This window comes from Budorcas taxicolor, chromosome 4 (assembly GCF_023091745.1).
Source record: "Budorcas taxicolor isolate Tak-1 chromosome 4, Takin1.1, whole genome shotgun sequence".
Taxonomy (NCBI): Eukaryota; Metazoa; Chordata; class Mammalia; order Artiodactyla; family Bovidae; genus Budorcas; species Budorcas taxicolor.
Window position 1 is genome coordinate 101014667 of NC_068913.1, and position 288358 is coordinate 101303024.

Genomic DNA, 288358 nt, shown 5'->3' on the forward strand with positions numbered 1-288358 from the left:
CCCCAGAGCCTACAGGCCATGACTATTAAGCCCGTGTACTACAACTACCGAAGCCTGTGTGCCTAGAGCCTGTGCTCAGCAACAGGAGATGCCCCTGCAGTGAGAAACCTATGCTTTGCAACAGGGCATGGGGCTCTCCACACCTAGAGAAATCCTGAGCAGCAATGAAAACCTTATGCAGCCAAAAATAAAATAAATGTTTTCTTGTATACTTTCATTTTTTGAAAAATTAACAAATTATGGAAACTTTCCAGTGACTTTGAATGTAATTAACAACCTTTCCTGAGCACTTGTGGGATGATCATAGATAATGCAGTAAAAAAAAAAAATGCATATAAAATGTTGTTTTTAAAAAATATTTATTTATTTGTTTGGCTGCCCCAGATCTTAGTTGCAGCATGTGGGATCTAGTTCCCTGACCAGGGATCAAACCTGGGCTCCCTCCACTAGGCTTCCAGGCACTGGACCACCAGGGAAGGCCCCTAAAATTTTTTTTTTTTTTAATACATTACACATGGCATGTGGGATCTTAGTTCCCTAACCAGTGATCAAACTCATGCCCCCTACATTGGAGGCACAGAATCTTAACCACTGGCCCAACAGGGTATTCCCAAATGCATATAAAATGAAACAAAAAAAATGAATAGCTGATAAGGGATTCATGTCCACAATATATAAAGAACTTTACAAATCCAACAACAAAAATTCAATTAAAGAATGGACAAAGGACTAGAATAAACATTTTTCCAAAGAAGATATACAAATGGCCAATAAGCATGTGAAAAGATGTTCAACATCATTCATCACTATGGAAATGAATAAAAACTAAAGGAGATACCACTTCATATCCATTAGAATGGCTATTATTAAACAAATAACAAATATTGTCAAGAATGTAGAGAAACTGGAAAGCTTGTGCACTGTTTAGTGGGAATGTAAAATGGTGAAGCTGCTATGGAAATGTTATGGAGATTCCTTGAAAATTAAACACAGGACTTCCCTGGTGCTCCAGTGATTAGGAATCTGCCTGCCAATGCAGGGGACATGGGTTTCAATCCCTGGTCCAGGAAGAGTCCACATTCTGCGGAGCAACTAAGCCCGTGTGCCACAACCACTGAGCCTGCACTCTACAGTCCACGTGCCACACCTACTGAAACCCATATGCCTAGAGCCCATGCTCTGCAGCAAGAGAAGCCAACACAACGAGAAGCCCCCGCTCACTGCAGCCAGGGAAAACCCATGTGCAGTAAAGAAGACGTGGCACAGCCAAAAATAATAATAATAAACAAATACATTTAAAAAATTAAACAGAATTACCATATGATCCAACAGTTCCACTCTGGGTATCATTCCAGAATAACTGAATGTAGGGGCTGGAAATATTTCTACACCTATGTTAACAGCAGCATTATTCACAATAGCAGAAAGGTGGAAGCAACCTGTTCAATAGATGAATGGATAAACAAAATGTGGTCTATATATACACAATACAATGGGCTATTATTTAACCTTTAAAAAGAAGGAAATTCTGATACCTGTTACAATGTAGATGAGCCTTGACATTATGCTAAGTAAAAATAAACCAGTCACAGAAGGACAAGTATTATATGATTCCTATTACATGAGATACCCCGAGTAGTCAATTCATAGAACCAGAAAGCAGAATGGTGGTCTCCAAGGGACTGGGAAGAGGGGGAAATAGGGAGTTGTTTAACGGATACAAAGTTTAGTGGGGAAAGATGAAGAAATTCTGGAGATATGGATGGTGGTGATGCTTTGAGAACAGCATGAATGCTCTTAACATCATAGATCCATACACCCAAAAATGGTCATAATTTTAGGTTATGTTTATCTTGTGTGTGTGTGTGCTCAGTTGCTCAGTCAGTCATGTCTGACACTTTGTGGCCTCTTGGACTGTAGCCCGCCAGCCTCCTCTGCTCATGGAGTTCCAGGCAAGGATGCTAGAATGCGTTGCCATTTCCTACTGCAGGGGATTTTCCTGACTGGGGGGTCAATCCCATGTCTCTTCTATCTCCTCCACTGGTAGGTGGATTCTTTACCACTGTGCTACCGTGTTTATCTTACCACAATTTAAAAAACTGAGTCCTCAGACTTGGTCTAGGTACTATGCAGATGTAATTTTAGAAACCAAGAAGCAACAATATTTCAATGCTAGATAGTACCTTTTTAAGAAAAACCACGTTTTAAAAATGAGTACCTTCTTTGGCATTGTCACACTTATGACTGAAGATTAAAATCTTAAAATCACAATATACTCAACTAAGTTTTAGCGACCACACTAATTTTCTGTCTAATTTCAAATATCTCTGGTAGCTCTGACAGTAAAGAATTTGTGTGCAACGCGGGAGACCCAGGTTCAATCCCTTCGTCGGGAGGATTCTCTGGAGTAGGGAATGGCAACCCACTCCATTATTCTTGCCTGGAGAATCCCATGGACAGAGGAGCCTGAAGGGGTCATCCATAGGGTTGAAAAGAGTCAGACATGAGTGAGGGACTAACACTTTTCACTTTCACTGCTTCTATGCTCATTAAATGGGCAGCTTAAAATGTATAGGGTTGTGCAACATGGCTGAGTTAACACTACCATGGGAGCCTCATTAAAAGAGCTCACTGATGCTATACTATTATTAATACAGTCATCCCTGGGTATTCACAGGGGATTGGATCCAGGACTCCCCACCAATACCAAATTCTGAGGATGCTCAAGTCCCTTATATAAAATGGCATAGAATTTGCATATAACTATATTACATGTCCTTCCCCTCCCACCATACTTTAAATCATCTCTAAATTGCTTGTAATACTTAATACATTGTAAATACTATGTATATAATTGCCAGTACAAGGCAAACAAAAGTTTTGTGTTTTGGAACTTTCTGTAATTTTTCCTTCAAATTTCTTCTGCCTCTGGTTGGTTAAATCCTCAGTTGTGGAACCCACAGATACAGAGGGCTGACTATATTAGTATAGCTTCATCAGACACTCTTATTCAATGGCTTCTTTTTTCTTTGTGTAATCCCCATATTTTACCTTCACTGTTTTCCTTCTGATCATTCTATGACCACAGCAGAATATCTTCTAAGTATTTTATGTCAAGTTCATATATTAGTTTACGATTCTTCACAGCAATTCAAGGAAAGTATTACTTCTATTTTAATGGATGAGGAAACTCAGAGAGATTGAAAAACTTGCTTACAATCACACAGGGAGTCGCTGGCAAGGTAGAAATTTAGATTCAGGGCTGCTGCTGCTGCTAAATCGCTTCAGTCGTGTCCGACTCTGTGCGACCCCATACACGGCAGCCCACCAGGCTCCCCTGCCCCTGGGATTCTCCAGGCAAGAACACTGGAGTGGGTTGCTATTTCCTTCTCCAATGCATGAAAGTAAAAAGTGAAAGTGAAGTCATTCAGTCGTGTCCAACTCTTAGCGACCCCATGGACTGCAGCCCACCAGGTTCCTCTGTCCATGGGATCTTCCAGGCAACCTGTCTCAAAAGCTCTCAACTCCACCAGCATGCTACACCTTACATTGTTGATTGGTTCCTTTCTGAAATCTAACTCTTTCATGAAGTAGCAAGATAGAAAATGCACATGGCTGAAGAAGGACCCTAAGCCAAATGGAAGCACGGAAATGATACATATAATGGCTTCGTGGTAATCTGATATCTAAAAAATCTTTCTCTAATTTATTTATTTTTGCACTTGTTTGCACTTGGCAACGTTTCCTATTGTCCTTTGTTTTGGAGGTTACGTCATGTTTGAAACACTACGGTAGTTTACTTCAGTTAATGCTTTCTTGTTCCTGGTACATAATTTCACTTTGAGTATTCTCGTAGGATGAATGTCCTGCTCTTTCATCACACTCAGACAGAATTCTGCTTTCCTCAGTGACTCCCCATTCTCCATCACACACTGGCGTCCCAGACTGCAGCCAAGTATCCACGCTAATTCCCAGAGTACAGTCCAGACTCTTTTTTGAGCAGATAAATTGACGTTGCCGTCAGTACATTTACGCTCCTTTACCCCTGCTCGTTTTCATTTTCATGCCATGCACTGCTGTGGCGTATGCCTCCTGTCAGGACCAACGTTCCCGCCTTATCTAGATAGGAAAACCTCTGAAAGAAAGGGTTGTTGCTGTCCAGTCGCTCAGTCATGTCTGACTCTTTGCGACCCCGTGAACTGCAGCACACCAGGCTTCCCTGTTCTTCACTATCTCCCTGAGTTTGTTCAGATTCATGTCCATCGCAAGTGGATTCGGCCAGCTAGTTCCTTAGCTGGTGCCCTGGCGTGTTTCATGTAGGGGAGTATGGAGAACGCTATCCCCTTCAGGTCTGTATTGGTAATCCGTGCATCAGGAAAAGAGGGACCAGCCTTCTTTTCCTGGAGTTTTCAGGCACTTACAAGAGAGATGGTGGTATATGGAGCCATTTTTCAAGGAGCCCATCGTATAGTCAGGCAATGAGTGGAAGACAGCAGCCCGACCTCTCCTCACCTTTATTCATTCAACAAATGTTTGTTGGCTCCTGGGTGCCTCTCCTTTTCTGTGTGCAGCGTTCTGTCCAGAAGGACTGACAAACCTGTGGGACATTATAGTACATTACTGGAGAGCACAGGAGGGCATATCATCCGGGCTGAGGTAGGAGTTCCATGGGGGGAAGTGACACCTGAGAAGAGTAACTAGGTGAAGGGGCTACAGGTATTCTAGAAGAAGATCATGCCAACAAGGATTCAGAGGCAAAAAGTTGTGACTCTAATTGTTGTTGTTTAGTCATTAAGTCATGTCTGACTCTTTGCAAACCCATGGACTGCAGCCCACCAGGCCTTCCTGTCACTCATTATCTCCCTGAGTCTGTCCAAGTTCATGTCCATTGAGTTGGTAATGCCATCCAACCATTTCATCCTCTGTCGTTCCCTTCTCTTGCCCTCAATCTTTCCCAGCATCAGGGTCCTTTCCAATAAGTCGGCCCTTTGCATCAGGTGGTCAAAGTGTTGCAGTTTCAGCTTCAGCATCAGTCCTTCCAATGAGTATTTGGGATTGACTTCCTTTAGAATTGGCTGATTTGATCTTCTTGCTATCCAAGGGACTCACAAGAGTCTTCTCCAGTACCACAGTTCAAAAGCATCAAAATGCCAGAGGGAATACTGCATGAAGAAGGGACTGCTGTGTATGCTGGAGGAGCTAAGAATGTGTATCTAAGTAACCACAGTCATCACTAAAGACCCTTAGGGGAGGAGGTGTGAGAGTAAAGTAAAGAGGCCTGAAGGGGCCAGATTGTCAACTGTTTTGTGTTCTACTGTAAGAAGAAGCAAAAGCTGCCATCAAGATTGCTGGGAGAAATATCAGTAACCTCAGATATGCAGATGACACCACCCTTATGGCAGAAAGTGAAGAAGAGCTAAAGACCCTCTTGATGAGAGTGAAAGAGGAGAGTGAAAAAGTTGGCTTAAAGCTCAACATTCAGAAAACTAAGATCATGGTATCCGGTCCCATCAATTCATGGCAAATAGATGGGGTAACAGTGGAAACAGTGGCAGACTTTTTATGGGGGGCTCCAAAATCACTGCAGATGGTGACTGCAGTCATGAAATTAAAACACACTTACTCCTTGGAAGAAAAGTTATGACCAACCTAGACAGCATATTAAAAAGCAGAGACATTACTTTGTCAACAAAGGTCCATCTAGTCGAGTCTATGGTTTTTCTAGTAGTCATGCATGGATGTGAGAGTTGGACTATAAAGAAAGCTGAGCACCGAAGAATTGATGCTTTTGAACTGTGGTGTTGGAGAAGACTCTTGAGAGTCCCCTGGACTGCAAGGAGGTCCAACAAGTCCATCCTAAAGGAAATCAGTCCTGAATATTCATTGGAAGGACTAATGTTGAAGCTGAAACTCCAATACTTTGGCCACCTGATGCGAAGAGCTGACTCATTTGAAAAGACCATGATGCTGGCAAAGATTGAAGGTGGGAGGAGAAGGGGACGATAAAGGATGAGATGGCTGGATGGCAGCACTGACTTGATGGACATAAGTTTGAGTAAACTCTGGACGTTGGTGATGGACAGGGAGGCCTGGCATGCTGCAGTCCATGGGGTCGCAAATTGTGGGACATGACTGAGCGACTGAACTGAACTACTGTAAGAAGGGTGGACTTGCCCTCAGGGCACTGACAAGAACTCTGAGGGTTTTAGGGAGAGGATGAAGTGGTCCCTCTGGTTATGGTGCAGAAGATAAAGTGGGCATGAGACTGGCAGCAGGAAGACCAGTTAGGAGGCAATGGGAATAATTCTGCCTTTGAAGGGAAGCTTTTACACAGAGTCATTTGCTGCATGGTGGTTGTGACTCTCTCAGGGAAGATCTTGGGAAGATTTGTTTCCTCCTCTGCCAGTGTTCCACGGCTAATAGTTCTGCCACTGCAAACTTTCCACAGCTGGCTACTGACTGGGGTCAAACATGATGGTGAATCTATCATATCTGGAATCCTCACTGGCTGGATATGGAAAATCTCAGAACTTGAAACTCACCTCAATGTCTAAGGCCTGTCCAGAGGAATTGTTACAGATCTGTAAATATGAAAACTTGGGCTTTGTCACTGTTTCACTGATCTGTTCCCTCTCCCAGCCCCATACGCTCTCGCAACCATGTAAAATTCTAACATCTGTCATTCAAGTGCCATTTTCTTCATGTAATTTTTCCTGGACTCCAAATAAGAGTTAACTGTCCAGAAAAGCTCAATACATCCTCATGTTCACTGCGATCTTATTTACAAAAACCTTTTATTTTTATTTTTTTAATTTTTATTTATATTTTAATTTTTATTTTTACTTTATTTTGCTTTACAATACTGTATTGGTTCTGCCATGCATTGACATGAATCAGCCGTGGGTGTACATGAGTTCCCAATCCTGAACCCTCCTCCCACCTCCCACCCCATATCATCTCTCTGGATCATTCCCGTGCACCAGCCCAAAGCATCCTGTATCCTGTATCGAACATAGACTGGCGATTCGTTTCTTACATAATAGTATACATATTTCAATGCCATTCTCCCAAATCACCCCACCCTCTCCCTCTCCCACAGAGTCCAAAAGTCCGTTCTATACATCTGTGTCTCTTTTGCTGTCTTGCATACAGGGTTATCATTACCATCTTTCTAAATTCCATATATATGTGTTAGTATACTGTATTGGTGTTTTTCTTTCTGGCTTACTTCACTCTGTATAATAGGCTCCAGTTTCATCCACCTCATTAGAACTGATTCAAATGTATTCTTTTTAATGGCTGAGTAATACTCCATTGTGTATATGTACCACAGCTTTCATATCCATTCATCTGCTGATGGACATCTAGGTTGTTTCCATGTCCTGGCTATTATAAACAGTGCTGTGGTGAACATTGGGGTACACGTGTCTCTTTCAATTCTGGTTTCCTCAGTGTGTATGCCCAGCAGTGGGATTGCTGGGTCATAGGGCAGTTCTATTTGCAATTTTTTAAGGAATCTCCACACTGTTCTCCATAGTGGCTGTACTAGTTTGCATTCCCACCAACAGTGTAAGAGGGTTCCCTTTTCTCCACACCCTCTCCAGCATTTATTGCTTGTAGACTTTTGGATCACTGCCATTTTGACTGGTGTGAAATGGTACCTCATTGTGGTTTTGATTTGCATTTCTCTGATAATGAGTGATGTTGAGCATCTTTTCATGTGTTTGTTAGCCATCCGTATGTCTTCTTTGGAGAAATGTCTATTTAGCTCTTTGGCTCATTTTTTGATTGGGTCATTTATTTTTCTGGAATTGAGCTGCACAAGTTGCTTGTATATTTTTGAGATTAGTTGTTTGTCAGTTGCTTCATTTGCTATTATTTTCTCCCATTCAGAAGGCTGTCTTTTCATCTTGCTTATAGTTTCCTTTGTTGTGCAGAAGCTTTTAATTTTAATTAGGTCCCATTTGTTTATTTTTGCTTTTATTTCCAGTATTCTGGGAGGTGGATCATAGAGGATCCTGCTGTGATTTATGTCTGAGAGTGTTTTGCCTATGTTCTCCTCTAGGAGTTTTATAGTTTCTGGTCTTACATTTAGATCTTTAATCCATTTTGAGTTTATTTTTGTGTATGGTGTTAGAAAGTGATGTAGTTTCATTGTTTTACAAGTGGTTGACCAGTTTTCCCAGCACCACTTGTTATAGAGATTGTCTTTACTACATTGTATATTCTTGCCTCCTTTGTCAAAGATAAGGTGTCCATAGGTGTGTGGATTTATCTCTGGGCTTTCTATTTTGTTCCATTGATTTATATTTCTGTCTTTGTGCCAGTACCATACTGTCTTGATGACTGTGGCTTTGTAGTAGAGCCTGAAGTCAGGCAAGTTGATTCCTCCAGTTCCATTCTTCTTTCTCAAGATTGCTTTGGCTATTCGAGGTTTTTTGTATTTCCATACAAATTGGGAAATTATTTGTTCTAGTTCTGTGAAAAATACCACTGGTAGCTTGATAGGGATTGCATTGAATCTGTAGATTGCTTTGGGTAGTATACTCATTTTCATTATATTGATTCTTCTGATCCATGAACATGGTATATTTCTCCATCATATTAGTGTCCTCTTTGATTTCTTTCATCAGTGTTTTATAATTTTCTATATATAGGTCTTTAGTTTCTTTAAGTAGATATATTCCTAAGTATTTTATTCTTTTTGTTGCAATGGTGAATGGAATTCTTCCCTTAGTTTCTTTTTCTACTTTCTCATTATTAGTGTATAGGAATGCAAGGGATTTCTGTGTGTTGCTTTTATATCCTGCAACTTTACTATATTCATTGATTAGCTCTAGTAATTTTCTGGTGGAGTCTTTAGGGTTTTCTATGTAGAGGATCATGTCATCTGCAAACAGTGAGAGTTCTACTTCTTCTTTTCCAATTTGGGTTCCTTTTATAAAGATATAGGCTTCCCTGGTGGCTCAGAGGTTAAAGCATCTGCCTGGAATGAGGGAGACCTGGGTTCGATCCCTGGGTTGGGAAGATCCCCTGGAGAAGGAAATGGCAACCCACTCCAGTACTCTTGCCTGGAGAATCCCATGGAGGGAGAAGCCTGGTAGGCTATAGTCCATGGGGTCTCGAAGAGTCGGACACGACTGAGCGGCTTCACTTTATAAAGATATAGAAGCAACCGAAATGTCCATTGATGGATAAATGGAAAAAGAAAATGCTTTATATTATATATATATATAATGGGATATAATTTAGCTGTTAAAAAGAAGGAAATCTTGGGACTTCCCTAGTGATCCAGTAGTTAGGACTTAGTGCTTTCACTGCCTTGAAAGCTCAGATTCAGTCCCTGGTGGGGGAACTAAGATCCTACAAACTGTGTGGCATGGTCAAAAATAACCCTCCCCTGAAACAACACAAAAAACCCCAAACCATATGAAACCAAGTTCATACATAACAAAGAAAAGATTGGTGGTTGCCAGAGGCAGAAGTTGGAGGATGAGTAGAAGTGAAGACAATCAAAAGGTACACATTTTCCAGTCATAAAATAAGCCATGGGGATTGAATTATAGCCTGGCTTCCCTGGTGGCTCAGAGGTTAAAGCATCTGCCTGCAATGCAGGAGACCTGGGTTTGATTCCTGGGTTGGGAAGATCCCCTGGAGAAGGAAATGGCAACCCACTCCAGTATTCTTGCCTGGAGAATCCCATGGACAGAGGAGCCTGGTGGGCAACAGTCCACGGGGTCACAAAGAGTTGGACATGACTGAGTGACTTTACTTTCACTTTCACTTTCTTAACCATAGTTAATAATACTGTATTTCATATTTGAAAGTTGTTAAAGAGAATGAATCATAAAAGCTCTCATCGCAGGGAAAAAAATCTGTAACATGGTGACCATATTAACAAGATTTATTATGAATGATCATTTTGCAGTACATACACGTGTTGTAGCATTATGGTGTACACCTGAAACTAATATGGTGTATGTATAAAAAAGAATTAACCTTTCTTATTTTAAGATTTCAAAGAATTTTGTGTGTACAGTTAAAACTCAATAAATTGGAACAAGGAAGGAAATTACAAATAACAGATCAGTTAGACTAGGACACAGTCCTACCCCTCACCCTAGATAAATCACAAATTGTTCAATGGCTGGGTGCTTTCATGTTTGTGGTGTATTCCAACAACTTGGTTAAGTTCCTCCTAAGCAGATGAGATGGCTGGATGGCTTCACCGACTCAATGGACATGAGTTTGAGTAAACTCTGGGAAGTTGGTGATGGACAGGGAGGCCTGGCGTGCTACAGTCTATGAGGTCACAAAAGAGTCAGACACGACTGAGCGACTGAACTGAACTGAAGTAGTTGACTATACCTCCACTTACACTTATTTTGCCTTAGCAAAAGTTTATTTAAAAAACACTCACATAGCACTTAAGGTCAGGCACAATCTAAGCACTTTACAAATAAGCCTCTCTTTTTTTAATATTTATTTTTATTTATTTGGCTGCATAGAGTCTTAGTTGTGGCACATGGGAACTAGTTCCCTGACCAGGGATCAAACCCAGCCCCCCTGTATCTTGAGCACAGAGTTTTAGCCACTGGACCACCAGGGAATTCCCACAAATAAGCCTCTTAAGGACTCTGCAATGTAGAAGCTCATCTTATCACCCCCATCTAGAGATGAGAAAACTAAGCCACTAAGGAGGGTTTCACAGCTAATATGTAAGAATTTGAACCCAGAAAGCCTAGCTCTGGGTTCTATACCCTCAGCCACAATTGCGTGTATGTGTCCTCTCTCCCTGCCAGTAGATCTTGGAAGCACCAGGTTCTGCAGATTGTTTTTTCCTGAGTTGTGACTGTAAGCTAGGGATGTGGCAGCAGAAGGGAATGCAAATATAAAAAGACATACTTGTGCTCTCTGGGAGGAAATCAGTTGTTTATTGAACATAACAAACCACAAAACTGTGGCTTAAAACAGCAGCCTTTTACTTGCTCCTGATTCCAAAATGTGGGCTGGACTCACTTACCCGTTTGCAGTCAAGTGATGGTTCAACTAGGAGTAGAAGATACGAGATGACCTTACTCAAGTCTAGACTCTTGGCTGGTTTAGCTGGAATAGCTGGAGGCTAGTTAGACTTCTCTCCTCCTGGTCTTTCATTCTCAAGGAGGGATTTCCTTTCATGATGTCTCAGAGCAGCAAAAAAAAAAGAAAGCAAAAGTGGAAGCAGCAAGGCCTCTCAGATGCTAAACTTGGAACTCACTCAATGTTACTTACACTGTACTTTTTTGGTCCAAGCGAGTCATCAGTGTGGCAGATGATCACATAATGCCTTGAATTCAGGGTTGTGGGTGGTGATAACTTGGTGGGTGGTCCACAGAGGGACGGAAAAGGAAAGATAGACATTCTAGGCAGAGAACATACTAGTTGCACAAGTACATGGTACAAGAAAGCATGTTGTACGTGGGGGATAACAAATACTTGAGAGTGATTAGAGTAAAAAGGGCACTTGAGGAAGAAAAAGGTAGGGAGGTTGAAGGAGAGGATGGAACCAGATCAGGACATGGCATGAGTGCCTTGTTAAGAAGTTCCCAATATTACCCTTAGGGACTAGGGCATTAAGAAGTTTTGTTTGTTTCTGAGAAATTTTGTTTAGGGCAAGCACATGATTAGGGCTTCCCTTGTGGCTCAGGTGGTAAAGAATCTGCCCGCAGTGTGGGAGACCCGGGTTTGATCCCTGGGTTGGGAAGATCCCCTGGAAAAGGGAAAGGCTACCCACTCCAGTATTCTGGAGAATTCCATGGACTGTATAGTCCATTGAATCACAAAGAGTCGAACACGACTGAGTGACTTTCACTTCAAGCACCTGATGTGAGTATTTGAATATCACTTTGTGAGACCATGGGAATGGGTGAGATGGAAATCAGGAAGACCAGTCAGAAGGCTATTGTGAAATAGCAGATATAAGACGATGAGGTCTCATGCAACAATGGCACAGGGAGCAGAGAAGAGGAAAAGGGCTTCAGAAACATTTACAAGGCAAGATGAATAGGATATGGCATTTGAAGGAAGAATATGGAATGATTCTCAAGTTTGTGACTTTGGTAACTGAGTAGATACAAGTGATTGAGTTTTATGAAAGAAAGTGCTCATTTAAGCTTTGGATCAATTAATTTTGAGATGCCTGTATGGCAATCAATAAAAGTGTGGGGTAGACTAGTTGGATATACAAATTTGAATTCTAGGAGAGAGGGCCGGGTTAAAGATATAAAATTCATCAGCAAGCAGGTGGCTGTAAGAAGCCATAGATTTCCCAGAAGTATGCAGAATGGTAGGATAGAGGCTGGTGGGGGGCGGGGTACTTCCCTGATGGTCCAGAGTCTAAGACTCTGTGCACCCAGTGCAATGGGCCGAAGTTTGATCCCTGGTCAGGGAATTAGATTCCCACATGCTGCAACTAACAGTTGGCATGCTTTAACTAAAAAAAACCCTGCATTCTGCAACTAAGATCTGGCACAGCCAAATAAGTAAGTAAATAAACATTAAAAAAAAAAAAAAAGAATCCAGGCTGGGAATGACCAAAAGAGAAGAACTACATTTAATAATGAGAAGAGAAAGAGAAGGCCATAAAGGAGATTTTAAAAGAACTATTAAAAAAAGAACTATAAAGACAGGAGGAAAACCAGGAGGAGTGGTACCCCACGAGTCAAGGGAGAAAAGAATTTCTATGGTATTTGGAAAAGTGTTTGTGAGATTTGACAATTAAGCACCGGTGACCATACTGAGAACAGTTTTAGGAGAGTTAAAATGCCAATACCCCAATTGCTATGGATTGAGGAAACCTATGAGAGCCTGCTTGTACATGAGATGATGGGCGAGGGGGAGTTGCAGGAAGTTAAAGAGTTAGAGTTCCTTCATCGACAGTGAGTGATCTACCAAGAGGGAAATGTGTGGGCTTAAAGAGTGCGAGGGGAAGGCTCATAATAGTTGTGCTGAGAAAGAAAATCTTTGAATGCTACTTCCTGCCAAGTTTCTGCTCAAAATTCTTCTCACTTTCGTGATAAACTTCAGGAAAAATCCCTTCACCTTTTCATTTGCTCTTCCCCTTCTCGCCTTAAAATCACTTTTATTGCAATCTGGCATTTGTCTCTATTTGACAATGACTTTCAAAAAATTTACCACTGAATTTTGTGTTCCACCTAATGTACACTGTGTCATTCCATATTATTCATTCTAAAGAATGAATGTTTGCTATTCTCAACAACATACTCTCTGATTTTGTCTAAATTATTTGTTTTTTTTTTCCAACAGTGAAATGGGAATATAAATTCTAATTTCTCCCAAACTCAGTGAAATGTTGGAGGGGTCGAGAAAGTGAGGTTGTAAGGTACATAAAACATCTCTGAGATAAGTAGCTATAATTATGTTTCCCTAGTAGGATTATTTCAGGGATTAAGTGAGATAATGTAACAACAACAACATTCTTAATAAATATTTCTAATAAATATCTGGCATATTTTAAGCAAATTCTTTTTTAAATTTATTTTTTATTGAAATGTAGTTGAGTTACAATGTTGTATTAATTACTAGTAAGGTGTCATCACTCAGTCGTGTCAGACTCATGTGACCCCATGTAGCCTACCAGGCTCCTCCGTCCATGGGATTTTCCAGGCAAGACTACTGGAGTGGGGTGCCATTGCCTTCTTCAGGGGATCTTCCCGACCCAGGGATTGAACCCAGGTCTCCTGCATTGCAAGCAGATGCAAAGTGACTCAGTTATGCACATATATACCTACCTTCTTTTTCATATTCTTTTTTAGTATGTTTTATCACAGGATATTGAATATATTTCCCTGTGCTATACAGTAGTGCCTTGTTGTTTGATAAATTCTTAATAAATATCTGGATGCTGCTACGGCTAAGTCGCTTCAGTCGTGTTCGACTCTGTGCAACCCCATAGACGGCAGCCCACCAGGCTCCCCCGTCCCTGGGATTCTCCAGGCGAGAACACTGGAGTGAGTTGCTATTTCCTTCTTCAATGCATGAAAGTGAAAAGTGAAAGTGAAGTCGCTCTGTCGTGTCCGACTCTTTGCGACCCCATGGACTGCAGCCTTCCAGGCTCCTCCGCCCGTGGGATTTTTCCAGGCAAGAGTACTGGAGTAGGTGCCATTGCCTTCTCCGCATGTGATAGCAAATGGTAAAGACTGTATTTTAGTTTGAAAATTAGTAAACTAAAATTCAGCAAGTGAAAAAGAAGGTCCGGCTATTTGGAGGTGCGTCAGTCACGACTGAGCGACTTCACTTTCACTTTTCACTTTCATGCATTGGAGAAGGAAATGGCAACCCACTCCAGTGTCCTTGCCTGGAACATTCCAGGGATGGGGGAGCCTGGCGGGCTGCCGTCTATGGGGTCGCACAGAGTCGGACAAGACTGAAGCGACTTAGCAGCAGCAGCAGGCAGGAAGATATTTGGTGTTTATGAAATGATATGTTTGGAAATTGCTTCAATATAATCTCCCATGTTAGGGGTGAGGTACAGGAATTGACCAGTTATTGAAACTGAGCATTCATTATTCTAATTTTGTACACATCTGAAATTTTCATAAGAAAAAATTATGATTAACTGCATGCAACTATATTCACACAATATGCTTGTTATATAGATGAAATGTAATGAAAATTTAGTTTGTAACCGGTCAAGTTGCTCTTTGAGGTTTGTCACCGTACACCCCACTCAACTCCCCAAAGTAAGGGAGTGATGCAAGGAAGATTTAAAGTAGAATTTTTGAATTTACAGCTTTCATAATATCATAAGTGGGTGTCATTTCAATAACTAATCTTTTTCTGTTCAGTTAACTTTTTTTGGAAACAGTCTCCTTTTATTTATTTTTCCTTTTGGATGAGTTTCGTGGCACGCAGGATCTTCTTTCCCCGACTAGGGATCGAACTGAGCTCCCTACGGTGGAAGCACGGAGTCTTAATCACGGGACTCAGGGAAGTCCCTAGCTAACCTACTGGAATCATTAGAAACTGAACTACAAATCCCAAAATGCACTGCACGATGGACGTCAACTCGAGGACCCTGCGTCTCCGAACTAGTTGCCCTCGCCTTTACTTGAATGGGAATAATCCCAGCGAAAATTGACGTCTGTGACTCAGAGCAGATTTTCGAGTATCCGTACGCCTGGGTCGGTCGAGAGTGCAGTTCGAGAGGGACAGCGTGGTACCTTCCCGATCAGGCGTCGCCCCGGGCAGCCTCACTCTCTTATGGGGCTTTCGTGCGGCAGGAGGGCTCCGTTATTGCGCCTCCAAGATGGCGACGCTGTTGGCGGTAAATTCGGGTAGGTGCGGCCGGGGCAGAATGCAAGCTGTGGGTAGGGTGCTGACCCGTCCTTTAGGGAGAGACCCAGGTAGTGAGTTTTCTCGGAGTCCAGGACCCCCTCCTTGTGCATAAGTGCCCGCTTGTCCTTAGCTCCGGGGCTGGAGTCCCGCCCCTCCCCAGTTTGAATGGCGCGTGTCGGCACTGCGGCTCTAGCCCTAGAATCGGGTCTTAAGGCTCGAGACAGGGAGGCTTGGTCCACTGGAACAGGACGGGCAGTTCTCATAACCAGGGCCTAGTCCAGTGCCTTCCACTCCCTACCCCAGTATGTGTCTGCGGTCCGAATTCCTGCAGGACTTGCAAGTCTCTTTCAGTGGGGCCAGGAGACCAGAGATATTTTTCAGCCACGAGCGCAAGCTTAAAATGAGAACTCCCACCTCAAAATAGTCTCTGGGGCCCCTCTAGGTTGGGTGGGTGGATGGGTAGTTCTACAGAAAGCGAGGTCCCTTGGTTATGAAGCCTGCAATCCGGAAGGTGGTCCAGAGGGCCGTGACTCCCGGCTTGGCTTATGTGGCCCGTGCCTGGATGTTCCTGAACCCTTGGAGCACTAGACCGTCGGGGACGGGCAGAATCTAGAAGAGAGAGAAGAAAGTTTGAAGGCCTTGGTTTGGGTTCTCTTGTCAATTCTCAGTCGGGCGCGTACCCCCCGCCACCCCTCCCCCCGTGTCTCCACCTGGGCGTTTGAAAGAGTGGGTGCATTCTGCTTGTCACAATTCCTGGGATGCACTGCTGGCGCCTAGCGGGCGGGCCAGGGATGCCAGAAGTGCTGTGGCGCCCGGAACGTGCCTGGTAAATGAAGAATTTCCTGCTTAGAATGCCTTGATTAAGCCGTGCTGAGCTTCATGGGTAGTTAAGAGCACATCTGTGTGGTAAATGCTTGTAGGGCGTTTCACTCAAGAGGACTCTCTTTCTGGGCGCCTTTTCTTTCCGTCTCTGTACCGTCTTTTCTTGTTGCTTATACATTCCTTTCATGGGCTTCCCTGGTGGCTCCGCTGGTAAAGAATCCGCCTGCAAGCAGTGTGGGTTCGATCCCTGGGTTGGGAAGATCCTCTGGAGAAGGGAACAGCTACCCACTCCAGTATTCTGGCCTGGAAAATTCCATGGACTGTATATAGTCCGTGGGGTTGCAAAGAGTCGGACACTGCTGAGCCACTTTCACTTTTCACTTATTCTTTTCACATGACTGATATTTTTGAAAACTTGTCTAAATCTGACTTTTGTAAATCAAACCCTTCCAGAACCACTATGATAAATTATTTTGTAATAATGAATTCTGTTTATTGAGCACCTCCTTTTCCCAGGCACTAGACCTAGAGTTGTGCTTTCATTTAGTCCCTCTTATACAGCTCCGGGGTTGGTATTAAATACATCATTTTACAGATTTGGAAATAAGAGTCTTAGAGTGCTTAACTACTTGAAGGTTATACAGCTAATGATTTAAAGCCAGTCTTCCCCCCACCCCCAACTTGAAGCCAGTCTTTGATACTTAAATTTCTACGTGAACCTACTTGTGAAAATGTTAGTCACTCAGTCATGTCTGACTCTGCAACCCCTGTGGACTGCAGCCCACCAGGCTCCTCTGTCCATGGAATTCTCCAGGCAAGAATACTGGAGTGGGTTGCCATTCCCTTCTCCAAGGAATCTTTCTGACCCAGGGATTGAATCTAGGTCTCCTGCATTACAGCAGATGTTTTCCACGGTCTGAGCCACCAGGGAAGCCCTACTTAAGCAAAACCTAATTCATTACATAGTATTTTCATGTATCTGAATGTTAGCAGTGAAGTTACTTTCCTAATATTGCTGTCCTGTCCTCCCACCCAGATATAAACTTAAAACAAGTCTTGCATGTTATACGTGTGGTTATATACTTTTCTTTGGAGAAGGCAATGGCAACCCACTCCAGTACTCTTGCCTGGAAAATCCCATGGACGGAGGAGCCTGGTAGGCTGCAGTCCATGGGGTCGCTAAGAGTCGGACACGACTGAGCGACTTCACTTTCACTTTTCACTTTCATGCATTGGAGAAGGAAATGGCAACCCACTCCAGTACTCTTGCCTGGAGAATCCCAGGGACAGGGGAGCCTGGTGGGCTGCCATCTGTGGGGTCGCACAGAGTCGAACACGACTGAAGTGACTTGACTGAAGTGACTTAGCAGCATACTTTTCTTTAGTATATATTCATTGTAAGTTACTATTCTTAAACATAAATCATTGAAGGAAAATGCTGTTGCCAACAGCTGCAAAGAGTATACATTGTATAATAATGTCTTGTGGCAGAAGTGTTTAATTGGCCTCGTAGAAAGGAAACATTTTTAAGAGCTGAGTCAGGAGAGGCTACACTGGGTCTTAGTTGTGGCATGCGAGATCTTTAGTTGTGACATGCGTGATCTGGTTCCTGACCAGACATCAAACCCGGCCCCCTGCATTGGGAGTGTGGAGTATTAGCCACTGAACCACCAGGGAAGTCCCAGGAGAATATTAAAAAGAAAAAAAAGATGTCCAGGAAAGTAACCCAAATGCCCATTGACAAGTTAATGGGTAAATACTGTGGTCTGTACATCTATAATGGAATGTTATTCAGCTTTGAAAAGGAAATCCTGTCCTATGCTACAACATGAATAAACCTTGAAGACTTTCTGCTAAATGAAGTAAGCCAGTAACAAAGACAAATACTGTATAATTCTACTTATGTGATGGATTGAAAGTAGTCACACTCATGTGAGGGATTGAAAGTAGTCACACTCACAGAAGCAAAAAATGTTGGTTGCCAGAGGCTGAGGGGAGGGGGAAATGGGGGCTTGTTTAACAGGTACAAAATTTCAGTTTTGCAAGATCAAATAGTTCCGGAGATCTGTTATACAACAGTACGATTGCCCTTAATGCTACTGAGCTGCATACTTAAAAACATTTAAGATGGAAAATTCTATGCTATGTGCTTTTTAATCATGGTTCAAGAAAAAACTTAAACATCTTAGAATTGTAGAAAGGGAAAAAAGTAGATTGTAGAGTTCAAAGACCTATGCTTGAGTTTCAGCTGCGTGGTTTACTAGTATTGTGACCCATGTCAGCCTGGCTGAGTAGACCTATAGGCTTGTGAGTAAGCAGCCATTAACACTGACAATCCTTGGAGGGCTGTCTGGTCACCCCTGTCCTGTTCATAGCATTGTCTATTTCAGACCTTTTCCACGCTCATCAAATCTTTAACCTCCAACTGATCCCTTAGTCCCCTAGTCACACAGAAAGAAGCCAAAAGGCATGAACTCCTTTTTCACCCTTAAACCTACAAAGGTAGATACAGCTACACCCTTGAGTCAGTTTCCCTGTTTTCCTGCCTAAGGTAGAGCCTACCCTTTACAGCCTTATCCCTGTTACTCCCTCCTCTTGTCGATTTGCCTCTGTGTCTTGTTCCTTTTCTTTCCACTGAGTGCCCTCTTTCTTGATTTCATGCCGCACCCGTTACTGTCCTCTTGCTCCTCTTCACAGTCAGATCTTTCAAACATGCAGCAGTGTTCACTGACTGTTTCCATACCTTCTCCTCCTCCACCCACTCTAGTCTCTTGTTGCTGTTTAGTCACTAAGTTGCATGAGACTCTTTGTGACCCCATGGACTGAAGCCCGCCAGGCTCCTCTGTCCATAGGATTTCCCAGGCAAGAATACTGCAGTGGGTTGCCATTTCCTTCTCCAGGGGATCGTCCCAATGCAGGGATTGAACCTGCATCTTGTGCCTTGGCAGGCAGATTCTTTCCTGCTGAGCCACCAGGGAAGCCTCTCTAGTCTGTTCCCATCCTCCTGAACGGCCGTCAACTTTTACATGCTTTTCAGTTTCAGTAAGTCCAGCAGACATGTGAGATCTTTTTCTCACTGATCTTCACGGGTAAGACCAAAATCCTTAGCAGGAGCTCGTCAGCCCTGCATGGTGTGCCAGTTGCCCCCCTTGCGAACCCTCTTGGTACTCTGGCTCTCTTGGCGTTTTCTGCAGTTTGAGAATGCAGCATTTCCCCTTGCCTTGGGAACCCATGTGTTGTCCTTTTTTCCTGGAGTGTTATGTCTACCACCTTCCACTCCCCCTTTTATCCTTCGCATTTCAGCCTAATAACCATCTCTTGCTCAGTGCATCCTTGCCTTCCCTGATCTCCCCGGCAAGGTCACATTCCTCTATTGTGGGGTCTTTGCCCTGGGTGCTTCACTGTCATAGCCCTTACTCCATATTGGAGATTGCCCTGAAGTGTGACTGTGTGGGAAATGTGCTTCCCCACTACACTGCGAGCTTATGCATACCTAGTCCATGATGAATGAGTGAATAGGTGGGATTTTTGATCTGTTATTGGATGCCTTCCCATAAAAGGAGGGAAGTAGAATTTTCTCTAGAATTCACTGAACTTATTTAAGCTGTATATACTGCGAAGAATCGTTCATCAGAGGTTCTATTAAGTATTATTTTTACAGACAGTCTATTTTTGTTAGCTTTTTGTCAGATTTTAAAAATACTTGTGGTAAGGTGACTTTCACATTTGCCTACAAGTCAGTTTTCTTTTTTTAAAAATTATTTATTTCTTTTAATTTGGCTGCTTTGGGTCTTAGTTGCCAAATGTGAGACTCAGTTCCCTGGCCAAGGATTGAACCTGGGCCCCCTGCATTGGGAGCACTGAGCCGTACCCACTGAACCGCAAGGAAGTTCCTACAAGTCAGTTTCGATAACTTTCCTTCATACCCTGTGCCAGTCAGGAGCCAGTTCTGACTGTACCAACAGCTCTCACCTTTCTGTTTTCCTGCCCTCGTCCTGCTTAAGGTTCCATCACCTCATGAGTAACTTACCTACCGATCATCCTTGGGTCCTGATGCTTCGTATTCTAGTTAGTCTGTCCATCACACCATTGTCCAGGTTTATTTTGTCTTCCGGGGCTTCCCATGTGGCTCAGTGGTAAAGAATCTGCCTGCCAGTGCAGGAGATGCAGGTTCAATCCCTGAGTTGGCAAGATCCCTTGGAGAAGGAAATGGCAACCACTCCAGTATTCTTGCCTGGAGAATCCCATGGATAGAGGGATCTAGTCCACCAGGTCTCAAAGAATCAGACACGAGTGAGTGACTGAGGATACATGCATTTTGTCATCTACTACTTGAAACTTGCCCATTTACTAATGGGAAAAGTTCCATCTTGGCCAGGAAGACAAGGCTCAAACCTGCTCTGTCCTCAGCAGCTGGAAAGAGCCAAGGAAATAATCTCTAGGGAAGTCAGGTAGCCACCATCCAGCTGGCCCCTCATAGGCAGTCACCAGGATCTAGGGTCGGGTCCTCATCTTAGCAGGCCTGGAGCTGTGATATTTGTTAGTTGTATCCAGAGTCAAGTAGATGCCAGTAATTTATTTTCTCTACTGACCCTCAGACAGATATGTAAACCAGTATGTCAATTAATTGATCTTTAGTGGGAAGTACATCTGCCTGGGTCCTCATTTCCTGAGCACATTTTATTCTGGAAAGTTTATATGACATGCTGTATTTTCCATCAGAAGATTGGCAAGTTTAGAGTCAAGATGGGAAAAGCAAAGCTGGGGGTTGGGTGATTGTTCTCTATGTAAGGTCGAGACAAGTGATCCCCTTTCGCTCATATCCCCATAGCAAAGACCTGACACACAACTTCCTCCCTGCCCATCACATCAAGTTAGATGCTTCCTTTTGTATCTTCTCATAGGACTCTACTTCTTCATCATACCTTTCATTAGACTGTTAGTTGTGTTTTGAATTCTCATTTAATAGCCTGTCTTTCTCATCAATGTATAAGTTCCAGGGATCCTGTCTGTTCTGCTTCCTGTATAGTCCCTGGCACATGGAAGGTCCTCAGTACAATGAATGAATGCTCTAGCTTGACTGGTTTAGTCTGTCCTCTTCTTGCACATCGGGCTTCCCTTGTGGCTTAGCTGGTAAAGAATCCACCTGCAATGCAGAAGACCTGGGTTCAATCCCTGGGTTGGGAAGATCCCCTGGAGAAGGGAATGCTACTCACTCCAGTATTCTGGCCTGGAGAATTCCATGGACTGCATAGTCCATAGGGTCACAGAGTTGGACATGACTTTGCGACTTTTACTTTCTTGCACATCCCTTTAAAAAAATTTGCACAGTACTTTGCTGCCTTCTGACAACACTGTTCATAAGATTGTAATGCATTTAGTTAGGTTACAGTTATCTTGCATGTCTTTCTGACTGTCCTGGTGACTTTAGTGGGATTTGTGTTTTCTTAGATATCAGTTAAACATGTTTGCAGCCCACTGTTCACGATTTGAGCTATAGTTAGTGCATCAGTTGAGTGAGTGATTGGTTTTGGTTAGTTTCCATTTCAGAGTCTTTATTAACATATAGGGGTACTATGTCTGATTGTTTGCAAAGAGAAACTTTGGGCTTCTGTGTCATTTTTTTCAAACCGTACTTAGTAGCACATAGCAAGAGTTCTGTAAGTATTACTTCTTATTCTTAGTATCTTTACAAAGAAAAATGTGATCCTTTATTAAATGAGTTTACAGAAGAATTCTGTATTTCTATGCTGTTTTTTTAACAGCTAGTGTCCCAGCCAAAGTAAAATACTTTTTTTCAGCTTCTAAGTTTTACAGACTCTGGTTCCTCCTCCTCCCATTCCTGCTTTTCCTCTGGATGATAGAGAGGGAAGGAAAGGCAGTTACATTTATTGAGTGATTGTGATATGCCAGACACAGTGTTGTGTGTTTTACTTAGTTTATCCTTAGTCGATTCAACCGTAAGAAGCAGGTGATGTCCCTATTTTGTATATAAGGAAACTGAAATTCAGAGGGGTTAGTTTCTCACTGCATGTCACATAACTAATAAAGTGACAAAACCAGGTTCCACTAATGCTTCAGTTTAAAGTCAGGATTTACTTTATATTAAGGTGGGTAAAATGATGTTTGTGTTATTGCTTGTGAGTTCTAATACTCTTTTATATTAATGTTTGGGTTGTATATGTAATTCCTTATATTTAAAAGTTTCTGTGAGTGTGACTAAAATGCGTAGACAATAACTTTGCCTTCTTTTCCAAATGTATGTTCTACTTGATGCTGATTTTATTTATTTTTCCTTTAAGCCGCTAGTCTGTGGGGCCCTTACAAAGACATTTGGCAGACTGTGGGGAACGCTCTTTGGAGAAGACAACCTGAAGCGGTCCACCTCCTTGACATGATTTTGAAGAAGCACAAACCTGACTTCATCTCATTGTTCAAAAACCCTGTAGGAGATTTTCTTTTTTTGCTTCTTGAATTTGCTTTTTCCTTTCAAGATTGAAGGCGCAAGTAAATTCTTAATGCATTTAAATGCAATATGTTACTTGTTCTAGTCTGTTGATTCAGGTTTTTTCTAAAGATGGAAATTTCCTAGGAGCAATTATTCTTTCTGTTCTCCATGGAAGTTAATATAGCTTTTAATTCTAACTAGCAGGTATCCTGATAGTATTTGAATACGATTTTGGAAGGTCTACGTATTCCGGAAATAGAAGCCTTTTTGGAATTTCTAACTTGCAGTTAATCCATCTAAGCTTAGTAAGGTTGATTATTTTATTTATTTCCAGGTACACTTCAACATTTTAATTCTTTATAACGTTGCGTAAGTTGTGTTAACTGAATAAGTAAATTCTTGCATATCGTTAATCACTGCATCTTGACATACTTTTCAATGAGGAGTAGATTACTTCAGCGGTGGGGGGTTCATATTTGGAAACTCCTTTCCCTGCTGTTTGACAGTTTTCTTTATACACTAGCAAGGCCATCTAAGAGCTATTTATGGGTTTGTCTTACCAGAAAGAGCCCTGGCCTGGGAGCCAGTTGAACTGAGTTCCAGTCTTGGCTCTCCCACTGAAGAGTTGTGTGACCATAGGCAAGCCACCTGACTTCTCTGGGCATGAGTTTTTCCCTTCTGCAAATAGAGAAGGTGGATTAAATGACTATATGGCCTTTTTCAGTGTAGAAATACCTAAGATTTTATGGCCCACCAAGTAATTCTATACTATGTTATGTGTTAAATATTTGCAGGTAAATCTTTTTACAAATAAGACTACATTTTAAAATAACATACTAACAAACTATCATTAATCCTCCTATTTAATTCAGCAATTCATTTCCATTTGCTGTCTTCCACTTGAAGATTCATTGTTTTTATACTTCTTAAAGATATGATTGGAAAGTTCCTTAGACACTTGAAAAGTTGGATGCTGTTTTGTGTGATTTCTCAGCCTTTCCGAGTTGAGCAGAAATAGTTATTGAGAAGGTAATCAGAGTGTAAAAAGTTGAAAGGGATGTAAAATGTTACCTCATAAAGTTCTAACTGTAGATCATATGATAAGAAATACTGTTTGTCTTCTTACCAGACTGCTTTGTGAATGAACTTCTCTAGGTAACAGTTTTACACCTTGTTTCGATGTGCCATTTTCATGAAATGATCCTATTTATTTATTTTTACTCTTGTAGCCAAAAAACGTTCAACAACATGAGAAGGTTCAGAAAGCCAGCACAGAGGGAGTTGCCATTCAGGGTCAACAGGGAACCCGACTTCTTCCTGAACAGCTCATTAAAGAGGCGTTTATCCTCAGTGACCTTTTTGATATTGGAGAACTGGCAGCTGTTGAACTTCTTTTGGCTGGTGGGTTGACGGTTAACCTATGGTAAGGCAGTACATACATATAAAATTATTCACTTGTGATTTCAAATATTACACCATTTAGATTCCACAGTAGTTTCTAAAGATGCAGTTTATTTCATATTCACAATATTGCCTTTTGTTTATCTTTGACTAATGGGAAGGCTTTAGTTTAGTGGTCAAAGTTGTTGGAAATTTAACTGTTTTAAGATAGACTTTTTCTCTGTCATTGACTCGCAAAGAATAGCTGACTGCATCTCAGACATTTTTATAGCACAGAGCATTTCTTGTCGTACAATGAGTAAGAAGGTAAGGTCACTGCTTTTTTGGCGTTTGCTTTTGAGGGGGTGATTCGGACAATTAATAGGTAAAGAATATTCATGACTGAGTGAAGTTGCTCAGTCGGGTCTGACTCTTTGCAACCCCATGGACTATAGCTTGCCAGGCTCCTCCATCCATGGAATTCTCCAGGCATAATACTGGAGTGGGTTGTCATTTCCTTCCCCAGGGGATCTTCCCGACCCAGGGATTGAACCCAGGTCTACCTCACTGAAGGCAGACTCTTTACCATCTGAACCACAAGGGAAGTTCCTAGGTAAAGATAAAATAATTTCAATAATACTGAGTTCTAGGAAGGCAGTAAAACAAGGCAGCGGGATAGAGATGGGGGCTGGTAGAGGGAACTGTGTAAGGAGTATACTAAGGGAAGGCCTCTCTGAGACTGGAGCATTCGATCTGGAACCTATATGATGACGAGATACCAGAGTTGTTGAGGAAGGGTGTTCCAGGGATTGCAGAGCATGAGGTGAGAGCAAAGGCCTGCCGAAGGACAAAAAGACCACAGTGGCCAGAACATCATGAATTAGGGCGAGAGCGAAAGAGGGCAAGGACATCAAAGGAGTCAGATCATAGTCTTGCAGGCTGTGAAAATTGTTTGGATTTTATTCCAATTGCAGTGGGAAGTTGTTGGCAGGGGCTTTAAGCATAAGAGTTATAGAATCTGGAAAAACTGAAATTATTTGTCCTGCTGCTATATAGAGAAAAGATTGAAATTTCCGTAAAATAAGTAGTTCATTTCAGTCATAGCTGGGGAGCCATGTGAAGAAGCCAGGTGGACATTTTAATTGAAAGACAGTCTAATATGTCTGAAGATAACCATGCAGCTGCCAGAATAATATCTGGCTTTTGACCTAAGGTTGCATTAAAAGAAGTAAGATATTGAGAATGACTAAGGTCATTTTCCCATTCTGTGATGGAGATGTTAACTGGGCATGCTCCAGTTGTGAGTTTAATTCAAAACTTCATTTACCAAATATTTTTCCTGTGCATATTATGGGTCAGGCACTGTGTTAAGATTCCAGAGATATAAAGATGAATAAAACCTCAACTAGCTTATAAGTTATTATAAGTGAAGTTATTCAGTTCAGTTCAGTCTCTGATAATCTAATAACTGAGAAAGACATAGAAACCAGTAATTGTGACCCATTAAGTGCATTCATGCAAAGTTTGGGGATGGCCCAGCGGGGAGATGTTTAAATTGACCTCAGGTTGTTGTAGAGAAGTCCACCGAGATCACGAGGCTTGCAGAGGTCGTTGAAAGTAATTAGGCATCTGTCAGGTGGAGTAGGTGCTCACTCGGAAGACAAAGGACATCCAGGCAGAAGAAGTCGCCTGTAAGAACTGTGAGGCAGTGAGATGAATTTGGGGAAGAGAAGGGAGGAGAGTGTAGGAGTGACTGGGCCAAGGGCAGAAGAAAACCATAGGAAATGAAGCTGTGGGCAAGGTTGTTCAGAAAAGACAAAGCAGAATTTACGCAGAGGGGAGTAGTGCGAAAGAGCGAGTAAAAGTTGAAACATAAGAAAAGGTTACTTAGTTTACTAGGGGAAGAGTCTTAAAAATATTTGAAAGATTTTATCTGAAAGAATAAAACAATGGATAGGTGTTTGAAGTAGAGCCCCTTAAACCCTAAGGTAGGGGCCCTCCAGTTCAGTTCAGCTCAGTCATGTCTGACTCTTTGCGACCCCATGAATCGCAGCACGCCAGGCCTCCCTGTCCATCACCAACTCCCGGAGTTCACTCAGACTCAAGTCCATCGAGTCGGGGCTGCCATCCAGCTATCTCATCCTCTGTCGTCCCCTTCTCCTCCTGCCCCCAATCCCTCCCAGCATCAGAGTCTTTTCCAGTGAGTCAACTCTTCGCATGAGGTGGCCAAAGTATTGGAGTTTCAGCTTCAGCATCATTCCCTCCAAAGAAATCCCAGGGCTGATCTCCTTCAGAATGGACTGGTTGGATCTCCTTGCGGTCCAAGGGACTCTCAAGAGTCTTCTCCAACACCACAGTTCCAAAGCATCAATTCTTCAGCGCTCAGCCTTCTTCACAGTCCAACTCTCACATCCATACATGACCCTGAGATTTCGTAATTTCTTTGAACTGAGCATTGGTATCATGATTTTTGTTGCAGCCTAAACACATACATGTTTACTTCCTAAATTATTTCTCAACTTCCTTTTCCAGGAGAGCACCAACAGCCACATTTTCCTGGCCTCACCAGAGGATTAGTAGCTGTTCTTTTATACTGGGATGGAAAGCGGTGCATTGCAAATTCCCTGAAAGCCTTGGTACAGTCCCGACGAGGAAAGACATGGACCCTTGAACTCAGGTCTGTTTGCATTCTAGGATTTCAGGGCTTAATTAGAAATTGCTTGAAGAATTATAATTTTAGAAACAAAACTTTCTCTTTGGTATGTATAATTGAAGTAAAGTGTATAACATAAGTTGAGTAATAAACCCTTCCTTGTGCTAGGAATAACACAACAGTTTAAACCTGCTTTATTTCATTTACAAATGAAATATTACTCAGTTATGTATGGTTAAACGTTTACTGAAATACAGTGATCTGAAAAGAATGAAAAGAGCTAGGTTATAACTCATCCTGGTTGTTTCCAGTTATCCAACATTATTGTCAAAAGAGTATTTGCTATATCCATGTGATGAGGAAGTTTAAACACTATCATTCATTGTAACTTGATTTTTTATCACAGTCCGGAGCTGGTTTCTATGACCACACGGTTTACTGATGAGCTGATGGAGCAGGGATTGACTTACAAAGTTCTTACTCTGGTGTCACAGATTGATGTTAACAATGAGTTTGAGAAACTGCAGCGTGAGAGAGGTTTGGGTAGTGAAAAACATCGGAAAGAGGTAAGTGTTCAGTGAGTCAGTTCATAGTTGTCTGTGTCAAATCTTCAAGGCAGAAAAGTCGTATCAACCAGAACATTCTTCTAATACATGCGTAGGAAAATTAATAACATATTGAAGTGTGGTCAGTTCATGAAATTGACTTGCACTTGTTTCAGCCTCTTTCTAGTCACTATGTGCCATGCTGGCACTTTTTCTAGAATGAGGCCTTTAAGAAATTGGTTATCCTGTAGAGGAAACTGGAGTTAGGATTTCTTCAGAATTGCAGAGTTGAGATTTTAGGGTCACTTACGGACTCAGATACATTTATTTAGTTCACCTTTATAATAGATGGTTGACACTTTGGAATAAGATCTGGCTTCATAGTAATTCATTTATAATGATAATCATTCACCTTCACCTTTATTTCTAGGTTTCTGATCTTATCAAGGAGTGCAGGCAGTCTCTGGCAGAAAGCCTTTTCGCCTGGGCTTGCCAGTCACCTTTAGGCAAAGATGACACTCTCCTCCTTATTGGACATTTGGAAAGAGTGACGGTTGAGGCCAATGGCTCGTTGGATGCAGTGAACCTGGGTCTTCTTATGGCGCTTTTGTACTGCTTCGATAGCAGCTTTATAGAAGAAAGCACAGAGGAACGTGATGGTAGTGAACTTTGTATCCATTAATACATTTATTTTAAAAAATCAGATTTAATTGTGGAGATGACATTTAAGAAAGGTGACAGTCTAACAACTAAAATGTAAATTGTATAGTTTATTCCTTTGTGTGTAATTCATCCATATTTGAATATTTAGATATAAGATCACATTGTGAAAGTAATTTCAACCCCGTTTGATGTTTCTTTTATCGTTTGGGATTTTGAAATGGAAGAGTGGCTAAAGGATTTCCACTGTGTGTGTGTGAATTAAGCATGCATAACGTGCTTGTTATTTATTCACGTTTTAAACCTTTCGTTCTACGGGAGGATGACTATAATTTTTAGTAACATATCATTTTTGATGTTGTTTTCTGTGAAGTAGGTAGAATTTCTCTTGTTAACCTTGTAAACAGGCTTCTCTGGTGGCTCAGCAGTAAAGAATCCATTTGGCAATGCAGGATATAAACGTTTGATCCCTGGGTTGAGAAGATCCCCTGGAGAAGGAAATGGCAACCCACTCTAGTATTCTTGCCTGGGAAATCCCATGGAGAGAGGAGCTTGGCAGGCTGCAGTCCATGGGGTCACAAAAGAGTCAGACATGACTTAGTGACTAAACAACTTAAACAACCTTATAAACAGTTATTGCTTAGAGCTGAGGATCTTAAGAATGATTCTGACAAAGGAAGATTATTGCTATTTAATGTCATGCGTACATGGTAAGTCGCTTCAGTCACGTCTCTTTTGACTGCCAGGCTCCTCCATCCATGGGACTCTAGGCAAGAATACTGGAGTGGGTTGCCATGCCCTCCAGGGGATCTTCCCAACCCAGGGATTGAACCTGCTTCTCTTACGTCTTCTGCCTTGGCAGGCAGGTTCTTTACTACTAGCGCCATCTGGGAAGCCCATTTAATGTCACAAATATTTGTAATTATTCCAACAGTTATCCCCTGTCCGCTCTTTATTGTATCATCCCAGTTTTGCTTTCGTTAGATATGTGAAGAGCACAGACAGTTCCCATTCGTCTTTGGAGGTCATCCCTAGCCGTTAGGCAAGGCTTATGTAACACAGCTACCCCGTACCTCCAGTCAATTGTCGGCTGATACGTCATGTCACATCACAAGCAGCATCTGTGCTTCATTGTTAAGTCGCTCAGTCGCGTCCGACTTTTGCGACCCCATGGACTGCAGCACGCCAGGCTTCCCTGTCCTTCACCATCTCCTGGAGCTTGCTCAGACTCATGTCCATTGACCCGTGCTACTCATGGGAACGCTGCCAGTTAATGCGTTGGTCAGATTTCCTGTATTGAATGAAATGAAGCACAGAATTAAGTCTAGATGTTGGCTGTGTTAATGGAAGTTTGTAAGCTGGAACTTTGAAATGCTAAATAGAATGAATGCCTGGGAAGTTTCATAGGCTTGATATTCATTTAGGGTACTTATTTTGATTATCTCACCTTAATTACTTGTTGAAATCTTTTGTTAACGGGAGTAGTGAATTACTAATTCATGTATAATAGTAGACATAAACTTTAAAAATACAGAAAATTAAAGAAAGTGTTCTTCCTGGTTTAAGGTTGGAACCACTGAACTAGTTATTCACAGAATGACATCAAAACAAAATATAAGAAAACAATGAAGTAAACTAAAATTCGTAGGTGATCAGTGATGTTTCCCACTATTTTAGATTTGGGACCTTGTGCTTTTTTGAAGTCCCATAGTATAATTGAAAATACCTTAATTATTTGGTTGTTTCATTTATGTTATAATCAGACTAGATGCATGTTTGCAATTGGCATGCTTTGTTTTGATTAGGGTTTTGTTTTTAATATTTTAAATTCAGGCTATTATTTACCTCGTAAAAGTATCGTTCTTTAATCTTTAACCTTGGTTTATATTTTAGGAATTTGTGCACAGAAAAAAATGAGTGGCTGTTTAACTTTTTTCAAATTTGTTAGTAGAACACTTAAACAAACAAAAAAAAAACACTGAAAGTAATGAAACTAAAATTTAGGATTATTGTCATTTCTTTCATTTTTAGTTTGTGTACAGTTTTTGCAATAGTGTACTTATTTCAAAGATTAATGTTTAATTAGTCTTTTTTTATAGGGATTCTCTGACTTTCTTATTCTTAGATATCATTCCTGTACATCAAAAGTGGAAATTTTCTCTACTTTTTGGTATAGTGTCTATTTTTGTTTTCAGATATGATTCATCAACTTCCACTGTTGACAGAGAGACAATACATTGCAACGATTCACTCTCGCCTTCAAGACTCACAGCCTTGGAAGCTGCCAGGACTGCAAGCCACAGTGAGACTTGCCTGGGCCCTGGCCTTGAGGGGGATATCCCAGCTGCCTGATGTGACAGGTAAACCGCTTGTAGGTCATTTTCTTATGAGAAACGACGTATCTGCATTTACTGTTTCAGAAAAGGTGTGACATTTGACATGTCTAAACATGAGCCTAGGGAGATACTTCGAGTTGTGGTGAATGAATCTTTTCCTTTTTTTCTTGTCTCTCAAAAGAAACTATTCAAAATTTTTTTTCCCTTTCTTGTAGCTAGTGATAATTCTCTTTTAGCTTATTTTTTCCTTAAGAGTTTGAAATTTGAAAATGACAGTGTAACATACATATATGTATTTTAACTTTTTCTTCTTGGGTTTGTTCACAAATTTTTCTCACGTTGTGTCAGATTAAAAACTAACATGATTTTAAAATGCAGTGTATTAGGAGGTATTTGGTTCAGTCAGTAATGGGTGTGGAATTCTGACTTCTAACAGTTTTCTACTGTAGCATATCCTCTTCTGCTGTGTATGTTCATCATACATGTGGTTTATCATCATACTAGTGGTTTACTGTAACAGGATGAGAAATAAGCTTTTGTTGTCATTTGAAGCCCCTGAAATTGTCACTTCTGTAGGTTTTTCTGGTAAATTTGGAAAGGTTTTATTAAAATTTACAGTCCATGGGCTTCCCAGGTGGCACAGTGGTAAAGAATCTGCTTGTCAGTGCAGGAGACACAGGAGACATGGGTTCGATCCATGGGTTGGGAAGATCCCCTGGAGGAGGCAATGGCAACCCACTCCTGTACTCTTGCCTGGAGAATCCCAGGGACAGAGGAGGCGGGTGGGAGGGCTACAGACCCTGAGTCGCAAAAGTGGCAAACGAGTGAGTGACTGAGCATGCACGTCAGTTTTCTAGTTGTAGAGTGTCAGCAGATTGTGGTATCTTAGCAATTGTGTGACTCCAGGACGTTTTGCTCACTAGTCTCATGTTGTTCCCCAGGTGGGCTGTGGAAAGCTTTTTCTGCGTTACAGATTTTTCTTTGGCTGAGTGTTTTTTATATTAAAGCTGATAAAAGGCTAATTAGATGTTTACATTCATGTACAAATTCTGTTTTTTAACTTTGCCTCTTCATTTATGAGTCTTATTTCAGTACTTTTGGGGCATAAAATGACCCTATATACCTTTAAGTAGCTTTGTGATAGTTAATTAAATTCATATACTGTAAATTACTGTACCATTGCCCTAATCTTGAGAGGCACATAGAATATGCTGTACTTCATTACTGAATAGTAGATAAGAATAGTCTAGGAATGTGGACCTGGTTTCAAGCCCTAGATCTTTGGCTACTTAATCGCTTTGGTTTTGCATGCTCATATCCTTTCATAATCTTCGAAATTAGGGACATTCTAATGTGGCCACCTCATGCGAAGAGTTGACTCATTGGAAAAGACTCTGATGCTGGGAGGGATTGGGGGCAGGAGAAGAAGGGGACGACAGAGGATGAGATGGCTGGATGGCATCACCAACTCGATGGACGTGAGTCTGAGTGAACTCCGGGAGTTGGTGATGGACAGGGAGGCCTGGCGTGCTGCGATTCATGGGGTTGCAAAGAGTTGGACACGACTGAGCAACTGAACTGACTGAATGAACATTTTTTTTTTTTGAATGAACATTTTAAATACAAGTTTTTTTCTGTTAATTTATATTTTAAAAATTACTAGAAAAAATGAATAACTTATCTTATATTGCAGAAATGGTGATTTCTTGAAATAATCCAGACAAGTTTTACCAAGATCTGAATTTTGAAGAATTGGTTTCTACTTTTTATTATAGACATCTGTAAATTTTATCAAATGTGTTTATTACATCATTTTATAAGTATATTTTGAGTTTTATTAAACTATAAAATTTTTGTATGCTGTTTTGAAACATTAAAACTCATTTTACATTATGATATTAGTGTACTTTATTACCTAAGTAGTCTTTAAAAAGTAGTTCTTAATTCTAGTATTTCTGAATTCAAGTGAAGACTTGGAACTAATTATTATTGTTATTATATATTTAATTAACCATTTCAGTAATTATTAGTAGTAGTAATAAATAATTAGGAAACTGTTTTGTTCTCAAGGAGTTTGTATAATATGGGTAGATATACAGGCTTTATTTCAAAATGCCAAACAGTCCATAAACAAAAAAAGAAGAAAACAACCAATATCATTTCCTGTGGTTGAGAATATCCTGGTTTATATCTATTCCAAGGCATTGAAAATGTACCTTAAGTAACAGATTATATGTGGTCTCTATGACAGTGAAACAGAATAAGCTATTTAACAGTTATTTTCCAAAGCCAGATTATCACAAAATTACCAGCAGTTTTAAAGTTTGAAAGAAGTGAACAGCAATGTAGTTTCCGATGAAAGGTGCAGCATCACCCCTGATACACTTTTACTGAAAAAATGAAATGTAATTAATTAAGCTGCTTAAGATCAAACTTATCAGTTTGTAACCAGAGGAAAAGGGATATAGTAACTATACCACTGGGATGCAATGCTAAACCACATGGTGGAAAATGCTACAGTATAAGACTTAGCTTTTTTCATCAGAATAAAGGGCAAGAGAAAAATGAAAAAGACGTAAGAGGAGCCTACAGATACATCAGTTAATTGCAGTGTGTAGACCTTATTTGGATACAGATTTTAACAAACAAATTGCCCTAAAGAGAAGAAGCAGAAAGACAAAACTAAAATCTTTTATAACATTTATGGGACAGTTGTGAATTTGACCGACTGGAGTTTTGGTATTGAATTATGTGGCAAAATACTAATGGCATTACATATGTGGTTAATTTTTTTTCCTTTTTTTTTTTAAGTGCCATTTTGAGTTGTATACTTAGAAGTGCAGTGTTAAATTGTCTGGTATTTGCTTCAGTCTTAATTAAGTGCAGAGGAAGAATGCATGGAGATCTAAATGAGTAAAGTTAATCGTAAAGGGGTAATATTGTAGCTAGGTGTTGGGGATGTGGAGGTTCGTTATACTTGTTTTCTCTTTTTTCACTTATCTGTTTAAAGTTTTCCAAGTACAAAGCTTAAAAATATTACAAATAGACCACTTTGTCTTTAGGTTAAGATTTATTTAGGTTTTCAGTGTTTGCTACTTGTTTACCAGATTAATAGAGTTGCTTAAGTGGCCATGTTTTTGATTTTCACTTGTGGACTGAAGACTTCTGCTGAATAATCCAGTTCATTTCATTGAGATTAAAGCCTTGGCATCATTTAAACTTGTTAACATTTTGATAATAGCTTTCTGACTACATTTGTGTTACATCATACATCTGTTAAGTGTTTATTTTTTTAATCACTCTTAATGTTACTGTGAAGAGCAGATGGTTTTTCTAATGCACATTTTTGGTAGTTCTTTGGGGTTTATTAATCAATTAAAGTTACACACTGTCTTGTTTCGTGTGTAACTCAAAATATACACAAACGACAGGTTGAGAAGAGATCTGAATTTTGAATTATCAAGAGAATATTATGAGGTATTATAATCTAGTAACTTTTCCTCCATGTGCTATTTTTCTGAATACATTTCTAGCTCTGGCTGAATTCACAGAAGCAGATGAAGCAATGGCAGAACTCGCAATTGCTGACAATGTTTTCCTGTTCCTCACTGAATCTGTAGTGGTGTCAGAAAACTTTTATCAGGAAGAATTTTACATTCGTAGAATCCACAATCTCATTACAGATTTCTTGGCACTTATGCCAATGAAGGTAAGTGTAATAATGTAGGGTGAGTAAGAGTGGTAGAAGATAATATAAGACTCATTAACTGAGGACAAACTAAAAGAAAGTAGTATTTGACATTGAGAGTGGTTTATAATGAGAAAGTAGTAAGCAAGTGAAAATGCTTCTGTGGGGAGAAAATTATTAACTCTGTGCTATCCTGAGGAATCAGTCTTAAGGTTGCCTTATTTAATGCTTTTTATACATGATTTGAAACATGCATAGTGGAGAATCTCCAGTTTTATAGATAATTGTTTAAACAATTATAGTGTGTAATTGGACCTCCACATAGATACAGATGATGGGTTTAAGAAACTAATGCAAAGGTTAGTTTTTCTTTTTCTTTAATTTTTTTTTTTTTTTAAATAATAGGGCCCAGGGGCCCTGCCCACCTCTAGTGTGAGGTTACATTTAAATAAAGTGCTGGAGCTATAGCTTTGTTCCAGAAAGGGATTCTTAGAGCCATTTCAGACAGTTCCTTCATAGTATATTTCTTTGTGCCATTTTGTGCCAAGGAAGTTGTGGCAGTAAGTAAAAGAGAGAGTCCAGTTCCAGGTCAGTCGCTAGGTCATGTCCGACTCTTTGCGACCCCATGAATCGCAGCATGCCAGGCCTCCCTGTCCATCACCAACCCCCGGAGTTTACTCAAACTCATGGCCATAGAGTCGGTGATGCCATCCAGCCATCTCCTGTGTAGTCCCCTTCTCCTTCTGCCCCCAATCCCTCCCCAGCATCAGGGTCTTTTCCAGTGAGTCAACTCTTTGCATGAGGTGGCCAAAGTATTGGAGTTTCAGCTTTAGCATCAGTCTTTCCAATGAACACCCAGGGCTGATCTCCTTTAGGATGTACTGGTTGGATCTCCTTGCAGTCCAAGGGACTCTCAACAGTCTTCTCCAACACCACAGTTCAAAAGCATCACTTCTTCGGCGTTCAGCTTTCTTCACAGTCCGACTCTCACATCCATACATGATCACTGGAAAAACCATAGCCTTGACTAGACGGACCTTTGTTGGCAAAGTAATGTCTCTGCTTTTCAGTATGCTATCTAGGTTGGTCATAACTTTCCTTCGAAGGAGTAAGCGTCTTTTAATTTCATGGCTGCAGTCACCATCTGCAGTGATTTCGGAGCCCAAAAAAATAAAATCTCACTGTTTCCCCATCTATTTCCCATGAAGTGATGGGACTGGATGCCATGATCTTAGTTTTCTGAATGTTCAGCTTTAAGCCAACTTTTTCACTCTCCTCTTTCACTTCCATCAAGAAGCTCTATAGTTCCTCTTTTCTTTCTGCCATAAGGGTGGTGTCATCTGCATATCTGAGGTTAGTAAAGTCCTATAAAACTGCTCTGTATGTGTGTGTGTGTGTGCATGCATGCATGAGAAAACACCTGAAGTGTCTACACTGGTAATACTGATGTGGAGTTCTGATACGATACATCTTAAAAAACACAAGTGGAAAAAATACCTGGAATGGTAGCAAACAAAGAGTTAAGTGCTTGTTGGTGCTGCTAAGTCGCTTCAGTCGTGTCCAACTCTGTGCAACCCCATAGACGGCAGCCCACCAGGCTCCCCCATCCCTGGGATTCTCCAGGCAAGAGTACTGGAGTGGGGTGCCAGTGCCTTCTCCAGTTCAGTGCTTACTCATGCTATAATGAATCAAGTGTTCATTGAGTTTCTCCTGTGTTCCACGTAACTATGCTAGGAATTGTGAAGAAGACAAATAAGTAGGAGACTCATTCCCTGCCAGCGAAGAATGTATATATTGTCTAGTTGGAGAAATAAGATACACACAGAAAAATATATATAGTAATAGGAAGTAAACGAAGGTGAAGACAGTAAATTGCTGTGCCTTTTTTAGGCTAAGGATAGCTCACTTAGACTAGAATAGTCCAGGAGAATTTAACAGATAACTTCAGACCTCATCAGCCTTGAAGGACATGATAGACTAACATGCTAGAAATTTTAAGTAGAAAGAAATTTTTTCATTTTATATTTGTGGAAATGAAGCTTTAGAAAAGGTTAAGGCTTTAACTTTTTTCCTAATTATTAGTCTAGACTAATATTGACTGTAGTATTGGTATTGGTAGTTACTAAGTAGTACTAGGAATGCTAAATATCCTGTAATGTTCAGAATCATTGGACCCAGTGAAGAAGTGCCGTGCCCAAAATGTCAGTAATTGAGAAACACTGTAGTTAAATTATCTATAGTGGAAATTGCATTGAGTTTTAAGATCTTAGAAATCATAGATAATAATATTGTGATAAAATTCCTGGTATATTCATTTCCACGACTAAAGTGGAGTTGATATTTAAACAATATTTTTCTTTTATGTAATAACTTAGTTGCCTGATTTTCTGTTTCATTATTGTTAACCCATGTAATAAATTTACTGTGAACTGCCTGTAATAAATTTCATAGGTGAAGCAGTTGAGGAATCGGGCAGATGAAGATGCTCGAATGATTCACATGAGTATGCAGATGGGGAACGATCCCCCCATTTCGCTTAGAAGGGATCTGGAACACTTAATGCTCTTGGTAAGTTTTATTTTGGATCATCATCTCCCTCTCTCCGTTACTTTTCCCCTAACTTTGGAAAATTTCAGATCTTTTTTCCCTACCTTTGGAAAGTTTCAGGCCTAATATCTTAAACATGCAGGTGAATTCAATAAAATGCAACTTTTTATTTAAAAGTAGTTTTTGAGTTACAGACATTTTCACACAGTTTTTGTTTACACTTTGCAGATCGGTGAGCTATATAAAAAGAATCCTTTCAATTTGGAACTTGCGCTAGAATACTGGTGTCCATCAGAGCCTCTTCAGACTTCCACTATCCTGGGTTCTTATCTTGGGGTGGCTCATCAGCGACCCCCTCAACGCCAGGTGAGCTCTTGGTTTTCCTACTTTTTACCTTGGAAATCATAAAAACATGAAGAATGGTATTTTCCTCATGTTATTGCTGTTCATGCAAAATGAACACTTGTAACCTTTAGGCGTTTATACTTATTTAAGGAAATGGAAACTCTTATATTGATCTGATCATTTCAAAGTTTCTACAGTCAGCCTTTTATTAGATACTAGCTATGTATTGAATCATTAGATGTAGAAAAGTGTCTAGTTTCATTGTGAGTCACTAAATAAGTGTGTGACTAAATAAGTGACTAATTAAAATTAGTATTTATTAGCTTATTCTGTCCTCTGTAGACATAACAATGAATCTCCATCTTTCTTAGCAAGTTGGGTAAGATAGAGGTACAGACACTAAAGGAAAAAGGCTTAGGAGTTACAATTAATGCCAAAATGCCTAGGAGTCAGTAGATAATGTAGGAAAAAGTTCATTTTCTAGCCTATATTAACTTTTAAAATATGTTATGCATTAGCAAATAAGAGGGATCACCATATCTGTCTTCATCTTTTTGCAGTTTTCTATTTTAAATGGTTTCATGCCATGTACTATATTTTCATTTTTGCTAAGAGTCAAAGGTCAGGACGCCCCTTTTTAAACTGTATTTCTTATATTTATTGTTTTACTTTTTTCCTCACTTGAAAAATATATTTCAGGGAAGGATTTATTAAAACTTTTTAGAGATTAATTTCCATTATGAAGCTTTTCAGACATATGGGAGAATAATTACAGTGAACACCCAGTATCTTAATTTAATCGCTGTTAACATCTTGCTGTGTTTACTTCTGCTCTTGTTATTTCTACTGCTTTTTCTTTTTTTTGCTGGGTTATTTTAAAGTAAATTATAGGCAGCATGACTTTTTCACCTCTCATTGGCTAAGTTAATATCTCTTGAAAATAAGGATATTTTTCTATATGATCATAAGATCATTGTTAAACGCAACATATTTAACAAAACTTTCCAGAGATCTGTAACATTTTGGGTTCGGGTTCCAACTAATTAGTCTAAGTAATATATTTAGTTGTTGATAATAGATTTAAGGCTTAAGCAGGAGAAAAGAGAAACCTAAGAAGTGGACTTAGAGAACAGGAATATAGAAACATATATCGGCAAGATAAAACGGTATGTTTAGGTTACTATCAAAAATTCTTCCAGGTTCCTAGATCTTCGTACTCAGTTTTACTGGGGTTAGGAACTCTGGGTTCTAAGTATATCTTTGAATTTGCTGGTTAATTTTAGATGAGTAAATTCTTCAATTGTTTTACATATTTAGAATATGAGTAGTCACTCGTGTTTATGGCACCTAGATGTACGTTGGGTTCACAAAGATATTCTGTATTGCATTAAGCTACTAATGATAAACTTGGAAATGCAGTTTTTCATAAATAGAATTCCAGATTATTTTGTCTTGGGGGAAGTTAAATGAGAGTACTTAGTTTTGGTTCATATGTAGTCTTTATTGGCTAGTCCATGTTGGCTTAAAGTTAAGCTATGCTTTATGTAAACTGTTGGCTTTTCCGTATTTCAGGTTGTCTTGTCAAAGTTTGTTAGGCAAATGGGCGACCTGTTGCCTCCAACTATTTATATTCCTTACTTGAAGATGCTGCAGGGATTGGCCAATGGGCCCCAGTGTGCCCACTACTGTTTCAGCCTCCTCAAAGTCAATGGGAGCAGTCATGGTAAGAAAAATCTAGATGCTTTCTAAGTTTGTCATGACATTCAGTATCCTTCTACCTATTAAAGCATATTGGTTATTTGTGCTGGGTTCTACTGGGCGTATACATTATATTTATAACAGAGAAGCACACTGCTGGCTTTATGTATGATGATGCTTTGATCATGGTCTCAAAGAGGGGAGAGTGTTACCATTTCCTTTATAAACACAGTACAGTTTAAGAAATGAGGGTTAATACGCATTTTCAAGAACACATCTGGTGCTCAAAGCAAGGTATATACCCTTCCCACGTAACTTTGATTTCTTTAGTTTATCTTCAGAAGTCCTTGTTTTCTAAATTTCTGTTCTTAGTTTTTCTCTCAGTTTTTCCCCAGTTTCCTCATTTAATTTTCAGATTTGAGTCTGGTTATACCAAAAAAAGTGTGCATCCCTCATAGCTCAGTCGGTAAAGAATCTGCCTGCAGTGCAGGAGATCTGGGTTCACTTCTTGGGTTGGGGAGATCTCCTGGAGAAGGAAATGGCAATCCAGTCCAGTATTCTTGCCTGGAGAATCCCAGGGACCGAGGAGCCTGGTGGTCTCTAGCCCATGGGGTTGCAAGAGTAGGACATGATTTAGTGACTAAACCACCGACCACACCAAAGATAGTGCAAAAGGGAAGAGAAAAATATTTATTAGACATCTGTCAGGTAGATTACTTTCATTTTTACATTTGAGGAAACAGGTTTAGCAAAGTGAAGGAATTTAAGGTCACAAGGCATAGGCAAGCCATAATTGAGATCTGCCTGACTCCAAGACTGAGGTTTTGACCATTTTGTTAAGGCTTCTTTGTCTTGTTTGCTAGGCCTTTACTCTCAGTGCTTAGTATGTAATAGAGTACTGTAATCTGCAAATCAAGATTGTAGTTATCTCTCTCTTTGGGAATTTAATTTAAGCTCAACATTTGGGAACTGCTCATGGGAAAAGCAGCCCTGAATAGTTAGATGACAACATGGAGAAACGTCCTGGGTTAGAAGTAGGTAACTGACATCCAGGGCTTCCTAGGTGACTCAGCAGTAAAGAATCTGCCTCCCAGTGCAAGAGGTGCAGAAAATGTGGGTTCGATCCCTGGATTAGGAAGATCCCCTAGAGGAGAAAATGGCAATCCACTGTAGTATTCTTGCCTGGGACATCCCATGGACAGAGGACCCTGGTGGGCTGCAGTCCATGCGGTTGCCGAGTGTTGGCCATGGCTGAGCACACGCAGGGCAGGGCACCTGACGTCCAGAGTAATTTACCTTTGTACTTGGCATGGGCACCACCCATGTCTTAGTCCCAGGGAAAAATTAATCCAGAGTTCTAGTTTACAGAGGGTTTCTAACCGATTTTCAACACACAACATATCTAGGATAAAGGCAAACAAAATGTGTTGTTTTATGTTTATTTTCTCCCTCCATTTCCAAGCAAGTACTTAGACAGTTTTGAAAGGAAATTCTGTGCTGTTTCTTTACAGTTGAAAATATTCAGGGAGCAGGTGGCAGTCCTGTTTCCTGGGAACATTTCTTTCACTCCCTGATGCTTTACCACGAGCACCTCCGGAAAGATCTTCCGAGTGCAGATAGTGTCCAGTACCGTCACCTCCCTTCGCGTGGTATCACCCAGAAGGAGCAAGATGGGTTGATTGCTTTTCTGCAGCTGACATCTACCATCATTACTTGGGTAGGTAACCCACCCGCAGCATGTGAGTACAGGGTAATTTATTTGTATTCTAACACAGTGGCGTTTTAAGGAGCCCCCAAGTTTTCTTATAAAACTTAAAGCTTATAAGCGATAAATTTAGCATTTATAGTTGGCATTCTGTTCTTCTAAGTTCTTTGTTTCTTCATCTTTAAAGGCTGTGGTATTCCCTGCTTACTGCCAGAAGCGTGTAGGAAAATAATAGCCAAATTGTGTTGTTTGTAGTTTTTGATGTTGAATTGTACGAACTATTTATATATTTTGGGTGTTAACCCCTTACTGGTCATTTCGTTTACAAATATTTTCTCCCATTCTGTATATAGGTTGTCTTCATTTTGTTAGTGGTTTACTTTGCTCTGCTAAAGCTTTTAAGTTTAATTAGGTCCCATTTGTTCTGGTTGTTTCTGTTATTCGCTAGTGCAAAGCTAAGTTCCTTTGTCTGACATTCTCTCAGAAGAACAGGAATAGTGTCTTCTAACTTTATTGGTTTTTCCAGTAATGCTAAACATTATTCAAAGTCAAAACATAAAGTTTGTGATTATTTACTGTTGAATTAAATTGGAGTGATACTTGGTACTCTGTGTGTGTGTGTGTGTGTGTGTGTGTGTGTATTTCTATTTTTCTTCTCAGAAAAGGACAAGCTATTTTTCTCATTTATATATGACATTGTTCCAGAAAGGATTTAAAATGCCTAGGTAAGATTTATGTGACCCTGGAAGACTGTTTATCTCTGTTTGTATATATTGTTTTCTAGTCTTAGAACTGTAATTCAGTAAAGGCTATTTTTTTCCTCCATTTTTCTATATTAATTGAACTTGTGATCTGATTTGATCTACTGGTAGAGTTCAAGCATTTGCTCTGTTTTAGTATGTGTTAATTGAGCCTGTGAATACTCAGTGTAAATGTTAGCAATTTAGATGATTTTACTGGTCGTTTTTCTTAGCTTTTAAACATGCGAAGCCTGTCTTGTTCTTTCTGTATTCAATTCACAGAGTGAAAATGCTCGTTTGGCACTCTGTGAGCATCCTCAGTGGACGCCCGTGGTGGTGATTCTGGGACTCCTGCAGTGCAGCATCCCTCCTGTACTAAAGGCCGAACTACTGAAGACACTTGCAGCGTTCGGAAAATCTCCTGAAATTGCTGCTTCTCTCTGGCAGTCGTTAGAATACACTCAGGTAGTACTGTGTGCTCTCTTGTTTACATTACTACAGTTTGGAAGTGAGTTTTGATACTATTGAACAAGCAAGTGCATCTATTTGAAACTTAAAGTATACCGTGAACTTCCTGAATAGAAAGTTATGATTTTGGTACTAAGCATAACTTCAGAAACTAACAGACTTGGATTTTTCTCTTGGATCAGTTGACAACTTCACCAGGTTACTAGAGATTGCATTTTTCTTAAGACTTTGTTATTCAGTGTGTGTAAGATTAATAAATGGACAGAATTCCTCAAGTCTGTCTTTGGGTACTAGCCTGCGATAAGCCTTCAGAAGTCATCTGTACTCATTAAATGTGGAGGATGCCTAGTTTTCTTTTTAACTGCTTCCTTCTGTGACCCTTCCTGTCTTATAAAAGTCAAGTAAAATGTCTTATCAATTCTTATTTCTTTAGATATAAGCCCTGTTGGAATTTTTATGTCAAGATGGACTTATTCTATAAATGATGGAGTAACAAAGGAAAATAAGAATGTGTTCCATAGAGATATTTCTAGGAAAATGGTTAGGTGGAACATGCATTTGTCTTCAAAATAATATGAGATAAGGGAGACTGTGATTCTGACACATTGGTAGAAGCTACTGTTTTGAAGCAGTATTCTAGTTGATTTCTAACATATGTGTCTTGAAGATGTTAATGATACTTTATAAAAATGAAAATGAAGAAAGTTGATATGTGCTGGGAAGCTGGGCCACTTTTCTTTTAGTATTGATACTTCATTTTTTTCATTCAGAAGCATGTGAGTACTTATTATTGTCCTAAGTGCTTCAGTTCAGTTCAGTCGTTCAGTTCAGTCATTCATTTGTGTCCGACTCTTTGTGACCTCATGGACTATAGCATGCCAGGCCTCCCTGTCCGTCACCAACTCCCAGAGTTTACTCAAACTCATGTCAATGAGGAATGCTCCTAACATCACATTCTTCTTCTTCTTTGAAGATACTGCAGACCGTTCGGGTTCCAAGCCAGAGGCAAGCTATTGGTATTGAGGTAAAAGTTTCCTTTTAGTTTAAATTCTGTAGTCATGCATTCACATGATTAAAAGACTAAGAAAAATATATTCTTACCGTATTATGTTTCTGTAGTTTTCAAATTTGATGTGTTTTCATTTGAGGGTTTTCTGTGTTGAAATGCAGATGAAACTTTATGAAAGAGATCAAAACAATTTTGGTTTCAGAGCTGGAAAAGTATGTTAGTGGCAGCCATCAAGACTGAAAGTTTGGTTTGAACTGAATTTAATTTGGCTACTTGGGTCAGCTGTGAAGTACGAATTTACTTGTTTAAGTTTCCTTTTTTCTCTCTAAGCCCCCTTCCTCTTTTTTTAAAAGAAACATTTAAGATATCTGTTTTTAACTTTTGTATCTTTACCTCTAAATAAAAAAATTGTAATGTCTTTGTGGGTCTTTGAGTGTGATGTTATACCAGTAATAATGAGTTAAAGTCTGAAAAGTGGTTTGCACTTTAAAGCTAGTGGTTTTATGTTACTGAATTTCCTTCATTTTTCTTTGGAAGGTGGAACTAAATGAAATAGAATCCCGGTGTGAAGAATACCCTTTGACTCGTGCCTTTTGCCAGTTAATTAGTATCCTGGTGGAGAGCTCCTTTCCTTCTAATTTGGGTGCTGGGCTGCGGCCCCCCGGTTTTGACCCTTATTTGCAGTTCCTGCGAGATTCCGTGTTTCTCCGATTCCGTACAAGGGCTTACCGGAGAGCAGCTGAAAAGGTTATGTTCAGAGAAAAACTTTTGTTTCTTTATTTATTTTATTGCTTCTTTTTCTTTTATTAGAGGTATGAGATGCTATAAATTCATTTTAGCTTTTGAAAGTAAAATTTATAGTCTTAAACTGACATATCCATGGTCTGCTTGTTTTAAATGTATTAAAAAATACATTCAAGCATTAAAACCAAAGTAGTGATCAGTAATTTAATTGATTTATAACAGAGAAGCACACTGCTGGCTTTATGTACAATGATGCTTTGATCATGGTCTCAAAGATGGGAGAGTGTTACTATTTGCTTTATAAAATACAGTACAGTTTAAGAAATGAGGGTTAATATGCATTTTCAAGAACACATCTGGTGCTCAAAGCAGGATGTGTACCTTTGCCACGTAAGTTTGATTTCTTTTGTTTATCCTCAGAACTCCTTGTTTTCTAAATTTCTGTTCTTAGTTTTTCTGTCAACTTTTCCCCAGTTTCCTCATTTAATTTTCAGATTTGAGTCTGGTTATACCAAAAAAAATGTGTGCATCCCTCATAGCTCAGCCAGTAAAGAATCTGCCTGCAGTGCAGGAGACCCAGGCTTGGTTCTTGGGTTGGGAAGATCTCCTGGAGAAGGAAATGGCAACCCAGTCCAGTATTCTTGACTGGAGAATTCCATGGACAGAGGAGCCTGGTGGGCTACAGTCCATGGGGTCATAAGAGTAGGACATGACTTTACTGAACCACCAACTGTCACCACCAATTTAACTGATATGAAGTCATAGTCATTAAATCCTTAATTGAACAAATTTTGACCAAAATTGAACCAAAAATGATATACCTTTGGCAGTTGGAAACACACTATCCTTTATTGGGATGTTTAGGTTAGAGATTGAAATAAGTTTTAACTTACACACCAATTAGTATTGGTTAGTAAGTAGCACTTCTAGGTTGTGGAATCTTGGCTTAGTGGGAAGGCATTTTGTGGTTCATGAGATATACAAGCCTTGGAGAGAGGCCGAGGGAACACTGACGTTCACGCTCATATTTGCTCTGGTTGTAGTACACTCACAACTGGGCTTTTGTATATGTCATCTTATGTAATTATAATATTACTGCGAGGCAGGTACTATTAATATTCCCATTTTACAGATGGAGGCTTAGCAAAGTTCAGGAACTTGCCTAAGGTCCAGGACCAGGATTTGAACCTAGGACTCTGATTCCAGATCCAAGCTCATAACCACTAAGCTATGTAAGAGACCCTTTCAGGTTCTGACGTAATTCACTTTAGTCTATAATACTGTTTATTGGTTCACAGAATACCCTCGCAGACAGAATACCTTATAGGGACATTTCTAGTTTATTTTTATAGTTTGCCGTTTTTGAACCTGTTGGGTTTATTTGTTGTATTAATGATTATAAAATAATTTAGTTCATGCTACTTTGGGAAATTAGGAAAATACAGAAAAATACGTGAAGAAATTACATCACCCATAATCTTGTTACCGAAGGAAGGGGTAACTGCTTTTATTCTTTTTCCTTTGCATATCTACTTAAATTGAGGTAATTAGTGACATTAGCTTATATCCCTTTTTGGCCACTAAACATAGTATTATGAGGATTTTTTTCATGCTATTAAAGATACTTTGAGAAGAGTCTTTTTAATAACTGTATAATCATCACTTGTGTCTCACACAGCTTATTTTTCATTGCCATATTATTGGACATAGTTTGTTTCTAATATTTAGTCCCAGATAGCTGAAGTTTATTTTTTGTCAGTTGGTCTATAAGTTTTGCTTCTCATGTGGTTAAAAATCAATACCAACAGAGGTATATGTTTTACTAAAGGCCTAGTATTACCTTTTTGGATGAAAGCATTAATAGCAGTCATGCCTTATTAATAAAAGTCATTTCAGATGGATAATGGATGCTAACAGTTGCAGTCTCTTCAACAAAATGTTCTGATACTTTTTGGCATTTCTTTTAAATATCTTACTTGCTTTTTCTTAAAAAGGTCAGTATGACCTAAGGGTTTAGAGCTTTAGTCAGCTACTCTTTTTCTGTGCTTATTATTTTTCCCCCATGCATTTTTATATTTCTAGCACTGCTGCTCTTCCAGCTACCAATGATTTCCTAGCATATTACCCTAAGAAAATTTCCCTCAGTTTTGTGAATTTATTTCACTAGAAAGTCTTTTTTAGGTTTAATTTATATTGTTGTATTTCAGAACACTAGCTTATCACAAAAACAGTTCTTCGGTTTAAGATAAATAAATATAAGCAGTGTTTGAGGCAGCATATATATTTAGTAATCCTAAAGTCCATTAATAGAGAAAAATGAGTAATTAAACAAAATAATTTAAAATTAAGATTGTCGTAGTCCTAGTTTTAAAGATCAGCTTTGATAAAATTATATTCAGTGGAAATAATGACTAAAGTAATAATTTTAAAAACCATCTACAGTCACTAGACTCAGCCTTATTAAAATTTTATGTAGTAGATATTTTTAAACAGTTTAATTTTACTGTTTGTACAGTTACGTCTGTACAGTGTATTTTCCCTTTGGCATAAATATTTTTCCTTGGTGTTACATAGCTTTTAAAAGCATTTTAAACAAAGAGGTGAAGATGAGGTCATTTGGAGGAAGCCTACCAGTGATTTTTAACTTTGGCTAGAGCTGTGAACACTGCTCTGGGAGTTAGAAGTATGGGGCTGGGCCTCCAGCACGTTGGCTGCCAAGCTTTATGGTCTCGGGAAATCAGTCAGTGCTCTGAGCTTCACTTGCTTCACCTGCAAAATAAGAGTTGATGAGATGTTTTCTCAGATCTTGCCCAGCTGAGATCCTTAGAGAAACTGAATGTTTGATGCTTTTGGAGAAGTGTTCAAATGTGATGGTTTTCATTATAAGTTGAACTAGATTTATGAACTAAATTTATTTATAAATTTTAATATATAAATGGAATCCTGTATGGATAGATATTGGGTGCTTTAGATTTGTTGACAAAGCTCAAATATCTGCTGTAGAAATGTTTCTTTTTTAGAAATGTTTCTTTTACTAATTCTTTTATACCTGTTTTTACCTTGAAAAACTAGCCAGTCCACTGTCCTTTAGCAAAACAAAGCAGAATGAATTGGGCTTTCTGTATTGCTTCGAGTAAACAAAGTAGAAAAGGGGCTTCACACATTTTCTGGAAGAAAGTGAGAGAGATGAAAAACTTACCCAGTCTGTCACCTTGAACTGTTATTGTTACTGAAATATTTGTGTCTTTCTGTAGTGGGAAGTTGCTGAGGTTGTTTTGGAGGTGTTTTATAAATTGCTCAGAGATTATGAACCTCAACTTGAAGATTTTGTGGATCAGTTTGTGGAACTACAAGGTAATTTAATTCTGTCACTTTCAAACAAAGTGTCAGCTGTTTATACACCTGTTTATAATTTATAAATTACTATACATAAGATGTAAATTACTTCTGGTTATAAACTAAATTATAATTTTATATGTTTTGTTACATTGTTTTAGTCATTTTGATTGTTCTAAGCAAGAGAAAATAAAGTAAAATTTCACTGAATGTAAGAGTAAGGACATTGCCTACAGATTAATGAGTTACATATCAGTGTACCATGTGAACCAACTACTATGTGCAGATCAGCCCTTTTGGAAATAACCATTGTATATAGTTTGTGTTACTGTCTCTAAATTGAAGCTTGCTTCATTTGTTTAGATACTGTTTAATTTACAAATCTCATGTATCATAAAAAAGGGTGTGACAAAAACACTAATTCACCATCTCTTGGACTATGTTCTGTTCTATTTAGGAGAAGAAATAATAGCCTATAAGCCGCCAGGATTTAGTCTGATGTATCACCTTCTGAATGAGTCACCGATGTTGGAGCTTGCCCTTAGTTTACTGGAGGAAGGTGTTAAACAGCTTGATACCTATGCTCCTTTCCCTGGTATGTGCCTGAATGTCTTTATAGCTTGAAAACAGTTTTGCTGTTTTTGTCGTGTGTAAATTGAAGCTTTGAAGTAGATGACCTCTGAACTTCTTTTCACCATAAGATTTTCTCTGTATCCACAGTGTTGTTTTAGTGAGTCATACCATGAAAGTAAATTAAAAGTGAGAGCAGACTCTCATTATAACTGTCTTATTGCAGGGTCTTTGATAGGTAATCATAGTTCTCTCCTACAACTGTAACATCTCTAAATTTACAGTACTTTTTGTTTTGTTTTCTCCATTGTATTTGTAAAAGCACTTACTATAGGTGTGGTATATGATCAGTAAATTTCATTTACTATTACTATGTTATTATTTATTTATTTATTAAGTGCTTACTATGCACTTGGCAATTTTAAAAGCTCATTACATGTATTAATATATTTAACCTGTATGAAAGGCCTATGTGGTAGATTATATTATTTCCATTTAATGAATAAGGAAATTGATGCATGAAGGGGTTTCACATCTTTCTCCAGGGTCAAGGCTATGATTTGAGCTTAGGTGATTTGACTCCAGAGCCCATGAGTTGTAAGTTGAGAGGTGGCACTATATGTAGCCCTTGTTTATATTTTTTGCCTCTTTATTGTCCACATTTTCCACGTTGGTTATGTATTATTCTAAATCAGCTTCTCAGCCTCAGCACCACCGGCATTTTTGGCAGAATAATTCTTTGACGTGGAGGCTGTCCTGTGTGTTGTAGACCTCTACCCACTAGATGCCTATACTACATCCCTTGCTGTGACAATCATAAGTCTCCAGATATTGCCAGATGTCCTCTGGGGCCAGACTCACTCCCATCTGAGAACTCTGCTCTAAATAAGGAGAGAATGCAGGAAAAATTACTGAGAAACCATTGCATTAAACTAATCTGAGTCACAAAAGTTACAGTGACTTGTCTGAATGAGCAGTTCTATGATGTTAACTGCTAAAGGTTTGAAAACTTGAGGACTTTTTGAATCTGGAACTTACCCTTTTTCTTGTTTTCCTGAGAATTGATTCTGAGTTTCTAAGATTCATGTAGAACTCCCTAACTTTGATTTTGCTCTGTAGGGAAGAAGCACCTCGAGAAAGCAGTGCAGCATTGCCTTGCACTTCTCAATCTTACTCTGCAGAAGGAAAACCTCTTCATGGATCTGCTAAGAGAGAGTCAGCTGGCTCTGATCGTCTCTCCTTTAGAACAGCTATTGCAAGGAATCAATCCCAGAACCAAGAAGGCAGATAACGTGGTGAACATCGCCAGGTGAGTTCCGTGTGTAGGTAGAGAAATGGTGATGTGAATCAGATGGCATTCTAACTTTGATGTCCAAATCTGATCAGATCCGTAAGGCATCATGTAAGCATTTTTTTGGTCTCATTTTATTATTGTCTTCTTTTGTGTCTCTGATTTTAATGACTCTGAACCTTGTACTTTCTTTTTTCTTCTGATTTATTTTGTGCCCTAAATATTTCCAAATATAAAATGACATCTTAATATTGTCTCCTGTAGGGAAGTTGGATGTTTGGGGAATATAGGGAGCTGGGGAGCAAACTTTTCCTTGTGTGTGTTTGAGCCTCTGGTCGTTTGCTGGCAATGCAGTGTTCTGTAAATGGTGGGCACATCATCCCAGTCTCTGCCTTCAGCTTTACATCATGGCATTCTCCCTGTGTGTGTGGCTGTGTCTACTTGTCCCTTTTTTATAAGGCTATCAGTCATTGAATTAGGGCTGTCCTCAATGGTCTCATCTTTACTTGGTTAATTATATCTTCAAAGACTCTGTTTCCAAATAAGATCATTTTGGGTTTGGCTATCAACATGTGAATTTTGGGGAAACACGATTCAATCCATAACAAGGTTGCTCAGTCATTTCAGTCGTGTCTGACCCTTTGTGACTCTGAACTGTAGCCTGTGAGGCTCCTCTGTCCATGGGATTCTCCAGGCAAGAATATTGGAGTGGGCTGCCATGCCCTCCTCCAGGGGTTCTTCCCAACCCAGGGATTGAACCCAGGTCTTCTGTGTCTCCTGCATTGCAGGCAGATTCTTTACCACTGAGCCACCGGTGAAGCCCCCATAACAGGTTACATCTAGTTATTGATAGAAGGGGAAACCTTTGTCTAACTTACCAAAAGTGCAGTATGGGTAGGAGAGCCCTGGTTGTGAATGTTCTGTATTGAGTATGTATATAGTGAGAAGCAAAAATTTCATCACATTGTTCCTCAAATGTTTTCTTGTTTTAAAGATACCTGTATCATGGCAATACTAATCCAGAATTGGCTTTTGAAAGTGCCAAGATCCTCTGCTGTATCTCTTGCAATTCCAATATTCAGATAAAATTGGTTGGAGATTTCACACATGACCAGGTAACTGATTTTGTTATTGCTTTTCTTACTATTTTTTTTGGTACATCCAGAATACATCTTATTCTTGTATGTGGGAAGATTCTGAGAGTAAGTATATTTGTATATGATGGATGAAAGCCTACCAATGTACTGGGCTGTGATTTGTGTTTGGCGATGATACCATTCCCAGGGATACTCTTAATATGTATACTGTAGTGTGCAGTTATACTCTTTATTATAGTGTGTAACTGTATGGCCTAATGAGACCGTTTAATGAGCTTCCAGAAGCACGTTAAAGGGCTGATGGGTTTGTAAGTGCACCTTCTGTTTGTTTTTTGCATCCTTTGTTTCACTCCTCAGTGGCCTCTGTGCTGAGTGAGCCTCTGCGATTTTGATTTCACTGCTGTGAGTTGTCTGCTTCTGTGGTTTTGTTGTTGTTCTTTGCTGTTGTTGTTTAGTTGCTAACTCATGTCCAAGTCTTTGTGACCCTGTGGACTGTAGCATGCCTGACTCCTCTGTTCATAGGATTTCCCAGGCAAGAATATTGGAGTGAGTTGCCATTTCTTTCTCCAGGGGATCTCCCACTACACAGGGGTGGAACCTGTGTCTCCTGCATTGGCAGTCAGATTCATTACCACTGAGCTACCAGGGAAGCCTCTGTGGCTTTTTGGTGACCCACAATTGTGTCACTTCATGTGATACACTGCAGAGTGTTTTGCTGCTGCTGCTGCTGCTAAGTTGCTTCACCGACTCTGTGCGACCCCATAGCAGCAGCAGCAGCAGTAGCAGAGTGTTGTAGATGTTTTCTTCTTTCAGTCTAGTTCTCTTTCTATTCACTGAATAGCTATAATTGGAGAATCTGTTATTTTTCTTTCTCTTTATAGACATTCCTCCCCTTGTGTATTTCATGCTGAAATCACTGCACTAGCTAGTTGAAGAATATTATTGGGTTTTGGTATTTTGTAACAGGGATTCTTCTGGCATTTTGGGTGGACATATCTTCATTTTAGTGTAACTGTCTCTCAAATTGCTGGACTTTTAGCATCCCTGGTCCCCTGCCACTGTCTTTGAGTAGCAGTCCCTGGCCTGAAGACTCAAAATGCTCTCATATAATTCTAAGGGCCTTTTAGAGTGGCAGTACCACCCAGGTACTGAGAACCACTATTTATAGTAAATTTTAGATGTCTAGTCTGGTTTTTGGATGAAGTTCATGAAGCCGTATAATTAATTAGAAGATTTTGGATGCAGATTTTCAGTTCATTGGTGTTTGAGTTTGAATTATTACCAGTTTTAGTATCCTGCTAGAGTTCTTAAGGGCTTCCCAGGTGGCTCAGTGGTAAGGAATATGCCTGCCAAGCAGAAGACATGGGTTCAATCCCTGGGGAGAATCCCATGGACAGAGAAGCCTGGAGGGCTATAGTCTATGAGACTGCAAAGAGTTGGACATGACTTAGCGTACACACACACACACAGACATAGAGTTCTTAAAGGAGACAGAGTAGTATCTAATCTCTCAGCCCAGAAATATAAAACTGGTGTAAGTAATACATTTCCAAAGAGAAAAAATGAGAATTTATTTTATATTTTAGTTAAGATCAATAGCATAGAGTATATAATGAAGAGGTTATGAAATAGCAATTTAATGTTATTATTTTTAAAAACTAGTTTCATTCTTTGGGAAAGAAAATTAATGAAGCAAGTTTTAAAGGCAGTAAACTTTAAGTTTTTGTGTCTTAAATCATTTGTCTTTACTTATTTTTGGCTTTGCTGGGTTTTCTCTGCTTTGTGTGGGCTTTCTCTAGTTGCGGAGAGTAGAGGCTACTGTTCATTGTGATGCACAGGCTTCTCATTGCGGTGGCTTCTCTTGGTGTGGAGCACTGGCTCTGGGTGCACAGGCTTCAGTAGTCGCAGCATGTGGGCTCAGGAGTTGTGGTGTGCAGGCTCCAGTAGTTGCCACTCATGGGCCTTAGAGCGGGTTCAGTAGCTTTGGCACACAGGCTCAGTTGCTCCATGGCTTGTGGGATCTTCCCGGGCCAGGAATCGAACCTGTGTGCCCGGCATTGGCAGACAGATTCTTACCCACTGCTCTACCAGTGAAGTCCTCTTTAGTTACTTCTATAGCAAGCTAAATGGCACTCAGTTAAGGAACTGAGTTTTATATTAATTAAAAATTAGCTAAAACCTAATACTTTCCTTGGAGCAGATTTGCCTTTTGTCTTTATAGCCAAGCATTTATAATTATATATCATATTTATCATAGTTTCTCTAATACTTAGGACCTTTTAATAAACTGTCGTTTTAAAATCTTTATATGATTTCAGAGTGTAAGTCAGAAGCTGATGGCTGGTTTTGTAGAGTGTTTGGATAGTGAAGATACAGAAGAATTTGTACGTCTAGAAGAGGGTATGTCTTAGATTAACGTGTATTTTTAATTTTATGTAAATAAAAAAACTGTTGAATGTCTAGTGGTGACATAAGGGAATTTTGAGAATTTGCTAGCATAACAGTAAATAAGATTTTTGGGAAACCTCTTAAATCTGAACTTAATGTAATAGCTAATCTAGTAAACTAAAGCTAAGGAAGACATCTGAGGTTTGAGATACAAGTTTTATATTTTTCAGTTTGACCCATGGTAACTTTTTATTGCTTTGTTATTTCCACATTTAGGCTCAGAACTTGAAAAGAAATTAGCTGGAATCCGTCATGAAACAAGAATCCACATCTTGAATCTTCTCATTACCTCTCTGGAACGCAATCCACCCAATCTCGCTCTCTACCTGCTGGGCTTTGAATTAAAGAAGCCTGTCAGTACCACAAACCTGCAAGACCCAGGTGTCGCCACAAGACACACAGCCATTTTTTTTTCATATTTGTCGCTAAATGGTTATGTATTGAATTCTAAGCTCATGGGATAATTCACTGAAAGAAATAATGTATGAAAAATTATGTGACAGGTTGATTTTTGGGGGATTTAGATGAAGTCTGGACAAATTAAGCCTTGGAAAATTAGTATGTAACAAATTTTCTGTATCAGTGTTTGAAATGATATTTACAGTAGAGTGTATGTGTACAAAACTTTAAGTTTTATAAATGTATTCTAAGGTTTTTAATGCCAAAATTTGAAAAGAGAAGCTAAATTTTCTTTTGGTTTCATGCAGGAGTGTTAGGTTGTCCTCGGACTTGCCTTCACGCCATCTTGAACATCTTGGAGAAGGGAACTGAAGGGAGAACCGGCCCACTGGCAGTGAAGGAATCCCCTCAACTCGCTGAGCTGTGTTACCAGGTATGCAGAGGGCTGGACTTTGTAGCGCCCGTGAGCAGAAGCTTATGCTCGAATCCTTCGCAGATATGCGAGTACCACAGCAGGACTGAGTTGAAATGAGTTCATCTAGTGGTTTGACCAGTCTTTCATTTATGGGTAAAATCCAAAAAGCGCAAACTCAAGATCTTATAGATCTACAAGATCCTGTATGTTGATCTCTTGAAAAATAAGGGATGGATTTAGACGCACTGATACAGAAATTTTCCAAGGATGCTGTGTTTCAGGTTGTTTCTGTTTGGTGGAGAGAGTAGTGGATTAGGGTCAGAAGACCTCTGGTTCCTATCTCTGCCCCTTAACTAGCTAAGTCACCTTGGGTCTGCCAGGAAACTTCTCTCAGTTTTTAAATTTGTGAAATGGGCTCTTGTGAGACTTTAATGAGAATGCAAGAATGTAAGTGAAAGTACTTTTTAAGAACCATGAGCATTATACATACAGCTATATGTAAGGTGGTAGATAGTCAAATTAATGTAAGTTTAACTTTAGTGAGAACTGTTGTTTCACTTGTGTTTTATTCTTTTATTTCTTGTTTTCTTTATATCAAAAGTATTTTAGGAACTAGACTTGATAAGATACAACTAATTTCTCAATTTAAGTGACACCCTGATTCTCATTTTCATGGTAAGAAATGTATCATTAACTTCTAGTAACCTGGAGATTTTAGTTATTCTTCTATTTTTCTTTTTGTTATTCTTTACTGTCTTCTTCTATCCTCTGTCTCTCCAAACTTCACTTCTCAGTACTACAGCTTGGTCTTCCTGTGACTCCCTTAATGAGGGAACAAACTTGATGTATATTTTAGCATAGTGTTACTGATTCTGATGTACTTAGGTAGAAGAAATTGATAAGGTTAATCATCTGGGTTAAAGGAGTTAGGCAGGTATAAGAAGTGAATAAAACCAGATTTAAGACAAATAGGTGGGGAGAGGATCCAGGGAGAGGAGAATCAAGCAGGCTGGAGACCGTCTACCCTGCTACTCAGCCCCTGCTCATTTCTACCCTGTTGGATTGCAGACCCTGGTTTGTCAGATCCTCTGCTTTCCTAAACACTATACCAGCCAAACAAATCATGTCTAAACCAACAGATTTGTCAGTTTAATACATATGTTCTGTGACTCAAAATGTGCACCAGCATCAGCAGCGTCACCTCCTGGGAGCTTGTTAATGCAGAATTTCAGGCCCCACTCCAGCCCTTCTGGGTCAGAATCTGCCTTTTTAACAAGAAGCACTTCTCTGTTGTTAATGAAAGAGGCATCCTTTACCTCTAGGTTTATACTTCACTGTGTTTCAGAAAAAAATTGAACCTCTAAGAAGAGCTTGTTTAAAAATAAATCTAATGATGTGAAAGGGAAACACTCTGGGCCTTACTGACGTCTTCATCATCCAGCACCACAGGGCCGTCTGAGGGAAGAGCTGACCCCGAGCCTTGTGTCTTTGCTGTCTTCTCTTGAACAGTAGAGAGTTTTCCTACTTGGTCTTGGAAACTAGGAAGGGTGTCAGGCAAACCCCTGTAGAGTAGCTTGTCATGCTTTTGGAATTCACTTTTTTTGTCCTTCTCCCTTGAGCAGTATTACCTCCCCCATATCTTGGAGCATCTGTTCTTCTATCTTCTTAATTTACCATCTAATATGAATAACTTGATTTTGTTTTGAGAAGTTCAGTATTTATAGTGTCAAGAACAATATAATATCAAAGCTGTTTGAAAGACAAGCATATGTCTACAAGTATTTAAGCTTTACCTTGTGTTCCCTTCCTGTCTTTTCCTTGTATATATTAAATATATATTTACAATTTTGCGTCCTTCCCTCCCCCCAAGGGAGGGGAGAAACTTTCTATGTGCTACAATATAAATTACACTTAGGTTGTTGCCAGTTTTTCACTCTGCTTTACTCAGTGTCTTTAGTTATGCTTTGTTGTTTTGTATTTTTCTTAAGACTGTGTTTCTAGATCTATATTGAATTTACATTCAGTTATTACTAATTTTATAAAGTCGCAGAGAACGCTGAATTGGTGAATACTGAACCATTGCTCTTTGGGAATACATAGGATTAAATTTGCACAGGGGATTCTTCAGTTCAGTTCAGTTCACTTGCTCAGTCGTGTCCGACTCTTTGCAATCCCATGAATTGCAGCATGCCAGGCCTCCCTTTTCCATCACCAACTCCCAACTCACATCCATCAAGTTGGTGATGCCATCCAGCCATCTCATCCTCGGTCATCCCCTTCTCCTCCTGCCCCCCAATCCCTCCCAGCATCAGAGTCTTTTCCAGTGAGTCAACTCTTCGCATGAGGTGGCCAAAGTACTGGAGTTTCAGCTTTAGCATCATTCCTTCCAAAGAAATCCCAGGGCTGATCTCCTTTAGAATGGACTGGTTGGATCTCCTTGCAGTCCAAGGGACTCTCAAGAGTCTTCTCCAACACCACAGTTCAAAAGCATCAATTCTTCGGCACTCAGCTTTCTTCACAGTCCAACTCTCACATCCATACATGACCACAGGAAAAACCATAGCCTTGACTATAGGGACCTTAGTCGGCAAAGTAATGTCTCTGCTTTTGAATATGCTATCTAGGTTGGTCATAACTTTCCTTCCAAGGAGTAAGCATCTTTTAATTTCATGGCTGCAGTCACCATCTGCAGTGATTGTGGAGCCCAAAAAAAGTCTGACACTGTTTCCACTGTTTCCCCATCTATTTCCCATGAAGTGATGGCACCAGATGCCATGATCTTCATTTTCTGAATGTTGAGCTTTAAGCCAACTTTTTCACTCTCCTCTTTCACTTTCATCAAGAGGCTTTTTAGTTCTTCTTCACTTTCTGCCATAAAGGTGGTGTCATCTGCAGATCTGAGGTTATTGATATTTCTCCCAGTAATCTTGATTCCAGCTTGTGCTTCTTCCAGCCCAGCGTTTCTCATGATGTACTCTGCATATAAGTTAAGTAAGCAGGGTGACAATATACAGCCTTGACGCATTCCTTTTCCTATTTGAAACCAGTCTGTTGTTCCATGTCCAGTTCTAACTGTTGCCTCCTGACCTGCATACAGATTTCTCAAGAGGCAGGTCAGGTGGTCTGGTATTCCCATCTCTCTCAGAGTTTTCCACAGTTTATTGTGATCCACACAGTCAAAGGCTTTGGCATAGTCTTAGATCCCAATAATTATATCAACTAATTAACATATAACCTTGGTTTTTAGAAGTTACTTCTGAGTAATTTGCTGCTAATAATAGTTAAAATACTAAAACTTATTTTTAAACATGTATATATGTTAATATATTTAGGGTGATTTTAAAGATTAGTCCTATAAGAATGTTGTTAGCATTCTCCAGTTGCATTTTTGTATAGTTTGAGTTAGGATGCTAAGAACTGCTTGTTACTCTGCATTTTTGTTTTATATATACATATGTTTATCCTTTTTGCTTTAGTTGTTTATGGTTCTTAGTTTCCACTTAATAGATTTAAGTTCAACCTTTTTATTTAAATCTGTAATATAAAAAGCTAATTTGAGGATTTTCTTATGTTACTGTAATTCTGTAGGTGATTTACCAGTTATGTGCATGCTCTGATACGTCTGGTCCTACTATGAGGTACTTGAGAACCAGCCAGGACTTCTTATTTTCTCAATTGCAGCATTTGCCATTTTCTAACAAAGGTAGGACATTTTTCTCCCTTACTATTAAAACAAATATATAAAGTCTGTGTTGAGTGATTTTAATTTTATAATATTTTGGGGTAGCATTTGACAAGTCCAAGTCTATGCTTAAACCAGTAATGATAAAGAAGTTAATCCAAGCCTATGCCCCGACCAGTAATGCTGAAGAAGCTGAAGTTGAACAGTTCTAAGAAGACCTACAAGATCTTCTAGAACTAACACCCAAAAAAGATGTCCTTTTCATTATAGGGGACTGGAATGCAAAAGTAGGAAGTCAAGAAACACCTGGAGTAACAGGCACATTTGGAGTACAGAATGAAGCACGGCAAAGGCTAATAGAATTTTGCCAAGAGAACACGCTGGTCAACACCCTCTTCCAACAACACAAGAGTAGACTCTACAGATGGACATCACCAGATGGTCAACACTGAAATCAGATTGATTATATTCTATGCAGCCAAAGGTGGAGAAGCTCTATACACTCAGCAAAAACAAGGCTGGGAGCTAGCTGTTGCTCAGATCATGAACTCCTTATTGCCAAATTCAGACTCAAATTGAAGAAAGTAGGGAAAACTGCTGGACCATTCAGGTATGACCTAAATCAAATCCCTTATGATTATACAGTGGAAGTGAGAAATAGATTTAAGGGACTAGATATGATAAACAGAGTGCCTGAAGAACTATGTACTGAGGTTCATGACATTGTACAGGAGGAGGGGATCAAGACCATCCCCAAGAAAAAGAAATGCAAAAAGGCAAAATGGTTGTCTGAGGAGGCCTCACAAATAGCTGATAAAAGAAGATAAGCTAAAGGCAAAGGAGAAAAGGAAAGATACCCATTTGCATAAGAATAGCCTTCCACAGTGATCAGTGCAAAGAAATAGAGGAAAACAATAGAAGGGGAAAGACTAGAGATCTCTTCAAGAAAATTAGAGATACCAAGGGAACATTTCATGCAAAGATGGGCTCAATAAAGGACATCTGGTATGGACCTGACAGACGCAGAAGATATTAAGAAGAGGTAACAAGAATACACAGAAGAATTATACAAAAAAGATCTTTACGACCCAGATAATCACGATGGTGTGATCACTCATCTAGAGCCAGACATCCTGGAATGTGAAGTCAAGTGGGCCTTAGAAAGCATCACTACGAACAAAGCTAGTGGAGGTGATGGAATTCCCTTTGAACTATTTCAAATCCTGAAAGATGATGCTGTGAAAGTGCTGCACTCAATATGCCAGCAAATTTGGAAAACTCAGCAGTGGCCACAGGACTGGAAAAGGTCAGTTTTCATTCCAATCCCAAAGAAAGGCAATACCAAAGAATGCTCAAACTGCTACACAATTATACTCATCTCACTCACATGCTAGCAAAGTAATGCTCAAAATTCTCCAAGCCAGGCTTCACCAATGTGTGAACCGTGAACTCCCAGATGTTCAAGCTGGTTTTAGAAAAGGCAGAAGAACCAGAGATTAAATTTCGATTGGATCATGGAAAAAGCAAGAGAGTCCTAGAAAAACATCTACTTCTGCTTTATTGACTATGCCAAAGCCTTTGACAGTGTGGAGTACAAAAAACTGTGGAAAATTCTGAAAGAGATGGGAATACCAGACTTTCTGACCTGCCTCTTGAGAAACCTATATGCAGGTCAGGAAGCAACAGTTAGAATTGGACATGGAACAACACACTGGTTCCAGATCAGGAAAGGAGTACATCAAGGCTGTATACTGTCACCCTACTTATTTAACTTATATGCAGAGTACATCATGTGGAATGCTGGGCTGGATGAAGCACAAGCTGGAATCAAGATTGCTGGGAGGAATATTGGTAACCTCAGATATGCAGATGATGCCACCTTTATGGCAGAAAGCAAAGAAGAACTAAGGAGCCTCTTGATGAAAGTATCAAGAGGAGAGTGAAAAAGTTGGCTTAAGACTCAACATTCAGAAAACTAAGATCATGGCATCCGGTCCCGTCACTTCATGGCAAATAGATGGGGAAGGAGTGGAAACAGTGACAGACTTTTTTGGGGGGGCTCCACAATCACTGCAGATGGTGACTGCAGCCATGAAATTAAAAGACTTTTACTCCTTGGAAGAAAAGTTATGACCAACCTAGACAGCATATTAAAAAGCAGAGACATTACTTTGCCGGCAAAGGTCTGTCTAGTCAAAGCTATGGTTTTTCCAGTAGTCATGTATGGATGTGAGAGTTGGACTATAAAGGAAGCTGAGTGCCAAAGAATTGATGCTTTTGAACTGTGGTGTTGGAGAAGACTCTTGATAGTCCCTTGAACTGTAAGGAGATTCAGCCAGTCCATACGAAAGGAAATCAATCCTGAACATTCATTGGAAGGACTGATGCTGAAGCTGAAGCTCCAATACTTTGGTTACCTGATGCAAAGAACTGACTCATTGGGAAAGACCCTGATGCTGGGAAAGATTGAAAGTGGGAGGAGTAGGGGACAATAGAGGATGAGATGGTTGAATGGTATCACCAACTCAGTGGACATGAGTTTGGGTAAATTCCTGGAGTTGGTGAGGGACAGGGAGGCCTGGCATGCTGCCAGGCCATGGGGTCGCAAAGAGTTGGACTCGACTGAGCAACTGAACTGATCTGAACTGGGATAGCAGTTTTAGCATTTGTGGAATTCTGTCCTCATTTTATTACTTTGTTTCTGTGTTCCTTTGTTTTGTTTTTGTAATTTGTGCTTGAGAAACTTGATGTTTTAACTGTCAGCATAAAATTATTTTCAAATAGCCTGTTAAGGATGGAATTTTTACTATCAGAATTTTAAAATTGTGTTTAAGGGATAAGAAAATATTTACGTAAGATTTCAGAAAGTTTTTTTTTTTGAGTGAAATTGTTTTGTAAAAATCTGTGTTTTACTTTGTTTCTTGTGTATGATCAGGTCTTGAAATGAAAAATAGGAAGCTAATTATGATAGAAACTATACCTTTAGTTTATTGACCTGGTCACACAGTTATCCAGGCTTCCTTTGTTTTATAGGGTTCTATTTTATGTAATTTTCTTTTTGATCAATTTATAACAGTTTTCTTAGTTTATATTATATCTAGCCAGTGATCATTTTATTGAGGTTTTTTAAAAGTTTATTTTGTATCATCTTTATGTTTTAGGAAGTCTAGGCTCACAGATTTCATAATAAGTTGCCATTACTGGTAATTGTCAACTCTGCTTTGTAAGAATTTTTTAGAAAGCTTCTATTTGTTTATTTTTGACTGTGCTGAGTCTTCATTGCTGGGAGGGCTTTTTTCTCTCTAGTTGCGGTGAGTGGGGCCTTCTCACTAGGTGGCTTCTCTTGTGGAACAAGGGCTTTAGGGTGCCAGGACTTCAGTAGTTGCAGCTCCAGGGCTCTAGAGCACAGGCTCAGTAGCCGTGGCGCACAAGCATTGTTGCTCCTCAGCATGTGGGACCTTCCCAGATCAGGGGTGGAACCCGCGTCTCCTGCATTGGCAGCAGGATTCTTTACCACCGAGTCACTAGGGAAGCCCCTGCTTTACTTCTTAGGGTATGGTGTGAGAGATTGGGAATTACCTAATGGCAGAAGAGTTTGATTTCATTTTCATAATCAGTATATGTTATTTTTAACCCCAAGATATTGTTTATAACAAGATTTTTAAGAAACCCTTTTTTATTCCTAATAGGAAAAAAGAGTTTCTATCTTGCCTATCTTGCTGTCTACTTTTTAAATATTGATGTAGCTTTGCTTGTAATTATTATTATTAGCAATAGTAGCAGTGGTTGTATCTTTATAAAACTCATAATTTAAGACTTCAAAGCTAGGCATATTACAATAATATTGGATTCAAAAACTTTTATTGTATAAGTGATTCCCAGTCCTAACTATATGTTAGACCAAAACGGCATTGATAATCTCAAGATAGCAGAAAATTATGCATTTTAAAGTTATGCAAATTATGTATTTATTTTAGTTTTTAAAATGTATTTTTTTTCTGAAATAAAAATCAGATTTTATGATAGTCTTTTTTTGTCAAGATAAATAGTTGAAAAGTACTTGGATTATCTTTTTAAGTATTAAATTCTCTATTAATGTCAAACTATGATAGATCCAGAATTCTCTAGATCTGTGTGAAGTTATTCTAGCAACAGAAACTTGATTCTCTTTTGTTCTTCAGTTGCTTTTGCTTACCTTTCATAGACATACACTGGCTTATTTTTTCTCTTGGCATCTGGTTTTTTCTTTTTTAATCTTACAGAGTGGCATATTATTATGGTGCATAGTTTCATAAATTATTGACTATGTTGCATGGGAAAATACTGACGAGTTACAGACTATGTCTGTTCTGATTTTGTGTCGTATACTGGGAAACTAAACATATATATTTAAATTCCAGAATATGAAATATCTATGCTGAACCAGATGTCATGGCTGATGAAGACTGCCTCAATAGAACTAAGGGTAACTTCTTTGAATCGCCAGCGCTCACACACCCAGAGGCTCCTCCACCTCCTGCTGGATGACATGCCAGTGAAACCCTACTCAGGTGAACATCTGCATGTTGGCATTTGTGTTGCCGTGCTGCTGACTGGGCTGTGTGAATGCAAGTGCAAATCTGAATCTTATGGTTAGTCTGTGATTGTAGGCCAAGCATGTTCTTTCTGCCTTTAGAATTTTTTCCCTTCAGAACACGAAATTAAAAGTCACCCATCATTGCCATTTTATTATTGTTAAAAGCATTCACATTTTGCTCTATCCATATACACAAATACACAGTGGAGTTTGTCACACTGAGCCAGCATGACCCAAGATATTCTAATATGTGTTTTACATGCAAATTAAGCACAGACTTTTCTAATCATCTCACAGGCGTGATTGGATCCTGCCTCTTTTAGAGTTCTGATTATGCTTTTTACAATTGTGAAGTGGATCTGATAGAAACAGAAAGAATTAGATGAATGTTGTTGATAAGTTCTCATCATCTTTGCATTTTAATTATCCATTTGCAAGGGGCTCTTTGACCTAGAAACAATGACATAGAAATATAATAACCTGATATTTGTTATTTCCAAATAAATTTTGTGAATGTGTTCTTTTTCTGATCTTTTATTACTGATGCTCCAACAGATGGGGAAGGAGGCATGGAAGATGAAAATAGGTCTGTCTCTGGGTTCCTGCACTTTGACACTTCTACAAAAGGTAAAGCTCTTTGAATCTGTAATAAATTTGTACATAAGTGTTAGTCACTCAGTTGTGCCTGACTCTTTGTGACCCCGTGGACTGCAGCCCACCAGGCTCCTCTGTCCATGAGATTTTCCAGGCAAGGATACTGGAGTGGGTTGCCATTTCCTTCTCCAGGGGATCTTCCCAACCCAGGGATCGAACCCAGGTCTCCTGCACTGCAGGCAAATTCTTTACCGACTGAGCTACAAGGGAAGCTAGATATGTATATATTAAATTGCTTAAAATTTTAGGAGGTAATTAATGCCTGTATCTGCAAATTCTGAACTGATGTTGAAAAGCTATGTGAAAATTATTTGTCAACAAAAAAATCTTTTTATAGCAAGATGATAGCATGGGAAAAACATTTTTGCAAATGAATGTGTTAGAAATAAAATCCAATTTAGATTTCAATACAGTCTTCAATTTCCAGACTGAGGCCCTTTCTGAACATAGATATAGTACTGTCTTTGAGAGTGAGCTGAGTACTGTGGTTTGCTTTTCTCTTCAATGTCCCAGCTAAAGTAAAACGACTTTTCATTTTTTCTAGTACGTCGCAAAATTCTCAATATTCTCGACTCCATTGACTTCAGTCAGGAGATCCCTGAGCCTTTGCAGTTGGATTTCTTTGATCGGGCCCAGATTGAACAAGTTATTGCTAACTGTGAACACAAGAATTTACGGGGACAAACAGTCTGCAATGTCAAGGTGAGCATTGCTTTAGAGTGTGTGAAGTATCAAGTGGTTCACAGTCTTTGAGTCATTAGGAAAAAATAACTTTTTTTTTCTAATAGAGGTGTTGGTTTATTAGACTGTGGTTTACACTTTTCAAGCAGCAGTGAAAGAAAACTGAATAGCCCGCACTAATTTTATCTGTTAGGTTTCCCATCTCCTTCGTGTTAGTAGTCATGCCACCCAGCTGTCACTCAGGGTGATTTTAATTATTTAACTCTCTACCAGGTAGGTGGTAATGACCTGACTAGTAGGAAGAAGATATCCTGTGCATTTGGACCAACTTTCCTGCCACAGAGGCTCTTTGGTACTACTCTCTGAAACTTTCCCCTCTAGGGCAGTTTAAAGTAACTGCTAGGTTATTGTTGTACCAGTGTCGGGAATGATCTTATTTTTCTCCCTTCTCTCAATTATGTAGCTTCTTCACAGAGTTCTTGTGGCCGAAGTGAACGCCCTTCAGGGTATGGCAGCCATAGGACAAAGACCTCTCCTGATGGATGTAAGCCCTGCTGATACCTTTTAACTCCTTAAGCTACTTAAATCGCCAGTTAGATGACAAAACAGTGAACTGACTTCTAATTCATTATTAGGAAACAACTTAAAAATTGAAAGTCACTCGTCATTGCCATTTTATTATTGTTAAAAGCATTCACGTTTTGCTCTATTCATATACACAAATACACAGTGGAGTTTGTCACACTGAGCCAGCATGACCCAAAATATTCTAATATGTGTTTTACATGCAAATTAAGCACAAACTTTTCTAATCATCTCACAGGCATGATTGGATCCTGCCTCTTTTAGAGTTCTGATTATGCTTTTTACAGTTGAGAAGTAGATCTGATAGAAATGGAGTCTTTCACTTTTGACTTTGTAATGTTAAAAGCTGAACTGAAGTTAATGTCTGGATGCCAGAATAAAAATCATATCCTTTCTGCTAAGCTAGTTGAGGATTTACAACCTTTTCATATTGTGTAATAGATTTTACTTGTTCCCAGTCAGTGAGGGAAGAGTCATCACAAATGGGGAGATATGGGTCAGAGATTGAGTGGGAAGGACCACATATGTGGAAACACAGCTGGCTAGGCCAAAGCCAGAGGCAAACAAATAGAAGACACATCGAGAAAATGTGCTGTCAAACTTGGGTTTTAGGGAGCTCTAGTGTAACAGAGTCAGAGAAGGCAATGGCAACCCACTCCAGTACTCTTGCCTGGAAAATCCCATGGATGGAGGAGCCTGTGGGCTACATTTCATGGGGTTGCTACAAGTCAGACACAACTGAGCGACTTCATTTTCACTTTTCACTTTCATGCATTGGAGAAGGAAATGGCAACCCACTCCAGTGTTCTTGCCTGGAGAATCCCAGGGACAGGGGAGCCTGGTAGGCTGCCATCTATTGGGTCGCACAGAGTCGGACACGACTGAAGCAATTTAGCAGCAGCAGCAGCAGTGTTACAGAATAAGTATAATAGACAGTTGAAAGAAGAAAGAAGATGGGGTGAAAAACTCATTTCCACCCACATCACCTCTGCCACCCATCTTAAACATACATGCACACACACAGAGCTTTATTATTTTTTTATGAAAAATAATAATATTCTGGCCACCAGTGTAACATAAAAAGTTAATCTGCTGTTTAGCAAGCATGTGGAAGCTTTCCAGAGGATACTGTAAATGTTTTCAGATTAACTGACAGGGTTAAAAATAGCGGTCTATTGGTAAGACTTTATTTGTCTAAGTGTTAACCTTGCACTTCAATTTCTGTGGCTGTAGGAAATCAGCACCATACTCCAGTACGTGGTAGGAAGAAACAAATTGTTGCAGTGTCTTCATGCAAAACGGCATGCTCTGGAGTCATGGCGGCAGCTGGTAGAAATTATCCTGACAGCCTGTCCCCAGGACCTCATCCAAGCAGAGGATCGCCAACTGATTATTCGTGATCTTTTACAAGATGTGCATGATAAGGTGACATGTTTCCTAAAGTACTGTATGCTGCTGAACAAGTTTTGATCCCATTTAAATATATAGTTTGCCCCACCTGTTTTTCCATTTTAGATGTGGAGTCAATAGAGTTGAGCAACGCCAGTGTTAAAAATTTCCTTGAGGAAAGTTTTATTATAACTGTACAATAATGGCTCTCAACCAGAGTGTGTGTCAGAATTCCCTAGGGAGCTTTTTAAAAAATCTACATTACAGATCCCTACCCTAGACCTATTAAATGGGAGGTTCTAGTGGGGAGGCCATTATGTTAATTTCCATTAAAAACCTCTAGGGAATTCTGCTAGGGCTCCCTTCTGGTTAAGAACATTTTACTCAGCATCCTATTTAAATTTCTTTCTATGTATTAGCTTTTATCTTTGAATAGGACAATTCCGTTTTTAAAATCTTGTGGTAGTTGAAAAGCTGTGTGTGTGAGACATGTTAATGACTGTAGCTGAAAGCAGGGCCCTCACTGTGGTTTGTCTTTCTGCTTTAAGATCCTGGATGATGAAGCAGCGCAGGAATTAATGCCCGTGGTAGCAGGTGCTGTGTTCACCCTGACCGCTCACCTAAGCCAAGCCGTTCGCACAGAGCAGAAGCAACCCTTAGTCTTGGGACCTGGAGAGGTCCATTGTGCTTTCACTCTTGATAGCTCTTTCACCTCGCCTCCGGCCACAGAGAACCCAGTGGTGGGGTTTGCTTCTATTGGAGATTCTTCACTTCACATCATATTGAAGAAACTGTTAGACTTCATTTTGAAGACAGGTTTTTTTTTGTTGTTGTTTAAATTTTCTACAAATTACAACTTCTGTATTTGTTTTAACTTTAATTTGAAAAAAGATTTTTACTCTGCTGTATCTTCCTAGGTGGTGGATTCCAGCGAGTAAGGACACACCTGTATGGCTCCCTGCTTTATTACTTGCAGATTGCCCAGAGGCCGGATGAGCCAGATACCTTAGAAGTGGGTAAGTGCTAATCTTTTCTGTGTTTAGAGATTGGTTACTTCAAATGTTTTTTTTTTTTAATCACCTTTTCACCTTTTGGCTAAGCAAAGCTATAATAAATGAGTCTTTACGGAATCATTAAAGTACTTACTATAAAGTCAAAGGAAAATGTTTAGTTTTGTAAAATTGTGGCAATAGGAGCTTCCCTGGTGGTCCAGTGGCTAAGACTCTGCACTGCCAGTATAGGGGGCCCAGGTTTGATCCCTGGTCAGGGAACTAGAGCCCACATGCTGCAGCTAAAGAGCCTGTGCGCCACAGCCAAGACCTGGGGCAGCCAAGTTAAAAAAGAAGGGAAAAAAGTGACAGTAGTACAAAAGTAATGTAAGCACAAACCTTCAAATACGACTTTAGCTTACATATTTTTGTAACTCCTGCTCACTTCTGGTCCCATTAACAGTACATGTCTTTTAAAATAGCTGTCATTCCGCAGTATAGAAGTCAAGTCAGTTCAATCGCTCAGTCGTGTCTGAATCTTTGTGACCCCATGGACTGCAGCACACCAGGCCTCGCTGTCCATTACCAACTCCTGGAGTTCACCCAAACTCATCTCCATTGAGTCAGTGATGCCATCCACCCATCTCATCCTCTGTCGTCCCCTTCTCCTCCCACCTTCAATCTTTCCCAGCATCAGGGGCTTTTCCAGTGAGTCAGTTCTTCGCATCAGGTGGCCAGAGTATTGGACTTTCAGCTTCAGCATCAGTCCTTCCAATGAATATTCAGGACTGATTTCCTTTAGGATGGACTGGTTGGATCTCCTTGCAGTCCAAGGGATTCTCAAGAGTCTTCTCCAACACCACAGTTCAAAAGCATCAATTCTTCAGTGCTGAGCTTTCTTTATAGTCCAACTCTCACATCCATACATGACCACAGGAAAAACCATATGCTGTCTAGATTGGTCATAGCTTTTTCTTCCAAGGAGCAAGTGTCTTTTAATTTCATGGCTACAGCCACCTTCTGCAGTGATTTCGGAGCCCCAAAAAATAAAGTCTCACTGTTTCCACTGTTTCCCTATCTATTTGCCATGAAGTGGTGGGACCAGATGCCATGATCTTAGTTTTCTGAATGTTGAGTTTTAAGGCAACTTTTTCACTCTCCTCTTTCACTTTCATCAAGAGGCTCTTTAGTTTAGTATTGAAGTAACATTTATTTAATCATTTGCCTCATTCATAAGTAGTTAAATTGTTTCTAATTTTTTACTATTACAAAAATGCTGCATCGAATATTCTTTTATATGACTATATATTTCTCAAGAAGGATACTTGATAGTGGAATTTCCATGTGAAAGAGGATGCACATTTTTATTTCAACAGATTCTACCAAATGGCTTTCTACCAGTTTAAACTCTCATCAATAGCATACATAAGTCTTGTACTTAAGGTGAAGGTTTTCTTGAGTAAATGTCACAGAGTAGAATTTCTTGGTCAGAAGGTCTATGTATTTGAAATAATGATAGAGGCTTTGTAAACTATAGTTAGTGGGTGTGTGTGTGTGTGTGTGTGTGTTTATTTTTTTCTTTTTTGACCATGCTGCTCACTTGTGGCATCTTAGTCCCCTGACCAGGGATTGAACCTGGGCCTTTGACGGTGAGAACATGGATTCCTAACCACTAGACCACCACAGAATTCCCATATAATTAGCATTTTAAAGTAAGAGTAATTATATATATTCTTTGATTGCCATGTTTGGAAAATGTTTTTAACTGTTCAAAAGATTTTATACTCTGCCAGACTTAACACTGATATTTAAGAACTTGTCATAGGCACCTTCTTATAACCTTCATAAATATTTATTTTGTATACAGATTCTTAAAAACACTTTTATTCTTATACACTCTGTGTATAAGACTCAGATTATCTCATATTATTCTTTACTGGCTATATTTTTTGTATAATATCCTTAAAAGGTAGTAATAGCCAAATCGTGCATTTATGGGAATGTCCTACTGGCATAAATAATGCACAAAAATAGTTTTAGGTCATTAAAAATAATACTTAAGAGAAAGTTTTTGAACAAATAGGAGCTTTTTAAGAGTGATAATTGGCCAGCATACCTCCCCCATTTTCCTCTTGACTTACAAAAATTTTAACATTGGATTTAGTTGAATTGGCAAAAATCATCACTGAACCACTAGGTGGAGCTTTATAACATGCTTTATAAGAAGTTATTACCAAGATGTGGTAAAAGCAGTGTGACCATAAAAGAAAATTCTCCTTTGTTTTTAATTTTCAAATGATCTATTTTTGGAGCAGTTTTATTCCGTAATTAGTTTTTTTCTTAGTCATAATGACTGCTTATTTTGACTTGCTTTAGGTAGCAAAGTATTTTCTAGATACTGTTACTTTTAATTTTCAAATTAGAAATACTAAATTTGAAAACTCTTAGCACACATTGTTGTGCAAGACACTGTACATACCTTCTGTTGTTTTAAAACCAAAAGTGAATTTTAATGTTTACATACTTAGTTTTTCATACCACTTTTACTTTATTTTTACATAACCATATATATTGAATACTGGGCAGACATTTTCCCTGTTTGGTAAAATAGGAATCTGACTTAGAGAGGTTAAGTGACTTAGTTGTATGTGACATCTGAGAATTAGAATTCAGTTTTCTCAATTTGTAACAGAATTCTCCTGACCTTGGGACATCACATCTTCATCTTTTTATCTTTTTTTAATCTGTAGTTTTTCCTTACTCTAATTTGGTAGAAAATGTCACCAATATATTTGTAACTTATATCATGCATGACTAATTTCGAATAAGTAAAGAACATCTACAAATCAATAACCCAATAGAAAAATGAGCAGAAGATATGAGCAGACTGTTTAAGGAAAAGGAAATTCAAAGGTCTCTTAAACTTAGTTAATTTTTTGAAAATCCTTATGGATGGATCCTATCGCCTTGAGCTGCCAATGCTGTACGTCTGGGAAGGAACCAAAGTATATGTTTTTTGACAAAATTATTTGGAGAATGTTATGTGTTCCCCTAATTAAGAACAGTGTAGTTGAAATCTGACATTGCTTTTGTGTATGTAATTCCTGGGGGTTAGCTGACAACTATTATTGTCATAAATATCTCTCTGCATTCTTTTCACTTTTTATTTTCTCTCTTTTCTGCCAGTGACCACTAGAAACAAAAAGTGGATAATCTGACCAGAGCTTAAATGTTTAATATGAACCACAATTATTATATTCTTGATTTTTTAATTGAACTGTTTCTTATATTCTAGTATTTTAAAAATATTTCACATTTAAAAATAGATTAATAATGACAAAGATATATATTTTCAGCATATTTTTAATCAGATTAATGTTGTCACTAGAAGTTGATAAAGCCAACCTATAAAGTTATGTTGTCAGCTCAGGGTGGAGGTGCATCCTCTTTAGTTTCATTTCTGAGATTAGCCCTGTTTGACTGTTTTGTTCTAATTTCCATAAAATGGATTTTATTGCTTTAAACCAGATTCGTTTTTAACTTTCTATTTTCTAGGAGCTTATCATTCAACTTTAATTTATAATTGATTGATGAGCTGTATGGAAGATGTCAGTTTGAATTCTTTACTTTAAAATTGTTTTCGCAATTTTAAGTAGTTTTATTATATTATTCTCATATGTTCTATTTTCTTCTAAATTGGCTTTTCTTTTTCTTTAGTTTTGACAAGTTGATAGTATTCAGTAAATAAGAATGAAAAGTTATAATAAGAATGATGAATTTTCTGCTCTGCTCATAATTCTTTTGGGCTATTGTGACTTTTGATCTGATTTTTCTTGTTGTTCTTTGTTTATGAAATTGTAGTATCTAGTCGTCTTTTTAAAGGAGACTAGAAAAGATGATCTATTGCTGTTACTAAATTTTTGAGAATCGTATCATGAGATTTTCAGTTTTTATGGTCTAGGTGTTAATATGATCTAGAATCATAGTACAAGTACACCTATGATTTTAGTCATGAAGTAGTGGGACTGAAAGGATTTCATAGAGCATCTTGCCTGTTGTTGACTCTGTTCTTTTGCATCCAACTCCAATAAGTGACTTTAAAATACCTACTACAGCTGTTGTGTAGTAGGTGCAAACTTTTTGCTTAATGTGAATTTAGATGTACATTTCTCACCAGTCCTTTTGTTTTACAACCGGAGTCAGATCTTCGGACCTTAGAACCTGACTAAAAATAATCAGGTATTTTAAAAATAGCATTTAGCTTTTCTTTTTTATTTAAAAATAAGTGTTGATTGAAGGAAATTTAGGACGTGCTAATAAATGAAAAGAAGAGGAAAGTCACACACTCCACCCTTCTAAGATAACTATCAGGACATTTTGGTTATAGCCAACCGTCTTTTTATATTGGTTTGTATCTTCCTTGTTCTTTCTACTTAGTATATTATGAGCTTTCCCTCTCTCGGTTAATAACATTTTAATGCCTCTATAGATTTTGCCACTTACAGTTATGTAGCAAATGCCCTACCCATTTTTAGACCCTTAGCTTATTTCTAGTTTTCACAATACAAACAAAAATTAGTAATCATTTGGTGGTTTATTATTTTAAGTTGTTCCAGAAAGCATGAATTGGGTTCTTGCTTTCATAAAATCTTATATCCTAGTAGAAATGGCAGTATACGTGCTTATGAAACAGTAAGCCTTAAATTGGATGATATAAAGTGGATGCCTGCAAACTTTTTCTGTAAAGGACCAGATAGTAACTATTTTAGGCTTTGCAAGCCATATGCTCTCTGCTGCAAATCCTTAACTCTGCCATTATAGTACAAAAGCAACCAGAGACATATACTATGTTACATTGAAATTTTATTTACAAAAACAGGTGGGAGATCACATTTCGCCCACTGGCCTTAGTTTGCCAACCCCAATTATAAATTACAAGCTTTACAGGATTTAAGAGGAGAAAGGAAATCAAGGATTTTGCTGGACTTTTCTAGTCGGGTTGCATTTACATAAGAATAAATGGGGGGCTTTTCAGTAAGGCCCAAACTAGGAAGGAGTAAAGAATCAGGCCATAAGCAGGGGAGAGGGTTGATAGCAGATTAAGCCAATCTGAGATGATAGGACCATATAATTAATGACCTTGAAAATGAAACTATAGTGTTAGAGCTAGTAGAATTAAGCAATAGACATTTAACATTTTTGAGTAATTTGATAAGAAGTTCGTAGTTTCGGAAAATATGTGTGGCAGTGATTTATATGGTATGTTGGAAGAAGGGACAGATTGAGTAGAAGAAATCATTTTGGTGATTTCTAATGAATTAATTTATCCTCTTAAAAGATGAGGATTTTAAAGAAAGGCCTTTTTAAAAAAAACTATGTTCCATTATGATTTATCACAGGATATTGAATATAATTCTCTGAGTTATACAGTAGGACTTTGTTGTTATCAGATTTTTTTTATTTCTAGGTAGTGCTGTCAATAAGTAATATTGGAACTCTGAGATCTGTTCACAGTTTGAAATCAAATATTTCTTGGATACTTAACTGGTCTTCTTCAATCCCTTGTTTTTCAGATTTCACTGTGAGGCCCCAAGGTTCTTGCAGGGGTTCCTCAGGGGTTTTAGGGAAGAATCTCTAGAGTGATATGCCAGCATCTCTTTACCCTCATTTCAATCAGAATGTTTGAACTAAAGAATTCATGGCTAAAAAGCATTACATCTGTAAAGCGATGGCTTTCAGACTTGCCCAAATTCTTGACTCACATAATTTTGTGGCAGTTCTGTGTGTAGAACAGGAGAAGCTGTATCTCCTCAGACTAGGTTCCTGAGAACCCACTCACCATGGAACAACCCCCTGAGGGCATCTGATGGCCTCTCTGGAACAGAGTTTCTAAACTTTCCTTTAAGCCGTTGATCAGTCAATGATTAATATTTGAGCTTCTACTCATGTGCTAAGTAGACAGGACACAATCCCATTGTTAATAAGCTTACATTCGATGTGGTCGATGTGGGGAGACAGGGAACAAGCATGGAAATCCATCTCCCCCTCAAATAACATTATTTTAGTAAATCTAGCAAATAAGTACTGTGGAGAAAATAAAATAGTACTGTGATATGTTGTGTGGGGGATGGGGGAGGAGGAAGTATTGGGTGTATCTGGGGAAGTGATATTGAATAGAGGCTGGAATGGTGAAGAGAGGAGGTAGCCAAGCTACGATCTGGGGAAGAATATGGAGAACAGTTAGTGCAGAGATCCTGAGACTGAAGTAAGTGCTGAGTTTGAGGGACAGAATGGCTAGTGTGGTGGTGGTGTAGAAGTGGAGAATGGAAGGAGGTGAAATAGAAAACTAGATGGGATCAGATGGCCTAAGGAAGTGACATGATTGAGAAGATTTATAATCTCATACCCTCCTTTGACACTATTGGAAATGAAATATGACTAAAATAAAACTAAAGTAGTGATGAAAATATTTTAGGGAAAAAGTATCATTGAAACTCTGAAGATTTGCGTGCTGCAGACTTTAGAGTGAAATAGAGACCACATTGTGGCATTATTTATTTTTCATGATTATGTCTGCTTTGTTTTATTCTCCATTCTGAGCACCCTGTCTTAAGGATTTTTCCTCAGTTTGAAAACTGATGCCATCATCCTAGTTGGGGAAAATCATAAGATTAGTTTCAGCTATATTGCTTTATGTAGTATATTTATGAAACTTTTTTCTAAAAGATTTTCAGAAATCTATGTAAAGTTTATAATCCTATCTTTAATTATCATTGTACTTTGAATTAAATTTGAGTTGTCTTCATAATGAATATACCTTTTCCTTTTTAGTAAGTATTTCCATTAAAAAGTATAAAAGAATAAAATATCTGCTTTTTGGAAGAAGATCTTTGTCTACTTTGTACCTGATCCTTTGTAGCCAAATTCTCATAGAGCTCAGTAAAAAATAAAACCAGATCAATTAGCAGAATAAATACAGGAATTGGTTCTCCTGGAGCCTCTAATTCATTTTGATTTCTTTAAGGATAGTTTCTCCTTTTCCTAATAGCATTGTTATCTCAGTGTACGTGCATGGAATAGTGCATTGTGTTCTTGAAATTTACCTGCCCAGACTCATTGGTTGATGGGCCTTTGTGCGCAGGCATTAATGGAAATGTATAAGGTGTAATTATTCAGTTAGCAAGCTATTTTTTTGCTGGAGTGTTTCATATGTCTTCTCTTGTAACCCTTTAGCCAAGAAAACCATGTGGGAAAGGCTGACTGCCCCTGAAGATGTGTTTAGTAAATTACAGCGAGAAAACATAGCCATCATCGAGAGCTATGGTGCCGCCCTCATGGAAGTGGTCTGTCGAGATGCTTGTGATGGTCATGAGATTGGAAGGGTACAGTAACTCCTGCTCAGTATTGTACTTGGACAGATATTTTGACTTTGTATTAAGGCATAAATTGGATCAGCTTTTCAAATGGATGTTATATACTGGGAATTATTTTTTGTAATATATTTTAGTGAATTTTCTTATTTACTCTAATTTGGAATTTATATTTTGTTTATTCATATGTTTCATTCACTTACATTCATAATCCTAATTAGTTCAGACTGGGCCCTCAGAATAATCTTTTTGCTAATTTTGAGATTTGCCTTACACTGGTAGAAACAGCAGAGGTGCTGGTTAATAAAGATCCTTGAATAAGAGAATGGGGATAAATAGCTTTTATATTGAATATATCTTTCTCTGCTTTTTTGTGAAGTATTTACATTTACTTACATTTATGTATCTTTAAAATGTTATGTCATACTGGTGATAATATATTGAGAAGATAATTTCCTACTGATGGAAAATCACATAGCATTTGAATCATGTAGTGTGCTCTTAATTATGTTAAAAAAACAGTATTTGGGAAGAAATAGGCCAAAGTGGTCTTGTTTATCAGATACTATATTTTCCATATTTTTGTTTGTTTGTTTGTTTTGTGTGTTTTCTACAGTGAGCATGTAACACTTCACAGCAGGGGAAAAATGCTATTTTTAAAAATCGATTTCCTCCTTTCCTCCAACAAGTAATGTTTAGATTCTGTTAAAATATGTTTAATGCTATTATTTTAATGTGTTAGGTTTTGTTTCAGAAATGTAGCTTTACCCTGAACATTTTCGTTTTATTAATAAATCAAGATTCTGGATACATAGCTTTCAGCTTCTCAAAAAAGAAGGAGAGGGTTGTATTGCATGCAACAGTTCTCCTTGTAAGAAAACTTTTAAACGTTTCCAGGTAAAGGGAGTTACTGCTGTTGACTTGGTAGCCATCTCCACATTTTGGACTTTGATTTATTCTTCCTTCAGATGCTGGCGCTGGCTCTCCTTGATCGAATTGTCTCCGTGGATAAGCAGCAGCAGTGGCTCCTATATCTGTCTAACAGTGGCTATCTGAAGGTGCTTGTGGACAGCTTGGTAGAAGATGACCGTACTTTGCAAAGCCTACTCACTCCACAGCCTCCCCTTTTAAAAGCCCTTTATACTTATGAATCCAAAATGGTAAGGCTTTATGTTCACTTGAGGTTAGATCAGCAGGTCATTTCCTGTTGAAGTTAAAGCTATATTAAAGAAAATGAATGTGGCCTACGTTTCTAATATTTTTATCATACATGCGTAATTTCTGAGGAGTTTTAAGTTTGGGTACATGTGCGAGGAATGCATCTTCTGAGCGTGCAGAGTTGAGTTGAAACGGTCCTATGAAGGCTGGCTGGGTGCTGAGACTGCTGCTCACTCACTGTTGCTGGTGATGCCAGAGCCGTGTGACACTCAGTGCTCCCTGAGGAGGCCAGTGAGCATGCATGTCCTTCCCGAAGAAAGTCAGCCTGTGCCTGTTGCCTGATGGAGTTCCACTGTACATGTGCTGGCTCTACTTTAAGCACAGGATTTTTCAATCTTCTATATATATTTAATTTCCTTTCCTCCGAATCTTGTTTTAGTTTCTGTTTCCTCCTGCTTAAGAATACCACAAATGTCACAATAAGAGAAGCACTAAAATCTTAGATTGTTCATTAATTCTGTTTTCCCTCCCTCCTTCATTTATTCAGCAATTATTTGGTAAATATCTGTTTTGTGCCAGGTATTGTGTGAGGTAGTAGAGATACATCTGTGAGCAAAACAGCCTTTCCTGCCCTCCATAAGCCCATGTGATGATTTTACTTGACTGCGTAACCCATGCAAGGCCTGTGTGGCACTTCAGATACGCTGTACCATTTATTCCTCATGAAGATCTTATGGTGAAAGTGAAAGTTGCTCGCTCATGTGCAACTCTTTGTAAACCCACGGACTGTACAGTCCATGGAATTCTCCAGGCCAGAATACTGGAGTGGGTAGCCTTTCCCTTTTCCAGGGGATCTTCCCAACCCAGGGATCAAATCCAGGTCTCCTGCATTGCAGGCGGGTTCTTTACCAGCTGAGCCACAAGGGAAGCCATAGGGGTATAATGTGCCCCTTCCTAGCTAGTCACCAGTGATTACAGATTAGAAATGTGCTATGATGGGGACATGTCTGGTGGTCCAGTGGTTGAGAGTTTCCCTTCTAGCGCAGGGGTTGTGAGGAACTAAGATCCCACATGTCTCAGGGTGTGGCCAAGAATTAAATAAAAACAACATTGTAAATCAACTATACTTCAACTTAAGAAATGTGCTATGAGAAAGCCTCATTTTTATATGAGACCCGTGACTGCAATCTCTGTACTGATGAATTTTGTTCTGTAACTTCTTAGGCATTTCTCACAAGAGTGGCCAAGATTCAGCAGGGTGCTTTAGAGCTGCTGAGGTCTGGCGTGATTGTGAGGCTGGCACAGTGCCAAGTCTATGACATGCGCCCAGAAATGGACCCACAGGGGTAAGTGTCTGTATCATTTGGCTTTTTTTAAGTTACCAGTAAAGGTTTATTAAGGAAAAAGATTTTCAGACATAATTTTGCCCTTTGTAATTCTGTTTGATTAGCACTCTCATCTTGATGGTTTTGTTTGGTCATACCCCCTGCCATTTGATGCTAATAAATGAAAGTTCCTGGTCAGGGTGAAAGTGAGCAGAGACATGTCTGCGTGCTCAGTCGTGTCTGACTCTTCGTGACCCCATAGGCTGTAGCCCCGAGGCTCTGCTGTCCACGGGATTCCCCAGGCAAGAATACTCGAGTGGGTTGCCATGCTCTCCTCCAGGGGATCTTCCTGACCCAAGGATTGAACATGTGTATCTTACATTCCCGACAAGAAGGTTCTTTACCACTAGCATCGCCTGGGAGGCGAGTGCTTTTTATTTTAGAGCAGTGATGTAAGAGGAAGATGGGAGAGCATTTTGTTAGTAGATGTTACTTTCCCAAACTTGATTGTTCTGTTTAGTGGAAGTATATATTTTCCATTTGTCTTTTAAAGTCCTGTAATGAAATTATAATTTGTGGTGGATTTTCTTTTCTTGATGACTTGAGTAATATTTTATGTTTTTCTCATTTTAACATTTTGCCAACTGCTTGCTAATTTGAAAGCTTCAAATGAAATTATTTTAAGTTCCAAACTAGCAGATTTCTCAGTTGGGTTTGAATGTGGATGTTTTTTTCTTTTTTGTCTACGTGGCTCCGACATTGTTAGGCCTATATATAGCCTACCCGCCTACTATCAAATAACATTATTTCAGTTTTAGTAATTTTTTTCAAAAGATCCATTGCCAAATTGCATGTTTTGAGTTTTTCAGGTTTAGCTATAGACATATTTTACTTCGAGAAAAATTAACATTACTTTCTCAAGTTTTAAACAGGCGAGTTTTTACTTTCACCTTAGGTGAAGGGGATTAAGTTATATTCCTCCCTTCATGATGTGTCATTATTGCCCATCTTTGGAAAGCCTTTCTGTTATCTCTTTTCATTTCCGTATTCTGCTTTCATTCCCTTCTCAACAGGCGATCATTGTTTTTGGGTCCAAAACTTTAAATAGAAGTATTCACAGTAAGCAAATAGTTTATTAATACAGTGGTTCTGAGACCTAAACTTAAAGGTTAAGTTATTTTACAACTTCATTTTAGGTTTTAAAATCTTGTTTTATTTTATATAATAGACAATGTAGATTCCTTTTTGGCTTTGTGTACATGAGAGGGAAATTTGGGGAAAGCAACTTTTGTGTCTGTTTCTCACTCATAGTTTCTATGGCTTAAGGGAACATTTAGAGTAGAATAAGTATGTTTGGGGAATTTTGTCTTTGAGATTTTTTTCAAGATTCACATAACTGTCTTCACTGTACATGTGGGATACAGAGTCCTCGTTAGTAGCGTCACATCTTAATCAGTCACTGTGGTTATTTGCCATGGGTCGGTCAGGGACTGTTGGGATGTGCCTTAACTCTTGGACTGTTGCTGTCTCCTTGACTGGATATGAATCAAGCATGTTTGGCATGAGGGACCCCCCAGTGTTCATCCCTACCCCAGGAGACCGATACCGCCAGATTCTCCTTCCGGCTCTTCGCTTGTGCCAAGTCATCCTCACGTCCAGCATGGCTCAGCACTTGCAGGCAGCAGGGCAGGTAAGAGGAGCCCTTAGTGCAGAAAATCATCAGGTACAAAAGCTTTATTTTACCAATGCAGAAGATGGACCGCTCACATGAATTTCTTTAGGCCCCATGTACTTTGCTGTGAACGTCATTGGTTTATTTTTGTACTCTTGTTTGAATGAAATGTTATTGCTAATTAATAGAATAATGAGATGGGAAGCAAGGGGTCTAAATCAGTTGTTTTATAGAAGGAAGCAGTTACTGTGATAGAAATAAGCTGACTTCTAAAATGTAATTCAACCATGTATTTATTAGAGAATGCTATATACTTTATTAGGCCTTACAGAAAATACAAAAGATAGATGGTAATGCTACATTTAGTTGTGATATTATTTTCAGTGCTTTTCAGGGAAATCTTCAAAAATATGTTTCTTTATTTATTTAATAATGCAATATACAATTTAGCGTTTCACTGGTTAGTTAGGCTTATCATTCATGAGTCTGCTATTTTTTATTGTATTGCTCTGTTCTTACGATACTCTCAGAAACTGTGTCCATTTAATAATTTATGGTGATTTTATCTGCTTTCCCTGCCATCAGTCTTTAGGCTTGCCTCACCAAGATAGAATGCTGCTGTTTCTAGTGTGGCACCTGATTTTATACTGCATTGGTCTTGGTGACATTCTGTCCCTTTCATATGCGGCCTTTGAGTTAGTTCTTTAACATGCAAAGACTCTGTCTTCTACTTTAGTGACATTAATATTTTTTAGTAGATGTGAAATAAGACCAGACTTAACCCTGAGCATAGCAGAATTACCTGAATAGCTTCTTTAAAAAATACAGATTACTGAGTTACATGTCCAACAATGATGGGCTGAGGCCAGGAATCTATATTGAAGAAATAAAGGGGCACAATTCCTGAGAGATTCAAATGTTCAACCTGTTGTGGTGTAGTCGCTGCCTTTGAGGCATCTGTAATCTAGTTGAGAAGATGTTTGGGTGTGAAAAGAGTAGAGTCCTCTGTGACGGGACACTGTTGAACGCTAAGCTGGAAGGGCAGAGTTTGGAGGTCAAGGTTTGTTTCGCTTTTATTTTCACCTTATCGAAAGGAGAGTTAGACAAAAGCTTTTATGTGATTGTCCCCGTGTCATAGCGCCAGCTTGAGTTCAGGAAGTCATTTTTATACACACTCATTTTAAATTCATGTTCTAGATCCATTTAGACAAAAATTTAAAAATAAAATATGGGTCAGATAATAGTTTTCATGCAGTCATTCCAAGTTATTTTATACTCTTCTGCAGTAGCTCTTAAGTGTGTTAAATTTCTAAACTTTGAAATAATCCTTATTTTGAGCTTTCTTATGAATGTTGGCTTCTTGGAAAAATAAACTGTGTAAATGCAAAGGATAACTGTTCATCTAATATTCTTCATTACATTAAATTATTTGTGTCAGTGTTATTAAACTGATGGATATAAATTTATAATATACTTTTCTACTCTTCCACCTCTGTTTTTTCCTTTCCTTCTCTTTTTCCTTGGTAGGTGTTGCAATTTCTCATTTCTCATTCAGATACCATACAAGCAATTCTGTGCTGTCAGGACATTAGCGCAGGGTCTTTGCAGGAATTGGCTCTGCTGACGGGAATTATAAGTAAAGCAGCACTTCCTGGTGAGTTGATTATGTTGAATTTTTAAACAATGGCTTTATAGACATACACTTAGTAGAATGAGGTTGTTATTACTTTGCAGCTATATATGACTTATTTGAGATTGGAACTAACAAAGTTAACTACCTTTTGTGAAGTCATATGTTTGTAAAAATGGTTTATGGTCAGTATAAAAAATTCAGAAAGTTAAAGAAAATAATTAACACTCAAATCCCACTATCTAGAAATTGCCAGATGTTAACTTTTGGTAAGTAGCTTTTTAACCAGTGTCCTATGTGTATGTATGTATTGGTGGGTGAGGGGGCATGGTGGAAAGAAACAGACATATAGAGATAATATATGAAAATGGGATGCCTTTTGTATGCAGTTTTAGAAAGCAGCTATTTAATTTTACATAAACTTTACAGATGAAAAACTAGTTGACAAGAAACTGAAGACATTGATGAATTCTAGACAGACTTTTCTTTAATACAGGTGTACAAGAGATGTTAGTTCTTACAAGAGATATTAGTTCTTAAAAGATTGCTATGATTAAGAAAAGATTATGATAAATTAGTAAGATAATTTGGTCATTTAAAAAATTTGTTTTACTACATATGAATTTTAGACAGAATCAACTAACTCTGTGTGAAAGATTAAGTGTGAGTTATTTTACACTTCTTCACCCTCATGTTATGTTTATTTGTATTTTTACTTTGTGAAGTAAATATAATTTTCATTCAGTTCTGGAACCATAATACCTTCAGCTATTTAATTTTACTTTTATATTTACGTGGACTCATAGAAATGCACCAGTTTTTTTTTTTTTTCCCTCTTACAACTTCACCATTTCTGAGTTCTTTCTTTTAATTTATCTCTTGGAATTTTTAATTTGTATTGAGGTCCTCTCCCCCAAGAAAAAATTTACAATATTCCTTGAATTCTCTAATGTTTGTGAGCATCTGAAGACTGCCTTATTGAATGACAGCATGGCCTAATATTAATGACAATAACTCATATTTTTAAGCATTTATATGCTGGGTAGTATTTTAGACACTTAGCATGTCAATTGATTTAATCATGACAACAGTCTTGAGAATTAGAACCTTTATTATCCACTTTTTATAGGTGAGGAAACTGAGGCACAGAGAGGTTTGCTTCTCCCAAGTCCCATGGATAACGCTGTAGGGCTTTCTAGGAACCGTGGCCTCTGAGCCTGTGCACTTAACTACTCAGCTGTTCTACCTCCAATTTTACGTTGCTGTGGAGAAGCCTGAGGCCAACCCCTGATTCTGCCGCAATGACCCCGCACAGATTTTTCCTCTCTGGACATTCATCTGTGCCTGAACCCTTTGTGTTGGGAGGAGGAGAGTTTGGCAGGGCCGAGAGCAGTGTTTGTTAAGGTACTCGGAGCCTGTGCTCATTCTGAGGAGATCCCAGGGTCAACTCTGCCTCACCTTGTCGTGTTTTAGTCCTGTGTGCTTATTATGGTCATTTCCGCAGTTCATTCCGGTGGCCTGGAATGATGCAAAGACAGGCCACCCTTTTTGCCTTTACTGTGGTCCCATAGTGCTGTATAGTGGTTCTCTTCCTAATGGCTTTTACTTGGATTTCTCCTGATTACTTAATTTACATCATCAGTCTAATATGCTTCTTTGTAGATTGCAAGAGTTTGTTGGCTTATCCTCTTTCCCCCGTACTGCTTCTGAGGGCTGGGATGCGGGTCATGCGATGAATCATGTTACTTACTCCCCTGGAATTTTTTCAATCTTTTTTTTCCCCTTAACCACCACCATTCTTCAGTATTTGTGGTATAAGGTGGCTTCTTTCCTTTTTTTGGTGAGTTTCATTTATTCGTAGGTTGATTGTAGAAGGGACATTCTGTGATACTACTTCATTCTGCCATCTTAATCCAGAAGCCATGAGCCTTTTATCAGATACTCTGGCAAGGTGATTTTTTGGATGAATTTGCCTTTCATTACTTTTTAAAAATACTTGAAACATTCTGAATTTTGCTGATAGTGGCATTTGACCCTGTCACCATATTAAAATTACATTCAGAAAAGCTCAGTGTATTTTAACATGCTCATGATAAATTCAAACAAATAAAATAGAGTAAAAGCACTCTGACGTGATCCTGCTTCCTGAAAAGAACCAGTTATCAATTTATACTTTATTTTTGTGGCAGTTTCTCTGTATGTGGTGTAAAAATTTCTTCCTCCCTACAAAATGAAATCATACTATACACACTGCTCTATAACTCGCCCCCTGTGCCCATTATGTCTTGGAGATCTTTTTTCATCAACATATACAGTTCCCACCTCACTCCTTAATTGGCAGAACAGTTTTCCGGTTCTGAGGTATTTATCCAGACCTTTATGACATGTTGACTGTTTCCAGTCTTTTTAAAATTTTCAAATAGTGTGGCATTTAATAACTTTGTATGTGTGTGTTTACATATACATTTTTGTATATTTGAGCTGGTAGACTTGGTATATACTATTTAAAATAATTTTAAAAGATAATGCCAAGTACCTCCTAATTTTTTGAAATCATTTTTGAAAAGAACTTATGCTCCTGTTAACCTTACTCCCAGTTCAGCCCTTGGTTACATATATGGTTTTGTATTATCCTACAATTTCATCCTATGTTTTTGTTTAAAATGCTAGTCCAGTACCAGATACGTTGTACCTTCTCAACCACTTATCAGGAGGTTAATTTTTTATCTGTGACCCATGGATATTCTGTAAAGTGTTTTAGAGTTGAGGGTGATACATACTGTCCACAGTACTGAGGTGCCCTGTAGCAGAAGTCTTAAGAATCTGAGAATTGGACTTCCACAGTGGTCCAGTGGTTAAGACTGTGTTTCCACTACAGGGACACGGGTTTGATCCCCGGTTGGGGAAGTTTTGCATACCTCATGGTGCAGTAAAAAAAAGGAATGTAAAAATTGCTTGTCTTTAAATAGAGGCAGCAGGAGGAATGAAAGAACTGAGGAACAGCAAGGCAGGTTGAAGAGAGAAGAAAAGTTAAAGAGAAACAGGAAAAAGCCAAAGTTCCATGATAGTGTTAAGTGCAAACTCTGACTCTCAAGGAATTAAAATGGAAAAGGATGGCATAAGAATCAGAAGCAACAAATGTAGAAAAAATATTTTAAGAATTTGATATTAATAAGGTTTTTGCTTGATTTTGCTTTGTTTTGGCATACAAGGGAGACCTGAACACATTTTTCAAATAGTGAGGAAAAACCCTCTATGGCAGAGTAATGTTAGAAAGTAATTAAATAAAGTGATTTGGGAGCAGACTCCAAGTGGAGGTGGAGGGTGGGAAGGAGTTGGATCTAGTGGAGCAGTGGAGGGCAGCTGAGGTAGCATCACAGCACCTGCCAGGGGATGCGAGTGTCCTCTGTAGTTTGTGATGGGCTTGGAAATCTAAGAAGAGGAGAGCTTGTCATTATGAGGAACAAAGGATAAGGTTCTGGGTTACGTGCTATGGAGCGTATGCTTGGAAGTAAGAAATGGGTTAAAAGGATTGTGAAAACACATGGAAAGTTAGGGTGGCTAGGACAGGGTCACCTGGGTTCTCTGTATGGCTGCAGTAATGGAACAAAGAAATAAATCAATGGGAATAATGACCCATGGGTTTACTTGGAGGGCTCATTAGAAATAAGGGAAATCCATGGTACTATAAAAGGTTGATCAGCTTAATGTAGGGATTTTGTAGTGGGCCCAAACTGAAAAATTGAATGGAAGCTATTTTTCTGTATGTGTAAGTTATACTTTGCTTAAGGGAAGAGGAAAAAAATCAAATGATGCATAGAAGAGTTAAAAAAAGGAATGCATTTCATTCTTAGTGTTTTATATTCTGAACTGTTTTATGAGAAAGTAATTTACTGTGGAGTTTAGAAAATTTTGTTTTATATTTATAAATAAAAATAGATTTTTCTCAAAAGACTTTTTAAAATGCACTTTTGAATCTCTGATCCAGTCTAGATTTATTTTGCATATGACTGAACGTGTGGTGGTACACTTAACAATCTGTAAAGTTGTAAGGTATTTCTCAAACCTCCTTCATGGCAGAGTCTGTCTATTCATGCATTAAAGAATGTGAAAGAGTAAAACTACTCTTCCTAGTTTTTTAATGTCTATATTTTGTCAGTTACAAAGCTACATTTAAAAACATTCTAAATTTTGTAGGTATACTAAGTGAACTTGATGTTGATGTAAATGAAGGATCACTAATGGAGCTACAGGGACATATTGGAAGATTCCAGGTAGCTGATTCTTTACTTCTTTTTTATTTTTTAAATAAAAAATAAAATTGATTCTTACCTCTTTAAAGAGCAGGAGTAAAACTTGTAATAAAATACAACAATCCTCTCTGATCCTCCTTGTACAGCTTCCTTAATTTGGGTAAACCCAGCAATGGTTTTAATTGAGTCTTTCATATCTCTAAATAATTTTGTTTATGTTGCTACTATTTGATTTTCCAATTTTAAGAATCATCTATTGACCTTCCATCAAAGAGGATAAGAATTTAGATCTCTTTACTCCTGTTCTTCCATATGATATGTGTATCTCCCATAACATGCCCCCACCCCCAACTCAACAAATCATACCATAATTTTGATTAGATTAACATTTAATGTTATACTATTATTACTGTGTAAATGTCATTTATAAATAAGCCATGGATGGACCATATGTTACTTTTCTAAACATTATGTTTTGCTTAGAGTAAATAATTGTTGCTTTTTTTATTTGCTTGGTTTTTGTACTTCTGATTTATTGTCAAACTCTCCTCCAGTTGTTTAATCTCCTTTTAATATATTTAAACATAGTAGATAGCTTATCAATTCAGTATTTTATCACAGTCCTTCTGGGAGCCTCCTGGCCTGCTTTGATCTAGACATCTTCACTTTTGGGGGCCGCAGAGGAATTATATTTATATAGTAGAATTTATATTCCATTGTTTTTATACAGTAATTGTCATAACCAGTCCTCTTTTCATGAACTGTTTTTCAAGTTTCCAAAAGAAAAATGCTGTCATCAGCTTTTTAGTGTATACCTTTTTATGTAATATTACTGTTATCTCTGGGACCCAGGGTATGCAAGTACTGCATTTTGAGTCATTGTCAAGATAGCACTCCAGAAGGGCTTGTGTTCTCTGTAACCAGACCAAAATACTCTGGGTTTTTTCCCTCAGTCTTCTAACATATTAATTGATGGGGATGAAAATATTTCTGATGCATCTTTCGTAAGGTGGCCTCTGGAAGTGTGTTGCTGCGTCTGTTTTATCTGTCAGTGTAGCAAACAGCCAGTTGTAAGTTTTAAAAATAGATACAGCTGTTTTGACAAAATAAATTTATATTACAGTCTCCTTAGTCTGTTTTGCCTTATCCAAACTTACTCTAACGTGAGTTTAAAGTAGATATTATGTAATATGTAGGTATATATGTGTATATAGGTGTGTGTGTATATATAATACCAGTGTTTCAAACACATTTTTATTGTGCACTTACTACGTGCAGTGGAGAAGGAATGGCATCCCACTCCAGTATTCTTGCCTGGAGAATCCCATGGACAGGGGATCCTGGTGGGCTACAGTCCATGGGGTCATAAGAGTCAGACATGACTGAGCGACTGGGCACATCCTGTGTGCAAAACACTATACTAAGCACTTTAAATATAATTCAGTGTCTCAGGTAATCCAAATAATAATTTTCAAGGTGAAAATTGCTATTATCACTCTAGAAATGTGAGCATAGAGGCTTGAAGAAGTTAAGTAACTAGTCCCAGGACAAATAGCAAAAAGTCATGTGCCTGCAGTTGGAACCCACATCTCTGATTCTGGACATATTGCCAATTTTGTGAAGCTTGTCCTTTCCTGCTGAGAACTGTAGGAACAATTGTATTCTCAGGTGAAAAGTACCAACATGTCAAACAAAATGACCTTTGCATTTTATCTGCTAAGGTCACCTCTGTTTTCCCACCTCCTTGATGACGTCTCCAGAAGAAGCCACAGGAGTCAGAGCCTTTAAATTTGAGCCTTGGTAGACAAAATGATCACGGGTCTGCTTCTGTTCACCATCTCATTTTGCTTCTCAGTGTTTATTGATTGGTGTTTATTTAATGGGTGTCTACTAAGGAATTATTTGGTATGATACAAAAAATTTAGGGCAAACACTTAGACTTTAGTGACTGTTAACTGCTAAAAAATTAATATTCTTTTAATGAGTTGTCTTCCAAGTAAATACATTTGCAAAAAGATGAATTTTAGTATTATTAACTTATAGTTGACATAGTTGGAAGTCAGAAATCATAAACATTAAAGAGGATTTAACTCTCCTCTGAGCTGAGTTTTTCTTTATCTCCCTCAAGAAAGAGAGGTCACTAACTTTAAACACATCCAGCTAGATGTGAACTTTTGCTCATGTTTTGTCTTTTCCTTCCTCAGCGCCAGTGCTTAGGACTACTAAGTCGCTTTGGTGGCTCCGACAAACTGCGTCAGTTTAAATTTCAAGATGATAATGTGGAGGGAGATAGAGTGAGCAGGAAAGATGAGGTTGAACTGGCTATGCAGCAGGTAAGAGGAGTGGCAGTCATGTAACTATTTTTTAAGGTTTTTACGTTTCTGGAAATATTTGAGAAAAACAATACATGTAGATAATTTTAAAACTGATTTGTGACTTTGTTGTAATTTTACAAATTGCTCTTAATTTTGTTCTCCTTCACATCTGGATCTCTATGAGATGAGGCATTTGGGGAGCTAATATTTTTGTTACTGCTCTTCTCGATTTGCAGATTTGTGCCAATGTCATGGAATACTGCCAGTCCCTCATGTTACAGAGTTCCCCTACCTTCCAGCATGCTGTGTGTCTCTTCACCCCTAGCCTTTCAGAAACCATTAACAGAGATGGGCCACGACAAGGTGAGCTGCTTCTTTCTTTCTGTATTTGAGGAATTATGTTGCTAGGATTATGAGAACCTCTAGTTGGCTCCAGTAGGGTGCACCTTTTTTTTTTTTTAAACCAGTAATGGGAATTTTTAAATCGACTTCTTTAAGAAGAAGTTATAAGGAGGTACTGTTGTCAGACCTGTGGATGCAACTGGAGAGCTTGAAAGAATAGAGAAATTTTAAGATTTTCTGAGAATGAATCTGGAAGAGCCATGCAGGGAGAGTATAGTTTTATATAGTGTGTGAGACCCCATAGAGTCTGGGATTGGAGACTAAGCTAGCTAGGTGAGAAGTATGAAAATATTGCAGATAGTTTATATGTTAAATCATGTTAAACTGAATTTTTAGTATCTCAGTTGGATTTTGTGTGATACCAATGTATGGTATGTGCCATACCATCGCACAGTAAAATTTAGATACTTAGGCTCATGTAGCCTGTGATTTCCCTATGACCCAGTAGGGAAGATTAGGAATCTAAGGCAGGATTATGGATTGGTTAAAGCCGTTTTCCATGGGACACTCAAAGGCCAAAAGCCCTTTTGGATCTTGGTGGTTGTTTGTGATGGACTGGTGGTAATTTCAAGAAACATTCTATTTGAGATTTCTGAGAATCATTTTAGGGTTTGTCTTACTCTGTTATAAATGTCCTAGGTAGTGGGATTAAGAGAATTTTATTGAAGTATTATTTAAATACAACAAAGTTCACCCATCTTAGGTGGACTGTTTGAGTAATTTTTGTAATTTTATGCAGTGTGGAACTACTGTCACAGCTAAACTAGAGAATAATTCCCTCATCCTTTGACATTTCTTCTTGTCCCTTTGCATTTGATTGTTTCCTTTGACCCTTTGGTCAAGGTGTCTATTATTTTGCCTTTTCCAGAATTTCATATAAATAGAATCTTACAACATGTAGTCTTTTTTGTGTTTTGACATTCATTTAGCTCAGTGTTTTTGAAATCCACTCGTATGCATTACTATTTTGTTCTTTTTATTTCTGGCTGGTATTCCATATGAATTTATCTATCCACTTGTTGATAGACATTTGGGTTATTTCCAGATGTTTCACTGTTGTGAATAATGCTGCTGTGAATATTTGGATATAGATCTTAATGTGGATGTATGTTTTCATACCCCTTGATTAGATGCCTAGGAATGCAGTTGCTGGCTTGTGTGATATGTTTAACTAAGTAAGATACTGCCATTCTGTTTTACAAAGTGAAAATCATTTTGTATTTCTACCAGCCGTGTAAAGAGTTCTAGTTGATCCACATCCAACTTTTTAAGTTTCAGCTGTTGTACTGGGTGTGTTGTGGTTTCTCATTATGGTTTTAATTTGCATTTCCTTGATGACTAATGATGAGCCTGTGTCCAGGTCTAGTACCATTTGCTGAAAATATTTATCTTTTTATTTGATTACTTTGATAGCTTTTGTCAGAAATCAATTGACCACATAAATTTTGATTTATTTTTCTTCAGACTTTTTTAAGGACTAGTAAGCATATTCTTCTCTGCCAATTCTAGACATATAAATGGGTAGGTATTCAGTAGGTTCTAGAATAGTAACAGAGATACAGTTTAACCTAGTGGTTAACCTAGGGTTAAGAGCACAGCCTGCTGATGAACTGCCTGGATTTGAATCCCAGTTCTACAAGTGACTTAAGAAAAATGACTTAGCTCTTTGTGACTCAGTTTCTTTGTCTATAAAGTAGAAGTAATAACTAGGTCTCCTCTAGTGAATTATTGTAAGGATTAAATGTGTTAATGAGTATAAAGTGCTTTAGAACAGTGCCTGACAGCACAATATCAGTGTTAGCTATTGTTATTTTTATTATTGCTCTAGTATTGTTATCCTCTGGTATATTTACTGTTCCTTGTGATCAAGGGACCCTTTCCTGTAGCAATTCTATTTCCTGGACCTCGTTCTCTTTCGTGCAGAATCTATTTCTGTAATTAAATATCTCATGAGCCATCCTCACCTGATGTCTAAGTCTGGTGCCTCTGAATATTTTCTAGACTGGAGCAAATTATTGTATAAGAATTCCTGAAGAAATCTGAAACATGCTCAGCATTAGACCATCGCATTTGTGGCTAGTTTCCTACCAAGTCGAGGTCTCACAAATGTTATCCAGGGATCAGCATTCCTAATTTCACTAGGAGAAGGCTTTCTGTGATGACCTGGGTCATAGAGATGGTCACATCCTCACTGAAGACTGGGAGAGGAGACCTGGCAAATCAGATGAGTCTAGGCAAAATCCGTTGACAAAGGACTCTTCTTTTTCCCTCCATGTGAAGAAGGTCTGTGAGATCCGACTTTGGAGCAAAGTTCAGGGAGATGGCAGTGAAGGAAGCAAGTGTAGATCTCTCCCTCAGTATTCATGGCAGTTGGGGGCCATTAAACGAAGTTTGTCTCCAAATTAAACTTGAAATTACTAAGGTGTTTCTCAAAGAAATCCCTTCGTTGCAAGAGGAAATTGCTTTATTTGTACCACGCAAAGCATGTCTAGAATTATAACGTTACTGCTCTCTAGTTTTTCTTCCTTCTACAGACAGTTTTTCCAGCATCACATTGTTCCTTTCCACCTTCATCAGAAAGTGGTCCCGTAAAAGGCAGATCATTTTGTTTTGCTAGCCAAATGGAACTATTGTGGTGGAAGAATTAAACTTTAAAAATTCTGTCATCTGTTTTTTAGCTATGTGTTAGTATTCTGCTTGTCTGTTTGGAAGAATGATTTTGAGCTGGGAACTCAGCAACCAGAAAGATGCAGACTGGAAATGAATCCATATAAGTAAAGCCATAGGGTGAAGCAGGACTTACTCACCTGGGGTCAGGAAACAAAGCTGTATCTCTGCATATGGGGTGGTGGGGTGGTAGAGAGATGGGTGTATAGGCTTATAGCTTCCATAGAGTTCTCAAAGCGGTCTTCACCCAGTAAAGGGTAAGTTTTCTCAGTGTCCATCAGCCAGACTTACTTATTGTCTCAAGGCTCTAGCCTTATGTACCTACCTCATTACAGTAGCTCCTAACCACATCTTTGAACTGTTAGTGGTGTTTAAAAGTAGTCCTGGATTGTTTTTAATAATAGTTTACATGCCTTTAAATTCCTGTGCTTTCCTTAAAAAAGAAAAAACAGGTCATTTGAAATTCATATAAAATGGTTGTAGGTAAAACATTGGTTTTTCTTTTTCTTATCAACTCCATTAGATACCCAAGCTCCAGTGGTTCCATACTGGCACCTGCCTGGTTTGGGCATTATCGTCTACCTGCTGAGACAGAGCGCTAATGATTTCTTCAGCTATTACGACAGTCATCGACGGAGTGTCAACAAGCTACAGAACGTTGAGCAGCTTCCCCCAGATGAGATAAAAGAGGTATGAATCTTATAATGGGCAATGGAGACTTCTGAGAAACCATTGCTTTTCCTGATAAGGCAGGGGACCAGTGTCAGACTGATAGGTAAAGATGCGGCATCCAGTGAGACAAAAGGAACTCCAGTGACTCTTCTCTGGTGGCTTGAAGAAGAGTCCCTCACCTAAGTTCCACACTTCATAAGGGTAGAAACTTGACTGAGTGACCGAAAGTTGCACCTGTTCAAGAAAACCATCTGCTTAAAAGCAGTTGGCCTTTGAATAAAATTTGGTAATTTATACTGTAAACATCTGTGCTGAGAAACTTAGGTTTCTATTGCAGATGCTTTTTCAGTTAGAAGTGATTTCCTTAGGTAGGATGTCTCTGTCCCTCCAACAACTTCAGTATCTGTTAAGTGAATTTTTCAGACAAATGGGATGGCCTGTCAGACTTGACCACCTTCTCTCAACGACCCAGAACCATTCCCTGGCACTTACTGTAACTGAAGAGGCTGAGTTACTGGGTTTGCTCCCTAAGCAGCCCGCCTTCCTTTCCATTTGGCACAGCTGAACTGTAAAACATCTGTGGCCAGTGCTGAAGCCTCCTGGCGTCCTGTGTGGCAGCCTGGTTGTTAATCCATTTTGCCATTCCTGGTTCACACCAGGTTTTCTAAATTATAGCATGTCACCCTCCGGACTAGTCAGAGCCCACTCCCTCTTTGCATCCTTCTGATAACTCTAGGGAGCATCAGAGTTCATGATGTGTCCAGCCCTGAGCTCCACGTGCTACCTGAATACATGAGGCAGATACTGTTGCTGCTCCTCTTTCCGAGATGTGGAAACTGAGGCACTGAAAGAGGGTATGCTGCTGCTGCTGCTGCTAAGTCGCTTCAGTCGTGTCCGACTCTGTGCGACCCCACAGACGGCAGCCCACTAGGCTCCTCTGTCCCTGGGATTCTCCAGGCAAGAATAACGGAGTGGGTTGCCATTTCCTTCTCCAATGCATGAAAGTGAAAAGCGAAAGTGAAGTCGCTCAGTCGTGCCCAACTCCTAGCGACCCCATGGACTGCAGCCTACCAGGCTCCTCCATCCATGGGATTTTCCATGCAAGAGAACTGGAGTGGGGTGCCATTGCCTTCTCCGGAAAGAGGGTATAGTTGACTCAAAGCCACACAGCCAGCAAGTACAGATGGGAGCAGGTGTTACTGAGTGGGCTCAGGTGATCTCCGAAGTTGAGTGGTTTACCCCCAGCAGCCCTTCCCCTTCGTGTGTGGCTTACGGGTGACGCTGGCACTCGCGAGAAGGAGCTGTGTTGTCACAACAGAGCACGTGGCACTTCCCCAGCCCCTCCGCAGCACGCCTGCCGCCACACCCAGGGCCTGCAGGTTAAATTGACCTGTTGTGCTTGAAGGTATGCCAGATGGGGGGGGGACCAGGGGAGTTTCTGGTTTATGATGGTGCATTTGTTACGCTCTACAAGTCTCATTTGTAGTTTCTTCAGAAGATACCCGATGGCTGTTACAGATATTCTCCATGGCAGTGTGGCATTTGCTGCTTGAAAATGCACTGTTTCGTTTTGTTTTATTTTAATTTGACAAGAAATTCAGGGTTGGTTGGCCCATCAACAGATTGGAAACATCTATTTGAGGGACTGGACTTTTTCAAAAAGCCACAGATGGACATTCATTTATGAATTCAACTGCTTCTTTGGCTCTTGTTTTAAATTACTAGCTTCCTAACTAGATGCTGAACTCTTATCTGCAAGGCTGTTTAAATTCACTTGAATGTTTTTCACAGTACTTATCACAAATGACTGCTTCTAGTAGATTTTTGTTAAATTTTTGTTACAATATGTGTCATTCTTAATACTGTTTGATTTTTTTTTTTAAGTTGTGTCAGTCAGTGATGCCTGCTGGTGTTGATAAAATCTCCACTGCCCAGAAATATGTTCTAGCAAGACGGCGTTTGGTGAAGCTGATCAACAATCGAGCTAAACTGCTTTCCCTTTGTTCTTGTATCCTTAATGCAGTCATCGAGACTGCAGGGTGCTTGAAGGGTGACCTCTAAGGGAATCTTCAAATGTAGGAACTCTTATTCTCACATTATTTGGGTATCAGAACCAAATGGAAAGGGACATTATTACCATTATTTTTTCCTAGTTAAATGCCTGACATAGTTCTAAATGGAAAAAATTTTCTTATTCTTTAGAGTAACTAGTAATCCTCTTAATATATGCAGATACTTTGTGTCCAGACAGGAGATAAGGACACTGAAGGCTCTACTATACTGCGCCCGAGGGTATGATCTCCTTCCTCTCAGCACAGCTTGCTGCTTTCTGGAGAGACCTTACAACCAGCTTGTTAGACTGAAGCTGTGGGTACATCACTGAATGGTGCAGTCTCAGAAACTGGTTTGAAAATCGTGTGATGAGATTGTTTTCCTTGAATCTGGCCTCTCCCCTGTAGTCATCATAGAGACCTGCCTGTTTATTCTCTGGCGCCATCTGGAGTACTACTTGTTACACTGCACACCCACCGATTCTCAGGATTCCTTATTTGCCTCCAGGTCCTTATTTAAAAGCAGAAGGCTACAAGGTAAACTTTATTCTGAAAATTAGTGAACCACAGATGCCTACAGACTTCAGCACCTTCCAAAACTAGTTACACTTAACGGATGCCTGCTCTGGTTACAAAGTATGGACTAGGTAACTAAGTAACTACTTAGTTACTAAGCATAGCTAGTTTTTTTATTTCCCTCCTGTCCATGGGAGATTGTGCAGAGCACAAGAGCATCTTAGAGGCTGTCTTCAGCTGCTCCTCAGCTTCTCGCATGGCTGACGCAGGTCTAGAGTCCTCTGGTCCAGAGGAGTGGAAATGGGTCAGCCTTGGCTAAAGGGGTCTTTTGTGACTGATGAGCATGTATTGGATCCCTTAAGTGGCAGGAAGCAGAAGGAAAGCTTGAGAACCCTGGCTTGGAACATCGAAATGCTTCCTAGGGGCTTCCATTTACTGAAAGCTAAAAGAGAGTCCTCAGCTTTGACCTCTTGGGTTCTTCTGTTCTGTGGAGGAGACACACCTGCAAACCTAGTTTGACCGTGTCTTTTATCTTTAGATTCCTTCACTTCGGAAAGCAATCTGGATTTTAGAAGTGGGCTAACTACAGTGAGCCAGCATGATATAGACCAGGTAACATTCTGTTCTCATACTCTTGTTCTTTTTTTGCAAGTACAAAGGGAAAGCCTGGTATGTGAGTAAGATAATAGTCTTCACAGTTGCATGCAAAGAGCTGATTTGAATTCTGGGATAGCAACCTAATAGCTATGTGACTCAGAGCAACTTACTTAGCCTCTGAGCCTCCATTTCCTCAGCTCCGAATGGAAGTGATAATTCAACCTTGAAGTGTTTTGTCAGAATTAAATGAGGGCTTCATGTGTGAGACACCAGGGCAGTGCCTAGAAAGTAGTAAGAGTTCAGTAATTAATAGGTGTTATGATCTGGAAACTCCATATATCAACAGTTACTGCAATTTAAAGCAAATTTAAAACTGTATATAGTTACACAAGAAGGAAAAATGTTACTATCATACCAATAAACTTCAAGGTGGAAAATGTGAATGTTGAGTTAATCTGGCATCTGAAAAAGGATCACATTACAAAAATTCAAAGGTATTTTAAATAGGAAAACAAAGAAAAAGAAATATTTTAGATTTCTTAATCATGAAATGTTACCCGTGTTACCTCTAGCTTCAAGCTGACGCTATCAGCGCTTTTGGAGAATCACTACAGAAGAAACTTCTGGACATTGAAGGATTGTATTCAAAAGTGCGATCTCGATATAGTTTCATACAAGCTCTTGTCAGACGCATCCGAGGCCTGCTGAGGATATCACGGAACTGAGAGCCTGTGCTTATACTCTACTGAGGAAGAGACAAATTGGGGAAACCTGTCTCCTTTTTATAGTTTCCTTCTAAATTATGACCAGAAGATATTTTGCTATTTCTTTCTTTATATATGGACTTCTTTTCTGTAAACTTCTTTGCCTGGTGCTGTGCTCACTAGTTTAAAAAAAAAAAAAACTTTTTAAAAAAACAAACACGTGGTCAGTCTCTTGAAATTTTATCTAGAAAATGGTCAGCATTATCAGGAATTCAACAAACAGTCCTTCCCCAGTGCTGGTTTTTTCCCAGGTGTATTATTCTGAATGCCAAATTAAAGGCATAGTCTAAAAAACCTCTATTTTTCCTTCCTTTGTAGCCATATTACACATTTTATGATAATGCTTTTTTAATAGAAAAGTATACTCAATACAATGTGTTACAGAAATGTTTCAGAGTCAAGGCATCCCTTTACTAAAGGTATTTTTTTCTTTCCTGCATGTAAATGATGAAATAATCACTTGCATTTATTTCCTAAAATAATTATGGAATTTTTCAAATTAATCATCTACCTGTATTTTACACATAGTTAATAGGGTGACTGCTGTTAGCATTCTTATTTCTTGCTTGGTAGTATTTATGTGCGTGTGACTACATCATCTGAAAGTCCATGACCCACTTTCCAGTCACCAGTTATTTCAGCCCAGTATATAGAAGAGACTGCTGAGAGGGGAAAGAGTCTTGACCCTCAAGTAGTGGCAGAAAATTAATACTTAATTCTGTAATTTTTTTTCTTAATAAAATGTCCATGACATTTTAGGCATTTTAAAAAGACTTTGTCATTCTTATATTTTGAAATTAATATACTGCCTAGCACTGACAAACATCAATCTTTAACTGCAAAGCATCCTGTTAATAAAGAGCATTTTTAGAGGGATGTGAATGAATAAGTAACTGGTCCAAGACATAGTAAGCCTGACTGCTGCTGCTACTGCTGCTGCTGCTAAGTTGCTTCAGTCATGTCCAACTCTGTGCTACCCCATAGATGACAGCCCACCAGGCTCCTCTGTCCCTGGGATTCTCCAGGCAAGAATGCTGAAGTGGGTTGCCATTTCCTTTTCCAGTGCATGCATGCATGCTAAGTCGCTTCAGTTGTGTCCAACTGTGCAACCGTATGGACAGCATCCCACCAGGTTGCTTTGTCCACAGGATTTTCTAGGCAAGAATACTGGAGTGGGTTGCCATTTCCTTCTCCAGTAAGCCTGACTGTTGCTCCACTAATCAGGCATATGGTAAGCTTTATCATGTTGCACACAGGCATGAACACAGAAATATCAGGAAAGAGCCTGAGGCACAGAATCAAAGCATTTTATAAACCTCTGATATGTGAAGCATTCCATAGGACAGATTGGGATTTACTGAGCTTCATTATTTTGTTTTACCACCACTTCTTCCAAAATTAATAGCAGAATGGGGATCAGAAGTTGGGGCAGTGGAGAAGTGTGTGGAAAAGAGAAGCTGGAAGAACTGCAGCTGCTCTGTATATTGCTTTAAAGGCTGACGAGAAATGCAGTCTGTGTAATAAATATAACAGGGAGAGGCTAACACTTAGGGCACACGTCTGACTCAGCATTGTTCCCTGGGGCACTGGGAGAGAGGCTGGTGGATGTTGCCTGTGCTCTTCAGCAAAGTGAAGGAGATAGAAAAAGATTTTAGATGGTTGTTTTTTTGTTTTTGTTTTTTTTAAGCATTTGGAGCGTAGGTCACCTATTCCTCAATCCTTTTTTGGAGCACAGATTATCTATTCTTCAATTCTTTACCAGCTGAGTCACAAGGGAAGCCCAAGAATACTGGAGTGGGTAGCCTATCCCTCGGAGAAGGCAATGGCACCCCACTCCAGTACTCTTGCCTGGAAAATCCCATGGAGGGAGGCTGGTGGGCTGCAGTCCATGGGGTTGCTAAGAGAGACACGACTGAGCAACTTCACTTTCACTTTTCACTTTCATCCATTGGAGAAGGAAATGGCAACCCACTCCAGTATTCTTGCCTAGAGAATCCCAGGGATGGGGGAGCCTGGTGGGCTGCCGTCTATGGGGTCACACAGTCGGACACGACTGAAGTGACTTAGCAGCAGCAGCAGCAGCCTATCCCTTCTCCAGGGGATCTTCCCTACAGCAATTGAACTGGGTTATCCTGCACTGCAGGCAGATTCTTTACCAACTGAGCTATCAGGGAAGCCCATCTCTCAACAATACTAGACAAATATAGGATCTTAATGTGTTGCTCTTACTGTGTTCGTTTGCTGGAATTAGAAAATCAAAAAGAGGTGAGTACGTTCTTCCTAGTTATTAGGGTTTTAGTTTTGATAAACTGTGGTTGTTTAATCAGTAAATTGGTTTGACTCTTTACAGACCCCATGGACTGTAGCCTGCCAGGGTCCTCTGTCCATGGGATTTCTCAGGCAAGAATACTGGGGCAGCCTGTCATTTCTTCCCCACCCAGGGATCAAGCTCGAGACTCCTGTATTGGCAGGCAGTTTCTTTATCACTAGCGCCACTTGGGAAGTCCCAGTGGAGTATGCCGCAAAAACTCCACAGGTGATTTTTTGCTTTGCCTGTGCGGATGGGAACAGACCTGTGGTCCTTCTAGGTCAGAACATTCAGCCTGGTCCTTGGGATGCCGGTAATCATACAGAATACTGGGCCCCGACCCAGGTCTATAGAAGCGATATTTGAGGACTGGGCTCTAGAATCTGAATGTTCAAAGCTTCCAGCCTGGCTTGGGCCTTGGGACTTGCTCCTACCAGGCCACAGCGCGCTCTCGCCAGACAGGCAGTTCAGGAGGTGATCCCCAGGCGCTCCACTAGGGGGCGCCAGGATAGCTTCCGGGTGAAGCAAGGCGGGAGGCGCGGAGCGGGGCGTGAACCGGAAGTTGGCTGCGGGCGCCGCCCATCGCGCCGGGGGAGGCAGGTCCCGACGGCCCTCGGAGCTGCAGCCGCTGTTCGCGCCCTATTTGCCGACACTATGCTCCAGTTCTTGGTGAGTGGAGCTGCCGAGGAGCGAGCCGGAGCTTGGCCCAGAGCTCTCGGGGGCTCCGGTCGCCCCCCGCCTCGTGCCGGCCTGGGGGGTCCTGGGCGTGGGTCCCGCAAACCCCGGCGCCTGCCCGTCGCCTGTCCGGGTGGGCTGTGGGTGTTTTTGCTCTGCCTCACTCATATCCTTTCACCAACATTTTTCTGACGCCGTTCAAGTCCCTAAAACTTTTGAGGAGTCAGAGCATAGGTGTTTTTTCAAGCTGTTGTGTGATGGGCCACGCGTGCTTTGTGTGCGTTCCTCGTGTTCAGGCTCCTCAATGACTTTTCGGCCCTCCCACCCGCAACTTAAACACGTACCCGGTCCGCGGCTTGCAGCCCTGCTGGTTGCCATCTTTGAGAACACAGGAGGGCCAGGAATGAACTCGAAATTCGTGAGCCGCCGGAGTTAAGAGACCGAGGGAGCCCTCCTCAGACCTTTTATAGCTTCCAGACTGAGGATGGCTGGTTGCTGACATACGTGAGTCAGGCCGTGGTGAACAAGTAATTTTTCCAGAATGCTCATTCTGGGGAAAAATGAGTGTTACCGTGAGTAAGCAAATTATTTTTCATGGCTCTCCTTAAGTCAGAAACAGGTTTGCTGGCAAAGATTGCCTTGTTGAAGGTTTCAGGAGGACTTGCCAATTTTCTGCCTGAAAGTCTTTCTTCCCAGGCTTTTGTGCCTTCAAAACTTGATTCTTAAACTCTCAATGATAAGAGTGGAGTATTCTGAAAACCTTCCAGGTGGCTCATGGAAACTGGGTACTCCTGGGATGAGATACTTTCCCAAATGTTACATTCTTTTTTTCTCCCCCAGCATGCTGAAACGAGATGGCTGTCCTTTTGTTTTATTTCCAAGTTTGGGATAATTTTTTTTTAATTTTTTCAATTTTTATTGGAGAATAATTACAATGTTGTGTTCGTTCCAGTTGTTATATTCTTTATCAAAGGGATTAAAGAAGAAAAAGTATCCCTCTGTCCTTTTTGAGATGGCAGTTGATTTTTCAATCTTATAGACCAAAAGAGGGTATCCCTGACAGTAAACTGCCTAACCAAGACATGGCTACACCTCTGGAAGTTTCTCCAGTGCCCTGACTAGGAGTCAGTAGAAATAATTACTGCCTTATAGTTGTAGGAAGCTCTCAGGTTAAAAACAGTATGGGCCCCAAAGTGTAAGATGGTGTCATTGAGTCTAGCTCACTGGTAACTGGAAGGACATGGATTCAGAAAGATGGTGCTGGAAAGGTTTGGAAAGTGATGGGATAGTCACAAGTAAATATCTTTGAGGGTGTATTGTCACCACCCATTTTGGAACCCTCCAAGATGTTTCCGGCAGTTGTCATTTCCTGGAACACCATTTGAGAACCACTGCACCTGATCGTGTTGCTTATATTAATATGTTCTCTTCATTCTTCCTTTCTCTTTGAATTACAGTATTTGCCCATTATCCATCCCTCACATGTTGAAACTTACTCCTGTGGTCCTGGCGCCTCTTTCCACCTTGATTTTACTGCAGTGGCCTCCTGCCTTGCAGCATGGTGTCGCTACGGTTTGGTTTGAGGAAACTTTGGAAGCCTTTCGAGGGAAGCCTGGTGTGATGGGCTCTGCTGGTGGTTTGTGTGCTCTGCCCTATGTACTTTCATGGGGTGATGTGTTGGTTCTCTTCTCTCTCGCAGGAGCAGCCTCTGTTCCTCTTACTCCTCTTTAATCCGTCCTGCCCCAGCTTTTGGATCCCGCATCTCAGCGCTTTTCAGTATTCTTACCCAGTGTACCACCCGGGGACTTGTTTTTCTGGAAGAAGCTGCATAGAGTACAGGTGGCAAGCCCCGGGTCCTGGCTGCTCCAAGGGCCGGGAGGAGCAGTATCTCGGCGCACCAGTTGGGAAATGGCCTTATCTAAGCTCTCCGGTTTGTACTGGCTGCTGTTCCCTTCTTTTGGTTTCTGGGTGTTTCTCAGGTCTCAGAACTTGACTTTCTTTTTTTTCAACACACTTAGGGGCATGTTCCTTGTCACGCTGTTGTCTTCACTCCGTTGACCGCTTCCAAAACTACCTTGAGTCCTTTGCTCTGAGTTCAGTTCCCCGTCATCAGCTGCCTCCTGAACATCTCTTGTCCAACCCTCTTAGACCCAACACGTGGGGGACCCATTACCTCTTTCCCTCCCCACCTCGCACTCCACACCTAACTTCTTTCTCCCCTAGCCCTGGCTTTCATTAACTTGAAATATTGACATAATCTCGACTTAGTTCTCTCCTTCATTCTTCATCTCATTTACTTGCTGTGTCTGGCACATTTATGTGCTGTATATTTTTTGGGCAGGTTACTTAACTGCTCTGTGCCTCAGTTTCCCCAACATAAAGTGGACAGTAATAGTACTTGCTTTAGCAGGGTTGTGAAGAACATAAATTAATTCCTGAAAAGGAGTTAAAATGCTGCCTTGCACATAGTAAGCACTCAGTAAGAGTTATTTTTGCTTTAAGCCATCAAGTCTTCATTACTTACCTTAGGACAAGTTCTGTCTCTGTGTTTCCATTGCCAAGTTTGTAGAGCAGGTATTCTTCCTTCCATTCTTGGACTGGCTGCACTAGCCTAGTAGGTATGAGTTAGAGAAGTTATTTTAGATTCTCTAGTTGAATAAGTCTTAAGACTTAAGTGCTTAAGTGTCTGCTTCTGAGGAAGCATCCAGTTCATATTCAGTCACCTCCAGTTACAGCAGGCTCTCCGTTTTCTCAGGTTCTCTTTCACTTTGGTCAGTGTCTTCTTACCTGGTTCTACTCTTTGATGTTAAAAAGCAGTTCTAGTTCACATGACGACCTTTTTTACCTGTGTAAGAGCATTACCTTGGTGCTGCTCTCTAACTCCCTTCTCCCACCAGTCTTGTCTTTAGGCTGTCTGTCTCTATTTCCTCCACTCTTTCTTCGTGGTCATCCTTCTCTGAATATTCTGGTTTTTGAATGTTTTTTTTTTTTAAACATAGCACTCCCAGTATAATCTGATCAGCTGTAGAATAGCAAGGCTGTTGCCTCTGGTTCATTGTGTTTCCCTTGACACCCTTGGTCTTCTGTCTCACAGCTGCCAGAGTAGTCAGCCAGGATGGTCTTATTCACGTGCTCAGAACCTGTGGCTGGTCCCTGTGTCCTTCCCCATCAAGTCATAACCACTTTCACTTGATTTTTGAGGTTTCCTTTCCCACCACCCTGCAGCATGCATCCTCTGACGGTTCCTGGGCTAATCTCACTGCCCGCCCCCCCCCCTTCCTGCTGTCACGTCGTCCCACTTCCCCTTTATCCTCCTTTTTGCCTTCACAGCTCCTCTTAGTGGCCCAACTCCCGCCTTTTTCCACAAGCCATCCTGATGACTTTACTCTTGAAAGCTTACGTTGTTGTGCTCCATCTTCCCATTTATTTAGAGTCTTTCATCAGGGTTTTTTTTGTTTGTTTGTTTTGTTTTTAATTTCTTAGTGATAGTCTTGCTTTTCCTAGGTACTTTTTAGTTCTGCCTAGTGTTTTTTTTTTTTTTTTTTCACTTTTACTGTGTTTAGTCTTGCCTAGTATGCCTAGGTGCTTTTTAGTTTTGTTGTTGATTCATGTGACATCCTTTTTATCATTACATTATAACTGAGCAGAGGGCTTGTGTGCCTGCTGTACAGAAAAATAAACTCTGACAGCAGTGTTTGCTGCAAAGTAAGGATTGTATTGCAAGGCGCCAAGCAAGGGAGTGGGAGACAAGGCTCACATCTGCTCCAGCTTGGTCTTTGAGATTGAGGCTTTTAAGAGGGGAAGAACAAAGAAGCTGGGGTCATTGTCTTGTGATGTTTCTGTGACCTTTCTTAGTGGTAGTTTTGGCATCAGGGTTGTCCTGGTTTACAGTTCTGTGGCCTGTGACTCAGGAGTCTGTTAGCTCATCTTATCCTGGAGAAGGAACCTGAGTTTGTATATTAGTGATGTTATGCACAACAGCAGTTTTGGTACATTAATGATGTTATTGACAGTAGCACTTTTAGTACATTAATGATAACTATTTTAAAAAATTTTATTGAAGTACAGTTGATTTATAATGTGTTAATTTCTGCTGTACAGCAAAGTGATTCAGCCATACATATATACACATAAACATTCCTTTTCATACTCTTTTCCATTATGGTTTATCACAAGGTACTGACTGTAGTTCCCTGTAATATATAGTAGGACCATGTTTTATTAATGATAGCATTAGCAGCAACTTTAGTCATCTAACACTGGTTGATTAGTGTTCATTTAGCACAGGGTTGAGGTCAGAGGGGACGAGAAAATGGGATGAAGTTTTCATTTGTTTTTTGTAGTGAAACAAGTCTAAGTGTTGATTAGGAGGAAAAAGAGTACAGTATGTGTGGATAGACACATGGGCAAACTCAGAGCGAGAGTCTTGAGTTGCCAGGAATGAAGTTTTGGATAAAGAGGTTGGTTAATCATAAACTAGGCAAGGGTAGTTAGTTTTAGGATGACTCAATTTCACCATTGTTGAATTAGTTGTTGCTGATGTATAGAAATGCTAATGATTCTGGTATATTGATTTTGTATCTAGCACTCTTGTCTACCTTTTAGCTCCAGTAGTTTGTAGATTCACTTTGCAGTGACTTGGAGAAGGCAGTACTATGAAGGCGCTCACATCTCCAGGGAAGACAAATACGACAGTTCTGTGTTCTCTTCCAGTTCTTCCTTCGCGCTCTCCTGTTCTCACTCTCAAGTCAGGACTTGTAGCAGAAGTAGAGTGAATATCCTAGTTTTGTTTCTGCTTTGAGTGGAAATGCTTCTCAGGTTTTAGTAGAATGTTTGTATTTCTGATATTTTCTAACAGATTCATGGAACTCTTTTGATAGGTCAGTTGGTAAAGAATCCACCTGCAGTGCAGGAGACCCCAGTTTGATTCCTGGGTCAAGAAGAGCCACTGGAGAAGGGATAGGCTACCCACTCCAGTGTTCTTGGGCTTCCCTTGTTGCTCAGCTGGTAAAGAATCCGCCTGCAGTGCAGGAGACCTAGGTTTGATCCCTGGGTTGGGAAGATCCCCTGGAGAAGGGAAAGGCTACCCACTCCGGTATTCTGGCCTGGAGAATTCCATGGACTGTGTAGTCCGTGGGATCACAAAGAGTCAGACACGACCGAGCGACTTTCACTCACTCACTCACTTCTATTTCTTAGGCGTTTTTATTGAGATAGGCAATAAAATTTTATTGTGCTTTTTCCTCATCTAGTGATCATGACTTTTCTCCTTTAATATGTTAATATGATTAGATTTCTAACTCAAGGCATTTAATCTGTGTGGCCCATTCAGATCATTTGCTAATGTGCTGTGTTTTGTTTACTGCATCTTGATGTACACTATTTTATTTTGTCTTGTCTTTCTAGAATAGATCATAAAGTTCACAGGAAGAGGAAACATACTTTATAGTTAGATCTCCCAAGCAAATGGCACTTAGTACTTTGGGATTGATTTCATTTATTTATAATTAGATATTCCTTTTTTGCTTGATTACTCTGTCAGATATTCAAAAGATCTTTGAATATTTGAATTAGCTTCTTTGAGAATAGGCAGACCAGTTCTACCTGATGCCCTGCTTTTCAGAGTGTTACTGGCTAATTTCCATGAACGTCCCTGTTTAATTTACTGGTTCAATTGAAGAATTAATAGCTTTTTTTTTGGTTGTTTTTCTTTATTCATTCTTTAAGGAGAAGTATTGAATATAAAACCTAGCTTACACCTTAAAAATGTACTTCTATGTAGTGTTAGTAGAAGGGGATAGAATTTGAGTTTTATTTTTACTGAAGCAGTTGTTAAACATAATTGATGATTATCTCTACACCAAGTGTTGAGTGTTTAAAAGACTAAGGCACAAAAAAGGTAACTTTTTTCCCTGCTTCCTTGGAACGGAGAGATCCTCTGATAGCTTCTGTAGCTGAGACTAAGCTTGAGAAGTACAATTGTCAGTTTACTTTTTTATTAATGTAAAATAATATATACTTTTGGTTTTCTTGTCAGTGTGTAGTTTTTTTCATCTGAGACTGTGAAACATTTTTAGGTTTATGGGCTTCCCTGATGGCTCAGATGGTAAAGCATCTGCCTCCAATGTGGGAGACCCGGGTTCGATCCCTGGGTCAGGAAGATCCCCTGGAGAAGGAAATGGCAACCCACTCCAGTACTCTTGCCTGGAAAATCCCATGGACTGAGAAGCCTGGTAGGCTACTGTCCATGGGGTCGCAAAGAGTCGGACACGACTGAGCGACTTTCCCTTCCCTTTGAATGCTAGTTATATTTGCTAAACACAATCAGATTATTTTTAGATTTTGTAAATCCTTCTTGGCAAATATAAGATGGTTCAGATTCTATGTTGTAACTTGGTTTAGGTGTGTACTTTTTGAAAATGTAATTTAATAGGTCTTATTTCAGACATGTCAGGTAGTATTCATTCTGGATTATTGCCAGTAACCATTTCCAGATAAAAATTGTAGCTTTATTTATGGAGCTACACACATAGCAACTTTTTGTTGGGGGCAGGAGTTGAGCAGCATTGAGAGGAGTCAGATTGCATCAAAGTTATCGCTCTACTTTTTAAAACTTGGTGCTTCTTTATGTTAAGAGATACAGTGTTGTAACTAAGCCCTTCGTGTGTCTATATATTAAAAAAAAATTGACAAGACAACATTTTCAATAGACCTGTCATATACAAAACAAAGCCTTAGTCTAATGGTCCTCATTTTTTCATCTGACATTTCCATTCTTTTTAAACTTTTGTCCAATCTGGAAACCTCAAAGTTGTCTTTGGTGTCCTCTGTTTTATCCCATAGAGCTGATATTCTACCCATTCTTACTGTTTGTTTTGGCTGGGTTGTGTTGCATGCAGGATCTTAGTCCCCCAACCAGGGATTGAACCCTTGCCCCCCTGTAAGGGAAGGGTGGAGTCTTAACCGCTGGACCCGCCGGGAAAGTCCCAAATCTTACTTTATTTATTTTTTAATAGTTTTGAAATCTAGTTCCCAAACCATACAGTTCACTCATGGAAAGTGTAGGATTTAGTGATATGTTCACAGACTTGTGCAAGAATCACCACTATCTGATTTTTATATCTAACCTTACTTATCTCCTGAGAAACCTGTATGCAGGTCAAGAAGCAACAGTTAAAACCAGACATGGAACAATGGACTGGTTCCAAATTGGGAAAGGAGTAAGTTAAGGCTGTATATTGTCACTCTGCTTATTTAACTTTTATTCAGGATACATCATGAGAAATGCCAGGCTGGATCAATCACAAGCTGGAATCAAAATTGCTGGGAGCAATATCAACCTCAGACATGTAGGTGATACCACTAATTGCAGGAATCGAGGAACTAAAAAAAGCCTCTTGATAAGAGTGAAAGAGGAGAGTGAAAAAAGCTGGCTTAAAACTCAACATTCGAAAAAAAACTATGGTCATGGCATTCGATTCTGTCACTTCATGGTAAATAGAAGGGAAGAACATGGACGTAGGGACAGATTGTATTTCCATGGGCTCCACATGAAGTTAAAAGACACTTGCTCCTTGGAAGGATATTTATGGCAAACCTGTGAAAGTGGCAGTTGTTCAGTTGTGTCCTACTGTTTGTGACCCCAGGGATTATACAGTCCATGGAATTCTCCAGGCCAGAATACTGGGGTGGGTAGCCGTTCCTTTCGCCAGGGGATCCTCCCAACCCAGGGATTGAACCCAGGTCTCCTGCACTGCAGGTGGATGCTTTACCAGCTGAGCCACAAGGGAAGCCCTGGCAAACCTAGAGAGTGTTAAAAAGCAGAGACGTCACTTTGCTCACAAAGGTCTGTATATATCAAAGTTGTGGTTTTTCCAGTAGTCATGTATGGATGTGGCAGACTAAAGACTGAGCGTCGAAAAATAAATGATGCTTTTGAGTTGTAGTGCTGGAGAAGACTCATGAGAATCCCTTGGACAGCAAGGAGATCAGTCAGTCTTAAAGGAAATCAGCTCTGAATATTCATTAGAAGGACTGATGCTGAAGCTCCAGTACCTTGGCCAGCTGATGTGAAGAGCTGACTCATTGGAAAAGACCCTGATGCTGGGAAAGATTGAAGGCAGGAGGAGAAGGGGGTGACAGAGGATGAGATGGTGGGATGGCCTCACTGACTCAATGGACGTGAGTTTGCGCAAACTCTGGGAGATAGTGAAGGACAGGGAATTCTAGCACGCTTCATTCCATGGGGTCACAAAGAGTCAGACATGACTTAGTGATTAAACAACAACTATATTTCATTGCCTCCCAAAGAAACTCTATACCATTAGCATTCATTTCTCATTCCCCTCACACCCAGCCCTGGACAAGCACTCATTTTGTGTCTCTCTGGATCTGCCTGTCCTGGACTTTTCTTATAGTGAAATCATATAATATGTGGTCTTGTCTGACCGCCTCTCACTTGGCATTATGTTTTCAAGGTTCATCCATGTTTTAGCATGGATCATACTTCATTCCTTTTTATGGCTATACTGCATCGTGCGAATACACCACATTTTGTCAATTCATTCACCAGTTGATGGACGTTTGGGTTGTTTCCACCTTTTGGCTATTATGAATACTCCTGCTGTGAACATTCATGTACAAGTTTTTGTGTAGATACATGTTTCAGTTTTATTGCTTATATACCCTAAAGTGTAATTGGTGGATCAGATGGTAACTGTGCTCAGCTTTCGGAGGATTTGCAAGACTTTTCCATAGTGGCTGTATCATGTTACATTCCCACCAGCAGCGTATGTTCCAGTTTCTCCATTTCCTTGCCAACACTTGCTCCTCTTTTTCATTCAAGTCATCCTGGTGGATGTAATGAGGCACCTTGTTGTGGGTTTGATTTGCATTTCCTTAATGACTAATGACGTTGAGCATCTTTCCATGTGTTTGTTGGCTGTTTATTTGTATTTCTTCTTTGGAGAAATGTCTCTTCGAATCCTTTGCTCATTTTAAAATTGGGTTGTCTTTTTATCATTCAGTCAAGAGCTCCTTATATATTCTGAGTACAGGTCCTTTATCAGACATATGATGTGCGCATATTTCATTCTGTGGTTGTCTTCACCGTCTTGGTATTCTTTGAAATACAAACACTTGAAATTTTGATAAAGTAAGATTTATCCATTTTTAAAAGAGATTTATAGTTTAAGCTCTTATATTTAGGTCTTTGATCCCTTTTGAGTTGAGTTTTGTTTGTGATGTGAAGTAGGTGTCAGCTTTGTTCCTTTGTATGTGGATATGCAGTTGTCCCAACATCATTCCTTGCAAAGACCATCTTTCTCCCATTGGCTGCTTAGCACCCTTGTTGAAAATCACATGACCATAAATGTAAAGGTTTATTCTTGGACCCTTTATTCTATTGATCTTGATTTTTAAGAAGGAAAACCATTCATGTTTGCTTGCCTTCTCTGCTTTCTATTTATTCAGCTGTTTTGGGGTACAGCTGTCAGGTGAATGCTGACAGAATGGTGCTTTCATCACGTTGCCGCTGGTAAACAGTAGTCAGTGGTTTCCTACTGTTTTACATGAGAACTAAACGTGCTTGCTGGTTTTTTGAAGTCCATCAGTTAGCTCCACCCAGCTCTCTATACTGGTATTTCTCTCCATTTTTTGTTCAAATCTTCTTATCTCATCGGGCCTATTTCTTTTATTCAGGTCATCGCATTGTCATTCCTGTCTTGTACCTTGATTCTCCAGAGTCACTTCCCTTGCCAGTGTAAATTTTAACACTTCCTTAGCATCTTTAGAGCCTTTAATAACAAGTTGAGGTACACTGATCTCTTTCAGGTATGGTTTCTTAAAAGAAGCACTTCTGTATCATTCATTTTGTTACTTAATGCATGACCCAGTTCTGGTTTTTCATGCATCTGTTACATTCAAGGTCCTGTGCAGCGTCCTGTCTGTTGTTATAACTATTGTACTTAGTGTGTAGCTTTTCTTTCTGTACATCATATAAATTCTTTAAGAAAAGAGACCATTTTGAAATCTTTTCACAGGGCTGGATATGAAACTGATTTTTGGTATATAAGGGACTGCAATCCTTCAATCAAAACCTTTAGAGGCCAGATGTATTTGGGAGGATGTTTTTCAGATTTCTTCTCACCCATTTGTCCTCTGTGCAGCTTTGCTCATGGCACTCCTCAGTCCCCAAACTTCTGGTGTTTTACCATTTACTGTCCCCAATATGTTTGTGAGAAGCAGCTACATATTCCTAGAGTCTCAGAATCATTGCAGAAAGGACATAATCATGATGTATTTAGTGTTGAGCTTGGGAGGAAGGCACTCTCTTCCTTCTGCTTATCTTCTCTGCAGGGGTGCTCCAGGGGAGCGGGGAGTGGGCTGTGGCGATAGCATCCAGCCATCTGGATGGACCACTGAGGAGGCCTCCAGGTCTTGACCTGGAGGAAGTTAAGCATTCCTGTGCAGTGGAGAGGCTTCTGGCTCATTCGTGACCTGAGCTCTGACTCTGGTCTTAACTTCTCAGTCACCGTTCCTCAGATACAGATGTTATTTTTTTTTAATCCTTTATTTATTCTGATTAAAATTTCTTACCTCTCTAAACTTGCCTGTCGAGTATTCCATGAACAACATACAAATGCTTTTCTACTGTCATGCATTTTCCTCCAGCTGCTCTTCATGTGCTCCATTTCTCTTACATTGTGTATGTAGTTTTACCGTATCCCATTGGTAGACATAGCAGTATTTGGAAACTGGAGTTGGATGACTTGTCCAGAGACTCATGACTGGTCTAGAGACCCATGATTTTTGTTTTGTGTTTCAAATAACTGTTTTGTTTGTTAATCGCCCTGGTGCTAGTGAAATTGCCAAAATGAAATCATATTTAGATTTGCTTTATTTATTTTGAGACACACTTGGTAAGAACCAAGAACCCTAGAAATTTGAAGCTGGAAGGAAGATTGTTAGTGTAATTTTTTATAAGTCAGGAGCCTCAATCAGCATAGCACCAAGGAGGTTAAGTGTCTTGCCTGAAGGTACACAGCTAGATCAGTGGTAGAACCAAAATTTGTTTTTCTTGAAATTTTTCAACCTTCTTTCTGTTTGGTGTTAGAGCTAACATTCTTAGGTGATTTCCGCCCCCTCTTTTTAAGCAAACTTAATACTGTTTCTTTCTGGATTTGGAAAACCTCTTACTACCTGGTTTCAACCCATAGGCGTGGAAAAAAATCATTTGGCTTCTTGGTGCCACGTTGGTAAAAGTATTTCACAAGCTATGTTTGAATAATCAAATGTTCAGAAAACAGTCTATGTTTAGGCTTGATAGTCTCTTTTCTGCTTCCTACTAACAAACGCATTTAAATTATGGGTGTTTAAAGCTTAGTAAGCTTAAGGCTTAGTAAGGATCCAGCTGTGTTCTCTCTCCCATATGTGTCTCCACCTTGAAGACAATTCCACTATGCCATATATGACCACTGGTGCTAAGTGCGATGCTTTATTTTTCTATGTTAACCTCAGCTGTGTATTTATTAGGAGCAACAGTGACTAAAGAAAATAATTAAAAATCAGTTGCAAGTTCAAATTTATAAAATTAGAAGTTAGGTGTTCAGTTGGACATTTTAAATTTTTGGGTGAAGGTGTTAGATGCTCAGTCGTGTCCAGCTCTCTGCTACCCCATGACTGTTGCCCACCAGGCTCCTCTGTTCATGGGATTCTCCAGGCAAGAATGCTGTAGTGGGTTGCGGTTCCCATCTCCAGGGGATCTTCCCGATCCAGGGATTGAACCTGGCTCTCCTGAATTGCAGGCAGATTCTTTACCATCTGAGCCACCAGGGAAGCCCAGTGCGGTGGCACGGGGGTGGGGGTGGGGGGTGTGGATCCCAGGAAATTATAGATCATCATTAAAACTCCAAGCTGAAGGAACTTTGAAGCTCTTTTGGTGTGAAGGGATTTTCATGAAGCAGTTATTGTTGAGGAGGACAGTCACCCAGTGAGATACACACTAGAGTTCTCTAAAGGTTGTGCATGTCTCTTGCCACGGATTCAAAGCTGGTTAGGGGACCTGTGGTCTCTGCAGGTCTTAAGTGCCCTGCCCATCAGACTCCACCCATGCCAGAGAGCTAAGCCATATGCTCTCTCAGTTGTGTGGCAGTCTTGCTTTCTGTCATTGTATATTTTAGTTTTTGAGTGTGAATCTGCTTTAGGTTGCCCTGTGCTCCTGTGATGAAAGACCCTGAACAAGTTACTTCATGTCTTAGACCAGGTGCCTCTTAAAATGTGAAGAGCTTGAACTGTGAACATCCCTTCATTTTCTAAAATTCTATGATTTAGCTGGATACTTTTAAAAATTGCATACTTTTTACTTGATGTAGCAAGAAATAACAAATCTCATAACCACTCCCCCCCCCCCCCCATAAAATAATACCAAACTGTGGCTCTTAACAAAAATCAGATTTTGGCTTGAGTTTCTAGAACTTACAGCCAGGTCTTTGTAAGGTCTATATAGTTCTACCATATACTATTTAACCTTGTGGGGGGATATTTCCATGCCTGTTTTATAGAAGAAAGATGTGAATTTCATGCTATGCACTCCTCTGGACTGGGCACTGAGGTCTCTAACTGTCCTGAGTTCCTTAGGAGAATACTCTCCATGTCATCTGGTTTGGTAAGAATACTATCCGTGTCGTCTGGTTGGCACAGAACTCAGTCTCCAGTGTGACTCTCCTATTCTATTCTTACAGCTTGGATTTACTCTTGGCAACGTGGTGGGAATGTATCTGGCTCAAAACTATGACGTAAGTGACCATATTCATGTCTTCCTTGATTCCACGCACCTAGTGTATAGTGACTTGTGTTTGTTGAAGTAAAGTATGCCTTCTAGCATAAACAAGATGGTCCATAGGTCTGAGAGGAAAGTCCTGAACGTTAGAGAAAGATTTTCCATTGTCTGAGAAAATAATAGAACTCACAGAAGCACCTGACCTACATTTCACCCTAAGAGAACAAAATCCCATCTGTTCAGGTGGTCTCATGGTGACCGTGTGCTGTGTTTGTTAGCACAGAGCAACATTGTTGGGCTCTTACAGTTCTGTGGGAAATCACGTGGAGTGAGACTTCGCTGGACAGTCTTTCCAGTCCCTGCTACCCGGTTGTAGAGGTGACCGAGTAGTTTGGAGGTGGATCCATTTAGTGCTACACATGTAAGGACAGAATTCCGTGCAGTAGGGAGTTGCGTTAGCTTCACCTTACAGATGTGTCAGTTGAAAATCGGGTGACACAGCTGCCCATGAATGGGAACCCTGAAATGTAATGTTTGTTTTAAAGAGACAAGGAAAGAAGACACGATTTGAACTTGATTTGTAGTGAAGTTTTTAGTGTGACAAAGGGAATTAGCTTTGTCATCCTTAAACTTGAGTCATGTGGTTTTCTAGGCAGGTGCTTATTAAGTTACGTCACATTTATTGTTTACATGTACAACCTGTTGGACTGTAAAGAAAATTTGGGCCATAAAGCTAAGCACCAAACAATTTATGCTTTTGAACTGTGGTGTTGGAGAAGACTCTTGAGAGTCCGTTGGACTTCAAGGAGATCCAGCCAGTCCATCCTAAAGGAAATCAGTCCTAAGTGTTCACTGGAAGGACTGATGTTGACGCTGAAACTCCAATATTTCGGCCACCTCATGCGAAGAGCTGACTCATTTGAAAAGACCCTGATGCTGGGAAAGATTGAAGGCAGGAGGAGAACGGAACGACAGAGGATGAGATGGCTGGATGGCATCACCGACTGAATGGACATGAGTTTGAGTGAACTCCAGGAGTTGGTGATGGACAGGGGGGCCTGGCGTGCTGCAGTCCATGGGGTTGCAAAGACTCGGACACGACTGAGCGACTGAACTGAACAACTTTGCTTGGCACTTGATTGAGGGAGTTCAATGGGTATATAAAAGTAGAACTCAGGGTCTGACTTTTGGGGAGGGAGCCTGCTTTAACTTAGCACTTTTGGGATTTTTCTTAGGCAGTTATGAGGCTAAGAAACACCGCTGTTTATCAGGTTTCTTTTAGAGGAAAGTTAAACCATTTCTGTTTAGAGGAAGAGAAATGAAAAAATACTGACTAGGTAGACATAAAATGATGATATTCTCTTTTCTCTTTAAAGATACCAAACCTGGCTAAAAAACTTGAAGAAATTAAAAAGGACGTGGACGCCAAGAAGAAACCCCCTAGTTGCTGAAACCAACTGCAGCACTGCCTTCTGGATAAACTGAGTCTACTGTTCTCCAGGGCCTCCTTTACCGTCTGAACCAAAAGCTTTTGTTTTAATCTCCAGCCTCCGCAGTTTTCTTTTTCGCTAGACCTTGCATTGCCTCACAGCACAAAAGGGGCCAGAAGTTAAGAGCAACCCTTATTTCTCCAACATCCTCACTTCTTCCCTTCCTCCTTCCAGCCTCTTGGGAGGTCCTGAGAATGAAATCATGGTGCTCGATTAGTTATCATACCTTTAATTAGTAGTCTTTCCCTTATTCTTTGGGATTTCTACTACCTTTTTCAAAAGAAAAATGGATGAGTTTTGTGTAGTTGGTGAGATCCAAATGATGCGTATTTCAGAGTCTGGTAATTATAATGGGTTTTTAAACATTTGGTACTGAATTATGTTGTTTCACAGTAGTAATTAAAATGAAAATCTGGAAGCTAGTTTCTGTGAATTATCCACTGATTTTATATCGTCAGGAAGCTCCACAGCTGCTAATTTCACCAATAAATCAATTTACTATTCATTAACCAAGAAACTGTGTTCTGAGAATCCTATCAGGAATTGGGGAATTTAAAAGTATTTAAAATATTGGTCTTTGTCTTCAGTAGAATCCATAATCTAGTGTGCCTGTTTTTTCTAGATGTATTTGATCTATCTCTTTTCAGTCATGAGAATCATAGTTAATGGGATTACAGGTACCTTTAACATTACATGGTAGATCTATGAGAAATTGTCTAGAAAGGAAATTTTCTGCATTTTTACATTAAAAAAGTGTGTACATTATAACTTTAGAGCGATTCTCATAAGACTTAGTGTTTTTCTCCTGCAATCAGACATCACTTTTATAATTTTTCAGACGCATAATCAGTCCATAAAATTTTTTAGTTGTAAAAAAATGTTTAAATACATAACTTTCCTCTGGGTCAATACAAAAGTGATTTGTATTATCCTCCAGCTCCTAGTTCCTCTCATTGGAGTCAGACACTGTCGTTAGTTTCATGTATCCTTTTGAGAAAGATTTTGTGCTTAAATACATACACATACATGGGGGTTTTTATACAAATGAGAAAAAGCTGTATACAGTCTTCCCCGGTGGGGATCACTACATGGCAGTCTGGAAGGGACAAAGAACTGCTTTCATTTTTCGGCTGCATAAGGTTGTACTGAGTGAATATACTATAATGTATTTAATCCACTCCTGAGAAATGCTGAGTTTTTTCCTGTCTTGCTACTACAGTGGTGACGTTAAACCTGATGTTTTTATATTTGTCAATGCAGGGGATAGCTCCATCCTGAAGTCCTAGAAGGGTAATTTGCACTAAATATAAATAAAGTCCCATCTCACTGGGCGTTTTGTTTCAGAGAGCTTATTGGGCAGCTTCACTGATAATGCCATTTCTGAAGACATTTTAGCAGAGTCAGTAAACTGGAAGAATGGCTTAGAGACCTTTTTTTCAGACAGTGATGCCACTGTTACTGTGATGATAATATGAAGTGATTCTGCTTCTCTTGGAAAACATAGATCTTTCATACATGGAGATGAGTTTTGTCCCTGTTAAGTTGTACTGGTGTGTGAGACAGATTAGGATCATATTATGGACTGACTTCTCCCTTGAAGTGTGATCAGGGGCAAGCAGCTTATTTTTCTGAAACTGTTGTATTCTCTGTACCTACCTCAGAGGGCTTCCAGGAGAAACAGCTGAAATAATGTGTGTGATGTGTAGTGCAGTGCTTTGCAAATTATCCAATAAATAGTAGATACTACTCCAAACATGTTGCTTTGGGTCCGAATACTTTTTTTTTCCCCCGGCACTCACTTTTGGAGCAAAAGTCTGTGTGCAAAATTTGTTATTATTCTTTGATCACTCGCTTTGTTGATGAAAATCTATAGTATCCACAATGATCATACCACCTGGCTTACAAGGTTTGCTCTTGAATGACTGAATTATTAGCAGAGTGAACTGCAATCTTGAAGGAGAGAGATTTACCATCCTTGAGAATATTCAAAATGCCACAAACTTAGAGAACCATTTTCAAAGACAGATTCTTTTTTTTTTATCACCTATGGAGCATTGTTACTTGTGGATGTGTTCTCCCAGACCAGCTTCTTTGGGGGGCGAGGGTCACTTAGATGTTGTAGTATTAGGTCTCTATAATTATATGTTGTAAGTGAAACTCAGTTGGGCTTAGAGCTTCCCATCAGAAGTGACACGTAACCTTGATGAGGGGGATCATTTCTCCCAGTGGGAGCCATCCGGGAAATGACCTTCACCATGTAAACTGCTCCACAGTGAACACAGGCTGACTTCCTGGTCACCCTTCAGAGCCCCTCTCCTAGTTTTAGGTCCTTGCAGGAGTGAAAAGGAGCTTTGAGTTCTCAGGCAGGGAACTGAGATACAGTGTTGGAGGAGCCCAGAACCACCACGGATTTTAGGGGATGTTGTGGCGGTAATGACGGCACTGGCTGGTGCACTCCCTGGGTGTTTTGTCGAGAGCCTTGCCTCGCAAAGCATTGGAGGGATGGGAAGAACCACTGAGAGACAGGCTTTGTTTTCTTATTAAAAAGTTTGAAAATCACTGTTGTGATTTAAGGAGACTTTCTGCTACTCCTGACCTTAAAAAGAGTATTACATAAAATACTACTAAAGTTACTCATGTGTGAAAAGTAAGACTTCAGGGTTGATGTTGGAAACCTAAAAAATACATTGAACTAGAAACCTTATCCTTAAACTGTAACCTCCTAAACAAAATACCCAAAGAAGGAAAAAACCAAAAGAACCTTACTTGGCACTGTATTTTATGAATTGAAGTTACCAGCTGATGTCTGTAGACCTCTCTTCTGATTTAGTGTTAATTAAGTGATAATTAAGCAGTTTGGGGTTTAAAGGGACAGTTTTATTTGCTTCTTTCTAACTCATTTACTTAATTTTCATTTCTGTGACTCGAGAAAAGTTAGGATATGTGGGTTTTCCAGTTGTCCTACTTAGCGGGTCCATGGAGCATGTGTAACATGCATAATGTTTTCATTTCCTCTGAGTGGTTCACTCCCTAGATACTGTACTCGTGTTTGCTTTTCTGCTAAACTCTCCCACGTTTTAAATACTTGCCCTGTTACTCCTCCTGACGGAACACTCTGTACTGTGCTGAAGCAAAGGAGACTTTTCTTCAGCTCCCCGGCCTGAACTTTGCACATAGCATTTCCCAGCCTTACTCAGATGAGTGAGTTCTTTTTTCCCCCACTGTCTGTTAATGCCTTGCCTTGTGGAAAGGAGCAGGACAGTGAAGGGGAAATACTTTGAGATGTTGCCTGGTCTTAATAGGGAGTCTGTGAAACTTGGATTTTCACATGTTCTATTTATACCTTTCCTAAATCTGGATGCCACATAGTCAAGCACTGAAGACCTAGCAGATGGCATGGGAGAGAAACAGGCCAATAGTGAAGTTTTGTGGAAAGTGCCTGGGGTGTGGTGGGACATTGCAAAACCTGAGTCCTGTGCCCGCGTATGGAAAGCGCATCTCTTACACGTACAGCTGTACCAGACTGGGCCAAGCGGAAGGCGCCCTGTAAATAGAGCAGGCGGTGTGCTCATATTTGTTCAGTGACGGCGGCCCCAGGACAGCTGCCTGGGCTCTTGGGTGCTCTCAGCTCCCTGTCGTAACAGTGGTTCAGTTATCTCGCTCGCCTGAGAGTGATCCTAGTGTTGAGATTTACTTTTCACACAGGTGTCTAAATATGAAGCCACCTACTTTATTTGGGTTCAGCTAAATAAGAGATCTACTCTGACAACAGAGGAAAAAACTAGCTCTTTTTTACTTAATAAAATGGCACACGAGTCTTTGTTTCATGTGAATTCTAACATAAAAGGTTGTATACCGTGTACTTCATGGGTGACTTAAAGGAATTTCCGAGGCAGCTTTAAGCAGAATTTGATGTGTAATCAAGAATAAGATGCAATTCTACCTGGTGTTTTTGTTTCTCAGTTTCATCAGCTATAAAAGGAGCTGTATAAGATGATCGTTTACAGCTTTTCCACCCATATAGAGTTGTGATATGAGAAGAGAAGGATCAAATTTAACGTATTTGCAAAAGACAGCACTACTAAGCAGAGCTGTTAGGTCCTGTCCAGCAGCAGAGCGATTTTAGAAGACAAGGAGTTGTGAGTCACAGCTGACGCTCGTGAGTCATATCTGGAATGAGCAGGCTTCTTTGGACTGAGTCTGTGGTCTGGGGACAGAACGGTGCTGTTCGGTCTACTGACCAGACCAAAATAAACACCCTTTCTGAACTGACTGCTCGAGAGTGTTAGCCGCCTGATGGACATGGTAGCAGCTTCATGGAGCTGCTCTGCTTTCTGTTTCAGAGTGAGTCAGGGTCTCAAATAGCTGAACAGGGGCCAATCATTCTAAGTCAACTGAATCTTTTTTTTTTTTAATTTATTTTTGGCTGCACTGGGTCTTTGTTGCTATGTGCAGGCTTTCTCTCTAGTTGCTGTGTGAGAGCTTCTCATTGTAGTGGCTTCTCTTGTTACTGAGCACGGGCCTAGGACTTGTGGGCCTAGTTGCCCTGTAGGATGGGGAATCTTCCCAGACCAGGGATTGAATCCGTGTCCCCTGAATTGGCAGGTGGATTCTTAACCACTGGACCACCAAGAAAGTCTGAAGTCAACTTAATTCTCTGTCACCTTTTCTTTCTCCTTTTGCTTGTTTATACTCCCAGCATCTTATTAATTATCTGTGCATTGCCTTGTTGTCTGACTTAAAGGTTTGGCGTCTTAAATTCTGTAACAGGTCAGACACTTGACCATTTGGCTCCCCTGACAATAGGAGTGACATCCTGACTCAGAAATATTTCAAAGCAGCATGACCGGTAGTGATGCTGGTTCCTCAGACCAGCCATACAGACCAGCTGGTCCCTCAGACGTACCTCACATTGGTATTTCATTTGGGCTCATTCACTTTTGTAAGTGGCCAGATAATTTGGCCTACGCTAACTGGAAGCAGCAGTAATATTCCTGGTTAAACCTGGTGCAGGTTTTTGACTGGCACAAAAGAAACTTTGTAACTTACAGATATATGATAAACTAAGAGAGTGACTTTGTTGGTAAATCATTGTGGGAAAACTGCAGTTGCTGTCATTAGTAACTTAAAATCAATTCAAGCAGTGCTGTAACCATGGTTTCCTCCTTTTCCCATAAGGTGTATTTAGCAAGTCAAGTGAGTGAAGTCACTCAGTCATGTCCGACTCTTTGCGACCCCATGGACTGTAGCTTACCAGGCTTCTCCATCCATGGGGTTTTCCAGGCAAGAATCCCGGAGTGGGTTACCATTTCCTTCTCCAGGGAATCTTCCTGACCCAGAGATCGAACCTGGGTCTCCTGCATTGGAGGCAGACGCTTTAACCTCTGAGCCACCAGGGAAGTAGCTGATGGTAAAAATCTGAAATGTGTCACGCTGGAGGGGTTGGGAGCAACATCCAGTCCTGTGGCAAAGACTTCTGTCATGGGGATACGGGAAGAAGGAGGAGGCCTGGACTTCAGAGTCATTTCAAGGAAGACATTTATTGAGCAGACAGGCACACAGTTTACCGTACCATATAAGTTGCTGGAGACTAAGAGACATAAGACATCTCCCCTCCCCTCCAGGGGCTCATCAACTGTGCTTATCTTTTTGGGGGCGAACTACTCATTGCCTCCTGAAGAAAACCCATCGACATATCATTAATAGTGCTGTGGCCTTAGTTTCCGCCTCCTCAGTAAGACAGGTATGAACTATGAAGGTTTTTCCTTCCTCCCAATGCTTAACCAGCATGGTGGTATTGATGGTTAGTGCTGAGTGGAGAGAGAGACACTGATCTCAATGTGTCTTCTTTCTGCCTCCTTTTCCTTTGACAGAGAACAGCACCAGCCTCATTCTGCAGGGGACACTGTTTCTTTGCAGGGATTTGGTGCCACGGTATAGAGAAGCCATTGATGAGAGATACTTAAAAGAGGAGTGATAAGAGTACTGATGGCCACAAAGAGGCCCCCCTAAGAACTGCCCTTTTGTGGGGAGAGCTTGGCGAGAAACACCTAAGAGAAAGGAGCCGATGTCAGGTCTCAGGTTCTGGGTGAGACTTTTCCCCCGAAGAGGAGATGACACTGGTTTCACTCTCTGCACTTGGTAGCATGATTTGGGTTTTCTTCTATTCCTAAACGGGGCTGAGAATTTAAGAATAACATCAAACCCAGGGGGACTGGTCAGTTTGTGAGGCTTAGCCTCTGAGGGGCAACGAAGACAGACTTGTCTCTTGCCAGCTTTCAGAAAGAGCTGGTGGGAGAGACAAGCTACAAGGGAGGGAGAAGGGTTTTAGGTTTCCTTCCACTGCAGCGCTGAGGAAGGAGGGCAGAGCGGAGGACACTGACGTCTGGGCCCGTGCATTGTGCTTGGAGGCTCTCTGCATGTCACCGGAGGTGGAAGATGGAGGAATCTTCTGAGGGGGTCCTGTGCTCCTGGTGGTCCTCTCAGCCTGTTGGTCAGCCTCTGCTGGGTGCTGGTCGCTCCTGGGGTCGGGCTGTTCGCCCGCAGTGGTCAGGCCTGATCAGTGATATTACTGACCTTGGCCCAGGCAGGAAACGTGTTGAGGTCGAAGAGGCTTATTCCCCACGTATTGATGGCCACCATCACTGTCACCAGGCCAATGACATTGACCCCCAGACCAGCTTTCACCTGCAGGGCACAAGCAGCAGGGCGCACAGCCCGTGGTCCCTGTGAGCAGACAGCACAAGTGCCCAGGTGCCCCCTGCCTGAGCCTCTCCTCCTGACATGACCCCAGCCCCCCTGCATGGCCCTGACTTGTTCCTGTCACTGCCCCCTGGTACTCTAGTGGTGCCTTATAGCGGGCACAGGCCTGTAGAGGACTGGCGGACAGGAAGGACTTGGGGCTGGGAGGCGGCCGTTGGCATCATCCCTCCTTTTGTAGCACGCTCACTATTGCATGGAGGCCTAGGAGGTGTGTGCTTGGGACACCAAATCTTGGAATGTTAGGTTGCACGGAAACAGCTACATGACTGGGAAATGTGTTCGCTGAGATAGGGGAGCTCCTCGAAGCTGAAGCCTATCAGAGCTGTCACTGTGCCTTCACAGCGGGGGCCTCCCGGGAGAGCCTGCATTCTGTGACTGTTGCCTTTTCCCCACAAGGAACAGCTAAGGAAGTAGTGTCCTTGGGTTCACCTGGGCAAAGGTCAGCCGCCTGCACCAGCCCTTCCACAGAAAGGCAACAGACAGCGCCGTGGCTGGGGGCGTGGGGCCTTTGCTGCTTTCACCTGGGGGAACGTCACCGCCAAGGCTCTGACCGCTTAGTTTCTGTCGTGGCACTGACATGCCCAGGCGGAAGGGGGACGTGGGGGAAGAAGGATGGCAGAGCCGGGGCCGTCTGGGAAAGTGTCCACTAAGGAGGGCTGGCATCCTAGCGGGTGACAACCCAAGTGCGCAGCGAGTCACCACAAGTCCACTAACCGGGACTGAGCTGGGCAGGTTGGGAGGGAAAAGTGAATGTGAGGAAATGGTTGATGATGAGTTGCCCTTCGGCCTTCTGGCCCAAGCCTTGTACTTATGAATCATCCCGTCCCCCTGAACCTTGCGGCGTGGAGAACTGCCCATGTTTCCCAGCGGGTAAGAGGAAGCGGGTTCTAAAGGAGCTAAGTGAGGGTCATTTAGAGCTGAGAGGGACCACACAGAGCATCTGGGCTGAACCTGCTCACTTAGCAGATGAGGAAAGTGAAGTCTTGAGTCAGTGCCCAGGCTGGCACTGGGTTAAGGTTAGGATTAGGGTTAGGCTCACTGCTCGTCATCTGGTGCCTCTAAAAATGACTGGCTTTGGTCCCTTGATTCCAGGGTAAAGGCTGAGGGTGAGCGGTGGGAGCACTCGGCAGAGGGAGCAGGATCGGGGGTGCAGGGGCAGGTCGAGGGGACAGGAGAGTCATGGTGGAGCTCAGCAGGAGTGGATGGGGCTGCGCAGTAAGATCTGGGGGTGGAAGGGGACAGGGGTGGCTGTGACCCCCTTCCCGAGGTAATTCAGATGACTTGGATGATCATTTTGAGAGTAGAGAGGATCTGAATATCTGCTCCCAGCCTGAAGCTCTTTCTTCCTTTCCTCCGTTTGATATTTACAGAGCTGCCAAGATCTAGTTTGGATTTGAGTGAGAAACTAGCCCCCAGCAAGGAAGGACGGGCCATTTCAGTCGGCCGGGCCCAGTTACCTGTATGAGGGGTTCCTCCCTCCCCAACCTGATCAGCCCTGGGAGTCGAGAAGCACAGCAGTGAGCACAGGCTGAGGGGTGGAGGGTGGCCCCACACTAAAACCAGCCGCAAAGCGTCCCCTCCAAGCCGCGTTTCGTGAGCCTCGCTGAAAACTAAGAAATGAGCTATGGGTGCTTCATTTTACGGTTGTTGCTTTGGGGGTTTCTTGCTTGGGGAGAGGGTTGGACAGGGAGGAGAATCTTGTTCTTACAAAGTATCTTTCACCCTCAGTTCATAAAGTGTCTCACACTTAACCTTTTATGAATAAGCCAGCAACTCTGGGCCAACATCCCCACAGTTCAGTGCAGGAACTAAGCAAAAACCAGAACAAGCTCTCGGCTTCCAGAGTGGGTCACACCCCGGGTTGGTCCCAGCCTTTTCTGTCTACGTTCCCACTCTCTTCCCAGATTAGGGCTGGGGAGAGCACATGATTGCTGCTCTTGGTGCTTGTGGACCAAAGAAAAACCTTTCACCAGAACCATTCTTTCTGCCACCCTGGGGCTGAGCTATGACAGATCAGGGGTACTGCTTATAAAATAATAAACTTTAGAAAGCTATATAGGGCCAGTCATCCCTGTCTTCATGGCAGGTGGGCCTGGTGGGAAGAGGCCACCCACGACTCACCATATCTTTAATCTGGCAGTGCCCGTAGCTGAAGACGATGGCGTTGGGGGGATTGCCCACTGGCAGCATCACTGCAAAGGAGATGCACATGGTGACCGGGATCAGGGTGTAGAGTGGATTTATTTGCAGCGTTTCAGACTAGAACAGAATTCACAGAAACATTAGCATGGAGGTTAGACTTGCATTTGCCATGCTTACCATCACGAGTGTGCCTAAATGATGGCTGAGTGTCAGCTGCCCTTGACTGAATACCATGTGCGACGGACAGGTAAACCACGCCCTCAAAAGCACGGAGTTCCGGGCTCCTTGGATGGGTCCCTGCTGCTCACTCACTCCCCATGGAAACATGGACTCCAAGTTGCCTCCCTACTAGAAGGGATGTTTCATTTCTTGGTGCTGGTCTAAGGGAGTAGTTTTAAAATTTGACACTTCAGCTGAGAAATTCTTGCAATACAAATCTCATGAACAAGTTGCATTGATCGAGGTAGACATTTCTCGCTCTTGGCATGCAGAACTAAGGTTTTTTTTTTTCTTTTCCCGAGTTATGATAACTGCCTTTTGTGGGACCTGAACCTGTGGGAACCTGTGGTCTTACGCTCAATGGTACCACGTTTTAAGTGCATTCCTGCACTCATGTAGGCAGGCTGATGAGAGGGAGAAGTTGGAGCGAGCAGTGAGCAGAGAGTGGCTGAGTGGGAGGAGGTTGGGGCTGATAGAGTAGGAAGATACTATCTTGTTGGTGATGAGGAAGAGCCTTCATCTTACAGGTTCCACCTCACAGAATGGGATGGAGGCAGCATTGTGTTTGGTGGATCACCTCTGGGGCTCCTTAGCCAGGCTGAGATCTGCCAGTGGCTCCACCCCCACCATCCGACTGTGCAAACACCTACTCCATTAATCACAAATTGTTCTGAGACCCAGGAATGAGGCTGGCATTGCTCATAATTCTGAGTCTCCTGGACAGAGAAGCTGGGTGGAGGCGGTGATGACCGAGCTGTGGTTTTGGTCTCTGCAGCTGAGAGTACTTCTGGGAACATTTTTGTCTCCATTTTCTGTAGCTATTTCTCCTGCCCTCCTGTTAGGTCTCATCCCTGGAGAAGGGAAAGGCTACTCACTCCAATATTCTGGCCTGGAGAATTCCATGGACTGTATAGTCCATGGGGTCACAAAGAATCGGATATGACTGAGTGACTTTCACTTCACTTCCATAGGAGAGGAAGATGGATGGCGATTGTGGGGTATTAGAATCCTAGGGTTTTACAGTTATCTTGTCCATTCTTGTTTCCATTCAGAACTGCCCCTAAACTAAGCCTAGACTTTTGGGAAAGGGCTTCTAGAGCTCTTGCTTTTATTATCTATTTACTTATCAGTTACTGGACATCTCAGAGCCCTGCTCTACTCACCAGACTGCACACGATGGGCAGGAAGATGGTGATGGTGGCTGGGTTGCTCACAAACTCTGTGACAATGGACACCAGGATGCACGCCAGCAGGGTGACAGCCCAAGGTGGGAGGCTGCTCAGAGACAGCATCTGCTGCCCGATCCACGTGGAGAGGCCAGAGGTCTGCAGGGAGACAAGGCGATGCAGTGAGGAGAGAGTGGCACTCTTAGCCTCCAGAAGGTCAGGGATGGTGGGGGCTGGACAGGACCACCAGGAGCCATCTAATTTGCCTCCCTATTTTTAGGCAGGCTGGATCCACAGGCATTCCTGGTTTTTTTTAATGATTAAGTCACTTCGTAGCCCAGCAAATTCTTTTTTTTTTTTTTTTTTTAAATATTTATTTATTTAGCTGTGCTGGGTTTTAGTTGCAGCATGCAGGATCTAGTTCCCTGGCCAAGGATCAAACCTGAGCCCCCTGCACTGGGAGTGTGGAGTCTTAGCCACTGGACCACAATGGTCTCAGCAGATTCTTTTTTTTTTTTTCTTATTGATTGCACATTTAGTCTTAGAGCCGCCTGGTCAGTCGTTGTCACAGGGCACGGAGAGCCTCCACTTGCTGCGATCCTCCTCGGCGCTCTGGCGACTTGGCAGGGATTGGAGACCTTGGGGGTGATGGGCTGCTCAGCTTCACACCTGCTACTCTTTCTCCAGCCTCCGACAGCGTCATGCTGTCCGTTCACTCAACAGTGCCCTTTGCACAGGTCGCCAAGTATAATCCTTATTCCTGCTTTTGAAATCTATTTCTGTTATCACCCACGAGAGGGAAAAAATTATCACCATGTTTGGATAGTAACTTTTCCTCTGGTCTTTGGGGCCTGAGTAGGCAGGGCTGGGCATTAGAAATTTTACGTGAGCAATGAGGGAGAGAGGAATTCCTTGTCGTGGCAAAGGTGCCACCTCACTAGCCTGGAAATGGTCATTCAGCCTCAGCCTGTGTTAGGTTCAGGTCTCATCACAGCTGACATCAGGATCTACCATCTGCCCATACTTCTTGTCAATATGAAACAAAGGCTTGAACCTTTTCCATTAGCAACACCTACACACATCAACTCAAATAAACGAATATTTCCACTTGGAGTAATTCATTTGGTTGGAAGATGTTCATCTGCCAATGATGAGGGCTCTCCCCATCCCCTAAAAATGAAGGGCACAATTGAGTTTATGTTCTTAAAAAACCCCAGGTTGCCATATGCACTCTCCAGCTCTCCCCCAACCCCCTCCTCTGCCTTCTCTAGTTGACATGCTCTGACTTTTCCTGTTCACCCTCCAGACTGCAAATGCAATAAAGAAGTGAGGACTAGGGCAAGAAACGGTGAGACGGTTTAGGATTTCTCAAACTGCGGGCCTTCCTCATATTCTGCTATTAAGGATGGCCTCACTGTGTTGTCAGCAGACCACTCTTTCTCTTCTCCAAGTTCATCAAAAGCTCATTTCATCTCCACAGCACCTGGGCCGCTTCATGGCACGCTCATAGACAACTGATAACCAAAGGGCTTCAGAATTCTCTCATGTAGCCATGTTTACCTTGAGCACTTCCTCTTTTTTTTTTTTTTTTCTTCCACTGACTGAGAGCTATAAATGCAATATGTGAGGACTACCTCAGTTAATGGAGGGTGCAGTGCCTGGAACCTCTGTAATTTCCATTGCTTGTGACACATAAAACTGCTCACCAGACAGACAGAGGAGGCAGAGAAGTTAGCTGAGTGGGAGCAGTAGGTTTTATGAAGAATTGGAGTATTTATTTATCATGTTATCCAATAGTACTTGTAAGTAAAGTGAAATAAGGGCAATTTTTTTTTTCCAGAAGAACTAGCTTATACTATAATTTGAAATAAACTGATAAATTAGACTGTAAAGTTAGGGGATAAAACACAATAAAAGAAACCTTTATTTTTTAAATCCTTGGGATGAAAACATTTTTATTGAATTTTTCTCACTAATGTTAAGACTCTGAAATTATTTCAGATTCAGGAGGAATCACACATACTGTATCTAAATTATATTATTAAAGTAGTAGAGTGAGTAGGTTTTATAGCCATACCATCTGTACATGTACAATTTTAGTAAAAAAAAAAAAAAAAAATCTTGCCAGGCTGGGCTCAGTGGCCAAAACTAACCACTGAAATTCAACAAGGATAAATATGATATTATGAACTTGGAGTCAGAAATATTGAAAGCATATATACAGAACTGACTGAAGGACTTGAAGCTTAATAATGGCTAACAATGAAAAGAATGAAGGGTATTAGTTGACTGTGGTTTCAGTGTAAGCATTGACATGAGTGCCAATGAAGCCTTGTAAAAGCTTCCATAAAATAAAGGATGGGGCTTGAGTTATTGTTAATAACTGCTCTACTCTGCAGCAGACTGACGACCCCTGGACTGTGTTTGATCAAAGGCAAAGCGTAGTGAGTCCTAAGGAGAGAGACCAGTGTGGTCAGGGGTCACTACTCCTATGAAGAATGGTTAAAGGAACTGGGGAGTTTTAGTTGGAAGAAAGCATGATCTAGGGGAACATAGTAAGTGTCTTTATTGTTTTAATAATTGTTACTGAGGAGAGGGTTCCTGAGAAGAAAGCCAGACCAAGGAGTGGAAGACATCCAGAAGAGCTGAGCTGAAAGTCAAGAGTGACTTCTCTGCTGGCTGTGCAGGGCTGTCCCTGTCACCCAAGGTGTCCTGGAGGGAAGAAGTCTCTCTTTGGTGGGCTAGGGGACCCAGTATCCTCCACGGTTCCTTCCAGGCGGAGGACCCAGGGACCTTATTACTGATGCAGATAGCACTGAGGCCCACACAAGGGGCAGTCAAAACTGAGCCAAGTTGAGAATGGGTTAGTGTGTTAAACACATAGAGAAGACAGAGGGAGCAAACAGTGAGAACCTTAACCTGATTGTTAATGGTTGTTTACTTCAGGAACGGGTTAGGAAAATCAACTCTTTTCCACCAGCGCCCTTTAAAAGATCTCATCCTAAAGCCTCCCACTCAGGAAATCAGGGGGCATCTACACCCGCTTTAGCATACATTCTCCAAAGGGCCTCAGGATAGGCATACAGACTAACTGAGGGATCAGTCGGGGGCATCTCTGGGCCCTTACAGCTGTCACCACTGTCAGATCCCCAGAAAGAGATGGCTACAAAGTCCAGTGCTTCTCTCGCCTGCAGCGGCCTGGGCCCATCCCCGGGGTGTGGATGCCCGTGTGCCGGGACTCTAACTCTGCTCCCAGTAGTGCCATTTAGTAGTGCCATTTGTTCCGGGTGGGACACGATGTCCATTCCTGGCTTCCCTTCCCAGCGACGGGTGAACACTCACCTCTTAGCACCTTTGAATCTTCCCTCCCAGAGCCATAAGGACTGGCTTTACATAGTTTACATACTGAAAACTACTTGGTGCAATACAACGACTCAGGGGTTACCTTGCTGCCAGAAGCCAGGGCATAGCCTCCTCCCACCAGAATGACGATCTCCCAGGGCATCGTCTTCTGGAAGTCCTTCCACGTGATGATGGGCTCCATGCCCGGCGAGGGCCCCCGGTCGTCCCCTAGATGACAGGGAGGCAGAGCCAGATGAACCCTCCTGGTGTGACTCGTGGAGACAGGGGTCTCGTTGAATGAGAGGATACTCTGCTATGCTGGGAGGAGTCAGAAGGGCTTTGGTAAGGCTCCTTCCAGAAATTCTGAACTTAGACCATTATTTGACTGGAGCCAGCCCCGACTCTTCCCTTGAACTCCTCTCACCATCTCTCTTTTTCCCGAAGCAAGGCTTCTTCGCTGGAATCAGGAAGAGGAGGAAGCCAAGGAAGACAGAGACCGTGGCATCGGTGCGATAGCCCTTCCTGCCAGAGACAAGCAGAGCTGGGGAGGAGAGTCAGGAGGCCCAGGGGTCACACCGGGCCTGGGACAGCCTGTCTGAACGTGGTGCCTTCCCAGGGCACCTAGTCTAGTGGGGACCTCAGCCTTCCTTCTGGCCAGCTGCTCCCATGCCATCCACTGGTGGATTTAATGTCTGGAGGCAGGGCCTGACTAGGGTAGATGTCTTAGTGTGAATTTATGGACCTGTTGGAAGGAGTGAGCAGGAGTTATTTTAGATAGAGGAGAAGAGAAAAGGAGGCGTTCTCTTTCCTGGGAGGGTCACAAGCTGGTGCTGAGAGCTTGTGGCCTGTGGCCCTGGCCCTCAGGAATATGGGGGGCAGGACACGCCTCGGCCACTGCGACCATAGCCTTTACAGGTGGTGTTTTACTCTACATTTTCTCCTTTAACTCTCGAAACAAGCACTTAGGTAACAAGACCAAGGTCATGTGGATGGTAAGCGGCAGCTCCTGACCCCAACCCTGGAGGCAGACTCCAAAGACTATTTTCGTCCTGAGTCTGCACTGCAACTTCCCTAAGAAAGGGGAATTTTTAAGAGGACAGTGCTTCCTCGGTTCCTGACTATCCCTAAGAGTCTAGGAGGGGACCCTGGTGGGTACTGCCTGAAGAGTTCGGGTGAGGCGGTTGTTCACAGAGATGGTATCATTTACTTTTCAAAGAAGGAATCCCAACCAGGAACAAAGCCAGGCTCCCGAGTAAACCACAGCACGGTCATCAGGACGAAGAAGAATCCAGTGACCATTTCCGGGTAGCTAGAAGAGAAAACAGGAAGACCTCCTCCAGGAACTGGGACTTTTCTCTTGGCCTCCTCCCTTTGCTTCGGGATGCTCTTGCGATCAGGGTTCCAGGACTGGAGACCTGAGACGCAGCTTCTGCTCAACCACTTGGAATACTGCAATGGGGAAGGGTGGCCCCTAGGGCCTGGGGGCCAGCTTGACTTTGGCATCAAATAGCACCTCTAGTTGTACTTGAGGAAAACTCCCCCAGCTCAGGAGGCCACCGAGAACAAGGCTGCTTCTTTGCGCACTTCACCTGCTGTGATTTTCCCCTGGGGAAAGAGAAAAAGGGTGGAGGGCTGATTCTTACGTGATGGCTCCCAGCTTCTCATATTCCTCTTGGATCCTCTTCTCTGATAACTCCTCCCTTTTGGTCTTCTTCTTCTTACTCAGAGAGCAGGTCTCCTTAAAACTGAGAAGGGAAGAATGAGCACAGGAATGACGGCCACTTCTGAAAGCAAGTCGTAAGCAAACACAAACTGCTGGCTGGCTGTGATCTCCCCTCGTCCCGCCTATCATGAGACTTCGTCTGCAAGTTAACACAGCCCCTCGGCAGCCTTCTCCCCAGCTTCCCGGGTGAATCTCTGGTATATAAATGTGAAGTCATGTCTCATGGACTTGTGTGAGGGTATTTATGTTTGGTTGTTTCTACACACTCATCTTTCCCCCGTTCCCAGTTGGGTTTTTAAATTACCTAATTAGGCTGCACCGTGTGGCTTGTGGGATCCTGTTCTATTCCGAACTAGAATCAAACCTGTGCCCCCTGCATTGGAAGCGTAGAGTCTCAGCCACTGGACTTCCAGGGAAGTCCCTACACACTCATCCTTTACATAAGTGAGAATCATTGTGATGCAGCATATGTATCTAGATGCTTATATATTTATTTTTTGCAAGCACACGTAAGAGTGTGTGTGTGTGTGTGTATCTGTCTAGAGACAGGGTTGTTTGGGGTGAACGTGGGTATTAGTTTTCAACTAGCAATACTGGGAGCATAGAAGTACACAGTTGTCATTGATTTGACGATTGTCTCTTGAGTTATTTCTTTTTAAAAAAAGCTCAGCTTAGAGAACATTGCCTGAGCAGTGGGAAAGTTGGGTCCCCTGGACTAATAGTAAAACAGGTATATCTTTCCTTTATGTGTTTGAAACTGATCAAATTTGGAGCAAGCATCAGTAATGGAAAGCTGGCTGAATAGATTAATATTAGAAATAGTATTGCAAGAGGAATGTCTAATGTTATTTTGAGTGATATGAGCATATTTTATACAACTATTAAGTATAAATCAGTCACGTCTATAAAATTAAGCCTAAGGCAACTTCTACTTGGAGTAATTTCTTTAGAAATTAGTTCAAATTACTCTCCATGAAACTACATTAGCTATTCTCCCATTCAGACCTTTTATGAATCCAGCCCTTCCTCTAACCAGTCGGTTGACCTTAAGAACACTCCATCATAGAGCTCACAGAGAAGTGCAAAGTCTATGTGAGTCTGGAGTATCTGGAAAACATGATGCCTGAGTCCTCGTCTACTTCACTGCCTTCTCTTCTGGGCACCCTTGATGGTTACTTGGCAGCTCCCAGTTGAGTGTCCCCCTCAGGGCTTGGGCCATGGCCCTGGATGGATGGGAGAGCCTTGCTCTCAGGGCCCTAGGACTCACTTGCAGCCCAGGAACAGCCAGTGCATCCAGAACCAGCTGACCACCAGCATGATGAGGGAGATGGGGAAGCTGAAGAGGAACCAGGTGCCAAAGTTGACCACTTCTGCAGCCGGATACTGGCTGGAAGGGAAAGAACCAGGTTAGTGGTTAGAAAAGGGTGGATTTCCATGTAGTATTTTGGGGGCTAGTAAGCTAAATGGTCCTTAAGAAGACATACAGCAGAGTTAACGGAACAGCTGATGTTAAAAATATGGTAATATATTATTGAGAAGTCACTTGACAGCTGCAGCTGTACTGAGCCCAGCCAAGAATTATGAAATAAGCTAAAACGGCATCCAAGCAACCAAAATTGATATCATGGAAGTGTATACACGTCGCACTCCGGAGAATCACTCAGATCTGTTTCTTCTTAATTTATGTAAAGATTCTGATAAATTTACCACCCAAGACATAGCCTAAAGGAATAGGAATTGTCCCAGAAACTAAACCAGAAGGGCAGAAACTCAGAGCTCGGGCAGAGTACTGTAGTGTGAAGAGCTCAGGTCTTGGGGAGTTAGGTCTTAAGCTTTGCTCAATCCTTCCTCCTCCCATCTCCTTCCTCATTTTCCTCCATTTTCCTTCCTTCTCTCCCTGCTTGGGCGAGAACTCTCCAGCTCTCCACCCCCTCTTGTTTTCTCAGTGCCATCACCCTGTCAGCCATCCCCTCTCTCGAGGGTTTAACTATCCTCTCATCTGGATCATTCCTATCAGTGCTTACACGTCTTTGATCTTAAAAGCCCATTCTTGACCCTGTTTCGTCAGTCAGTCATGTCCAGCTCTTTGTGACCCCACGGACTGCAGCATGCCAGTCTTCCCTGTTCTTTGCCATCTCCCGGAGCTTGCCCAAACTCATCTCCACTGAGTCGGTGATGCCATCCAACCATCTCGGCCTCTGTCATCCCCTTCTCTTCCTGCCTTCAGTCTTTCCCAGCATCAGGGTCTTTTCCAATGAGTTGGCTCTTCACAGATTGTCAGGTGGCCAGAGTGCTGGAGCTTCACTTTCAGCATCAGTCCTTCCAGTGAATATTCAGGACTGATTTCCTTTAGGATTGACTGGTTTGATCCTCTTGCAGTCCAAGGGCCTCTCAAAAGTCTTCTCCAACAGCACAGTTCAAAAGCATCAATTCTTTGGTGCTCAGCTTTCTTCACAGTCAACTCTCACATCCATACATGACCACTGGAAAAACCATAGCCTTGACTAGACAGACCTTTGTTGGCAAAGTAATGTCTCTGTCTAGGTTTGTCATTGCCTTTCTTCCAAGGAGCAAGCGTCTTAATTTCATGGCTGCAGTCACCATCTGCAGTGATTTTGGAGCCCAAGAAAATGAAATCTGTGACTATTTCCATTGTTTCTCCATCTATTTCCCATGCTTTACCCTCCCTTTATTACCACCCTGTCTCTCCCCTTCCCTTCACAGCCAACTCTGCATTTCCTCATTTCCATCTTACTCCTCAAACTACTGAAATTTGGCTTCTTTTCAGGTCACTTGACCAAATTGTTCTTGCCTAGACCACCAGTAACCTCCATATCGTCAAATCTAATGGATACATTTTTGTCCTTACTTTGCCTGGTCATTCAACAACTGTAAACCATATGGACCACTTTCTTCCTTTGGGTAGCATGACACTAGATTTTCCTCTTCTCTGTCTGATACTGTTTTATTCTCTCTTTTCTAGTCTAATTTAAATGTTTTTCTAAAAAACAATATTTACTTATTTATTTTTTGGCTGTGTCAGGTCTTGGTTGCAGCACGGGGGATCTCTCATTGTGGTGCCTGTACTCTTGAGCTGTGGTGTGTGGATTCATTGCTCTGAGGCATGTGGGATATTAGTTGCCCAACCAGAGATAGAACCTGTCCCCTGCATTGCAAGCCAGAGTAATAATCACTGGACCAACAGGGAAGTCCCTAAATGTTTGTGCTTAATGTTTATGCCCCTGATCTCCTTACTCTGTGTGTTCTCCCTGAGTAATCTCCGTCACTCTTAGGGCTTCAGTTTCCATAAGCAAGTCACTTGGACTAGCTGTCATCTACTTTGTGGGGCCCAGTGCGAAAGGCAAATGTAGGGCCACTTGTTCACTGGCAGCAGGACATTAAAACCCACGTAAGGCCCTTGTGAGCCTGGTGGCCTGGGGGTGGCACAGGTGGCCACCCCGACTCCACATCTGTGTCTTTAGCCTAAAAATGGCTCTTGAAATTCAGGGACGTGTCCACCCGGACATGTCCACTTCTCTATCAGCATTTCCTCATCTTTACCCTCGTGTAGGTCAAGGGCAGCTCTGTTTCCCCAGCTGCTGAAGCCCCAACTCTAAAAATGAGTCCAGGGCTTCCCCTCTCTCAGGCTTTTCCTAATCCGACCTCAGAAGCTCACTCAGATCAGGCCGTTTCTCCTCCCACTGTTATCCAGGCCACCATCAGCTCTGTCCTGGGCACTGGCAGCCGCAGCCTGGATTGTCTTCCTGCCTTTTCCTTCCCAAATTCCACTGTCCATTTTTAAAATCCAGAATGCATTTTCAAAACTGTAAATGTGATCACCTCACTCCCTGCCTATAATTCTTCAAAGGCTTCTCTCAGCTTTTTCGGATGAAGTCCAAGTTCCTTCATGGGCCTTGTGAGGCCCTGTGTGGTCTGCGCATCCACCTCCCTGGGCTCCTTTCGCCCTCTGCCATTGTCTTTATTTTCTCTGCTCTCTTGCCTCTGAACCTCTTAAACTGCTTTGTCTGGAAGATCTCCCTTTGTCTAGTTTACTCCAGCTCAGGCCCCAGGTCTCCGCTTTCACTGCCCCCTCTTTGGGGAGGCATTTCCTCCCTCTGGACTGATTCCCCCCACCCGCCCCCGCCACCCTTGCAGAATCCCACCCTTCTCATCACATTTAACTGTAATGACTTGATCATTTCTCTGGCCCTTGGTACAAAAGCTGCTCTGATTCTATATTTTCTGCCATATCCTTAGCATCTGGGTCTGTTCCTGACACATGATGCTTTGTAAATACTTGTTGACCAAGTGGATTACTTACTTGTTGAAGTGCTCCAAGAAGATGAGGCTGGTGGAGGTGCCGATGATGGTGGTCAGGCCCCCGATGGTGGCGGCATAGGAGATGCTCAGAGAGAGGCACTTGCAGATCATTTGGTCGTGCTGGGACTTGTACTTTCTTTTGAGCTCTTGGCTCCTGGAGCTGGGGGTGAGGACTGGTGGCTTTTCCTACCAAAGGAAAGTCAGTGAACTTCTCTAACCCAGCTTGGGCTTCTGGCCCACAAAGCATGAAAGACCATTGTGCAGCGGAAATGTTTTGAGCTTGGGTGTCAGATGGGTCCCAGTCCTAGTTCTCCTCTTGACCTGCTAGGGCATCCCTATCTGAACTATAGCTTCTTCTTCTGTGAAATGGGGAAAATCCAGTTTTCTCTGCCAGGTTGTTGTAAAGAGTAAATAGAAAGTACTTGGAACCCTTCCCGGTATTTAACAAATGGTAAGCTATTAATATTGTTATTTTTGTTGCTATAAATATTAACAATTATGTTTTTTTTTACTTGAATTCCAGTAAAACTGACTGTTCTCCACTTCATGTTTAAGTTCCAAATGGAAGATGGTTATTCTCTGTGGAGTTACAATACAGTCCTGGTTGGGAAATGACTAAAAAATAAGCTTTGCATTATAGAAAGAGTCCAGCTTTCACTGGACAGAGAGTCAAAAGTGTGTTTATCTCCTCCCTTCTTTCTCACTTCTTCCTTCTTGCATATTGATTTTTCCTCCCCTCTTTCTCCTCCCCCTCAATTTGCATAGAAATCTCAGCCTTGCCCTGGTCTGCTCAGGCCCTGCATGGTCCATGTGATGGCCTTTCAGGGTCCGAGGTTTCTGACCTCTGATCTCAGCTCTGGGCTTAAGAAGCCAGTACCCCTCTGTCCTGCCAGGTCCATGAGACTAGGAGTAGCCTGGTACAAATGTCACCAGGCCAGGCCATGGGGAGACTGGGGGGCTGAGGCCACCCTGCCACAATTCTCAAAGCCCATAACCTCTGCCCCATCTTCCTACAAGGGCCCAGAAAAGGCTGGAGGCTTCCACATTCTCCTGAAAGAGTCCTTGATTATAAGAGCTGGAGAAGACCTCAGAGAGTCTCTTGTCCAGTGGTTTTCCATGATCCTTTCTCCTAATGAAAACTGACATGGACCTCCAATAGAGGAAACAAATATGGCGCTTAATGGGCATATATCGATGTTTTAACTGAAAGTCTATTTGAATCAAGGTTCTCCTCTTACTAGCTCCAAAGCCTTGGGTACATCTCTCTGCATCTCTGTAAAAATGCAGTTCAAAGTTGCTACTTCATTGAGCCAAGACTAGAGGGCAAATGCGCAGCACAGTGCTTGGTATTCAATAAACAGTGGTATTTATTTATGATGACACGGATGTTACATAATTGAGATGATTTTGATGAACACAAAAACTTGAAATCTAGGGTTATAAGTGAGAGTTGCAGTGTGACGCCAGCTTTTACATCTGTTTTACTTCTGCGTTTTTGTTTCAGTGATAAAAGTTCCAGGAAAATCAGGGAACAGAAAAGCAGTTGCCTTAAAAATCTCAGGATACGTGAACACAATATTTGCAGTGGCCCTGAAGCACCTTTGAGGAGTAGTGTGGACACCTCTGATTTAGAATGAGCCTCAGTTTTAAAGCTGACGAGACTGGGGCTCGGGCAGTGGGATAACTTGCTGAAGTCAGCAGTGAGTGGGATGCCTCGTCTCCGCGGCACACACAGACCTCACACACAGGTGGCTGAAGTGGCCTGGTGACAGCCCGCCTGCCTGACTCCCTCACAGCTGCGGGAACAGTGCCCCCTGGGAGCTCGAGTGCTTCACGAAGGAAACAGGATCAGGACGTTCCGCTCCATTACCTGGGATGGGTGCTGCTTCCTGCCTGGGAGGTTTGCTGTTTCGGCAGAGTTGGTGACTGTGGGCACACCATTCCGGTTCTGTTGAGACAAAGACCATCACACCATCAGGAGGAGGATGTGGGGTCTGGAGAAGCCACTGGATCACCCTGGGGGGGGGCCCACCACACCTGTCTCCCCTCCCTGGGGACTTGCGGAGCAGAGCCAGGGTGAACAGGTGGTAGACAGCCACCCTCACTGTGCCTGCCTCCTTTTCACAGGTTCCTGTCTGACTGGAGCCAAGCTCCCCATATGAAGAGGCTTTTGAAATTTGGAAAAACATGGCTCTGTCCTTAGAGGAGAGCTTGGCTTTCTAGAACTCCATTAGCTCATGAAGAACCCTTCATTTTAACACAGAGAAAATGAAACAGAAAATGCACACAACCAAGTCCATAGTTTGGACGGATCAAGGCCCATCCATTGGGACTGAGGTGAGAAGTGATGTAAAACCAGCCCTAGGGGAGGGGCAAGGCTGAGCAGTGTGTGGGCAACTTGACTTTCACCTTTAAACTGTCCCCTTTTGTAGTAGGATTTTTGTAAATGAACCCCTCCTGAAAGGAGTCCTAAGGGTGAATCCGTGGATGGCTGACTATTGGGTTTCTGTGAGGAAAGGTTAGTTAGCCTGTCCCTTTGTGAAGCTAAGCCCAGAAACCAGGCCTGGGGTTCAGAATTGCCTGAAGCTTCACACGTCCAGGCTCAGGTGAACACCTCTCTGCCCTCACATCTGAGAAGGCCAGTGGGCTCTCGACAAGCTGCCAGGCATCTCTGTCTCTGAGTTACCTTTATTTTGTATAATTTTTTTTTTTTTTGGCTGCACCGTGTGGCTTGCAGGATCTCCATTCCCCAAGCAGGGATCAAACCTGCACCCTTTGCAGTGAAAAGGTGGCATCTTAACCACTGGACTGCCAGGGAAGGCCCCATGAGTTATCTTGAGGGTCTTTTAAGTATCTCAAAGCACAGAAGAAACCCAAGGCCATACCTTGTTCTGCATCAGGGAACTGAAGTCTGCGTTCGACGTGCTGGAAGAGAACAAAGAAGGTGGGAAAAATGGCAGTGGCCCAGAATGGCTGAGATGGGGATTCTCCCCACATCGGGGTTTGGTATAAAGGACCCTTCCAGACTTGGCTACAAAGAAGACGAATCTCACCTTTGAGAGATGTGGTAAGGATTTGTGGGGACAAGGGCAGGGTGATGCATTTGAAGGGAACCCGAGACTCCTAATAATAGCTAACATGGAGCTGAGCACTCAAGAATGGACTTCAATCCTCATGACCTTGTTGATCCTCACAGCAGATCTGTGGGGCAGGTACTGTTACCTACATTTACAGGGTAGGAATCTAGGCAGAGGGAGGTTACTAGCTTCCCCGGGCGGCCTGGGTACTAAGTGACGGTGCCAGAGAGGAACATGCCTGCCTTCCTGGAGAGCCTGGGGCCCTGGACTGTGGCCTCACTGGCTGACCATCTAGAAGGAGAAACGTGAAATGCTTCTCTAAGGTGAACAGGAGCAGGGAGGGCCAGGGCCACATGTGGTGATAGGCACAGGAGAGAGGGGTGAGCTTCTCAGCAGCAGCTGCACCCCCCTAGGGTGGGAGTCGCTGCGAGTGCCAAGTCCCTCCCACCCTTGAGAGAGCTGGAAGAGAGGAAGGTGGGGATGTAACGCCAGCCTTACTGACTTCCACTCAGCACTAAAGGCACGTTTCTGGTCTGTCTGAGCTCTGAGGACAGTGGGTCCTGTGAGCTCAGCCACTGGGAAAGCCAGTGAGGTGCTGGACACACATGTAGGGTGTGGGGCCCTGCGGTCGTCACCCACTTCCAGGCTCTATCAGGAGTTGGTGGAGCTCAGAGGGAAGCGTTCATTGGAGGGAGTTGTCAGCCTGGGGGGAGTATTGTGATATTTCCCTGTCCTCCTTCCCAAATTGGGTGAGGAGGCTGGTGAGGAGCCCCTCAGAGTGCCATCCTGCCATCCTCACACCACCACCAACCCTGGCAACCCCCTCCCCAGACGCCGCCCCCCCCTCCCCAGTGCTGCTGAAAGAGACCAGGGATACCCTGAGCTTCAGCTTTGGAGTTTGGGACGTGTGTTTTCGTCTGGAAAAGAACAAGGGCAAGAGGCCAGTGATCACTGCCCAGGAGGCCAGAGTGAGAAGGGAAAGGACCCCTGCACCAGGAGCAGCTAGTGCTTTTGGTGTCCAGTGGTTCCTGCCGGGGGCAGGCCCACAGGGAAGGTGCTCACCATGAAAAGGCCCCATCACAGAGGCAGAGGCAACCCCAGATGGAAGGGGCTGGGGAGACATCCACCAGAACACAGAACCAAGGGGCCGAGCAGCTCTCCAAGAGCCCCTCGTGCCTTCGGGCCCTGCGCAGAGGTGGCCTCCAGGGGACACTAAAGACGCTGAAGGGGAATGCGCGATGTGGGAAAGAGTAGGGACCTGAGTCCCCGGGCACTGGCCGCACTCTCCAACACCTCCAGCCAAGACCTGCTGTGCCCCTGTATCTTTCCTGCTCCCTACAGCCCCTGTCCTGACCCTGGAGAAGTCAGAAGTAGCTGAGAGGGTTGGTGAGGGGAGGGGAAGGTAGAGGAAGACTGAGAAAAAGCCAGCTGTCTCCCCTGCTCATGGTTACCTCTCATCCTGCAGACCTGGGCTGACGGGGGTTGAGTGTGAGCGTGAGAGTGTGGGGAGAAGCTTCAAATGAGAGTGAAGTTTTGACACAAGCCTGGACCCGATGGCCAAATATCTGAAAATGAGATTGTTCTAATATCTGGAAGGAGCTGTGGGATTTGCCTGAGACATCATCAAGGGTGGGGAGGGAAGGCCAGGATATTATGATCAGCGACAGTGGTGGGAGGAGGGGCCGCCCTGCATCTGTTTCTCCACATAGTGCTGGTCTCACTCACTGTGGGTTCCCCTTTTTTTTATAAAAAGAGCAAACTGCACAACGGAGCTCTAGTACAAATCCAGCTTTTAAAATGTCCTATTCATCACAGTCTTCCTTGAAGACCATATATTGATATCAGATGTCCAGAAGAAATCAGCTGTTCATGAATCTGCCTCACATGAGTGTTTGAGACCAGATTTCTCCTTTTCTAAAAAAGCTTGTTAGCTTGTTTTCATCATCACGTGGCTCTCTCACCAACTGTCCCGTTATCTCCTACGTGCCACTTAATTTTTCCTTGCCGTATGTAACAAGACCAAACCTAGAAAGACCATATCCAATACCTATAAAATACTTTGTGGTTCTTTAAGTGTCTCCAGCAATATCTAATATGCAAGACTTTCTTCATTGATAGATTTTTAAACTATCATTCTCCCAAGAGGGACATCAGTTTAGATGAAATTCTACTCGGGAGATGTATGTACAGTCTGTATGTCCCATCAGGTTCAGCATAGTCTTTCCCCCTCTTCCCTCAGCCCTGTAGTACCCAGTTTTGAAGGGAGTTGCCCTCAGGATCTTGGGCAGAGAGGAAATCAGGGCGGGCGGGGGGTGGTGGTGGTGGTGGTGTGCCAAGCTGTGAGTGTGGCCCGCCCAGCTGAAAGGGCTGTTCCCCAGGCTCTTTCCTGACCTCTGGGATGGACCTGGCGGGGCTCCGTCTGGGAGGAGGGCAGTCATACTCACTCTTCATTGACGAAGATGAGTTCCAGGGGAGGTTGGCTGTTGTTTACATCGAGATCTACAGCCGCAAAGGAAAGCAGAAAGTGAGACATGGAGTCCGGACTTGACCCTGAAGGGCAGGGACTCCAGGCTGGGGCTAGACTAGGGGAACCCAGAGGCATGCAGGCTCCCGCTGGGCCTGGTGCCTGGCAACTCCTCTTCCCTCCGCTCTGAGGATGTGGTGAGACTCAGGGACACAGACAAAAGGCTGGGGTCCTGGGCTAATCCTTGAGCATCTAGGGGCAGGGAGCAGCAGAGGCTGCTGGAAGCAGGGCAGGAAGGAACAGCTGGGAATGGGGGTCACAGGGAGCCTCTGGATGAGCAGGGCTGGAGGTTGGGGGATAAAGGGCAGGGGAGGGGGACATCAGAAGATGAGGGGAGGGAAGCAGGTGAGGGGGGGCGGTGGGAGCAGGTGCCAAGCTGGGCGGTGTCACTGGAGGAGGGGTGGAGTAGCGAGGGGGAGATGAACTCCAGCAAACTGTACTTATGGGCTCGGCCTCTTCGGCGCTGGGGTTGCCAGCCACGAGCTGCTCCTCCTCGGCACTGACCAGCTCCTGCAGCACGGCCTCCACGATGGGCATGACCATGGCGGTGGTGGACGTGTTGGAGAGCCACATGGACAGCAGCGTGGTGCAACACATGAAGCAGAGCAGCAGCCTGGAAGGCAGGGAGGGGCGTGGGGTGGGGGGACAGCCTCACAGCACGCCCACCCCCCCGGGCCCAACCGCTGACCTCACGGGCTCCCTCAGGGCCTCCTACCAGCCCATAGGCGCTGGTATTTATCCAGAACATTGGGGTTTTATGTCATACGTGGTGCTCCCAGGGCTTGGCACAAGAGTAAACATTAAAGATGTAAAGATGTGTTGAATGAATGAAGCACACTTCATGGGCTAGTGTGGCCTTGGCATTCCACCCCCCCTCCACCCCCAAACATACACCACCAGAAAAAGCCCTTACTTAAGCAAAGAGTAGCTTCGGTCATAGGGTCACAGGGCATGGACTTAACTGATTCCTCATCTCTCTGTGGAGAGAGCTTGGTGACATTAGCCTGGTGATGATGTGTGTTTCTTTGTGTGGGTATAAAGGAATTCTTTTTTGGCCCTTGCAGGCAGCAAACCTCTGAATACCTTCACATTCCTTGCTTTGCAGCCACGTCACCGTAGTTATTAGCGACCGAATAGAGATGAATGGATGGAGCTCATGGTTCCGCCCACTACTTGTTCCACTACTAACACGTGGAAAGCTTAGCCCTCAAAGGCCCCAGTGCTCAATTCCACTGTGTCCACTTTTTCAAGCTGGTATCTTAAAGAGTTGAGGCTTGGAGAAAGGCTAACAAAGATAACATCCAGGTTCTCCTTGACTTTGAAAACATGCTCTGTGTGTACAGATACAGTTCTCATTTCCATAGGAGAAGTCAACGTCAAGGTGTAGATCGCCTTAGGTGGGATCACTGATGTGCAGGAGATGAGGGGAGGGAAGCATGTAGATGAGGGGGCCAGCATGTCCTATGGATCATGACTGGGTAGGTGCCAGAGCCCCAATGGAGCCTCTGTGTAGGCTGATGGAGACAAGAATTTGTCTGACTTGGACTCTCACCAGCAAACAGAGGGCCCCACGGGGGTGGGAGGTGTGGTGAACCGAGATGAGTGGAAACACAATGGGATAAAAATTCTCAGAGATGGTATTCAGGGGTTTTAAAGAGCTGCAGAGTCCAAATATCATGTGGGGAAGTGCCAAACTGTGTCCAGCAGGTCGAGTGTGGGGTACAATATTAGATTATTATTGAGTTAGGGGGAATTACTCAGGTTATTACTGAGTGAGGGGGTATTACTGAGAATTATGCTGTTAGTTAAAGTTGTGGTTAAGTGGGATACGGGAACATCTTTTGAATTATAACCTGTATTCATCTAATGACTAATATTGAAAACGAATACCATATTATTTATTTACGCTCTGTTGGATTCCTAAAGGAGCCAGGGAAAAAGGGTTGCAAGAAAGTTGTAAGCTAGAAGGAGGTGAGGACAGTATTCCAAAGGGAAGGGCAGGGTTATTATCCAGCAGAGTGGGAGTGAGTTCACACAACACCTTCAGTCCTGACCTCCTACACATTCCCAAGTGCCCCTCCTGACAGCAAAGAGAGGAGACAGCTGAGGGACTGCAGATCAGGTCAGATGCCACGTTAGACAGGCCTGTGGTCTGAACCAGTGACACCAAGAGCTGGGGTGGATGGCAGGAAACTGCCACACCTCCTTAAATGACCAAGGAGACACCTCTTCCTCGTCCAGCCTGTTACCTGATACACTGGGGAAAAGGTTGGGAAACAGTTTACGCTGGTCCATGTTGCTTTATTGAATGAGCCCCTTAGATGCTGTAACCTGCTGTACCAGGAGTCTCGGTTACTCGGGTTACTTAGATTGTGACAATAAGTAAGTAAGTAAGTGAAGTCGCTCAGTCGCGTCCGACTCTTTGTGACCCCATGGACTGTAGCCTACCAGGCTTCTCTGTCCATGGGATTCTCCAGGCAAGAGTACTGGAGTGGGTTACCATTTCCTTCTCCAGGGGATCTTCCCGACCCAGGGGTTGAACCCGGGTCTCCCGCATTGGAGGCAGACGCTTTACCCTCTGAGCCACCAGGGAAGATTGTGACAATAAAGGACACTAAAGTCTCCATTCCATGGTCACAGTCCCTCTCCCTGGAGGGGGAGGAGGGAGCCTCGCGGCCCTGGTGTCCTCCCATCCCTTTTGGTAGAAAACCTCAAGTGGACATCCCTCTGACTGTCCGGGGGGCCCACTGGGAGCTGGGGAGATGCGCTAAGTGTGACTTACATGCCCGGCTTGGCTCCAGCCATCAGGACCATGCGCAGAGCAATGCGCTTGTGCAGGTTCCACTTCTCCACGGCCGCCGCCACGCAGATGACGCCCACCAGCAGCAGCGTGGTGTTCTTGAAGTACTCGCCCGCCACCTGCGGAGGCCAGGGTGAGTCACCCCTGCCCGACCCGGGGCCCAGCCCCTGTCCGACTAAACTCACTGTCAACTACAGGCTGGCAAGCAAGAAGCAGGGAGATGAGGTTTATTAAAATAGCTAGCTATGGTGTATATTACATATGTGGGCTTCCCTGCTGGCTCAGTGGTAAAGAATCCACCTGCCAATGCAGGAGACTGGGGTTTGATCCCCGGAGTTAGGAAGAACCCCTGGAAGAAGAAATGACAGCCCACTTCAGTATTCTTGCCTGAAGAATTCCATGGACAGAGGAGCCTGGTGGGCTACAGTCTCTGGGTCACAGAAGAGTCAGATATGACTTAGCAGCTAAACAACAACAACATTACATATATATATTCATCTTTGGGTGGGTCTGTGCTGCTTTGCTGTTAAGTTGCCAAGTCGTGTCCAACTCTTTGTGACCCCGTGGACCACAGCACGCCAGGCCTCCCTGTCCTTCGCTATCTCCTGGAATTTGCTCAAGTTCATGTCCAGTGAGTCAGTGATGCTGTCTAACCAGCTCATCCTCTGCTGCCCTCTTCTCCTTTTGCCTTCAATCTCTCTCAGCATCAGGGGCTTTTCCAGTGAGTTGGCTTAGCACATTACAAAGATTATTTCATTTAATCCTGCCAATAACTCTATAGGGTAAATAGTCTTCTCCATTTTTTAAGAGATATAAAAAACACCCATTATGAATATGATTTCAAAAAATAAACATTAACAATTCTACCCTGTGAGTGAAGTGAAAGTCACTCAGTCGTGTCCGACTCTTTACGACCATATGGACTATACAGTCCATGGAATTCTCCAGGCCAGAATACAGCCTATCCCTTCTCCAGGGGATCTTCCCAACCCAGGGATTGAACCCAGGTCTCCCTCATTGCAGGTTGATTCTTTGCCAGCTGATCCACAAGGGAAGCCCAAGAATACTGGAGTGGGTAGCCTATCCCTTCTCCAGCACATCTTCCTGACCCAGGAATCAAACTGGGGTCTCCTGCAATGCAGGCAGATTCTTTACCAACTGAGTTATGTCCTTAAAAATTATGAAAATAACCCTGGGTCTGTCCACTAATCTTATTTTCTTTAGCTTTTTATAAAACTATATTCATTTTCTTATTAGAAAAATACCTGTTCACTATGGAAAACTTTAAAATATAGAAAACTTAAATATAAAATTACCCTCAATCTTACTACTGTTAATACTGTGGTATATTTTCTTCATTTTTTAATGTCTATATAGATACATAATTGGATTTATATAGTATGTGCTGGCTTTTATCCTCCGTTTTTTCATTTGACATTGTACTTTGATCATTTTCTTTTGAGACTTAAATTTACTGGAAAAATCCATGCTCCTGGCAGTATGAAGTACTATAGAATTTACTTAGCCATTTTCCTTTTGTTGAATATTTAAATTGATTTCTTTTCTTTCGTTGCTACAATGGAACAAAGAATAATTTTCTGCTTAAATCATTAAGCTTATATGAATGTGATTATTTCCTTAAGATAGAGTTCTTGAAGGTGTCTTTATAACTTGCCAAATAATTACAAAGTTCCAAAGGGTCCCAAAATGATAATAGTGCAAGGAATGTCCTACACTGTATCCATTTTTGTTTGTTTCTGAACCATTTGAAGGTTACATACATTTTTGGCCCTAAGTATTTCAGTGTTTATTTCCTAAGATTAGGGGTTTTCTCTCAAACAACCATAGTACCAGTTGCAGCTTCTCTTTGCATTTTAATAATGAGAAAATTGAGACTGAGTCCTGTTCAAAGATGTTTCCTATGTTTGGGGTCCAGGACCATCTCTTCATTGATCCCCTCCCTTGGAATATTCTCTTCTTATCTCCGCTTTGATGAGACTTCAAAGCCAGTTCAGGCCTGGTGCCCCCCAGAAAACCTTCTGTGTGCCTCTAGCCTCTGGCTCCAGAACATTCCTTGTGGGTCCTATTAACTCCACACGCATCACAGAGCACACAAGGCAATGCTCAAATCGTTGCTTCATGCTTGCACTGTTTATTTATCTTTTTATGTGTACCTCGCTTGTCTCTTCGGAGAAGGCAATGGCACCCCACTCCAGTATTCTTGCCTGGAAAATCCCATGGACGGAGGAGCCTGGTAGGCTGCAGTCCATGGGGTCGCTAAGAGTCGGACATGACTGAGCGACTTCACTTTCACTTTTCATTTTCATGCATTGGAGAAGGAAATGGCAACCCACTCCAATGTTCTTGCCTGGAGAATCCTAGGGACGGGGGAGCCTGGTGGGCTGCTGTCTATGGGGTCACACAGAGTCGGACACGACTGAAGTAACTTAGCAGCAGCAGTCAGTTAATTCTCTTAATTCTCTGAATTCTAGGCTGCAAAAGGCCAAAGAAAATGTTTCTATATCTCTTAACACCTAAGAGGATAAATTGCAAAAGTAGACACTCAGTAAATACTGAGTCACATACAAGAGAGTTGTTCCCAACAATGGGACCATGATATAAACTGAAAGGAAAAGATATAGAAAAGTTGAACTCCTGACTTAGAAACCCTCTTAAAGTGAGAAAACAATAACACTTCTGACTGCAAGAAAAATCAAAACTGAACAGGGAAGGAAATGCAGATATAGTCAATTCTGTGATGTTTGAAGTAGATGGAATTTACATAACCATAGTGTTGAAATTTGATTATTGAATTATATGCCTGTATTGAGAGATGGAGGAGAATTGGGTGATGTAAGAGTACAAAATCCTCATTGACTATAATCAGAAGACAACTGATAATGTCTAAAAGTGATAACAATTAATATGTGCGTGTTAAGTCGCTTCAGTCGTGTCCAACTCTTTGGGATCCTGTGGACTGTAGCCCACCAGGTTCCTCTCTCCATGGGATTCTTCAGACAAGAATACTGGAATGGGTTGCTATGCCTTCCTCCAGGGGATCTTCCCGACCCAGGGATCAAACCCACCTCTTTTATGTCTCCTGCTTTGGCAGGCAGGTTCTTTACCATTAGCGCCACCCGGGAAGCCACAATTAAAATAGGAAAGTCATATAGGACTGTGGCACTTAATACCAGAAGAAGCAATTAGGAAAGTTAAGTTTTTGGCTCTGGGTTGGGGGAGGTCTGTGGAAGAGACAGCTATTTTTTTAATTATGATCTTTTTCAATATTATTTGATTTTTTAACCCTGCTAGGAGCACTTTGGTAAGATAAGAGCTGCGCCAGAAGGCAGCCTGCTCCATTTCCCTCTTCTCTCTTGTTCCCCCACGGAGATTTCCTTGTGTCTGACTGATGAGTTCTGTGCTGCGGAAGGACCATCTTTCCTCTCTGACCATTTGCTGGAAGAAAAGCCCTGTGCTTCTGGTTAACCCAGCCCTCGTGGACACTGTCACTAACTCTCCGAGAGGACAGAGAAACTCTGCTGGGCTTGTGACTCGGGAGGAGAGTGCCCTCTGGGAGGGGCAGGGAGTGCTTGGACCCTGACAGTGGGTGGAGGTGCTGCCCCCTCGCGGGAGGTGGAAGCACTGCTGGGAAGGCCAGGGGCTGCTGAACTGGACCTTCCTCACGGCCCGCTCAAGGTCCCAGGCAGCTGAGAGGCAGCTTGATGGTGGAATCAGTGTTTCCCTTTCCTCTGTTGATCAAGGAGGGAGACCTGCAGAAGGTCTGAGACACCGCTAGACACCGGGCGACGGTCCCCCACTGGCCCCATGACTCATGGCCCTCTGTGAAGCTTCTAAAGACTCAGTGCTCCCAGGGTTACTTTCCGAGAGGACCGACTGACAGACAGCCTTTCGATTTTCTGCCTCTTTGGCACAAATCCTAATAGAACTCCAGTTTGTGATGGCCTTTCAGGAGGCTCAGAGCCTGCACAATTGGTGGGGGTACTTTCTCTGGGTTCCTCTCAAAAGGGAGGAGAAAGGAATCACCCTGGGTAGAGTGCCTTCTGCATACCAGGAATGTTGTATTTTGCATTCGCTTTCTCATTTAAGGTGAGGAAACAGACCCAAAGAGATTAGGGAAGAGGTTCCAGGGTCCCCGATGTGAGGGGTGGAGTCGAGATATCAATCCAGGTCCCTCTGAATCTAAAGCTACCATGCGGCATGCCTTTCATGGCAGCCAACTGGAAACCACTCATCTAATTCAACCCCAGGGGAAATTCTTGGTCCCCCAGACAGCATGGGCCAGCCCACATTCCTTATCTTTATTCACAATCACAGTCCTGACGCTGGCCCCAAATACCTGGGCCTGGTCCAATGGCAGCCCCAGGCTCAGCTTTAGCGGGATAGTTGTTCATTGCTTAGAAAACAACTCTGCTGTTTTCTCATGTGGTGTTCGGTGGGCTCAGGTCTGTTCAGACATCCCCCTCCCCACTGTGAGTGATGCCATGTGCTTGGTGATTTAGCCTGGGTGTGGTCTGTGATTATGAGATAGTGCGTCAAGTGGGGAAGAGCAAGGGCTCTCGAGTCAGCCAGGACTTGGCTGTGTGACCCTGGGCAAGTTATTCAACCTCTCTGGGCTTCATTTCTCTCATCTAAAAAAATAAATGAGGACTCAATGACTCCCAGTCTTTGGTAAAGCTGTTGTGAAGATGAAATGACACGTGCAAACCAGCTAGCCTGGCCTGCCACCTTGACAGCTGGGGTTCCTGGTGGTTCTCCTGTTACTCGGTGGTCCCACAGTCCAGGTCTGTGGACACTGGCACACAGAGAAGGCTGAGGCACAATAAATAAAACCCTGTCTGGTGGTGGCGTCAATTAGTTTTCTAGCCCGCTGATTTTTCTTTTACAATAAAACCTTGGTTATTCAGAACCCCTCTGGGAGTTCCAGGATTCTTAAGGATTAATCATTTTCTAAAATGTGTTGCATCCTCACATTTGCCATGAGCCTTCCTTTCCCCACCCTCTAATTTCCAAGACTAATATTCTGTGAGTTGGGAAACTAGATAACGGAAATTGTCAGAACTATGTGCAAAGAAAAATTAGATTCTAAGATGAGAGCTCCTCCTATGGCTACAGTGCATGGATTCTGTGACATTTATGTTGGCAGTGTTATTGCCTTACTGCTTTTCTGCTCTGTGGTTTTTCTCGGTGTGCCAAAACCCTGGGCTTGGAGAGCAGAGGTATTTCCGGACAGTGCTAAAGAAGAGATGGGCTCAAAGAGACGGCTTTGAAAAGGTGGAGCAGAGGATAGCAAGCTCAGGTTCTGGAGTTAAGATGACCTGGGTTCAAATGCCTGCACCCACAGATGGTCTGGGACCAAACATTGAACCCAGATACCCTCGTCACTCTGTGTAGTAATACCCAACACTTTGAAACCATCATCTATGTGCCTTAAGTAAAATGATGCAGGAAAGGCCTGGCATATAGGAAGTCCTCAGAAAAGGCCCATTATTATTGTTAAATGAAGTGAAAAGATGAAATGCTTCAAGATGAGATTCAGGGTCAGGAATCAGGTATGCCAGCATGACCATGTGGAGGAAGAAATGAAATAAGAAGGAGCAAGGTGGATTTCAAAGAAAAAGATTCTTCCAAACTTTCTTAAGTGAAGGGTGAGGACATCTCTAGAGTTTTCTAACCCAGCCTGGACTGAGAGGCACGAAGACCTAAGTGGTGAGCAATGCAGTCTATTAATGAACTACTTCATTGTTAGTGGATTGCAGGTGACATCTCTTAGTGATGAGCTTTTAAAAACATCACTCTCTTTGGTCTTGGGATTATTTATTGCTCTCTAGATATGTCAGGTTTTAATTGTTTTTAGAAAGTTGTTGCTGTTGTTTTTTAATAGGAAGAGGGCAGTTGTGGCTTTAATCATAGAAGTCTGAGGAGAACAGAAATCTGGATATTGATCTTGGTTCGGTGCTTTTCTCACTAAGAACATGATCAAGGGCATCGTCAGGAAGAAAGACAGAGATGGACCAACCAATCATTCGTGAAGATGAGCTGGGCACTCTGATGCGCACTTTCTCACTCAGAAAGCTTTTAACATCCTCACAACTCCCCATGAGGCAGGTACTTCTATTGTTCTGATTTTCCAGGTGAGTAAAATGGTTACAGTTTAGAGAGGTTACAGGGAAAGAAAAGAATGTTGCCCATTCCAGTTCTATAAGGATCAAGCCCTTAGCTCCTGCAGTCATGCACCCTGAGGGGAATGCAGGATGGAGAAAAACAGGAAGCCTCTGTACTTTGGGTATTGGCCCTAAATAGTTAAGATGGGTATCTAAGGAATCATTTCAATGGCTCCAGATTCTTATATCTTCTCATAAATAGAAAAGCACTAAAATCATTAACTGGAGATGTCTGTTGTGATTAGCAGTAGTCTTCTGATGTTTGACTACATGTTTTTTTTTTTTTTTCCCCAGAAAAATAAATTCATATATTTCCTGGCTCCTGCCTCAGCTCTTTGGAGCAGTTCCTCAGTAACCCAGGCTGTCTCCCAGGCCATAGTCCTCAGTAAGGTACCCAAATAAAACTTAACTTGCAACTTTTATTTCAGCCAACACACAATTTGCTCAAGACTAGGTAGTGACAACACTGGATTCAAACTCAGATCTTCCTTGCTCCCATCTTGGACCCTGACCCTGCCATGTTGCCACTGTCCCTGCTTATGGTGGTGACAGCCAGAGCCTGGCCAGATGTGTGGATCTGACTGTGTCCTGACACGGGCACGGGTGGCATTGCACGGGTACTGTCAGAAATGCAGCTGCTCAGCACCCTGCTGTTGGCTGCGCACACCCAGGCTCTCCTTGCAGGTTGGCTGGGGGTGAGCCTTGTCACGTATCGGGAAGGTGGCAGTCCCCCAGAAGATTGGTGGTGGTCGCTGGAGATGGGCCTATATTGAGGCTCTTTTGGTTCATCTGAACAATTTGCAGTGAGTCCAGGATGGGATCCTGGGCAGGTCCCCCTCAGCACTGAGCTAAGCCCATCAGAGCTGGAGACTTCACGGCATCATCCCAACCACCTCCCTGGCAAAGAAGCTATGTCCAGTGTAACTGCCTCTCTGCCCTTCCCTGGGGGCAGGAATGCTGATTCTACTGGTTAAGTCTGTGCAAGCTCAGACACCCTCCTAACCACCTGTCTGTATTCCCTGAGGACAGAGGTGTGCAAACTACTCACTGCCCCTGAAACCTCAGGGGCTGCTGTGGGAATGGGGTGGCCACAAGCTGTTGCAGCGGGCCCAGGCAGCCAGGGCTCTGAGCCCTCATGACCAATCAGAGTAGGACTTCCTCTTCCATCAGTTTCATATATTGATTCTCCTAAGACTTAGTTTCAAAAAAAGGTTTCGTTACTTAAAAAAAACATGCTTTGCAAACCTTACTCTGCTGCTGCTGCTGCTAAGTCACTTCAGTTGTGTCCGACTCTGTGCGACCCCATAGACGGCAGCCTGCCTGGATCCCCCATCCCTGGGATTCTCCAGACAAGAATACCGGAGTGGGTTGCCATTTCCTTCTCCAATGCATTAAAGTGAAAAGTGAAAGTGAAGTTGCTCAGTCGTATCCGACTCTTCGCGATCCCATGGACTGCAGCCTATCAGGCTCCTCTGCCCATGGGATTTTCCAGGCAAGAGTACTGGAGTGGGTTGCCATTGCCTTCTCCGAAACCCTACCCTAGGGAAGGCTAAAGCAGAGAGACGCAGATGGATGCTGACCTGGCCGGAAGTCAGCCCAACGCCTGCAGAGCTTAGAAGTGCTGACTTACCGGGTGCCCCTAGTTTCTGCTGTTGCTGTGGAAACACTGGCTTGGCCTCAAAGGGCTGCAAGATCTGTAGGTTCCTGGGTTTTGGGCCCCCCTTGTGGCCTGGGCATGGGCTCAGCTCTGGGCTGTGTCTGAATGGCTGTGGGTGATGGGCATCTGATAAACAGATGCTCAGTTTATCCTCACAGGCTTGTATATGTTGAGGGGGAGGGAATAGGGTGGGAGGTCAAGGGGGCGGGGTGTCAGCCTCTATAGTAAGCAGAGGCCAGAAAGGCAGAGTAGAGAGTGGCATATGAAATGCCCCCAGATTTAAACAAACAGTCGGGGTCTGGGCACCGGTCAGGAATTGGTGGGTCAGAAAGATCAGAAGCCAATAGGGAAGCAGATTTCAGGATATCACTCTAGCATCACTTGGCTGTAGAGGCTGTTTTGTTTTTACAGCTGGAGCTGCCTTGCCGCGTCTCTGGCCCTGGCAGGAGCTAGAATCTAAATGGGAGTTGCTAGAGGCCTGCAGTGTAGGCCACTGAGACAGCAGAGGGCGTGTGTGTGTGTGTGTGTGTGTGTGTGTGTGTGTGTGTGTGTGTGTGTGCGTGCACACGCGCATGCACACGTGTTTGGTGGGTAGATAGAGAGCAGGTGTAATCACTACCAGAAATAGTTTCTGACCCTGGGCACTCCTGAGACTCTTTCCAAGCCTCAGTATTCAAACTATGCCATTTAGTTCCCCAGAGTACCCCTGGGCCCCCATCTCTATGCCATTCTCCTATAAACAGTGACTCTCAGCTCACTTGATTGACACAGGTACTGTTCTCGGCTACAGTAATACATTAGAAGGGCTTAGAGGACTTTCAAGGCAGATATGATGATAGTAACGAGAGTCACAATGCAAGCAAAGCAAGCAAAAACATGCCTAAAAACAAATCTGAAATACAGAACTGAGCTCTGGGCACCAGCAAAGGGGAGCAGTGGCTGGGTGCTTATAAGCTTGAGAGAGTCCTAAAGTCAGAGGGCCCTTAGAGCCCAGGCCCTCCCCCAGGGAATGGCGTCTACCTCTAATGTCCCTGATTCAGTCAGCCAGCTTATGCCTCTGGGGACAGGAACAACAGGACCACATGGGGTCCCCACTTCAGAGTCTCCCCTCTCAAAGAGGGGAATCTCCCTTATGCTGCTTTGCCTCTGGTTCTGGTTTGGCCCCTCTGAGCTTGGTGTGTTGAGCTGCACAAGCCAGGAATCATGCCCTTCTCGAGGCCTCTCTTCCTTTCTCATGTGACTCAGCTAGATTTTAGACATCTCGGGTACCCACCTCTGAATGAGCAACTTATCCAGAATTTACTGCCCTGGACAGCGAACATAACAGTCACTTATAGAGGGTTAAGAGATAGGCTCCTCTGACCACAGGATCTCCCAGGCAGGAACACTGCAGTGGGTTGCCATTTCCCTCCTCCATGGTTTTTCCTGACCCAGGGATCAAACCAGGGTCTCCTGTACTGCAAGCAGATTCTTTACCGACTGTGCCACCAGGGAAGCCCATTAAGAGGAACAGTGCGTGTAAAGGACCTCTGCACTTTGGCAGCCACCTTGGATGGAAAGCTTACACCGAGGCTGTACTCAGCTGAAAGCCAGGTTCTTTTTCACACAAACTGCTGACACTCATCCTTATTAAACTTCATTTTGCCAGTCCCAGTCCATTGCCTCTTCCTGGCAGCATTGATTCTGTCACTGTACATTAGCTGGTCCATCCAGCTTTGCGTCATCTGCAATCCCAGTAATATGCCTTTCATATTTTCATTTGTGTTCTCTCTCCAGCACGATGCCAACATGTTATGAAAGATCCTTTAAGTGCAGCTATTCAACCAGTACTCAAGCTACTCAACCGTGCTATTATCCAGCCCACATGGGCTCCTCTGATTGAGAAATTTTTATCCCTGGAAATACTGAAGGCTCCAAAGAAAAACTTAATTTATGTTCAGCAACTTCTGTTTAAAAGACCAGGGAAATTGTAAAGCTTTATGGAAAGACTTCAATCAAAAAGCAGTCAGTATACATTTTGGGCACTTGATAATCAAGGGTAAATTTCACTTATCTAGAACATTCTCTCATGGGAAATGGTGTAAATCCTCTGCAATGCCAATAATAGTGGCATACTGCATAGAGTCTTCTGTGTTACTCCTTGTGGTTTTTACTTTCTCTCTACTAGACTAGAATAGAAACTTGTCAAGGTCAGGAGCCATTTCTGTCTCTTTTCAGCACCTGAGTTCAGCTGAGAGAGGACAATCTAAGCTTTGCACAGTGACCTCTTAACCTGCAGACTGACAATCCATCACTGTAAAATTTAGCCACTTATATGCACACATCCAGCCCCAGTGGGAAACCCAAAGCATTAGCTATGAGATTCAAGAAGGCAAAAATATATTTCGTTTTCATTTTTTGTCACCTGCAAGGTATCTGTAACATCCCACAGTGCACACAGTAAGTACAGCACTCAGAAAAAATATTTTTCTGAATGTTGACTGAATAACCCAAGAGACAGAAGCCACAGATTCAGGGTCACACTGATCCTATTCACTCGCCTTCCTTCACATGGAGAGTACACTCCTGACACACACCATCAGGAACACTGCAGTGGAGAAACATTAACTGAGGCTGGCGTGAGAGTGGACCGGATGAAAAAGACATCGTAAATCCTAGAAGGGCTGAAGCTGGGTGGAGAGAGGACATAGAAGGTGTGCAGCTGGGTGGAGAGACGATACGTCTACAGCAAGGTTTTAATCTGATGCTCTCCTGTACCATTTAAGGGACAGATGAACCCATTTGCACAGATGAACCCATTTGCAGGGCAGGAATAGAGACACATGTAGAGAATGGACATTTGGGCACAGTGAGGGAAGAGAGTATAGCATTAATGTATATACACTGCCATGTGTAAAGGAGATAGCCAGTGGGAAGCTACTGCAAACCACAGGGAACTCAGCGTGGTGCCCTGTGATGACCTGGAGGGGTGGGAGGGAGGTTCAAGGGGGTGGAGATATATATATATATACACACATATATGTTGTTATTTGCATCCATTGGTGTTGTTGTACAGCAGAAACTAACTCAACGTTGTAAGGCAATTATACTCCAACTAAAAAAATCAAAGGACAAAGATATCAGGGCGGTCCCAAAGGAAGGGACCAACACATTTAGTGTTGGAAAGGTTTTGGAAAGGCTTCATCCAACAGGGTAACTGCCTAGGATTTTAAAAGCTTAAAGGATTGGAGAGAACTTTCTGAGGTGGAAGGGTGGCCTGAGTCCTGGCAAGGGGCTGGGAAAGCACAGGTGGGTTTAGGGAGTGACAAATGGATGCTGTATCTGAAGAGGAGGGTTCCTGTAGACCCCCATCTCATTTTTCCCAGAAAGCTAAAGCACGTGTTGGTATAGGAGATAAGTCAACGGCTGAGGAATAGATATGTTCTCTGTCTGCAAAGTCAACAGGCTCACACAGGGTTATCACCCATGTCCTGTACCCAATTGGCATTTCCTTTAATCTGAGTTTAAAAGGCTAGCTAAACAGATTATATTTGGTCTAAACTGCACCCTGGAGCCCAGCTGTTAAATATCATCACCAACCAAAGCCACTTTATCAGGCCAATGGGGTAGAATTTTTCACCTCAAATGATAAAATTGGCTCCCTGGCTCTTCCAGTGTTTTCCATCTCTAGCTCCAGCAATAACAATACCTAATCTCTCCCCAGACAGTCTTCTTTTTCTCCTTACAAAGTGCCATTGCCTTTGAAAACAACTGCCTCCCTAGACTCCTTATGGGTTGAGCCTTCCTACCAGTGTGGTGAGCAGACCCTAGGATGAACTGTTGCCTAGCAACATCCCTAGTGTGGGGAGGGGCTGATTGGCCCACCAGTCTGTAGGATCCTGCTGCAGGAAGCCCTTGGAGAAATAGAGACATCATCTGCTTTAAGGTTGCAGCATGCTGTTGGCTTTTGGGCTGCCTGTAGTGAAATACAAAGATATTAGTTTTTAAATGAATAGTTAGCTCACTTTTAAAATGTTACTTAAGCTTCAATTCTTTCTGTAACTTTTTTCTCTGCTCTCTACTTTCACCTTCCCACACACTGGCTTTTTTTTTTTTTTTTTTAATTCATTGGCTTTTGCTGTCACAATTTTGAAGAGAAACCTGCCAGACAAGTTCATGCTTCTCTCTTAAGAAAAGTAATACTGACGCTTGTTCTTTTAGGCATGCAGATAGGCCTGAACTACCTCCTCTCTCTCCACAAAGGAAGGGGGCCAATTGGAGAGACTGGCTAGTGCTTCAGGTCCCAGGCGAGTTTTATGTGGGTCCCAGGATACTGGCGTTAGACCCATTTCAGGAATCAAAGCACTGCTGAGCGTTTGGGGGATCGTATCCTTTTCGGAGAGTCTGAAGCTGTTACAACTACTAAATGCCAACCAACCAACAAACTAATGTACGAACCATCCCTAAACCAAAATGTTGCAAACCAAAAAGAGCCCAATAAAAACTGGCCAGTCGAGTCCATCCCGTAGAAGGACATGTTAGTTTGTCGTCAGGTACAGCGGTTAGTTGCTCTGTTCTGTCTGACCTTCATGACCCCATGGACTGTAGCCCACCAGGCTCCTCTGTCCATGGAATTTTTTAGGCAAGGATACTGGAGTGGGTTGCCATTCCCTTCTCCAGGGGATCTTCCTGACCCGGGGATTGAACCCAGGTCTCCTACAGGATGTGACTAACTGCAATTAGAGGGAGCCTAATTTTATCTTTGGACTCTCACAAAAAGTTGTTATCCATGGTTAAGGCATCCTACGGACCCAGGTTCATTATTCCTTCCTCATATCACACAAGTGAAGAGTTATACAGTTCTTAGTAGTAACTCATCATGAAGCTATGTAGTACTTAATGGGGTATTTTTCTGACCGTACAGTAAGCAAGTACTGAAATCTAATAGGTATGAGTTTGAATCCAATTCTGCTGTTTCCTACTATGTGATTTTAACTCTGAACATCTTTCCTCATTCTGTAGAATGGAAATATTAAATGTCTGTCTGGTAGAGCTCTTGGGAGTATTAACTAATATAGTACTTCTGGGGTTGTGCCTGAGTCTTAGCAGGCATTCAAACAATAGGTCCTTTTCCTCTTTTCTTCTGAGCCTCTGTCCTTAACTAACCTGTACATTCAATCTTCTTCAGAAACCCTAAGCAGGGACCAGGTGCTGTAACGAGATAGTCCAAATGGAACCAGGTGTTAATGAATGAGGACCGTTCTTCATCTTGCTCTTGGTGTCTGGCTGTGATATTCTTCTTTCCTATTTGTGGGAGGCTTAACTGTTTGCCTTCAAATTTGGCACCACTCTGGGCTTCCTGTTGACAATTTCTGTCAGAATGCCAGAGAGAGTGAACGGAGGGCAGACTCTAGGTAGACAGCAGTCAAGGAAAGAATATGCAGTAATCCTGAGTTGGGGAAGAAGGGGGAGACATGTTTTTTAGAGGAACTGAATGAAGACATTGTCAGGCCTCAGGGAAACATGGTAAGTTTCTCTGTCGGCAAGCATTTATTGAGCCCCTGCTCCACAGAGGCTCAACTTTATCATGAGATTCCAAAGACCCGAGACCTGACTCCTCTTTTGAGTGTTTAGAGTCTAAAGGGACAATTGAAAGACAGAGAAAGGAATAAGGAGCAATCTGGTTGAATGTGCCAATCACATGGTTCCTAAAGGTTTTCAGGTTGAAGGAGCATTTGGATCCAAAAGGCTTCCTGAAAGTGGCAGTTCAAGGGAGATGCAGGTCATGGGTTGAAGGAAAGGGATCCAGAAGAGCAGGTGCAAAGGCTTAGTGCTAATGGGTTGGTCCAGAGGGTGAAAGAAGCCCCTCCTCAACGCTCTGTGAATCTCCCTTCACCTCCAGCCCTCTCTCACTGGCCCGGCAGGGACCAGGCAGGGGCCACCAGTGGTCTAACCTCGCTGGATCGCAGGACTCCGAAGAACGGGTAGAGGAAGGCAGGCACCAGGGCTGCAGCTCCAAGAGGCACTGCCTCGGACACCCAGTACACGGCGGTCACGATCAACACATAAGCACATGAGGCCTCCTGGAAGGGGAGGAAAGTGGGTGGTTAGAGACAGCGTTGCCACCGAGAATCCAAAAGAGAGCCGGGGCAGAGGCAGCGGTCACACAGACGCCAACACGGGCGCTGGCACACAGCCCTGGGGGTGGGTGCAAAGCTGGACTTGGCAGAGGAGTTTGCTGGATTGTTGCTGTTTAGTCACTAAGTCATGTCCGATTCTTTGTGACCCCATGGACTGTAGCCCGCCAGCCCTCTCTGTCCATGAGATTTCCCAGGCAAGAATACTGGAGTGGGTTGCCATTTTTTCCTCCAGAGGATCTTTCCGACTCAGGGACTGAACCCGCATCTCCTGCACTGTCAGGTGGATTCTTTACCAATGAGCCTCCAGGGAAGCAGTTTGGGGGGCAAGTGCCATCATAGTATGGTGGGTGAAGGTATGGCTGCTCCTTGGGGAGATTGATGTCTGGCACGTGGTTTGCATGGGTTTGCGACAGGGAGGCCCCTGGACAGTCATGCTATCACGGCTCTATTGGTCCCTGAAACTGAGCAGGATAGGGACAGAAATTAACTGCAGTGTCCAGATCCAAGATCGTATATCATAAAGGTATGTCGTATATCATAAAGGAGTTCATACGGAATATTTTGGTGTCAAGTTGATCAGATGCTAGAAGTTCTTAGGGGTGGCTGAAGGCAGAGATCGATTTGTGTAACTGGTTCACATGTGAATTCTGAAACTGGGCCATTTGAAGCTGGATCACTCCTGGCTGGGGGGTGAGGGTGGGGCTGGGAACTGTCCTGTGCCTTGTAAACCCTTTAGCAGCACCCTTGGCCTCCGCCCACTAGATGTCAGCAGCACCTCCCCAGTTGTGACAACCAAAAATGTGTGTGTGTGCTCAGTAGCACACCAGGCTGCTGTGTCCATGGGATGTTCCAGGCAAGAATACTGGAGTGGGTCGCCATGCCCTCCCCCAGGAGATCCTCCTGACCCCGACTGAATCTGCGTCTCCTGCATTGCAGGTGGACTCTTTACTGCTGAGCCACCAGGGAAACCCAAAAATGCCTCTGGACATTCCAGATGTCCCTTGGCAGTGGGAGAAGGGGGGAATTGTCCTTGTTGAGAACCAGTGCCCTAACCAGTCTGGGACTTTATTCTGTTTGACTGATACACATGGAAACATCCTCCTGACAAAAGGGAATAAGACTGCTCTCTGCCTGGAAGAGAGGGCCTGGAAATTCACCAGGGTTTTTCCCAGCCCACCTGCTTTGTTATTTGAACAGCCTTGGGGTGCACAGAATAATAATAATAATAATAAAGTATAATATTCTTATAAAAAAAATTAGAGCTCCAGTGAGGCTGGTTGCCAGTAATGGTTCTGATTAATAGTGGTGGGAAAGGTTTCTGTCTAAACGCTTTAACCATGGACTCTCGAGGGCCCTGAGTAGAAGATCCAAGCAGGCTGTGGATTCCTCTGTTTATACCTAGTTCTAAACCATCTGGGCTCAGGTCTGACCTCCCCTGAGGCTGGCTGGCGATCAAGGAACCTGATAAACCTTGTTCTGTTTATCTCTCGCTTGGGTTCAGAACAAGTGTCCTCAGACTCTTACACAAAAGTTACAAAAGGTCGCTGTGATCAGTGAGGGGCGTCAGGGGAGATTAATCCAGCCTGGCTGGATGGGACCTTGCTCCCTCCTGATATGCATGGATTAGAGGGCTGGGGTTTGAGAAATGGGAACTGGGCCCAGCAATTGTTGACTGGGGCTCCCACTGAGGTTTCCTCTGGGGCCAGAATTCAGAGAGAAGTTAAAACTTTTGGAAGTGCTGATAAGACAACACAACTAATACTGGCGGGGGCGGGGGAAGAAAAGGCTCCCTTTGAAAAAGATTGCAACTTAGAGACAGGCTCCCTTTATTGCAGAAATAAAAATACCTAAAGGGGTTCAAAGTTCTTCAGCCCACCTGAGCTCACTCATTCCCATTTCCTTTCTGGGAAAGAAACGGAATGGCAGGTGTTGATTCTAGTTGATGAAAAGGAGATAGAATGTCTTTCTCTCTCTGAGAAGCCCTTATTCCTCCTGAAGAAACTTCAGTTCTTATGCCTTCATCATTACAGGTCCGGGAATGAAGCAGGGGGTGGGGGGGGGGGGGGGGGCGGCATGCAGAGAGAGAAAGCATGCAAGAGTGCCATTTCCTTCTACCACGCACCATTTTGGTTTGAATTAGGAGAATTTAGATAAGCCAAGGTAAACTTTTTAATTGTAACTACAGTTAGGAATTAGAACAGGTTACTGGAGGAAGTGACCAAGCCACCTTCATTCAGCAGTATTAAGAACAGGATAAACTGCCATCTTTTTTTTTCTTTTTTAAGCTGTGTCTCACGGCACGTGGGATCTTACTTCCCCAACCAGAGATCAAACATGTGCCCCCCTGCATTGGAATCAAGGAGTCTTAATCACTGGACCATGAGGGAAGTTTCTCCTGCCATCAATTTTTAAAAATAGCTTTTTGTTTTCATTTTCTATGTATTTTTATATTCATATTCACGAGCTTTTTCTCCTTTTGCACTCAGTCACCCAGTCGTGTCCGACTCTTTGCTACCCCGTGGACTGTAGCCCACCAGGCTCCTCCGTCCATGGGATTCTCCAGGCAAGAATACTGGAGTTGCCACATCCTCCTCCAGGGGATCTTCCGGACCCAGGGATTGAGCCCATGTCTCCTGCGTTGGCAGGCAGGTTCTTTACCACTAGTGCCGTCCTGCCCGGCTTCAGTGTCCCAGTGGGATAAAAGTTATATCCAACTCCCAGACTAAATTCTCAAAAGCCCTTGCAATCATTTATGACACCAAATAACCAGACCTCAAGCTCTCCTGCCATCATTTTTATCTGAACTTTCCTTAGAGTTTTCTAACTTTCATTAGAAGAATGGGTAAAGGACCACCTTCAGATAACCTTTCCATTTCACACTCAGTTCACTCATGGAATTCACATAAATTTCCTTTTGCTTCTTCTCAACCATTTCAAAATTCAGCAAGAAAGCTTATATGCGATAACCCAGAACACTCTGTGTGTCCCTGCATCTGGTCTGGGGTCTGGCAGGTTACTCAGTCCGTGTTGGGTGAACTGAACTGGGCTTCTCTGCTGGCTAGCAGGTCTCTCTTATCTGCTGAAGAAAATGTTCTGGAAGCCCCCAGCCCCTTATCACTGCCCCTGGTCAGCAAGTATGTATTGGTATGTATTCACGCAGTGCCTTTAAGAGATAGTGCTGTCAGTTCTTCTTAGCTCCTGTTAACAAACAAGGGTGTGAATTCAAAAGTGGCGTCTCCCCACAGCAGATGCTTCCTGACTCTGCTGCCAACCGGTGCTTGCATCTGCTCCTTTCCCCACAGTTTGACCACCTCGATGAAACCCCACTGGAAGGAGCTTGAGGTCTGGTTATTTGGTGTCACAAATGATTGCAAGGGCTTTTGAGAATTTAGTCTGGGAGTTGGGTATAACTTTTATCCCACTGGAACACTGAAGCCGGGCTTAGTTATGGATGCACCCCCTGGCCCCCGTTTCCTCTTCTGTCATATGGAGGTCCAAGTCTGGGCCTCTGGCTCTAGACAGCTGGGCAAGAAAAGCAGGGAGGTCCTTCTAATCCTTTCCAAAATGTAGCTGTGGCTTGTCCTTTGGAAGGACCATGAGAACTGCAGGCCAGGACCTTCTGCCTAGGTCACTCCTCTCAGCTCCAGCCCAGGGAAAACAAGGCCGTTTAGGAATCTCAAGGATTAAATATCAGAATGTAAGTGTGAGGCAAGGGGGCTGAAGTGACGGGAGCCAGTCTCTGCAGTGGCTTGTGCCAGCTGTGGGTGCTGTGACCACATCCTCTATGATGTGCCTCCTCCTTGCAGAGAGAGGTAGTGTCTTACCAACACTGTGGCCCACGGAGGATTCATTGCTGCAGGCCACGCAGGAGCGAGTGGCAAGCAGGCTGCATTCACCTCTGAGGGCTTGGTCCACCCGGGTTCCACCCAGCGGTCCCAAGGGTTGTAGGGGGTCCGAATCATCTACCCTCCCCAACCCCATTAACACAGACTGGGAAGCTCTGCTCTTATTTAACCCCTTAGTCGTATCTCACTCTTTGCGACCCCATGGACTGTAGCCCACCAGTCTCCTCTGTCCAGGCAACAACACTGGAGTGGGTTGCCATTCCCTTCTCCAGTGGATCTTCCTGGACCAGGGATCGAACTCGTGTCTCCTGCATTGGCAGGTGGATTCTTTACCAATGGACCACCAGGGAAGCCCACTTTCTCAAGGTACTGATTCTCAGCTGGGGGTGATTTTGGCCCCCGGGGATGTTGTAAGCATCTGGAAGCATCTCTCCATCACAATGGCGGGGGCTGCACTGGCACCTAAGCACCTACAAGGCAGCGACCAGGAATGCTGCTGAACGTCCTACAGTTCAGCATGGTCCTTCCCTTGTGACAGAGAATTTTCTCTCCCCTCCACCCTCCACCAAATGTCACCAGTGAGGCTGTCCCTTCCCTAAGGTGAAACTCAGTTGGACAGAAGGCGATAAGTCAGTGAAGGACTTAAGTGCCTCTTGATCTTAGTGAGTCTATCTTTAAAAACCTATTCAAAAATTATGTATAGACCCCAACAGAGCAGAGGCTCACCTTTCCTTCCATTTCTCTTCTCTTTTCTCCCCCCACAACATCCCTCTTCGGTCAAAATTTATGGATGATTTTGCCTACTTCAATAATTTGTTTTTCTGTTCTTTTTCTTCTCATGGGTTCTTCTCACTAGGCATTGTTAACCGAGAAGCTCAAAGACAGGCTCCCAGAATGAAATGGCAATGCCTCTCTGCAGTCATGGTCCCCAGAGACAGAGCTGACTTCGGAAACTTGCAGGGGGTGGGGGTGCCTGATGCTGCCATGGAGAAGAGTGGGTGCCACTTGGCTGGCATTCCCTAAATCCATCTGACATTGAGTAAAACAAAACAACAACATGGACAGAAATGAAAATCACCCTATTGGGGACAAAGCCAAAAGCAGACTAGTATATCGGCCAGGAAAACTGTCAGCACCAATCACTGTCTGCTAATCCCAGCCCGGCTTTCATCAGTGGCTCCCTGGCACTCTGAGGTATTTGTTCTACTGAAGACTTAAACCAGTTTGTTTTTAAGAAACAGTCCTAATCCCCTCTAACTTTATAATTACTTTTGGTTACTAAGTTACTCAGGGAGCTGAATGGAAATACAGCCCTTCCCCTCCCACAAACATGATTAACCTTTCTTGGCTTATTTTTCCTAAAGTCTCAAGGGTAGTGCCAGCTAGGGGAAGGGGTAAAGACACTGGGAGGAGAAGAAGGACAAGGAGGAAGAGAGGGAACACAAGGAGGGGAAGAGGAGGAGGGAAGCAGGAGGAGGGATGGGGAGGAGAGGCGGGGGAGGAGGAGAAAAGGAGCCGGAGGAAAGAAAGAAAGGGAAGCTCTGCGTCTTCGGCTCACACCAACCTGGACAAAAAAATTTGGTCACTGTCTAGAGTTGGGGGCTCTTACTCTTTCTTTAAAACGAGTCATTTGTTGTCTCTCCTTCCACCGCTCAGAGAAGGAAACAGAGAGGATACAGATGATCAAAGGGCCATATGCATGGGGCCAGGGCAGGCAGCCAAGTTCCACCTTCAACTTAAAGTTCAGGAGGAACTTATTAAGAGTTTCCAGTTGTGGTTATCAGAGCCCACTGTGGGTCACCCGCGGACCCAGGCTCGATGGACGAGAGCCCGGCTGGGGACTGCTTCCAGCACACCCCAGGCTGGGGTCCACAGTCCCCTCCCTCCCCACCCCCTCCTCTATGCGGAGGTCTTCCTGCATGTCCAGTCTCTCTCCCATGACATGGCCACATGTTGACTCTTGGCAAACACCACTGCCCAGAGCATCCTTATCGGTGTCCACCTGGCCCAAAGACGGCCGCTTCAGCCACTGACCCATCCCCCTTCTTATCTCACTCCCGGTTGGGGGCCATAAGGCTGGGGAAACTGGGGATTGAAAATCGCAGTTTTGGGGCAGAAAGCATGTGAGCCTCCTCCAGGAAAGCATTTCCACTTCTTGACACCGACAGAAGAGCATGCTGAACTTTGCACTGAGTGCCCCTCTTCCCTCCAGCGACCTCCCCTCTGACCTCCCAGCTGACCCACTGGCCCCGGGAGGGGACGGGCCGGTACTCACGCTGCTGGGGTAGAGCATGGGCAGGGGCAGCAGCAGGAGCGGCACGAGGATGACGAGCAGCAGCTTCCTGGCTCCGAGAAGTCCCTTCAGCAAGCCCATCCTGGACCTCCGCCCCTTGGAGCCCGCGCCAGCCAAGTGCTGTGCTGCTTGGCGACGCTTGCCTCCGTCCAGAAAGACTTCTCCAACCTTTCTCGGCTTCCAAGAGTCCTCTTTCGTTTTATGGGCAGAACAGGAGGGCAGGTAGAGCCCCTGTCTACACCAAAAGCCGGGCACCTCGCCTCCGGTTTTAGGTGGGATTTGTGAGCATAGCCTCATGCCCAGCAAAAAGAAAGTGGGAAAGCATGACCCACGGGAACATAGTGGCTCGTTCCCTTTGCTAGATTAGTAATGAAGTCACTTTATTCTACAGCTCAGCAAAAGCCCCCTTAATCGATCAAGAGTACACCTCTGCTGCAGCTGTCTGGCCTCGAAGTCATTTAAAAGCTTCAAAAAAATAAAAGATGCCAAGAGTCTGTGGCGCCCTCCATCATTCTTCTTCTCACTGATGGCCTGCTTTGTGCAGTACCATCTTCACTTTCTACCTCTGCCGGCTGTGCCCCCTTCCCTTAAAAAGTCTAGTCGTCCCCGCCCCCCTTCCCTTAAAACAAACCCCCAGGGTTGTCAGCAGAGCATGCTGGTCTCTTCTCCCAGGACCTGGCACCTTAACTCTGTTCAGACTTCTTTCCTTCTAATTGGTTTCCCATTATAAATTTGCCTTGAGCCTGGGCCTCCAGAGCAGGGGAAAAAAAAAAAAGTCCCCAAGACATTCCTTTTTTCGTCACGGGACAAAATCCTGCTGGAGGCCCACCTTAACACTCCTTCACCTATGGGAAGCGGGACAGAGGCGGTAGCCACGCCCATTTCTCGCAGCCAATCAGCACGTTGGAAAGAATGAGTCAGTATCTCTTCCAAAGGTGGTTCGGGATTGGTCCCAGCAGGGGCCTGCTGATTCCGCAGAACCCAAGAAACTTGCAAAGCTTATTTTTGTTCCTCAAACATGCTAGGGGCTGGAGTGATGACCATCACGGTAAACATAATCCCACCTCCCCACACACTGCTTTAACGATGCAAAGCATAAGACACTGAGCTTTCTCTTTGAGGGCCACTTGCTGACCTAGTCCTCAGGAAGATATGTCTGGTAGCAGGGAGAAAATGAAACATCAACCCTGGAGACATTTGCCCCAGAGGATACAACATCAAGAGGCTTCTCTGGTGGCTCAGTGGTAAAGAATGTGCCTGAAACGGAGAAGATGCAGGAAATGCGAGTTTGATCCCTGAGTTGGGAAGATCCCCTGGAGGAGGGCATAGCAACCCACTCCAGTATTCTTGCCTGGAGAATTCCAGGAGGAGCCTGGCTGGCTACAGTCCACGAGGTCGCAAAGAGTCCGACACAACTTGACAACTAAGCCACCCACCACCACCACTGTACAACATTAAGTATTTCAGATTTCCCTGGTGGCAAAGACCATTTGCTTCAGCGCCCAGGTGAATACAAAGCATCTGAGTCAGCAGAGGACGTTAGCCTCTCAGAAAGACCACAGACCTTTTAGGGAGAGTGGGAAGGGTACTGCCTCTCTGGAAAAGTCTAGACACCAATTTTATTTCAGAGGCATTTGGAGGATGTCCTTGGTCCTTCTGGCTGGATTAGGTGTTCAAATGCTCTTCTCTGAGGCTCTTTACCAAAATAGAAGCCGAAGGCTTCCTTTGACTGGTGTGCAAGGAGGAGGTGGGAGGGCAGAAAAAAATGGATGGGTTCAAGAATAGGGCCTTTGCAGCCTTTGGACACTTTCTGCTCCTTATAGAAGAGAAGTGTTTCTCTTTTCTCAGAAAGGTCATGTGGATATGGGGCAAGGAAGAAAGAGAGAGAGAGAAAGCACCCACACTTTTATCACTGGTGGTCTTTGGCAGCGTTGCCTTGATCTGAGAGGTGCTGTGGGGAAGTCAAAGGTTATGAAATTCATGTTCTTAAATTCACAGAACCCAAAAATGGCATTCTAAGGCCTGCAGCTATGCCAGTTGAAAATAATCCCCAGGCTAAAGGTGAAGTGAATCTGGAAAGGTGAGTCTTGAAAACCAGTTTTTCTTGACCCCTAAAGCAGGAGCAGCTGTGGGTGACCTGGTTTGAAATTGTCTTGCCACTGTAGGATGAGCTACTATGACTCATCTCTTTAAATGCTTATTAAAGACTGGCTGTCATATTTACTACATTTAAGCCTCATTTTGGGGTGATGATTTTGAAACTCAGGAAGAACAGTAACACGTGTGTGATGTTTTGGTGGCAAACATTAAAGAGAGTGGATGCAGACAGCTGTGGAAGTCAACATTTGATGTTAAACCCATGAGCCACTTCAAATTCTTTGGTGAGATAATCTGAGATAACAAGGATTCCACTGAGCCTGGAAACTCGATCATGACATTTTTATTACAACATAAGTGAATATTTGTTAAATAAAATTATGTGACACGGTCATACCAGTAGTTCTCCTTCAGGACTCTCCATTTTTTCAGACAAAACATTTTCTTAAGGAAATTTTACACATTGCTTCAGAAATATAAGACAAATTCCATTTATATGAGGTATCAAAAGTAGTCTAACAATTAGAAAGTTGAATGGTAGTTACCAGGGGTCATGAGGAGAGGGCAAAGTGGAATGTCGTTTCATAGGTATTGTTTTTGCAACATGAATAGGTTCTAGAGATCTTTCACACAGCAGTGTGCCTGTAGTTAACTGTTCTGTAACTGTATTCCTAGAAATGGTTTGGTTCAAATGGTAAATTTCATATGACATGTTTTATAACCACAATAAAAAAAAAAAGACATTAAAATGGGTTAGGGAAGTAAGGAGCACCATTTAACAAGCATTTAATTTTAGATCAGCGCCCTGCTTCCCAGGTAAAGAGCTCGCCTGCCAATGCAGGAGACACAAGAGACACGGATTTGATCCCTGGGTCCAGAAGATCTCCTGGAGGAGGGCATGGCAACCCACTCCAGTATTCTTGCCTGGAGAATCCCATGGACAAAGGAGCCTGGTGGGCTGCAGTCCATGAGGTCTCAAAGAGTCAGACACAACTGAAGAGACTTAACATGCATGCACGCCCTGTGGAAATATCTTCTGATTCACTACTTATGTGCTTCTCCTTTAGTTAGATTCCAGGTGAGAGGACAGAGCAATGGAAGTTTCAGCCTACAGATGTTTTTCAGTGTCCTTGAGGGACACCAGAGGTAGCCATGAGAATGCCAACTATCGAAGAAACTTCCAGGATTTTTAGATGCTACAATGACCCAGCATCTAGAAATGGCAGAAGGGTTCCATTGAGTCACAGGCAAGTTTCCGCTGATGTCACACTCTGAATTATTCTTTGAGTGAATGTGACAAAATGTGTCTGGTTGTGACTGTGGTGTGTACAGTGTGGCATTCATGAGACAAAATGGGAGGGTCCATTGCTGTCCAGGCTACTCCTTCACTGCTCTCTGGGCAAAGAGTCGCGATTTGGGGTGGTGGTGTTGAGCAGAATATTTCATTTTGTTTATGAATGAAGTCATTGCTGGAAAACTCTTTGTGGGTAAACAATTTGTATTCAGACTAAAATAGTGTTTAAATATCCAGTATAACTGGCTTCTCTGGTGGCTCAGTGGTAAAGAATCCACCTGAAATGCAGGAGCTGCAGGAGATGTGGGTTTGATCCTTGGGTTGGGAAGATCCCCTGAAGGAAGGCATGGCAACCCACTCCAGTATTCTTGCCTGGAGAATCCCATGGACAGAGGAGCCTGCAGGGTTAATGTCCATAGGGTCGCAAAGAGTCAGACGCGACTGAATGACTGAACACGCACACATCTAGTAACAAAAATGAAAATTTCATTTGTCTTTAAAAAGGTTGTGTCCTTCTGGTTCGTTTTTTTTTTTTTTCCAGTTGACTGCCACATAAGTTTGGACTCGATTATCAGTACAGAAGTGCCTGTAATTTATTTGTGGCAGGGTGAATGAATGAACTGCCACTGCTATCACCAGTCCTGAGAACAACCCTCTCCTATCCAGGGATCTCCTGCCCTTGGGAGCAGCTGTGAGTATCCTCCTCACATGGTGCTCAGGGACACCAAGTGTGGGCCTTTCTGCTTGGTGACTGAGGAAAGCTCTTAGATCCGTTCTGATAGCCGTGGAGCCCCAGAGCAGATGCAGGACTCTGTCAGACTATTACCCAGTGTCCAGGGACTGAGGCCTCAGCTGACCCCTCCCCAACCCTCATGCGGGCAAAGCCCCAACACTGAAGGTAGGCTGTGAGGCTAATCTGCTTTCTGGGCAATCCCAAACTTGTCTGTACCTTTGTTTTGCCTTTGTTTTATTCAGACAACAATCCCTGAAGGAGACAGTGAGCATCAGAGAGAGCCAGGCAGAGACAGTGAGAGGTTAGCCGGAAGAAATCAAGATGTGCCTTGAGCAATGGATATAGAGATATCAGAATCGGACCCAAAGACAGAGCAGCAGAGACACCGATGACCACAAAGAGACAAGTGGAGCGATGATGTCAAAGAGAACATGTGATCTTAGGAAGAAATGGAATGGAAAGGCATATATCAGTCTGTATCTGAGGGGTGTACAAGAGGTATAACTGGGGAATGAGAATGAGAGACTGGCTGGTTAGTCTTCTGAGCCTGGGAGTGAGGATGCAAAGTGAGACTTTTCTTTGATGATAAATACCTATTTCTTCATCCTGATATTTCTTCAAAAGATCCTGCAGCTTGTACTGCTAGGTAAGGCTCCCTTAGTCAAAGATTTTAAAGAAGTCAAGACCAGCTTTCATCATCATTAAACGACAATTGTTAAAAACCCATTTCAGAATCAGATTTAGCTCAGTGAGTCCTCGCTTATTCAGAGATTAGACTTCTTGCAATTTAGCCTCTCGAACCCAGTCGTAAACCTTGGATTGGAGAAGCTGGAAACATCTCTGAGCTGGTGAGGAATCTTCATTAGAACTGAGGTGATTTACTTCTGTCAGGGACCTTCATGGATTAACTCTTCTTTAACACAGAATGCTAAAAAGACTTGCTATCTTATCTTTCAGGCCATGGCCAGTTAGAAAGAACAAATTACAAAGGTCAAGTCATGTTGGTAGCAGAGGAAAGTGCGCTCTTATAGCCTGACTCTGAGGAAGGCTGCAGAAATATACCAGATTCAGAGTTAACAAAGCCTGGGAACTTTCAGGGTTGATACAAGCAGTCCAGCAGACTGACAACACAGGTCCAGGTAACATTTCATAGTTAGTTAAATGACGGTAGAAATTTGAGAAGGAGAGGGATCTTAGATCTTATCTAACTCCTACACTAGGATGTCTCCAAGATACTAAATAAAAATGTAAGGCATTTCATATGTATAATTTAAAATATATCAAGTCAATAATTCTGAAATGAAAGATTTGGCATTTGAGGGGGTAAAATTTTGTCATCTGAAAATCACTTTTATTTGGTGCACTTAATTCTCTGAGGATGCTCAATAATTTTAGCATTAGAATAGACAGACCAGGGCATGGGTGCCACCTCTCTTGTCAGGATGACCCTCTCTGCGTTAGCTTGACTTCTCTGTTCAAAAGGCAAGGCATGACAGTAGCATTTCTTTGGGCCTCCTTCATATTTCTCTGCTAAATTAGACCAGCCTTCAGGAAAGAAGCAGCTTGGTATATAACTCATAACTGATTTTCTGACTGATTCTTCTTGGGGACTTTTGAAAAAGTTGAGAAGTGGGCCCTTGGTTAACAATATATTTATTTGGCTATGGCTTTAGTTTCTTTAGGGCTTCCCAGGTGGCGCTAGCAGTAAAGAGCCCGCCTGCCAGTGCAGGAGACACAGGAAAGGCGGGTTCAGATCCCGGGGTCGGGAAGAGCCCCTGAAGGAGGGCCCAGCAACCCACTCCAGTATTCTTGCCTGGAGACTCCTATGGACATAGAAGGCTGGAGTGTTACAGTCCATGGGATCACAGAGTCAGACATGACTAAAGCGACTTTACACACACACACACACACACACACACACACACACACACACACACACACTAGCTTCTTTATATCTTATTACAGAACTTTGGAAAGACGTTCATTCAATCCAGCACCCTGATCTCTTAGGGCCAAAGAAATCTGTTCCCCACCCCCCACCTTCCTGTCGTGCCCAAACTTTTATAATGTCTCTCCTGTCTCTTTCCTCACTCCTGGGTGTTTGTGTCACGGGCAGTCAGTGCTAAAGCCTATGTTAGACTGCTGCAATGCACCAGGCCAACCATTCACCCTCTGGAGGCGTCTTGAATTACCATCGCAGCCCTTTTCTCCATCTCAGGTCACATTATGGTATAAATCACAATCTTTCGCTTATCAAGAAGTTACAAGGGGCAAAGAGCAGCAGGGCTCCTTATTTGATCTCTGCAGCTCTGAGCTGGCAGTGTATGTTCTGTGCCTGGTCTCTGTAAATGGAGTCGAGAATGAGGAATTTCTGGATTGCTGTATGCTGGTCCCCGCTCCGTGGCCCTGGTGCGGGCCAGTCCCTCAGGCAGATGCCCTCGGACCTGAGGACCGCATCAAGTCATGCCTCAAGGCACGAAAGAGGCTGAGGAGGGACTGGGCCCAGACGTCCTTCTGATACCCTTGGGACAAGGCCGTGCGGTAGGCCGTGTAGGCTAGGGTCAGCGCTGTCCTTTCGAAGTCCTCTTTCTTGAGGATGCCCGGGCGGCTAGAGAGGCTGGCACTAAGTCGCCGGATGTCGGGGATGCTCTTGGGGATCACGTCATTGCAGACAGCGCGGAAGTCCGAGGCCTTCCGCAGGGAGGCCAGCTCCTCGTCCTTGATGGAGATCTTCAGGTCAGGGCTGATCTCAAGTTCGGCCAGCAGGAACTGGGGAGAAACACGGGGTGTGGAAAGGCGTGAGGCACCCACGGTCATTGAGGACATAGCATCACCAGAGTCATGATCACATGCGTTCATGCAAGGCAGGTGGCTCACAAAGAGCTTCGGAATCAAGAGACCTGGGTCCCGGGTCTGGCTTTCCCACTGTGTAACCTTGGATAAGTTACTTTACTTCTCTCAGCTTCGTTTTATCCCTCTGTGATGTGGTTAACAACAACACTTCACTGGGATAGTGTGAGGAGTAAGTAAGACAAATATGGGCGGCATCTAACACTGTGCCTGGTTCAAAACCACTGTTAAGCGACTGTTGTTTCCAGTGTCCCAAGTCACCCCCTTCTCTCCTTTCTCCCTCCCGCCAACCAAAAATCTTCTACAGCACAAACTGACTGTTTTGGATACTTTAAAAGCAGAATCTGGGAATTTGAAGGATACAGAGAATTGTGCTACGAATTAAGTGGGCCACAGAGATCTGTCCTCATTTCTTACCTGTTCTTTAAGGGTAGGGGTAAGGTCTGTCCTTTGCTCTGTGCCAGGATCATATCAGGAATCTAATAAGTCCTGACTCTTCCCCCTGTCTCTGGCTTTCCCCAGGTCTGACCCATTTTCCATGCTACTGTCTGTTATCTTCCTAAAGCAGATCTGTTCCTCAGACTCCCATGTTCATGACTTGGCAAAGGCTATGCATTTTCCAGTTTGTTCCCTGAGGCAGTGTTTGAAATCTGCTGCCTGGCTCAGCCACGAGGCTGCGGCAGGCTGTCTCCTTCTCAGCCAGACAGTTCTAGTCCTTGAGGACCTCAAGGCAGGAGGGGGACTTGGGTGATCACTGGAGCCCTTTGTTTAACAGCTGAGGAGACTCGGGTCCAGAGAGACACGGTGGCTTGTGTAAGGCTACGTGGCCGATGGGTGGAAGAAGCGGAACTAAAGCTCAGATCTTGAGCCTGCATCTTCACCGCTAAACCAGACTGCAGGGCCTTGGGAAATTCACCCTGGTCTGGAGGAGAAGTGGGGTCGTGGTTCCAGAGGTGTGAGAGGCAGAGGAAGAGAGCCTTTGGGGTGGCCCCAGACTTGAAAATGGGGCTCTCCCTGTGTGAGGTTACCGAGACTCGGCTCCGCTCAGACAACAGGTGTGGCATTGTCTGGACACTGCTGACCCATCCTGGCTTAAAGCCCTGGCCGGGGCAGACTGCCCTGTTCTGCTGCTTAGGTGCTGGTAGGGGCACCTCTGAGCCCAGTATAAATCTCTAATTTTGCCTCCACTGATTTCCTAATGTTGTCCATCCCTGGGATGACAGGTGGGACAGGAGAGGGGTATGAAGACCACTTGCCTTTGAGGTGGGCAGGATTCTGGGACCTCCACACACAAGTCCAGTCAGGTTCCCCAGGCAGCAGAGGCCACCCACTATCAGGGGTTCAGGTCACTCCTCCAAAAACCACAGAGAAGGAGCAATGCCTTCTCCGTGACTTGAGTTGCTCACTCTGCCCTCTGCCTACCTCATAGAGCAGTTCTACTTCCTCCAGGGAGCTCTGCAGGACCGGGTTCAAGGGCAGCATTGAGGATCTCTTTGGCCGGTAGGCGGCAGGGAAGAGCACGGCTGCAAGAAATTAAGAGTGAGCTTGAGAGCTTGCTGTTTGCACCGGCTTTTCCCCGGGGGTGAACTCCAAGGTCAGCCAGCCACTCTTGAGAGTGACTCTGAGTGGTGGTGGATGCAGAGGGGGAGAAGTGACAGACCGCCCTGGTGTGTCCCAGAGAGTCCCAGGCATATCAGAGGTTACTATTTCACACCAATAATTTCAAACCTGGCTTCTTATCAGAATCATTTCAGAAAGTTTTGAAAAATATGTATGTCCAAGGAGTATGAGTCCCCAAGGGCCTTTATGTTAGAACAAAAACATTTATAGTATTTAAGACATGGAAGCAACCTAAGTGTTCATTGACAGATGAATGGATAAAGAAGTGGCACGTATACATAAACAATGGGATGTTACTCAGCTATCAAAAAGAATGAAACAATGCCGTTTGCTGCAACATGGGTGCAACTAGAGATGGTCATGCTAAGGGAAGTAAGTCAGAGGAAAACACATATGATATTGCTTATATATGGAATCTAAAATAAAATGAAACTTATTTACAAAATGGAAATAGACTCACAGACACAGAAAACAAACCTATGGTTACCAAAGGTGGAGGGAGGGTGGTAAATTAGGTGTTTGGGATTAGTAGAGGCAAACTATTATATATAGAATAGATAAGCAACAAGGACCTATTGGATAGCACAGGGGACTCTACCCAATATCTTGTAATAACATGTAATGGAAAAGTATCTAGAAAAAGAATCTCAATATGTATAACTGTGTCACTTGGCTGTACACCTGAAACTAACACATTAGAAATCAACTATATTTCAATACAAATAAAAAAAGAGATGAGCAAACCATTGACCCCACCCCCCAATGCCCCGCCCCAATTCAACAAACAACTCCCTAACACTACTGTTCCCTACTAACACTGCACATTTCGGCACTTTACAGAATGACGTGTACTGATTTATGTTTATTGACAACCCTTTGAACCAGAGACTCAGACTTCTGGCTCATTCCCCTGCCGCCTGGAGTAGGGCTGCCAAGAATCGAAGCACAGGTGACGACGTGTAGGAAGAGAGCTGCGCAGCCCCTGACACTGGCTCTGGGGGGGTGTGGGGCCAAGGGCTTGACTCAGAAACGCATTGGATATAAAATCAGTGACTTGACACAGGAGTTCCTCAGTGGCTGCATAGAGACGGAGTAGCTGGGAGAAGATGGGCGAACTGCTAGAGGCAAAGGGGACCAAGAATGAGGAGCTGACAGAGGACACGAGAAAGAGAAGACAGAATGTTATAGGAACTGTTGTTGCTGTTTAGTCACTAAGTCGTGTCCAACTCTTTGTGACCCCATGGATTAGAGCCTGCCAGGCTCCTCTGGCCATGGGATTTCCCAGGGAAGAATACTGGAGTGTGTTGCCATTTCCTTCTCCAGGGGATCTTACTGACCCAGGGATCGAACCCACGTTTCCTGCATTGGCAGGTGAATCCTTTACCACTGAGCCACACGAGAAGCCTGCTGTAGGAATAGTCATTAGAGACTGCACTTCTCCTGGACCCATCAGGCTAGAAGCAGGTGGCCCCATCCACCCTCACAGCCCCTGCATGTCCCAAGACATGGTGCAGAAAGGATTGGCAAGCCCACTGCCAGCTGTAAGAAAAATGGGCCACTTCTTTGAGACACTTGGTTGTGATCTACCAGAAAACTGGGCAAGTAGCTATAAAAACAGGTGAGACTTCAAGGGAAGGTTCATTCCCTGAAGTTGTGCAAAGCACAATTTGCTATAATTACACATGATCGCTCTGTTTCTTGAATATGGTGACCTTGGACCACCAGGGAAGGGTCCAGTGATGTCCAGAGTACAGTGTTGAAGAAGGGAACTGCAGAAGCATTTAGAAAGATTTCTATCTAAGTGAAACATCTTTGATGTAAAGGACATTTCCTGAAAAGCTCACTGGTAGGATCCTAACCTCCTGGAAAAACTGCCTGGCTGTACAATTGCTGTAATACTGCCATCTCTGTAATCCATTTATTATCTAGCCCACAAGTTCCTCAGGAGCTTGGATAAATATGCTTTCAGATTTCTGTCTGCCCCGCGGAGAACCTGGCAGGCTTTCAGGGTGCACACAAGATGCAGATGTTGACAGACTGGATCCTTACGTTGAGGGGGACCTGGGTGGGCAGAGGGACAGCCCTACTTCCCCAGACCACCTTGGGGGACAGAGCCTATGAACTCCAGAACAGTAGTTCCTTGCCCAGAATTTTGGCAGAATTTTTCTCTTTGCCAGAAAAGTGCCCCTTTCCCACAGAAGCATAGATTTTAGGGCTTGAGTGAGCCTCTTCTCACTTGCAGCCTCTGCCTGTGGAGCCGAAGAGGACAAGACATCTGCTCCACGTGTTTGCAACCTTGACCCCAAGTGAGAGTCACCCAGGGCACCCGAAGAAGTTCTGATTGAAGTGACTACAGTGTGATTGGGATAGTCAACTTTTTGAAAGCTTTCTAGGTGCATCGAATGGCAGCCTGGGTTGAGAATCAGAGGGTGCTTGACCAAAGGCTGTGTAGAAGGAGCTGGCCAGTCTGAGTGGCCACTCCCAGTTTAGCCCTGGGTTTCTCAACTTTGACCATGCCTTAGAATCACCTGGGAACTTTAAAGGCCTAAATGCCCCAAATTGCCTCCCAGGCCAGTTCACAGGCATCTCTGGGGTGGATGGATGTAGGCGTCGGGACTCCTGACAGCTCCCAGGTGTTCCAACAGGCAGGCAGGGTCTGTAACCACTGTGTTATCCAGACCCACTGCCAAGAAGCGGGTGCACTGCTAGAGTTGAGAGCTGCTTCCCATCTGACGGGGCCTTATGCGGGCATCCGAAGAGGTGAAAGAGACATCCTAAAGGAAATCAGTCCTCAATATTCATTGGAAGGACTGAAGCTGAAGCTGAAACTCCAGTACTGGCTACCTGATGTAAAGAACTGATTCATTTGAAAAGACCCTGATGCTGGGAAAGATTGAAGGCAGGAGGAGAAGGGGACCACAGAGGATGAAATGGTTGGATGGCATCACTGACTCAAAGGACATGAGTTTGAGTAAACTCTGGGAGTTGGTGATGGACAGGGAGGCCTGGCGTGCTGCAGTCCATGGGGTCACACAGAGTTGGACACGACTGAGCAACTGAACTGAACTGAAGAGACCAGTTCCCTTGTGTTCTTGGAGACAGAGATGGAGACACAAGGAGGGGTGCACTTTCCTTGGCGGGAGGAGGGACAGATGTGGGCTATGTCTTCTGACCATGAAACCTACCTTTTCAAGGTAGGATCTGAGAGCAACTTCTTTATGTCTTCTCTGTGATTGTGAAATGAAAGGTCTTGTTCTCTTAAAAAAAAAAAATCACTCAGCAGCAGGGGAAGGGCAGAGAAGGGAACAAGGTCCCAGCATGGGCCCTAAAGTTATTCAGACCTGCACTTTCTTCACTCAATTGTTTCCCCGGGAACAGTCACTTCCTTTAAGGTGCAGACACTCTGGTGGGCCACTAATTCTCAAGAGTCGGGAAGAAAAGGCTTCCTGATGAAAGCTGTGTTTAATAATGGAAACATTGTTTCCAGTAGCCCTCGTTCTTCAAGTTTTTAAAATAATAACAGTTCAGGGAAGATTGTTAGAAATAAGGTCAGCCCCTGGACTGGGGCTGGTTATTGCTTCAGAAAGTCTGTGTGGGGAGCACAGGAATCTCAAAGATGGACCCTCCCCCACTCCTCCCATCCCCTACCTCTGCACGTACCCCTCAGGTTGCTGTGGCTGCTTGACGGTGCGTGTGGGGCAGAGGGCTTTTTGTACCTTGTGAGGTAAGGGTTCACATTCTGTTTTATAGATGAAGAAACTTGGAGGCTAAGAAACTTGCCTTTGGCCACCCAACTGGTTTGTAATAAGGACTGAGATTAAACTCCAGGTCTCATGGGCTTCAAAACCCAACGCTGCTATATGTAAAATAGATAACCAACAAGGACCTATTGTATAACACAGGGAACTCTGCTCACTGCTCTGTAAGAACCTAAATAAGAAAAAAAGTTGAAGAACAGATACATGTATTACTGAATCAGGTTGCTGTACACCTGAGACTAATAAAACACTGTTAATCAACTCTACTCAATACGAACTAAGAATTAATAATCACAAAGCTAAAAATCAGATGGACAAAAACTCCTCCAATCTCACTGACAGGGTGTGTATGTGTGCTCATGTGTGTGTGTGTGTCTGACTCAATCATGTCTGACTCTTTTCAACCCCATGGATTGTAGGCCACCAGGCTCCTCCATCCATGGGATTCTCCAGGCAAGAATACTGGAGTGGGTAGCCATTCCCTTCTCCAGGGCATCTTCTGACCCAGGGATTGAACCCAGGTCTCCTGTATTACAGGCAGATCCTGGTCTGAGTCACCAGGGAGGTCCTACAGGAAGGATAGAGTTAATTAGAAATGAATGAATATATATGGTGTAAAACATACTCTTAAATGAATCACACATGTTTTTAAAACAAATCTCTAACTTTGATTTATAATGTGTTATGCAAAGTTATTTTATGTCCTTGGGCTCCAAAATCACTGCAAACAGTGACTGCAGTCATGGATTTAAAAGACTTTCCCTGGAAGGAAATCTGTGACAGACCTAGGCAGCATATTCAAAAACAGAGACATCACTTTGCCAACAAAGGTATGTATAGTCAAAGCTGCGGCTTTTTCAGTAGTCATGTATGGATGTGAGTTGGACCATAAGGAAGGCTGAGTGCCGAAAAAGTGATGCTTTTGAACTGTGGTGTTGGAGAAGACTCTTGAGAGTCCCTTGGACTGCAAGGAGATCAACCTAATCAATCCTAAAGGAAATCAGTCCTGAATATTCACTGAAGGACTGATGCTGAAGCTGAAGCTCCAATACTTTGGCCACCTGACGTGAAGAGCTGACTCATTGGAAAAGATCCTTATCCTGGGAGACACTGAAGGCAGGAGGAGAAGGGGGTGGCAGAGGATGAGGTGGTTACATGGCATCACTGACTCAATGGATATGGATTTGAGCAAACTCCCGGAAATAGTGAAGGACAGGGAAGCCTGGTGTGCTACAGTCCATGCGGTCTCAAGGAGTCAGACACGACTGAGCGATTGAACAACATTCTCAGGAGGGGCCTGAAATGCTGCCTAAGCGTTACTCACGTTTCCTGACTCCTCTCTATTTCAGCATGAAATAGATGATTCCACACCTCCTCCTTTTTCCTGACACCAGTTACCCACCTCTTGCCCGGATCCTCTGACTTCCCTTCTGTTATTCTTTCCCTGCTCTCATCTAGAGCCTTGGACCAGGTCTCCAATAAAGACTCACTCACCTTTCCACCTTTCTCTCCCACATCATTAGTTTTCCCTTCTCTACTGATTTTTCAAACTGGCATGAAAACACATTGCTGCTTGCTGCTTCTTAAAAAAAAAAAAATCCTCCCTTGCCATCCGCTCTTGCTCCTCATCCATCTCTTCGTATTGCTGACTCCTGGCCTCAGCCTGTGTCAGGGTGCATGACTCCTCTCTCCTCACCACCCTGACTTTCGTACTGATCGTCTGCTTTGTATTTCCAGGTCAGATTTCTAGACACCCACCTGCCTATGGGAATCTCCTTTTGGATTTGTAACAGTTGTCTCTCCTGATCCTGACCCAATGCCAGTCCCCACCACCCCTCGCACCTGTTCCTCTTCCCCTGCCTTGCCTGCTGTCTTTCCATCTCTCGCAGCTGCTCAAGCCAAAACCTAGGAGTCATGAGTCATCCTTGCCTTTTCTCTTTCACATTTCACACCCAACGAATCAGCAAGTCTTGTTGGCTTTATCTTCAGAACATACGTGGGATCTGGCTACCTCTTACCACATCCCTGCAAACCTCCAGGTGTCTAAACCTTGAACGTTTCTCCTAATAGTGCTTCTGCTTCCATCCTTGGTGGCCATCATCATCCTCATTGCATTCTTTTTTTTTTTTTTGACCATGCCACACAGGGAGGGATCTTAGTTTGCCTACCAGGCATGGAACCCATGCTCCCTGCAAAGGAAGCAATGAGTCTTAACCACTGGAAGGAAATCCACCTCATTGTATTCTTAACAAAGCAACTAGAGCAATTCTGTGAAAACATAGGTTCCATGATATCAATCTTCTGCCAGGAAGCTTCTGTGATTTCTCATCTCCCTGAGAGTAAAAGCCAAAAATCTTCAGATGTAGGAAATGGCAGCCCACTCCTGTATTCTTGCCTGGAAAACTCCATGGACAGAAGAGCCTTGTGGGCTTTTGTCCGTGGGATTGCAAAGAGTCAGACATGACTAAGCACCTGAGCACACACACATAAATATATGGATTCTTTTTCATTATAGGTTATGTAAGATGTTGAATATGGTTCTCTGTGCTATACAGTAAGTCCTTATTTTTATCTGTGTTATATATAGTAGTTTGTATCTGCTAATCCCAAATTTTTAATTCATCCCTCTCCCACCCGTTTTCTCCTTTAGTAACAGCATGTTTGTTTTCTGTGTCTGTTTCTGTTTTGTAAACAAGTTCATTTGTATCATATTTTAGATTCCACATATAAGTGGTATCCTATGATATCTGTCTTTCTCTGTCTGACTTTACTTACTACAATAACCTCTAGATCCATCCATGTTGCTGCAAATGGCATTATTTCATTTTTACGGCTGAGTCGCACAGAGTCAGACACGACTGAAGCGACTTAGCAGCAGCAGCAGCAGCAGCAGCAGCAGCAGCAGTATTCCATTGTATATAGGTACCTTATCTTCTTTATCCATTTTCTGTCAATGGACACCTAGGTGCTTCCATGTCTTGGCTATTGTGAATAGTGCTGCCATGAACATTGAGGTGCATGTATTTTTTGGAACTAGAGTTTTCTTCAGATATGTACTCAGAGGTGGGATTGCTGGATCATATGGTAGCTCTATTTTTAATTTTTTGAGTGACCTCCATACTGTTCTCCATAGTGGCTGCGCTAACTTACATTCCTACCAACAGCGAAGAAGGGTTCCCTTTTCTTCACACCAGAGAAACTACTTTTAATTATTTCAGTCAAGCCTGGCACCTGTCTTGCTCTCTATGCCTTAGCTCCTTCAGGCTTTCTTGCCCAGACATGCAAGCAGAAGCCTGTCTAAATGGGAGAGCCTATTTTTGCTTTGAGCCTGATCTTCTCGTTGACTTTTATAACTTGTGACAGAAATCTCTTCTTCCCTCCCACCTCTCAAATAGGTTAAAAAAGCAAACAAACAGAACAGTATTAAGACTATGGCTTCTGTGTAACTGTGTACAGCATCTGTGCCAAAGAACTTGTTGGAAAGGACTCAAAAGGTAGACCATATCAAGCTGAAATAAAACCATATTTCCAATGAATCAGTTGAAGCAGCTCTATGGAAACAGCCATGGATGTGGAAAGGAAAAGCCCTCATTTATAAAAGCTCTTTTGCCAAATCCTACTGATGTCATTTACTTTTTGGCTCCTGGGCCAGCCCTTCAGACAGCAGTCCCCAATCTTTTTGGTACTACGGATTGTTTTCGTGGAAGACAATTTTTTCATGGACCAGGGTGGGGGATGGTTTCAAGATGATTCAAGTGCATTACATTTATTGTGCACTTTATTTCTATTATTACATCGGCTCCACCTCAGATCATCAGGCATTAGATGGGGGTGGGGGGTGGCTGGGAACCCTTGCCTTTAGAAACACAGTGCCATTCTGAAGAAGCCAGAATCTTAGTCCCTTGTGCTGGGCATCTTCCTGGAGTGATTCTGAAAGGGCTGCTGTGAGTCAGCTCCACTTGGCCAGAACATGCCACCACCCAAGGGGAGCCCCACTGCCCAGGGGGAGCCCCATCCCCCAAGTGGAGTCAGGGGATGCTGGGAGCACCTGGAAGGGGTGGAGAGGCGAGGATGAGGACAGCAAGGCTCTGCTGCTAGAAACTGAGCGTGGGAGTGAGGTCGAGCTCTAGGCTTTCAACGGAGGGATCTGGGGGTGTGTTAACTTCTTCCCTTCCTCCAATTTTCCTACCTGTTAGTGTTCAGAACAACAGCTGCATAAACGCAGTGACAAGCAGCAAAGTGGCTACTCAGTCATGCCGGACCAGTGAGTCAGTCCCTACCTGGGGCCCTTCCCTCCACAGAACATTCATGATTGAAAACACACAAAACACTGAGCTGGACACCTGAAAATGGCACTGGAGAGCCACCTTCCTTATGAAACTACTTTAAAAAGAAATAACATGTATATGGAGTAAAAATTAAATATTTATAGGAATTCATGCATCTTTCTGTGTTTTAAGACTGGCTAGGTTCCCTGTGGTCCCTCAAGTGGTGCGCCGGCAGGACCGGGTGGGACGAGGACTTGGGCCAGGTGTGTCCACTTCCAGGAGGCCTCGCTAACCACAGGTGAGTCATTTAATCTTAATCCAGTCGGTGAGGCTGGAGCAGCCGTGCTGGCCCAGGAAGCCACCTCCCAGGGCGGAATCCTAGAGAGCGCGTCTGAGGGAGAGGCTGGGAGAATGGGAGGGGAGAAAAGATGTCCTGCCTCAGGGTGTATTCCTGTTGGGTTTATTTCCCCACTTTCACCCGAGGGGCCAGGCGGAGGGGGAGGGTGGAGGCTGGTGTGGTGCTGTGGGATGGGGGGAGGAGGACTTTGTAGGGAGATGTCGCCCTCCGACTCTTTCCATAGGGAATTCTTCTAAATTAGGCCTGGCGGTGGAGGGGGTTGGGGTAAGGATGAAAGTGAAAGGGACAGTTTATGTGTTTGGAAAAATCGGTTTTCTTTGGGTGTGACTTCCATTCCATCTTAAAAAAATGACAACTGTGGATTATTTTCATGATTAGACAAAATGTTAAAAATGAATTTTAAAAAATCAACCACGTGGAAGACTTGATGCTGGTTGGAAGGGCTCCCATATCATTTGTTGGCTCTGAATGCTGACATGAACCGCTAATCCAGCACTTAGTATCAGCGGCCTCATGGAGGCCTCCATTTCAGCTGTGTTGGCTTTGTGTCTTTATATAGATTGTTATCGATATGGGGGGGAGGGGGGCAGACCTTCCCCCGGGACGAGTGAGGAGAGGGCCAGAGGCACTGCTCTCCGGATGTTGCTGTAGAACCCATAGGTTTCCTGTTGAGAACCTCACACCTTCTTTAATGAAATTTTTTTAAGTGGTAGGTAATAGTTGACCTTGATATAGCTCCTCATTATCTAGGAAGCGTTTTATTTACATATTTGAATATGACCCTCACATGACAACGCAATGAGGGTCACTTTTTGTTATTGTTAATATGTTATCTGTTCATGAACTAAAGCTCAGAGAGGTCAAGAGACTTGCCAGACATCACACAGCCAATTACAGGCAGAACTTAAAATTTTTTGAGTTCCTTGCAGTTCATGATGCAGCTATATTGTATTTATAAGACTTGTAAAAAAAAAAAAATCAAACCATCTCATTTGGCTTTCTAACAGCCTGTGTGTTAGGAAGAGTGGATATTATCATCCTTTTTTAACAGGCAAATTAAGATAGGCCCCAGTGTCACACAGGGCTAAACGACAGATCACAACACCGAGGTCTCTTTGCTCTGTGCTTCCAAGTGTTGCCCCCCAAATTTGTGCACAGGATGAGCAGGGAAGTGTGTGTGTGTGTGTGGGGTGATGTTTACCAGGAAAAAAAAAAAAGGGAAAATGCTTCATTAATTATCTGTCCCTGCTGTTGCTGCTAAGTTGCTTCAGTCGTGTCCGACTCTCTGCGACCCCTAGACAAGAATCATTTCACTGCCCAGTATAGAGAATTGGCAAGTCCCTAATCTCAGGTTTACAAGTAAGGGAGTAAGAACCCTAATAAGTGCCTTGACTTTTGCTTTCCCCCATATCAGATCCACCTGCTCCATGCTGCTCTGTGCCCCAGCTGGCGGCTTCTTCCTTCCCTGACTCTCTCCTTGAGAACCAGAGGGAGCTCATCCCCTTGCTGCTGTGCCATCTTCACCTCACTTTGGATCTCTGGGAATACCAGCAAACCTGACTTCTTTTTTTAGTTCTTTCCAGGGCAGCGATCTCATTGACTTTAGGCAGCAGAAAGATTTCAGTTCAGATTGGCATGCAGTGGTCAGCGCAATGGGCCCCTCGCTTCCTAAGTGATACACCTTAGTTGACTGGAGGTGCTGCCAGTGTCTGCCCACGGGAACCAGAAAAAGATGCCAGGCCAGCTCTGAGGAGCCGCGTCCCGGGGGGAAGGAAGTCGGCCGTGGGGAGAAGCCTTGCTGGGCTTCTTCCTTTCCGGGGGAGGCTGGCGGGGTGGTAGCAGCCAGGCAGACACCAGGTTGCTGAGGGGATTACTATTCCTCTTCTGTTGCTGGGCCAGCTCTCTCCAGCTGGAAAGGTGTGACCACTCCTGCTCAGGAAGCAGTGTGGAGCCCTCCACGTGGACACGCCATGTCCCCCAGGGAGCAGAACTCGGGCCGGCCAGCACCCCCAGTATCATTTTAGCATCAGCTGCGGGCACCTGCTCTCCCCACACCCTGCCCAGCTGGTAGCAGCCTGCAGGGCACTTGCAGGAGTCTGTTCACATTCTACAAAGCAAAGATGACCTTCTTCCTGGCTTGTCAGGAAGGGATGCTCTCTGCACTCTCCACCTCAATCCCATTTTCTCAGTGGCTTTGATTTTTTTGGGTGTCATTTCCCCCATCACCTTCTAACACCTTCTAGCCTGTTGAGAAGCATAAAGCATTTGACAGAGAGGAGATCAAAGGAGGGCACAGGGCTTCTACTTTCCTTCTGCTTCCTCCACCCCTCCAGATTCCTAATGATATTCAAGAAAGAATCATAAGCATCAAACAAATAAAGGAAAGACAACTCACCCCTGGTCCACCTGTGGGACAGAGTGGCCTGAGCATCGGAATACAGCAGCAGAAGCAGCAACGTTTTCCAACACATCTTTTCCTCCAAAAAGGTGAGACGTCGCCCTCGAACCCAAGGGGACCCCAGGAGCCACAGGTATGCCTGTCCTGGTCCTCCCAGGGCAGTGGTGAGGTTCTTACCACCCCTCCGTCTTCAGACGTGCAGAGATGCCCTCTCCTGCCTCCCAAGGGTGGAGCAGGGGTTACTCCTGGGGAGCACAGGAGTGGGCCCTCTGCTACTCCTACTCTCTCTGGGATTGGGGCACTGGGCTTCCACAGAGAGACTCTGTTTTTGAGCACATCTGGAGTGACTCACGGGGCATGTGATCTCTTTGGCAGTGGGGCGGATAAATATAATTTCTGTTCTTGAGTTCCATGTGTTGGATGCACCCACTGGAATTTTTCTTTAACAAACAGACTTGCGGAACTTGTTAGAGAGCCCAGCAAAGAGCTGGCTGCTGTCCCCGTACACACACACACACACACACACACACACACACACACACACACACACACACTCACACTCACACACACACTCACACTCACACTCACACTCACACCAGCGCCAGGGACAAGAGCTACAGCGAGAGCTGGGAGACTTGCCTGGCAGACACCAGGACCGACTGAACCCAGAACAGCAGAGTCATTGTGGTGTCTGGGCTGAGCGTCCCCTGTTACCCTTCTGTGGAGCTAGCCCTCGTGAGGAGCAGGAGAGAGCTGCTGTGGTGTGTCGGTTATTGTGTGGGCAGGTGATGATCCAGGGGCCCACAGGTGACCCCGTTTGCATTCATGACACCTCGATTTCTGGACTGTCTAGACGTGGTACCAAACCACTTTGATTCTCCCAAGCAAAATAGTAGTGTTTTTCCATGATCATACTTTTGGCATTTGATTAATTTTTATTGCGATGTCCTTGACATATAACATTGTGTAAGTAAGTTTGGGGTGTACAGCGCATTGAATTCCCCCATCCTTTGGTTTCACTGGGTCTTCATTGCTGTGTGGGCTCTCTCTAGTTGCGGTGAGCTGGGGCTACTCTGTTGCGGTGCCTGGTCTTCTCATTGCGGTGGCTTCTCTTGTAGAGCACAGGCTCAGCAGCTGTGACACACGGGCTTTGGTTCACCTCAGCATGTGGAATCTTCCTGGATCAGGGATTGAGCCCATGTCCCTTGCATTGGCAAGTGGATTACCTAGTCACCATACCACCAGGAAGTCCTCCAACATGTTGATTCGATATGCTTCTCTTTTGCAGCGTGATTGCCACCATAGCCTTAGCGAGCAACTCCATTACATCACCGAATCATCATTTCTTTTTTTGTGGTGAGAACATTTAAGATCTGTGACCATTAAAAAAATTTTTTTTTTGGGTTATTTTTGGCTGTGCTGGGTCTTGGTTGTTGCACGAAGGCTTTCTCTAGTTGTGGCTTAGTGGCCCTGCCCTATGTGGGATCTTCTCAGACCAGGGATCAAACTGGTGTCTCCTGCTTTGCAGGCTGATTCTTAACCACTGGACCACCAGGGAAACTCTCCATGACCATTTGGAAAGTTCTGCCACAGACACCTTGATTTTGTCCAGTACCACGTTCTTACCTTCTCTGAAATTACAGACGTGTGATGTGAAATCCTGCAGGACATTTATTTATTTTTTTAAGAGACCGTTTTTATTTATTTTTAATTGATTCATGATTGTTTTACAGTTTTGGCTTGATTTCTGCCATACATCAACATGAATTAGCCACAGTTGTAGCTGATCTCACCCCATGGATTTCTAAGCTGTAGAGGTGGTGGCCAAGGTGAATGGACAACTGGAGAGGACACCCCTTTGTTTTAATCAGAAGTGCTTCTTAAAAAAATCTGTTAGAGGAAGTTGCTTGAAAAAGGAAACGTGGCTCTATAGCTTTTGAAAAACACTGGTTTTTCTAACATTCAGACTAGCTGTTGGGTATTTTGTTCCAGGCTCGGGGCTAGGTGCTCTTCTTGTATTTATTGAATTAATGTTCGCAGCAGACTGTGAGGTCAATTTAGAACTGCCCTCTCCAATGGAAATAGAATTTGAAAAACAAATGTAATTCAAAATGTTCTAGTAGTCATGCTGAGAAAGTACATAGGAAATCAATTGTCATAATACATTTTATTTAACCCAATATATCTAAAATATTATCATTTCTATGTGTAATAAACACAAGTTTAAGAAGATATTTTATATTCTTTTGTTTACACCAAGTCTTTGAAAGCCAATGTGTATTTCACACTTCTGTCACATTTCAGTTCAGCTCAGTCACATTTCTAGTAACAGTTCACATGTGGCCAGCGGCTACTGCGCCGGGCAGTGCAGGGCTGGAAGGTAAGAGGCAGATGACTGTGGTCACCATGACATACATTACATCCCAGAACTGATTTGTCTTAGAACTGAAAGTTCGTACCTTTTGACCACCTTCACCCTTTACTCCCCTCTCCCCCAGCTCTGGCAACCACCCATCTGTTTTCTGTTTCTGTGACTGGTTTTTTAGATTCCACATATAAGTGAGATCATATGGTATTTGTCATTCTTTAACATTTCACGTAGCATAGTATCCTCAAGGTCCACCCATGTTGTGGCAAATGGCATGATTTCCTTCTTTTTAACGGCCAAATAGCATACCACTGTGTATATGCACACCACATTTTCTTTATCCATCTGTTTGTTGATTGCCACTTAGGTTGTTTCTATGGTTATTGTAAATAATGCTGCAATTAACATGGGGTGCAAACATCTTTTTGAGACAGTGATTTCATTTCTTCAGAAATATCCCCAGAAATGGGATTGCTGGATCCTATGGTAGTTCTCTTTTTAACTGTTTGAGGATCCTCCAAACTGTTTTCTGTAGTGGCTGAACCACTGTTTATTTCCACCAACTCAGGCTACCTTTTCTCTACATCCTCATCAATACTTTTGATCACTTGTCTCTTTGATGATGACCATTGTAACAGATATGAAGTGATATCTTGTGGTTTTGATTTCCATTTCCCTGACATTTAGTGATATTGAGCACCTTTTCATGGATCTGTTGGTCATTTGTACTTCTTTGAGAAAAGATCTATTTATTTCCTCTGCCCATTTTTTAATCAGGTTGTTTGTTTTTTCGCTATTGAGTTGTATGTATTCTTTATACATTGTGAATATTAACCCCTTGTCAGATACACTATTTGCAAATACCTTCTCCAGTTCATTCTGTAGATTACCTTTTTCTTTTGTTGATGGTTTCCTTTGCTGTTCAGTGTACATCCTTTTTAAATCTGCAAAACTTGCCCAAAGGACCTGGCACAGACTGGGTGCTCTGAAGTTGCCCACTGAATATTTGTTGATTGATGCTGAAGCTGAAAAAGCTTCCACTCCTCCCATTGTCTTGCCAAGAGGACTTCTGTAAGCGAGGAGGTTGTTGAGGAGGGAAGATGGACAGGAACTGGCCTGGCCCCCAGGAAACCAGAACAGGAATCACAATCTTGGCCTCCAGTCCTGGACTTTCTCATCTGCAGATGGGACTCATCAAATGATCACCTACTATCACTAGGATGAGGATTAGCTTTTGGATCTAGGCTGGGAACAAATGAGTTTATAACTCTTTTGATTTTGTAAGATGATGAGCCAGGCCTTCCCTCCAACCATTTCGCCCAGCAGCAGGAGGTGAATGTGCACAATTTCTCCAGGAGCCTGACTGAAGTCTTGGAAAATCCTGGCCCAATGCACTGATTTTTTTTCTCTCTCCATGCGGTTCTTATTCTTGCTGCCATTGTATGCACACCGGTTAAGCCTGGCAAGTGAATGTAAACACTGCCTTTTATAACAATACAGCAAACCCACAACGATGGAACTTTCCAGAGCTATCAATTATGTATAAAAGACCTTTTTTTGAGGGGGAGGGATGTTTTACTAAAAACAGCAGTGTTCAAGTGCATTTTCACCTCTGAATTCCCACTGCATCTGCCTGTGCGTCTCTCGTCAGCACCATTTTCCAACGTAGTGATATCTACTGTTTACTGAGTTCTGACCGTACACCTTACTTTATTTCATTCAATTTTCACAGTAATTCTGTTCAGTGGATACTGTAATAGAGTTCATTTTACACATGGAAAACTGAAGCTTAAAAAGGACAAATCACACAATATCTGCAAGGCAGACGCTTCCATATACTACCTACTAGGGGCTGAGCAAAACAAACACCATTGAAGCAGCTTCTGTATGTTGGAAACATGATCAGTAGCTGGAGTACTGACTGGGTGAATGAATGTGAACGTGAAGTCGCTCGGTCATGTCCGACTCTTTGCGACTCCATGGGCTATAGCCTACCAGGCTTCTCTGTCCATGGGATTTTCCAGGCAATAGTACTGGAGTGGATTGCCATTTCCTTCTCCAAGGGATCTTCCTGACCCAGGGATCGAAGCTGGGTCTCCTGCATCGTAGACAGACGCCTTACGGTCTGAGCCACCAGGGAAGTCACTATTCCCTGGTGGGACCCACTAATAGTGATGGGTGTGTGTGTGTGTGCGTGTGTGTGTGTGGAAATTCTGTTCATTTTGAGGGCTTCTGACTCCAGCACAGAAGTGGCATGGTCTACCCACATATGGTTGTCATGTATTCATTCATTTATCTACTTTTAAAGCATTTCCTCTATGCCAGGCGATAGGTATAGCAAAGCAAGTTAGACATGGACCCTGCCATCAGGAATCTTCATTCTAGTGAGGGAAGTAGCTCCACAGAGGTTTAGAGCATGTGATGTTAGATTTAACGATGGAAGAGACTATGATAGGAAAGGAGAGGGGAGGGGTGTCAAGGAAGGCTTCTTGGAGGGGTTGACACCTGAATTAAGATTTTAGGCATGAGTTGGATTTAATTAGATTGTGGGAGAGGGTATGGTGAAGGAGGAGACAACCTGAAAGATGGCACAAAGAGGGAGAGATGACGGGATATGTACAAAGAGATAAAAGTGGCTTGGCCTTGCTGGAAGATCGAGGATGAGCAGGGGGAAGCAGGTTGGTGGGAAGGAGGGCTTTGTGTGTGACACCTGGACTGTGCCCTCCTGGGAGGGAAGCGCCAGGGAGGGTCACCTTCAGGGAAGTGAGATAGTTTGCTTTCTGTGGGTGGATTTGCCAGAGTAGAGATCAGACAAGGAAGGAGCAGAGGCAAGTTCTAGGGTGAGACGGCGAGGGTCTGAAACAGGACAGGAGCCAGCGGTGAAGGAGAGGAAGGTGCGGGTTTGAGAAAGACTGTGGTGGTCCAGTGGTTAAGACTTCATGCTTCCAATGCAGAGTTTGTGGATTCAATCCCTGACTTGGGATCTAAAAACCCCACATGCGGCACATGAAGCCCAAAAATAGGAAATAAAAATACACTTAAAAAAAAGATGGAGGTAAAATCAGAAACACACAATGATTTCTCAGAGGAGGAGCTGAGCGAGGGAGCAGATGAGAAGTTCTGGGGTGGCCCCAGTGAAACTGGGAACAGACAGATGCTGTGATTTTGATATTGGACCTGTCGAGGCTGAGGTGTGTGCTGGGCGTCTCTGTTTCTTGGTTTCTAGGGTGCTTGTTCCCTGCTGTGCCCTCCGTGACATGCTGCTGCTCTTTACCTGTAGCCCTGGGGGTGGGCTCTTCCTCCCTGACTTGGGTGTTCTCGCTGCCCCGGGGTTCTCTGCTGAGGTCTGCAGCTGTGAGGATGGAAGAGGGTATTTATCTTTCCCGGAGAGAAGTCACCTGTGTCCAGACTGGGATCTAAGTGAAGGTAGATCTGCCATTGGAGGGAAACGGGGACATTGACTCCCCTCTTCTGGGTCCTCTCCCTTGGCGCCAGTGGGGATGCTTAGGCAAGGTCCCCTCTTTATCAGGTTGACTCCACTCATCCTCCACATTCTGGCTGCAGCAGGGTCCCTCTCCCTGGGAAGCCCTGCCTGACCTCCCTGACTACATTTTCTCTCCTGATTAAGCATTTCCAAGGCGCTGTGAACCTCTCCTTTGATTCACATCCCAGCTGCACTGTTACTCTGTGATACTTTGATTCAGCTGGTTAAATGGCAGACCGTACACCCTATGAAGGCAGGACAGGGTAGTGTTTGCCCTTCTTTGTATTTCTGGTACCTTCTGGCACGTACTAGGGGCCCTAGGGCAGCCAGGAAATAGAGGTCTCAGTCAGAGTCCTGGCAGGAAACAGATGGCACTTTCTAAAAAGGAGCTGAAAAAGATGAGAATGAAGGAATTGTTTATAAAGGAGTAAAAGAACTACTGGGACAGTCCCAGGTGGGGGCCTGGCCACAGTGGGAGGCTGTTATCCCTTGTCAGGGAGTGAAATAGGTCACCCAAGAAAGTCTGAAGTCCTAAGTCCCAGGTTCTGTGAATGTGATCTTATTTGGAAATAGGGCCTTTGCAGATGTAGTCAAGGGAAGATGAGGTCATTAGGGTGGGTTCTCATCCAGACTGACTGGTGTCCTCGTAAGAGGAGACTCACACAGACACACCCAGGGAGAAGACAGCCACGTGGTGATGGGGACAGAGATTGAAATGATGTACCTATAAGCCAGGGATGCCAAAGATTGTTGGTAACCACCAGAGGCTAGAAGACACAAGAAAGTTCCTCTACAAGTTTTGAGGAGGCATGGCCTTGCTGACAACTTGGTTTCAGACTTCTAGTTTCCAGAACTGTGAGGCATTACATTTCTACTGTTTTCAGCCACCTAGTTTGTGGGACTTTGTTATAACATCCCTAGACAACTCATATACTCCTTCTGGGCCTGAAGGGACAAGAGGAGGATTTGAACTCTTTGCAGTGACCTTAGCAGAGGGACCACCTGCCAGGAGCTGTGGCCCAGGTAGCAGAATTCAACTACTGCATACCCTGGCCCAGCAGAGAGCGAATAGGGGAGTTACCGCTTTGACCTCCCACCTCTCCCACTTCCTAATTTCCCTCTCCTGCTCCCATTAGCCTAGCCCATCTGGCAGTCAGAGGACAAGGGAGCTTGGAGATGTCGTCTGTGGAAGTCAGTCTCCCAGGCACAGGGCAAAGGAGTCAGGGGAGTGATCTGGAGGGCAAGGTGAGTAGGTTCCATAGAGGAAGTGCATAAAAATATTGAATGCATGAATGAGTGAATGAATGAAGCCAGAGAGAGAACTGCAGGGTAGTTCTCATTTCCAGTTTGGGAGTGGATGGTTTCGTGGCACTGTTCTGTTTCCATCACGAGGAGAGAAGAGAGGAGTCATAGGATTCTCTCCATTAGGACTCTGGGTGTAGCTTCCAGCCCTGCCCTCTGGCTCAGCACCCAGGTTCTGAGTCTTGCTAAGCCTCCCTCTTTGTGCAACCAGCACCTTCAGGCTGGATGCTATTTTCAGGCTCTTAAGTGAGGTAATTTGGTACGACAACAGAAACACAGCTGTGATTATGAAGTGCCAGCCTCCAAAGCAGAAACATTGTTGGCCCTCGAGGGATGCCAACTGGAGTGACTCAGTCATACATGCGGGCTCGTGCCAGGCAGGCCAGGCTGGTCCCCCACCACCCCTGGCTACGTGCACTGGCCAAGAGGAGCACTGGGCTGATTCAGCTCCTGTGTCCACGTGGGGCCTCAGCGGCCAGGTGCTGCCAGCCAGAGCAGTGAGTGACATAGGCGCGTCAAAGTAGCCCACCAGTTGATGGCCTAGTTGAACCAAAGGGGCTAGACCTCTCCTCTGGTGTAAATACTGTCAAGACCAGGCTGTACTGGCAGAGCTTCTGATGCTGGTTTCTGTGTCATGAGAACACCTGCCGTGTGATGATCGGTTCAGCTCTGTGTAGACATGATGACTTGCATAATCTCCATTCTCTATCAGGTAGCTTGACCTGCTCTGTCTGGGATCTTTGTCTTTCTCAGATTAAAAGTAACTAGTCATACCCTTTGCTTCTAGGATTGTTTGTTTGTTTAGAGTTGTTCAGTTGCTCAGTCGTTTCTGACCCATTGTAACCCCATAGACTGCAGCACGCCTGGCTTCCCTGTCCTTCACTATATCCTGGAGTTTGCTCACACTCATGTCCATGGAGTCCGTGACATCATCCAACCAACTCATCCGCTGTCACCCCCTTCTCCTCCTGCCCTCAACTTTTCCCAGCGCCAGAAGGGAGGTTGTTAAAACAGGGCAATGGCGTGAGTAGAGATTTGGATGGAAAAAATTCTCGGTGTTCCCATCCATCACTCAAGTTTTCTAGCTATGCTAAGAATGCTGTGAATTCTTCTCAGAATTATCCCAGATGACAAGCATTCATTGGTGTCCACCGTGTACAAGCCACTCTGGGGAAAACAGAAGCGGTGGCTCTGCCCTATGAGAGATTATTTTTCCCCCCTTTTTAGCAAATTTTACCACCAAACAGTTTCTGTAGAAGTTAAAGCTGAAGGGTGCCTCAAGGCACATGTTGAGACTCCTCATTTACTAAACAGATGTAAAGCAGGCAGGAGACTTGGAGAGGAGATGCGAAATGAATTCTTGGAGAAGCCTCTTTTGGTGTGAAATGCTCTGGGGAGAAGGTGGTCTCATTTGCACAAGGATCCCTGGGTACTCAAGGAGGGAAGGACTGGATATTAGACAGAATTTGCAAGGTTATGCTGCTTTAACAAATGACCCCAAACTTTCAGTTACTCCCAACAACAATAATACAAGTTTATTTCTCATTCATGTGAGCTATGTATCCTAAGTTGGCCATGGCTTGACTTCTTGATGTCTGGGATCCTGGCTAGTGGAGCAGCTTCCATATGAAGCACTCCTTGGCCATCGTAGCAGAGGAAGAAAGGCTCAGGTAAACCACACTCTGGTTCTTACAGTTTCTGCTCCAAAGGGACACACGTCCCACATTTCAATTCCTCCCGTATTTCAGTGGCTAAAACAAGTCATGGGGAAATTCCTGAGTTCAGCAGGGCAGAGATGTATAATTCTCCCATAGGATGGAAAAATGGAATGTTTGGTGAATATTAATACAATCTGTTGTATATATTTATACCTTCCTCCTGAAATTCAGAATTAGGGAGATAGGGGTATAGCTCAAGGGCAGAGCACTTGACTGCAGAATTAGGGCAATCCACTGTGTTTGGCACCATGAGGCTTTAATCACAGCCAGTTGCAGAGATGGGCAACTGGATTCTCAAAGTGAGAGAGAGAGAGATCTGATGGGTCCATCTGAGTGAGGCTGGAGACAGAGATGGTAATGGTTCTGGGTCCACGAGGTGGTTGCTGGATCCCATCCTGACTTAGTTCTCCAACAGTAGCTGAGAAGCAGATAAAGAGGTACTTGGGAGACAAGCTTGGAGTTTTGGTGTAGTTTTCTTTTTTACATATGTATTAATTTTTATTGGAGTAGAGTTGCTTTACAGCGTTGTGTTGGTTTCTGCTGTACAGGAAAATGAATCAGTCATACATATACATATTGCTGTTGTTCATTGTTTAGCTGCTAAGTCGTGTCCGACTCTGTGACCCCCTGGACTGCAGCACACCAGGCTCCCCCATCCTTCACCATCTCCAGGAGCTTGCTCAAATTCCTGTCCATTGATTCGGTGATGCCATCCAACTCTCTCATCCTCTGCTGCCCCCTTCTCCTTTTGCCTTCAGTCTTTCCTAACTTTAGGGTCTTTTCCAATGAGTTGGGTCTTCATGTCAGGTGGCCAAAAAATTGGAGCATCAGCTCCCAGCATCAGTCCTTCCCATGAATATTCAGGGTTGATGTCCTTTAGGATTAATTTGTTAGATCTCCTTGCTGTCCAAAGGACTCTCAAGAGTCTCCTCCAGCACCACAGTATGAAAGCATCAATTCTTGGGCCCTCAGCTTTCTTTATGGTCCAACTCTTGCATCTATACATGACTACTAGAAAAATCATAGCTTTAACTAAATGGAGCTTTGTTGGCAAAGTGATGTCTCTGCTTTTTAATGTGTATATATATTCCCTCTTTTTGGATTTCCTTCCCATTTTGGTCACCACAGGGCATTGAGTACAGTTTCCTGATGGTATGGTTTTCTTTTTGTCATAGTTTTATTGAGAAGCCATTGACATACATCACAGTATAAGTTTAAGGTGTACAGCATAATTGACTTATATATATTGTAAACTGATTACCACAATTAGTTAACATTTATCATGTCATATCAGTTCAGTTTAGTCGGTCAGTCGTGTCCGATTCCTTGCAACCCCATGAATCACAGCACGCCAGGCCTCCCTGTCCATCACCAACTCCCAGAGTTCACTCAAACTCATATCCATCGAGTTGGTGATGCCATCCAACCATCTCATCCTCTGTCGTCCCCTTCTCCTCCTGCCCCCAATCCCTCCCAGCATCAGAGTCTTTTCCAATGCGTCAGCTCTTTGCATGAGGTGGTCAAAGTACTGGAGTTTCAGCTTCAGCATCAGTCCTTCCAATGAACACCCAGGACTGATCTCCTTTAGGATGGACTGGTTGGATCTCCTTGCAGTCCAAGGGACTCTCAAGAGTCTTCTCCGACACCACAGTTCAAAAGCATCAATTCTTAGGCACTCAGCTTTCTTCACAGTCCAACTCTTCACAGTCCAACTCGTGACCACTGGAAAAACCATAGCCTTGACTAGATGGACCTTTGTTGGCAAAGTAATATCTCTGCTTTTGAATATGCTGTCTAGGTTGGTCATAACCTTCCTTCCTAAGGAGTATGCGTCTTTTAATTTCATGGCTGCAGTCACCATCTGCAGTGATTTTGTAGATACAATAAAAAGAAAAAGAAAGAAAAAATATTCTCCTTGTGATGAGAACTCTTAGAATCGACTCCCTTACCAACTTGTCCATATATCACAGAGCAGTGTTAACTGTAGTCATCATGCTGTACATTACATCTTTAGTATTTATTTGCTTTATAACTGAAAATTTGTATCTTCTGATCACTTTCCTCCAAATCCTCTTCCCTCTGGTGTAGTTTCTTGACTGAGCCTAGTCCAGGGGTGGGTTCCAAGAGGCACTTTGCTTATTTTAACTCTACAGTCATGGAAATAAAACTCTTCCTCAGCCTCTAGGCTGCCACTGATGTTAGCGGAGCTAGAGCCAACTAAGTAAGATTTGACCTGTGCCAACTTTCCCAAGGCTTCCCATTTCCTTTGCATTTTCTCTTCCTCTATCCCCTACCTACATACTAATAAGAACTCACATGTTTTTGGATATATAGAGAAAAGGAGTTGGGGCTTTGGAAAAATATAAACTGGGTTTCCAGCTACTACCACCTGAGGCGTGGTTGAGGTTTGTTGTTGGGCTGCAGACTGTAAAGACGGACATCTCAGTTACATGAAAATGTATAAGTCACAATTCTTCCAAGAATTATGACCAGAAGGCAAGACATGTAGTTTAGAACAGAATTCACAATCAAGGGAATTTTTGGCAAGCAGGTGTTAAAATGTGAGAGACAGGTAACTCTTCAGTATGTTAATCCACTGAGGTGTTTGGAATGTTTGTTACAGCTAGGTGAATGTAGTGTGTGTGTGTGTGTGTGTGTGTGTGTGTGTGTGTGTGTGTGTGTGTTCTGGGGAGGCAGGCATGAAAGATTCAGAAGGAATTTCTCAGAATGGAAAGTTCTCTGGGGTGGGCATCTTGGCTGCTCTTCGACTAGATTCCGCAGAAGGAGGACAGTGCTGAAATTTTATGGAGGAAGTGGTTAGTTTGTCTGTGAGTTAAATCCCATCTTCTCCCTTTAACTCTCGCCTGGGAGGGATCTGATGAATGGGTGTGAAGTTACACTATGAAGCTGTAATTTACAGTAAGTGGCCCAGCGGCCCAGACTGTCGTTGTCGGAGCCAGTGGGTGGCCCGGCTGGAACCCTGGAGAGGTAGCAATGGAGGAGGCTAGTCTCCGAGCCCAGCAGGCTTCAGGAAGAGAGGTAGCTATGAGGGGAATTTCCTGCCTTCGCAATCCTTCATGCCAATAACCACAGCTTAGCAAATCCACCTCCTGGCTACTTTGGGGGAATTTGAAAAAAAAAAAACAACACAACAAAAACCTCATGAGCTCTTTTGGGTTTGTCCTTAAAATCCAAACCCAGTTCAGGGCTGTTCATTTCTGAATCAGATTTTAGTAAAACAAAAACCCTGACACCTAGTTTATTTCATCAATTGTCAAAATGGAAGAAACTCATCTTCTTTTTCTTCTTTTTAAAGAAATTTTGGGGTCGGGGAGAATTTGTTCTTGAAAGATTAAGAAGTGGGTGGAGAGCTGGGAGAGGTTAGGAAAATGCTTCGGATTTTGGATGGCGCCATCGGAGCTGGTGCCGGCCAGGGGCTGGAATGGGACTGACTGGGGTGGGTTGAGGCTGTCGGTAGCTGATTATACACAGTGTCGTCATTTTAAGAGAAGGGGGGAGACCCGTCCAGGGAAAGGAACAAGGGATTCAAGTAACAGACAGGCACCACCCCTGCCTGTTGTGAGGTTGCGAGAGATGTGAACTGTGACCCCACGGGGCACTCATTAGGACCCCAGGGAACAGTCTCCCTATCTTCAACTTATTTGACTCAGTTCAGTCGCTCAGTCGTGTCCAACTCTTTGTGACCCCATGGACTGCAGCATGCCAGGCTTCCCTGTCCATCACCAACTACCAGAGCTTGATCAAATTCATGTCCATTGAATTGATGGTGCCTGCCAACCATCTCCCTTCTCCAGGGGATCTTCCCAACCCAGGGATTGAACCCAGGTCTCCTGCATTGCAGATGGATTCTTTACCAACTGAGCCACAAGGGAAACCGAAGAATACTGAAGTGGGTAGCCTCTCCCTTTCCCAGGGGATCTTGTCAACCCAGGAATTGAACCGGGGTTACCTGCATTGCAGGCAGATTCTTTACCAACTGAGCTATCCGTGAAGACTTCCTCCCTATCTTAGAAAAGCCAAGTGGGAGGTGTGTGTCTTGATTTGAAGGAGCTGGGAAAACAATAATGGATTAGGTCAGCTGGTGCAGACAAAGTGTTCCTGGGGTATACATGGGGGTACTTGGAGGGACAGACTGCTTAAAGGGGAGATGGGAGGTCTGAAAGGCTCGGGTAAAGGCTGTTTAACAACGAAATCTACACCTGATTGTCCTCTTCCCTTTTCTTAGTAGAGAAAGTGGAATTCATTAGGAAAAGGAAGAGGAGGTGTGGTGTGGAAGAAACATGAGATCAAGGGCTGAGAGAGAAGAGCAAGAGGGAATGAGGTGGAATTTGTGTCCCTAGCCCCCATGCTTCCCTGTGGTCTGTTCTATCCCAGGAAATGTGTGAGGACAGGAGGACTTCACTGGTGGGTGCTCCGGCTAAATGTTAGACAGCACAGTAGTAATCATTCAGGCCATTAGGAGTTCACGTCTTTGTGGGTTCAAGCAGTATTTGTTGAATGAATCTTAAGGCAGAGTGATTATTTTTTATATGTATCACCCAAATGATTGTTCCCAAGCTTTTATCTTCTTTCTTTCTTTTTGTGTTTTGGCCGCTCCACTTGGCTTGCAGGATCTTAGATCCTGACCAGTGATTAAACCCTGGGCCCACGACAGGGAGAGTGCTGCGTCCTAACCACTACACTGCCAGGGAACTTCCCTCCAGTCTTCTCTTTGCATGGCGCAGAAAGACCTTTTCTGTGGTTAAACGGATGCCTGACTGTGTGCTGGAGTTTCAGCGTGCACTGCACTTAGGCTCACAAGGTGTGGTGTGGACATGGTTAGAGCCAGTGTTAGACAAACAGCAGAAGGAAGAAGAATGAGTGATGGGAACTCATGGAAGGAACTGGCAGCTCCATTTGCTGGAAGTGTTTCAGAGACCTGGTCCACAGTCCCTCTGTGAGCCTGGTTCTTTCCCACACACCTCAAAGGAGAAACTACTGTAGTTTTCCACGGAGGACAGGAGAGCTGGATGGAGTAGACACATTTATTTACATCTTACCATGGTGGCTGGCCTCGCTCAAGTTGCTTCCAGTGGGTAGAAGGACAGCATGTTTCCTTCATGAATATACATCATTTGCTGACAAGAAATGGAATGCGTGTGTTTCTTGTGCTTGAATAAGACTTGTTGTCTTTGTTGGTGCAGGAGTTACAACTCTGTGCGGAAGCAACCACTGTGCTCTGCAGTTCAGAGAAAACATTGTCATAATATAAGAGCTTGGTGGCAGCTCTTGATTGGAGAATAGGTTGAATTGGAGGACTCCAGGGATGAAAGGAGCCTCAGGGTCAGCTCTTTTCTCTCACATGCTGTGACCTGTGGAGGGTGACTTTAGTTAAAGTTCATCTGAGTGGAGAATTGAAATAGGCACATAACACTAATGTTTTAAAAATCACGTCAACATAAACTGAAAAAAAGGCAAATATCCATCAACAGGAGCACGGATAAACAAAATGTGGTATGTTCGTAGAATAGAATGCCATCCCCAAATAAAAAGAACGAATTACTGATCCATCATGGATAAACCTAAAAAATATTATTATATTGAGCAAAAGAATATGAGGTTGAAGAATGGGCAAAACTATACTATGGTGATAGAAGTAAAAAAAAAAAAGTGGTCACCTGTTGTGGTGAGGGTGGCTATTGACTGGAACAAGGTATGCAAGAGCTTTCTGAAACGATGGAAATGTTTTTTACTTTTATCCAGCTGCAGGCTGCAAGGGTGTGTGTCTGTCACTGAGCTGTATACTTAAGAGCTGTACATTTGACGGCATGTAAATTATACCAGAAACGAAAAAAAAAAAAAAAACCCCAAACAAATCAAAATACAAACAGTGAACAATACAGAATGGAAAATATGTGGTTAACTGACCAAGGAACATTGATTGTTGATAAGCTCGATGAAGAAAACGGAATAGCAAACAAAACTAATAGAAGTCCACTTGCCCAGCAGTTTGAGTGACATGGACCTGTTACTTAATGTCTCTGAACTTTCGTTTTTCTTCCATTAAAAAAAGAGAGGGCTCATTTGTTTGTTGCGCACAGTCTGCCACGTCAGATGGCACTAGGTTCGCGGGAGGAGGACACAGGCCCCGATTGCAGACCTGAGGCTATGCTGCCAGAGGAGGGAGCGCAGCCACACAGAAACCAGCGTGGTGGCTGCCAAAGCCAGCCCTGCCCTGCCTCCCTCTCCTGCTTTTCTGGTTACAGCCAGCACCGCAGGAGCTGTGAAAAGACCTGTGTTTAGGGCCAGACGGGAGCCTCTCTCCTTCCTCCCAGAGCATTGCTTCTCCTGTGATCCAAAGCCACTCTTGTCCTCCAGCCCAACAGCCTTGAAAGGCTCTTTCTGTTTGGGGAATGCATCTGAAGCCAGGGAGGGAGGGACAGAGACAGAAAGAGAGAGAATGATTCTGAGGGCACTTGCCTCACACCCAGTCCCAGTGCCTAAAATAGGTGGCCAAGAATCCCAGTCTTTCTTCCCTGCAGGGAGACAGATGACAAAGTTCCTCCTTCAGGTAGTTCCAAAGACCATACAGAGGGACTGACGCCTCCCCACCCCAGTCCAGCACCCAGGCCACTGAGCTGGCTTTGAGTGGGGTCCCTCCTATCCCTACACTGCCTCAGAGCCCCCAGAAGGGGGGAAAAGGTGGGGGGGGGGTGTATAATTTGGACCTGGACACCAGAGTAGCATCTGGGTAATTTTCCATCTTGCTTCGTTTACTCAAGCCTTTCCTCCTGATGCAGGGAGGCAGACAGGTTGTGTCTCTTGTTTGCTGATGGGAAAACTGAGCTCCTAGATAAAGACCTCCTAGTGGAGGTCCTGGGCAGAGGTCATACTCACCCTCCCCAATTTACACTCAGGATCCACACAGGAAGCCAGCTTATCTTTTCGACTGGGAGCAGAATCAACAGACCTTGGTCTAGACATTCTTCTCACAGGAGCAGAGTTCAGTGAAAGCACAAATATTGACCCTGTGAAAACCATAGATTCTTAGGCAGGAAGATAAATGGAGATCAGAGACTCCGGGGCTATTTTATAGATGAGGAAACATAAGCTGGGAAGTAACTTGCTCAGAGGCAAAGACCAATCAGTGATAGAACCAGGAACAGAACAGAAGTGGCCATGTGGACTCAAAATTCCTGAGCCAACTGGAGAGAACTGATCATAGCAGATTTGTCCCTGTAGACCAGGCTTCTCAACCTTGGCACTACTCACATTTTGGCCTGGATACTTCCTTGTTTGGGGGCACTGTTCTGTGCATTGTAGGATGTTTAGCAGTATTCCCGACTTCTACCAACTAAATGCTAGTGAAGTGAAGTGAAGTCACTCAGTCGTGTCCGACTCTTTGTGACCCCATGGACTGTAGCCTACCAGGCTCCTCCATCCATGGAATCTTCCAGGCAAGAATACTGGAGTGGGTTGTCATCTCCTTCTCCAAGGGATCTTCCTGACGCAGGGATCGAACCCAGGTCACCTGCATTGTGGGCAGACACTTTACCATCTGAACTACCTGGGACCCAGTTGTGATAACCAAAAATGCCCCAGACACTGCTAGATGTCTTCTGGGGGACGGAATTGTCCATGGTTGAGAAGCTAAAAGATGCTTGCTTCTTGGAAGAAAAGCTATGACAAACCTAGACAGTGTATTAAAAAGCAGAGACATCACTTTGTTGACAAAGGTCCATAGAGTCAAAGCTATGGTTTTTCTGGTAGTCATGTACAGATGAGACAGTTGGATCATAAAGAAAGCTGAGCATCGAAGAACTGATGCTTTTGAACTGTGGTGTTGGAGAAGAACCTTGAGAGTCCCTTGGACACCAAGGAGATCCAACCAGTCAATCCTAAAGGAAATCAACCTCGAATAATCATTGGAAGGACTGATGCTGAACCTGAAGCTCCAATACTTTGGCCACCAGATGTGAAGAACCAACTCGTTGGAAAGACCCTGATTCTGGGGAAGACTGAAGGCAGGAGGAGAAGGGGGCGACCAAGGATGAGATGGTTGGATAATATCACCGACTCAGTGTACATGAGATTGAGCAAACTCTGGGAGATAGTGAAGGACAGGGAAGCCTGGCGTGCTGCAGTCTGTGGGGTCACAAAGAATTGGACACAACTTAGCAACTGAACAACAACGAGAAGCAGTGCAACGGAAAGCCCGTGCTGTCAATTCAACGTGCAAAGATGCACTGTGGTCCACTTACTTTTTTGTAAAGCTGTTTGGGTATTAGTCTGTAAGTTCTTCGAGGGCACAGACAGGGTCTGATTTACCTTGATGTTTCCTGTGTCTTGAGACAGTACCTGGCAGGTGAGAGACAGGCAATCAAGGGTTTTGAATGAGTGAATGAACCAACTCCCTGGGAGACCCTGAAATGTAAACTTCCACTCCCTGGATATCTTGTATTATATTATGTTAAGCATCAGCCAGGCAGAGGGACGCAGGAGAGTGACCTGCATGACCTTCCATCAGCAGGAAGGGGGGCCTCCTGTTTGTAATTTGCTTGGTCATCCATGGTCCTGGCCCCACAGAAGTATCTTCTCCTTGAGCTCCTTTCCTTGTGCTCCAGGCTTAATTATGTGGCTTCTTTTCATTCTTGCAAAACAATAGAAATGGATACTGTATCAGAGACTTCTCTCACTGAGGGTTAAGCCAGAATTCTCACATTTGGAAGCCAGAGGTCCCTAAATACTAAGGAGTCATAAAATTCTGACATTGGGAAAATTCATATGTAAAGTTTAAGAGGAAACATTCCTACCACAAAACCTCTCCTACTGTTTCTCTTAAAATCCCAGAAATTTTCACCAGTGTTGTGTTTGCCCAAGTGACTGGACTCCTGTGTGTCTGTTTTCCAAACAATTAAGTGCTTGAGAGGGTAGAGTTCTTTTTTGTAAGATGGGGAAAAAAAAGCTTTCAGAGGAGCTTATATTCAAAGTTATAAATTCCAGTCATTTTTAAGAGTCACTGGATTCTTGTGACTGGAACTTTATGTTTTATGGTTTACTTTGGGCAGAATAAAAGTGGAAGTAATAGAAAAAACAAGCTGTGGGTTACATGGATCTTATAGGGGAATTAATTTAAAAAGACTGACATTTCCAAAGATTTTACTGGGAAATTAATTCAAATGGACAAATTGACTTGAATGTAAATGGTGAAAGAGGATATAAACAGAAAAAAGAACAAAAAGGGAAATAAAGAAGTAGCAGTGAGAGGGAAGAATGATTTTGTTAGAATGATTGGGTGCTATTGGCCTAAGATGATTTTAAAGGTGGATCTTACCAAGCTGCTGAAGCACGTCCAGGACCATAGCACCATCATGTCTGGCCACACGCTGTTAGCATTTATACGATAGCTCTTCAGCCTAAATTTTATCATGGATAATGACTGTTAATTAAAAAAAAATTTATTGACATATAGTAGATTTACAATGCTGTGTTTAATTTCTGCTGTACAGGAAAGTGACTCAGTTTTGTGTATATATATATATGTGTGTGTGTGTAGGCTTCCCTGATAGCTCAGTTGGTAAAGAATCTGCCTGCAGTGCAGGAGACCTGGGTTCGATCCCTCAGTTGGGAAGATTCCCTGGAGGAAGATATGGCCAAGAAGCCGGGATCCTTGATGATGGTAGTGATGTGGAGGGCATTGTGATGCCTCTGTATCAGATGGAAGGTGGCTGCTCAGGTCCCCTCTCTCACGCCTCCCATCACCTGGGGTTTCTAGATGAGCCAGGAAGTCCTCTTGCCTTGTAGATGTCCAGGCAGTAAAGGAAGGACAGAATAGCATTTGTAGGGCATTGCTACCGTAAAGTTCTTTCTCCAGTTCCCTTTTGTCTTGCTCCAGCAAGAGGAACAGCTCAGTCCTTTAAGGATTTGTGGACAGAGGAAATGTGACTGGATAAAGCTACCGCACTCTGGAACGTGTGTCCTGGGGAGATAATGGCTCTCACCCTGCTAAAATAAATGGTCTGCTTTGTTCCTGAATAATAATCAGTTGGCAGTTTTGTTCTCTTTTCCTGGCAGCTGGATGAGGACATTCTGATTTCTGAGGAAAACGGGTGACCTGGGGCTGGCCATGTTGGACAGAGGGGGCAGGGAGAGTCACCACACCTGGGAGCCCCCTGTGGTGACAAAGACCCTGCTGCAAAGCCGGCTGCAAAGTCTTTCCCTGCTGGCTGTCTTAATGCCCGAAGGTCTGCCAGAAGTCTTAAGGTTAATGACCTTCACCATAAAAAATGCGTATGTCTCTGTGAATCAAAACATCCTGTTGGAATGAATTGACCCCATTTTTTTTAAAAGCTTATAAACAAGGGAAACTTATTTCTCATTGAATTAGTTCCCTAGAGTCTTCCTAACCCCACATTTGGCTGAGAGCAGGGTCTTAAGTGTCGTCGGATTCTAGGCCAGGCAATTCTTTAGGGGCCTGAGAGATAAGAGAGGTTGACCCACAGAAGCAGAATATGACAAAAACCTAGAAATTAAGGGACTGGGCAGTTCACGAGGACTGGGGAAGGTGGGGAGGGGAGGAACAAGAGACAGGAGAGCCCGAGGAGAGGATGGGGTGAAACTACCTACTTCACTTGCTGCCGTGTTGGCTGGGGCTCCATGGATAGAAGCATCTCAGACAAGTTTGGGTTGGGCATGGCTGAGGTCAGGACACTGAGTTCCTGTCTTGCTCCTCTGAGAGAGTCAGAGGCAGTCAGTTCTATTTGATTTTCTCACCCGTTCCTCCCAAATGCCAGGAGACAAATGAAAGCACAGAGAGGGAAGTTTCTGTCCAGCTGTAGCCTGGAGGGGTGCATTAGGCTGCAGGGAAGGGGAAGCTCATATCCAGGGGATTGAACCTTAATGGGGTCTCTTTTTCTCATGTGACAGCAAGTCCGAGTAGTCGGTATGGGCTGGCGTGAAGCTTGAGCATGTCACCGGGGATATGGACTACATCTGTCAGCCTGCGGTTGAAGAAGGCATGGGGCTTGGTGTTCAGTGAGCTGCAGTGGCCCAGAAGAAAATCCCTGGTAGATATTCAAGTAGCCCTGGCATTCTGAGCCTTTCTGTTTGCCACCTGGAGACAAGCTCACCATCCCGAGATTGTGCTTCCCAGCACCACTCATCTTTATTTTTAAAACTCTTTTGGCTGTGCTGGGTCTTTGATGCTGAGCAGGGCTTCCTCTAGTTGCAGCAAGTGGGCCTACTCTCTGGTTCCGGTGCACAGGCTTCTCACTGTGCTGTCTTCTCTAGTTGTGGAGCATGGGCTCCGGGCTTGAGGGCTTCAGTAGTTGTGGCTCACAGGCTTATTTGCCCTGGGGTATGTGGGATCTTCCCGGACCAGGGATCGAACCCATGACCCCTGCATTGGCAGGTGGATTCTTAACCAATGGACCACCAGGGAAATTCCATCCAGTACCATTCATCTCAATGAGTGGTTGAATGTTTCATTTCCCCCACAGATATTTGACCCCATCTAGGCACCCCCTGTGTCTCCCCCTCTATTTGGGAGGGTGCCAAGAACACTAGGCTTCTAGGCTTCCCTGATAGCTCAGTTGATAAAGAATCCGCCTGCAATGCAAGAGACCCCGGTTTGATTCCTGGGCTGGGAAGATCCACTGGAGAAGGGATAGGCTACCCACTCCAGTATTTTGGGCTTCCTTTGTGGCTCAGCTGGTAAAGAATCTGCCTGCAATGCAGGAGACCTGGGATAGTCCCTGGGTTGGGAAAATCTCTTGGAGAAGAGAAAGGCTACGCACTCCAGTACTCTGGCCTGGAGAATTCCATGGACTGGAGAAGTCCATGGGGTCGCAAAGAGTCGGGCACGACTGAGCAACTTTCATTTCACTTTAAGAACACTGCAGGGGCCAGTTTGGTGCAGGGATCTCCATAGACTGTCTGGACACAGGATGATTTTTTTCCCCCCTGAGCTTTCCATCTACAACCTACTTTCCAGAAGAGCAATGGTTACAACTTTGCCTCCTCTATCCAAAGAAGTCTTTTGCCACCATTCCAGTTCATTCCTGAAGACTAGAGCCTGAGAAAAGATACAGTGTATGTCTTGAAGGTCAGAGAGCTGGAGCAATGCATGCACTTTTCCACTGGGAATGAACATTCCTCCTCTCCCCAGCAGGTCTGTAAATCCCCAAGGTTGCCCTCTCCTCAGTCTTGGCCAGCTGAATGAATAAAATTTCTCATTCTGATAACCGCAGAATTTGGACTGTGATAAAGACAGTTGCAAAATTCTCTCTGTGGATGGCTAGCTGCTGCTGCTGCTGCTGCTAAGTCGCTTCAGTTGTGTCCGACTCTGTGTGACCCCATAGACGGCAGCCCACCAGGCTCCCCCATCCCTGGGATTCTCCAGGCAAGAACGCTGGAGTGGGTTGCCATGTCCTTCTCCAATGCATGAAAATGAAGAGTGAAAGTGAAGTCGCTCAGTCGTGTCCGACTCCCAGTGACCCCATGGACTGCAGCCCAGGCTCCTCTACCCATGGGATTTTCCAGGCCAGAGTACTGGAGTGGGTCACTATTGCCTTCTCCGGTGGATGGCTAGAGTATGACATAAATGGGAATGAATGGCTCCAGTGTCATAGCCTACATTCTGACCAAAGCCAGCTGTCCTAGAAATGTGTCCTTTAGGTTCCAAAGGATAAAGAATGTGTAGCATGTCCCTTCTATGTGGCAAAAGCTGCCTGACTTAGTGACAATAAGTTTTGGAATTAGGAGGCCAGGATGTAAAGCCCTGGTTTCTTCCCCTCTCTAGGTGGACAGAGCCAGACAGGTACTTAAGCTCTCAGGCTGTTTCCTCCTCTGTAAGAGATAGGGATAGAAATCCTGGGTTGTTGCTCTCATAGAAGGGTCATGGATATGAATGGGAATTTCAAGGGCTGACCTATTACACAGCCTTAAATAAGTATAGGTTGCTGACTGTGATCACACCTGTGGATGTAGAGGGTTAATTTCATAATCAAGGGACAGTCCATTTGACAGCTTGACCCCTGATTGTCCCTGACTAAGACAGTGGTTTCTAAAGCAATGCCTTGAACAAAGCAGGTGCTAATCAAAGTAAAAGTGGTACGAATTAATTCAGATGAACAAATGGCAAATGTCTTTTTTGCCCTGTTTCATCTCACCCCAGGACTAGGATTGCTGTGGTCCAGCCAGACTCTTCAAAGGGATTATCTGTTCTAAGACATTACACATCACTAAATGTGCCAGTCCATTCTGAAGGAGATCAACCCCGGGATTTCTTTGGAACGGATGATGCTAAAGCTGAAGCTCCAGTACTTTGGACACCTCATGAGAAGAGTTGACTCATTGGAAAAAACTCTGATGCTGGGAGGGATTGGGGGCAGGAGGAGAAGGGGACGACCAAGGATGAGATGGCTGGATGGCATCATGGACTCGATGGACGTGAGTCTGAGTGAACTCCGGGAGATGGTGATGAACAGGGAGGCCTGGCATGCTGTGATTCATGGGGTCGAAAAGAGTCGGACATGACTGAGCGACTGAACTGAACTGAAATGTGCCTGTGAGCCAGGGCTGGCCACCAGTAAGGCACAGTCCAGTTGAAGGAGTCCTTTCTGCCTCAAAGGACATGAGAACCACTTCCTGGTTGGACATCCTTGTTCTAGCTCTGATCTTCCCCAGGAACTCTGCTTGTTGTTGTTCAGTCACTCAGTCATGTACAACTCTTTGCAACCCCATGGACTTCAGCATGCCAGGCTTCCCTGTTCTTCCCCATCTCCTGGAGCTTGCTCAGACTCATGTCCATTGAGTCTGTGATGCCATCCAACTTCTTTGCTACTAGAAAGTAATTTTTCATTTCTTGATTACAAAAAATATGTTAGTGTGAAATTTCATTGGCTGTCTCCAAATTCATCCAAAGAAGGCAATCATCCCATGATTCTGGTAAAAAACTTAGTGAACTCAGGCATCCTCTGTGTGGTTGTGGGGAATGCAAATGGATAGAAGCAGCAATGGTTAGTATTTACTGAGTAGCTACTATGTTCCAGACACTGCATGAAGTGTTTACATGTGTTACTGAGTAGCTACTATGTTCCAGGCACGGCATGAAGTGTTTACATGTGTTACTGCATTTAAGTCTCACATCAACCCACTTGGGTAACTACTATTTCACCACTTTGCAGATAAGGAAACGGAGGTGCAGGGAGATGGGGGGGATGTACCCCTACAGCTAGGAAGTAGTAGTTTTGTTGTTTTAGTTGCTGAGTTGTGTCCAACTCTTTTGTGACCAACTCTTTTGTGACCCCACGGACTGTAGCCTGCCAGGCTCCTCCGACCATGGGATTTCCAAAGTTAGAATAGTGGAGTGGGTTGCCATTCCCTTCGCCAGGGAATCTTCCTGACGCAGGGATCGAATTTGTGTCTCCTGCATTGCAGATGGGTTCTTTATTGCTGAGCCACCAGGGAAGACCAGGAAGTAGCAGGGCTGGGGCTTAAATTCAGAGCTGTCTGATTACAAAACCCATACTCTTAACCACCACGGAATTATTAACCTCTTTGCCTTTTTTCCCCAACTTGCAATTTCCAATCAATATAAGAGACCACTTGTCCCTTTTGCCCTCTAACTATCCATGTCTCTCTCCTTCTGCCGTGCAGCCCTGGGCTGAATCCCACAGTGAGCCTACGCTGCACTGAAAGGAGACTGGGCTTTGGTGTTGTGCTCTGGCCCAAGCAGGTTTTTGTTTTTTTTTTTTAATGTCCTTAAAAATAAAAAAGTTTATTTATTTGGTGGTGCCGGGTCTTAGTTGCAGCATGTGGGATCTAGTTCTCTGACCAGGGATTGAACCCAAGCCCCTTGCATCGAGAGTGTGGAGTCTTAGCCACTAGACCACCAGGGAAGTCCCCCAGGCAGGCTTTGAGGTATCAAGCTGTCTGGCCCTCTCTTTGGCAATGACCATACCCCTGGTACTAAGGGTGTGGCAGATGCCCCTGGCAGTGCTTGGGGGTGGGGGCAGAACTTAAAGTTTCAGGGACCAGCCATTCTGCCACCATGGGCGCTCCTGAGGCTGGTGGGGGTCCGACCAGCACTTTGCCTCTAACTCCATCCCTACAGGCAATCCAAGGACAGAGCTGAAGTCTCTCTTTCTACTTCCTCCTTCTCTGAAATGGGCATAATGATGGGATGCGTGCATGTGTGCTTGCTAAGTCACTTCAGTCGTGTCTGACTGCAACCCCATGGACTGTAGCCCACAAGGCTCCTCAGTCCGTGGGATTCTCCAGGCAGGAACACTGGAGTGGGTTGCCATGCCCTCCTCCAGGGCATCTTCCTGATCCAGAGATTGAACCTGCATTTCTTATGTCTCTTGCATTGACAAGTGGGTTTTTTTTTTTTTTTTTTTAACCCATTAAGCTATCTGGGAAACCCCATAATGATAGGATACCAAGGCATAAAAGGTTGAGAACATATGTTTTGCCAGTTGTTTCAGAAGGCTCAGAATCAACCCCATGCCTCCCTCCTATGTGAGTCTTGCAGAAGTGCTCCTGACGGCTACTTCCCTTCTTACATCAGTGTCGGAGTCACATGTCCAGGAAGCCTGCCCTGAAGAAGCAGGCTGGGTCAGGGCGCCCTCCCTCTGTGTGTTCTGCTCTCAGAGTACATCACCAGTACATTTATTGCCGGTTTCCCGTCAGTCTCCTCGTAGGCTCCTTGGGAGCCTGGCATGTAGCAGGTACATTTCCCGGCATGTAGCACAAACTCCTGCACGTTTGTTGATCTGAACTTGAGCTTTGAGTTGAAGAAAAGATCAATAACCATTTCAAAAGTTTTGTTGTTCTTTTCCATTTGTTGTTAATACCCAGTGATTCTGCCCTTTAGGCAGAGCTATTCCTCAGAATTTTAGGCATTTTTGGGAGTTTCTATGCCTTATTCAGATCTCTGGGTCATGACTTAGTGTTCCGGGGAATTCAGAGGGGAAGAAAAATCATTTGCTTCTGCAAACCCTCATGTCCACCATTCTGATAAAGGATCCCAGCTGTGACAAGGAGATTATTTACTTGAAACTAATGAGCAAAGCTAATTACTGCAGTTGATTTGGGCAGGGACAGAGTGTTCCGGAGCAGGCTGCTGGCAAATGTCCCCAAGTCTCCAACTCGGCAACTGCGCCAACGAGCCCACTCGACGTGCCAGTGCTTTCGGTCCTTGAATCTCCTGTTCAATAGCAAACAGACTTTAGGGTTGTGGTTTGGGGCTCAGTTGCCTGAGAGGAGCCAAGAGTGAGTTTCTGTGGCTTGTTCTCATTCTCTCTGGTTCCAGTTTTTGTAAAAGATATAATAAAATAATTAAAGTCTGACCTTTGTGAGGGTGTGGGATTGGAGGTCCACCCCTCACTTCCACAACTTCCTCCTTCCCAACTCCTCCACAGGATGGCTCCTCTCCTCCAGAACAGGAAACAGACTTCTCGGGGCTCGCAAATGCCTGGTTCCCATGGCTCAGGCGTTTTTGTTTCCTTCTCCATTCCTCCTAATGCAACTGCAGCTCACATGTCAGGAAACCACTGCCACGGACCCATTTGACGATGTTCATGTCTTTATCTGACGTGCTGAGCCTCACGAACTTGTCCCAGATGCCAAATCCCATTCTAATGAACTGTGTGGGCATCCAAATTCTTTCCTTCTGGTGGAATTTTGTTAAAATTAGACCTGAGAGGAAGAATTAATGAGTGGGATAGATGAGAATTAAATGTGTGAATTGAATAACATGTCTGGCCCAATTTATAAAACATTTTTTAGACATTTAATTTCGATATGCATCTTTAGAGCATGTATTGTGAAGCCCAATCCTATTCTCTGTACTGAATACTAATAATAATGATAATAAAAACTACAACCACACACACACAAACCGTGGTCTCTGCTCTCAGAGTGTTTGGATTTTGGAGGGAAATGACAAGACACGTGTGACAAGTCAGAAACAGCCTTCATGGGATACACAGGCCATAGGGAGGGAGGTGGCGTGGAGCACAGGCAGGAGTGTTGGGGTTTAAAGTGAGGCAAGGGCAGTCATGAGGCCAATTGGAAAAGGCTTAATGGGGAAGGATAGTCTGAAAGTGGAGGTACAATTTTGTCCAAGACTATTGGAGAAGGCACTCTAGGCATGGGGAAAGGGGTGAGGAAGCCCAGAGATGGTTACCAGGGCAACAGAGGATAAGAGGATTCTGAGGCATGCAGGGTGTGATGGGCCATTGATGGGGTCCGTAGGAGCTGAGGGTGGGATGGCCTCTGGGGTGAGATCATTAGCCAGACTATCAGGGGCCCAACCAGTAACGACTTCAGGAGAAGGGTTGGTATGCATGCATGCTCAGTCGCTTCAGTCCTGTCTGACTCTTTGTGACACTATGGATTGTAGCCCGCCAGTCTCCTCTGTCCCTGGGATTCTGCAGGCAAGAATGCTGGCATGGGTTACCCTGCTCTCCTCCAGGGGATTTTCCTGACCCAAGGAGGGATGGAACCTGCATCTCCTGCATTGCAGGTGGATTTTTTTTTTTTACCACTTGCTACCGGGAAAGCCCAGAGGGGTTGGTTCAGTTCAGTTCAGTAGCTCAGTCGAGTCTGACTCTTTGCGACCCCATGGGCTGCAGCATGCCAGGCCTCCCTGTCCATCACCAACTCCTGGAGTTTACTCAAACTCACGTCCATTGAGTCAGTGATGCCATCCAATCATCTCATCCTCTGTTGTCCCCTTCTCCTCCCGCCTTCAATCATTCACAGCATCAGGGTCTTTTCAGATGAGTCAGCTCTTCGCATTAGGTGGCCAAACTATTGGTGTTTCAGCTTCAGCATCCTTCCTTCCAATGAATATTCAGGATTGATTTCCTTTAGGGTGGACTGGTTGGATCTCCTTGCTATCCAAGGGACTCTCAAGTGTCTTTTCCAACACCGCAGTTCAAAAGCATCAATTCTTTGGCACTCAACTTTCTTTATGGTCCAACTCTCACATCCATACATGACTACTGGAAAAACCAAAGCTTTGACTAGATGGACCTTTGTTGGCAAAGTAATGTCTCTGCTTTTTAATATGCTCTCTAGGTTGGCCATAACTTTCCTTCCAAGGAGCAAGTGTCTTTTAATTTCATGGAGGGGTTGGTAGATGGTGGCTGTTTCAAAATCTCAGGAAAATGTTGGCTTTCCTTGGAATTCTGGAGTGAGGCACGTTACCCAGCTGAAGTTAGAAGCAGCCAGAGAAAGAGAGTCTCTGTGTTTGAGAGGAATGGGGCTGAAGAGTGCTCTGGAAAATGGCAGGTTCTGCCAGGATAAGGTGGAGAGACGACAAGCAGATGGCCGACAACAAAGGCGACTTAGCTCTAGAGACTGGTGCCCCACAATATTAACCGTGGAGGCTGTAGCAGGAAGCTCCAGGGCAAAAATAATGGGTGCCTGGTTTGTTTGTTTTTTTTTTGTTTGGTTGTTTTTGCACTAAATTAGCAAGCACACCCTGTGCTTCGTGCCTTCAATCCTGAAGGACAAATAAGAAATTGTCATGGAGCTAAGTTCTTGAATTTCTAGAAACTTACGGTAGAGATTCAAATACCATACAATTGGTCGAAATAAAAATGTTGACAAATCAATGTAAAAATAGGACCTAAGCATTGTATCTTAAGCACTGTAATTTAAAAGATAAAATGTCCATTCCCTAACATTTTGGGCTTCCAAGGTGGCTCAGTGATAAGGAATCTGTCTGCCAATGCAGGAGACTCAAGAGACGCGGGTTCAATCCCTGAGTTGGGAAGAACCCTGGGAGGAGGAAATGGCAACCCAATCCAGTATTCTTGCCTGGAAAATCCCATGGACATAGAAGCCTGCCAGGGTACAGTCCATGGGGTAGCAAAGAGTCGGACACCACTGAGCACAGCTCAGCACTAATATTTCATTGTTGAACTTAGACTTTTCTCTCTGACCTGGGGGATACTGATTGGAGTTTCCTATTTTCTTTCTTGTACGGTCAGCATCCACAACGGATCGATAATGGCCACAGATCCTTTGCTACTCCTTTGTTGAGGAGCGGAGCCCAATTCTCCTCTACTTGGATCTGAGCTTACCTTGGTGATTTTCTTGACCTACAGAACACAGCGGAAGTGACATTCTGGGAATTCCATGGTTAGACTTGAAACTCCCTTCTGGGCACCTTGGAATGCTCTTCTGGGAACCCTGAGCTCTGGAAGCTCTTGGGAACTGTCATCTAAAAATTCACTACCATGGGTTCCCCAGGCTTGAAAGGCCACATATGGGTGCTCCAGAGGACAGTCCCAGTTGGGCTCAGCTTTCTAGCCATCCCCATGAAGACATGTGAGTGTAGCCACCTTGGGTCCTTCATTGATACCATGTGGAACAGAAAACTTGAATGGTTGAGCCTTCTCTGAATTTCTAGCCCATAGAATTGTGAGATAGTAACAGAGTGGTTGTTTTAAGTCACCAAGGTTTAGGGTAGTTTGTTATCTCAGCAAGATACTTGGAACCTTGTTATAAAGAGGGCTGGGCACATATTCATAGGACTGGGAGAGACTGGAGATCAGGTACTTCAGCTCTCTGATGTGCACATTCTGAGTACTGGAAGAGGAGTCCAGAAACTGATGTCAAAAATGCCCCGTGATCCTACAGAAAGTGCCTGGGCCTCCTAGTTTCAGTTTTGCTTTCCTGTCCTTGAAAGCGAGGGGTTTCCTGTGTTTACCTTTCCTGGATAACCTTGCTGGAAAAATGCCAGCAAGCAGAGTCAGATATATAGATGGTCAGCCACATTGTGTTGGCCATGGGAAGTTGTTCCAAGAATCTATTCTTTAGCAGTTGGTGTCTGCCTTCCCAGGGTCCCGGAAAGTCTCAGAGGTCACAGGGACTGTCCTTCCTGTTTGTCTGACTCACTCCCCTTCCCATTCCTTCCACAGGAGAGGCTCCTTCCAGCCCAGTGCGGGGCAGCAGGGAAAGCTTGGAGCTTGTTACCTGCATGCTGAGGCTCCCACAGATGATTCACGACCAGGTCCGGTACACAGAGGAACCTCAAGCTTGGTTTAACACTCTGCTGGCGTCATCTTGAAATTCTTAATACTTTTGAAAAAGAGGATCTGCATTTTCATTTTACACTGGGCCTGAAAATTACATAGGCAGCTATGCCGTGACTCACTCATAGTCCTGCCTCATCGCTGAGACGAGGGGCCGAGGCTGTTTCCTTAGTACAACCCTGTGCTGTCTCACTGAAGACTGATGCAAAGTGGTGAGTTGGGGGAGGAAGAAAGTGAGGAAGGGAAGCCATGTGGGAAAATGAACGCTGTATTTCTGTTTCCGATGCTCAAAGATAAACTGAGGCACGTTAAGACTCTTAAGAGTTTATTTGAATAAAAATCGACTGGAATCAAGCAGTACCAAACTGGAAGTGGTTAGGAGCCCTCTGACCGGCAGGAGCTGAAAAGAGACAGAGAGAGAAAGTGAGGAAGAAAAGCGAGGAAACTATTTGATTGGCTGTATTGTGAAGCCTGGTTGGTCAACTGGCTGTAATGTGAAGCCTGGTTGGGCGATTGGCTGTAACTTGAAGCCTGGTTGGTGATTGGCTATAGCGTGAAGCCTTGGCTGATTGGCCGTAACATGAAGCCTGGTTGGCCGATTGGCTGTAGCGTGAAGCCTGGTTAGCTGTTTGCGAATGGTGGTCCTTAGCGTCTTGACTTTCAGGTGTTTACAGGTTAGACTTTAGTTTGCTTAAGTAGGCTACCCCCTGCATTAAGGCCTCCTCAATCTGACAGCCTCCTTATTTAATTCATTTAGCATCTCCTGTAAGACAGCACCCCTTCCTCACCCTCCTGCTATTGACGAAAGGACCACCTCGGGCCGGACTGACTGTGAGGGACGTTTGGCAGGGCATGAATTTGGAGACAGACGATGCCCTACGGCTCAGGCCAAAACAGCAAAACCCAGATGCTTTCTCAGCCGTCCATCACTAGGAGCCAAACTGAGGGGGATCCTTTCTCACCAGCCCAGTTTTCCTACAAGGATCAAGAGTGGTGGCAATAACGGGGAAGTGGGGGGTGGGCCTGGGGAGCCTAGGCACCCACACTCTCTAAGAGAAAAAAGAAGAGCTAGACCCCACCCACGGCCTGATAGAAGCCTAGGAAGCTGGGGCAGGGGTTAAGGAGACCCCCGCCCTCTCCTGCAACAAACGTGTATCCTGCTGTCTGGCTCAGTATCCTCTTGTCAGGACGAGCTGTTCCACACTTGGTGATCATTTCAAAACTCTCTTCTGCCTGCTGTCAGCCTGCCCTTTCACATACGGGCTCAGATCCAAACACAGCTGTCTCCTCTTTGTCTACCACCTGTGTCTCAAAAAACCAATCAGTCCGGGTCTGCACTGCCATAGCGGATGATTCTTCACTTTTCCGCTTTCTCTTTGCCCTCCTAGAACAGTGATTCTCAAGGTGGGGTTCCTGAACTGGCAACATCTTTACCTTGGAAATTGTTAGAAATACTAATTTGTTTATGCCACCCCAGACCTACAGAATAAAAACCTCTCAGGGCAACAGACTCACAGAGAATGAATTTAAGATTACTGGAGGCAGAGTTGGGGGAGAGAGAGGGGGCAAGAGATAGTTAGGAAGTTTGGGATGGACAAGTACATGCTGCTGTATTTAAAATAGATAACCAACAAGGACCTACTGTATAGGACAGGGAACTCTGCTCAGTGTTATGTGGCAGCCTGGATGGGAGGCGAGTTTGAGGGAGAATGGATACATGTATATGTATGGCTGAGCTGCTCTGCTGTCCACCTGAAACTTTCACAACATGGTTAATCAGCTATATTCCAAAATAAAATGAAAAGTTAAAAAAAAAAAAAAAGCAACTCTGAGGGTAAGGCTGCTGACCTGTGGTTGAATAAGCTCTTCTCGTGGTTTTAATGATCACTGAAGTTTGAGAACCCCTTTCCTCGAGACTGGTGACTGAAATAAGTCCTTCCACCAGCACCCAGGATTTCAGTGTTGACACCTCTATGACAGATGGCATATCAATTTTGCAAAGGAAGGCAATAGTAATTCTTTCACGTATAAAACCCCTCCCCTCCACACACAGACACACAAAAATACACAGAAAAAGGAAAAATGCTTTGCTTCTCATTCCTCTTCTATCTAACATCTGTTACCCGGGCTTTGAGTTGTTTTAACAAGAACATCAGCGTTAGAATAAGCTTGCTTGCAGGGTGTCTGGAAGGCAGGTGCAGCTTGCCACTTTTAATGCAAGCTGAGAACAAACACAGCCTTCTGCTGCTAGAGACAGAGGTGGAATTTCTGTTTTGCTGGGAAGATACCCCCTAAAGCGCCGCCTTACCTTGAGGCCTTAATTAGAAGCAGCAGTGGCCCTTGGGCCTGCTGAGTTTCTATTCGATGTGATTGCACAAAAGAGCTGAGGTGGAGAACTGGACCTTTTGTTATTTCACGTATTCAGAAAAGCTTTTTCATAAAAGCCCCTCTCTAGGTTCTTATTTGCTGTCACACGCACCAGGGTAAACTTATAAAGATTTACACAGAGCAAGCAATTAGTAATGTCTGGTTTTCCCATGTTTGTCATAGATTAATGGATTTAATTTATGCCATTTCAGCCACACTTTCCCTCTCTCACAGGGGCCTATCCCACCGCAGCTACCTTCCTGTACATTCGTCACTGCCCTGCCTTTTCTGGTCCCTGTGACTCTCTCTCCTTTTTCTTTGCATCTTTCTAGAGAGGACTTAGTGTCTAGTATTAGCTTGAATGCTCAAACATACAAAAATAAAATCCAATATAAAAGTGAAAATTCCTACTGGAGATATTGGTATTTTAATTTCATAATTACACCCCCTGAGTTAACCTGATAAACCAAAGAGCTATGGAGATTTTCTTGTGCTTTTCTTCATATGAATGTAGACAAGAGAGGACATGCCACAGACTGTGAGATTTCAGCTGTAAGCTATCTGGCTGATTATGCGCTGGGCGGTACAGAGACGTGACAGTCCTCCTTGATCTACCACATACGTCATGTAAAAACGTCCATGGGCTTAGCCCAGTGCAGCTCTTGGCTCATGATAAGTCCTAACTAATTGTCTATTGTGTGGTACTTGGCTGCATAGCAGAGAACCCTTACACTGGGCTAACAAGAAACACGTAAGAACTGATGTCTTCTGACATAAGAAGGGGGTCTTGCACCAGGATCTGCGGATCTGCACTGCTTGGACAAAGTCTTATTGCTCTGTCTTGATTCTCTGGGTTTTCAAATTATGGGTTACTCTTTTGGTTTTGCTTGTATTTTTAAGCTCCCTAAACTCACTGTAAGCACAAAAGGGAATTTATTGGAAGAATATTGGAATATCTCAAGAATCCAAGGCCAAGACTATAGCTTGAGCTTCATGAAGGCCTGGAACTAGGAAGTGGGTGCAAAGCCATCAAGAGCCAGTAGGTATTTCATTCTCACTCTTCATTCTCACACTCGTGGCCAGCTGGACTCTTTGTTTCTTTCTGAAGATTGATTCATGCTTCTTTGTGTCTCTAGACCAGCTTATACCGCTTTGGCATAAGAATGACAAATATGGCTACCATAAAGTGGCTATATTTTAACTATAGTGCTATATAGTAGGTCCTTGCTGATTATCCATTTTAAATATAGTGGTGTGTACATGCCCATCCCAAACTCTCTAAGGTGGGGATTTATTCTGTTAAGAATAATTATCTCAAATTTGGAAATAAAAGCAAAAGAAAGACAACTTGTCCTTTTAATGTCATATTGGAGTCTTGCTTAACCACCTTAGGGTTCTTTAATTATCGTGAGGAATGTATCTTTATATGACTCACTTTCTACTATTGATGAAAGACCCTGATTCTGCAGTTACATGATAATTTTTAGCCAAATGTTTGTCTAGTAGATACTCAGTTAATTTTATCTCATAGAGATTATAACCAAAGATTATGACTTTATTGCTCATAGTCATGTTAACTAGTTTTGTGCCTAACCTAGTAATCTTATTCCAATATTTTCTTTCTTTAATGACTGTGTATTCCCTTAGTCTATACTTTTCCTTTGAACTAGCTTCACTATCCTGTTCATTTCCTGAGAAACAAATTGGGCACATCTTGACATATGTTTATTTTTTTGTATTTGTATGAGAGGCATGTTGTTAACTTTTTGAACTTTATATTTTTTTCAGTTTTCAGAATAAAGGGGAGGAGGATTGAGTTGTTACTTCAAAGTTATCTACAATAGCTTCTATTTTGGTTCCTTTGAATTTCCTGTTTTTTAATGACTTCCACAACAATTTACCAGTCTTTTGCTTTAGTGAGAGTTTGCTGTTACTATACTTTTTCAGTCTTTTTTGGTCTGAAATACATTTATTTCATTTTTGTTTCTGAAAGGAACTACCACTGGATATACATTCTAAGCTGACATTCTAAGACTCTCTCTTAGGTCTTTGAAGATATTCTACTGTCTTCTGGCTTCACTTGTTTCTATTAAGAAGTTAAATAAATCTAATAGTTATTCTGTCATAGGTAATTTTTATTTTCTCTCTGGTTGCTTTTAAGATCTTCTTTTTTTCTTCAGTATTCTTCAACTAAAAAAAAAATCTCAGCATGGATTTTTAAAATTTACATCTCTTGAAATTCATAGGGCTTCCTAATTCTCAGGATTCATGGTTTTCATCAATTCTTTGAAAAATTCTATTAATATCTCTTAAATATTATCTCTTCCCATTTTTATATTATTATAGACCAGTTGTTACACTACTGGTGGAAGTGTAATTGGGTATGACACTTTTAGGAAACAATTGTCATTATTTACTCTTGTTGAAGCTCTTCACCCTCTTTGAGTTTGTAATTCTACTGATAAGTGTATAATTAACAGAAATACAGTCAGCTCCTGATCTTGTTTTTGTTGACTGTATAGAGCTTCTCCATCTTTGGCTGCAAAGAATATAATCAATCTGATTTTGTTGTTGACCATCTGGTGATGTCTATGTGTAGAGTCTTCCATTGTGTTGTTGGAAGAGGGTGTTTGTTATGACCAGTGCATTTTCTTGGCAAAACTCTATTAGTCTTTGCCCTGCTTCATTCTGTATTCCAAGGCCAAATTTACCTGTTACTCCCGGTGTTTCTTGACTTCCTACTTTTGCATTCCAGTCCCCTATAATGAAAAGGACATCTTTTTTGGGTGTTAGTTCTAAAAGATCTTGTAGGTCTTCATAGAACTGTTGAACTTCAGCTTCTTCAGTGTTACTGGTTGGGGCATAGACTTGGATTACTGTGATACTGAATGGTTTGCCTTGGAAACGAACAGAGATCATTCTGTCGTTTTTGAGATTGCATCCAAGTACTGCATTACGGACTCTTTTGCTGACCATGATAGCTACTCCATTTCTTCTAAGGGATTCCTGCCCGCAGTAGTAGATATAATGGTCATCTGAGTTAAATTCACCCATTCCAGTCCATTTTAGTTCGCTGATTCCTAGAATGTCGACGTTCACCCTTGCCATCTCTTGTTTGACCACTTCCAATAGATTTAAGGTACTAGATCTGATAGATAGAGTGCCTGATGAACTATGGATTGAGGTTTATGACATTGTACAGGAGACAGGAATCAAGACCATCCCCATGGAAAAGAAATGCAAAAAAGCAAAATGGCTGTCTGGGGAGGCCTTACAAATAGCTGTGAAAAGAAGAGAAGTGAAAAGCAAAGGCGAAAAGGAAAGATATAAGCATCTGAATGCAGAGTTCCAAAGAATAGCAAGAAGAGATAAGAAAGCCTTCCTCAGTAATCAATGCAAAGAAATAGAGGCAAACAACAGAATGGGAAAGACTAGAGATCTCTTCAAGAAAATTAGAGACACCAAGGAAACATTTCATGCAAAGATGGGCTCAATAAGGGACAGAAATGGTATGGACCTAACAGAAGCAGAAGATATTAAGAAGAGGTGGCAAGAATACACAGAAGAACTGTACAAAAAAGATCTTCAAGACCAAGATAATCACGATGGTGAGCCAGACATCCTGGAATGTGAAGTCAAGTGGGCCTTAGAAAGCATCACTATGAACAGAGCTAGTGGAGGTGATGGAATTCCAAATCCTGAAAGATGATGCTGTGAAAGTGCTGTACTCAATATGCCAGCAAATTTGGAAAACTCACCAGTGGCCACAAGACTGGAAAAGGTCAGTTTTCATTCCAATCCCAAAGAAAGGCAATGCCAAAGAGTGCTCAAACTACCACACAATGGCACTCATCTCACACGCTAGTAAAGTAATGCTCAAAATTCTCCAAGCCAGGCTTCAGCAATATGTGAACTGTGAACTTCCGAATGTTTAAGCTGGTTTTAGAAAAGGCAGAGGAACCAGAGATCAAATAGCCAACATCTGCTGGATCATTGAAAAAGCAAGAGAGTCCCAGAAAAACATCTATTTCTGCTTTATTGACTATGCCAAAGCCTTTGACTGTGTGAATCACAATAAACTGTGGAAAATTCTGAAAGAGATGGGAATACCAGACCACCTGCTTCTTGAGAAATCTGTATGCAGGTCAGGAAGCAACAGTTAGAACTGGACATGGAACAACAGACTAGTTCCAAACAGGAAAAGGAGAACGTCAAGGCTGTATATTGTCACCCTGCTTATTTAACTTATATGCAGAATATATCATGAGAAATGCTGGGCTGGAAGAAGCACAAGCTGGAATCAAGATTGCCAGGAGAAATATCAATAACCTCAGATATGCAGATGACACCACCCTTATGGCAGAAAGTGAAGAGGAACTAAAATGCCTCTTGATGAAAGTGAAAGTGGAGAGTGAAAAAGTTGGTTTAAAGCTCAACATTCAGAAAACGAAGATCATGGTATCTGGTCCCATCACTTCATGGGAAATAGATGGGGAAACAGTGGAAACAGTGTCAGACTTTATTTTGGGGGGCTCCAAAATCACTGCAGATGGTGACTGCAGCCATGAAATTAAAAGATGCTTACTCCTTGGAAGAAAAGTTATGACCAACCTAGGCAGCATATTCAAAAGCAGAGACATTACTTTGCCAACAAAGGTCCGTCTAGTTAAGGCTATGGTTTTTCCAGTGGTCATGTATGGATGTGAGAGTTGGACTGTGAAGAAAGCTGAGCGCCAAAGAGTTGATGCATTTGAACTGTGGTGTTGGAGAGGACTCTTAAGAGTCCCTTGGACTGCAAGGAGATCCAACCAGTCCATTCTGAAGGAGATCAACCCTGGAATTTCTTTGGAAGGAATGATGCTAAAGGTGAAACTCCAGTACTTTGGCCACCTCATGCGAGGAGTTGACTCACTGGAAAAGACTCTGATGCTGGGCGGGATTGGGGGCAGGAGGAGAAGGGGACAGCAGAGGATGAGATGGCTGGATGGCATCACTGACTCGATGGACGTGAGTTTGAGTGAACTCTGGGAGTTGGTGATGGACAGGGAAGCCTGGTGTTTTGCGATTCATGGGGTCACAAAGAGTCGGACATGACTGAGCGACTGAACTGAACTGACTGAACAGAAATACAGACATGTATTCATTCAGGGACTTTCAAAGCTATTCATAGCAACATGATTCATAGTGGCCCCAAACTGGCAATAACTCAGATGTTCATTAACAGTAGAATGATAATTAGTCATGAAATATTTATGCAATGGAGACATAGAGCAATTATAACAAACTCCAGTTATAAGCAATAAGTGGGTGCATCTCACAAGCCTAATGTTGCCTGAAAGAAACCAAATTCAAAAGAATGTGGTCTCTATGAAGCCATTTTAAACATACCAAAACAAACAAATACCAAACAGTTTGACAAAACAAAACTTGTGTTTAGGGGCAAACACCTTGGAGTTAAAACTAGAAAAAAAGATAACCATAAAAGTCACGATAATGATTAGCCTAGGTCGGGTGGGATAGTCCTGTGACTGGCAACCAATGCTCGGGTTTTCTGGGAGTACAAGTAATATTCTATGTTTTGACCTAGTTGATGGTTACTTGAGTGTTTGTTTGGTAGAAAAACCATTGAACTATATGCTGCTTTGTGAAAAATGAAATACACACTTTGACTTGTAACTAATGAGAGTTTACATATCTTAATTTGTTAATGCAGGTAAGGAGGTATTTGGAGGGAAATTTATAGCTTTAAATACTTATGTTACAAAGTAAGAATGGCTAAAAATCAAGAAATTGAGCATTCAATTTAAGAAATTACTAAAAGAACATTAAGTAGTTCAAAGAAAGTTGAATAAAGAAAGCAACAAAGATATGAGAAGAAATTAATGAAGTAGTAAACAAATATACAGTAAAATAGAGAATAAAATGATGATCAATACAAAGAGTTTGTTCTCTAATATGACTAAATTAACAAACTTCCAGAAAGGCTGATGAGACAAAGCAAAAAGATGGAAACAGATATGAGGGATAGAAAAGGCAATGTGTAGCAGATACAGCAGAGATTAAAGATAGTAAAGACTGTTATGAACAAATTTATACCAAAAGTAGTGGGAATATAGAGCATATTGAAATGGACTTTAAAGTAATACAAAAATGAAATAGCTCTATACTCACTGGTAATAGGGAATTGTCCCATTAGGAAATGCCAGCCCTACTTTTATAGGTAGGTTTCTCTAGACTTAAAGAAATAGATTATTAAAATATTACACAAACTCTTAGAATAGAAAAAGAAAGAACACTCCCCAGCTCAATTTATGTAGCTAATAAGAAAATCTTCAAATCAAAAGCAGATGAGGATAATACAAGAAAGGAAAACTGTAGGCTGATTTTACTCAGTGAACACAGATAAAAATATCCTAAACAAAATATTAACAAACTGAATGAATAATATATAAGGCAACAATTCATAACTAAATTGGAATAAAGGCTTCACCCAGAAATCTGAGACTGGTTCAACATTTGAAATAGACTGATATAACTTACCTTGTTCACAGATCCAGTGAAAAAATTCACATGAATTTTCACAAAAATTCTCTCAGTAGAAGCAGAAAACTGTTTGATACAATCCAACATCAACTTAGGATAAAGAGTCAACATATCAGGAATAGAATGGAATTTTTTGAACTGGATAAAGAACATCAATGTACAAAGAAAAAAAAAAAAAAACAACCTTACAGCAAATATCATACTTAATGATGAAACTGAAAAAGCAGATCCTTTAGCAAGCAGGAACGAGACAAGAATCTCTGCTTTTACCACTTCCTAGCCAGTACAGTAAGGGAAAAAGAAAGATTTATAAGGTAAAGGATTAGAAAGGGAGAAACCACACTGTCATTATTCACAGGTGATGTGATCGTTTGCATAGATTCATAGACAGTGTGTTAGAATAATAAAAGTGTGGCAAGGTTGCCAATTATAAACACAATGTAAACAAGGCAATTGCATGTTTATACACCAGTTAACATTTGGAAATTTTAATTTGATAAAGCTATCATTTATAATAGCAATAAAAGTGTAAGGAAAGTATGTGCATTTTTCCAAATTTGGACTCGAGATTTAAAGCATTTCCAATAAAAATACCAACATAGTTTTTCATGGAAGTTGGCAAGCTGGCTCTGATTTTTATGTGGCAGGGCAAAAGTCTGAAGCCTAGCCAACACTGTCTAGAAGGGAAAAGAACAGAGTGGAGGGATTTGTCTTCTTAGGTGTCAAACTTCATTTTAAAATAATAATGAAGAAAGTGAGGTGTTAGTTCAGGGAGAGACAGAAAGACCACTGGAACAAAACAGCCCAGACATAGACCTAAGCAATTTTGGAAATTTGATTATTGGCAAAAGGGGCATTACAGAAAAGCGGGGAAGTGTTAACACCATTCAATAATTTCATTGCTGTTGTTTAGTTGCTAAGTCATGCCTGACCCTTGAGGCCCCATGAACTGTAGCCCGCTAGGCTCCTCTGTTCATGGGATTTCCTAGGCAAGAATCCTGGAGTGGGTTGCCATTTCCTTCAGTAATTATCCATATGGAAAGTAAATGATATTGCAACTCTATATCATTCCATGTACAAAAATCATTTTAGAATGATTAAGGGCTCAAAGGTATAAGGCAAAATTTTAAGTTCTTTTAGAAGAAGCATAGAACATCTTTAATCTCTAAAACATAGAACATCAGGGTAGGGGGGAGGAGTTTTTAAGTATTACACAAAAGTGCAAAGCAGCAAGGAAAAGATTGGAAATTCTACCACTTAAGAACTGCTATGTTGCTGCTGCTGACAAGTGCTCAGCTGTGTCTGACTCTTTGTGACCCCATGGACTGTAGCCAGCCAGGCTCCTCTGTCCATGGGACTTTTCCAGGCAAGAATACTGCAGTGGGTTGCCGTGCCCTCCTCCAGGGGATCTTCCCGACCCCCGGACTGGACTCAGGTCTCTGTGTCTGCTGCCTTGGCAGGCAGGTTCTTTGCCACTGGTGCCACCTGGAAGCCTAAGAACTGCTGTAAGACTATATAAAGAGTGAAAATAAAAGCTCCAGACAGGGAGAAAGTATTTGTCACATATAAACAAAAGAGATTATTATCCAGAATATATAATATAAAAAACCTACAAAAATCACTAAGAAACAGGTAAACCACACTATACAAATACAGAAGATATGAGAGCAGGAACATTACAGGAAAGGAAACACAGACAACAACACATTTTTTAAAATTGCTTAATTTCATGATTAAACATGGACTGCAAATTAAAACAAGGAGGAGATGATGATTTTATGCCACCAGACTGGCAGAAATGAATAATTCAGACTATACTATGGATGAGAGCAACGCCCTACTGGTGGATGTGTAAATCAGTACTTTGGGGAAAAAGTTCTGTATCTAGAAAAGCTGAAGATGCTGCATGGTGCAGAAATTCCACTGCGTACCCCTTAGAGAAATTCCTCCATATGAACTCCAGGAGAGGAGCACAAGAATCTTTGTAGCAGAACTGTTGCTCAAAACAAAAGAAAAAACTAGAAACAACATCAATATCCACCCAGGAGAAAATGAATGCATAAACTGTGCTATATATACCAAAAAACGAACGCATGACAGCTCATGCATTAACTTGGGGGAAAAAACCCTCAGCAACAATATTCAGTGAAAGGAACCATTCACGAATGAACACATGACTCCATAATGTTTGCAGACTTGCAAAAACCAAACCAGGTCTCATTCAGGCAAACATATATGTGCTGATATATTTTGCAGACGAGCCTTCTATAGGCTAGGCTAGGCCCCCGGCTGCCTACCATTTTTGACAAGAGGACCCTTACCTGCTTTTCTGAGTGATGAGGGGCCCTAAGTCAGGAGCGCAGGTGTCCTCAGGACTGCCTGCATCACAAAGAACTCCCAACCATCCAAACTCTGCCCTCCTGATGGGGAGGCCAGCTGATGGTCTCCATCTCCATTCTCAGCTCACTGCTGGGCTCTGGGGTTAGGCGAGGCCCCATTTGAGGCAAGGAAGGGTGGACTAGGAAAACTCAAATTTGATAGCTTGACATGAATTCAGTCTTGTTCAAATCAATTCCCCTGATTCCACGGTGTTTTTTTTTTTAAACCTTGTATCTACATCATACCAACATACCTTTTATTTCAAAAACTAGGACATGATCTGAGAGGTCAACCAGGACACGCTGAGTTCAAGCAGGGTGAAAGGCAGTAAACCCAGTCCTTCCTGTCCTGAAAGACCCAGTTTCTGGCCACATGTCTGGGCAGGAATCCTGAAAACTGTGGGCCCAGCTGCTCCCGCCTCCTGGTGAGGGGCTAATGCATTCTCCCCTCGCACCCCCTCCCTCTCCCCTTCCCTCCTTGCCAAGGCAGCTGTCTGGTGGCATGAGGAAGGAAGGAGGACAAGTGACAAGAGGAGGCAAAGGAGGCCCGGGAAGGTGGGAGGATGGGGGAGTGTGACGGGAGGAGACCCAGGCTGGCCTGGAAGTGAAGCTCTTCAGTCTCCGAGCCAGGACTGCTTTTGAAACACACCAACACCTTCCAGCAAGTCCTCAGACAGACCCACTATTCATCTGCACAGTACGTTTTTCCTTGCAGAAAAGAACCTTTGTCAGCCAGCAGCTCCTGGGATGTGGGCTGCAGGACGTGGTCCAATGGGCTGGCCCTCCTTCGTCCACTGACGCTAATGCCCGTCAGGAGGCGACATCAGCACCTAAAAATAGCCTCCGCCTCACCCACTCCCACCCTGGGCCCTGCGCTTTCCAGGGACTCCCTCTGCAAGTCGACTTCATTTGGGGAGGGAGCGTATTTCTGGACGAAGATGATTTGTGGTGTTTCTATTCTGAGCGGCCTTTTCCTTCCAAGGAAGGCAACTCAAAAACACCTTCAGTGAGACATTCAGTAAGGAAAGGTTTGTGAGTTCTACCAAGTCTGAGCACCTTATTCAAAACCAATTCAGTCAAAGGCCGGGGTCCTGTCAGCGGTGTGAAATGAGACAGGCAAACACACACGTTACTATGGGAGGGCTACCAGGGAATATGGACCCCTCGGCAGACTGGCGAGGAGAGCCACCTGCAAGCAGCTCATTCAGGTCTTCGAAGTCTCAAGTTCACTGAACTCGATGACCCTGATTTCAAGAAGAGGGACTTCCCAAATGACAGCCTTTATGCCTTTCCCGAGCTTACAGACAACGGGCTTATCACAGAATATAGAAGTTGTCATTGAGTTGAAATATGAGAACATGTAGTGATGTGGGGAAGTCCAGTACCATGGGACCACAAAGACAGGACAGGCAGCCCCCTCCAGCTGAAGGTCCGCCTGAGGGTATTTAGTAAGATGATTCTGCCATCCCCTCAGTGGGCTCCTCCCCACAATCCTACTCATCTCGTTAGTTAACCTCACTGATCCTCTTCCCACCCTGAATCCTAGCTTCTTTTTCCAGTTACCCAGTTCCTGCCAGGGGAACTCATTGTCTGTTCTTCAGACGTCTCAGAATCTTCTATGATAATCTCCCTGCACTTCACACCTGATCCTCCAGGCAGCAACTATCTTCTTCCTTAGAAATGAAACATTTGCCTTGACTCTCACTCTGGCTCTCAGCATTCTACCAACCATTCATGGATCCTGCTCGATCAGTCTGGCAGTCCCCCAGTAAATCTCGCATGTCTGGTCAAACTAATTTTATCAAACCATCACTTTTGTCATCTCCTTACTCAAGAACTCAGAATAGCTCCCTATTGCCACCTCCACCCGATTTTCCTTGGATGGCTCTTGCTTTACCTGTTCATCTTAATTCTTTTGTGGTTACCTGTTGTATGGACTTCATTTCTCAACATTAGGATCCCCCTCTACTTCACAGCCCAGCTTTTCAAGGGAGGAGCAGAGGAAAGAGAAGGAAGGTGGTAGGGAAATAGAGGCACATGTCCACCGCTTGTCCTATCCCCTCTGCCATTTGTCTCTGTCCTTTCTCCCCCCCCCGCCCAGTCTCCAATAATTCTGGCCTTGAACTCCCTTTCTTTGAGACTCAGCTTCCCACTGGGATCTTTCCTATTCATAACACCTTCCTTCCCAGTCTTCTAAGCTCTTTCACCCATGCTGGGTGTATCTTCTCTGACTCTATGGGGGAACATGCTGGTGCCATTGTTCACCTACTGTCCACTGTCCATGGAAAGTTAGTAATCCACCTAAAGATGTGCCAATAGAGACTGAATTGCATGGAGTGCCCGTGTCCCTGGAGAATTCTCAGGCTTCCTAAATACCCCTCCTGTATTTGCTAACTGATAGTAGAAGAAAGGCTTGGACTCTGCTTTATCCTAACCATTGGTAGCTCAATTTCCTTTCTCTGACCTCATCATTCATTTACCAAATCTTTGCTGAGCACCTCCTGTGTGCCAGTTGATACATCTTAGTCTTTGAGCATTCAGATAAATAAGGCACAGCTTCCAGTCTGGCTGAGAATATAGGCAGTATTCAGGAGCTTAGCCATCCAGAAAAAGAGCAAAGTCTCCTTTCCAAACACATTCTTGCTTTGCGCACAAGTCAGAGGAATAGATAAGTCAACAGTGGGCAGGCAGGAAGGGCTCCCACTTCTTCGTTTTAACTCGGGGTGATAGTGTTGCTTAAATAGCCACAGTTCTAATGGAAAGAAAGTAATTTAAAAATCTGTCTATGCCCATGGTATCTCTGAGATAAGAACTGAGCTTAACACATCATATAGTAGAGCCTGACATGTTGCTTCTGAGAGAATTGTCAACCACCTCATGTGTGGCTTTCCAGGGGGTACATGTAGAAAAGAATCTGCCTGCCAGTGCAGGAGAATCAGAGACATTGGTTTAATCCCTGGGTCGGTAAGATCCCCTGCAGGAGGAAATGGTAACCCACTCTCATATCTTTGCCTGGAGAATCCCATGGACCGAGGAGCCTGGAAAGACCACAGTCCATAGCATTACAAAGAGTCGGACATGACTGAAGTGACTTAGCACACACCATCATGAATAAAAGAACAGTTATGGTGAAACAGTGGGCTGGTGGCTCAGACGGTTAAGTGTCTGTCTACAATGTGAGAGACCTGGGTTCGATCCCTGGATTGGGAAGATTCCCTGGAGAAGGAAATGGCAACCCACTCCAGTACTCTTGCCTTGAAAATCCCATGGACGGAGGAGCTACTCCATCCACGGGGGCTACTATCCATGAGGTCGCAAAGAGTCGGTCATGACTGAGCGACTTCACTTTATCACTTTAGTGGGTGGCGTCAGATGCATTTAGGCTGTATATTCTCTTGTATTTTGCCTCTAAAAGCAATTTTTATCTTAAAACATAATCACAGATTATTTTGTTGTATCTCCATGATGAATATTGAGTTTGCATTAACTCATTAAACATTTACTGGGTCAGGAAGGTCCCCTGGAGAAGGAAATGGCAACCCACTCCAGTATTCTGGCCTGGAGAATCCCCATGGACAGAGGAGCCTGGCGGGCTACAGTCCGTGGAGTTGCAGAGAGTCAGACATGACTGAGCGTCCAGCAGCCGCAGCAGCAGCAGCCGCAGCAGCAGCAGCAGCAGCAGCAGCAGCAGCAGCAGCAGCAGCATTAAGCATTTACTGTATGGTTTGGGAAATAAGCTTGAACAAAGAAAGACTTTCTTGGGCCAAGTTATCTACTTTTGCATTTTTTTTTTCACCAATTCAGGGACAGTTGAGGTTTGGCTGACCATTCAATGTCCCCACCTTGGGGACTGAAACCCGTGGGTTGGGAGTGGAATTGCACAGTGGCCCCTTATGCAGAGAGTAGTCTAATTGATGTTTGTGGCAGGAAGCTTCATGAGAGTGGCTTTAACGACCTGTGTTAATCAAGGGAAATACCATTTAATCCCCCTTGTTCAGCATGTTCTTTAAAAAATTACTGTTTTTCAAAAACAGGTGATATATTTGCATAGTTTAAAAATGAAAACTATAAATAGATGGGGTAAAATGGCTCCTTCCCCATTCTCTCCCTTGTCCTGCCAGTTTCTCTTCCTCCAGCAGCTGTCCCATAGTATTTTTAAGAGGTATTATTAAAGTAGGGACAAACATTCTTTAAGATGTATTATTAAAGCAGGTGCAAACAAATATGAATATACAGGCTTTCCCCTCCCAACTTTTTAATAACAACTAACAGTGTTCCCTACACTCTGTACCTTAATTTTCCCTCTTAATGTTTTCTCTAGGAGACTTTTCCATAACAGTCCCTGAAGAGTTTCCCATTCCATTTTGGAGTTGTATAATATTCCATTTAGTGGCTGTCTTACTGACTTGCGTCCTTAGACTCTTTCATCAGTAGAAATTGATAAAAGGCAAGATGAAAGATTCAGGCAAGGCTTTACTGGGACTCGGGTTGTAGCACAAGGGAGTGAAAACAAGTAATAAGCACCTTGCTCGCCCTCCGAGAAGGGCAGGTTAATGGGGTGAAGGTAGAGGCAGATGGACGGGTCAGGCGAGAGGGGAGGCTTAGGTGGTCTGTTCGCCCTCGTGGTGGTGCTGTGTGCCGAGATCACGTGCAGTTCCCTGCTTTTGCTCCCAGCACCCCTGAAGTGGCAATTGGTTTGTGGCCTTCTTGTATCTTATTGTTCATAATTGCTTTAATTGTGAATGTATGTATTTTTAGTTCCTATAAATGTGCTCGGTTGCTCAGTCATGTCCAACTCTTTGTGGCCCCATGGACAGTAGCCCACCAGGCCCCTCTGTCCATGGATTTCCCAGGCAAAAATACTGGAGTGGGTTGCCATCTCCTACTCCAGGGGATTCCCAACTGAGGGATCGAACCTGCATTTCCTGCATTTAACTTATGTACTCGACTTAGATGTTGATTAAAGTTGATTCTAATCTAAGTTGATTTTAATCTTTTGCTGTTGCATACAACGTTTCAGTCAATAACTTTGTACAGAGGTTCATTTTGCATGTGTTAAAGAATGCCGGTGGGATAAATCCCTGAAAGTAGAATTGTTGGGTCAAAGGGAACATACCTTTGTGCTTTAAGGAATATTGCCAAATTACTTCCAAACAGATTGTATTAATTGACTCCTCTACCAGCCAAAAGTGAGAGGATCTGCTTCCTCTACAATCTTCTGCCTTATTAAACTTTAGGATTCTTGTCCATTTGTTAACTAAGAAAATGGTATTTCAGTGTCTTTCATTTACGTCTTTTATTATGAGTGAGGTAGAGCATTTGTATTTCCTTTTTATGGGCTATTCGTCACCCATGTAACTTTGGGCCATTAATCTTTTTACCTATCATTTTATAAGAGCCTTTTTTATCTATGGAATGTGAACTGAAAATATTTTTCTATTTGTCACTGGTCCTTGTTTTTATAATGGTTCATTTGGCTGTTTGTGTTTATCCATGCAGAAGTTTCAATTTTTATGAAGTAAACAATTTTAACCTTTTTTTCTCATCTGGATTTTGAATCATTTTAGAAATGCTTTAACCATTCTAAGGTTATGAAAGATTTCTCTCATGTTTTCTGATTTTTTTTTTTTTGTCATCACATTTAAATCTTGACCCACTTGAAAATTTTCTTGGCTTTTGGCAGAAGGTATGGTTTACAGATTGTTTCCAGATGGCCTACCAGGTTGTAATAACACCTTTTATCAAAAAGTCTATGTTTTCCCCACAGATTTTCCAGTGTTCTTATATACCAAATTCCTTCATTGGAAGGAAGACTATTTCTGGGTATTCTCCAGACTATTTCTAGATTTTCTACCATTTCATTAGTCTGTCTGCTTATTTATTCACTAGTACTACTAAATTAAAATTTTGAAGTTTAATAATACTACTGTGATAATTAATAAGACTAATATAAATACTACTCATTACCTTTTCCAGAATTTTCTCTGAGAACATTAGAATCATCTTGTCTTACTCCAGAAAAAAAAAGTTTGTGGGTATTTATGTTGATATATTAAGCTTATGAATTCTTTTACAGAATACTGGCATATCACAGCATAGTATTCCTTTCTCTTTGTTCAGATCCTCTTTTGTTTCCTTTTAGAACTGTTTTCAAGGTTTTTTTTCCCTAGGTCTTGAGATTTTTGGTTAATTTTATCTTTTTTTCTTTCTAGTTCCTATTGTAAATGCTGCCTGTTTTCCCCATTTTATCTTCAGAGGTTTATTGTTTATTAGTTCTGGAGCCTGCTATATTACTAAATATTCTTATTGTTTTGAGATAGTTTCTCTGTCAGTGTTTTGGGGGTTGTCTGGTATATCATCACAGAATTTGTAAATGGTGATGTTTACCTCTTCCTTTCCAATTGTTTTTATATCTCTTTAAAGTCTCAAAAGACCTTCTTTTGTCTTGTGATAGGAAAGTTAATGGAATGGTTCTTCAGCAATACCTGTGCAGAGTAAGGTTATTGGGATGGGGAGAGTTTGGGTGTGTGGGTGTGTGTATGTATCTATATCTATATATATACACTTAAATTTTATTTATTTATTTTTGGCTGCTTTGGGTCTTTCTTGCTGCACAGGCTTTTTCTCTGGTTTTGGTGAGCAGGGGCTACTCTCAGTTGCTGTGTGAGGGCTTCTCATCGCAGTGGCTTCAGGACTCTAGAAAACAGGCTCAGTAATTGTGGTGCACAGGCCTCGCTGCTCCAGACCATGTGGGATCTTCCCGGATCGGAGATCGAACCCGCGTCTCCTGCCTTGCCAGGCAGATTCTTAACCACTGAGCCACCAGTGAACCCCTGGGCATATTTACATATGGAGCACAGGTGTCTACTAGAGAGGGACCGGTTTGAGACCCTAATCCCCTCTTTAGGAAATTCAATGTTGTTATAAGTTATAAACTGAGTTGCCCAGCAGGTTAGATGGCAAGAAAGAATAACAGACATCTCTGAGACGACGCTCACATAGGGTTAGGGAGTCTAGCCTAGGGCTCAGAGAGCCTACAGTATTTGGCCTTTTTAGGAACTCCTCTAGGTTTAACTCTTACGGAGCTGTGAATGTGACTTTGGGGAAAGAAACAACTGTGTGTGCATGTGTGTGTATCTTCCTACATGCATAGATGGGAAGAGTGGGTTATTGGACCTGTAACATTTGAAGTCCAAGTTCCTACGCTCCTTCCGTGGGATGCTGGGTGTGGGGCTGAGGGCTGGGGGACCCCTCCATAGTACTCAGCTGCAGGGAGCGCTGTGCTTAGGGCTGCCTTTCATCCTGTGGATTGCAGCCTTCACAGCATCGTCCTGGTGACTCCTGGGGTGAACGGGCCTGTTCTGGGCACCGGGCCCATTGTATTGGAGGTGATGTCATGTTTTAGGAGCAGAGGCAGCAAGGATGGAGAATGAGGACACTGGGGGACTGGGAAGAGCATAGATGCTTCTCCACCTCCAAACAAACCTCTAACCTTCAGAACCCCGCTTCAGAGCTGAAGCGCACCAGCTCTGCCTGCCCGCAACAGGTAGCAGGAGAGGTGATCAGACGAGGTCCTTGCATAGCAGCCATGCTCTTTTGTGTATGTGTATGTATGTGTGTGTTTTGTGTATGTATAGTGAATTATTTCTAGACATAGCGATGGTTAGAAGGACAAAGTGTAGACCAAGCAACACGTGAGGTATTTGCCAAGTCAAAGGTGAGCAAGGAGAGTGACTGATGGAATCAAAGACATTTACCGCTGTGATGAAAGGAGTGCCATTGTCAGAAGTCTTGGCTTAACGTTGATTCAGATGAGAGCTAGGAGTCTCTTCAGGACCTTAAAGCCAATAGGTGGTAAAAACGCTGCTGCTGAACCATCACAAGCCACACGTAAGTTTAAGGCCTGCTCAAATCTGCTCCACATCACAGAGTGAATTTGAGGGGCTGACTGCAGACACACTGGCCTGAAGACCACAGATGCTGAGGATTTTCTTAGAATACTTGCACAGATCATTGTGGGGGGGCGGGGAGTAGTTAACCTGTCTCAACAGGTGTTTGGTGTGGGTAATATTGGCCTATGTATTTATTTTCCAGCTTTATTAAGATGTAATTGACATATAACATCGTGTAAGTTTAATGTACACAATGACGCCTTCTCTCTACCTGCAACCGTGCTGTGTGGCCTCCAGGTGTCCTGTGTAATTTCCAGGACCTGTAAATAATAAATCTTGTTCCTTTCAAAGTTAAAAAAAAAAAAAAGGCAAAGTGCACAACATATTCTTTTGATACACTTAAATAGTGCAAAATCATTACCATGTTAGTATTACCTAATACTTCCATCCCCCAAAATTAGTATTTCTTTTTAGTGATGAGAACATTTAAATCTACTCTCTCAGCAATATCTGATGTATGCTATAGTATCATTAACTATAATCACTATGCTAGGTATTAGATCCCCAGAATTTGTTATTTTTATAACAGGAAGTCTGTGCTTTTTGACCGGTACCTCCCTATTTTCCCCACGCCCAGCCCCTGGTAACCACCATTCCACTCTCTGTTTCTCTGAGTTCAGCATTTTTATATCCCACATGTAAAGGAGGTCATATAGCATTTGTCTTTCTCTGCCGGACTTATTTCATTTAGCATAATGCCTTCAAGCTTCATCCAAGTTGTAGCGAGCAGCAGGATTTCTTGGTTTCCATGGCTGAATACTGTTCCATTGTGTATGCGTACACCACATCTTCTTTACCTGTTCATCTGCTGATGGACATTCGGGCTGTGTCCATGTATTGATTATTGTACATAATGCTGCAGTGAACAGGGGAGTACAGATACCTCTTTGAGATCCCGTGTTAGCGTCCTTTGGATGTATACCCAGAAATGAGACTGCTGGGTTGCATGGTAGTGCTGTGTTTAATTTTTCTGAGGAAACTCCATACTGCTTTCCATGGTGGCTGCACCGTTTACTTTCCCACCAGAGATGCACAAGGGTTCTCTTTTCTTCACAGGCTCCCAACAGTCATTATCTCTTATCTTTTTGATGACTGCCCCAAATGACACATGTCATCCACAAGTGGTGTTAAAGCTCCTCGGGGTTGAGTCACAGTCCTATTGGTGGCAGTGAATCCAGAGGTGGCTTCTTCACTTTAGACTCATGGCCCTTTAGAACTGGACCTGCTTGAAGCAGGAAGGCTGTCTTGTCACTCTGTGCTGAGTATAGGCAGGGCTACCCTTTGGTTTGCATAAGCTAGCCTGGGGTTTTTTGGAGTGGTTTTTGGAAGGAAGTTCTGGAAGTGGGTCTTGATTTCTTACTAGAGCAGTTGGGAGCTTGGAGACTTTATAAAAAATGTGACTTTCTTTTGCATCCCTGACTAGCAAAGTGGAGCAGTGTGGTTACACTTTGCCCTTTCTTCAACGTGTTTTTTCCAGGGGGCTGAGTTCTCCTTTGCACTGAGAAGACAGAGTCAATGTACTAGACCCCAAAACACAAAACATGCAACAGAGAAACTTCCGTTGCTAAACCACTGAGTTTGGCTGGAAGTTCTGCCGGTAGCAGGCCTCTCAAACAGCAGACACGTGGTCCCCACTTTCCAGCCAACGTCTGGTGTCCAGCCTGTGAGAGTGAAAAAGAACCAGAAGACTGGGTCAGGCATCTTCAATTCTGGCCTCACGTCAAAATTTTAAGAACTCATGGAGCGTTTACAAATTCTGGTTGCTCAGGCCGCTTCCCCCAGAAATCCTCATTCAGTGGGTCTGGGTTGGGGCCCGGTGAGTGACTCAGATGTCCAGCCAGGGTTAGGAAGCACCAGTCTAGGCTTGTCCTAAGGCATCACCAGGGAGCCGAGTGACCTTTGGCAAATCAATTTACTTCCCCGGATTTCAGTTTCCTCATCTCTAAAATAAGAACTTGGATTGGAGGTATCCAAACTGGCCACAAGTCAGCAACTCCCAGGAAGCCTTAGAAACAGATTCCAGAGTCCTTCTCCAGATGGCCGAGTCTGAATCTTAGGGCCCAGGGCCCAGGAACCTGTGTGTTTAAAGATTGGGGTAAAACGCATGACACACATTTTACCATCTGGACTATTTTTACTAATTCAGTGCAGTCATGGTAAGTATATTCATATTGTTGTGCAACCAATCACCAGAAATTTTTCATCTTGGAAAACTGAAACCCCGTATCTATTAAACAACAGCTCCTCATTCTGTCCTCCCCAGCGCCTGGCAACCACCTGTGTCTGTGACTCTCAGTACTCTCCTAATAGCTGGAATCATACAGCATTTGTCTGTCTATGCTGGGCCTATTTCACTTAGCATAAGCTCTTCAAGGTTTATTGTGAAGCAGGTGTCAGAATTTCCTTCCTCTTTCAGGATGAATAGCATTCTGCTCTATGTATAGACCACATTTTGTTTATTCCTTCATCTGTTGGTGGGAACTGGGGTTGCTTCTACCTTTTATTTGGTTTTGGCTGCACTGGGTTTTCATTGCACTGGGTTTGCATGGGCTTTCTCGAGCTGTGGCGAGCAGGAGCTACTCTCTAATTGTGGTGTTCAGACTTCTTACTGTGGCGTCTTCTTGTTACAGAGCTTGGTCTCTCAGCACGCAGGCAGTGGTTCGGGCACATGGGCTCAGTAGTTGCAGCTTGAGGGCTCTGGAGCTTGGGCTCTAGGTGTCCAGGGTAAGCTTTGGACTGGCTTAGTTGGAGAAGGCAATGGCACCCCACTCCAGTACTCTTGCCTGGAAAATCCCACGGGCGGAGGAGCCTGGTAGGCTGTAGTCCATGGGGTCGCTGAGGGTCGGACACGACTGAGCGACTTCACTTTCACTTTTCACTTTCATGCATTGGAGAAGGAAATGGCAACCCACTCCAGTATTCTTGCCTGGAGAATCCCACGGATGGGGGAGCCTGGTGGGCTGCCGTCTATGGGGTCGCACAGAGTCGGACACGACTGAAGCGACTTAGCAGCAGCAGCAGCAGTTGCCCCTCATTGCGTGGAATCTTCCCAGACAAGGGATCGAACCCGTGTCCCCTGCTTTGGCAGGCAGATTCCATCCACTCTGGTACCAGGGAAGTCTTCTACCTTTTGACTATTGTAAATAGTGCTGCTATGAACTTGGGTGTACATACATCTCTCTGAGACCCTACTTTCAGTTTTTTTGGACATACACAGAAGTGAAATTGCTGGACTACATGGTAATTTTAATTTTTTGAGGAACCATCAAAGTGTTTTCTCCTGCAGCTGCACTGTTTTATGTTCCCACCAATAGTGCCTTAGAACCCCAGCTTCTCCACATCCTTGCAGCCCTGATGGGCATGAGGAATCTGTACGTTTAATAAGCTGTCCAAGAGATCCTGGAATTGTCAGTCCCTGGGTAGGGTACCATGCCATTGGACCTAGTGGTGACTTGGACTCTTTCTAGCTTGAAAGTAGATGCATATATAAGGATAAACTTGAATATATAAAGATAAACTTGAATGGCTAAACTTACAGTGAGTGTCAGTAGTTGTCATGATTTGCCTTCATGCTATGTCTGTCTGGGGGCTTCCCTAGTGGCTCAGGTGGGTTGGACACGACTGAGTGACTTCACTTTTCACTTTGCTGCATTGGAGAAGGAAACGGCAGCCCACTCCAGTGTTCTTGCCTGGAGAATCCCAGGGACGGGGGAGCTTGGTGGGCTGCTGTCTATGTGGTTGCACAGAGTCGGACACGACTGAAGTGACTTAGCAGCAGCAGCAGCTAGTGGCTCAGGCAGTAAAGAATCTGCCTGCAATGAAGGAGACCTGCATTCAGCCCCTGGGTTGGGCAGATCCCCTGGAGAAATAAATGGCTACCCACTCCAGTATCCTTGCCTGGAGAATTTCATGGACAGAGGAGACTGTCCATGGGGTTGAAAAGAGTTGGACACAACTGAGCGACTAACATTCTCACTTTCTATGTCTGTCTGGGATTATTCTCTAGCTGTTTTAGGTGTGAGCAGTTTTCCTCTCCATTGACTTTGAAGGTGGAATCAGTGCCTGGCAGTTGATAGATGGCTCAAAAATGGAGTAAATCAAGGAGTGAACAAATGAAAGTCCCTAAGGCAGAGAACTGGCCTTCTGTTTATTATGAACCTCTCGCTGCACTAAGCAGAAGTGTGCTAACACAGTTCATACTGGTAAGTGTTCGATTGTGAAGTAGACACATACGGATCATTTTTGCCAGCATAAGAGTTGGCATACTGAGAAGACTGAATGCAGCGTGAACCCCAGGTGACTGTGCTTGGGTTTCTGCCTTATAGGAGAGTTCTTTGGTCAAGGCAAAGCCTGTGTAGACAGCATCAGAAGGTACAGGGTATGGGCAGGGGTCCCCAACCTCTGGGATCTAGTGTCTGTTGATCTGACATGGAGCTGATGTAATAATAATAAAGTGCACGATAAATGTAATATAGGTGAATCATCTGGAAATCTCCCCTCCCCCCACCTCCCCACACACCCTGGTCCATGGAAAAATTGTCTTCCATGAAACCCGTTCCTGGCGCTAAAAGGTTGGGGAATGCTGGTCCAGGGGATCACACCTAGATGAATGAGTCTGTGCATTTCTCTTCCCTGTGCACGGAGCTCCCAGGGCTAGCCAGCTGTTGGCAGCCAAGAGCGGGTAACACCCTGGAGCAGGTCCGTCTTTCCAAGGGAGCCTCCCATCAAACCGTGGCCTGCCCTGCCCTGCCGGCTTGCTGGTGCCAGCGCTGCTCAGGGGAGCTGGGGCCCTCCCTTAATGGGTGGCCCAGCAGAGGGGAGACTGGTGCTTTGCTCTCTGGAAGGTGGAGCAGGGTGTCACACCACAGCACGGGATGTCCTGCTGATCACAGCCCCGTGGGTGTGTCTGAAGTTGTGTCCTGCAGGGCCTCCAGTGCCTGTAGCTCTTCCCATCTGGACCGCAGTCACAGAGTAGACAGCCCTGCAGCCTCCTTGGCACCTTAGGTGTACCCAGCAGGGGTTGGGGCACCAGCTTCATCATGGCCAGTGTGCTCAGTCATGATGCTCCCCTGGCTACAAATCAGATCTTCCCTTGGAGTAGACGGCCTCAGGATTACATACAGGGTCATAGTGAATCACACATGGTGGGGAGTTTTAACTTTGCAGGGCGGTGAAGTGAAAGTGCATATTTCTTTAACAGCCTTGGCCAGAAGCATTGATGTCATCTGTTCCCTGTACTCACTAATTTCAGGCCCTGCTCTGACTTTCACATCCCCCTGTTCAACATAGAATTTTTTTTTTTTAATCAGCACAGCAGGTTCTTCTGGCTTCTCTGAGTTTTCTCTTGGAAGGTGGTGAAGCTTGAATGAGTGACCTGATTTAAAAGCCAGGATGGGACTTCCCCCATGGTCCAGTGGTTAAGAATCCACCTGCCAATGCAGGGGACATGTGTTTGATCCCTGGTTCGGGACTGTCCCACCTGCTGTGGGGCAATGCAGCTCATGAGCCACAGCTACTGAAGCCCTAGAGAGTAGTGGGGGCAGGGGTGGGGCTGCAACTAGAGAAAGTCTGCATCCAGCAGTGATGACCCAGCACGGCCAGAAACAGACAAAATCTAAAAATGATTAGAGGGGTATATTTTTAAACAAGCAACAACAGAAGGCATCTAGAAGAAGGTCCTTAGAGAAGAATGTGTAGATCCATGAAATTAACAAGAGTATTTGCAACCGTAGCTGACATGGACAGCGTGTCCTCAGAACTGGCTGTGCCGAGCCTCTCCCTTCCCACAGAGGAGAGAAGGGAGGCCCTGCGCGGGTGGATGACTTGCCCACCATCACACAGCTTGTAGCGGAGTTGCTGCCATCCGTATCTTGGTCCCTGGCTTCTCTCGCCGTGGTGCTGTTTTCTCACATGCCTTCCATCCGTTCATTCATTCTCTGCTCCCTACTCCATGCTCCCAGCACTTAGAAGAAAAAGTGAGGCAAGACATACATAGCACAGAAGTAACTTTTTTAATATGCACAGTTTAGTGCCTTTCAGTATATTCACAGTCTTGGGCAGCCATCACCTGTCTTTAGTCCTAGAACGTTTCCCCCAACCCCAAAGGATACCCTGTGCTCATTAGGCAGTCACTCCCCATTCTCCGGCTCCCAGTCCCTGGTAACCACTGACTGGCTTTCTGTCTCTATAGATTTGCCTATTTTGGATATTTCATACAAACAGAACCCTAAAATATATGGTCTTCTGTGTCTGGCTTCTGTCACTTAGCATGTGTTGAAACCTCACCTGTGTTGTAGCATATATCAGCACGTCACTCCTTTTTAAGGCCAAATCGTTATCCATTGTGTGGAGACACCGTATTTTCTTTATCCGTTCCTTTGCTGGGGAGCATTGGACTGTGAACAGTTCTGCTATGAACAATTGGGTACAAGTATTTGTTTGGATTCCAGTGTTCAGTTCTTTGGGGGTGTATACCTAGCTGTGGAATTGCTGGTTTAAATGGAAATTCTATGTTTAACTTTTTGAGGAACTTTCTAGCACTTTTGAGAGGAGCAGGTCTTTGCTTACACTTCCAGTCTTAAGAAGACCGGAATACGCTTAAACGTCTTTGTGTGCGCATGCTAAATTGCTTCGGTCACGTCCAACTCTTTGTGACCCTATGGATGATAGCCCGCCAGGCTCCTCTGTCCACGGCAAGAATACTGGAGTGGGTTGCCGTTTCCTCCTCCGGGGGATCTTCCTGACCCAGAGATCAAACCCAAGGTTTTCACATCTCCCAGTTCTTTACCACTAGCGCCACCTGGGAAGCAGTCTCTACACATTATCAAATATCTGAGTGAAAAACCAATTGCGTGTGTGTCCTCGATGGTTTATGACCCAAATGTTTGACTCTACGGGAACCCTAACACCTGTGTTCATTAAACATACAGAGACCCAAACATGTAGATGAAGGTGACCAACTCAGCAAGTGCAGAGACCACAGGCATTGGGAGAAAGAAGGTTGAATGGCTGACTGTCATTCAAGCTACAGAGAGTCTGCATTTCTGTATCAACACAGATGCTGACTAAAGACCAATTTAAGTCAAATAAAATGAGAACAGGGTTGGGGTGGGGAGGTAGAGGGTGGGGGTGGGGGGATGGGCAGAATCTAATACCCGCCTCTCGGGCACCTGTCTGCCTCAAGCTTCTGGACTCAGAGGCATGTATCAACTTGCATGGCCCCAGTAACCAGCTTTCTTGGGCAAAAACATCTCCCTTAGCCCGACATACCACAGCTACTTTGTTGTGGAAATTTAACCTTCTTAAAAACAAAATCCCATGACTCACCCTGTCCATCGCTAAACTGGAAAAGTATAGCCTGGTAGACCAGTAGAAGTAGCTAGCTGAAAATATCTCATCTATACTGCATCTTCTGAAGATCTGAGACCTCTATTAAGCTGGGGATTTTCAGGAGTAAGCATCTTTGGCCTCTGGTCAATAGACAGGGGACTTCCAGTGCTCTTTGTGATTTTCAGAGTGCTTGTTGCTTTGGGAGTCAGTGGAAAGAGAAGGGACTCTGGCATTAGACTGAACTAGACCCCCAAGTCTTGATCCTAATGCTTCCCAGTGGTGTGAAGCCTGTTTTCTTCGTGAGCCTGTTTTGGTATGTTTTGCTTTTATTTGCTTGTATACCATTACCTTTGGGCTGGTGTGAGGATTAAATGAGATAGGGTGTGCATCCGTTCTTTTTTGTGTCAAGCACATTAGGCCTTCTTGTCTCACCCTTCATCCAGATCCCATGTAACGTTTATTCTTCACACCAGTTGTTTGCTGTCCATGGTTTAGGGGGTGAAAGCACAGCAGCAGGACCTGTCCATGTGCACAGAGCAGTATATTAACAGACTCGCAGGCTTTCACTCTACTGAGATACTCCATGAGCCTTGCTTCTTTCTGCCCCTTCATTTCCTTTTCATTCTACTGCAGGATGAATTAGGTCGCCCAGAAGGCACATTCTTTCTCCAGAACATCAACATACCCTATTTCCTTTGAAGGGCAGAATCAAAGGAAAGCAAACAAGAGACCCAGAGAAGACCATTGTGCTGGCCAGGAAGGTTTGGGCGCCTGTGGATGCTTGGATCTGAGCCCCTCACTCCCGCTTCCGCAGTCTCAGCAAGCAGAGGAGTTCTCTGTTCAAGCGCCATCTTCTGTCTCCTGCGGGACAGCGCCCTCTGCCTTCAAAGCCCTTGACTTTTCTTTCACGATTCCAAGTTCATAATCACTGTCAATCTCAGTTCATGGGGACTCCTTCCCTCCACAGGAGTGTGCCAACCATGGGCTAACCTTGCCATCAGCCAGCTGGTTGCAGTTGCATTTCCGAGTTAATGGACCCAGTGCTAGTTATACCGCAGTGAATGTATTAGTCTCAGGCGGACAAGTGTCTTACAGTGCTTATATGTAGACACTGCCAAAACAGTCAAATTATTCCAACAGCATGGGAGTAAATTCTCAATCCCCGAGTCTTTAAAGTTTAAATACTTCCCCAATCATTTGTAAGCAGTAAGATAAACAGCCCTCTAGCTCATCATTTGATTAAAGGCAAACGTACGCAACCAGGCTTCCTTTGAGTGTGAGAATAATCCCTCTACTGTTCACCCCTGTTTCTCCCTGAGCACTTTCATACTTTCTGAAGAACCAGGGAGAAAGCAGCCTTCCTCTCCCTTTCTCTGCCGATCTCCACAGGAAAGAGGTGGGTGACACCCAGTTGGTGAGGTGGGGAGAAGGGCCTCTGAGAGTGTGTCCTGAAGTGTGTGCGTGTGTGTTAGCCGCTCAGTCGTGTCTAACGTTTTGTGACCCCACGGACCGTAGCCCGCCAGGCTCCTCTGTCCATGGGATTCTCACAGGCATACTGGAGTGGGCAGCCATTTCCTATTTGGCTAAGGAAGCTCACATGCTAAGTCAACGCTTGCTCCAGAACGTGCTCTCGGAACCTCCCACGTGGAAGTTACATTTCTCCCCTCGCCATGGAATCCTCTGTGAAGCAAGTGCCCGCTGGGGCCTCCTGGGGTCACGCCGCAGCCCTTGGCTGGAATCTCCCAATTCTTCAAATTCCAGGAGGGAGGGGGGCTGATGTAGTTGATCGGGGTCACTGCAGCCTCCAGGCCCCCAAGTCTTTGGATGTGTCCCTGCTCTCAGCTCAGCTGCCCACATATGACCACAGCCATGGGTCCAGTGACTGGAAAGCCCCACTGAGCCCGGTTGAATGGTTCCTAGAGTTGGGCGCTTGCAGAGAGGGGGCATCTCACCTCTCCGCACAGCCTCCCACCATCTTCTGACTTCTCACCATCTCCCCTCCTCCCCTCCATCCCCCCACACCCCATCCACTGCCCCCCCAGCAGACAGCCCCGGCTCCCTGCCTTGGAAGCTCTTGTACCCCCCGTATCTCCCACCCTCACGGGCTCACCATGCACCCCGAGTCCTCACCAGCTTCCTCTCCCAGACGAGGAGTTTCTTCCTGAAGAGGGGTGGTGGCAGCTGTTTAAGAGGATAGTTTTATCCCCAGTATCAGTTATACCATCCATACGGTGAGTCTCCTGCCCACATGGTGGGGTTTGCAGTTCTTGCAAGGTCGTTGGGGGCTCCATGCTGCCTTTGCTCATGGGGACACCCCGCCTGATTCTGCTCAGGCACCCCTTGGTCAGGGACCCAGTTGTCCCTTTCTGCCCCACAGAAGGGCTCCCTCAGCCCAGCTCTCCACCTGCAGATCAGAGGAACTTACCTATGTCAGGATGTCCTTCCAGGTGAACTTGGAGGAGCCCTTCCACTTGGGGCAGCTTGTCCTCCCCTCTGGACCTCTCTCATAGAAGGGTCTTTCTTCTGCTTGGAGTGCTCCTCATCCCTCCAGAGTCCTGGCTGCCCCCCACTCCTATTTTCAGTGGCCACCATCTATTCTCTCCCCTTCCTCAGGCCTCTGAGGAGGAAATATTTATCTCTCATTTAAGTGGAAGTCAGTGATTTCTTTGGCCTTTCATTTCCACTTTGGTGTAACCTGGGGAAGAGAAGATGGCCCCATGGTACAAGTGAAAAAAAGAGGGAAGAGAAATACGTATACGGCTATGGTAGTGCGCACAGGCTGTGCACTGCACAAATCCAGGGTCTCGTTCACATGGACTGTGATGTGATATGAAAAATGGGGTTTGCTGGATGAAAATGCTTTCTTTGAGCTCTGCCTTCTCTTATTTGGGGGCAATATGGAGGCATGGAGAGGGTAATGTGCTTTGAGCCCTGAAGATCACAATTTGAATCCCCTCGTTTCTGTCACCATCCCATTAAATGGTCCTGGACAACTCTCATAACATCTCAGACTCCAGTTTCCTTATTTATGAAAGGAAAATGATAGCACCCCCTTTACAGAACTGCTGTGAGAAAGAAGTGAGACCTGATATTGATCAGATGGCATATATAAGGCGCTCCATAGATGCTATTTCCCAGGAGAGTTGTCTGATTGAAGGAGTGTTTGTCAATCTCATTTTTGGCCCTTTTCAAGTGAAAATAAACAGGGCCTTCAAGAAATGCCAAGGTATATCTGTTGGAGGAAGAAAAAGATACAGTTATTTCCCTTGAAGCTCAATTGAGGAAAATAAGAAATTAAGATATGTGGCCTATTGGGACATTCCAGAAAGTAGCCATCTTTAAAAAATATTTATATATTTATGCTTATTTGGTTGTGTCATTTCTTAGTTGAAGCATGTGAAATCCATTATATATATATATATATATGTATATTGGAGAAGGCAGTGGCACCCACTCCAGTACTCTTGCCTGGGAAATCCCGTGGATGGAGGAGCCTGGTAGGCTGCAGTCCATGCTAAGGGTCAGACACGACTGAGCGACTTCCCTTTCACTTTTCACTTTCATGCATTGGAGAAGGAAATGGCAACCCACTCCAGTGTTGTTGCCTGGAGAATCTGAAGGACGGGGGAGCCTGGTGGGCTGCCGTCTATGGGGTCACACAGAGTTGGACACGACTGAAGTGATTTAGCAGCAGCATATATATAGTTGCATATATATATATATTTAGTTGCAGCCCGTGGAGTTTAGTTCCCTGACCAGGGATTGAACCCAGGCCCCCTGCATTGGGAACACAGCATTAGCCACTGGATCACCAGGGAAGTTCCACAAGTTGCAATCTGAACATCAGAAAGCACAACTTATTGAGCCCTTCCTGAATGTTAGGTACTGTTTGAAGCATCTCCACGGGTTATTGCTCTGGTGAAAATCAACTCTTCTGGGACACAGCAACCCAGACCCTGTGCCCAGAATTCTGTGCCTTTGTCAAAGGATGAAAAAATATATATATTCTTTGCTTTCCAACTCGCTTCTGGCATTGCCTGGCACTTTTGCAGATCTTTGGGTCCCCGAATCTGGTCTTTTTGCCTCAGCCCGCTGTCCCTTTTGATAATTACCTTGGAGAAGTGAGCGGGACTCCAGAGATGAGCAGTAAGACGCGAGTCTAGGAGCTGGTGGTGTGCTCGAGCTGGCTTGCGCCCCCTGCTGGAGCTCACGGTTTGCATCTCCTCTGTTGGTCTGGCGCTTGAGATCAGCCATCAGAGAAGTATTTGCAGCATGGAAGAGAGCAGATTCTACAGATTAGGACCAGCCCCTCTCTCCCTGCCAACTGGTTGGCTGCCTCCCGACCCCCACTGGCCTGCTCACAGCAACTCAGGGGCTGGAGAAAACTCAACAGGCTTTTTCAGACTTGAGTGGAGGTGCTTGCAGGAAACCTTTAATTCACAGACATGCACTAAGTGGAGAATTTCAGGTAGGCAGATTTTCCGCTTCTGTTGTTGTTCAGCCACAGAGTCGTGTCTGACTCTTTGCGACCCCATGGACTGCAGCACGTCAGGCTTCCCTGTCCTTCACCATCTCCCAGAGATTGCTCAAACTCCTGTCCATTGAGTCGGTAGTACTATCCAACCCTCTCGTCCTCTGCTGCCCCCTTCTCCTTTCGCCTTCAATCCACTTCTGTGTGTGTGCTAAGTTGCTCCAGTCGTGTCTGACTCTGTGCAACCCTATGGATTGTCACCCGCCAGGCTCCTCTGTCTATGGGATTCTCAGTTCCAAACTGAGGAAGACAAGTGACAGTTCTTAAAAACTACACTTGAAAGGCACCCTCCGGGGACCAGGTACATCTTTCGTGTTACCTTTCGAACCTGGAAATAGCTTAATATACTGTTTCTTATAACCCAACATCTCAGTGCACTCTGGAAACGAAGCGGGAGGGTACAGACCTAGCAGAAAGTAGGTGAAGTCGAGTTTTTATAGAAGAAAAGAATGGGCCGGCACATGCTGAACTTCAGTGTTTCCCCACAAGGTGGCGCTCTCTTCTCAACTATCAGACAAATGCTCACCACCGACGAGCTGCGGAGACTTGGGCTCATATGCACGACTGAAGCGACTTAGCAGCAGCAGCAGCAGCAGCAGCAGCACCTTGTAATCTACCGCCTTAGCGCGATTGGTTCGAGCTGAGCAATGCTAAGGTTAAAGTCACTGCCCCGCTGCCTTGCAAATCCGTCTCTGTGATCCTGTGAGTCCGCGTTCATTATTTCTGCTCCTGGAGGAAGAGGAGCAGAAAACTCCCAGTCGTGGAGGTGGGGTGGGGGGGTGTGGCCCCTAGCTGGTGAGTCTTATGTTCACTGATGAAGGAGAGGAAATTCTTTTTTAAAAAAATTAATTAATTTATTTTAATTGGAGGTGAATTACTTTACAATATTGTAGTGGTTTTTGCCATACATTGACATGAATCAGCCATGGGTGTACATTACATGTGTCCTCCATCCTGAAAACCTCTTCCGCCTCCTTCCCATCCGCTCCCTCAGGGCTGTCCCAGAACACTGGCTTTTAGTGCCCTGTTTCATGCATCCAACTTGGACTGGTGATCTATTTCACATATAGTCATATACGTGTTTCATTGCTGTTCTCTCCAATCATCTCACCAGCAGAGGAAATACTGAGCCTTTAGTTTTCATAAGGAACCAGACGGTTCCTCTGTCTCCAAATGGAAGGTAAACAAGATGTCAGAGATCTCTGGAGAGTGTGCTTCTGAATCCAGGGTCCCCTCCCGCTCCTCTCATCTCTGGGGTCCCTCCTTCCGCCCTCTGCACATCACCAGTTCACAGCCTTGATGAAATCCTGCTGTGAGCTGCAGGGCTCAGAAGGAAGCAGTGCTGCTCAGAGGAGGTACCTCACAGAGAGAGCGGGCTCAGCCCAGCTGCGGGCCCTGACTCGTCTGCTTGAGCTCTCTGGTTAGTCGTCTCCTCACTGACCCTCCCTGGCAGGCTCTGGAGTTCCCACTCTCCCTGGCAGCCCACTGGATCTGAACCCCCCAGCCTGAGGCCAAGCTTTGCCCTTTGGCCTGTTGCATTCACAGACGCCAGCTCTTGCTCCTGACCACCTCTGCTGGAGGTCACTTGTCCCGCTGGCCTGGCTAGTGTTCCCTTCAGCCGTCATCTCCAGCACTGTCTCCTAACCATGGCCCCTCGGTCTCCTCCTCGCTTCTCTGAGCTGAGCCTGCTCCCACCGTCCTCCTCAGAGGCTCTGCCCGTCTCTTGGCTCCCAGTTTCCTCACCTGCCCATTGGGCACTTCTGGTCCTGTTCCCCAAGCCCTGTGCTTACCCCAACTCCTCTCAAGTTGTTCATCTGCCTCACCAGCAAACAAAGCACCTTCCAAAAGGTCTCAGCATCGCCGGCTCAGCAGGAATCACCCTGGGGAAGCAGAGTCTTGGGACTCTCATGAAATGACTCTCTCATCGCTCTGTTAAATGTTGAGGAGGCTGCTGACATCCTGTGCATGTCAGATTATGCCAGACATCAGAGTCAAGTGTGCAAAGTACACAATTTTAACCTCTGCAGCCTTTGCCAATGGCATAGATAGACCAAGACCCCACCTTGCCTCTCTCGGCCTGGTCCTGACCAAGTCCTTCTGCTTCTAAGTTTTCTTGCTAGGCTGATCTGAAGGGAACTGCCGTGTCAGGTCGCCAGGATTCCTTGCTTCCCGTCTAGTTCTTCTATTTCAAGACAGCCAGTAGCTGGAGAGGCATCTGAAATCAAGGGAGGGTTTATTCAAGGTGAACAGATCGGATCCGAATGCTGAAGGGGAGGATCCAGTTGGTAGGGAAAGCAAAAGTATTTGTGATTGTCTGTAGTGAGGACAAAATAGCCATCCTTCACCCAAGATCTTACAGCTCACGGGTGTAGAGAAAGCAAGAATGGGCCATGGGGTCAGTTTGAGACTCCTCAGCCTTCCTGACATGTGAGGCTCACGTGTCCTGAGGACCAGTCCTATCATTTCCTTCCTAACATTACCGTGGAGGTTCCCTTCCTCAATCCAGATCTCCACCTGCCCTTGATTCCAATCTCTTCCAGCCTTTTTTCTTTCAGGCACTGTGACACTGATGGCATGACTGGCCCCCTGAGCACTCCGTCTGTATCTCTGCCCTTTGCTGGGAAGCTGTGCAGCCTCCGCACACTCTGATTCTGGGACCCAGAGCTTGCTGTGGCCAATGGGACAGGAACAAACCAGATGAGAGTGCAGATGTGCAAAACACTTGCCCGCTTTCTTCTCCATCTCCAGCTCCTGCTTCTTTATGTGAATACACCTGGACTAGCCTCCTGGAGGATGAGAGGCTATGGAGCTGAAGCAACAGCCGAGACCCTCGTAAACCAACCAGTCCTCAGCTGACCTGCAGGATGGCCCAGCAATGCATCTGCTCAGGAGCAGAAAGAAAGGTCTGTTTACGCACTCCCCTGAGGTTTTGTGGTTGCTTTTATGCAACAACACTGTGGCCATAGAGAGTTGTCCTGGCATAGAATGTGAGCGCCATCAGAAGTGTTCTCACTTGGAGATTCTAGGAGTGATGGAACCTCTCCCCTCATCTTTCTGTCATTCTAGGCTACTGGGAGTAGATTGGGAAAGTGTTGAGAGATTCTGGTGACATATTTTCATAAGAAAGAACACAGAGGATCATGGTTCTTTGAGCCAGATGTATGTAGGAGTGCTATCTATCTGAATATAGGGAGGGACCTTTATCATCCTTCCCTGGGCTCTGTTATTGACACCTCCTGGTAACCAGACATTATTCAGCCTGTTTAGGTGATGAAGGGAGCAACTCCTGCACGGGTAGACTTTGGGTTTATCACAAGTGATACAGCGCTTTCCATATGGAACTAAAGCGCAGCAATCACACTTCATCACCCGGATTATTACAGTGACTCTTAAATTCGTATCCAGATCCTGCTCACCACTGCCAGATTTATCTGTCCCCAACACACTTCACTTCTAAGTTCCCTTCTTTCTACTCAAGGAAATCCAGCGGTTCTCCAAGAACTTCTGGACTAAGCCCAGCTTAGTCTGGTCCTTTAGTAACCCTATAACCTGCAGCAGCCTAGCGACAGAGGATGAGATGGTTGGATGGTATCACCGACTTGAAGGACTTGAGTTTGAGCGTGGGAGATCTTGCTGGGAGATAGTGAAGGACAGGGAAGCCTGCCATGCTGCAGTCCACAGGGTTGCAAAGAGTTGGGCATGACAGTGGCTGGACAATAACAACAATACCATTTCCCACACACTCTGGCATGGCCAGGCTCTGGGCCTTTCCCAATCCGTGCCCCTCACTGCCACTTCCTTGCCCACCTGCCCTTCTGCTCATCTCCACTCCACCTGTGCTGAGCCCACTGACCCTGCAAGGTTCCACCCAGCCCTCACCTCACCCATGAAGCCTCCTTAGTATCTCTAGAAAATGCTGATGTTTCTGTGTTGTGAGAACATATAACACTTGGAAAGTGAGTCTCTCAACTTTCCCATCCCTCAGTGACCAGTCTCTAGAGGGCAAGGCAACGGCAGAGAATTTAGATGAATCCTCATCAGAACTGTCGATTAAAAGCTGCTGTCGCACCCGAGGGAAAAGCTGTAAGGAACAATTACTCAGTTTCCCGTTCTGTAAGTCTGCAGAGGACACATGGTGGAGGAAAAAAAAAGGATTTTCTAACCTTGTGGGTGGAGATTGCACCTTGGAGATTATGAAACAGGAAATATTTCCTTCCTAGTAGAAGCTGGGGCTTCCCTGGTGGCTCAGTGGTAAAGAATCCACCTTCCAATGCAGGAGACATGGGTTCAATTCCTAGATCGGAAAGATCTCCTGGAGAAGGAAATGGCAACCCACTCCAGTATTCTTGTTGGGGAATTCCCATAGATAGAGGAGCCTGGCAGGCTCTGGTCCATGGGGTCTCAAAGAGTTGGACATGACTTAGCAACTAAACAGCAACTACAAGTAGAAGCTACTGTCTCTGGGAATTAATGTTTGTTCTGTGTGTGTGTGTGTGAGTGGACCTGTTTCAACAGGTGCAACAGTTAAAGAAACAGTCATGCCTGTAACCATTCAGATGCGAGATCACAAAGGCAATCTGACCCATAAGGTCCTTCTGGACCCAAAGGAAAGCAGGCATCCCAAAACCTGCCCAAACTGGATGCTTGTGGGATCTGGGGGTCCGTGGATGTCGGCTAATCTAGGAGAAGTCAGGGACCCTCTCCAGGCTAGGTGATTTACCTCTGAGAAATGTACTGGAGGGGGAGGAAGGAGATGGTGGTGGCATTGCGGTCCCTTTTGATGCACAGAGATTGGGTTTTCTCAAGGGTCACTGGAGAATCCTGCTGGGGAGGTTTAACGAAAGGAGATGCTTTGAGGGGAGATATGGGAGTTCTACTCCTGGGAGCCAGGTTAGGGGCTAAATTTGCACCCTGAGGGCCACCTATGTGGAGGCATTAACATTTCAGATGCTGTCCCTTTGGAGCCCAGTAAAGTCCCCTTTATTAGTTTGGCCAAAAAGTCATTTGGGTTTTTCCATACGATGTTACAGAAAAACCTGAACAAAATTTTTGGTCAGCCCAATATTTAGTACTCGGCTTTATCCCTTCCCCTCCAACATTTAGTTCATTCTTTTCATTGACCTAAGCCTCATGAGCACACCTTGTACAGCTGGCCTGAGGCCATAGGGGACAGAGAAGGTCATAATGGAGGGTTCCTGGTGTGCCCCTGCCTTCTTGGGGCCTATGGCTTCTTCACGGTCGGGTGTTCACTGTGGTGTTGTTCAGTGCCTCAGTCGTGTGCATCTCTTTGTGACCCCATGGACTGCAGCACACTAGCCCTCCCTGTCCTTCACTGTATCTCCTGGAGTTTGCTCAAACTCATGTCCGTTGTGGCAGGGATGCTATCCAGCCATCTCATCCTCTGTCGCCCCCTTCTCCTCCTGCCCTCAACCTTTCCCAGCATCAGGGTCTTTTCCAATGAGTCAGTTCTTCGCATCAGGTGGCCAAAGTATTGGAGCTTCAGCTTCAGCATCAGTCCTTCCAATGAATATTCAAGGTTGATTTCCTTTAGGATGGACTGGTTGGATCTCCTTGCTGTCCAAGGGACTGTCAAGAATCTCCTTCAGTACGACAATTCAAAAGCATCAGTTTTTTGGCGCTCACCCTTCTTTATGGTCCAACTCTTGCATCTGTACATGACTACTGGAAAAACCATAGCCTTGACTGTTCAGTTCAGTTCAGTCGCTCAGTCATGTCCGACTCCTTGCGACCCCATGAACTGCAGCACACCAGGCCTCCCTGTCCACCACCCACTCCCAGAGTTCACTCAAACCCACGTCCATCGAGTCAGTGATGCCATCCAGCCATCTCATCCTCTGTCATCCCCTTCTCCTCCTGCCCCCAATCCCTCCAGCATCAGAGTCTTTTCCAATGAGTCAACTCTTCGCATGAGGTGGCCAAAGTATTGGAGTTTCAGCTTTAGCATCATTCCTTCCAAAGAACACCCAGGACTGATATCCCCTAGAATGGACTGGTTGGATCTCCTTGCAGGCCAAGGGACTCTCGAGAGTCTTCTCCAACACCACAGTTCAAAAGCATCGATTCTTCAGCACTCACCTTTCTTTATAGTCCAACTCTCACATCCATACACGACCACTGGAAAAACCATAGCCTTGACTAGACGGACCTTTGTTGGCAAAGTAATGTCTCTGCTGTTTAATATACTGTCTAGGTTTCCTTCTAAGGAGTGAGCATCTTTTAACTGTAGATGCTTCAAATAAGGAAGCAAGGTGGGAGGCCTGAGTCATCTCCTGGCTCAGGTGGTGCAGGCAGAGAACCGCACCTGCGCAGGGCAGCTCCACGTATGCATCAACCAGGCTTCTCCTGAGAAGCAGAATCACGTTTGGGCAGATACACTGAAGGAGATTTATTATGAGGGGAGGAGCCTGTGGATGATGGTGACTGAGGAGTCTCATGACCTGCCAACTGCAGGGTGGAGGCCCGAGGAAACTGGTGCTGTGGTTTCAGCCCACCCACCTGACAACCAGGGGAGCTCATGGTGTTAAGTTCCAATCTGAGCCCCAGTGCCTGAGAGTCAGCAGCATGACACAAGAGGGCAGGAGAAGGGTGGACATCCCAGCTCAAGCAGAGAGCAAATTCGCCCTTCATCCATCTTTTTGGTCTATTCAAGCTCTTAATGGATGGCAAGAGGCCTGCCTGTAATGGTGAGAGCGATCATTTTTACTCAGCCTATTGATTCAAATGCTAATCTTTTCTGGGAACATCCTCATAGACACACCCAGAAATAATGTCTTGCTAGCTCTCTGGACATCCCTTAGCTCAGTCAAGTTGACACATGAAATTAACCATCGCAGTGTATAGGCAGATACACTGCATGACTCAGCTGAGTTGAGTAAATTTACAATCTGTGTGCTCAGTCATGCCTGGCTCTGTGAGACCCCAAGGACTGTAGCCCACTAGGCTCTTCTGTCCATGGAATTTCCCAGGCAACAATACTGGAGTGGGTTGCCATTTCCACCTCCAGGTAACCCAGGGGATCTTCCCAACACAGGGATCAAACCCGCATGTCTTGCGTCTCCTGCATTGGCAGGCAGATTCTTTACCACTGTGCCACCTGGGAAGCCCACAATACAGAATTATCCTAATATGTTCAATAATCCGATTAAATTTAATGCAGACTCAACAGTGTCACAGTGTTAATCTTCAGCTGAATTAGCTTCACAGTGTTATCAGATGACGCATCATTCATGCCATTGTAAGGCATTTGAGAACTTTATGCAGCAAGGTTTGGTTAACTGTCAGTCAGTCAGTTCAGTCGCCAAGTCGTGTCTGACTCTTTGCAACCCCATGAACCAGAGCATTCCAGGCCTCCCTGTCTATCACCAACTCCCAGAGTTTACCCAAACTCATGTCCATCGAGTCGGTGATGCCATCCAACCATCTAATCCTTTGTCGTCCCGTTCTCCTCCTTCCCTCAATCTTTCCCAGCCTCAGGGTCTTTTCAAATGAGTCAGCCCTTCGCATCAGGTGGCCGAAGTATTGGAGTTTCAGCTTCTACATCAGTCCTTCCAATGAACACCCAGGACTGATCTCCCTTAGGATGGACTGGTTGGATCTCCCTGCATCTCCCTTGGATCTCCAAGGGACTCTCGAGTCTTCTCCAACACCACAGTTCAAAAGCATCAATTCTTCAGCACTCAGCTTTCTTTATAGTCCAACTCTCACATCCCTACATGACTACTGGAAAAACCATAGCCTTGACTAGACGGACCTTTGTTGGCAAAGTAATGTCTCTGCTTTTTAATATGCAGTCTAGGTTGGTCATAACTTTCCTTCCAAGGAGTAAGCGTCTTTTAATTTCATGTCTGCAATCACCATCTGGAGTGATTTTGGAGCCCCCCAAAATAAAGTCAGCCACTGTTTTCAATATTTCCCCATCTATTTGCCATGAAGTGATGCGACCGGATGCCATGATCTTAGTTTTCTGAATGTTGGTTAAGTATGAGGTCTATTTATTCTGAATGAGCAGAGAGAGCCTTGACATCATGAATATAATTGTGACTAGCACTCTTACATAAGCAGGCCCTCTCTGAATTAGTATTATAGTAGTCAAACCACAAAGCCAAGCTGATTCAATAAACAACCAGACCTGAGGCTCTCTCACCCAACACTGCTAATTTGGTTATAGCAGAACAGTATCATTAAATTGATGTTAATTTAATTATTATTGATTTTTCAGGAATTCTTTTGAGGGATTGCAAGTTATAAATTTACTTTGGTTTTTATAAATTTTAAAAAGTTATTCCAAGTTTTATGTTTGTGCATATTCAAATAACATTATAAAAAATTTTAAGTCAAATTGGAAAGTCCCTGAAAAGGCTTCCCTTTTAGGGGATTATTTACTACTGTAGTTTGAAAAAAACTAAGATTTGGGAGAAAGCTCTTTGGCTTATGTCTGTGTAATTGGCATTATAGACTTGTCTCCTGTGCTCCTCCGGTTAGATTTATGCATGATAAGCTTGGGCTTCCCTGGTGGCTCAGCAGTAAGGAACTCACCTGCAATGCAGAAGACATGGCAGGAGCCACGGGTTCAATTCCTGGTTCGGAAAGATCCCCTGGAGAAGGAAATGCAACTCACTCCAGTATTCTCACCTGGAAAATCCCACGGACAGCCCATGCAGCTGAAAAAGAGCCAGACATGGCTTGGCAGCTAAACAACAAGCAATGATAAACTGGGCTCTCCAATTATTTATCACACATCTTTGATTTACCCCATAGCACCAGGCACAATACTGGGCATGTAATAGGGGGTGGGTAAATACAGGGCTGTGTGGGAGTGATCTGGGCTCCATGAGTGGAGTGAAATTGATTGGAAGTGGATTAGAAAGAAATGGAGTGAAATGTGTCCCTATCTTGCAAAATATTTTTTTCATTAAACATTAAAGGGAATTTTGCCTTATAAAGGCAAGCAAACTGAGGTTACTTTCAAAGAGATTAAAAATTATGTAAAAGACATCACTGAAAAATTAGTATTTTCTGAAGTTCATACATGCAGAGCAAATATGTTTAAATTCTTTCCAATGTCCCTTTCATCAGCAAACATTTAATAGCATTACTGACATCTGAGTTGTTTGTGGGGACCAAGATAATAGAAATCATTGACTCTCAAAGATCTCAAAATCCCGTAGATCGTACGGTAGCATCAGGGTGCAAAGTTCAAAGAACATTGTTTCTCCTCTACTTCTCATTAGATACTTGATGTTCTGGGAAAATGCCATAGCCAGGCTGTAAGTTCGGGTATGTCCAAGGGCCTTTGTGTCTCCCATGGTGCTTAATACAGAGGAGCTGCTCAGTATATAGTTATGAAGTAAAAAGCTCTTTAAACTTGACAAAAGGGAAGATAAAAAACCCCAATAATCTCCAAGAGTCCTGCCCATGTACATCCATACAGCTGCCATATGTCCTAGTACACGCCTCTACTCCTGAGTATACACACCCAGACTCATACACTCTTTCTTTGTTTGCAGGGCAGTGGGATGGTCTGAAGTAGAACAGAAGAATGGGGAGGCAATGTGAAGCTGTGTCCCAAGAAGACCTTCCCTGCATCTGGAAATCTGACCTGACCGGCTCAGAGCGGGTAATCCAATCCTGGTCACATTTTCAGTGAGTTCTCAGATATCAACAGCCTTCCTGATACGTACCCAGGCCTGAATTTCCCCCTGGGCTAGCCCAGGCCGCCAGATCATTTCAGGTCTTTTTTTTTTCTTTCTTTCTTTTTAGGTCCTACTCTGTGGCATTCAGGATCCTAGTTCCCCAACCAGGGATCGAACCTGTGCCCTCTGCATGGGGAGCACAGAATCTTAGCCACTGGACCACCAGGGAAGTCCCTGGCCGACCATTTCAGTGCAAGAATGGAGCTTCTGTGGGTGGGGCTTGACTGCAACCCACATGCCCTGCAGAGGGGTCCACTACCCAGCATTAGTTAGGGACCAAGCTGGCCCTGGCAGGCATGTCTATAAGGGCCCCCAAGGGTGGGCTCAGTGCCCTTTTCTAGGATGTAAACAAGGCAAAAGGGAGAGTCCAGCTTCCATCCACAGGAACTCCAGGGCTTTGGGTCACGACAGGTGGCAGGGCAAAACCACCTGAGGGCCCGGGAATTTGAGTTTTAAACAAGATCACAGGAGATTCTGAAGTGCTCTCAAGCTGGAGGACTGCTGAGTGCGCTAAGAGCACCCGTGCTGTTGGTCCTCCCACCCTGCTGAGGTTCAGAGTTGCCCCCCTCCCCTGGTGAAGGCCATCCTGAGATGACACCCTGGACGGTTGGGAACTGATCTATGGCCCACTAACCTCCCTCTGCCACCAAACCAGTGCCTGTCGGCTGCTGCTGTGGCCTTTCAGGCCATTCAGGTGGGAGCTGCTCTGACGTTTCTGTTTTACTCTCCTGATTGAGAATGTCTTAGTCACCACCAGAGCCTCGCCGTGCCCCCCTGACCTCCTCTCTGCCTCTGCAGCTGGCGGCTGCACCTTCCTTTTCGTTTGCAGCCATCACATGTCTGCCATGGAAAGAGAAAAGGCTGAAAGTAGCTTCGATACTGTATCTCTTGCCTGTGTTGAGAGTTGTGAGTCTCCTCCAGATCAAGGGCTCTGTTATCCATACTGGCAGGTCGAAGGCCAAGTGCCAAGGACTCTCTTCTCCAGTATCAGCTCAGAAAGAGGGCGATTAGAAAAAGGAAACTGGGGCTTCCCTGGATGTCCAGTGGTTAAGACTTCATCTTCCAGTGCAGGGGGTTTAGGTTCCACCCCTGGTCAGGAGCGAAGATTTCCAGGTGCCTCATGGCTGAAAACCAAAACATAAAACAGAAATAATAATGTAACAAATTCAAGAAAGACTTTAAAAATGGTCCATATCCCCCCCACCCACCCCCCAAAAAAACTTAAAAAAAGGAAGAAAAAGGAACCTAAGGATTTTCTCTGTCCTGGCCTCTCCCCTTCCTTCTGATCCTCCCCTCAGCATCACGTCATTGCATCCTGGACCTGACATGAATCTAGAATGCAAGTATGGCGAGAGCTCTGTTGCCCAAGGGTGCAAGTAGCTTTATCTCCTGTCCCTAGGCTGGTCTTATACCCTTAAAATCCAAGCCCCCTTCCTTGTACCTTAAAGCTGGTGGAGAGATTTGGCACCATTGGGTTCTTAGTTCAATGTGCTTGACACTCCATAAATAATGATTATTATTCTGAAAGGCAAATTCAGCCATTGCTGAAAAAACTAACCTGATAACGAGGAAGACAGAAATCAGCCAAATGAGGCTTTCCTCCTGTGGGCTGGATAAGTCCCCTTACTTTTAGCACAATATTTTTCTTTTTCCGATCGGGTCTCCTGCGCGGTTGGATTTCATTGTGGTTTCACCCAATCGAGTCCCTAGTGCAAGCTCTGCTCTGGCAGTCGTTTCTAACACTGGCTTCATTCGGTGATTCGGGTCACTCAGGGAGCTTTAATAAGGTACAGTTTCTTCCTTGTTGAGACTCCAGTTCAGTCAGTCTGGGATGGAGCCCTGGCATCTGCGTCTTTCTTTGTGATGAGTTAGGGAACCACAACCCTACACCATGCTAAGTGTTGTGGGGATACAAAAGGATCATGACCCTGCTATTGCCTTTGAGGAGCTTACGGTCTTGTTGGGGATGGGTATTTTAGACACTCAGCAGCATTTCGTTCTATCAAGCTCATAAGAATAATGTAGAGCCCGTGTTGGAAGAGAAGATGGAGAGGGCAGGATTGAGGTGGGTGTTTCCACAGTGTCTGTGTGTGCGTGTTTAGCTGTGAATTTCGTCCATTGATATTTTCCTGCCCGTTAATCTGTCCGTTGTTTTGTTGAGGACTGGAGGTAAGAGTGGAGACTTGTAAATTCTTGAACTAGGAGTTATCTAACCCAAATGCCTGTGTTTACCTTTGAAGACACTGAATTCCAGAGAGATGACATGATATGCCAGAGGTCACGCAGAGGTCCTGGCAGAGCTGGAGGTGAATTTTGGGCTCAAGCTAGAGCATCTGGCATCCAGGGAGAAACAAGGACTAGCCACCACAAGCAGCTTCCTCTTGAGAAGGGGCACGGTAGAGAGATTCGTTACAGAACCCATTAGGAACATATCACCAACCGCGCTCAGTGGTCCCGCAGCACTCCCGCACTCGGGGCTTCATTTCTGCCCACCCCCACCTCTTGCAGCTGTCGAGCTGAGGAAATTCACAGGAAGGGCTTTCGGACTCAGGCAGTTAGAGCCGATTTGCCACCTGCAATGATTGCTAAGTACATCTTACATTGGGGTTCTAAAGCCATCCCAAGGCCTCTGGGGTCTAGGACCTACAAGGCTGGAAGGGTATCCCCCTCTGATCTGTAGTCCTCCTGTTTTGGGAAAATCTAGCTAAATAGTCACAGAAACATTGAAACAGAGAGAGTGCTCATATTTGGATCAGCTGTCAGTAAACGTCTAGGGGACAGGAGAGAAGCTAGAAGGAAAAGTAGTCTCAGGGATAAGGGATGGAGTAGGAGTGGAGAGGGTGGGAAAGAACAAGCCCCGATGTTTCTGGAAGCTGAGACAACTGTTTCCCTTCTGTCTCTGGTGACAGGGGAGGCAGTGTTAGGACATGGGCTTTCTCTTTTGTAGCTTTTCCTACGTAGGCTGGGGTTCTCTTCATCACCTCCTCCACCAACCTGCTGTGGTCTTCACTGATGTGACCGAAAACAACACCAAAGCAATATACACGAGGGAGGGCTCTGTTGCCGCTTATGTTTCTGTTGGATTATGGACTTGACGTTTTTCAGCTTTGTAACGTATGTGGTGGTGTGTGTATATATGTATTCAGTCGTGTCTGACTCTTTACGGCCCTGTGGACTGTAGCCGACAAGGCTCCTCTGTTCTTGGAATTTTCCAGGCAAGAATATTGGCGCAGGTTGCCACTTCCTACTCAAGAGGATCTTCCCAACCCAGGGATTGAACCCACATCTCCTGCATTGGCAGGCAAATTCTTTACCCCTGAGACACCTGGGAAGTGCTTTGTAACATATAATAGTGTAATTAACATCTCACCAGGTCCAGAGGATAAAAGGAATTGGTCTAGCTGTAAAAATCAAGGAGACGTAAGAATCAGAGACAAGGAAAGCAAACAGGCATCTCTATGTACTAACTAGAGGATTTTTTCTCTCCTGGTACTTGATGCAGATGTATGCAGATGTTTGCAGAAGGGCAGTATTGCTAAGATAAAGCTATCTGTGAATTATTCCCCCCTCTTCCTGCCATATTTCCTGCTTTGAGCTCGCAGAAAGAGATCTGTGAGGACTTAGCTCGCTCTCTCCCTTCAAGTCAATTTTTTTTTTTTTCCAGCTGAAGACACTGGAAGGCACCCAACTCTCAGAAAATGCTAAAGGACCCCCAATTCAGGAGCCCAGAAAACACAACATCTAGCCAGCCTTGCTCCAGGCTGCTTTGACCTTGTGGGTAGTTAACTGGGCTTCTGCCTTGTACCAGGAACTATTTGTCCATGCAGTGCCCCTTCCAGTAGCTGGTTTCCGTCTTACTGTCTCATTCTAGAATTTCTGCCTGGTTCTCTTATCTGCTAATCCTGTGTCGGGGACTCTTGTCAGTGCTTCTCAGTGTCTGGAGTCCTGTCCCTGAAGCCAGCTCCTCTGGCCAGATCTCTTGGCTCTTGCACCCTGCTGACAATCTAGGTGGTTCTATTATGATTCAGGGGAGCCATTTAGCATATGTGGTGGGCTGAATAATGGCCCCAAAGATGTCCATGGCTTAATCCCTTTGAATGAATAGGTTGGGTTACATGGCAAAGGGAACTTCACAGATGTAATAAAGGATTGCATATTTTAAAATACAGAGTATTTCCTCTGTATTTAAAAAAAGACTTTTCATTTTTTATTGGGGTATAGGCGATTGACAACGTGGTGACAGTTTCAGGTGAACCGTGAAGGGACTCAGCCATGCGTATACATGTATCCATTCTCCCCCAGACCCCCCTCCCATCCAGGCTGCCATATAGCACTGAGCAGAGCTCCCAGCAGGTCTTTGTTGGTTATCCATTTTACATATAGCAGCGTGTACCCGTCTAATCCCAAGGTGAACTCAGGTGAGCCCAATATTACTAATCAAACCCCCGGTTTTCTGGGTTCATCACCCCTCTCCCAAGTGTATCATTATTTTTCCTATTGCCTCATGTTCTTCTAACCCAGTAACTTTCTGTTGTTGCTAAAGATGGGCAAGGATTACTGTGAGATGAACTGCTTGTGATGACAGCTATTATTTCATGAATGCTTATTGTGGTCCATTAGCTTTACAACCATCACTTCATTTTCTAAACACAATAACCACGTGAAGGAGTGGTTACTGCCATCATTTTGCAGATGAGGACACTGACATTAAAGCTGAGAGAGGTTGAGGGTCTCGCCCCGGGTTGTACGTTTGTTAAGTAACTGGGAAAAGAAAGTGAAAGTGTTAGTCATTCATTCATGTCCGACTCTTTGCAACCTCAGGGACTGTAGCGCGCCAGGCTCCTCTGCCCATGGAATTCTCTAGGCAAGAATGCCGGCCATTCCCCTCTCCACGAACCCAGGGTCTCCTTTATTGCAGGTGAGTTTTTTGTTGTCTGAGCCACCAAGGTATTTTGATTTCAAGGCCTATGTTTCCAAACACTGGATCTACTTTCTTCCACAGTTAGGAAGGTTCTGTAAACCCCCAAAGGATTTATTTACCTTTGCTCATCATCTGCTTTTTGGAAAAGCAACTGTTCTGATTTTAAGCAGACGACCACATTTTCTTTGATCTCCTTCCTTGAAGAGGTGGAGCTTAATTTTCTTCCTTCTGCCTGGGGCTGAGTCTGTGTCTTGCTTATAATGAACAGCATACGGTGAAGTGGTTATGTATGACAGCAGCTAGGTCACAGAAGGCACTGGGGCTTCTTGCCTGCTCTCTTTTCTCGCATTGCCTGCTCCCTCTGAGGGAAGCAGGCTGACGGGTTGTGAGCTGCTGTCTGGAGAGCTCCACATGGCAAGGAACTGAGGCCTCCAGCCAACAGCCAGGGAGAAAGCAAGGCCGGCCAACAACCGTGTGACTGAGCTTGGAGGAGACACTTCACTCCAGATCACTGTGGCCCCAATCTGCCGCAGCAGAAACCTCCCCAGAGACCCCCAGCCAGAACCCCCAGCTAAGCCCCTCCCTGATTCCGGACCCATGGAAAGGGTGAGATAATTGATGCTGGTTGCTTTAAGCTGCAAAGTTTTTGGATTAACTTGCTATGCAGCAAAGGAAGCCAATAGAGGGAGTATGCTTGTCCTCCTGCTGACGAGCCTCAGAATTAAACTTTCATGGGTCACAGATATTAGAAGGGAAAGCACCTTTGGAAGATGAAATATTCAACCTGCTTGCGTTTGCTGTAAGACAGACACAGTCATGTTTAACTTCGCTGGGTGTTTGTGAGAATGAAGTGAAGAGGCAGGAGGAGTATGTCTAAGTGTTTGAATTGAGTGAGCAAGTGGTCAGTGAAAGCCGTGCTCCCTGCTCTGGGTGAGGGCACTGGGGCCCAAGAGATGAGGGGACCAGGCAGGGCCCCAGAGCTCAGCAGCTGAATCCTAAAAGCAATTCCTGGGGCATCCCCTCAGTGTCCCCTCCCCTCCTACCCCTTTCCCCACCACTTCTCCGCCTCTTCCTCGTCCACCAAGTGGAGTGAAGGCATCAATGAGCTGCGTAGACGATGTTTGAGGGGTGTGAGCAAGGCGTGTGGGAAGGCGTGGAGGGAGAAAGCTGACCAGGGGCTGTGCTCTGTGACGACGTTGCACTTGGTCCCCGAAAGTCACAGGAGTTGCTGGAAATTCCCAAGGCAGTTGTGATGGGCTGAAGCCTGAAGTTAAGGAAGGCGAGGCTGGCAGTCAGGATGGAGCAGAGTGGGAGGAGGCTGGCAGCCGGGATGCTGATGGCGTGGGCAGCCCAGGTCCCGCCCGGTCCTGTGCCCGTTTGTCACCCCAGCCCCTGGTACAGTCACCTTGCGCACAGCAGGCACCTAATCAATGTGTTGTCCTGGCTGTGAGTAACTCTGCTGCCCCATCTCCAATATGCCTCCTCTCTCAGGGCCCAGGTCTTCAAAATGTAGCTCAGATACACCCTCTCCATGCGTGGTATTGGCACGGCTTTCTCAGATCCACAGAAGAGTTCACCTTGGACTCGCTCTGCTTTCTCATCCCTCTCCCTCTCCCAAGAGCGCAGGAGCTCCGAGTTGTGAACAGACCCAGCTTGCCCATCTGGGTCTTATCTCCACGCTTGGATTCTTCCCTGTCCTCTGTAGGTCTTTGACCTTCTTACCGGTGAGCACTTGGGTGTGGGCTGCCTGGGGGGTGGTGGCTGGCAGAGGGGTGGGGCTTTGCTTCCTTGAAATGCTATCGTGTGTGTGTGTGTGTGTGCGTGCGTGCGCGCATGCATGTGCTTGGACTGAGTCATGTCTGACTCTGCAACCTCATGGACTGTAGCTTGCCGGGCTCCTCTGTCCATGGGGCGTCCTAGGCAAGAATACTGGAGTGGGTTGACATTTCTCCTCCAGGGGATCTTCCCGACTCAGAGATCACACCCATGTCTCTTGCATCTCCTGCATTGGCAGGTAGATTCTAGGCCCCCTGGGAAGCCCAAAGGCTTCATGTTAACATTGTAAAAAGCCTTTCATGTCAAATGTCTGGGCATGAAGTCAGGTGTTTGCAACTGTCTTAAAGGTAGGAGCCGCTGAGAACACAGAGGGGTCAGTGCGTCATCCGAGCCTCGCAGGGGTGGGCAGCTGGTACATTACCCTGGCTGGGAAGAGCAGTGTCTGAGGCGAGTCTGGGCCACGGATGGCTTTGGCTGTGCACAGCCCAGTTGGTGTCCCACACAACGGCATTCTTCTCTGCCTGAAGATTTCATTCTGGACTCTTGGTGTGCCCAGTCCCTCCTCAGTGAGCTTGCATCTTACATGTCATCCTAAGTCATCAGATAACATAAAAGTCTCAGATTCAAAACTGTCTTTGAAAAATCTCTGGTGTTACTGTGAAACTATTATGTGTGTAAAATCCTGGGCCAAATTATGTGGTATGTAATGACCAGCGTATAAAATATAGGGATGAGTACAAATTCAATATCACAGTGTTTAATGGAGAACCTCTGCCAAAGAGAATGACTTTTCAACACAGCAGTCCTGCTCTTAGGGGGACCAACTATCCAGCTTGCCAAGAACTGTCCTGGTTCTCATGCCATCAGTTCTGTGTCTCAGGAGACCCCCAGGTCCCCGGCAAGCAGTTGGTCACCCCCACGTCAGCACTGAGAGCCACTCACACTGTAAGAGGCCTTGTGGGCACCGGGGCCGATGGTGGGCTCTGCGTGTGCCGGTGGCCTGTAACTCCTCCTCTTTCTCTCTGCGTCCTCCCACCCACAGTGCATGTACCACCCATAGAAAATGCCCTCAGCCTCTTGGTGTACTAGAAAAGCAGCAAAAAGACAGGTGCTGCTATTGCTGAGTCCTTGACATCACTCATATAGCAGAAAGTCAATGTGTGTGTGTGAATGTGTGTGAGTGTGTAGGGGCAGAGTGTGGTAAACCAAGAAGCAGCTACTGACAAGCATCACAGATTCCCTTGCCTACGTGGTTCATTCCCAACTGCAGATGGGTGAAGTTGGCACTTCCTGGCTGGGCTTGCTCCTGCAGCTGGGATGGCTACTGGCAGCAATTGGCCAGTCCTGGGGACATGGGTCCCTGTCCGATCTTGGATGGGACAGGGAACAGGTGACTGAGAGCCGCTCCCTGTGTTTGATTGGCACTTACACTCTTAACTTGGTGTTGGTATCAGTGACTTCTTGTCAAACCCATGCCTTTTCCTCTGTGTTGGAGTTGCTTGGACAGAAGCTCACTTGGAAAGGTTTATTCTTCCTTCTTCTCTATCTGGAGTTGTTTAGAACCAACTGGTTGACAGCAAGAAGATTTTGACAGGGGCCAAGCCACTTCCATATCTGCAGAGGCGGGCAGAAGCAAATAAATTTATGTGTTGTTCCTTCTCTGATCTCCCAACAGTTAAGGAAGGGCATTTAAGCAATGCAAGGAATCAGGAGTTTGCCACGGGTCTAACAGTGGGTAGGATAGGACCAGTGCAGTAGCCAGGGACAGGGACAAGTGAGACACGCAGCCCTGAGAGTGCCACCACCCTGCTAATGTTTTTCCTGGGAGAAAATAGGGGAGCCCAGAGTGTGCATGCCAGCCCCTCTTCTCCTCTTTCCACTGAGAAATGGCTCTGGGAAAGCCCCCAGGGTCTTCATTGCTCATGCCAGTGGTATTACAGGCCTGGTCATCTAATTAGTGTGTATTTTGTTTTGGGCCGGTTTATATGTAATTAGGTGTTTTATTCGTTATCTTGAGAAATATGGGAGAAGCATCTAAAAGCCTTCTTCTGTATATGGACCTACAGGATCCAGGTGTGAAGGTGGTGGGGGGCATTCACAGAGGAAGGGAGACAGGCTCCAGGCACTGGCAGGGGAGCAGGGCTTCGTGGCCGTGTTTGTTTCAGGGCAGAGGAGACGGTGAGGATTACTTTAGCTCCGTGCTGTGTGTTATCGTTGGGGCCAACTCGAGCTTCAGCTGTGGTTGGATGGCACTGCTCATACATATCCAAGTTTCCATATGCTGCTCCAACTCTTGAGATTCCCTTGGATAGCAAGAAGGTCAAACCAGTCAATCCTAAAGAAATCAACCCTGAATATTCACTGGAAGGACTGATCCTGAAGCTGAAGCTCCAATACTTTGGCCACCTGATGTGGAAAGCCGACTCATGGGAAAAGACCCTGATGCTGGGAATGATTGAAGGCAGGAGGGGAAGGGGACGACACAGGATGAGATGGTTGGATGGACATGAATTTGAACAAACTCTGGGAGATAGAGAAGGATAGGGAAGCCTGGCGTGTTGCAGTCCATGGGGTTTCAGAGTTGGACACGACTTAGCAACTGAACAGCAACAACTCCATTGCACCGTGTTCCACAAAAACTGCCCACAGGACTCCATAGTCCCGGCAGCTCCCTGGGAGCATCTCATCTCGGCACCTAACGTGGATTCTAATCAGATGTGTGTTTGTCTTACTTGCTGAATGCTGTCTGCTTTCTACACTGAAGTCCAGTGAGAGAAGGACTACAGCAGTTTAACTCATCACTGTAACTCCAGAACCTAACACAATGCGGGGCTTAACCTATGTGTGTTGTAAATATTTACTGAATAAATAATTGTTCTTTCCCATGAGGTTCTTTCAGGGAGGCTGGCGGAGCTTGCCAGTGCTTATGCCCACATGTGAGTGAATATTAAACAGAAGACACAAGAACACCTATTTCACTTTTGGAGAGTGCGGATTGTATCTGGTGATTTTTGTTTTTTTTTCAGTCCCTCTTGATCTCCATTAATGAGCTTAGTCTATGAGGTTGAAGAGTCTGGAAGTTGTTTGCCTTTCTGTGCTGTACATAGTCGTGTCTGACTCTTTGTGACCCTATGAACTGCAGCCCACCAGGCTCCTCTGTCCCTGGGCATTCTCCAGGCCAGAATATTGGAGTGGGTTGCCATTCCCTTCTCCAGGGGATCTTCTCAACCCAGGGATAGAACCCAGGTCTCCTGCATTGCAGACGGATTCTTTACTGTCTCAGCCACCAGGGAAGCCTGTTTGCCTTTCAGTCCTTTTAAATGAGCTGCAGAAGGAGGTGGTTCTGGGGACAGGGAGTGGGGAGAGGGGGTCTGGCCAGCTGAGAACAGGTTGGCTCAGACGAGATCCTTCGGGTTCATTAAAGATCATTTGCTTCCAGGCCCTGTGGCTTCCCCTCCAGATGAGAAGAGTGGCAGGCCGACTAGCACCTGAGAATTCAGAAAGTGAAGTGAAAATGGCTCAGTCGTGTCTGACTCTTTGCGACCCCATGGACTTTTTCTGTTGATGGAATTCTCCAAGCCAGAATACTGGAGTGGGTAGCCGTTCCCTTCTCCAGGAGATCTTCCCAACCCAGGGATTGATTGAACCCAGGTCTCCTGCATTGTGGGCGGATTCTTTACCATCTGAGCCACCAGGGAAGCCCAAGAATACTGGAGTGGGTAGCCTATCCCTTCTCTAGGGAATCTTCCTGACCCAGGAATTAAACCGGGGTCTTCTGCATTGCAGGTGGATTCTTTACCAGCTGAGCTACCAGGCCTCCAAATTAGGCAGATGAGCAGAGGCTCTGCATTGAAGGCGAAGGAGTGAGGTGGGAGAAGTCACACCTGTGCCCTCCCCGTGGCAGTTAACTTGCCAGTGAAACCCTCATCTGCCAGGAAGGAGACAGGAGCCTCAGATCCCAGCCACAAATAGACCTCGGTCATCAGCCACACTCACAGGCCCTGCCGTGGGCGCCTTGCCCTCTGAAGGGCTCTCTCTCGGCCTCACTGGCCGCCTGGCATCACGGGTCACTGTTTCTAGGCAGGCTGTGGGAGGAACGGGATCTCACACCCTCTGCGGTGGCTGCTGAAGGCCTATCTAACGGTGGAATAAGTTGAAATTGGAGGCCCTTAAGCCCACACTTGCCTCTCATCCCTTAAATAGAAAACAGGCAAATCACCCATGGAAAATAGCCCTTCTCCTGCTCTAATGCAAGGCTTCCTGGGGATCGCGATGTCTGTGCTGACAAGCGATTCACCAAATTGATGCTTTTCCAGCACGGCTTTGTCTTTGTGCTAAAACAGTGTCAAACTGTACATTTTAGTAATGAGGCCTCGATGTGGCTTCTGAGCCCTCTGTAGGGATGGAAGATTAGACAAAAGCATGATTTGAGACTTTTCTCAGTGGGGGAGGTTGTGGTACTTATGGCAGGATTAGATACTTACAGAGGGTCTATGGTTCATATTGATATCAGAATTGGATCAGGATGAACCGAGCTCAGGGGAGATATGAAAAGCAAGAAGGAAAAGGAACCAACAGTTTTGAGGCCTTGAAGGTGCAGACATTGTCTGAGAGCTTTGTGAAGAATGACTTCATTTTGTCTGTGATTGTCCTTGATCGTTTTGGGAGCCTGGCCTCCATCTACCTGGCATGGGAGCAGGAGGCAGAATCTGGCCAGAGAAGGAGCTTTAGGATGTTTAGAGTGTCAGTTCAGTTGGGGAAGCAACAGGCTCAGCTCTGAGATGAGTCCAGAAGTCAGAACTCAGTGTGCCAACTTGGCCACAAGGCTCAACTGTTACACGGGCTCCTCTGGGCTTGTGGTCACCGGCTTGGCAACTGGGCTGCAGCTCGGTGGGGAGGAGAAACACCGGGATTTCTTTTCCTCCTTCAGAGCAGAGGTCCTCAAACTAGCCGGCACCAGCACCCCGAGCTTCTGACCTGGGGGTGGGGCTGAGAATTTGCTTTTCTAACCAGCTCCCAGGTGATGCTGCTGCTGGTAGTCCAGGGACTGCACTCAGAACCTCTGCTCTGGAGAACCTTTGTGAAGGAGCCCCAGCTCAACCCTTGCAAAGGGCTGGGTTTTCTGGGGGAGGGGCTGCTCCTCGCCAGAGTTTGGTGGTAAAATCCTTCAGGTGTCCCTCCTACTGAACTGGCTACTGAGTGCAGGGACAACAGCGGATACTCTTCTCCTGCTGATGTTTTATAATTCAGTCCTCTCAGCACTTTGCAAAGCCTTTTTTCCCCCCTCTTTTATTAAAATAAAGGATCCTGGTGTCCTTGAAGACAGATGCCCTTTTAGTTTTGCTTTGGGGTTGGGGGGTGGCTTTGAGCTGCCTATGAAGCAAACATCTTATGGAGCCTGGTCTCTTATGTGTCTGGCAGGGGAGCAAGTGAACAAACAGTCACTCTGCTCCCAAAGGCCAGGACCCCTGTGTCAAGAGCCCTGGGCCACTTGACCTCTCCTGTCCTGAAACCTAATGTTCTACATCAACACCCCAGGAGAGGCTAATGAAGGTCGGCGTCAGGCTCAGGGAGGCTCTCGGCAGATGTGTATTTCATAGACAGATGGAGTAAGGGAGGAAGTGGGAGGTTGTGTGTGTGTGTGTGTGTGTTGGGGAGTGGTCTCCTATTCTCCTGTCTGGAGGAAAGTCTCTTCTATAACAAGAGACTTATTCCAAAGTCCTACTTCCACAAACTGACGCTCCTGGTCAGAGGGGCGAAGGGCATTATTAAGAGTAGGGGTTCCCCACTTCCAAGTCTCCTTTATAAACAGAGCATAACGAAAGCCCCAGCCTGGAAGGGAGGGGACCCCTTGAAGGTTTAGCCCCAGGTTGGGTGCAAGGCCAGTGTGCCATGCTTTGTGGCTGCTCTTCCTGTGAATTTAAGGCTCTGCACAGGCTTCTTCCGTTGGGGAGTCAGATGTGCTTGGGAACCTGCTCTTCTTGTTCTCATTTCTGAGCAGGACCGAGGCTGACGTGGCAGGAGCTCTGGAACCAGAGCAGCCGCACCAGGCTGCTAAGACTCCCAAGTGAGGCCTGACTCTGAAGTCTCCCTGCGAATCACTGCAGGCCCCTCTAGAAAAGCCAGGCCCCGCCCCCACAGAGCCTGGGGATGCCTGGGAACCTGAAGCCACGCCCACTCACCCCCTCCCGCCTCCGGCCTCAGCTCGGGCTTCGCGATGCTTTCAGGGCCAGTGCCCCTTTGCTCTGTTGGTTTTCTCCTGGCGGCAGGTGGGAGAAAGGACGACGTGAGCTTGTGAGGGACCATCCCCAGCCACCATCCACATCCTGCTCTCCGCACGCATGGAAGAACTGAGAGGCCCTGGACACTCCAGGGGCGGGTACGTGCTGCGGTCCTGATGTGACGTCTGACAGCTTTCTGCTCTAGGTATTCTGCGTCTCAGGTGGCCGCTTCTCAGACCAGCTCTGCACTCTGGATTCTTCTCTCAGATTCCACATCAACGAGCTTCATTTCAAAATGGGCCATCTTTTATCCCAGTCCTTCATGTCCTGTTTTGCTGTCCATTCATTCATTCATCCATTCAGCGTAACTACGGAGTGCTTCCTCTGCTGGTCAAACCTATGTCGTGCATGAAGCTGGACCTAAGTCGTGGGCCCACCAGGCACATAGTTGGCGATGACAGAGTGAGTTTCTGGCTCTCATTGTGCCACGTGGCTCATACCCAGATGGCAGTGGCCTGGGGGTTTGGCCTGCCTGCCTCCAGCGTGGAGAGGTATATGGCAAGGTGGCAGCTGCCCCCCCCCGACCAAAGGGAGGGAACCGGCCGTGACCATCCCTGTTGAGAAGCAAATGCTGCTCCACACTTAAGCCCATGGTGAGTGCTCATGTTCCCGGGCTTCTCTCTGGGTATCACCTATTTGGGAGAGATTTTGATTCTCTGAAAAAAATTACCTTAATCATTTTCTGTGCAGGGACATGGTGACACCAGCCTGCAAGTGAGCCTCCCAGCTGACATGTGGATGGGTGTGAAGGAGGACTGGAGCCTTGGAGAACCAATGCTCTCATCTTTACTGCCCCTGGCTTTGTCTGAGATTGACCAGATGTCCAGCCATAGGAAGTCAGCAAGTGCTTTCTTTAGTCTTCTTTCCAAAGGGTCGGCAGGGATGTTTGAGGACCTCCTGGTGGGTGTGGGAGGCACCAACAAGCCTAAGGCCTCAGATATTTTGATACAGGCCTGAGACTCCCCACTCCCCACAATCCCACACTGCTGAGAATCGCTCTGAATAGCGATGTTCCTCACAGGGATGTGATGTGCTTGTGAACGACTCAGGGGCAGAAGAAAGGGAGAGGAAACATTGTTTGCCGGCTTTCATTCATTCACACATTCCTTTGTCTCTGAAACACCTATTGAGCCCCTGCTAGGTGTCTGGCTCTCTTGGGCACTGGAATATTGACAGGAAGAGTAGGCTAAGAGGATGCACCTGTCGGCATCCTTGGGAAGCTTGCCATCAACGGGAGCCTGTGAGAATCTGATCAAAGGGCAAAGGGGGCAACGACCCCTCTGTTAACTTTGGAAGCTGTCACTGTCTCTCTGGGGACCCAACTCCACATAAGGTGCTTGAAGTCAGGAGTGTTCATGGTGCCTCCACCAGAGGTGCTTCACTCATTTGACCAGAGATAGGCACTCAGAAACCTGGGCTGTGAGTTTAATTTTCAGAGATTAACAGGTGACTGATTAGAAAAACATCCAGGGGCAGGCATCTTGCAGATTATGTCCTTGCTTCTGGGTTCAGGTAACCCTGGTGGCTCAGCTGATAGAGCATTTCCCGCAATGCAGCAGACCCAGCTTCAGTCCCTGGGTGGGGAAGATTCCCTGGAGAAGGGAATAGCAATCCACTCCAGTATTCTTGCCTGGAGAGTTCCACGGACAGAGGAGCCTGGTGGGCTACAGTCCATGGGGTTGCAAAGAGTCAGACATGACTGAACGACTATCACTTTCGCTTTTGAACCCTACACACTCCGAGAAAATAAACAACTCAAGTGCAAGTTATAGAGGTGAACTGAAGGTTAGAGTGAGGTATATCCAGGAAAGTTAGCAGATGCAAAGAGGCTTCCCCAAATGGTGTTGGTATTGATACCCCTGCTCAGAGTCTAGGGTCTGCCTCCAGCCTCATGTGCTCAAAGCATGGATCAAGAGCAGATCCGATGCTTAGAAAAGATTTGCTCTAGCCAAATCTATAGGCTTGTGAATCAACTCAGAATGCCATTTCCTTGATTTATCCTGAAAAACACAACTGTCGTCCAAGTAAAACATGTGGTAATGGCCTGTATCTGTCTCTTTCTATAGAACAGTCTTTAAGGCAGTTGTCAACAGTAGATCGTTTGGTGAGTTTGAAATCAGAACAAAGGGACCTGGTTAGATGGCTTTGCTATTTAATAACATTAAATTGTGAGAACCTGGTCAACCACAGTTATATGTAAAATACATGGTCACTGGCTCTGATGGACTTGAAATGGGCAGGGCATCACTCCTGAACACACCTTGGGTAGGGGTTCCCAACCCCATTTCTGATGGCCTATTCTTGCTTCATCTATGTGATGGCTTTCAGTCCTGTCTTATAGGTTTGAGAGTCATTTTATTTCTTTCAAGAGACTTTGTGTCTCTCCACTATGGTTCTTAGAACTTATGGTTTAACTTATAATGACAACCTTATATCCTTTTGAACATTTTGCCCACAGTTCAGTTGTGTCCAACTCTTTGTGACCCTATGGATTGTAGCACACCAGGCTTCCCTGTCCATCACCAATTCCTGGAGCTTGCTCAAACTCATGCCCATCGAGTTGATGATATCATCCAACCATCTGCTCCTCTGTTGCCCCCTTCTCCTCCTGCCTTCAATCTTTCTCAGCATCAGGGTCTTTTTCCAATAAGTCAATTCTTCACATCAGGTGACCAAAGTACTAGAGTTTCAGCTTCAGCTTCAGTCCTTCCAATGAATATTCCGGACTGATTTCCTTTAGGATGGACTGGTTGGATCTCCTTGCAGTCCAAGGGACTCTCAAGAGTCTTCTCCAACACACAGTTTTGCTGCTGCTGGTAAGTCACTTTGGTCATGTCCAACTCTGTGCGACCCCATAGATGGCAGCCCATCAGGCTCCCCCATCCCTGGGATTCTCCAGGCAAGAACACTGGAGTGGATTCTTTGGTTCTCAGCTTTTCTTTTGTCCACAAGTACTCCCAAACAAGGAAAAATTATGGGCTATCCTCAAGCACAAAACCCAGCCCATTGATCACTGATATTAGATTGGCCCAGACATGGGTCAGAAATTCTTTCTCTTGTTCATGGTAGAATTTTTTTCAATAAAGTAAAGAAGTCCAACTTATCCTAATGTATTTTTAAATAATGTTTTATATTACTATGTCATCAGAGATATTTCTTTTGGGATGCTGAATGAAATGAAGTTATTGTTCTTTGTTGTTTATAAACTAGGAAAATTCTTGGATAATGCTCTTGGAAGGGAAGGGCTTCCCTGGTGACTCAGATAGTAGAGAATCTACCTGTAACGCAGGAGACCTGGGTTTGATCCCTGGGTTGGGAAGATCCCCTGGAGGAGGGCATGGCAACCCACTCTGGTATTCTTGCCTGGAGAATCCCATGGACAGAGGAGTCTGGCGGGCTATAGTCCATGGAATCGAAAAAAGTTGGATACAATTGAGTGACTAAGCCACAGAGCTTGGAAGGGGAAAGGTGGTATGAAAGTGAAAAGTGAAAGCCACTCAGTTGTGTCCGACTCTTTGCAACCCTATGGACTATACAGTCCATGGAATTCTCCAGGCCAGAATACTGGAGTGGGTAGCCTATCCCTTCTCCAGGGGATCTTCCCAACCCAGGAATTGAACCAGGGTCTCCTGCATAGCAGGCAGATTCTTTACCAACTGAGCTATCAGGGAAGATGGCTGGTTTCTCTGAGGAACTGGAATAGAAATGCTCAGACATCTATTAGCGTGGGGGAATATGAAGAATTTGCAGGAACCAGCTGATGAAGCTATTGCAAGCCCTGTGATAGAATCTGAACTTTACCTTGAGTGCAATGGGAGACCATTTGTAGGTTTACAGGGAAGGGTGTAGCATTATCTGATTGGTTTCCTTCAGTTAGCACATGGAGAACAGGTTGGAGAGAATGGAAGCAAGACCAGAGGGAAGGAGCCTTGCTAAGCGATCTGCTATCACCTGGGCTGGGTGATTCTCAATCTCGAGGAACTAAAGAGGCACCTGGCTTTGCCCTGACTGCAGCTGGAACCAGTGACATCAGAATCTCTGTGGGTGGAGCTCCCAGGGTGCAGCCAAGATTGGGAACCACTGATCTGGCTACAAAACAGCAGCCTGGATCAGGAAGGAAGCAGTGAGGCTGAAGAGGAGAGAGAGGTTAGGAGGCAGGATGAACTGCATTTGTGAGAGGGGAGGAGAGAAGCCTTCCTCCTTCATTACTGCTTTGGCCCTCCGAGCAGACGGTGCAGTTCATTCACTCACAGAGAGGACTTTAACTGGACGATTAGCTCCAACCCGCGGGAGAGCGGTAAGCAATTTCTCCCAAGAGCTGCCTCTTGTTCAAAGCAGCTTTGCTCCGGCGTCTTGTGTCTGCCTTCTGGGCTTCTGCTCCCACCACACCATCCTCTGGCACTGCCAACTCTTCTGCCTCTTGACTATTTGCCTGGTTTCTGACTCCCGCTTCCATCATCTCCTCAAATCTAGCCAACACCTTGGTTGACTCTCCCTGCCTGCCTGCCTTGTTATACCCACAGTTCACTGGTGGCCATGGACGTGAGAAACAAAAGGAGAAAGCCTCAGTTGCTGTGCTTTCTTGCGGTAGAGGCATGGGGTCTCCCTTTCCCTTAAGGACCATTCAGCAACTCAGTCTGCCCAGAGTGAAACCTTCACCCTTGCTATTTGTAGGCTTAAATGGAACAACGCTGAAAGAAAGTGAAAGTTGCTCAGTCACGTCCGATGTTTGTGACCCCACGGTCCATGGAATTCTCCAGGCCAGAATACTGGAGTGGGTAGCCGTTCCCTTCTCCAGGGGATCTTCCCAACCCAGGGATCTAACCCTGGGCTCCCACATTGCAGGTGAATTCTTTACTAGCTGAGCCACCAGGGAAGCCTGATGCTGGACAGGCTATTAAATACACTTCATGAAAAAAGAAACGAGGTGCGGAGGGATGCTCAAGACCCAAGCCCCAGTGATGGAAGGCAGACTGGGGCCTCCTTCCTGGCCTTGGACCTATTCTGACGAGCCCTAATGCTGTGACCTGAGCCCTCCCTAGGCTGCCCGAATGTAGGTTTTCTCAAGCCTGCTTTAATCTCTGATGAGCGGGATGCCTGACTGGTGCCCTGGGTTTGTTTTTACCTTCTAGGCAGGACCTGAGTTCCCGCCTAGGGATTCTCTTTGGTACAGTAAGTTATTTCAGTTAAGTCCAAGTGTTCTGGAGAGGAAATTAGCTTGTACTTATGGAGCTTCTAGCGCATGCTTAGCACTGAAACCTGGGCTTTTTCTACCTGGGGCGATGACAGGGGTGTCTTAGCTAGGGTAGCTCACTTGGTCTAAACTGAATCGAGCGGCAGAGGCTGCAATTCCCGTGGATGACCACACGAAGGCGTTCCTGGAGGAGTGCTGGCTGGCTGCTAGGCAGCCACCAACTTGGGGTCAGAAGGGCACTGAGTCTATGGAGCCCCGCGCCTGCTTTGGCCACGGGGACCTGCAGGAATGAGGCAGGAGTGCAGAAACCATGCTGGGATAGCTGGTGGGCGGGTGGGTGCCAGGTGGCAAAACGGCACACAACCAGGGTTCCAGGGACCCAGGGCAGGTGGTGGTGTGGGACCAAAGGGTGACATCCAACCTTTTCCCCTTTCTGCAGCCGTCCCTTTCCCAGCTGTTTCCCAAGAGATTTCTCCAAACCTCATCAGGCATGTAGTAGGGAGCTACCGTCATTCCTGTACCCTACTTTTGGAAAATACAAGGACGAGGTACCGACCAGTGTCTTCGACTGACATCATGATTGGGGAAGCAAATGTTTTTAACCAACTAACTGTAATCTAATTAGATCCCAAATTGTCACAACCATCCACAATATTGATCTTAAGGGGATGAGGCCACATGGGACGCATACATTATCCGAGTCCCCAGAGCCTGACATTTGTTTCCCTTTCTGGTTTCCGACCCTGCCACAGCAGCTCTTCTCCCATCTGCTCTCAACCAAGCTGCTGGGAATCTCCACGGACCAGTGATACCTGTGTTGGGAGAAGCCGCAGGAATTTTCAGCCAGATGCTCCCTGAGCTTGGAGCTCCACCCACTTCTAATCTAGGCTGATGTAATCGAGCCCTAATTCATCGTCTTCTCAGCTGTGGGATGGTAGTGATGCTGTTAGCCAATGGGCTTGGCACAAAGATGAGCAATAGGGCTGTGATCATCACGTGTCTGCTCATTCCTGTCTTCACCAACATCAATGACAGCCAGTACTGTTGTCACAGCACCAAACCGATAATATTAAGGACATGGGGGTTTTATTATGGCCAGTGCTAATTAGATTCAGTGGAAGAAAACCCTCCATCTTGTGGACACAGATGCACTTCTGATGTCATAGATGTTCCCTGGTCCCAAAGGAGATCAGGTCCCGCCTCAGCAGAGAGGGGGGTTGGTTGGCGGGAGCTATCCTGATACCAGAAAAACATCCTGGAAGTGTGTTCTTTTAATGGTGATCATTTCCTCTAGTCTGGATGATATTGGGTTGGCCAAAAAGAAGTGGTTTGGGTTTTTCTATGCCATCTTATGGAAAAAACCAAATGAACTTTTTGGTCAACCCATTTTTTTTCTCAGCAGAGAGAGAATGTGGGCTCCTAGTTAGTAGAACAAAATACTTTGCCCTTGTTCATTCTGATCTCTTGCTTTTACTTTCTTTCCCCCCGATAGTTCAGGATTTGCAAACTGGAGACCAGAATGTTGCTCCTGGTCTTCAGAAGGATTTTGTTTGGCCGGCACGTTTTTAAACTTAAATTTGAAGACCTGCAGGTGGTCTTGTCTTGACTCACATAACCTTCCTCGCGTTTATCACATCACTTTGCCCTGTAAACTTTGACCTTTGTCTTATAAACTTTGTGCCGGGGTGGAAACATCTGCCTCACTAAATCTATTCTTTTTTGACTGATCCTCATGAACCCTTTCAGGACATGTTTTAAGATAATAGAAAACATCTTCTTATTTGGAAGGACTGCTGTTTATCAGAGAGCACCAGCTAAGAAGGCCAGGAAGCTCTCTGACACTTAAGGCTTTCGTGGTGTGACCCAACTCCAGGGCGTGGCTCACACAGAGGGCAGTGCACCTGGAGCCCCTGGGGTAGGCGGGGGGGGCCCTGGCAGTCTGTAAGGAGCTTTCAGCTCTAGCCTGTTGGGTCATTATTACTCTGCCCTGGTTATGCCAAAAGCTTCTGCCCCTTAGGGATGGGTACCCACACTGGAAACTATAATCTGAACAGGTGAGTGTGAAGCTGCTCACCAGGGACTCATTTTGGACTTGCGCTGTGGGCCCTGCAGGTAGAACAGAGGCCTTGTGCTGAGGAGAGACCAGGCTGGCTGCGGCCCAGGAAGAGGTTCAGAGCGCCGGGAGAGCCTCAGACGCGGGCCTGCGCTGAGCTCTGTCTTTTCCTCGTTTTGTCTCTCACATCTTTCCATGAGCAAGAAGGGAGGTGCACCTTAACTTCTCCCGGGCCTCTTGTCCTCAATTTTCCTCAGGAAAGAAAGGGTCGGGGCGGGGGTGGGGAGGCTAGCCAGGGACGGCAGTTCATTTCAAAAACTCAAGCTAACCTGTGTTCCCTTTCCTGACCTCCAGCCTATTTTAATCTTGTAAACGGTAATGACGTGTGTGGGGAACAATTTTGTTGTTTACTGAAGCAGTTGAGTGATAATTGCAGAGAAAGGAGAAAGCGGAAGGCTCTCCCACACCCTGTGCTCCTCTCTGCCATTCTCTACGCTAATATAGGCCCCCGACACTGTGTCTTGTGAATCAAGATGACAGACTGGGAAAGGGGGTGGTTGGAGGGGGAGGGAAGGAGGGAGCTGAGCCCAAGGCCTGGACCCCTCGCAGCAAGGAGAGTAAGTGGGATTGGACAGTCACCGGCTCCTCAGGGTGGTTATGCTGTAAAGAGGGTGTCTGGGCAAATAGCTCTTGGTCCACAAGGTCTTCTGAAATAAAGCAATGGTGGAAAGTTCTTTCTGGTGTCAGACTAAAATGCAGTCTGCTTCAACATGAAAAGGAGGCAGACAGACCAAATAAGACAAATATAAAATTATTTTATTTAGCCTTCTTAGGTTAATCTGTTTCTGTTGACTACTGTTTATTAAAAACTCATCATGCTTGAAATTATTGGCACCACATTTCTCTTTAACAGTGTATATCCATTCCTCAGATAAGCTTCTTGTCACTGCCAGATATAGAATGTAGCAAGTGGCCAATGTGTGTAGAATCTTGTGTATACCCTGGGCTGGGAAGCCAGAGTGCAATTTAGTTGAAGAGATGGCTCCTGTCCCATAACCGCAGACTGCTTTACATGCAATAGAACAAATGTGAAAGTGTTTTAGGTGTCATGGCTTGAGTGATGTGACCGCAAAGCAGGCTGGGAATTGAAGAGGTGCGGTCAGGAGGAGCACAGGGCAGGCGTCCAGAGCTGAACAGGACTTGGTCTATGGGTGGTTCATCCATAGCAGGGTTGTACGAGATGGGGTTCAGGAGCTCTTCCCCTTGCGTCACCCAGGACTGGGATGAATGGATGGACCAGAATCTCCAGGGGTGGGCACAGGACTTCACTCTTAACAAGCTCCCAGGAATTCTGATGCACACTGAAGTTTTGTGATTTTTAAAGAATGCCTTCTAAAAAAATTTATTTGTTTGGCTGTGCTGAGTCTCAGTGTGGCATGTGGAATCTTTAGTTGCTGGTGTGCATGACTTTTAGCTGTGGTGTGTGAACTCTCAGTTGCCACATGTGGGTTCTAGTTCCCTGACCAGGGATCAAACCCAGGCCCCCTGCATAGGGAGTGTGGCATCTTAGCCATTGGACCACTAAGGAGGTCCCCACATGGAAGTCTGAGAACCTTTAAGCCATAGGGAGCTTAGGTGAATTGGGGATGGCTGTCCACAGGCATGACCGAGGCAACCCAGGCGGCAGGCCGTGGCTTTGAATGCAGATGACTGTTAAGTGAAAAAGCAAGCCCCAGCCCCTGACTGTGGATACAGGGTCCGGCCCATCCCTAAGAGAGAGAAACTGACAACAGAGCAGGTGCCAGGGCCTCAGTGCATTTGGGGGAAACCCAGCTGTGTGGTAGGACTTGGCAGGAGGACCTGGAGGGCACGAGAAGGTTTGGGCCTCCCAGAGCAGCACCTGTTTCCACATCACATCTGCCGGTGACCTGGGGCTCTGAATTTCTTTCCGGCCTTGGTCAGGACTGGCCTGGGGCTGGGTAAGGCTGGGCCTGCAGGTGGGGGGCACTGTAGGTAGGACCAAGCAGTAGGGGCAGAAGCAGGGAGCCAGGGGTCAGCAGGACACAGGTGGCCTTGGAAGTGAAGACTAGAGATTTTAAGGAAGAACTCTGTGGTGGAGTGCTTCTCAAGTTCCCAAAGAAATCCACAGAAAATGCAGGAAAGTTCTCAAAGTACTCTTATGGGATGTAATGATCTTCCTTGGGTCTGCTTGGGTGGGAGAGGAGTCCATAACAAAGGATTTCCTAGCAGGCCTGACCATCTCCAGGCAAATTAATTTGCTAGAGTTGCCAGCAGGAGCAGGGTCATGTCAGACAGAGGGAGGCCCAGTGGGCTTTTTGCCTGATCTTGGTGGAGAAGGCATCTCTCAGCCCTTTACTTCATTTTTAATCTGAAATCAGGGCTGGCTTTGAGAAAAGATGTTCAATTCCAGACCTCTATCATTTTACATCAAAAACCTCAGGCTTTTTCTTGTTTAAACTTCTTTTGGTTAAACCTTCCCTTTCAACAAATCCTGCAGTGAAGTTCTTACAGCAAGCCTATCCAATTATAGGGTATCTGACTCTCAGGATTTTTGTCTAAGAGAGACCAAATCCTCTCTCACCTAAAAGCCAGGACCCTGTTACCCGCAGGCTCTTGTTTGTTCTGTCTTTTCAAACAATCCCTGAGTCAGAATAAAGGGAGATTTTCTGAGACAAAACAAACACTGCCTGAGAAAGACTCCCTTCTCTTTTGTGTTCCTTATGCAGCGATCACAGACACTTCCCTGAAGGTCAAGTTCAGTTCAGTCACTTAGTTGTGTCCAACTCTTTGAGACCCCATGAACCGCAGCACGCCAGGCCTCCCTGTCCATCACCAGCTCCCAGAGTCTACCCAAACCCATGTTCATTGAGTTGGTGATGCCATCCAGCCATCTCATCCTCTGTCATCCCCTTCTCCTGCCCTCAATCTTTCCCAGCATCAGGGTCTTTTCCAATGAATCAGCTCTTTGCATCAGGTGGCCAAAGTATTGGAGTTTCAGCATCAGTCCTTCCAATGAATATCCAGGACTGATCTCCTTTAGGATGGGCTGGTTGGATCTCCTTGCAGTCCAAGGGACTTTCAAGGTCAAACGTCTCCTTTAATTGTACCCAGCACACTTAGCCAAGGCAGACTCAACTCAGATGGCCCCACCCTTCTAGGTCAGCCCCCAGCTGTTATCCTCTGGAGCAAAAGTACAAGGAATGCAAGGAACGGGCAGGACTTTGTATTATTATTAGAGCTCCTTTTTGAACTTGAAAGTTGTTTGTGAAACACAATTTCTTTTGGCGACTGCATCTATGAACTTGCTCTTTTACTGATTTCCCCCACCCCCAGTAACTTTCCCTATCTCGCACTCTCTTATATATAATCTGGAGAGCTTTACCTTCCGTTGCTTTTGCTTCTGGGGCATTTGCTGTGGCAAGAGGCAGGGGAGGCCCTTACACCCAGCTAAACTTCAAGTCAAGCTTTCTACCTCTCCTCTTCCAATTCTTTGCCTCCTCCGAGGAAGGACTCAAGTTTCTCTCTCTTTAAAATTTTATGACTCACTTGTTTTTGGCAGCCCTGGGTCTTCACTGCTGTGTGTGGGTTTTCTCTAGTTGTGGCTAGCGGGCGTTAGTCTGCAGGTGAGATGTGTGGGCTTCTCACTGTGCTGGCTTCTCTTGTTGTGGAGCACTGGCTCCAGGTGCTCAGGCTCAGCGGTTGTGATGTATAGGCTGTTGCCCGGCAGCAAGTGCAGTCTCCCCGGACCATCCATCAAATCCATGTCCCCTGCATTGCAGGTGGGTTCTTAACCTCTGGACTAGCAAGGAAGTCCTCAAGGTTCTTTTGAATGGGAAGAAGAGAAGGATGTGGTAGTTAGCTCTCTTTTGGACTTTGAGTCCCCAGTTCAATCAATCTGAAATGATCAAAGTAACACACATACACACTTCCGCCCCCTTTCACAAGCAGGGAAGGAAGAAAGAGGAGGCAAGGGGAACTGGCTCTGAGGTTTTGGAGAGGGTGATAATTCCCTGATAGCTCAGTGGGTAAAGAATCCGCCTGCAATGCAAGATTCCCCAGTTCAATTCCTGGGTCGGGAAGATCTGCTGGATAAGGGATAGGCTACCCACTCCAGTGTTCTTAGGCTTCCCTTGTGGCTCAGCCGGTAAAGAATCTGCCTGCCATGCGGGAGACCTGGGTTCTATCTCTGGTTGGGAAAATCCCCTGGAGAAGGGAAAGCTACCCACTCTAGTATTCTGGCCTGGATAATTAGATGGACTGTATAGTCCATGGGGTCACAGAGTCAGACATGACTGAGTGACTTGCACATCACTTCACTGTAGTTCCTGGAGGGTCTGACCCAGTGGACCTGACTGGGTGGGGCAGTGGGACCCAGTTAAAAATGAAAACATCACATTGTCAGACAGAGGAGCTTTTGGTTTCCAAGCTCCTCTGGGAGTACCTGGAAAATGCTGAAACAGGCACCTCCTCTGCCTCACCCTCCTCCAGCAAAGCACCTTGAATCACCAGGACATTCATATTGTTCTTCATAATAAACTGATCAACCTTCCCCTCTTAATCTTATTTTATCCTTTTACAAGTTATTAGCTGAATACATTATCATTGTACAAAGTTCAGGGAACACAGAAATAGATGGGCTGAGTTCAGATTCTCTAGGAAAAAATGAGTTGGAGATGAAACTTACTGTGCTAATACTTGAGACTGAGAGAAACAGGGATATGAGTCCAGAAGGCAGAAGGTAACTATAAGGTGGGGGTTACCAACTAGGCCACAGGTTCACAGGAAAATAAGAGAACTCAGATGATCTTGGTCATGAGGGACATAGCCAAGAAACCAGTTACACCAAAGGTATACTCAAGGAAGCTTTCTGTTACCTCCTGTCTTTCATTGATCAAAGGTGGTTGTTGCTATTGTTCTTGTTCAGTTGCTAAGTCGTGTCTAACTCTTTGTGACCCCGTGGACTGGAGCACGCCAGGCTCCTCTGTCCTCCACTATCTTCTGGAGTTTGCTCAAATTCACGTCCATTGAGTCAGTGATGCTATCTAACCGTCTCATCCTCTTCCACCCCTTTCTCCTGCCTTCAATCTATCCCAGCATCAGGATCTTTTCCAGTGAGTCAGCTCTTCAAATCAGGCGGCCAAAGCACTGGAGCTTCAGCAACTGTCCTCCCAATGAATATTCAGGGTTGATTTCCTTTAGGATTGGTTGATTTGATCTCCTTGCTGTCCAAGGGACTCTCAAGAGTTTTCTCCCGCACCGTAATTCAAAACATCGATTCTTGGGTGCTCAGCCTTTGTGGACCAACTCTCACATCCATACATGACCACTGGAAAAACCAGTAGTTTTTGACTATATGGACCTTTGTCAGCAAAGTGATGTCTCTGCTTTTTAATATGCTGTCTAGGTTTGTCATAGTTTTCCTTCCTAGGAGCAAGTGTCTTTTAATTTCATGGGTGCAGTCAACCATCTGCAGTGATTTTGGAGCCCCAGAAAATAAAATCTGTCACTGCTTCCACTTTTCTCCTTCTATTTGCCATGAAGTGATAGGACTAGATGCCAAGATTCTACCTTGGTTGTACTGGGGACCCCAGAACTGCGTTGGGCGCGGCAGAGCCCAGCACTTTCCACTATGGCAAGAGCCAAAGACAGAATCTTCTTTGTATGAGAAACTGAGATAATCTTTCTCCCATTTTCCCTCCTCTCCTCAAAATAACTGTTCTTAACAGCTTAGTGTGTATCATTCCAGGCTATTTTTGTGCTTTTGTACACATATCTTTGTGGGTTTTAAAAATCATGAACTAGATAATTTAACATGTATTGTTTTGCAGTTTCTTTTTTTCCTCTAATTATACCTTGTAGATTTTTCATGTTTGTACATTCTTTTAAATCCCTGTGTTGCATTATTTAGTATGGATATTCCATAATGTATTCTTTGGCTAGCCCTTTAGACTTTTCCAGCTTTGGCTATTCTAGTAGGTAATTGCACAGAGCAATGACTGTGTACATGTGAGGATATCTCCCACATCCTTGAGGTTGTACTTTTGGGTTAAATGATTGCCCATGGAAACAAATAGGTCTCTCCTTGTCAGGATCCTTTAGATCCTGGAAGATTTAAAAGTGGAGGCCACTTGCTTCTGTTGGTTAGAGCATGAAGCCAGCGAACCGAGGAGACACTGAATTTGTTGTTGCTCGGTCGGTAGGCTGTGGCCAACCCTTTGTGATCCCATGGACTGCAGCACCCAGGGCCCCTGTCTTCTATCTCCTGGAGTTTGCTCAAATTCATATCCATTGAGTTGGTGATGCTATCTAACTATCTGAACTTGAACCTTAATAAATAGTGACGAGGACAATTACACCCCATGGTCACAGACTGCACCTTGGCCGGTTGCTCCTCAAACATTCATCATGAGGGGGAGAGAGGGAGAGAGCCTGACTCTGCAGAGCGCTTCTCAAGGGGTGGCCCACACTCAGCACCACCTGGAAACTTGTTCAGAAGGCAAATGCTTGACGCCTGCCTCAGAGCTACCGAATCAAACATTCTAGGGGTGGATCAAGAAAATCTGTTTTACTAAGTCCCTCCAGTGGTTCTGATGCATATAACATCTGAGATCGGCTGCCCTTCCAAGCCCATCTGTATTACTAGGAGAAGAAAACAAAGCTGACGGAGCTCTGTGCCCCTGCTGCTGAGTTGCAGCAGAACCACGTTGGGCACACCTGAAGCTGTGGAAGGTCATGCCCTCCTCTGGGTGGCGATTTGGCCCTTAGGCTCTTCAGACCCGGATTACTGACTCTCCCACTGCACACACTGCCTCTGCTGTCAGATCAGAGTCACCAGAGGTGTCCAGCAGGTTTGAGTGTGTCTTGCCAAAAACCTCACCTTCATGACTTCACCCTTTGGCTTCCTTCACCTCTGTGGCCTTTGCTCTTGACCCTGGACAGCTCCTGCCTCCTTGAACATGGGCTTGAGCCCTTGGCCCACAGTCCACCAGCTGCATTGTTAGAGCCCATCACCTACCTAGGGACTCTTCTATTTCCTTTTCTGTCCAACCATCCAGGGCCTGCTGATACCTCTGCTAGGCTGTGACAGTTATTTCTATATACAGAAGATCATTTGCTTTTTCATATTACACGTGGAACTGTAAATCCCAGCTCGATAAGTGGATACATTTAAACCAACTGTCATGGCTATGATGCACGAAAAACTGAATTATAAAAGATTTTGGGCTGGTTTTCCTGCCAAAGAAAGTCCCCTTTAGTTTAATTTTTATTGGATCTGCCTCCAGATAAATGAGATCTTCACCAACCTCAGAAGATGGGAATGGAGATTCCATCCAGCTGACTTCAGTTGTTTGTGTTGTGAGGTAGAAAAACCAGTCTCTTATAGATTGTTTCCCTTTGGTATGTCTTACTGGTTGAATATGTGCCCCGTACATTCATCTGTTGAACTCCTAAAGCAAGTAGCTCAGAATGTGACTGTATTTGGGCATAGGGGCTTTACAGCCCTTATATAAACTGAGGTGCTTCATGTCTGACTCTTTGTGATCCCATGGACTGTAGCCCACCAGAGTCCTCTGTCCATGGAATTCTTCAAGAAAGAATACTGGAGTGGGTAGCTGTTTCCTTCTCCAGGGGACCTTCCCGACCCAGGAATCGAACCCAGGTTTCCCACATTGCAGGTGGATTCTTTACCATCTGAGCCACCAGGGAAGCCTAATGTCCTCATGAAAAGGGGCGATCTGGTCACAGACACCGTAGAACAAGAAGGCAGAGATAGGGGTGATGCTTCTGTAAGCCAAGTAACCCTAAAGATTGCCAGCAAACCACAAGAAGCAAGGCGAGAGGCGTGGACCAGATTCTTCTCTACAGTGCTCAGAAGGAATAGACCCACTGATGCCTTGAATGTGGACTCTGGCCTCCAGGACTGTGACGATAAACGCCTGCTGTATGTGTTGCCCAGTTTGTAATGCTTTTGCAGCAGCCCCGGCAAATGAACCCAACTTGCCTGTCCTCGTTTACATTTCTTCTGAGATCATTCTGCCTTTCCGAGCTCATCAGCTCTTGTGTGGGCTCCTATGAACAGCTGTTCTCTCTGACCCAGGCTCGTCACTCTCCATCCTGTCCAGCAAACCTTTGTCAGAGCAAGCTTTGCTAAGAGCGGTCTTTATCTCCTGCAGCACCGTATTCTTACTACTTCAAGTCTGAATCCTGTGACCATAGCCTGCTCCCCTAACCCTTATCCCAGCTGGTCTCTACAGGGCCTCTGCTTTCTCTCTCCAGATGGGCCTTCTCACTACCCCCTGAACATACATGAACACCGACCTCCACACCTTGCACACCCTCCACAAACCCTCCTTTCCAAGTTCTTTAGAAGCCTCACCATTGCACACCACTTAGTCAAGGGGTTCTTAGACTTTGCTGCATGTTAGAATCACTCTGGGGGCTTTAAAAAATCCTAAATGTGCAGGCTACTCCCTATACCAGTCATATAAGAGTCTCTGGCATAGGATCCATGCATTAGTAATTTTTAAAGCTCTTGGTGATTCAATGTAGAGCCAGATTTGACAATCTCAGTGATTCCCTTCTTCCATATCACCGTGACACCTCTCAAACCTCAAGACACACACAAGTCAATAAGGCATCCGCAGGGCCTGAGTTCTGCCTTTCTAGCAAGTTCCAAATGCTGCTGGTCCAGGGACCATACTTTCAATAGCGAAGTGCTACACAACTTATGGGGCTTCCCAGGTGGCTCAGTGGTAAAGAATCTGCCTGCCAACGCAGGAGATGTGGGTTTGAGTCCCTGGGTTGGGAAGATCCCTGGAGAAGGAAATGGCAACCCACTCCTGTATTCTTGCCTGGGAAATCCCATGGACAGAGAGTTGGACACGACTGAGTGACTAAAAAGTGACAACACAATTTATCACTTAGTGTTTATACTCAGCTTGGCCCATAGAAGATATAAGATGCTTTATGGGAAACACACAGACAACAATTAGCAGTTAAGTTTATCTCCTTCATCCAGACATGCTTACAAAGAGCATCTAAGAAAAACTGGCAAAGACATGCTCAACAATAATGCTAGAGAGAGGAGAAAGCCTGGAGAAAGCAGGAAATCCAGCCGCACTGCCCTCCCGCAGGCTGCTGTACACACAGGCTCCCCCAGCAGCAGTGAAGGGGAGCAGCCATGAGGAGCCCTTATCCTGTGATCTGAGGTATATGGTCCTTTAAGGAAAACTTGGACTTTTAGGTTTAGGGAATTTGGGGTCCCTCTTCTCGTGTACTCCCTCTTGTCTGGTGGGGCATGTGCTCTTGCTTGGGAAAAGTCTATCATTATAGAGGCAGAGGAGTGAAGATGCAAAATCATAAGGTGAGCCCCACCAGCATTGTCATATCGTGTGATTCTGGGGATCAGTATCAGGGAATATACCGTGGCTGGTGCCCCCTGCGGTTGCCAATGTAGGGCTCTGAGGCCAGGGCTCGTTAGGTAAATTCTTTGAGCTGTGGTTTCTCCATCTCTAAAATGCAGGTAATAACATTTACCTTCCAAGGCCTAGAGGTGATTAAGTAAGATCAAGCATGTAAAGCTTCTAGTACTGAATCTGATGCACCCAGGAAGTACTCATTAAATGGTTGCAATGATTATCACCATAGTCACTCCTATCAGCACTTCGTTTTCAGGTCCAGGGCAGTGCTCACACGCCTGTGAGCAAAGCAGCTACTCAGGACTGGCTTGAGGACTCTTGGGGTTTGCACGTTTCTTGCGCAGCTGGCAGCTGCCCATGCAAGGGCGGAATAGGAATTGGGCATTTTGTGCAGCTGCTGGTTTGGTTTCCCTTTGGTTTGGTCAGGGCTGCATTACAATTTCTGGAGTTCTCAGAAAGTTATGCCTTTCTTGGGCCTCCTCTTGCATTAAAAAAAAAAATTTTAAAAACACTTTGCGCTTGCACTGGTAGACAGGTGAATGCAAGTCAGATTGGATTATACTCAATTTTTTCCTCCTGATTTTTGTTGCTGTTGTTCAGTCGCTCAGTTGTGTCTGACTCTCTGTAACGCCATGGACTGCAGCATGCCAGGCTTTTCTGTCCTTCACCATCTCCCAAAGCTTGCTCAAACTCATGTCCATTGAGTTGGTGATGCCATCCAACCATCTCGTCCTCTGTTGTCCCCTTCTCTTACAGCCTTCAATCTTTCCCAGCATCAGGGTCTTGTCTAAAGAGTCGGTGCTTCACATCAGATGGCTAAAGTATTGGAGATATAGCATCAGTCTTTCTGGTTTTAAAAGGAGTTAAAACATTTTCAGGCCCCCTAACCTATCACAGGCCCTGGGCACCATGCCCTTTGTGGCCCCCCAGATACAGCCTGCCTGTGCTGACCCTCCCAGCAGCTGAGCATGGCTTGGGCGGTGTGGGGCAGTGGGCCAAGACCTCTAACACAAGGTATCATTTTCTATGCAGAGGTCTTTCTCCCTAAACTAGGTCACAGCCACCTCCATGCAGGGGTTTTCTTTTTAAAATTCCCACCTGGCGCTGAGTGCCCGGCTGAGGACCAGGGCCAGTCTGTTTAACACTTTGCAGCGTATGTACATTTTGTGGCTGTTAATTGTTAGGAGTCTCCTTCCCAAGCCTTGGAAACCTGTTGCTCTGTGGCTTCCACGGTCATTAGGAGACTCAGATGGGCCTCTCAAAGTCTTTCTGTGGCACGGCCTTGAGAAACTGGCCACAACAGGCTCCCACCACTGATAGAATCCTGTGTCCCTGAGGCCAGAAGAGTGAGGTGATGCGGGAGTGCCTGGCTCTGCGGTCTCAAAACTGCGATTCAGGGTCACGTGGAAGCTGCCTGTTGGGGCTGAGCTTTGCCCCCATGAACCCCCTGTGAGCACCATTCATCTGCATGATGGGTTTCCTGCCCTCTCCCTTGGCTGTACCACTCCCGGGGGGAGCCTGGCAAGGACACCGGGAGATGGTCACAGGGTCGTCCTTCGCTGCTGCTGTTCCCTAGGTCTGTTCATTTGGGGAGAACAGCACAGACCATCGGCCACATCCACCAGCTTGTCAGCTCCCAGGGTCACCGTCACCCGGAATAGTAACACATGGGGGAAGGTAGCAGGGGCATGACGCTTTGAGGGGAGTGTCATTTGAAAGTGCCTCCGGGGCTGCCTGACTGGGAAGCTGGGTGGATTGATAGCCAGGAGTGGATTCTCTCAGTTCTACTCCTGAGTTGGTTTAGCAGGGAGTGTGTTCACGTAATCTGTCCAGCACGCCAAGGAACTGGCAAGGCAGTGACAGCGGAGCTGGGGACAGACTACAGAGGCTGAACGGCCACAGTTCCAGAGCAGACAGCAATTTTATTGTAACTCTTGGATGCTTGTTTTAATATGTGCGTGCTAAGTTGCTTCAGTCACGTCTGCCTCTTGGTGACCCCATGGACTATAGCCCACCAGACTCCTCTGTCCATGGGATTCTCTGGGCAAGAATACTGGAGTGGGTTGCCCCGCCCTCCTCCAGGGGATCTTCCTGACCCAGGGATTGAACTTGTGTCTCTTATGTCTCCTGCATTGGCAGGCAGGTTCTTTACCACTAGTGCCACCTGGAAAGCCCTTGTTTTAACATGAAACTCATTAATTCATGTCTTATTTATAATAAATTGCTTGTTCATCAGTTATTCTTGATCTATTACGTTATGTCTGACTCTCTTTTATACAGTTTGAGAGCTGCCAAGATGTTTAGTCAGTGTTACTGAATGTACCCAGTGGTAGCACAATGTAAATATTGAGCTAAATTCTTAGTTTGGAGATGCAAATTCTAACTACCCATCAACCCAGATATTCCAAAACTTGTTAGGATGTTGGTTTGTGATGCAGCATTGAAGAAAGGAATATAAAAATCAGGGTTATGGCCTGAGAAGAAAGATGGGTAGGATATTAAAAACGCCACTGATCATTTCAAAGAGGGATCTCCAGTTGCATTGGAAGCAAAGACTATTTGAGGACTGGCAATGGAAGAAAGAGAATATGCAGTGTTAGTTGCTCAGTTGTGTCCAACTCTTTGCAACCCTGTGAACTGTAGCCTGCCAGGCTCCTCTGTCCATGGAATTCTCCAGGGCAAGAATCCTGGAGTGGGTAGCCAGTCCCTTCTTCAGGAGATCTTCCTGACCCAGAGATCGACTCCAGGTCTCCTGCATTGCAGGCAGACTCTTTACTGTCTGAGTCACCAGGGAAGCCCCCGAAGGAGACTAGAAGCCTGTTTTAAAAGAAGCTTCAAAGCCTTATGAGATCAAGACCAAAGAAACAGTGACTCAAGAGCAAGGGTACTGGAAGCACCAAGAAAATTCCTCCATTCACCTGTTGCTTTTACAAATACTGTCTGAATCCTGGTAAAGAGAGGTGGGACACAAGGGTAGTTACAACACGGGAAGAAGCGCATCCGTGGTTCCATGGGTGAAGGGAGAACACAGTCGGGATGGTTGGTATGTGAAAGGGACTGATCATGAAGGGTCTTGAAGGTGTGGGTGGGAATTTGGATCTTAAACTTAGGACAATGGGAAGCCACTGAGAGCTGCAAGTGGGAGAGAGAGTCATGTGTGTTATTTGGGAGCCAGGGTTTCATGGAGGCCATTAGAGGCCATAGTGATCCAATGCTACAATAACCCAGAAGAATAATTCCACCACCGAAACTAGGAGCTTCAGCAGCAGGAGTCACACCTGCATCTCCTGAGAGCGGTTGTTGAGGATGTGGCTTGGAGTTGTTGGAAGTGATGAGTTCAGGTCGGAAATATTCAACTGGAGGGACCTGTGGGAATTCCTGGTGGCTGCTTGCATGTGGGGTAGAGGTATAGATTTGGGAATCATGAGAAAATAGATGGTCATTGATGAAGCATGGGAGTGGTGGAGGTCACCTCACTGGATGACATGGGATGGGAGAAGAGGGACCAGGGTGGGACTCCCTGAAGAGCAGTATGTTGGAGATGGGCCGAGGAAGAGGAGCTCTGAGGGGAACTGGCAGGGAGAGTCCCTGAGACCAGGGTTTCAACACAGGGTCACAGAAGCCGAGGGAAGTGCTGATGTGAAGAAACAGCAGGTGATCAAGAGTGTCAGAGTTGGAGAGAATTCATAGAAGAACTTTATCTATTAGATTTGGAACAAACAGATTTTTGGTCTCCACTTAGGGGGGTTCATTTTTTTCAATTAGCAAATATTTCCTGGCTCACTCATGCCAGGCGCTGCTCTTGGTTTGAAATTTACATTTTGGTAGAAGAGACAAGCAACCAAGAAGTAAGCCAGTAACAGGAGAAGGCTATTTCACTCAATGATAAAAGCTATTATGCTGCTAAGTCGCTTCAGTCATGTCCGACTCTGTGCAACTCCATAAACGGCAGCCCACCAGGCTCCCCTGTCCCTGGGATTCTTCAGGCAAGAACACTGGAGTGGGTTGCCATTTCCTTCTGCAATGCATGAAAGTGAAAAGTGAAAATGAAGTCGCTCAGTTGTGTCTGGCTTTTAGCGACCCCATGGACTGCAGCCTACCAGGCTCCTCCATCCATGGGATATTCCAGGCAAGAGTACTGGAGTGGGGTGCCATTGCCTTCTCTGAAGAGCTCTTATAGAAAGGATAAATAACAAACCCTTACTTATAGCAAACTAGAAGGAACTGTAACCAATACCCCATGATAAACCGTAATGGAAAAGCCTATAAAAAGAGTGTATGTGCACGTGTCTAACTCTAGCCCACCAGGCTCCTCTGTCCATGGTATTCTCCAGGTGAGTTTACTGGAGTGGGTTGCCATGCCCCGCTCCAGGGGATCTTCCTGACCCAGGGATGGATTCCGTGGCTCTTACATCTCCTGCATTGGCTGGTTAATTCTTTACCACTAGCACCACCTGGGAAACCTATATATATATACACATATGTGAAACGGAGTCACTTTGTTGTACAGCAGAAATTAACATTGTATATCAACTATTTGTTGTTCAGTTGCTCAGTTGTGTCCGACTCTTTGCAACCCTATGGACCGCAGCACACCTGGCTTCTCTGTCCTTCACTGTCTCCTGGAGTTTGTTCAAATTCATGCCCATTGAGTTGGTGATGCTATCTAACCATCTCATCCTCTGCCATCCTCTTCTCTTTTGCCTTCAATCTTTCTTAGAATCAGGATCTTTTCCAATGAGCTGGCTCTTTGCATTAGGTGGCCAAAGTTTTGGAGCTTCAGTTTCAGCATCAGTTCTTCCCATGAATGCTCAGGATTGATTTCCTTTAAAATTGACTAATTGAGCCCCTTGTAGTCCAGGGAACTCGCGACAGTCTTCTCCAGCATCACAACACAAAAGCATCAATTCTTCAGTGCTCAGTCTTTTTTATGGTCCAACTCTCATATCCATGCATGACTACTGGAAAAAATCATAGCTTTGACTATATGGACCTTTATTGGCAAAGTGATATCTCTGCTTTATATATGCTGTCTAGGTTTGTCATCGGAGAAGGCGATGGCACCCCACTCCAGTACTCTTGCCTGGAAAATCCCATGGACGGAGGAGCCTGGTAGGCTGCAGTCCATGGGGTCATGAAGAGTTGGACACGACTGAGCGACTTCACTTTCACTTCTCACTTTCATGCATTGGAGAAGGAAATGGCAACCCACTCCAGTGTTCTTGCCTGGAGAATCCCAGGGAAGGGGGAGCCTGGTGGGCTGTCACCTATGGGGTCACACAAAGTCGGACACGACTGAAGCCACTTAGCAGCAGCAGCAGCAGCAGGTTTGCCACAGTTTTCTTCCAAGGAGCAAACATCTTTTAATTTCATGACTATAGTCACCATCCAAAATGATTTTGGAGCCCAGGGAAATAAAATCTGTCACTGCTTCTACTTTTTTCCCTTCTAAAGTGATCAGACTAAATGCCATGATCTTAGTTTTTTTAATGTTGTTTTATGCCAGATTTTTCACTCTCTTCTTTCACTCTCATCAAGAGGCTCTTTCGTTCCTCTTCACTTTCTGCCACTAGAGTGGTATCATCTGCATATCTGAGGTTGTTGATGTTCTCCTGGCAATTTTGATTCCAGCTTGTGATTCATCCAGCCTGGCATACTCTGCATATAGTTGAAATAAATGGTGACAACGTACAGCCTTGTCATACTCCTTTCCTGATTTTGAACCAGTTCTTTGTTCCACGTCCAGTTCAAACTGTTGCCTCTTGTCCTGCATACAAGTTTCTCAGAAGTCAGGTGAGGTGCTCTGGTATTCCTATCTCTTTAAGAATCTTTTGTAATTTGTTGTGATTCACACAGGCAAAGGCTTTAGCATAGTCAGTGAAGCAGAAGTAGATGTTTTTCTGGAATTGCGTTGCTTTTTCTATAATCCAGTGGATGTTGGCAATTTGATCTTTGGTTCCTCTGCCTTTTCTAAATTCAGGTTGTACACTTGGAAGTTCTCAGTTCACGTACTGTTGAAGCCTAGCTTGAAGGATTTTGAGCATTGAAATGAGTGCAACTGTGTGGTAGTTTGAACATTCTTTGGCATTGCCTTTCTTTGGGATTGGAATGAAAACTGACTTTTCCAGTCCTGTGGCCACTGCTGAGTTTTCCAAATTTGCTGACATACTGAGTGCAGCACTTTAACAGAATCATCTTCTAGGATTTGAACTAGCTCAGCTGGAATTCTATCAACTCCACTAGCTTTATTTGTAGTAATGCTTCCTAAGGCCCACTTAACTTCACACTCCAGGATGACTGGCTCTAGGTGAGCAATTACGTCATTGTGGTTATCCCAGTCATTAAGATCTTTTTTTGTCTAGCTCTTTTGTGTATTCTTGCCACCTCTTCATAATCTCTTCTGCTTCTATTAGGTCCTTGCCATTTCTGGCCTTTATCGTGCCTATCTTTACATGAAATGTTCCCTTGATATCTCCAATTTTCTTGAAGAGATCTCTAGTCTTTCCTGTTCTATTGTTTTCCTCTACTTCTTTGTTTCATTGAAGAAAGCCGTATCTCTCCTTGCTATTCTCTGGAACTCTTTGTTCAGTTTGTATATCTTTCCCTTTCTCCTTTGCTTTTCACATCTCTTCTTTCCTCAGCTATATGTAAAGCCTCCTCAGACTTTGCCTTCTTGCATTTCTTTTCTTTGGCATTGTTTTGGTCATTGCCTCCTATATGATGTTATGAACCTCCATCCATAGTTCTTCAGGCACTCTGTCTACCAGATCTAATCCCTTGAATCTATTTGTCACCTCCACTGTATAATCATAAGGGATTTGTTTAGGGTCATACTTGAATGACTTAGTGGTTTTCCCTACTTTCTTCAATTTAACTCTGAATTTTGCAATAAGGAGCTGATAATCTGAGTGACCGTCACTTCCAGGTCTTGGTTTTGCTGACTGTATAGAGCTTCTCTATCTTAGGCTGCAAAGAATATAATCAACCTCATTTTGGTATTAACCATTTGGTGATGTCCATATGTAGAGTTGTCTCTTGTGTTATTGGAAAAGGATGTTTGCTATGATCAGTGTGTTCTCTTGACAAAACTCTGTTAGCCTTTGCCCTGCTTTGTTTTGTACTCCAAGGCCAAACTTGCTTGTTACTCCAGGTATCTCTTAACTTCCTACTTTTGTATTCCAATCCCCTAGGATGAAAAGGACATCTTTTTTGGTGGTAGTTCTAGAAGGTCTTGTAGGTCTTCACAGAACCATTCAACTTCAGCTTCTTCAGCATTAGTGGTTGGGGCATACACTTGGGTTACTGTGAAGTTGAATGGTTTGCTTTGGAAATGAACTGAGATCATTCTGTTGTTTTTGAGATTACACCCAAGTATTGCATTTTTGACTCTCTTGTTGAGTATGAGGTCTACTCCATTCTTCTAGGGGCTTCCCTTGTGGCTGGCTCAGCTGGTAAAGAATCTGCCTGCAATGCAGGAGACCTGGGTTCTGGGTTGGGAAGATCCCCTGGAGAAGGGAAAGGCTACTCACTCCATCATTTTGGCCTAGAGAATTCCATGGATTGTATAGTCCATGGGCTCGCAAAGAGTCGGACACGACTGAGAGAATTTCACATCATTCTTCTAAGGGATTCTTGTCCACAGTAGTAGATATAGTGGTCATCTGAACTAAATTCACCTATTCCTGTCCATTTTAATTCGCTGATTCCTATAATGTCGATGTTCACTCTTGGCATCTCCTGCTTGACCATGTCTCAGTGAGTCAGTCAGTTCAGTCACTCACTCGTGTCCGACTCTTTGTGACCCCATGAACCACAGGACGCCAGGCCTCCCTGTCCATCACCAACTCCCGGAGCCCACCCAAACTCATATCCATTGAGTAAGTGATGCCATCTAAACATCTCATCCTTTGTCATCCCCTTCTCTTCCTGCCTTCAATCTTTCTCAACATCAGGGTCTTTTCAAATGAGTCAGATTTTCACATCAGGTGGCCAAAATGTTGGAGTTTCAGCTTCAACAGTCCACTTTACCTTGATTCATGGGCCTAACATTCCAGGTTCCTAAGCAGTATTATTTTTTACAGCATCGGACTTTACTTTCACCACCATTCACGTCCACAAATGAATGTCATTTCTGCTTTGGCCATTTTTTCTGGAGCTATTAGTAATTTCCCTCCACTCTTCCCCACTAGCATATTGGACACCTACCAACCTGGGGGTCTCATCTTCTGGTGTCATATCTTTTTGCCTTTTCATACTGTTCATGGGGTTCTCGCGACAAGAATACTGGCGTGGTTTGCCATTCTCTCCTGTCGTGGACTATGTTTGTCAGAACTCTCCACTATGACACAGCCATCTTGAGTGGCCCTGCATGGCATGGCTCGTAGCTTCTCTGAGTTATGCAAGCCCTTTCATCATGAGAAGGCTGTGATCCACGAAGGGGAATTTAACTATACTCCAATTTGAAAAAAAACAACAAAGCAGGTTGATGTGGCATTTGGTGATGGGCAGGGGGCTTATTTAGACTAGGTGGACAGGGAAGGCCTATTTGAGGAGGTAACATTTAACCTAAGTCCTGATTAAGAAATACTTACATTAAGATCCAAGAGGCAGAACATTCCAGATAGAGGGAATAGCTTGTGCAAAGACTCTAAATAAGTGGTTCTCAAGCTGGGTTAATTTTGTCCCTAGAGGACATTTGCTATGTCTGGAGACAAACACCACTGGAAGGGGAAGGAGTGTTACTGACATCTAGGGAGTAGAGGCCAGGGATGCTGGTAACCATCCTACAATGCACAGGACAGGCCCCACAACAGAGAATTATCCAGCATGGCATCTGTTCCCATCACTTCATGGGAAATAGATGGGAAACAGTGGAAACAGTGACTGACTTTATTTTTTAGGGCTCCAAAATCACTGCAGATGGTGACTTCAGCCATGAAATTAAAAGACGCTTACTCCTTCGAAGGAAAGTTATGACCAACCTAGACAGCATATTCAAAAGCAGAGACATTACTTTGCCGACAAAGGTCCATCTAGTTAAGGCTATGGTTTTTCCAGTGGTCATGTATGGATGTGAGTGTTATGCTATAAAGAAAGCTGAGTGCTGAAGAATTGATGCTTTTGAACTGTGGTGTTGGAGAAGACTCTTGAGAGTCCCTTGGACTGCAAAGAGATCCAACCAGTCCATCCTAAAGGAGATCAGTCCTGGGTGTTCATTGGAAGGACTGATGTTGAGGCTGAAACTCCAATAGTTTGGCCACCTCATGCGAAGAGCTGACTCATTTGAAAAGACCCTGATGCTGGGAAAGATTGAGGGCAGGAGGAGAAGGGGACAACAGAGGATGAGATGGTTGGATGGCATCACCGACTCAATGGATATGAGTTTGGGTGGGCTCCAGGAGTTGGTGATGGACAGGGAGGCTGGTGTGCTGCAGTTCATGGGGTCGCAAAGAGTCAGACAAGACTGAGCGGCTGGACTGAACTGAAATGTCATTAGTGCTAAGGATGAGAAATCCTGCCTTAAATTAGGAACAAATTTGGTTCATTTGAGGAGAGTAGAAAAGAGTTCAACATCTGGGAAACAGGAGTCTTGAGTTAGAGATGTGGATAGGACCAGGTCATAGAGGCCTTGGAAGGAGGGCTAGGTAAGGGATTATTTTACTTTTGAAAGTGCAATGGGAAACGATTAGAAGATTGTCAGCAGTGAAGTGACCTGATCTGATTTACATTTTGAAATGGTAGTCTGGCTGCTGTAGAGACAGGATTGCAGTGGGCAAGAGTGGAAACAGAGAGGCCATGCCATCTGGGTGAGGAGAATGGAATATAAGTGGATGTCTAGGTAGAGCTGATGGAATTTTTCTGATGGATTAGGTTTGAAGGTTGAGGGAAAGTGAGGAATCAAAAATTACTTCTAAGATTTTGAATTGGACAATAGGATGGGATTGAGATGTGATGAGAAGACAGGGCAAGGTTTATAATAGAGAGAATACAAATAGTCTGAAGTGCGTGGTGAGGAGATTGTCAAGGTAATGAATGAGGGTTTAGTGCTCATGGTGTTTATCAGACAGCTGTTTGAAATAGTTGCAAACAACCTAACTGTCCAGTTATAGAAGATTAAATAAACTGTGGAACCAATATAATATAGAATATGTCTACTCATGTGAAAATATGGTCACAATGCAGTAAGTGAAAGAAATTATTGTAAAATAGTATGTAGAGTATGATAGTATTGGATTCTTATTTCACTTTTTTTTTTTGGCAGCACTGCAGTAGCGTGCATGCAGAACTTCTATGACCAGGTATCGAACTCATGACCCCTGCAGTGGAAAAGCAGAGTCTTAACCACTGGACCATCAGGCAAGTCCTTATTTCACTTTTTATGCCAAAATATGTACTGCATGAAGTCACAATTTAAGTGTAGAAGTAAAATTATAAAAATAATAGAAGAAAATAAGGGTGAATATTTTTATAACCATACAGTGGTGAAATCTAGCATAATATAATATTAAAATAAGAAATCATGAGGAAAAGATGGATATACTTGATTATATAAAAAGTTAAGACTCTTGGAGGAAATCCATAGACAAAGTAAAGCAAAAAGAAAAACTAGGAAAAATTATTTGCAGTCTGCATGACAGAATTAGTATCTCTATTAGCTAAAGAAGTTGTATAAACTGATGTTATAGAAAAGACAGATAGCCCAACAAAAAAAAGAACAAAGATGGGTAGGCAATTCCTAGAACAATAAATGAAATGGCCAATCAGCCTGTGAGGAATTCAGTCTCCCTATGAACAAAATGCTAATTGAAACAAGTTCATTTTTTAATTAATCAGAATGGCAAAAATTGAAAGATTGATGATATCCATTTTGGGAGAGGGTGAATGAGAGTACCCAGTACAGTCTTTTTAGAGTGTAATCTGGTTCCATGAAAATGTAAATGTGTGTATTTTTTGATCAAGCAAATCTGCTTTTGGCTCTTTAGCCTACATGAATTGGACAACTATTAAAGGATATAGATATAAGATGTGTAGACCTCATTGGTGATAACAAAAACTTTGAAATACCTCAAATGTTTCTTAACAAGGAGATGATCCAACAAATTATGGGCCATCATAAGTGATAAAGCAGTATTCATCTGTTTAAATGAGTCAAGCTGTAGGTCCTGATTTGGAAAACTGCTTGTGATATTATTATGTGAAAAAAGCAAGTTCCAGAGCAGTTTAAGTGGCATAGTCTCATCTTATGAAAATAAGTAAATAAAATGCATTGGTAGATATGGTTATAAATGATTAGGAAAAGTTTTGAAAGGCTTACACAGATTTATTCAGTGTTGTCTTTTCCAGGGAGTTAAATATTTAGCTCCTTTTTTTTTTTTTAACTTTTCTTTATTGTGTGTTTATTTTTAATGTAGTGGCATGTGTCTACATAAGGTTGGCAGTAAAAACTGTATATTGGCATATTGGTAAAGATGGACTTAATGTAATTATGAGTGCAAAATATGTTCCTTACATCAATGTCATCTGCCTAGGAC

At 44.1% G+C, this 288358-nt stretch overlaps 3 protein-coding genes across 3 annotated transcripts; 1 reads left to right on the forward strand and 2 right to left on the reverse strand.

The window, feature by feature from the left end:
* The first annotated feature begins 15307 nt into the window (after positions 1 to 15307).
* NUP205 (nucleoporin 205) lies at positions 15308 to 92779 on the forward strand. Its single transcript, XM_052638558.1, has 43 exons — positions 15308 to 15335; positions 22461 to 22603; positions 23836 to 24007; positions 26519 to 26663; positions 27046 to 27205; positions 27615 to 27843; positions 30040 to 30204; positions 33714 to 33889; positions 36320 to 36436; positions 36644 to 36781; positions 38333 to 38483; positions 39970 to 40175; positions 41186 to 41368; positions 42345 to 42395; positions 42918 to 43127; positions 46379 to 46478; positions 46918 to 47055; positions 48150 to 48339; positions 49316 to 49436; positions 51737 to 51818; positions 52083 to 52247; positions 52574 to 52698; positions 56269 to 56383; positions 60763 to 60912; positions 61494 to 61565; positions 62137 to 62294; positions 62737 to 62817; positions 64092 to 64283; positions 64796 to 65063; positions 65165 to 65263; positions 72470 to 72618; positions 73575 to 73766; positions 74989 to 75110; positions 76641 to 76779; positions 78289 to 78415; positions 82589 to 82665; positions 84849 to 84977; positions 85196 to 85322; positions 88552 to 88718; positions 90585 to 90708; positions 91160 to 91288; positions 91806 to 91879; positions 92437 to 92779. Exons 1-43 carry the CDS (start codon positions 15308 to 15310, stop codon positions 92587 to 92589), a joined length of 6039 nt encoding a protein of 2012 aa, XP_052494518.1. The 3' UTR covers positions 92590 to 92779.
* A 22731-nt stretch (positions 92780 to 115510) lies between these two features.
* SLC13A4 (solute carrier family 13 member 4) lies at positions 115511 to 158347 on the reverse strand. The gene is made up of 16 exons (XM_052638730.1): positions 158033 to 158347; positions 151727 to 151855; positions 137937 to 138073; positions 135595 to 135767; positions 135075 to 135129; positions 132439 to 132478; positions 131424 to 131501; positions 129555 to 129739; positions 126501 to 126620; positions 125154 to 125255; positions 124718 to 124819; positions 123935 to 124032; positions 123614 to 123738; positions 120166 to 120327; positions 118763 to 118900; positions 115511 to 116566 (listed from the first exon to the last, which is right to left on the reverse strand). The coding sequence occupies exons 1-16, from the start codon at positions 158345 to 158347 to the stop codon at positions 116429 to 116431; spliced, it is 2097 nt and encodes a 698-aa protein (XP_052494690.1). The 3' UTR covers positions 115511 to 116428.
* A 3563-nt stretch (positions 158348 to 161910) lies between these two features.
* Positions 161911 to 177759, reverse strand: FAM180A (family with sequence similarity 180 member A). The gene is made up of 3 exons (XM_052638654.1): positions 177424 to 177759; positions 166447 to 166547; positions 161911 to 164943 (listed from the first exon to the last, which is right to left on the reverse strand). The coding sequence occupies exons 1-3, from the start codon at positions 177497 to 177499 to the stop codon at positions 164599 to 164601; spliced, it is 522 nt and encodes a 173-aa protein (XP_052494614.1). The 5' UTR covers positions 177500 to 177759; the 3' UTR covers positions 161911 to 164598.
* Between the last annotated feature and the right edge of the window lie 110599 nt (positions 177760 to 288358).

Bases quoted from the DNA above. Each gene is read 5' to 3' on its own strand.
- NUP205 (XM_052638558.1), top strand. From the start codon at position 15,308: ATGGCGACGCTGTTGGCGGTAAATTCGG. The intron at 27,844-30,039 runs GTAGTGAACTTT...TTTTGTTTTCAG, and splicing joins AAGCACAGAGGAACGTGATG to ATATGATTCATCAACTTCCA. The intron at 41,369-42,344 runs GTAGTACTGTGT...TCTTCTTTGAAG, and splicing joins AGTCGTTAGAATACACTCAG to ATACTGCAGACCGTTCGGGT.
- SLC13A4 (XM_052638730.1), bottom strand. From the start codon at position 158,347: ATGAGGCTATGCTCACAAATCCCACCTAAAACCGGAGGCGAGGTGCCC. The intron at 138,074-151,726 runs GTTAGACCACTG...TGGCCTCCGCAG, and splicing joins GAGTCCTGCGATCCAGCGAG to GTGGCGGGCGAGTACTTCAA. The intron at 124,820-125,153 runs GTAAGAATCAGC...TTTCTCTTCTAG, and splicing joins GAGAAGCTGGGAGCCATCAC to CTACCCGGAAATGGTCACTG.
- FAM180A (XM_052638654.1), bottom strand. From the start codon at position 177,499: ATGTGTTGGAAAACGTTGCTGCTTCTGCTGCTGTATTCCGATGCTCAG. The intron at 166,548-177,423 runs GTGAGTTGTCTT...AATTTCTTGCAG, and splicing joins GTCCCACAGGTGGACCAGGG to CCGTGCTCTTCCCTGCCGCC. The intron at 164,944-166,446 runs GTAGGCAGAGGG...GTTTCTCCCCAG, and splicing joins AAGTAGAACTGCTCTATGAG to TTCCTGCTGGCCGAACTTGA.